At 42.1% G+C, this 265,347-nt stretch overlaps 4 protein-coding genes across 7 annotated transcripts; 2 read left to right on the plus strand and 2 right to left on the minus strand.

Annotated features, from left to right (window-relative positions):
• Nucleotides 1-7,402: 7,402 nt before the first annotated feature.
• On the minus strand, nucleotides 7,403-149,119 carry LOC134577097 (CD82 antigen-like). Of its 3 annotated transcripts, XM_063435751.1 has the most exons (10): nucleotides 131,145-131,305; nucleotides 129,963-130,004; nucleotides 43,250-43,328; nucleotides 38,841-38,913; nucleotides 36,047-36,171; nucleotides 33,707-33,781; nucleotides 31,339-31,443; nucleotides 22,226-22,441; nucleotides 21,471-21,554; nucleotides 7,403-9,442 (listed from the first exon to the last, which is right to left on the minus strand). In XM_063435751.1, exons 3-10 carry the CDS (start codon nucleotides 43,313-43,315, stop codon nucleotides 9,365-9,367), a joined length of 822 nt encoding a protein of 273 aa, XP_063291821.1. In that variant the 5' UTR covers nucleotides 43,316-43,328; nucleotides 129,963-130,004; nucleotides 131,145-131,305; the 3' UTR covers nucleotides 7,403-9,364. The 3 variants fall into 3 exon arrangements, with proteins under 3 accessions (XP_063291821.1, XP_063291822.1, XP_063291820.1); XM_063435752.1 differs by lacking the exons at nucleotides 129,963-130,004; nucleotides 131,145-131,305 and adding an exon at nucleotides 149,032-149,119; XM_063435750.1 differs by lacking the exon at nucleotides 129,963-130,004.
• Nucleotides 149,120-184,795: 35,676 nt separating this feature from the next.
• On the plus strand, nucleotides 184,796-189,083 carry NDUFA3 (NADH:ubiquinone oxidoreductase subunit A3). The gene is made up of 4 exons (XM_063435991.1): nucleotides 184,796-184,862; nucleotides 187,479-187,553; nucleotides 188,377-188,454; nucleotides 188,817-189,083. Exons 1-4 carry the CDS (start codon nucleotides 184,847-184,849, stop codon nucleotides 188,906-188,908), a joined length of 261 nt encoding a protein of 86 aa, XP_063292061.1. The 5' UTR covers nucleotides 184,796-184,846; the 3' UTR covers nucleotides 188,909-189,083.
• Nucleotides 189,084-189,121: 38 nt separating this feature from the next.
• On the minus strand, nucleotides 189,122-199,824 carry TFPT (TCF3 fusion partner). 2 transcript variants are annotated; one of them, XM_063435989.1, is made up of 6 exons: nucleotides 199,742-199,824; nucleotides 198,321-198,575; nucleotides 197,706-197,776; nucleotides 197,467-197,536; nucleotides 193,371-193,625; nucleotides 189,122-190,297 (listed from the first exon to the last, which is right to left on the minus strand). In XM_063435989.1, the coding sequence occupies exons 2-6, from the start codon at nucleotides 198,558-198,560 to the stop codon at nucleotides 190,163-190,165; spliced, it is 771 nt and encodes a 256-aa protein (XP_063292059.1). In that variant the 5' UTR covers nucleotides 198,561-198,575; nucleotides 199,742-199,824; the 3' UTR covers nucleotides 189,122-190,162. The 2 variants fall into 2 exon arrangements, with proteins under 2 accessions (XP_063292059.1, XP_063292060.1); XM_063435990.1 differs by having other exon boundaries at nucleotides 199,738-199,824.
• Nucleotides 199,825-200,059: 235 nt separating this feature from the next.
• On the plus strand, nucleotides 200,060-214,429 carry PRPF31 (pre-mRNA processing factor 31). Its single transcript, XM_063436768.1, has 14 exons — nucleotides 200,060-200,212; nucleotides 202,216-202,408; nucleotides 203,017-203,077; nucleotides 203,466-203,549; nucleotides 203,680-203,777; nucleotides 205,026-205,132; nucleotides 205,262-205,431; nucleotides 206,837-206,994; nucleotides 207,097-207,186; nucleotides 210,854-210,981; nucleotides 211,565-211,637; nucleotides 212,129-212,257; nucleotides 213,489-213,587; nucleotides 213,924-214,429. The coding sequence occupies exons 2-14, from the start codon at nucleotides 202,235-202,237 to the stop codon at nucleotides 214,047-214,049; spliced, it is 1,497 nt and encodes a 498-aa protein (XP_063292838.1). The 5' UTR covers nucleotides 200,060-200,212; nucleotides 202,216-202,234; the 3' UTR covers nucleotides 214,050-214,429.
• The last annotated feature ends 50,918 nt before the right edge of the window (nucleotides 214,430-265,347 follow it).

Here is a 265,347-nt window from a genome sequence, read left to right on the forward strand (position 1 = left end):
TTTGTAAATTAATAAAATTACACAGCTTTGTCATGTGAATTGCTATAAAGTTTACTGATGATACCCCAACAAATATACAGTGTCCCGGGGACATGCCCCCTGAACGTGGATAACTCTGTATTGTTATGTATTATCTACAACTGTTATGGTAAGAAGTCAGTCATATAATCACCAATCGAGAAAACATAAAATGAAAGAAAATGTAAACTAGTCAAAAGAAAATATAACAAATGTAGCAAAAAAGAGTAGTAGAATAAAAATTCATGAAACAGTAACTTATTCACAATATTTGCAAAAAAGACTAAAAAAAGTGATGATACCCAAATGCATGTTGACTAGTGACACCTTATATAAAGTATGTGTAATTGAATTTCTTATGGAGACCAAGTGAAGTCAAGGTCTTAAAGGATCACTATAGGGTCACAAACACAAACATGTATTCCAGACCCTATAGTGTTAAACCCATCATTTAGGTGGCTTACCCCCCTTCAGCTCCCTTAAAAGGAATTAAAACTCACTTTATTTCCAGCTCCCCGTGGGTCTGCTAGCACTGGCTCCGCCCCCTTGGTGACATAATCAGAATTGCCAATTTTTAGCCAATCCAATGCTTTCCCATGGGTAAAGCATTGAATTGGATAAAATCGGCAAGGGGGGTGGCGGCATTTTGGCCAATCAGCACCTCCTCATAGAGATGCATTGAATCAACGCATCTCTATGAGAAAAATTCAGCATCCCCATGCAGAGCGTGGAGATGCTGAACGGCAGTGCTGCCTACTGTGCAGCACTGAGCCAGGAAGCACCTCCAGTGCCCATCTGAGGAGTGGCCACTTGAAGGTGTCCCTGGGGGCAATGTAAACACTGCCTTTTCTCTGAAAAGGCAGTGTTTGCATAACAATGCTTGCATATAATGATTATACTCACCAGAACAACTACATTAAGCTGTAGTTGTTCTGGTGACTATAGTGTCACTTTAAATTAAAAAATGTATCTCTCCTCTCTTTGGAGAAGCATTTTTCTGTGCTAACCTTTCCATGGCGAAAGTCTGATTTGTTCAAGAGCTTGAAATATCAAATAAGAGGATGCCCAATGTGTAATGGACGGGGCTGGGAGAGGGTGTATGTGTGTGGAGGCTGCTTGAAGTGTTGTATGTTGGTGGGAATGTTATTCTGGGGGCTGCTTCTTAGGTTGCATTGGTGGCTGTGGAGGAATAGGAGCTTTAGTGGGGGGATAGTTGCTATAGTGAAGGGGAAAAGGTCTGCAGTCGAGTGATAGTGACTATAGTGGAGGGTTAGGAGCTATAGTGGGTTGATAGGGGCTAATAGTGTGGTTTTAGGGGGCAATAGTAGAGTGAGAGTGGAAGGATAGCTGTGGCTGTAGTAGGGTATAAGGGCTATAAGCAAAAAGAAAACATCTTTTATTAAAACATTTTATTTTTTTTTTAATTCAAAACTTCTTTGTGTCTAACCTTGGGCCGGGGGGACATGATCCCTGGTATTCTGATGGAAGATGCAGCATGTCTGCACCCATATTCTCCTGCAGACTTAACAGCAGGAGAGCTGACTGGTGAAGGAGATTTTTGATACCTTCACTGACCACTGACCTTGGTGGTCTTGTTGGATATTCAGCCCCGCATATGTGGCGTGAAATCAGAGTGTCCAGGGTTGTCCTTAATGAGTTGACATGTTGCAAAATACACCTATGAAACTGTTGGCAGGTCTTACTAATGTACTGCAGCCTACAAGAACAGGTGACAATATTCTCTATGAAAGTAGCTGAGCAATTTATACACTTATGTAATATATTGTATTAACCATGCTAGCCACCTATTTAGTTGGGACAATGAATGCACATGCCTTACATTTACTACTTCTTTAAACACCCATGGGTGGCTTTCCCATTTCAAGATAGGTGGCAAATGGCTATAAACCAGAATATATATGAGATTAGGGGCCTGCCTAGCTGTATCAATGAGTCGGAAGATAAAATAGGATAATTTGTTTTACAAATCTTGTGGCAGCATGCCAACCAGTGTCAAAAGATGCAATACAGAGCACCCTCCTTTCTCCAGTAATGTGGTACCCAGGCTCAGCAAGTGTGGAATTATACTTTTGTTATTTTGTTATACTTTTGTTGGACTTTATTGAAAGTGCTTTTCAGTAAGGAGAAAGTTCTCAATATATCAGTTTCATGTAAGTAGTCTTCATCATGTATACATTTTCTCCTTCCTCACAGAAATTGGCTGTACAGTATACTCCTCTTCAAAGAGTAAGGATGAAAATCCTCCCAATTTAAAAAGCCGTAAGTCGCTGTTTTTATGAAACAATTTGGTGGAAAGCTTAAAATTTTCGTGAATAACAATTACCAGGTCCAAAAACACAATCTCCCTGGAGTCTATGACGCTGGTCAGTTGTAAACCCACATCATTGTGATTCAATTCCTTAGCCCAAGAAGATGTTATGATCGTCATTCGTCTGCAAGATCACATCATCTATGTATCTGTACCAAAAATGTTGAAAAATGATCAAATGGACATGCCAAGTGCCCATTACTGTGCCACTAGTTTGCAGGTAGGTATTGCCATCAAAGAAAAAGTAATTATGGTCCAAAATAAACTCCATTAATAAGACAACTCCCTCATACTCCCCTCATTGGTTTGGACATTGTTGCGCATATCCACCCACTGTACATTGCCACCTTGTCCTATACTAACTAAGGAGCTCAGATACAGCAATGCAGAGCTTTTGCCTATCATGGACTTCGCAGCAGGGTTAGAAAAACCCTGAACTGACACACCCTCCACCATGGTATTAGCTTTTTTCATTGACAACCTGCCCACTGGACTTTCTTCCTAGCGTTTTGTAAACAATGCTGAGTAGTGGCCTGATGAGATAGGAATGGTTTAGTCCATATGAATGCCTGTATTACTTTTTTTCTGATTGAAATACCCTGTACCCTCCTAAAGATCATTGGATTTCTTAGATTTAGCACTCCCTGACTATTAGACTATATTAGCACTTGTCCATGTCAGTCATTAGTTGATGAGATGGTCACATGACCACAGGGCAACCACAGAATAGGCGGCGAGCTATTTAAATGTCAGATCAAGAAAGTTTGTTTCAACACTCCTGTTGATCCCAGCGTTGTGGATGAAACGTAGGTTGAGTGCGTGTGGGATTTTACCTTCCATATGCTTAATTATTTTATTTTCTGCAAGGTGCATTATGGCTGGCCAATAAATACTTACTTGTTCAGCCTGTAGGCTAGGGCGAGCACAGAGAACAGCCAGCAGTGCATTTTGCTTGTTTTGAGTTATATGATCATATGACGGTTTATACCCACAGTTCTGGGACTGATAGTGATACTTTATAGCCCCTATGGAACAGATTGGAATACTACATTCTAATATATAGATAAATAAGAACTGTGATAGCACCCCCTATGATATTAGAACAAAAATACTTATATTTAATTTAATTAAATTTGTACATTTAGTAGTGATTGCTAGTGATCGGGTAGCATATTAATGGATTATCTTTGCAACTATTCTTAATTGTTGCAATTTTTTTTAATTCAATTGTGGTTTTTTTACCTATCTTTTGAGTTACTATATGTCTATTGTTTAAGGTGATGAAATAAAAGTGATATTTTAAACTAGTAATACACAAAAAAAATGTGGAAGAAGTATATATATATATATATTTATATATATATCTCTAAGTGAAGGGCTCAACTCTTCAACCCTAGGAAACTCTAAGGACTCTGCCATAGATGATTTTGTTACCTGTGCATGGCTAAGTTCTCCCCAATGATTTCCTCTCTTTGTTAGTCATCAACTACCGTGTTGATATCCAATCAAATGATTCTCATAGAGAATCAGAGCGCGCACAGCACCTGAGAGCTTATATCATTATGTTATGTACTTTATGTCTGTCTACAGGGGCATTCCCTACCCCTCTCGGGTCGGTCCAGTGGGGAATGCCCCTGGAATTTGTTATTTTAGACCCCTTGCATGGGGATTCACATAAAAGGCAGTGTGTGGCCCCATTAAAATCAGTTCACTTCACCATCAACACAGAGCCTCATCTCGTGATTGTAGAGAACAGCAATACCAGCTATACCTGCTTTATTTTTACCGCTTGGATAACTACTTGGGAATGCTACAGCACTACTCACACTAGGGGGAAAGGACATCTCTGGCGGCGGAAACCACTCTTCTCTCGGGGTGGCCGCCACAGGCAGAATTAGGGATGGAGGGAGGTAGACTCGGCGTGAGAAAGGGCAGGCATTATGGAAGGATGTAAATTGAGGGACATCATTAGATAAAGTAATTTATACCGGGCACCAGCAAGCAGGGCATGCTGATGACAGATGTAACAGGCTGCCTAAATCACATGTGCTGGGGTGCAATTAGGCCCTGCCACAAAAGTGCAAATATCTCTGTATGTGCAGAGTTTGAAGCAGAAGTGCTGCACATAGAGATTCTAAAAGCAGAAGACGTCATGGTAGTTGGAGGACCCCTTTAAATCTAGTTAGGAAAGTAGTGTGTTGTTTTTTTGTATATTGTATCAATGGGGTCACAAGTATCCTAATTATGTATGCATGTCTAGGTGATCATTCAGACAATAGCAATCCTCCCTGGAGAGGTTCAAATGTCCTTATTAAAAACTTGAATTTAAGACAGTGTCTGTAAAGATTATATACACTGATCAGCCACAACATTAAAACCTCCTGCCTAATATCCTTTATGTCCTCCCTGTGCTGCCAAAACAACTTTGATGCGCTGAGGTATGGGCTCCACGAGACCCCTGAACATGTCCTGTGGTATCTGGCACCATGACACGAGCAACAGATCTTTTAAGTTCTGCAAGTTACAAGGTGGGGCCTCCATGGATCAGATTTGTTGGGGAGCACCATTGCCACGAAGGGGTGTACATGGTCTGCAACAATCTCTTGGTAGGTAGTACATGTAAAATTAACACCTGAATGCCAGGACCCAAGATTTCCCAGCAGAACATTGCTCAGAGCATAACAATGCCAACACTATACACAAACACCCCCCCACCCCCTACAAACATTCACACAAATATACTGCATACAAAAACACACCTACATACACAGACACTGCACACAAATAGCATAGCTGAAGTTGTCCAGCAGCTGAGAATCTACTTTTTGACCACCTCTGCTTTATGCAGGGGCCAAATAAATGTGTAGCCCTTGGGGCCATTCTTCATTATTTCATTAGTTCCACTGCTCCAAGGAACCAAGGAATCTATATTAGCCAATAACCAGCTCTGGACTACCAGAGTTGGTAACACACTCTTTAACCCCTATGCATGCACTATACACCCCATACACCTACGGTACACACACACTATACCCACAAGCATGCACACTGTACCCCCTATACACCTAATACACACATTCACACTACAGTCCCTACAAATATATACATATATACTCCTGAAATACACACAATATGCAACCCCTTTACACGTATATACACACTGCAGCCTCCAGATACAAACACAATCTCTACAGCCCTTAGATATGCATGGCACACACACGCAACATGCTTCTAGGTGCACTTGCTTGGAAAAAAGGGTCTGTATTACATGACATTCTGAGACTTTATTTCATTAGGACTGAATATCTGCACCTTAATGAGTTTATATATTAGTTTGGCAATTACTATTTACCACTTTAGTTTGTTTACAGCTGTTTTATATAACGATTCTACTTGTATTGCAATTACAAATTTAAACGGACACTATAGGCACCTCAATGAAGTAGACTGGATGTCATGTCTGTTTAACCCTGCAATGTAAAACATTGTTGTTCTGCATAAACAGTGTTTTGCCGCGCATGTGCACTAGCCTCTCAGTGGGAAAGCATTGGATTGGTTGAGCTGATCAGTGTTCATGATCTCAACCATAGAGACGGGACAGATGGCATAGACCGCACTGTGATAAAGAAAAGGTAAATAAACCTGATCCAGATTATATCTTTAGGTCCAGGTTCTACAGTGAGTGAGCCTAAAATTTAAGATTTGGTGAACATCATGTTGTGACTTGACATTTGTATAAAAACACACAGTATGGTTTTAATTTCAGCACATGCTTTATTTTTCTGATATATGCTGTATTTTTCTGATATTTACAGAGGTGAATACCCATATTTGGAGACATACATGACCACTAAAACTTTCTACACTGAGAAAAATGGACATTGCAACCCAGATACACACACACACACATATATATATCTTGCAAAAAAGCTTGGTAAAAAAACCATTGTCACACACTTAAAATATTTATATGTGATATCTAATATTGAGTCAGCATGACTGATATTCCAATTAAAGAACACACGCTAGCCCTTGTGGATTCAATGATACAGTTTAGGCATCATATTCTACTACAGTAAGAGTGGGGTACAGGGGGGACTGTAAGACAACCCATGTCCTCCAATACATCCATCTCAGTCCAATTAGATTATTTTCAATAGCTTATTCCTACCACTTTGCCATCGTATAGATTTCACTTAATCAGCTCACAATCCATGTATCCAGTATCTCTGACTTTATAGAAACATAGAATGTGACGGCAGATAAGAACCTTTCGGCCCATCTAGTCTGCCCAACTTTGGACCCGGGACAGTGCTGAGAAATTAGATAGATCCATGAAATATATGGTTCTACATTTCAATAGGATATTAAAGGAAAACGGTAACCCTTTTATCAAGTACTGAAAGGAAATTATTTTTTAAAATTAAGTATATTAAAAAAGAGAGAGAAATATTCGCCCATACCGTTAGAATATGAAAGGATTCTATCGGCCATATACATGCACCTTGGGTCAGACCGTCTCACTGGTTTTCCCCACTTCTGTGCATGGAGTGAAGCACTGAAAACCAGAGAGACTAACAGTCGGTTTTCAAACACTATCCAACCAAAGAAGCATGTATATGGCTAAATGACCCAGTTATACACTACAGGTAGGGATGAGTTGTTTTCCTTTTTTTTTTTTTTTTACATATTATTAATTTCTAAAAATATATATTTCCTTGCAAAACCCGATGAAAGTTTGATTATATGAAAAATAGATTTGCGGTGACAATTGTCCTTTAAGATATCACTTCTCAAAAACCATTACACAAGGCTTTTTGTTTTGCACGCTGATGTACTGTAACCAGTCTGCAATTCTCCAAACAACCAATAAACTGAATCACAGATTCCTCTTAAAGGACTAGCACTGAGAATTCTTTGCATTTAGTTAATTACAGATCGCATCGGTTTTAGGCTCATAACATAATGCAGTCCTAAAACCAAATATGAAATACCGGTAGGTCCATATTATCCAAATATCTTGACTAGATATAAACAATGTAGAACACAACATGACAGGGTTTTCAAACAATCTTTATAAGCAAATTGATTAGTTAACATTAGACAGTGTTCAAATCAATGGTATTCCCTTTTATTATTTGATTTTTGCTTTCACTCAACGAACTCTAAGCACTGTGACTAAATCAACGTATGGATCCAGAGATCTCAAAAAAGTACTGCTTACCAAACTGGTATTTAACAGTGTTAAATGTGTCATGGATGTCAAAACATATTATTGCCCTATCCCTTTTTATTATATTTATACACAAGTTGTACTACAATATAAATAGATTTTTCCATTTTATCACTGAACGCAGATAGCAAGAGTAGAACCTAATCTACATAGGTCCCTCAGCAACCTAAGAAATTAACTGTGACCTATGACCTACAGGTCATTCATTTGTTGTTAAAAAATAAAGTAACGTTGGCTCAGTGAGGCATGAGCACATAGACTATAGGTCAGTTATTATTTTCAAAGTGGCAAACTAAACTAGGAGGCGTACAGACATTAATAAGCCAACACGCAATACTCATGCAGCTGAACCAACATTTGTTGGTTTACTGTTTATTATTTGTTTACTTTTATTAAAAGGAGAGGAGGACACCTGTTATTCTACAGAAACTATTTATTTTACATAAAATAATTTCATTTTTTTTTTTTAAATAAGCTCTATAGAACAACAGGAATTATAAATCTTTATTGATTCAGTCCTTTCTAACTCTCAGCAGTTCACGCATGCAGATTAATGAAGGATATTTACACAGCATTAGAATGCTAAACAGTCAAAATACCAATGGTAATCTTAAGAGCCTAATTGTGGTTCGTTAAGTGAGGCTCAGTAGAATGGTATTAAAAGTTTTCAAATCTACAACTTATAACAAAAAAGTGTAGTACTCACTAATGACCACTAGATGTCACAATTGGTCTATAAAAATTATAAAATGTTTTCTTGGCTAACAATACAATTTCCCTAGTCTTTTGAGAATGAAACAAGTAAGTAATCTCAGGGTAATGTAGAGGGGGCAGGGTGGGGGGAATATGAAAATAAAAAGCAAAAACTTCAAGAATCTAAAGGTTAAATACTGTGCATGGTAATTCACTTAGAATAAAATAAAATAAAAAACAAGACAACACATTTAGTATATAAAAGTTTTCCCATCTAGGGATTTGTGATAACTCACCAAGTGAATTTCAATCAATAGATATAAGTAAAAATAATTAAGAAAGAAAAAGAAAAAAAAGACAATAATATTATCTTCTAGGTAAAAGAGAAGATACTGATCACCAGGAGAGTTTCCTTTAAGATTAATGTAAATATATGTGTAACAGTCCCAGGAATTAAGGGAAGCTTGAGTGTCAGCAGCCACATCAGATATTTGACATTTAAATATTGTTTTTTTCAATGAGTTATTCCCATTTTGTGGATTTGATTAGCTTTACGCTGAACCGGTAGTTCTGCATTCTATTGAACCAAAAGAATATTACATTGAGGGATTCTGTTCATGTCCTTCACAGATATATGCATTTTGGATCCATTACAAATACGAGGAATTCGGGGTGGGGTGTTCTTGGATGACCTGCTGTAACAAGAGAATCGTAAACCGTAGGCCTAGCTCTGATGATCGTAGAGCAAAGTTTAGATGTGAACATGAAATCCCATTTGTTTCAGCTCCATCATTTCCTAACATTTACGGTATGTAAAATAAATTAGGCCAATATCATAATTTAGAACATTCGATTTCTAGATAACTGCTGGCCAGCCTGTGGCATCACAGCTCTAACAAACTATATGAACTAAAGCCCTGGTGGAGATAAGTGTCCAACGACAGCTGCAAAGGTTTAGTTTGGTCACCCTGCTGTAAAAGATAAAACTGTAAACTTTGGTGTGGCATCAATAAGTAGCAGAATCTGAATGTTGCAAGTGTTTGACAGTGGTCTGATGTCCGGGCTAGGGTGCTCAATATTCCAGATATCTTCTAGGAGTAGCGTGCAAGTTTGTTGTAATTTTGATCCAGGTTTCTACACAGACACATCGATAACGTCATGACAAAGAGCTGCAAAGAGAGGGGGCGAGTACAACACAGATTAGAAACAGTGATCACATTTTTTTAATGTTATTTAGACACAGTCTGTGTACTGCCTGCAGGCACAATTAAACATGGTCAATGTAATAAGTAAAATAACGTTTTATTAATGTGGTCCATTATATTGAAGTTGCATGCTTACTGTACTGTAAAAATCAGAACACAAATAACAATGAGTTTATCTGATCAAAGTGAGATTTTTATAAATTTTAAATATTTTTCATGCATTACTAAATACTACAAGTAAAGCTGTTAAAGAACCAAACCAGGAGGAACGTGATCCCAGTTTTTTTTATATGAAAAATCTGCAAAAAAAGTAATACAAATACTTACCTATAAAATACTGTTAGCTGATTGCACAGGCAAGCCAAAGCAGCAGACAGCCCACTATTAGACCAGGAAGAGGCTCAGCCTATTCTAATTTATCTAAAAAAAAATCCTTCTGGTTGGGTATTAAGGGATAAAGGGATATATATTTCAGTTCTCATCCATGGTACCATTTCTTGAATACGAAGCAAGGAACTGCAGAATAAGCGGATAGCAGCCGTACAGCAGTATACTGAAAAATCTATAAGTAAGGCTATAGACAGAATTCTTCAGTACGTATTATTTTTGTAAATCTGAGATATTATAAGTAACAGTGTGCAAGGGACACATGACCTGAGATCTATTTGCACAATGAGTTATCTTGTGAATGTAGGTTGTCATTATTCTTACAATGTCCCCTTAAAAACACCATAAAATCAAAGCAACAGTGTGTTAACCTTAGGAGTATTGTCTGACTTCAGCCATCAATCAAGTTACAATGCAAGGGAAGTTAACATTCTCCCCTTGTTCTATAAAACCTGAGACAATAACTTTAGGCGAAGTCAACCTATATTTACACAACACGATAACAGGATGCACCACAGAAGAACATAATCAATAGGTGGCAATAGCACAAGAATTTTATCATAAAAGGATCTACTTCAAGACAAACTGATTGCGACTGTTCCGAGCATTAGTCTGTACATTTTACGCATGCCTCTAACCTAGAACCATCAACACCTCAACTAGAACGTGTTCCTGCAAAGGACAATGACAACACATCTCCAGCTGGTATTGAACAAGTCCTGTGCTCCTCAGAATTCTGAACGATGGGAATTGGAAGATATAGACTAAACCCTCTTCTTATAGGCCACCTGCTGCTTTGAATATTTACTTAAATGGTAAAATAAGGTTGTAGTATGTGCGTTTTGTCACGTTATGCATTCATTTTAAGTCTGAACAGGGATTAGATTTGTTTAATATTTTGTTAGTGTCGATGATCTGCCAGAGATCTGACAAAACGTGGTTTGGCATTGTATCCAAAGAATAATACCTTGTATCAAAGCCGCCATGGTGTCTACTACAGCAATAAACAAAGTACTGTACACAAACAGTTTTATTTGGCTCCTAAGTGAATTTTTACTTTAGATTGAGTTGTGGTAAGCCCCCCAGACCCCCCCTCCTTTGCAGGATATCAGTAGCCTATATCGGTTTAATTGTTCTGCTTCCTGTCTCATAGGGTTGCTAGACACTGACTCTCTTCACACAAGGCTGGTTTGTGTCCTCAATAGTATTAGTAAGCTTAACCCTGACGGTTGGGACACTGATACGTAGATAGACAATCTTACTGCAGATGCAACAAACTGACTGATCTGCAAACTGCCAGAAGCGAATAGAAAACCTGGGGCAAAAGGAAACACAGAAATTGCAAAAGTGCACAAGGGTAAAACACGAATTGCTCTTATCTTTGTAGGACACATTTAGGAGGCTGTTTGAATAGCATTTCTGGGCCAAAGGTATAGCAGCAAAACAATCAAATGAATCAACATCAGCGTGGTATTTTCTCCAGTAAATAATAAAACTGCCCCAAATCTATTGGGATTTAACCCCAATACACAGTCAGAATTCAGTTTTCCTTTTTTACAAACAGAGAACGATAAAGGAATATTATATAAAATCCAGTTAAAATGTGATCCAGAGATACACCCCCCAAGGATATCTTATGGGAAACAGCTGGGTTCTAATCCTGATTGCGCATTCTCTTGAATTAATTTAAGGCCCCTAAGATCGAGCATGTACTGGGGTCTTGAGCCAAAAGGCAAAGCTGTGATTAATGATGTCAGCGCGTGTGTCCTGATGCATGTCAAGGCAAGTTATTCTAACATCGCACATTTTAATACCAGAATGAATTCAGTTAAAAAAAAACAACTAATACTTATCATAACATAAGTTATATTACCCCCATAAATTGAACTATTATGAAAAGAACAAAATCTTGGTTAGACACAGTAATATCAAATTTAATAGAAGATAGTATTTATTACTTTATTAGAAGGTGGCACTAACTTCTCATCAGCAATTTTTTGAAAAAAAAGTTAAGTACCTAATGGCTTTATTGAAATGATCTGTGATACATAGCGTGTTTAGCAGTGATCTATCAGGAAGAAATGGTTAGATCTGAGACACATTAGGTGATTAGCAGTGATCTGTCAGGTAGAGATGGTTGGTAAAGAGGATTTATGATACACAGACTGATTAGCAATGATCGGTCAGGTAGAGATGGTTGGTAAAGAGGATTTATGATACACAGACTGTTTAGCAATGATCGGTCAGGTAGAGATGGTTGGTAAAGAGGATTTATGATAAACACTGATCTGGTGTTTGAAGGCAGGGGTGTACTTGTGTGTAGTATTGCTGTTTGAATGCATAACTGTTTGTTTGTAGTAATTGTGTTTGCTTGCAGAGGTGTGTTTGTGTGAGGTGTTGTCTAAATTCAGGGTTGTGTTTTTTGTACTGTTACTATTTAAATGCAGTGGTGTGTAGTGTTGGCGTCTCAATTTGGGGTATGTTTGTGTTTAGTGTTTGAGTGCTGGTGTGTGTGTGTCTGTGTTTAATATTGTTTTTTGCATGCAGGGACATATTCACATTTATACATATATTGCCACACACATACAGATGCACATTATCGCACACACACACTGCCACACACAGATGCACAGAGACATATACACACATACACTCGAAGAGATACACACATAGATTGACACACATGCACATCCACAAATACAAACTCACACACATGCACAGATCCACAAACACTGACACACAGCGATACATATACTGACATACACACATAAATACACCCCAAATTCAGCTCTCCCTCCTACAATGACTCCTTGCAGCTCTGTCACCTTCTAATTTGCAGCGGAAACTCCTGGCAGTGTTACTGCGGCTACGAAGGGCCCCATTGCACCTGCAAGGGTGATTGACATCCGAGGGCCCTCTGACCTGCTGTGGCCCAGGTGCATTTGCATTGGCTGCAACGTCAGTAGTTTTTCTGGAAGGAATGTGCCACATTTGCAATGTTTTCTTTGAGAAGCCTGCCATTATGTAACATGGGATGAAAAGTAACGAGTGTCTGGAGGTAGGAGCTTCCCAGAAACATAGTTATGAACCAGGAAAGAAAAAATTGACAGTAAATGAAGCGACGAACAGTTTAGTCCTTCGTCCTAAATCGTCATAATAGGAGAGGTAGTAATGTTCAAAAACAAAGTTATAAAATATAGAGCAAGGTTCTTCTAGTTAATTTACACCAATTGGAGATGGATTCATTTGGAAGATTAATATCTACCCACATGAGGTTTATTTACTTAACACTGAATTGCTGTTAACTGAAAATCAATATACAAAATATAGGCTAAAATAGCTCATTTGAATAAGTTCTCTAACTGTAAACCCAACACAGCTATCTGGCCTACTTTTTGCAAATTAGTTTTCAATTCACTAATTTAGTGTTTAAACTAACTATATGACGGTTTAGAACAGTGATTTCACAATGGGAAATCTAAACACTATTTTCGAACAGAGCTCCCAGGTGGGGATAAAGTGGGGGTAATAGATCTTCAATCTGCCGGCCAAGTTAGAGATTTATGAGAGAGAACATAACTGGTGACGGGGATGATAAGAAGCATCAATCTGGTAATGAGAAAGCGGTGAGTAGAAGCGATCTGTAAGACAGCTAGTATTTGGGAATCATCGAAGACATAAAGAGGTTCAGCAGCAGAGATCAGGGAGATAGGCGAATACTTTGTCATAAGAGGTAATACCCCATGAAGACTGTAATAATAGCATGGGGTTCTTCGAGTTAGCTTTCATTAACACATCATTGATGCCTAGTAATAATCTATCAATTCAATAAACAGACTTTGATGGTATTTTGATGGTATTTTATTTTGTAATATATGTATGTATATATATATTTAACTATCTGCCTTGGGGTGAGAGAGATCATGCATCCCCCCCCCCCCCGTGTTAAAGTACAGAAATCTACAATACAGAGAATGGACATCAGTTAGCCATTAAATGGATTTAGCAGAATTCCTGGTACATAGCTCCCAGATGGAATAAGAATTCTGTGTAAATGCTGTAACAGATACCTCTCAGCGGGGGTTAGAAACTGAGCCCCCCATAGGACCATGGTCTTTGTATAAAGAGATTTAACACTTAACAGAGGATTGTGATATTAAATATAGTTCGATAAAAACACACCTAGCCTTAAATTAATTTGGCAAATTTACTACTTGTGTAATTTCCACTCGTTACCGCCAGAAGACAGATGTGCCAATAATGAGGGGCATGAATTAAATCTTGAGATCCCAGATACCTTATCACTTCTAATTGAAAATAGCTGCACGAATGTGACTACTTAAAGGAAATATATTTAAAGGAACACTACAAGTACCATAACAACTACTGTTTGTGGTAGTGGTTGTGGTTCCAATGGTAACTTGGCGCCCTCCCAGAGTAATTTGTCAAACAGTTTTAGAATAGTTTGACAACATCACATCTTGTTTCTCCAGTGAGCTAAGTATGACCTGTTACAGGGCTACTCTCATTGGCTGAGGCTACTCAACTGATGCTCTCAGCCAGTGAGAGTGGCCATGCACAGTGCCCCTTACCTCAGAGGAGATAACTGGATACTTCTGCAGGAAGAATCTGGAAAACAGGTCTACTGTCATAGGAGCAAGGCATGACCCACAAGAGTGGTAAAACCGTTGCTAAACAAGTACACAGATTACCACGGGAGAACACCAGGGCACTCCTGAGAACCATAACCACTGTAGGGCTCCTTTAACAGTACTTATCCAGAGCACTTTACAGTTTATAGAAAAAGAACTTTGGTTATTACACAGAAAGGGGGATATAAAAGGACAAGAGGAAAACAGAATCCTGCTTGTGGGCTTTAACCTGCTGCAAGGTACTGTGCAAGAAAGCCTGTGAGCTTCCAATCGAGAAATCAAAGATCCAGTAATTTTCAGAATTCCAATAATTTGTACTATTTCCAAGCATTAAAAAAACTCACAACTACAACCAATAAAGGCCCAAAGCCAACATGTCTTACTCCACACCTCTAAAGCTTGATGATGTACATTATGTGTCCAGTTTTTTTTAATTTATTTTTATTTTACAAAACGTACAGATTTTAGTAGAAATTGGCACTTCTCATTGAGCTCTATTGGGGAGTCTCTGATTGGACAGCCGCAGAAAGCCTGTGCGGTGTTAGAAGGGGAGGGCTTGCAAAGGATTCAGACAAGATATCTGCAGCTTTTGCAAGCTGTTTTTAGATATAACTCCAATGAAAAAATGCATAATTAAATGCATTCAAGTGTTCCTTGGGAATAGATCTACTAAACAGTGGAGTGTCCATTTAAACAAAGACTAGCAATTAGAGTATTTCAGTATCTATATGTTTTGTACTTTGGAATGTACAGACATTTGCATAAACATTAATGCTGTTACCTTGCCAGTACTCCACATAAAAGTCTCTGCAGGCGATGGGCAAAAGGGACAAAACATGGTTAAAATATTATATTAAACAGAAACCTTTAGCAACTTGCTCCATGCCACAATTCAGGGTTTCTGGACACATTATTTCTTACAATTTAGCATCAATGTTCTCTCTATTTTTGGTGGTAGAATAGTAAGGTTACAAGTGATATAAATTGCAAAGCAGGTAGGTATTTACAGCTTTGCCATAAAGCATCTTTGCTGTTTGTTGCATTCACCAATTAAACTAGATGCAACAGAAAACCATTAAATGGGCAGTTTCTTGAAACAAAATGTGTAAAAAAAAAAATGTAAGGACAGCAGACAAAAGTATGTCTCTTTTAAACGCTTTTAAATGCTTAAAAAATAAAAATAAAAACAAATCACAATAATTACCCCCTAATACATCCCTGCACAAAACGTACACATTTTTCTGAGGTAAACTATTTGGATCATTATTTCATAAATATGGTCTCTGAATTTAACTGTATTTTTATTATTTTATATATGAAATTAGAACATATATATTGAAGGTATTTTCCCTTCACCAGTCATTTAGCCAAGTCTGTATAGTAAGGGTAATTCACACGTAGCAGGTCTAGTAAGTTCATTAGAACGGAGACATGGAGCAGACACACAAATACCACAAACACTGCAAACACAGGAAAAATGTAAAGAGTGATATATCATTTGAACACAGCACCACAAACACAGGCAGTTGACCGAGTACAGAGGTTTAGTGTAGATTTATTAAAAATAGTACAGATGAGGCCTTTCCCTGGGCCATTCACTAGAGCCGTTAACGTTAATGGACCCATAAAGTCACCTGGACCACTTCATCTCAATGACGTGGCCTTGTTGCAGTATCTCACATTGTAATCACTCCAGGTAAAATGCTGCCGTTTTTAAGAAATGGCAATGCTTACCTTGAACACACCTCCAATGGCTGTTACACTGACAGCCCCTCGAAGCTCTTCCATTGCAACAAACTAGTATAACTCGGTCATGTGACATTACAGCTCCCTTAAGAAAGCATTTATTAAATGCGCTCAGGTTCCCAATGCTCCTCTATTAAGGTCACCATATATTCTATTCTGGCGTTGATTTATTGCCGTTTTCTTCAATTCCTTGGTGGGTTTATCGCTCCTTATCTGGATTAATGACCTCTGCCTGAATTTACATACATTAGATCAGCGTTTCCCAATTGGTGTTCCGCAGAACCCTGGGGTTCTGTGAGAATACAAATAGGGTTCCGCCAAAATTTCGGGAAACAAAATGGCTGCCGCGATAAAGGAGGCAGGCGGCGAAGGAGCACTCTCCCCTGCTCAGCTCCCTTGCGTGCACAGTAGTGATGCCGGAGCCAGAATATGAAGTCACTTCGGCATCACTAAGAGGCGCGCGAGTGAGATGAGCAGGAAGATCACTGTTCCCTCGCCGCCCGCACTGTATACACGCACGCCAGCTGTTCAGCCAAGCAGCCCCACTGGACCCCAGGGACTGCATGCCAGCCGCTCAGCCCAGCAACCCCACTGAAACCCAGGGAAACAGAGACTCCATGCCAGCCCTCCCAAAGGTAGGGAGACTGGGTGGAGTGAAATTTAAAAAAAAAAAAAAAAAATTGTGTGTGTCTGTCAGTGAGTGTGTGTTTGTCAGTGAAAATGTATGTGTGCTTGTCAGTGAGAGTGTATATGTATTTGTATGTGTGTCTGTCAAAGAGTATGTGTGTACGAGTGTCATGGTTTGTGTATGTGTCACTGTGTGTATTTGAGTGTGTGTGTTTATATGTGTGCATGTGTCTATTTGTGTGTGTGTGTGGATCTGAGTGTGTGTCAGTGTGTGTATATGACACTGTGTATATCTGAGTGTGTGTATTTGTGAGTCAAGATGTGTGTCACTGTGTGTTTCAGGGACTGCACGCCAGCTGCACAGTCCCACTGGACCCCAGGGACTGCACGCCAGCCGCTCAGCCCAGCAGCCCCACTGGACCCCAGGGAAATAGAGACTCCATGGCAGCACTCCCAAAGGCTGGGTGAAGAGAAATTTAAAAAAAATAAATAAATTGTGTGAGTGTCTGTTAAGGCGTATGTGTGTTTGTCAGTGAGTGTGTGTGCATGTGTGCTCGTCACCGAGAGTGCATGTGTGCTCGTCACCGAGAGTGCATGTGTGCTCATCACCGAGAGTGCATGTGTGCTTGTCACTGAGAGTGTATGTGTGCTTGTCAGTGAGAATGTATGTGTGCTTGTCATTGAGAGTGTATATGTGTTTATATGCGTGTCTGTCAAATAGTATGTGTGTTTGTCAGTGAGAGTGTATGTGTGTCTGTCAAAGAGTATGTGTCATGTGTGTATCTGTGTGTCAAGGTTTGTGTATGTGTCACAGTGTTTATCTGAGTGTGTGTGTGTGTATGTGTGTGTGTATGTGCCAGTGTATATCAGTGTGTTTGTATGTGCCTATGTGTGTGTGTATGTGTGTGTGTATTTGTGAGTCAAGGTGTGCATGTATAAGTCACTGTGTGCATCTGAGTGTGTGTATGTGTATCTGAGTGTGTATCTGTATGTCAAGGTGTGTGTGCCACTATGTGCCAGTGTGTATCTGTGTCTCAGATTCATACACACTGATACACAGATACACACACACTGGCACATACAAACACCTTGATACACAGACACACACCAGCACATACAAACACAGATACACACACCTTGACACACAGATCATACATACACACACACACACACAGTGTGTCAAGGTGTGTATCTGTGTGCCACTATGTGCCAGTTTGTGAATGTGTATCTGTGTGTCAGATACATACACACATAGATACACATTGACACACAGACACACAAAAAAAAATTGTGCCATTTTTTGTATGTCAAGGGTTCCACAAGAAAAAATAATTGTGAACCCCTGTATGAGATAGAAAAGCCATTCTGATATTGTGACATACTCTACGAGTGTTTTACCTACATCTTAGGAAAAAACATAACTTGTCCTGCACTTGTATGGTTCATTTTGTATTTTTCCATTGTTAAAAGCTTGATATATACATCAATAAAAACAAAAAGAATAATAAGAATCTAATTATTCTAAATTGTCACCACGCCATATTTGCAGTTATTCCAGCTAGCCATTTGACCAACAAACTGTAAATTTCTTCACTTGTCAAACTATATTGGTGACCTAAGTAGGCCTCCTTGTTCAACTGAATTAATATGTGTCTTTTTGGAACACAAAGTCTATGATGTTTTCCAGAGGGCATTGCCATTGTATTTAAGGTTAAACCACAGACTGCTGAATTTACAAAAGGTAAAAAGAACAGACAAGAGGAAGAAGCGAAATCTGCTTGTATAATACACTTGCAGTCATGTGATATTGAGGTACATAGCATGCTTTGAGGAGTGAAACAGCCCGGAAATAAGAAAGGGGAACTGAAATCAGACTATATGGCCATTTTAAACACAATCGCAATGCAGGTGTATTTACAGAAGTGGAACAGGGAAATTCTACATACCAATTGGAACAACAAACCCCAAGAAATGTAAATATTGGAGAAAATAAACTAAAATAGAATTTGATCCATCTTATATTGCTTTAATGTTCAACTTGACCTTTCTAAAAAAGACAATACAACCTCAAAGTGAAACTCATTTTTTTAAATGTGTTTTATATATAGGTGGAGTGGTGACTGGTCGATATTCCTTACTCTGCCCTTTTGCTTCTGCAACTTGACCCAATACTCACAGACAACTCACGCGTCAGGAATAAAATACCCCACCACGCAGAACAGTCAGAATACTGAAAAGTAGGACAGAGCGCATTGCCGGTTATTAGAATTGGCCAGGCTGAACGCTAATAGAGAGATAAATCGTAAACGTGAAAGGAAGCCAAGGTCAGGGAATATAGAAGTACAGGAATACGAGTGCACTAACCAAGGTCAGGATTGCAGAGATACAAAAAAAAAGTCAAGGTCAAATTCCAGAGAATCAAAGATGAGAAATAATGACCTAATCTGGAACCAAACAGAAACCATGACAGGGCAAAGGTCAGTTTGCCATAAGATAATTGGGCATCGCCGTGGAAGTGTAAAGTGAAAGGTTATGCTTTCTTAAAGCACTGGACACAAAAAAATAGAAAATTTCAGCCAAAATAAGTAAAGGTCAGATCAAGAGATGGGAGCTTAGAGAGGTCAGCATAATTTCTGCAATGCCAAAACATGCAAATTTTCGGATGACACAGGCAAGCTTGCGTGATTATTGACACAATGCAAACTTTGTCAGTGTCATAAATCGGATTTGGGATGGCAAGCATGGGATAACGCAGGAGGGTGCCAAGGAAGTAACCAGAGCTGACGTCAAAGTAACTGGTATCGTGACATCACCACAACACTTCCATATGACCATTCCTGATCAGTAATGTGGACCGATGACAAGAGGCTGCTGTTATTTTGTGTTTTTGTTTAGTCTTACTGGTTTGTCATGTTTTCATTACCAAACCACAATAGCTAGTCGTCTTTCTGGAAATCACAAGTTGCTTTCCACCAGAAACTTGAAATGAGAACAGTTTGTAATTTCTTGCAAGTTTCAGTATCGCTATTTACCTAATGATGCTTATTATTCTGTTTTTTCATACTTACATTTTCCATTTCTGTTATCTGACGTTACTATCCTTGATAAGAAATATTTACAAAACAAAATCACCAAGGGGCCCAGAGCATGATTTGTAAATATATATCAAGTCATACAAATGTATTCTGCAGATTTCTATACAATATATATATTTATTTATTTGTATTTATTTTTTTGCCAGTCGTGGAGCGACCACTTCGTTGCAGCGTTCCCCATTTATGAAGACTAATATAAATACATTGTTGAGTCATGTCCACCACAAACAAGATTACACACGCACAGCAAGCACATAACACAGTATAAAACCTGACGGGGAAGAAAAGTATATCATCAGAAGAACTTCTATTTAGTTTCTTCTCAAAAACCAGAGCCAGCACTTGCCCCAGGATCTGGAGGAACTGGGAGGCAAATATAAAAGAGGTAAAATCTGTGACACATGCTCATCATAAAGCCATGGAAAATGTCAATAGACCAAAATATAGTACAAAACAATATTGGACCTCAATGGATCCCCAAACCCTTTGGGGTAGCTGCACCAGTTGCACCATCGGCAGTTACGTCTCTGTTTATGTGTTTCAGTGTGTGCATGTGGTGGTCATGGCGTGTGAGTGAGCCTGTGTGTTACATTCAATGGTAGATGAAATGGCATCGAACGATCTATGTCATGTTCCAGCTTCGTAAAGCAAAATAAAATAATCAGACTAAAAAAGACAAGTAATTTAAAAATATATAGCAAAAGGCCTTAGAGGAAAATAGTGCCTTTGCAGGTTCTGGAGACATTCAGGACCTTCGGCCCTATGTTTTTTTATGATTGCTCCAGAAACCGTCATTTTTAAGTGTATTTCAAATTGGCAGATTCAGTTTTAGAATCCCGTAGGACATGTTTGGTGATGTCAGCTGTACAATTTTCCTTATAACCAAGAGGACTTCTAATCTAATTCTATTCTAATCCACAAAGTCCCAGTTTGCCTGAGAATAGTTTGAATCAATAGCAGCAGCTGAAATAGCCCAGGAATGGAACCCCCAATGATCTCGGGTAGAACCAATACATGTACATTTCAGTGTTTTCCTAATAATAATAATAATAATAAGTATTAATTAATATTAGTTAATAATATTACATTACTCCTAACCCTGCTCTACACACAACATTTATGTAAATACTTCAATAGAAATAGAATTTTTGTTTTGTTTTTTACCCAACCATCTTGTCTCAGTAGCAGAATGTAAAACCTAAGACTTGAGTGGCACTTTATACAATGAATAAAATGGTTATATGATAACACGACTTCTATGTCTCTTTCTAGAAAATACTGTCTTAACTATAGCACAATACTGTAAATAAGCACATTAAAAAAAACAAAAAAAAAAACCTTAGTACATATCTTAAATGCAACTGATCCCCAGAAACAACCATTAAATAACGAGGTGCCTGTGATTTCATAACAGAGTCATGAAATGATTGGCCATGGGATGATGATTTGTGATTGGTTAGTCAGCAACATACTGTCAACACTCACCTCCAACAAAGCAATCCCTATGCACACGCCAATAATAGTGATAAAATTATTGACAACAAAGTTTTGAATGCTGTTCATGCAGCCCTGAAAAGAAAAATAGAAAAAGAAAAGAGAAAATGAGCTTAAAAATAAACATAACCCGAGGTAACACTGTAAAATGGAGTGTGGGCTGCTGCTGTCAGAAACATTGTGTTCTAGAACAAATGTTTATCGGAGCCATTTGAACTCTTTCAGTGTTACCCTTTCTGTTTACAGGAAGCAATGACTGGTACGCAAAAGCAACATTTAGAGGGTTTATTTACTAAACAGCGAAAATCTCAGAGCAGCATAATTGGACCATATGTTACTATTCAAGTATAGTGATCACAGCTTATTGTAGTAGTTATGGTGCATGAAAGTTATTGCTGCAGTCTCTTGCTTTTTTTTGTCAAACTTCTATTCCACTGGTTTGATACACACAAAGAAAAATAAAAACACAAAAAAACTAAAACTCCAGCTTCTTTATATTGCAACATCTGCTAATTTAGTTTAAGAAACAAATGCCAATGAGGGACTCTGGAGTTCATAAACCACAAGACCTAAGGTCGAGTGGTTTATAAATCTCTCCAGAACCCCAAGATAGCAGTATTTTCTCATACTACACGTTTCACCTTTAAATAATCTACTTGTTATATCGAAACAGGCAAAACACATAGAATGTATCTATCTTTACTGGTCTGGTTCCACTGTGAAGCAAACCGCAGTTTATTACTCACTGTCTGGTAGACGGGCCATTTATCCCTGCTTTCGGTTGAGCAGAACCCATTCTGCGTCCAAGTATCCACTTGCGAGAAATTAGCGCTGCTATTTGTGTAACTGAAGAAACCAGAGCTGTTTCTGCAGGAGCATGGATACAGGCTAACAGAAGAGTTCTCAGCGATTTTCTGGTTTTTCATCCAGTCGAAGGGGGTATACCACCCACAGCATTCCATCTACATGGGACAAGGTTTGAATTAGTTTTAGAGCAGAGACGATGACTAACAAGAATCAGGACAGAGTTAAAATATTATAACAAGATGCATCAGAAAGAAAGCCTTACATAGTATTAATGTCTCCAATGCAAACTTGGCACATTTGTCACAACTAATCCCAATTGTGCCAGCCATTGCAATGCATCTACTCACTCATATCACAATCGTGTATACTTTTGTCTATAATATCAAAATATAAAAGCACTTGTATGTCAGAAGAGTTTATTTACAATGCTGTGAACGTTTGACAATTAATAAGTGAGTTACAAGTATTAGGCTAATATAACAATATTGAAAAATTCTGCCGTTCAGCTATTTTGCCATATCTGCATTTTTTTAGCACAAAAAAAAGCTAATCTGAGAATTCTCCAAGTCAGCCAGTCCCAGCTTGGCTAAACTTTGCAATTTGATTTTCAATCGACTTCATTATGATGTTAATTGACCCACTCAGTTTTGTGAATAACCACCGGTATTGTGGCAAAGTGATATATTTATTGGACTTGTGCAAAATTTATTTTGGAGCACCACTTCCAAATCAAATTCCTTTTATTACACGCCCAAACTAATCAATCCACCCGGGAAGAGTTTCAAACAAATTTTTGCTCAAGTCTAAAATGTATGACTGTTTCAGCAATACCTATCTTATTTCTGAAAATTTTTTAACCTTATGTAGCTTTTTCATAGGCATTTAATACTATATTTTATTATATATATATATTGTATCTATAGTGGTGGGCTGTATCCCAGGAATGTGGACTTCATGGACAAGTGATGGCATGCATTCAAAGGAGGTGACATCTTAGATAACTGGTGGGATGCATTTGAAGATGGTAGACACAATGGACATGTGGTGTATTTAATCCACAGAATGAGGACATGATGGACAAGTAGATGACCATTGTCACAACAAACAAGTGACCAAATGTGGTGGGATGTATTGCTAAAAGAGGTCTCTGTGAGCAAGTAATCAAGACCTGTATTCCAAGAAAACACGGTGGCGTTGTGCTTAAAGGGAGCCTACAGACATCAAAACAACTTTAGCTTAATGAAGCAGTTTTGGTGTATATATCATGCCCCTGCAGTCCAACTGCTCAATTCTTTGCCATTTAGGAGCTAAATCACTTTTATTTATGTTTATGCAGCCTTAGCCACACCTCCCATGGCTGGAAAAAATTTTTAATTTTCATTCAGATGTTAATTTGCTGTAGATGTTTTTATCTCCTGCTCTGTAAATTAAAACTTTAATCATACACAGGAGGCTCCTACAGGCTCTCTATCAGGCTGACAGAGCAGGGCATAAGACATTCTAAATAAAACAGACTGTGCAATAAAGAAATTGTAAAGTGCCTCTTTACAGGAAGTGTTCAGGGAAGCTGTGCAAACAAACTGATTTCACTTCGAAATGGCAGAGAATTGAGCAGTGAGACTGCAGGGCCATGATTTATACACCAAAACTGCTTCATTAAGCTAGAGATGTTTTGGTGGAATGACGAGACAGAGGGGATATGATAGAAACATTTAAATACATAAAGGGAATCAACATATTCTATATTTAAAAGAAGAAAAACTACCACAACAAGAGGACATCGTCTTAAATTAGAGGGGCAAAGGTTTAAAAATAATACCAGGAAGTATTACTTTACTGAGAGGGTACTGGATGCATGGAATAGCCTTCCAGCTGAAGTGGTAGAGGTTAACACAGTGAGGGAGTTTAAGCATGCGTGGGATAGGCATAAGGCTATCCTAGCTATAAGATAAGGCCAGGGACTAATGAAAGTATTTAGAAAATTGGGCAGCCTAGATGGGCCGAATGGTTCTTATCTGCCGTCACATTCTATGTTTCTATGGTTACAGAAAAATATATTAAGTGGAGCGCTGATTAAGGGAATATGAGCGGGGTTAGACGAAATAGGATACCTAACAACCTATCAAATAACAATATAAATACATAACGAGACTACCCCTTCTCTAATAGTAGATCAAGAACTGACCTTACTAGCAGACTCAAGTTTAAATGTAAAACAATTTATTGCAAACAATGCAGACAAAATATAAAAAAAGTAATTACTTAAACATAAAACTTTCCTGATACATAAAATTTAAAAGAAAGCCTTAACAAAGTCCAGACCTTATTCAGATGCTCGGCGTCCCGAGTTTGAATATATCATGTTGAAAAAATATAGAACGAATAAAAGTCTTTCTTTAATCCAAGTAGTGGCTTGTGGTGTTTGGAGTCAGACCTCTCCAGACGCGTTTCTCCGCTCCTGCGGCTTTTTCAATGGATGAGGTCTGTCTGACTGAACCCGCTTAAATAGCTGATTCCCGGTACCAATTACGTCTCGGTGGCTTTTTCGCAAATTATGAATATAAGACAAAATGACTTTCATATGTCCCAATAGTCCCAGTGTATCTACATACACCGGTTTATAACATTTGTTACTTCTATTGACCCACAACTAACATTGTTACACTTTTGTTGTTTAGCGTTACTATGGCAATGCCCGCCCAAGAAGATTCAAATGTAACTGCCGTTTTGTTATCGGGCAGAAAAAGAAATCCGAAAAAATTTAAATTTTAAATACAGAAAAAGTTGGATAGGGATATGTGTTATATGGGCAGGATTACATTATACAAGGGTATTTGCTGTTATTTTATAAGCAAAGTATTGCCTTTCTGGTATCCTGTTAGATCCCGATACTATACTAAATGAGATGTATTGAAACTTGTAAATGCAATTCCTTACATTCCAGAACTAGAAATGAATAACAATGCCTCATGTCTAAGTAAAATGTGACCTATATCTGAAAGCAGATTTTTCTAAATTTGAAGCATATAAGTGTTTTTTATTAAACGACAGGGTATGAATTACTGCCTTTTTTCCATTGTTATAATAGCATCTGCCTCAGTATATTTTAGAATACCTGATCTTAAATTCTAATAATCCAGCCAAATCAATTCACTTTCATTTTCGTTAGTTTATAGGTATTAAACGATAAAGTATATATTACTGTCTTTTTTTCTCGTTGTTATGATAACATCTGCCTCAGTAAATTTCAAAATACCTGATCTTAAATTCTATTGGTCCAGCCAAATCAGTTCACTTTCATTTACATTAGTTTTATTTATGATAACATATTTTCATTGCTGTGGTAATATCTGCCTCATCAGAACTCACACTGCCTGTTGTTCAGAAATTTATGGTAGAGAAAAAGAAATAAATGGTCAATATTACTTATACTACTGTATTGTTTTAAATGAAGCATTATTATACTGTAACTTGAGTATATACAGGTAATCCACAGGATTCGGTTCATTTAACCTATTAATGGTTTTCGAAAGGGGATTCATCCCAAGAAATGGCATAGTTCAAACTCAGCATTTAAGCCCTTGGGCTGCAGCGTGTCTAATTGGTACATCCATTTCATCTCGGCTATGCCCAGTTGTTTGGTGTGGTCTCCCCCTCTCCAGTTTTTATTAACTTTGCATATTCCCATGAAATTCAAAAGGCTCATATCCGAGTTGTGTTTCTGTTTAAAATGGGCAGAAACTGAATGTTGCAAATATCCTCTCTTTATGTTCAGCATATGCTCTCTAATTCTGACGTACAATTGCCTTTTAGTTCTTCCTACATATTGGAGCCCACATGGGCACTCCAATACATATATAACGTTTGTACTTTGACAGGTGATATGTTCCTTTATTCTGAAGGATTCAGATTTCCTCTTACAGTTCCTTTTAGTCACTTCAGATACTCCTTTTGCCTGTTTGCATTTGCTTTCTTTGCATGCAATGCAATCCAAGCAATAGAAGAAACCATTCTTCTTAGATGTACTTGGAGTGTTTGTTCTTTTCAGATGTTTGTTTGTTATTTTCCTTCTCAAATTCGGCGCACCCCTAAAAATAATCTTGGGTTTATCTGGTAAGCTGCTTGCCAGTATCTTATCTTTTTTCAGTAAGTGCCAGTGTCTTGTCAGTATCCTTTTTAGTTTTAGATTATCTTTATTATAGTTCAATATGATTGCCGGGAAGTCTCCGCCTGGTTTTCTTACTTGTGATTTGTCCTTATTTATTAAAAGTTTGGTACGGTCTAAGTTGTCGACTCTGCGTATTGCTTCCTCTATTTCATACAATTTATAATTTTTCGACAGGAATTTTTCTTTTACCATATCTGCTTGTTCTCTGTAAACATCAGAGTCTGTGCAATTCCGCCTTAGACGTCTGAATTCATTATAAGGCACGTTCTTGAGCCACATTGGTAGATGGCAACTCTCTTTAAGAATAAAACTGTTCACATCTACTGCTTTGAAGTGTGTTTTTGTCTTCACTCTACCTGAATCTACATAGATGGTAAGGTCAAGGAATTCTACCTGTGTCTTGCTACAGATGGTATTCAGTTTGACTCCCCAGGTATTCTTGTTCACATACATCAGGAATTTTTGTAGATCTTCCATTTCTCCTTCCCATATGAAGAAAACATCATCGATGTATCGTTTATAACTCAGAATGTTCTTATTCCAGGGATGTTCGTTCCAGATGTAATTATCCTCCCAGTCTCCCATAAACAAGTTAGCGAAACTCGGGGCAAATTTCGTCCCCATCGCCGTTCCCTTCTTCTGGAGGTAGAACTGGTCTTCAAACAGGAAATAATTATTTTTCAAAATGAAAGCAATTCCTTCTATTATGAATGAGATTTGCATGTCTTCTAGTTCTCCATATCTCTTTAATATTTTGCTCACAGAGTCGCATCCTTGTTGATGGTCAATTATCGTGTATAACGAAGTCACATCTGTAGATACCAAGATATAGTCTTCTTGCCAGGAGATGGAATCGATTTCTTTAATCATCTGAGTCGTATCTTTGAGATGTGACTTTACTTTAGACACATACGACCTAAAGAAACCGAATTTGAAAACCGAAATCCTCATTCTTATGGGAAAAGAAATCAAAATTGGAGGGGCAGACCGAATCAACAACCAATGAGACATTTTGAAAGAGAAAATCCTAATTACATCCCATTAAATGAAAAAAGATACACTAATGAGGGATGGAGGAGACCTAAGGACATTATAGAAGAGGGCAATATGAGAAGAAGTCGTAACCCACAGAAAGACAAAAGATCAGCGGAGACACAAAGGACACATAATACAGAACGTAAAAACCCTAGAACATTAGGTGGACAGGGTGAACTCAAAGAATAACTTAACGAGTAAAGAGAGGGAAGCAATCAAAGACCTTATGAACAATATAGAGATCTGCATAAAACCAGCAGACAAAGGGGGGGGGGTAGTGATCATGTCAAGTGAATACTACCTACAAGAAGCAATCAGACTTTTAGAAGAACCTGAAACATATGGGAAACTATCATGTGATCCATTGAATGAGATCAAGATCAGAATTAATACTATGTTGGTCAAAGCGAGAGACAATGGGATTCTGAGAGAGTCCGAATATAGATTTCTCTCTATTCCCTTCCCAAGAACCCCTACCTTTTATTTTTTACCAAAGATCCACAAGGATCTGAAAACACCACCGGGCCGACCAATAATATCAGGGATCAAATCAATCACATCGAATTTGTCACAATATATAGACACATTCTTGCAACCGTATGTGTCTAAAGTAAAGTCACATCTCAAAGATACGACTCAGATGATTAAAGAAATCGATTCCATCTCCTGGCAAGAAGACTATATCTTGGTATCTACAGATGTGACTTCGTTATACACGATAATTGACCATCAACAAGGATGCGACTCTGTGAGCAAAATATTAAAGAGATATGGAGAACTAGAAGACATGCAAATCTCATTCATAATAGAAGGAATTGCTTTCATTTTGAAAAATAATTATTTCCTGTTTGAAGACCAGTTCTACCTCCAGAAGAAGGGAACGGCGATGGGGACGAAATTTGCCCCGAGTTTCGCTAACTTGTTTATGGGAGACTGGGAGGATAATTACATCTGGAACGAACATCCCTGGAATAAGAACATTCTGAGTTATAAACGATACATCGATGATGTTTTCTTCATATGGGAAGGAGAAATGGAAGATCTACAAAAATTCCTGATGTATGTGAACAAGAATACCTGGGGAGTCAAACTGAATACCATCTGTAGCAAGACACAGGTAGAATTCCTTGACCTTACCATCTATGTAGATTCAGGTAGAGTGAAGACAAAAACACACTTCAAAGCAGTAGATGTGAACAGTTTTATTCTTAAAGAGAGTTGCCATCTACCAATGTGGCTCAAGAACGTGCCTTATAATGAATTCAGACGTCTAAGGCGGAATTGCACAGACTCTGATGTTTACAGAGAACAAGCAGATATGGTAAAAGAAAAATTCCTGTCGAAAAATTATAAATTGTATGAAATAGAGGAAGCAATACGCAGAGTCGACAACTTAGACCGTACCAAACTTTTAATAAATAAGGACAAATCACAAGTAAGAAAACCAGGCGGAGACTTCCCGGCAATCATATTGAACTATAATAAAGATAATCTAAAACTAAAAAGGATACTGACAAGACACTGGCACTTACTGAAAAAAGATAAGATACTGGCAAGCAGCTTACCAGATAAACCCAAGATTATTTTTAGGGGTGCGCCGAATTTGAGAAGGAAAATAACAAACAAACATCTGAAAAGAACAAACACTCCAAGTACATCTAAGAAGAATGGTTTCTTCTATTGCTTGGATTGCATTGCATGCAAAGAAAGCAAATGCAAACAGGCAAAAGGAGTATCTGAAGTGACTAAAAGGAACTGTAAGAGGAAATCTGAATCCTTCAGAATAAAGGAACATATCACCTGTCAAAGTACAAACGTTATATATGTATTGGAGTGCCCATGTGGGCTCCAATATGTAGGAAGAACTAAAAGGCAATTGTACGTCAGAATTAGAGAGCATATGCTGAACATAAAGAGAGGATATTTGCAACATTCAGTTTCTGCCCATTTTAAACAGAAACACAACTCGGATATGAGCCTTTTGAATTTCATGGGAATATGCAAAGTTAATAAAAACTGGAGAGGGGGAGACCACACCAAACAACTGGGCATAGCCGAGATGAAATGGATGTACCAATTAGACACGCTGCAGCCCAAGGGCTTAAATGCTGAGTTTGAACTATGCCATTTCTTGGGATGAATCCCCTTTCGAAAACCATTAATAGGTTAAATGAACCGAATCCTGTGGATTACCTGTATATACTCAAGTTACAGTATAATAATGCTTCATTTAAAACAATACAGTAGTATAAGTAATATTGACCATTTATTTCTTTTTCTCTACCATAAATTTCTGAACAACAGGCAGTGTGAGTTCTGATGAGGCAGATATTACCACAGCAATGAAAATATGTTATCATAAATAAAACTAATGTAAATGAAAGTGAACTGATTTGGCTGGACCAATAGAATTTAAGATCAGGTATTTTGAAATTTACTGAGGCAGATGTTATCATAACAACGAGAAAAAAAGACAGTAATATATACTTTATCGTTTAATACCTATAAACTAACGAAAATGAAAGTGAATTGATTTGGCTGGATTATTAGAATTTAAGATCAGGTATTCTAAAATATACTGAGGCAGATGCTATTATAACAATGGAAAAAAGGCAGTAATTCATACCCTGTCGTTTAATAAAAAACACTTATATGCTTCAAATTTAGAAAAATCTGCTTTCAGATATAGGTCACATTTTACTTAGACATGAGGCATTGTTATTCATTTCTAGTTCTGGAATGTAAGGAATTGCATTTACAAGTTTCAATACATCTCATTTAGTATAGTATCGGGATCTAACAGGATACCAGAAAGGCAATACTTTGCTTATAAAATAACAGCAAATACCCTTGTATAATGTAATCCTGCCCATATAACACATATCCCTATCCAACTTTTTCTGTATTTAAAATTTAAATTTTTTCGGATTTCTTTTTCTGCCCGATAACAAAACGGCAGTTACATTTGAATCTTCTTGGGCGGGCATTGCCATAGTAACGCTAAACAACAAAAGTGTAACAATGTTAGTTGTGGGTCAATAGAAGTAACAAATGTTATAAACCGGTGTATGTAGATACACTGGGACTATTGGGACATATGAAAGTCATTTTGTCTTATATTCATAATTTGCGAAAAAGCCACCGAGACGTAATTGGTACCGGGAATCAGCTATTTAAGCGGGTTCAGTCAGACAGACCTCATCCATTGAAAAAGCCGCAGGAGCGGAGAAACGCGTCTGGAGAGGTCTGACTCCAAACACCACAAGCCACTACTTGGATTAAAGAAAGACTTTTATTCGTTCTATATTTTTTCAACATGATATATTCAAACTCGGGACGCCGAGCATCTGAATAAGGTCTGGACTTTGTTAAGGCTTTCTTTTAAATTTTATGTATCAGGAAAGTTTTATGTTTAAGTAATTACTTTTTTTATATTTTGTCTGCATTGTTTGCAATAAATTGTTTTACATTTAAACTTGAGTCTGCTAGTAAGGTCAGTTCTTGATCTACTATTAGAGAAGGGGTAGTCTCGTTATGTATTTATATGTTTCTATGGTGCCTATAGTGTCCCTTTAAAAAAATAAAAATAAAAAAGGCACACCTGACAAGTGTTGGTTTACATCCATAGCAAACTATCACCATGGAAAAAAATATGTGGGCTGTATCCCAAGAATTAGAACATCACTGATAGTCGGTGGGCTGTATCCACACGTCGGCAATGGCACTCCAAGCAGAGTCTTTAGTTTGCTTACATGTTGGCTCATCTCCCTGTGGGTCATATGATAATGTTCTTTATTTAACAAAGACATTTAGATTACACCTTAACAAAATACCCTTCTGTGTCCATACCTGCTGCTGCGCATAGTCCAAACTTTCCTCCATATCCGTTTGGTTTGTACTGATTCCATAGTTCCGAATAATATTTTCAACATATGTTCCAGCAACGGTTCTCAACTACAAAGAGATTACATTCCATGTTAGGCATTGCACAAGCAATCTACAGGGACTGCTAGCTAAATGCAGTAAACAAATAATAATATATATGCACATGGGTCAAATACCAGTTTTCTAACAATACATGAAATTGTGAATTTTACCGAGTATATATTGCACTGCTACTTTATTAAATAATCTTACCAGGGATATTGACTGGAAGAATTTATTCCCTAAACAGTGAATGGAGGTGAATTGAAAACTATATTGCAATATTCTGGCCAACATATTTCGTTTGGCAAAAAGCACCAGTTCAGCAATAGCCATTGCTTGGTTATTTTAACCTCGATGTGTTTTTTAATAAACTAAAATTTGCTGTCTACGAAATGGACCATCGAACGGTCAGAGATTTAAGGGAAATCAAAGTGAAGTTTACATTTAGGCCAAAGTAGCTAAATTCGAAAAGTCAATTAGGTTTTCCATTCAGCAGGTCTGACCAAAAACTTTTGGACATTTTTTTAAATATTTCCTCTGCATTCCAGCAATTGCAAAAGTTAGCTGTGACTATAAAATGTTTTTAAAAAAAACAACAACACTACAGCGAATAACCGACTTGGCTTGTAAATTGTAGGTTTAAAACCAATTTAACTATAGTCACAGCTTTAACATATATTTCGCCATTTGTTTTATAATTCACTACAAATCAATGTTGTGTTACTAACCCGTCTATCAGATTTATCACTGAATGAAACATTTTATTGCTAAGTCTAAACGCTCATCTTTCACTGTTACAGTCAATTACACTTAATTGTTACCATTTGACAAACAATGAATTGAAATGAGCAGAACACTGTCTGGAAGCAAAGAGGCATTCTAGGCACCAATAACCACTATTTACAGTGCAAAAAGACTGTAGGGGCTAATAAACCACCAGCACTTTCATCCAGATTTAGCAACGTTGATAGTGATGATACAGAAATATAACTTCCACAATATCGATCTGGTTTGAGAGAGGCCCGGCTACAGGCACAACTTTTTTTTCGAAAACATTTGACAAAAACGTGGGATGTAGTGGTTGTGATTCGTGCCCCTTTAAGGCCAGAATTGCTGAGTTGGAAAAGACGAGTTATATTCCCAAGTGAAGACACCTGTTCCACAGTTTTATGACTGAACTACTACTAAATCTAGACATATGAAGACAGTAACTTACATTACAAAAGTATAATGACACAGCAAATAGAGGCAACAATCTTTTCATATTAATGCGGACAATGTTTCATCCTCTTTGGATAAGTGGATCAGATTTTACATAATGATATAATTAGCTATTATTACACATAAATGTGGCTATTTAATGAGATTAAAAACACAGAAAAAAAAGTTTTCATGTTTTCTCAGCTCACCCTCTTGCACATCAAATGGTTTAATTATGCTATCACTATTGAAGGGAAGGGCTATTACACGGATTGTTTTTAAAATAATGTAGAGATTTCGGGTTGTAAAACAACAGCAAGCCAATTAGCATATTAGACAATTGAATCCGAATCCACTGTACCCAATTACGGAAAACTGTCATTAGCAAAAATATGTCCTATTGTATATTAAATACCATGAGTCGTACATAGCAAGTTTGAAAATGCCATGTCTCAAAACTCATGTGATCATTTATTAATCAAATTCATAATTGCAGCAGGTTTTATTCCGAATAGAAAAGTCTAGGCTAAAATAGCTGCTTCCTGATCTTTAAAAAAATCAATCAACACTATAGTTACAAGTTGGCTAAATTAGCCTGAAATGTGTCGGTCCAATAATATGGTATTTGGGGATTATTGAATAAACCTAATACTTAAATGCGTCTCATCGATATTTGTCACAAAATAATTTATCGAGTCGCACTAGAATACGAATTGCGAGGGAGGGACAAAATGTAAGCTAAAATCAACTATCCAAAGTATTTTTTTTTTTCCTGGTCATCATTTGCTTTGTGTGATTTTTTTCCAATCTTTTTTCTCCCACTATGCACAGCTCATTACCCACAATGCACTGCACATACCATGTTGACCAGTATATGCACATTAACCTACCTTATATACCGGTTTCGCATTTTGCTTTAGTCTTGATTAAGTTTGTCACTACAAATATCTTTGTCCAATATGAAAGGTATTGCAAGATAATTTTTCCAAAGCAGCACTTTTTTGTCTTCATTTTTTTTTTTTTTATTAGTTTTTCAATCTACAACAATTCACTGTTTAGAGAATAAAACCTATTCTGGCTTGGAACTTACATTATTTCTCTGTGTGTATCCGAGCACTCCAATAGTGATCTGAGCAGCAAAGAGCAGCAGGAGGAAAGCAAAATACTGCAAAACAACAAAAACAAAACACAGCACAATTAAAAGTCAGAAAGGCCATCAAACCGATTATTTGAGAATCTAATCACAGAACCATGCCCTCTCAGCATTTCAATTGCTTGTTTCATTATTATGAAATAGAACAAGCAGTACAGTGGGACATATGTTTAAAAACATCGTTTTGACAGGAGTCAATGTTCTAAACTGGAACAGCCCACATAAGCATTCCATTAGTTACCATGGTGATTGCTCTACATTTAGAAATTTGACCTATACCTGCTATGCATTCATAGGTTTGCCAGATCCACCATGTTTTCCTGAAAATAAATGATTGATGGGCTGCACAAGAAAAGTGCTTCCCAGCTGTATGTAGAAATCAATGGACTAGTTCAGGGGTAGAAAACCACTGGCACTCCAGATGACTATATCTCCCATAATGCTCACAATGCTGGCAAAGCATCAAGGGTGATGTAGTCCACAACATCTGGAGTGCCTATCGCAGGACTCGATCCTTCGGGAATCATCCATAATTATTTGCCTGATAGAGCATATGAAGTCTACATACTACAAGGCAGGAAAGCTGCTCAAAAGCAAGGAGAAATCACAACGAGCAGGGTCTGACAATCTCTATATATACTAAGTCACCCATGCCCCATTGTGACCAGCTATGAAACATCCACCCTGTTCTTTATACTGTCATTGTGTGGATGGTTAATTTTACTGCTTACCAGAAGAATGATTCATTTATTCACTGGCCTGAGATGTAAATATTCACTGGCCTGAGATGTAAATGTCTCCTGGTTTTCACTCATGTATTATCAACTCCAGTAAGCCTAAAATGTTTTGTGGGACCAAAAGGACTAGAAACCAAACCGGGTCAATGCACAGGGTGCTCCTCAAGTAGCTTAAAGGGCCACTCTGGGTACCATAACCAGTTAATTCCAACGAAGTGGTTATGGTTCAAATACCTTGCGCACCAAAAAACAGGGGGTGTGCAAGGATGCAGAATTTGCATCGAACAACACCCGGGACATGCAGTTCCAGGAGCCAGTCAAGCACACACCACAAACATGCAGCCAACACACTTCACATAAACAACATACAGCCAGCACACACCACAGATATATAGCCAACCCACATCACACAAATAACATACAGCCAGCATACACCACACTACATACAGACAGCACACACACACAAACACACTCCACTAAAAACAGACAGTACACATAACATAAAGCAAACATATACCACACTAGACACAGACAGCACGCACACAACAAAGAGCAAGCACACACCACAGTACATATAGTCAGATCACACACACAATATAGACAGAACACATGCTACATACAGCCAGCACATACCACACTACATACAGCCAGCACACACCACATTGCATTATGTCATATTTATCTTAAAAATATTCTTTACTCCATTTAATCAGGCTTGTTCTCAAGTATGGGATTAGCTTAAATATCAGTGGCAACACGTTTCATTTTGAATTTAATTTTCTTTTTCTCTTGACCTGTAGGGTTATTTCTCCGTAAAAGGTCAGGAAGCATTGCATTAACACACAGGCAACTCAATATCAGCTTAGTTTTGTCAAGTAAACCTCATCCTGGACTCCTGTTTTGAGTCCTGATTGAATTATATGGGAACTTTACTGGTAGAAGTTAGTGGACGTTACGGAACTGGCAAAGAATAACTCCAAGGAGCACTTTACAGTAGGAGCTGCAAACAAGGGATGCTAATTTTAGTTCATTATTAGCATGTGCACTAGCCACTCAAGTGACATTTCCTCTTCGAGGCTAAAATATACATTTTGGTTCCACATATTACTTTATAACAAAACAGAAATTAAAAGACATGTTCCCTGCACGCCTGACAAATTAACTAGCAAGATGCATGTCCTAAGACTACATCAGTGGTTATGGTGCTTACTGTGTTCCTTTAAACATATGCTCCATTTAAAGACAACAAAAAAAGAGTTTGATCCTTAAACAGAAGTTGCCAGTAGAACTTGGGTTATAAATTATAACTTGTAAGATTTCACAGTGAATTTCAAATTTAAGGTGAAAATAGTCGAACTGGAAAAATTCTCTAAGTCATCCAAGCTTTTAGTTCGGCTACTCTGGCCTTAAATTTGGAATTCTCACTTTACTAAATAACACTATCAGTATAAATTTTAAGAAAGAAATGTTACATTTTCTTGGCCAATATCAAATAACTGATGAGAATGAAAATGTCTGAAAACAAGTACATATTTCTTACAAATCCCAGTAGGCATTTGATTTCTTTAAGGGATCCGAGGCAGCCAAGAAACCCGAGTAACATAGTGAGGATGCCCACTCCGCAGAACACATAGGAAAAGACCTTCAGGGTTGGTGAAGAAGCCCCTAGAAAGAGATCAGGCAGAGAAGCTAGAATAAGTTACATTGGTGTGTCCAACCATGGCCCTCTAACTTAATATTTGACATTTCCCAGAATTCTTTTCCAGCCAACATAGACTGGAAAACCATTGATTACATAAATATCAAACGATGAATCATTTTCCCCCCCATATTCTTTGGAAAAACTTCAGCTCTTGCCTCGAGCTTTCGAAAGCTTGCAAGCTGGAGCGAAGCCTAGAATTTCCCTTGGTTCCCCTCTCTGTCTTTCTAAAGCCTGTTTTTTTTAGCTCTCTATTTCATTACTGTATAGCAACCAATCTCCTATTTGTTATATAGTTACGACTCCGAGTTCGAGAGTCACAGCAAGTGCAGAACACATTGTACTCGAGAATACTATAACAAAGCAAATTGATATCTCATGTCTGTCTGCTGTGTGAACCTGGCTTGTATTAAAAAAAAAAAAAAAAAAAAACACCCTAAGGAACAGATAGCAGGAATGGCTGAAAGGAAAAGGTAATAATCTAGTGACAGGGGTCTGGTTAAGTATTATCAATAAAAAATATTTTACATACGAAATTTGGACTGCAGTGGAATTAGACAACCAAGCCTGCTGTAGTGGTTATGGTGTCAGCATGTCTGTGTCACTGTCCTCCGGTTCTAGGTCAATGCATATTGTTATTCTGGAAGTGACACTTCTCCATTAGTTATTTCAGTTTTGGTTATATCTGGAAGTCTAAAAATGACACACCACAGAGGTCCAAGGCTTCAGTTTGCGTAAACTGCTTGAAAACAGTGTGACACAGAACCAGGGGTGATGTCAGGGGCGTCCTGGCACCATAACCATTAGAACAGGCTGTAGTCATTATTTTGCTTAGATTTCCCTTTTCATTTACATGTTTACAAGCAATGCTTTTAGCACATATGACATACAATACATGTGATTATTCCCAAACAGCCATGTCATTTTATATAGAGAGTGAGTGTTAAAGGGATACCTTCATATTAGGGCTTTGCTAATAAGGGAGGTTGAGAGTTGTTTACGCAAATACTTAAGGGGTTATTCACTAAACACCGTTTTCTGTCGGGGTGGATAAAATCCATAGAAAATAACAGATTTCCAAACGCAATGGCAATTCTCATATTTACTAAAACCAAACACAGTCAGGATTTAGTCAATCTGAGTGAATCTGCAGCAATAGCCCTAATGCTTTCAGTGTCTCGATTAGAATCGGTGCTTTTGCATCCAAATCAAAGTATACATGAATTCGAAAGATCCACAATGCTCTGATTTCAAGCAGGATGCAGACTCACAAATTGCCATTCACTTGCTTTTACACAAGTAAATTGACCATATTAAGTACTGTTTCCCCGCTGGCAGCCCAAGCAGCTAGCTATCCAACAATTAAAAACCTTTGGTGACACAAGGTGACGTATCATGTTGCAGATGGGAGCATATCCAGTAAGTTGTTAAAACTAGCGAGTAGGCAGCCATTGAAATAACAGCCTATGAAATAAGGAAGGCATCGGGAGGGGGACCTTAAAACAAGTAATAGGGGATGTCCACCCCCTGCCCCCACCCTTTGTCAGCAGGTGGGGGCAATTTAAAATACAAAGGAGGGGCATTTTTATGCCCACCCCGCTTTGCACCACCCTTGGTAGGTAAGTGGTAGTTATAATAATATTTATAGGCTTTCATATTTTGCAAAGACTCTCGACAATGACTGCTCCGCATGGTGCCCAGTGGCCGCAGGGCCACTGGCATGGTCCTCTTCAGCTGCCAGGAGCCCACGTCAGTGTTGTATTTGAGAGACTGGGTGATCTTCCATAGACAATGCCTTTTTCCATACATCCGTCACTAGTGATAACCGGGGAAATGACAAAAGTTGACAGTTTTGCGTTTTGTCAATTTTGTCAGGCGTAGGGAATATACTAAGACAAGGTAGCCCCTACTTTGTCTTGGTAAATCTTTTGACTGCCTTTGAATTTCAGTAAAAAATTGCAGCACAGTCAATGTATTTCATAAATGTGTTATCTTTATAATCTTATGAAATGCTCTGGAGTGGTGATGGGTGGTGGGCAATACATCTTGTAGTGTGTCAATGACAATAAATCTGCTTGGCCGTTTTATTACTTTTTTATCTTTTTTTATAAAACGAGATGAAAGAAAAACACACACACAAAAAAAAAAATTCTAGCTAACCGTGGGCATGCTGATCACAAAGTATAATCAAAGAGTTCAAATAATCTTTCCTGTCCCATGCACAGTGGAAAGCTGGGGACCTTCTCAGAAAAATCACAGATTCATCGGGAAAAAAAAAAATGTTAATTACATGAAAATTCAATATATAAAATGAACTAAACAATATTTAATACTATGCTATGATACAATTTGAATAAGATAGTTATATAAATGTTTTGAAAGTATCATTTGAAAAGGCATTGGAACAAGCCCAGTCCATTTCTGGAAATATGTCTTGGCAAATAAGTAGTTACATAATGAAATATTGTTTTAGAACAATTCATCATAAACATTTGAAACTGGAATAAATCCACGCCAGCTTGTGCCATCTTTGTGGATTGATTGTGACAATATAAAATGTGTTCTACGGCCAGGATGTAAACAAGTCGGAACAGAATGTAAACTGCAGTACCTCTCCAAGGCTGATCTCACTCACCTATCATAGCTGCAAAACTGCTCCTGTCAAATAGGATCCACAGCCCGAAACATAGCAATACGCCTCCTAGAAGCTGCAAACAGAACATGATTATCAGAGAGTGTTTTAGGCTTTCACTCTAGCGCAGCGCAGCACTTAAAGGGACAGTTTAGGGACCATAATAACTTAATCTAAAATAAGTTGATATGGTGCCCAGATTGCCCCTTTAACACTTTCAGCACTGGGGGACAAATAAAGTATTACTTTGTAATATAAACTAAAATAAAATGTATGACTACAACAATTAGTGATAACAAAGGCCGGAATATCAGTTTATTACAATAATCAAGTCCCTTTTAGTAGATTTGCTTAGATTTATTTATATGCAGAATACACGCAAAATAAATCAAAACTGGCTCAGACAATCCGCCACTTTCACAACATTTGACAAAGCAAATATCAGTGGGTGGAATAAGCTGCGTATAAATGTTCACAGGGTTCACATAAGAATCGATACTAAGAGGAACTGAAATATATATATAAAATAGATAAAAGTAAGCTTGTTCATAGATTGTAAGCTCATTTAAGAAAAACCTTCTTCACCTTTTGTTAATATTCTGAATGTCAGATATCCCCATTCTATAATTTTAAAGCACTAGGGAATATATTGGTGCTGTATAAATGCTGATAAAAAATAATAAGGTTATATAAAAGTACTGTTGCAAAAAGTCCTGTATTTTAGAGAGGCTGCAATGAGAGAAAACATTTTTTAAATTATATTTTGATTCATCCTTTCGGCTGTAAATCAAATCTTAAATGAATAGAAATCCCATATGTTAAGGTTAACTAATAACAGCCCCCATTCTGCTGTAAAATACAACCATCCTGAGACAACAACATTACAAATTAACATGTTCCTTTTTTATACACATTGTAAACTTCTGTTAATGTCATATATCTAAGAGTGGGTTATAGCATGACTAGGGCCAGCTCAACATAGGGGCTGATGGAGCTAAAGCTCTAGGCCCATGCCCATGGAATAGACTCATTGCTAAAAAATAAATAAATAAAACGTTTAAAACAAAGGAAATATATATTTTTCTAAAAGAACCTCCCCATGCTCTTGCTTTGTGCAGAGGAAATGAGGTATTGAAACGTAAAGGGACACTTTAGGCATAAAAAACAATTTAGCTTAATAAAGCATTTTTTTCGTGTATAGATCATGCCCCTGCAGTCTATCGTATTCCAAGCTGGATATTAACCTATGTGGCTTCAAATCTTGTAACTGTGATATCCATGCTGTATCAATGCACAACAAAAGTAAAGAATTATATTAAAACATATATATTTTTAATCATTATAATTTATTATGCTGCAAAATAAATGGAGAGTATATACATCATGGACAGACCCTTAAAACTGGATTAATTATTAACAAGTTATATGTAGTGTGAATTAGTCTACATAAATAAAATTTACTTTTCTAACAAAAATACTTTTGATCTAAATGAGTTAAAGTTAAATACAAAATGAGGTCAGTAGGTCAAGAAGTAAACTAACAAACCTTAATAGTGCCTAGACAATAAATTAAATCCCCAAGTAAAACCACTTAAAACACGTGATCTTATGCAGTCATTATAGAACTCATTGCAGGCACATGGAAGAGGAACAAAGTGAATTTCATATTTAAGCTAAAAAAGACCCCCCCCCCCCCCTCCAAAATATAGGGGGATTTAATATTTATTTTTTATTTTTTGTGGGGGTGGGGGAGGGGTTGGGGTAATATTTAGGAAATCTCTATTTAAAAAAAATAGACTAACACTAATTATTAATTATCTTTGTCATAGTTAAAGGTCTGCAGATCACCTCCCCTTGATTGATAGTTTGTCTGGAAAAGCTTTGCTGAGACCAACACTAAGCATGTAAAAATTCCAAGGCGTTTGTGAAATACGTCCTGTTTCATCAGGTTTTACACATGCCCAGTCCACTCTAAGAAGGACCTTGTGGTCGCACCCATTGCTTTTCTGATAATGACACTCAAAAATCATGCGCGTTGGAGTTTATTCAGGTGCTGTCATTGGCTCATGCCATTGGTAGGAATATATATGGTGCCTGGGAGAAAGAGGACAGACGCTATATTAAGCAGCAACAGAGAGAAAGACTAAAACAGCATCATTTCCGGACCTCCTCCTGCTCAAGGTAAGAATTTACCGTAGTTTGCTTTCATTTTCTATATTGTCTTAACAAATTAATCAATAAAATTATATTTTTTATATCTGACTTTCTCTATACTGCCTTTCTTTCTCTTGTCCCATGTCAGTGATTCGTCATTGTGACTGCCATTTCCACCACCCAGTCTCCACCGCTCTTACATTAAAATATGAAAGACCTGTGAGCTTAATATTTGTGGGCAGAAAAATTATTTAAAGGATTATTATGGGATAATATACAGGAATTCATTGTGCACAGCTATTTCATTAGTAGTAATCAACATTTCTGAAAGACTGATCAAACAAACTTAATTGCATTCTTTGCAGAAGTCAGTAGAAGCAATTAAAATCAATTGGTTTAAATAAAAATCCCCATACTTGGATTGCATTGAGTTAAAGATAAGGATCAGAGAAGGATTGTTTATGGAAAAGTTGGACAAAGGTGGTAAGCTGAGTCCATCATGGGTCTGTTCCAGGTCCACTTCTTGTCACCCTGCTCATTAAGGAACTTACAATAGGCAAGCAATATGGTTTGCTCAAATAGCTCAATGTATAGGGTGAGCTAGACAAATTATATATTTAAAACATAAATATTTTATTAAATACAAAGGTATTGTGGTTATATGCACTGAGAATCTAAGTGTTAAGTGCAATAAAAAATACACAGTACCAGATACTCCATAATCGTTATTATATAAAAGAATATAATGGTTTACTATGGAGCAAAACCCTCTCCCCAAACAGTGTCCCTGGATCAACAACCCAAAGTTCTATTGTACGTGTATCGATCATGCCGGTACCTGGTATCGAGTTCCACTTAACTGCTGGTGTAAGTCCGTATGGACCAGTGGGGGCATAAAGAGGAATAAATGCCCACAAGGTAAACAATGTAGGTATACAAACTGCAATACAATTCGTAGGACAGCAAAGTACAGATAAGATTCCCTCTTCAAAGGGCAATACAAGCTCTTAAACCAACAGAGCACGGCGTGACCACGTGATACAAACAGCTACCATGTCAACGTGTTTCATACTATAAGGACTTTATAAAGACATAATAGAACTAATACAGTGTGAGAAGGATATTTATTTATTACATAGGGATTAGTAAAAATATGAAGATTGGAAAGCGAAGACGGCAAATGACATTTAATTCAGATACATTTAAAGTTATGCATATTTGGAAGAGGATTGCACAAGCAACTTATAACCTAGTGATTTTATTTTAAGTAACTGACAAAGGTCTGAGTTATAGAAGGCAATAAATGAGGAGGACTCGGGAATACATTTGGACAGTAGAGTAGGCAATGTTGTGCAATGTCAGGTAGAAGTTGCTAAGACCGGTAAGGTATTTTCTTGCATATAAAGAGCAGAGTCACTCCAGGCACAAGCTGACACCATAGAGATAGAGTAGAGGCAGATAGACACTCTCTGTCCACTTGATGATGCCTCTCTATGCCTATCTTTTGGCTGACGGTGAGTGCAATGTCTATGACTCTAGCACTCTGCTATATATAGGCATGCAGGATGTAGCATGCTCACGGTCTGTCAGTAGACTAAACAACACAGCACACTCAACCTGATGAGTTTTGCAGAGTTTATGAACAGTTGTTTTGGTTTTTTTTTAGTAGCTGACTCAAAATGGCTACTGGTGGTGGTGATGACTTGGGGGGTTGTAGAATTATAGATGTTGCACACTCACTGTCAGTCTGTACACTAGATTTGCCTGCAAACAGCAACTTTGGTGAGTTATTGCAGGGTATTGAGGCTTTTTTGAGTGAATGACAAAGGACGGAGACTGGCGATAAAGACGGTTATCATCACCCTTTGTTGCAAACAAAAACAAACAGTGTAAAACTGTTCAATGGCCCTGTAACAGCTGTGTTAAGGCATAGGTTACTGTGTACAGAAAGGTTTATGTTTTATTTTACTAACATTTCTTTTGTTTGAACAAGTGGACTACATTGAGCTAAGTGGGCAGAAGAAAGTAAAGAATGGGTGGAGTTTATGAGAAGTAAAAGGGGTCACATTTCCAGGGACTGATTGTGGTGTACCACCATCTTTAAATTTGAGCAGTCACAACAGCATTTAAATGCATCTTGTTGAACTTTTTCTGGGGAAAAATATATTTTTAGTTTAATAGTTGAGAAGACAAATAATTGACCACAAAGAGAAGACCTCTGGTGAATGATGAGAACGAAAAAATAACTTGCCACTTACAAAGAAGAAGAGGTTGAAGACAAACAGGAAATATTTTGTAACACTCAGGCAACCTTTCATGGCCATCTTGTTTCTTTTCCTGCTTAAAGAGAGACAGAAAAAGAGAGAAACATTTCAGTTAGTACATTTTGTTCAAGATGTTTCCTTTTTATTAGAAATATAGAAAAAAAAAACATGCAGGTTTTATTCAATAAACATGAAACTGTGGAGAATTAGCAAAGGAATTGGACAATTTAGGCCAAAATCGTCAAGCTAAAAGAATAGCAGAGTTGCACTTGCTTGACCATTTAAATGATTACTGGAGATACTGATAAGTCTGTACTTTCCAATAATCTTTAATTACAAGATTCAATTCTCTGGCACAGTGTTTAGGGACCAGTAGTTCAAAACCAACTGGGGGACATCCAAGTGTAAAAGGATCACTCCAAGCACCATAACCACTACAGTGTAAAAGGATCACTCCACGCACCATAACCACTACAGTGTAAAAGGATCACTCCACGCACCATAACCACTACAGTGTAAAAGGATCACTCCAAGCACCATAACCACTACAGTGTAAAACGATCACTCCAAGCACCATAACCACTACAGTGTAAAACAATCACTCCAAGCACCATAACCACTACAGTGTAAAAGGATCACTCCACGCACCATAACCACTACAGTGTAAAAGGATCACTCCAAGCACCATAACCACTACAGTGGGGATCTAGGAACAAGGAGAGAGCAGGAGTGTAACTGTCTGTTCAGAGTGACTTTTAGGTCAGTTACCTTTTCAAGTGCCATAAAGGGACACTATAGTCAGCAGAGCAACTTTAGCTTAATTAAGCAGTTTTTGTGTATAGATCATGCCCTAGCAATCTCACTGCTCAATTATCTACCATTTAGGAGTTAAATTATTTTGTTTATACATCCCTAGTCACACCACCCTGCATGTGACTTGCACAGCCTTCTTAAATACTTGCTGTAAAGAGACATCTAATGTTTACGCTTCCTTTATTGCAGAGTCTGTTTAATTTAGAGTGTCTTATCTCCTGTTCTGTTAATAGCTTGCTAAACCTTGCAGAAGCCTTCTGTATGTTATTAAAGTTCAATTGACAGAGCAGGGGATAAACACTTCTAAAGTAAGTTAACATCTGATTAAAAGTAAAACCTTTTTTTTTTCCATGTAGGCTATATGAATCACAGCCAAGGGCGGTGTGGTAAGGGCTGCATAATCAAAAACAAAAGTGACTTAACCCTTAAATGGTAAATCATTGAATAGTAAGACTACAAGGGCATGATGTATACACCAAAACTGATTCACATATTCCCAGGATTCACATATTCCCCAAATATATCCCAGCTTTATATCTCTTTGAGGATACTTGAGATGTTTGCAAAGTTCAGTTAGCGGAACAGCCAAGTGACAGGCCAACTGACACTGAAGAAGGGGACCCCTACTCTGCACCCCTTCACCTAACAATAACCCAGACAGTGTCAGCAAGTACGATGAATGACAAGGCTGTGAATCAGTGTGTAGGGCAGAACTGAAATCCACTCCCCTTTGCGATGATTCAAGACAGTGTAAGATAGATCAACTACAATGCCACCTTTCTTTAGTTAGTATTTGGATATGCACACAATGATATCTGCATTCTGGTTGCCTTATCTATTATTGTTTCTGAGTCGGCACACATATGAGAGATGAGTAAAAATGCACTAAATAGCTAATGTATTGCATAAAGTAATCCATAAACACATTGCAGTGTACACATTGGCAATCACAGTGTTGTATTGAAGCACCCTGCTTTGTAATTAATTACATATACTGTTCACAACTGTGCCTAAGTATTATAGGAGTTGCAGTCTACAAGTTATTCATTCCCATGAAGAGACTGTAGCGTGATTAAAGAGTTAAAGGTTTTCAAACTGCAGGGAGTACAGCATGAGAGTTGTACGGTCAAAATCACTGGGTACAATGAAAGTATTGTATAGGCCTGATCAGAGCAGATGTAGGGGGATGTGACCAGAGAATTAAGAATGTGAGAATATTTCAGTACGCACAACATTCGGTGAAGTTTGTGACACAGTTAATATGACTATAGCAGTGTGAGAATATTTAAAAAGTATTTGAAACTAGCATACTGTAAAACTAATTAGAATTCTACATTGTCTGACTTAATTTTATCTATACCAGTGATCTTTTTTAAATGCAGCAGTTCTAAAAGGACTGAATAGGGACACGTTTTACTTGGGGGCATAAAGGAACACAAACATATATTCATGACATTATAGTGTTAAAATCACAATTTAGCCACCCTGGCCCCCTTTGCCCCCTTAAATATAGTAATAACTCACCTTATCTACCACAGCTGGCTCTGCCCATGCTCTGCCCCCTTAGCCACCATCATCAGAATTGATGATCTCAGCCAAGGAGATGGGCCAGGGGAGGAGCCAAACGCCATACTGGCCAATCAGACTCTCCTCATATAGACACATTGAATCAATGCATCTCTATGGGGAACGTCCAGTGTCTCCATGAAGAGGGTGGATACACTGAATGTCAGTGTTGGACACTGTGCAGCACTGACCCAGGATGCACCTCAAATAGCCATCTGAGGAGTGGCCAGTGGAGGGATCCCTAGGCTGCAATGTAAACATTGCATTTAAAAAAAAAAAAAAAGACAGTGTTTACAGCACAAAGCCAGAAGGGAATGATTATACTAACTAGAACAAATACAATAAGCTGTAGTTGTTCTGGTGACTATAGTGTCCCTTTAAAGGGTTACTCAAAACACCATGACCACTTCTGAGAAATTAATTAGATTTTTTTTTTTGGACAATTTTGATGACAATTGTCCTTTAATGATTTATAATAATGTGTCATGAGAGCTAAGGTATTGTTGGACAAGAGTATGCCCCTTTTTCTACCCTATATTAACCCCTTAACACCGCAGCCAAATGTACAAGTTGTGAACGAAACAAAACGTAAACAAAACCTGGCATTTGCGCTATATGTCTGTCCAACCGTAATTCACCTCTTTCATATTAAATGCACCCCCCCCTTATTATATATCATTTATTCAGGGGAAACAGGGATTTCATTTAATATCAAATATTTAGCTATGAAACATAATTTAATATGAATTTTTTTTTTTGATATTTTTAGTTCTACAAGACATTTTAACTGTCAATGTCATAATACTGTTTGCTTTTACTGCAATAAAATACACATATTTGTATTCGGCAAAGTCTTACGTGTAAAACAGTACCCCCTATGTACAGGTTTTATGGTGTTTTGGGAAGTTACAGGGTCAAATATAGCGTGTTACATTTGAAATTGAAATTCGCCAGATTGGTTACGTTGCCTTTGAGACTGTATAGTAGCCCAGGAAATAAATTTACACCCATAATGGCATACCATTTGCAATAGTAGACGACCCAAGGTATTGCAAATAAGGGATGTCCAGTCTTTTTTAGTAGCCATTTGGTCACAAACACTGGCCAAAGTTAGCGTTAGTATTTGTTTGTGTGTGAAAAATGCAAAAAACGCCAATTTTGGCCAGTGTTTGTGACTAAGTGGCTACTAAAAAAGACAGGACACACCCCATTTACAATACCTTTGGTTGTCTACTATTGCAAATAGTATGCCATCATAGGGGTAATTTTCATTCTTGGGCTACCATAGGGTCATAAAGGCAACGTAAGCAATCTGGCGAATTTTAATGTGAAAAAAATTAAACACAAGCCTTATATTTGACGCTGTAATTTTTGAAAACACCATAAAACCTGTACATGAGGGGTACTGTTGTACTCGGGAGACTTCGCTGAACACAAATATTTGTGTTTCAAAACAGTAAAAAGTATTGCAGCAATAATATTGTCCGTGTAAGTGCTGTTTGTGCGTGAAAAATGCAAAAAACGTCACTTTTACTGGCGATATCATGGTTGTAATACATTTTACTGTTTTGAAACACTAATATTTGTGTTCAGCGAAGTCTCCCGAGTAAAACAGTACCCCCCATGTACAGGTTTTATGGTGTCTTGGAAAGTTATAGGGTTAAATATAGTGCTAGCAAATTAAATTCCCTATACTTTCGGCATGGGTGGTCAGGCAGGTCCCGCTAATTGTAATTAATTAGGATACCTAATTATGTAAAATTATTACATAAATATATGTGTAGAATTAATATATGTATATATACATATGTGTATATATACACGTATATATATATATATATATATAATGGAAAATTTATTCATACTTACCGTAATTTTCTTTTCCTGGTTATATGCCATGGCAGCACAACATTGGGTAGCTCCTCCCTATCCCCATTGGACAGGAATAATAATTAAGCCGTATAAGTACCACCTCCTGCCCCTCCTTCCCCAGTCACGTGTTCCAGCAATATCCCCGGGCGGGACCCTTGTGCTGCCATGGCATATAACCAGGAAAAGAAAATTACGGTAAGTATGAATAAATTTTCCATTTTCCTGGCCATATCCATGGCAGCACAACATTGGGTAATACCCAAGCAATAAAACCAGGGAGGGAAAGAGACACAGACTCAAAAAATTTCATAAATGCAAAGTGTATTAACACCACAACAAGTGACAGACACAGAGATCAGGAATTAGATACAGACAGGACTGATTTAGCAAATTGATCAGACAACCCTGCTCTAACATCAATCTGGTAGCTCCTAATGAAAGTGTTAGAGGAAGACCATGTAGCCGCCTTACAGATGAGTTCAGGGGAGACATTAGCAGCGGCTGCCCAGGAAGATGAGAGAGCCCTAGTGGAATGGGCTTTAAGACCCACAGGGACCGGATATCCGGCGGACTGATAAGCCAGAATGATAGCCGCTACTATCCATCGGCTAATGGCAGATTTGGGAGCTTGAGAGCCCTTTCTACAGCCGCTATGAAGAACGAAGAGACTGTCAGAAGAACGCCAATCAGAAGTCCTATCGATATACATCCGGAGGCATCTCACTAGATCCAGAGAGGACAGGTCAGCAGAATTCCCCATTCCATGGGCGTCCGACCTCAGAGACGGAAGAACAATATCCTCGTTGATGTGGAAGGAGGAAGTGACTTTGGGACGAAACACTGGAACAGTACGGAGGACCACTCTGTCCTTGTGGAAGATAGTAAAAGGCTCTTTGATGGACAGAGCACTGAGCTCAGAAACTCTCCTGCCAGAGGCTAAGGCCACCAGCAAGGCAGTCTTAATAGAAAGAACCTGTAGGGAAACTGAATCAAACGGTTCAAAAGGTTTCAACTTCATGGCATCCAGAACCAGAGGGAGACTCCAGGAAGGGACAAACGGTTTAATAGGAGGTTTCATGTGAAGGACACCCTTGATGAATCTGATGATATCCGAGTCCAGAGCCCATCTATGACTGGTCAGGGCGGACAAGGCTGAAATGTGTACCTTGAGAGTGTTATAGCTCAGTCCTTTCTCAAGGCCTGATTGCAAGAAATCCAAAATATGGGAGGAGGAGGGATTCTGGACATCCACATTCCTGTGAAGAGCCCAGTTGGAGAAAACTTCCCATACCCTATAATAAGTGGCCGAAGTGGAATGCTTACGAGCCCTCAGCATAGTATCAATCACGGTCTGGGAGAACCCTCTATTCAACAGCCGGTTCCTTTCAGTTTCCAAGCCATAAGGTTGAGAGAGACAGGGTCTGGATGAATGACAGGACCCTGGAACAGAAGATCCGCAACTTTGGGGAGTGGGAGAGGAGGTTCCACCGAAAGACTCAGAAGCAGAGGAAACCAAGGTCTCCGAGGCCAATAAGGCGCAATCAGGATGAGAGACACCCGCTCTGATCTCAGCTTCCTCAGGAGTGGTAGGATTAGTGGAAACGGGGGGAACGCATAGCCCATTGAGAACCTCCAGGGGCTTGATAAGGCATCTCTTCCCAATGCCAGGTGGTCCTCTTCCTTTGTGAAGAAAAGGGCTACCTTGCTGTTGGCCCGAGAGGCTAGAAGGTCCACTTGAGGCAGACCCCACTTGTCCACAATCATGCGGAACACCCTGTGAGCCAGGCACCATTCCCCCGGATCTATTCTGGATCTGCTGAGGAAATCTGCTAGTTGGTTCCGTTTCCCTGGGAGATGAATGGCTACAATGCCCGCCAGGTTTCTCTGAACCCACCACATCAGGTGATTCATCAGTACCATCATCTTGCAGCTCCAGGTACCCCCTTGGTGATTGACATAGGACACTACGGTGGAGTTGTCCGTCCTTATCTTCACCCATTGACCCTTGAGCTGGGACGAGAAGTGCTTCAAAGCTTTGAGGACAGCCAGAAGTTCCAGCAGATTGGAATGAACCTTGCTTGTCTCGAAATTCCATTCTTCCTGCGCAAAGTGGTGGAGATAATGAGCGCCCCAACCCCACTGGCTGGCGTCCGTTGTCACGGTCCTCCATGCGATATCCCCTAATGGAAAGCCGTTGGCTAGGTGCTTTCTGTTCAGCCACCAGATCAGAGAATGGCGTACCTTCAGGGGAAGCTTGATGGGCTGGAACAGGTTCCCGGATAGGAAACGATTCAGGAAGTTGGCCTGGAATGGTCTCATCCTCCACTGAGCCCATCTCGTCAGACCTATTGTGGAGGACATAGAACCAAGGAGGCTCATCACCGCCTTTGCAGGGGCAACCGGGGAATTCAGCATTCTTCTCAATAACTTTCTGAGTTTCAGGATTCTCACTGATGAGAGCTGGACAGTACCCTTTAGGGTGTCGAAATGGGCACCTAAGTAAACCATAGATTGAGTCGGGTGGAGGTGGCTTTTCTTGACGTTGATCTTCCAGCCGTGGGCTTGCAGAAACTGAATGCTGGTGATAGCTTGGGATGTCACAGAATCCACGTCGTTTCCCAAGATTAAAACGTCGTCCAGATAATGGTAAATGGCAATGTTTTGCTTTCTGAGCTCCGCGATGAGAACAACCAGGACCTTTGTAAACGTCCTCGGGGCAGTGCTCAGTCCAAAGGGGAGGGCCCTGAACTGGAAATGACCTTCCTCTACAGCAAACCTCAGGAACTTCTGATGGATTCGGGCAATGGGTATGTGAAAGTATGCGTCTAGTAGATCTATAGACAGCATCCATTGGTTGGGTGACACAACCTTTATTATAGACTGCAGAGATTCCATCTTGAATCTGCGAACGTGCAGATGCTTGTTCAGCCTGTGCAGATCCAGAATGGGTCTCCAACCCCCTGAGGATTTCCTTGTCAAGAAGATGTGAGAGTAGAATCCCTGAGTTCTTTCGCCTGCCGGTACTTGGACGATGACCTCCTCCTTCTGCAAGGAATGGACGAAATTTCGTAGAGCCATACATTTCTCCCTGTCCCCTGGCCATTTCGTGAGGTGAAAGGATCGGTTGGGAGGATGCTTGAAGAATTCTAGCAGGTAACCTCTCCGAATAATATCCAGCACCCAAACGTCGCTTGTAGAGATGGTCCATCTCGAAAGATATTGGAGAAGACAAGCCCCGACACCTTCGGTTTTGGGCCGTACATAGTCATAGATTCTTCTGGTCCTTAGAGGAAGACGACCCACGAGACCTGCCTCCTCTGTACCCAGAAGGGGCACCTCTCCTCGGTTGGAATCGGGAGTATTCCCTACCCGGCTTGTAGGACCTACTGTCACGAAAGGAATGGTACTCTTTCCGGGCGCGAAAGGATCCTTTATACTTCCTCTCTTGGGGTAAAAAGGCTTTATTCCCTTCAGCCGCCCTCTTGATGCACTCATCCAAATTCTTGCCGAATAACATGTTTCCGTGAAATGGGAGAGAACACAAACTATTCTTGGAGGAAGCGTCGGCCGCCCAAGACCTGAGCCAGAGCGCCCGCCTGGAGGAAACCGAGAAGGACATATTTCTAGCAAGGTTTCTCACCAGATCCACTGCGGCCTCCGAAGAGAAATCAATCGCTAGACGCATATCCTTCAGGGCATCAACAATAGAGGAACGGCTCCTGCCCCTCTTGATGTCCCCTTCCAGCTCCTGCAGCCAAACCTTCATAGCTCTTGAAACAGACGTGAGAGCAACGGCAGGGTGGAGACTCGTGCCTGAGGCTACATAGGACTTAGACAGGCAGTATTCCATCTTACGATCCATTGGATCCCTGAAGGAGCCTGCATCATCCACTGGCAGGGTAGTGCGCTTGGCTAGCCTAACCACCGCAGCATCCACCTTGGGTGGAAAATCCCATGTTTCAGCATCTTTGGGATCAAACGGATATAATCTGGAGAATTTCCCTTTAGCAGAGGATCTCCTATCGGACCTGGACCATTCTTCTTTAATAAGGTCACTAATAGTGGTATGCACAGGGAAAGCCGCTCTTTTCTTTCTAAGATCTGAGAAATAGCGGTTAGATGTAGAGGGTTCCTCCTCCGAGGGCTCTTTCAAAGTAAGGGTTTCTCTGACCCGAGCAATCAAATGATCCACCTCCGCAGGTATCAGGAAGTCAGGATCAGGCAAAGCATCCTCCTCCGAGGAAAAAGCCAAGTCTCTCAGCGAAGCCGTGTCCATGAACTCATCCTCCGAGTTATCAGGAGACCAATCTGACGGCTCAGAATATCTAGGTCGCTTGTGGGTCTTACCAACCTCTTTAATGCCCCGGGCAACTGCATGCTTGATAAGCTGCTTAAAGTCAGGTGTTAACTGAGAAGGTCCTGCGGCTGCTGAGAGACAATTCGAACAGAGACGTTTCCCTTCTATGGCTCTGTTATCACAGGATACACACAGCGTCCTTTTGGGCGACTTCCCTTTGGACGATCCTGAAGTCTTTGTACTTTTATCACTGAAATACACCAAACGTGAATATTAGTACCTTACCACTCTTTTAGATATCAGAGTATCAATAAATTCCAAAATTGGATGGCTTACCTATATCGCTTAGATTGTGACCTACTATGATGAGAAGATTCTGATTCTCTAGATCCTGAGCGCGAATCCATCTATAAATAATAGATGAAACAGCGAAACAATAACCCAGAAGAAACACTACAGGAAACCAACAAAGAGAAAGGAAAAGAACTTACTTCGGAAGAAAAAGACGAAGAATCAACAATCCACAGAACTTAATGGTGCCAGAAACTCTCCAGGAAGCAGAAAATACAAATTTGACAAAAAAGGAGGCCTGGCGCTTTAAGAAGGCGTCTGACGTCATCGCGCATGCGCAGATGACCGAAAAGACGCGCGAAAAACGGCCATTCGCGCGCGAATTCCGCGCATGCGTCCCAGAGTCCCCAGAACCGCGCAGGCGCCCAGGAGACCCATACACGCCGCGCAAGCGACGCCTACACGCCGCGCGGGCGCTACACGCCGCGCGGGCGCACAGGAGACGCCTACACACCGCGCGGGCGCACAGGAGGTTCCCGAGAGCCATGCAGGGAGACCCCAGAACGCTCAACGAAAAAAAACCTTCCAAAAGAAAGGAAAACCAACAGGTAAACTAAAATAATATTACCTTAAGCCTGGTGGGAGGATACCAATCCGGAAACCAGTCGCAATCCATGTACCTTTCCATGTCATCACTGGAAAAAATGGAAAGAAAAAACCCCCGGTCACTAAAGGGGTTTTCTCCAGGGGGACACCTTTGCGCAGGGCCGTATACTGGAGACTTCCCAGGGGAGAGAGGGTGAACTCCCCAAGGGCCAGAGGAACTAATCCTCAGGTAAGCCATAAAAGAAAAAAAAAATTTTAGCAGTCTGAAAAGACCGACATGTCCTAGGGATAGGACAGGAAAAAAAGACTGGGGAAGGAGGGGCAGGAGGTGGTACTTATACGGCTTAATTATTATTCCTGTCCAATGGGGATAGGGAGGAGCTACCCAATGTTGTGCTGCCATGGATATGGCCAGGAAATATTTTTTTTAAATATTTTTATTTATATATAGGTATATATATAGTGATATATACGTATATATTCATGTATATAGATATATATATTATTTCGTTCTACGTGTATTTTGATATAAATATATATATATATTAATATCACAATACAGTTAGAACGAAATAAAACACATCTATATATTTTTTAATATTTTATTTTTAATTATTTTTTTTATTTAATTTTTTTATGTATTTACATATTTATTTTTTTATATTATTTATAAATATATATATAACAATAATTATATATATATTTAATCAGTATCAGTCTACGTGTAATTTGATATTAACCCCTTATGACCGGAGGGCGTACTATTACGTCCTTTTAAAAGCGGTAATAGTACGCCCTCCGGTTTTTAGTAACTTACCCGGTCGCCGGCGGTCCCACGCCGGCGATCGCGGTTGGGGGGACTCCCAGGGAGCCCCCCCGCGGCAGATCTTCCTCCTCCGGTCCCTCCCGGTCATGTGAAAGTGAGGTCCTTGCGAGGACCTCACAGTCAAATGGCCGGGATAGCTGTCTTCTGTATTGCCAGCAGGGGGACTAACTGTAATGACAGTTGGTCCCCCTGCTGGCTGAAAATAAAATAAAATAAAGTTAAAAGTGTAAAAAAATATATATATACTTAGATCATATATATATATTATATATATATGATCTAAGTATATATATACACACATACACACATACACATACACCGTCTAGGTGTATTTTAATATTAATATGTATATAATTATATATATATATATATATATATATATATTAACCCCTTAAGGACCAACCCTCTGGAATAAAAGGGAATCACTACATGTCACACATGTCATGTGTCCTTAAGGGGTTAAAAAAAAAAAATGTGGAAAATCACTTGCGTCCTTTATGATTCTCATAAAAAAAAAACATCTGTTTTTCATACACAGCGTACATTTGCAAACTCATGTTATTTTCTGTACTTTTTATTTTCTGCCTTGCTTTGTGCTTCTTATTGCCAACATGTCTAAGGATGTATTTTGCCATATACATTACATGGACAGAAATATGTGAACATCAACTATATCCAAAACTCATATACTTCAGTATGGAACCGCTTTCCCATTGGTGCTATGAAAAAATCCACTCTTCCAAAATTCTTTGTACAAGAAATTCTCCTTGAATAAATGTTTTTAGCTCCGTGCAGCCACATAAGCGTTACTATGGCTCAGCAGTGATTTGGGGAGATTAGGTTTGACTCACAATCATTTTTCAGATTCATCACAAGGTTGTTCCACAGGTTTGAGGTTATGGTTCTTGCACATCGATCTTGCACAATCATTTCTTTATGGGCCCTGCATTGTGCACAGGACCATTGTCATGCCGAAAGGGGCCACCCCCAAAACTGTAATCACAAATTACAGAATCCATCCCTCTAAACCATGGGTCGTCAACCTGGTCCCTAACGCTCACTAGTGGACGTTTCAGGATTCCAGGTGGGCGGTAGGGATTTCGGCGGCTAAATTCTCCTTTTGAGAGAGCGGGCGGACGGGCGCAAGTGCACACATGAAAGTACGAACGTACGCGAGAATGCGTGCATGCGAGAAAGCGAACATGTGCATGCATGCGCAAATGTGTAACATGTGGGAAGAGGAAGGGGAGGAGTGGGAGCTGATAGCAGGGACAGGCAGAAGTGGAGCAGTTGTAAAATATGAGAAAGAAAAGTTATAGGCAGGACAAGGAGATAGTTGTTGTTGGCTAATAATAATAAGTGGGCTAACTAGCTCAGCCTTACTTTTGTACATTGCCACAAGGAAGGTAAAAGAAAAGCATAAAAAAGGAGATAAAAAGGAAAAGATCCGGGGGGTGGGGCCGGGCCGCCGGGCCGACTGGCAGCCATGAGCGTTAGCTCCAGACCTGAGCACAAGAAAAAGGCACTAAAAGTGGGTGCTGAACACCCCAAAGTCGACAACTCCGCACTACCGGCAATGAGCAAAACCCCAGCATCAGACAGACACCCGATAACCACCATTGGCAAACTGGAAGGTGGGTGCTGATAACCCCGGCCTACTCCTAGCTGGGAGCCTCGAGGCAATTGAGCAGGGCCGACGGCGTGAGAGAGCCCTATGCGCCAACGATGAGTGACTGACTTTACGCAGCTGGTGCCTGCCGGCGGCGCGGCCCCGCTCCCCCCCATGGTCGGCGGGGGTTACCCCGACCTCATGGCGGCGGCCCTCATGGCGGCGGGAATCCCCGGGCTGGTGTTGCGCCGATCGCCTACACTGGCAAAGGCTGCATGCAGAACAGCCTGTCAGGAGATTGCACTGTACTGATATGGGTACAGCCACAGCGGAAGTTACCTTACAAAAGGCTGTTTGGAACCCCATTAACTGCGCTCCGGACCGCTCTGAGACGGGACACAGCAAAACATACTCACCTACCGTGGGGGCCCGGCTTGGACAGTACGTGTGGCCTTCGGAGTTACCGGCCTCCGGATGGATTCTCCGGCAACCAGCCCGCAGGAGGAGTAGATGCCCTGGCCTCTGGGTCTGAGGGGTCCCCAGAGGAACTTGTCCCTGTTGCCGTGAGCCCTGTGGACCAGGTGGTGGCGGGCTGTCCGGCGGACCGGTGGCCGTGACCGACGTGCACCATCCCCAAGAGTGTGGCCGGCGCCAGGAGAGACATGGGGGCACATGCTCCACAGGGGCTTGAGAGGTTCTGGGGAGGTGCAGGAGGCAGACTGTTCGTAGACTCTAGGTGTGGGGGTCATGTGGACGGCACCTGCCTCTGAGTGCCCACAGAGCCATGGAGAGTCCTGCTGGCGGGCTGAGACCTGCCTGGGGGAGACGGATGGGGGCTCGGCGGGCTGGGGGTCATATTGCTGCTGTGCCATAGACCGGCCTTACCCGACTATTATATAACGTCCTGTACAGCTATAATACCTATTTGATTATTCTTTCATGAATGTAATGTTCCGTAGGTCTAAAGACCTTTACTGTATAATAAGCCGGGCTACTACAATGCGTTCTACATTGGGCCAAACTTGCCACTTCTCTTAAATGTGGGTGCCCTTATGCAATATATATATAGTTTGTTTACCTATGCTTAACCCTCTAAAAATCCTGCATACGAAGCATTCTTTTTTATAATGCTAGTTACCACCTGCATTTCCAGGCACTATTTGAAGTTAAATAACGGTTGAGTCTTTTTTCTGAAATGTCCATACTGGTAATAATACACTGCATACAATGTACAATGTCCTATCCGGTCATATATCAGCACGGTAGATGTACTGAATGAATACAGCACAATAACTGCACTGCACGTTCCAACGTCCCAGAATTCTCGCATCGTACCTAACCCAAAGCACTGACACAAGCCAGCGGTCACGTCACTCTTGCATACAGCCCGCTGACACAGACCACAGGCATACACCTACTGACATGGGATAATGGCTCGAACGGCTAACACAAAGCACCCACGTAACCAACAAACACGCAACACTTGCACGCGCCAGCTAATACACAACGCTTATTTAGGGTTAGACACGAGTACGGCTCGGATGCCTAAACAGCCTGCATAATGCGTTAACATACATGTTAAATGTGCCCTTGATCTAATTCATTTAAATTTAGAATACGCAAAGTACATGTACACTTCATCTACTTTAGGTATGGCTCGGACGACTAAACAGCCTGCAAAATGCACTAATATGCCGATTGAATGCCCTTGATGTACCAAATCTCGCTAATCTATGTATGTTCAGTTTTCTATATTACTTGTCTGCTCTGACTTATATGCCTCTGCGCAGGCACCCTTATGTTACATTTACTGATTCAAAACATGCCTGCCCACGCTCTATGGCGACTCTAATAAACATATTTAAAAAAAAAAAAGGAAAAGATCCAAAAAAATTAAAAAGGGAAGAAAAATAGAAAAAAGGGGATAAAATAAAGGAGGAGAATACATGTAAAAAAAAGGAGAAAGAAGGAGCAGAGTACTTGTAAAAAGGATAAAGAAGGAGCAGAGTACATGTAGAATAGGAGAAAGAAGGAGCAGAGTACTTGTAGAATAAGAGAAAGAAGGAGCGGAGTACTTGTAAAAAAGGAGAAAGTAGGAAAATAAAAAATATAAAAAGGAGAGAATTGTTGTTGGTTAATAATAGTAAGTGGGCTACCTAGCTCAGCCTTCCTGCTGGGCATTGCTATAAGGAAGGTAAAAGAAAAGAATAAAGGAGGAAAAAAGGTGGGGGGTAATTGAGGAAGGAGAGGAGGGAAGGTGATACACAGATGAGAAATCATATTATGAGCAAACAGAGAAGTCGTCTGAATATAACCTAAAGAGGAGACCTTTGTTTGTTCCTTACGAAAATCGAACCAGATATCAAACATTTAGTCTCGCAGCATCAACCTCAAGGATCTCATTAATCACTAGTAAAGGTAATTTCAATTTACTTTATTGTTTTCTCATTAAACTTTATAAAGTTAAAAACATTATAAACATGCATAAAGTAGAAATAAAAAGATAAATGTACGTACATTTTTTTTTTTAAACACCTTCCTTTCTAAAAAATATTCTGCACTTGCACGAAAACTGGTGGGCGGTAAGGAAATTTTTTCCATCAAGAAAGATGCATTAGTGGGCGGTAGGTAGCAAAAGGTTGACTACCCCTGCTCTAAACATTTGAAATGGAGAAAGAAAGATGCTTTAATTTTACAGATGTGACTGGGGTGTGGCTAGGGGTTGGGCTATTCGGCAAAATTGTAGGTGACTTACTAATCACAATTTATGCAACTAAAATGTAATTTAGAAGAAGAACACTGTATCTTATTTCCACATACTGATTTATAAGCAATTTTATTATAGGTTATAGACACAGTGTGAGTATTATTGCTGTGGATCTCTCAGATACACTCAGACACATCAACACATCATCCCTATATTGGAAATAAAGATACTAGCCCCAATTTACAGTTGTCACCATGCAGTAAGCATTCTCTTCAAACCGCCACTCCAACCCCTGACCTAGCAACTACAGCCCCTAACCCTCAATTACAGCAACTACATCTATACTACAGCCCCCAATCCCACTACAGTCCATGACCCCACACTACAGTCCATAACCCCACACTTCAGTCCCTAACTCTCCCTACTACAGACCCTAACCCCCCAATTGCAGCCCCTATACCCCACTACATTCCATAACACCACACATCAGCCCCTAACTCCCCCTATTACAGACCCTAACCCCCACTTCAGTCCCTTGCCCCAAATTCCCCTACTACAGACCCTAACCCACCAATTGCAGACCCTATACCCCACTACAGTCTATAACCCCACACTTCAGTCCCTAACTCCCCCTATTACAGACCCTAACCACCAATTGCAGACCCTATACCCCCTATATTCCATAACCCCACACATCAGCCCCTAACTCCCCCTATTACAGACCCTAACCCCCACTTCAGTCCCTTGCCCCACATTCCCCTACTACAGACCCTAACCCACCAATTGCAGACCCTATACCCCACTACAGTCCATAACCCCACACTTCAGTCCCTAACTCCCCTTATTACAGACCCTAACCCCCAATTGCAGACCCTATACCCCACTACATTCCATAACCCCACACATCAGCCCATAACTCCCCCTATTACAGACCCTAACCCCCAATTGCAGACCCTATACCCCACTACATTCCATAACCCCACACATCAGCCCCTAACTCCCCCTATTACAGACCCTACCCCCCACTTCAGTCCCTTGCCCCAAATTCCCCTACTACAGACCCTAACCCACCAATTGCAGACCCTATACCCCACTACAGTCCATAACCCCACACTTCAGTCCCTAACTCCCCCTATTACAGACCTTAACCCCCAATTGCAGGCCCTATACCCCACTACATTCCATAACCCCACACATCAGCCCCTAACTCCCCCTATTACAGACCCTAACTCCAAATTGCAGACCCTATACCCCACTACATTCCATAACCCCACACATCAGCCCCTAACGCCCCCTATTACAGACCCTAACCCCCATTTCAGTCCCTTGCCCCAAATTCCCCTACTACAGACCCTAACCCACCAATTGCAGACCCTATACCCCACTACAGTCCATAACCCCACACTTCAGTCCCTAACTCCCCCTATTACAGACCCTAACCCCCAATTGCAGACCCTATACCCCCACTGCATTCCATAACCCCACACATCAGCCCCTAGCTCCCCCATTACAGACCCTAACCCCCAATTGCAGACCCTATACCCCACTGCATTCCATAACCCCACACATCAGCCCCTTGCTCCCCCTATTACAGACCCTAACCCCCAATTGCAGCCCCTATACCCCACTGCATTCCATAACCCCACACATCAGCCCCTAACTCCCCCTACTAAAACCCATAACCCCCCACTTCAGTCCCTTGCCCCAAATTCCCCTACTACAGCCCATAACCCCCAAATTGCAGCCCCTACACCCCACTACAGCCCTAATCCATCTACTGCAGTCCATAAAACCTCTGATGCAGTCTGGATTAGCGAAATTCATAATGAAGCAATGCTAGAGAGTGTCAGACACACTGTGAAGCTTGTGGTGAACTCTTACTCACACGCAGTCATGCTGGTGGTATTACTAACTTCCTGTCTACACTGCAAGATGACATATGTATTTGTGCTTCTAGCAATAAATCACTAAATACCCTCTGCCCCAACTAATCAGTAAACAAAGGAAAAGGTCAATATTAGCAGCAAATTCCCCATTAGGCTAACTTGGCCTTGGACTTATGTGGCAAAGTGGACCGGGAGGCAGTTTATTTAAAATTTTTTTTTTTTTTACTTGTATTGTAACATTGGGCAGTTACTACTCAAAGCAGCCACCTGGTGTAATGCATACCATAATGGGGAAGCAGTGTCTATGTTGCCCAGCCCCCTAGTCGCCTAGTGCATTGAATTCTTGATGCTCTGCCCTAGTTTTTTACACCAATATAAATCAGTCGGCACTTAAAGGACCATCAATGAAGTGGTCTGGGTGCAGTGGCACTGTTGCTTTCAACCCCTAATTTACAGAATCAATTGGCACCCAGTATGTTTCGATCCAAACATAATGCAAATCCTGGTAGGACAGGAGGAGGTTTCAAGACACTTGGAGGGATGTAAGGATTGCAAATTCCTTGCAACTCATGTAACCCATTTTAAGAGTTCTCCACACTGGGGAAAATGTTGAAATTTTTTTCCACATTGGTGGTTTATCTTTTTACCTGCTGATATGATCAACTCTATGTTGGCAGAACAAGCAGGAAGTTGAAAGTGAGATGGTTAGAACACAAATAATATTTGGAAAATATGCATAACACACTGCCCCCTACACTGCCCTGTTCTTTTCAGTAAAAGGGTTTTCGGTTTTGGGTACAGAACAGCTTACGTTGGATGAAAGGTGAGGTGATCTATTCATCAAGTTAAGGAAGAGGGGTGGTTACTGGGTACACTGCCTTTTTGACCCTAGAAAAGTAGTTTCTGACCACTATGTAATACATTTATCAGATCATTATGTAATCAGCAGTGTCACTAATTCTCTTGACCAGGAAAGAAAATAATCATTCTATGTGCTACATTATGTCTACTCAGGATCCGGCATCCTTTTAATCTGCTACTGGGAAGAATTCGAGACCCCATGGGAAGATGTCTACTCATTAAGTAAGTCAATGAGATTTATAAAAGCGTGTAATGTACATAAAGTAGTTTGTGCGTGCAGCTTCATTAAATAATAATGTAATGAGCTTTGAAGTGATAGTAACAAATTGTTAAGGAAATCTCTGCGTTATGAATCAGTCTAATTCTGGGCCCAAAGGGTTTGCCAAACACCTGTTAAATCAAAATGTAACAGATTAAATATTACATACAATAAAACCTGCCTGTCAATGCACAAACAATACTATCATGGAAAAATTTGAAGTGGCCTAAGTTTAGCCTATAGAGGAAAAAAATATAAAACAAAAATTATCTGTGAATATTATATAAAGCAGCAGAAATGACACCAGGCTATGGTGCAGGATTAGGCAATCTGTGTTACTCTAGATGTTGTGGATTACATTTTACCTGATGCTTTGCCAGCATTATAGCTGTAAGAGCATTAGGGGAGATGTAGTCCACAACGTTTGGAGTACCGCAGGCTGCCTACCCCTACTATAGGATTTCACCAATTAGTATATAAACGTTATCAATGCTCTCTTCCATTTCTTGCCATAGTTTCTACTGTTCCAGGTATTTGACTTAATTTGACTATTATGCTGGCTATACTTCCTCGACCTCGACCTCAGATCGCTTACTCATTTTGTCTTACCTCTGGTATCTCTGACATCTACTTGTTCTTGGCTTTGCTTCACCTGCCAGCTGGTTGTGCTTTTAGTTTTTACACAGTGATATAGGAAAGAGCTGCACTGGAGAGCACTTGTCCCCTGGCACCCGTCTGATGGAACACCACAGGGCTGGCAAGCCAATCGGAAGATAAAAATAGGGTCAACCTTCCGCAAGCTCAAGTGGGGCCTCGGGTTGCCATCGTTAACCCGGGTCTGGTCAAACACAGTTGCTCTCGAATAGCGCAACCGGGTCCCTGGTCTCTGTGACGCTGTGAGGAAGTGAGTACAATGAACTTCCTCCCAGCTTACTAACGAGCTGCGCAGAAGAGTAGAGGACCAGAGAACCAGAGAGGAGGGAAACTGAGAGTCAGAACCAGAGAGGAGGGAGAGCTCCAACCCAACTACTTCCAGATGCCACTAGACCCCAGTACAGCCACCCCCAAAGTATGCAAGCAGGGGGTGGCTAAAAATATGTAAATTGTGATCCTTGCATGTATATGTCTGTGTGTGTGAGTATATGTATGTATGTGTTATCTGTGTTTGTATATATTTTTGTGTGTATATGCGTTAGTGTGTGTATGTGGAAAAAGAAACTCTGGTTACACCATTGCTTGAGGCAGTATATCAAACAACATGTCCAAATCTGCAAAAATATCATACACACAGATGCACATCTATTAAATGTACAGTAATCCTTTATCAATGCCACTATATTTCATTTAATTGTTCAAAACAAAGTCTTGTTTGTATGACACATTTAGCAATAGGGCATACGGTTTCCCAATGTGAACTTTAATCTAAAAAAAACTGATAATAAGTAACAGAGGAAATGTTTGTTTTTGTGTGAGTGCGTTTTTTACTAAGTACACTCATTTGAATTACACGCAGAACAGGAAAATTGAATTTGTTTGTGAGAGACAAACCTCTCAGCAGGTGGAAAACAGGACATATTTTGTTTAATCAAAGTTCTTGCACCAGGATAACTCTCTGGGGGTATGCAAGTAACCCAACATTTCTAGTTGGACCTCATTCCCAGTTGGACCTCATTCCCCGCTACTGTCAGTCATCACCCAACTAGATAAACACATTCTGTGTGTTAATTAGGACCATGTAAAAGTGAATTTGGTTGTTATTTTACCTGTTGGCGCCCTTCACATAAGTTTTTCTAAGCTACAATTGTTTTCAACCTTCCCAAGTGACTTTTTTTACTTCAGCACTTTAACCCCTTAAGGACCAAACTTCTGGAATAAAATGGAATTATGACGTGTCAGACATGTCATGTGTCCTTAAGGGGTTAACCTCCAGCCTTTCCTCATGTACCTCCAACCTTCTACATTGTGTTCGGTTCCACTCCAGGCCTTTTAACCCTTTCCTCCTCTCTTTTTTTTTTTACCACTTGAGTCGTTTTTTTTAACATGCCTCTCCTATGCCACATTTTCTTAAAGTACAATTTACCCACAGGCATCTTACCTCACTGTATCTCCTTCAATCAATTACCTCCACCATACCAGTAATTTCCAGATTTTTATTTTAATGTCTCTGTGCCCTCTTAACCTTTTTCACTGCCTTGGAGTAGTATTCATTTTCCTACCTTTCTTAAAAGTGCAGGAGATGTGAGAATAATGGAACATATTTTTACAATACTGCTCCCCGTTGTGTTTGAGTCCTATAAATTGGAAGAGATAGATTGAGACAGCACAAAACAGTGGCCTATCACGCTGTAATTCAACCCAATGGGAGAGGACAGTGCAGTGAGATCTGTGCTTATGCAAGTGTGTCCTTGCAAATCCAAACCAATTACATACAAAAAAGACAACAAAAGAGCTGAGGTTTACTTTGTTTCTTCGTATCACATGCGTAATGTGCTTGATAGAAACTGTTTATATTAGAAATTTTTAAGTGGGAGACTGATATTGGGGTCTGCTTGGTTAGGAAAGGGTAATACACAATCATAATAGACAGATAATTTTGGTGTGCCAGCTAATGACGACTAAAAAATGTCTACGGGCGGCCATTTTACTTCCAGCTGCTAAGGACTATAGCTCCCATGATCCTGTGGGAGTCAAAGTCCAAACAATAACCAAAATATCTTTGGTAGGCTATCCTAAAAATGGGTCACCACTAATTGGTACAGGGACAGCATATTCATGATCCCAGTGGCAACTACCCACCATTAAAGTAAACTCTAGACACTAACCACTTCTTATTGATATATTTATTGGGTCCGCAGTCCCAATGCACCTTCCCTCCACCCAGTATTAAATTGTTTTTGAAGGTCACAGAATACCCAAGACACTTGACTCACTTGAGTTAGATGAAATGACTATAGTGCTTACTGTGTCCTTTTATTGACTTACTGTAAGAAGTGCAATAGAAATCTCTCTGACACTGGCATACGTCTAACGCAGGTTTCTCAGGTTAATTTTATTGAGCTAATTTTACAACTGATAAGTGGGTCTCCACTCCTGATTGATCAAAATGCTTGTTTTGTGGAAGTGTTCCCCGGTATTCTGAAGCTGTATGCTGCAAATTGGCCGCCCTGGTTTTCTGTCATCCTGGCATGCAGGTCCCGAACATCACCATTGATTATTTTTTGACAACTATGAGTTATTTTTTATGATTAATGGGTTAAATATAGTTCATTTAAAAAAATCCACATTAGATGAATTTGAAAGCAGACTAATATCAACGTAGCCTAATACCCAGAGCAGTGTTAAGACATACATGTCCTGTCTTGCCTGAAATTATTAGAATTATTATCTCTGGCAGGAGATGCTGTTTGTAGCTGCTGCAATTAATTCAGGCTCTTACTTGTCACTGATATAATGGGAGAGGACCTGGGAAAACAGAGACTGTGTGATTCTGTCTCCCCAGCTAGTCTCCTGGCATATCATTAAACTGCCCAGTGTCCAGGGCCGGTGCAAGGATTTTTGCTGCCCTAGGCAAAAGAAAAATTTCCCCCCCTACCTCCCATATGCGCTGCCCACCTGCCCATCACAATGCCCCACCCATATGATCTGCCATATGAACTAACGCCAGTGCTGCACACAGTGTGTGTTTACATTAAAAAGCCTGCAGGGACAGGCTATAGACACCAGAACCACTACATTAAGTTGCAGTGGTTCTGGGGACAATAGTGTCCCTTTAATGTGAGGTAAATTAGAGATTAGTGTCACTAATAATATACTATATTGCCTACTTACAGCCAGATGAGGATGCTGATGGGCTCTGGCTGCAGTTTGGCTCCACTGGTCTGGTGTAGAACAGGCTCTCTCGAGACTGTTTGTAACCGTGGTCACAAAAATCAATGTTCTGGGGGAACGGGAAACAGCTCCATTTTTGGGGGCCCTTTACACAGCTCAAGGTCTTGCACCCCCACGGCCTGTATGCCCATAAGGCCCACCCATAGATTATCTAATGTGTATGGAATGTACAGTATAGGAATACCAGTTTGCGTAGGCGATGCAGTGTGTGTGTGTAGTGGATGCGGTGTGTTTTTGTGTAAAGGATAGAAAGCAGTGTGTGTTTGTGGGTAAGGGATGTATTGTGTGAATCTGTGTCTGTATGTGTAAGGGATGCAAGGTGTGTTTATGTGTATGTAGGGGGTGCAGTGTGTGTCTGTAAGGGGTGCATTGATTGTTTCTAAGGGGTGAATATGTGTAAGAGAAGCAGTGTGTGTTTATGTGTGTGTGTGTGTAAGGAATGCATTGTGTGTGTAATGGATGCATTGTGTGTTTCTCTATGTGTAAGGGAAGCATGGTGTGTTTCTGTGTGTGTGTGTAGGGATGCATTGTCTGTTTCTGTATATGTATAGGGATGCATTGTGAGTGTGTGTGTATTGTGAAGGATAGTGTTTGTGTGGTAGGATAGGGGCTGAGAGGGGAGCTGAAATTATTATTATTATTTTTTTATGTTTTGCATCTTAAATCCCCCTTTAGTGTATCTCTTGCAACCCCCTTGTTTGTCTCTTATCCCCCCTCTTTGTATGTCTCCTACATCCTCCCAACTTCTGTGTGTTTCCCTCCTGAGCCCCTCTGTGTGTCTCTTTCTCCCCAACCAGACATTTTGTGATTTTCTTTACCTCTTCCTGAGCCTCACTGTGTGTCTTCTGCTCCCCTGTCCCTTAATAATCTCTTTCACTCCCACCCGTCCCTTGGTGGTCTCCTCTCCTCCCCCTGTCCCTTAGAGCTCTCCCTTCCTGTCCCTTAGAGCTCTCCCCTCCTGTCCCTTAGAGCTCTCCCCTCCTGTCCTTTAGTGCTCTCTCCTCCTGTCCCTTAGTGCTCCCCCCTGTCTCTTATAGCTCTCTCCTACCTCCTGTCCTTTAGAGCTCTCCCTCCTGTCCCTTAGAGCTCTCACCTGCCCTTTAGTGGTCTTTCCTCTTCTCCCCTGTCCCTTAGTGGTCTCTACTTTCCCCCAGCCCATTAGTGGTCCCTCCTCTTCCGTCTCCACCCCTCCCGTGGTGGTTTCTCCTCTTACCCCCCCCCCCCAGGTGGTCTCTCCTTCCCTCTCTTCTCAGGTGATCTCTCTTTCTCCTTCCTCCCCTCCCCAGGTGGTCTCTCCTTTCCTCTCTCTCTTCCCAGGTAATCTCTCCTTCCCTCTCTCCCCCTGCGTGGTTTCTCCTTCCCCTCCTCCCCAGGTGGTCTCTCCTTCCCTCTCTCCCCCCTCACCCGCCCCAGGTGGTCTCTTCTTCCCTCTCTCTCCCCCCAGGAGGTCTCCCTCCCCCCTCGGGTGCTTCCTACCTCTAGTCACTAGTGTAGCGTGGCTGAGCTCAGGTCCGGGGTACAGGAGCTTCTGTTTCCTGTACCCGGTCGGACTGAAAGGAAGTGCTCACTAAGTGCGCTTCCCTCCTGCCGATCCCTCATATCTTGCACCCCCAGGCCGGTGCGCCCTCATAGACACGCCAGCCCAGGCAGTGCTGCAGCTGCCAGAGGCTCTATATAGAGCGCTCAGGCGGCCGCAGCATGAGGGGGGCCTAAGTCGCCTATAGGAAGTGCCGGCCCTGCCAATGTCATTCAAGTGGTGCCATATTGCATTATAGAAAATAAGGGGAGTGGAGGGCTGCGAATGCATGACGTGTTGCACATGTCATATTTATTGAGGTTGCTGGAATAGAAGATCTGACATATCACACATCACACATCCCAATACCTCCATGTGTTAACTGATTGGCTATGCATCTCATCTAACCGCTCTTGGCCAATCAGCGGCGACTCTGCCCGATTCTGCAAAAGCATGTGTTTTAGAGATTTTTAGAAAAAGAAAAGCTCAGAGAGGCGGGGAGATTCAGTGCTGGAACTTTGGGGTTTAACCATTCAAAAATGGTTTAACCCCTTAAGGTAAGCCAGCTCTAGGGACCTCCTTGCACTATAACAACTTAATCTCGATGAAGTTGTTATGATGCCTGATGTGTTCCTTTAAATTTGCATTTACTTTTATACCTTTTTTTTTTACTGTTTGGTACTATAACATTCTCTTTGTGAAATTGGTAAATTATTATTCATGAACCATATGTTTCACTGTTGTTATTCTTGTCATACGACTAGAGAAACCAATTGCTATCACCGCAGCAGATTATCAAATTCTCTTATCGTACTTGTTAGACTGCTTCTTATCACAAATTCTCTGTTAATAATGCTATTCTATCGCAGAGATTGGCATGTTTACTGATCTCCATACGCCTCAGAAGTTAATATATATACCGAAATATAAACTGAATACTTTTACAAACTTCCACCAAATCCTGAGTGAATATCATACAAACTGGTGAAACAGTATAAAAAATATGATTACTATATATAAAAAGCTGTCAGGTAATCCTTCTTTTGGTTTAAAGCATTTCTAAACAAATAAAAATATCTTGTGTGTGTGTATAAGTCGTGTAAAAGAAATAGTAGGTATGTCGTGTAAAATAGGTGGAGAAAACAACAACTATGAAAGTAATTTTAAATAGGTATTCTAAGCACCAAAACCAGTGTAGCAGCAACTATGGTACAAAGAGTCATTTGGTGACATCTTTCTGGTTGGTGTGGCATGTGTGTAGGTAGCGGTTATCGTGTGGTGCGACACATTACATCCCCCCCATTCAAACCCTTAACCCAATCAAAACTAGGAAACATATATGTGTGGTATAAAAAGGCCACAGCTTTTATTTATAATTTAACAAACATATTTATAAAACCAACCATAAATAAAACCAGGTATAAGCATTATTTAACTTGAACTAGTCCTTGCCAACCGTACCACCAACCCTCTAGGGTACACGCCCTACCGAGGCATCAGCCCTCCCCCCTCGTCCAGGATACCTGGCCTTCACCTTGGCCTTCCAATACCACATGCCAACCCCTGGCCACCATTCCTGGCACAGAGGGCACGCGCAAATACCCAAACCTTTCCCGAGGTTAGGGGAGGGGGCCCGACCCAGCATCCTTCTTTTCCTGTACTCCTCTTCCCAATTGGTTCGGCAAGGACCATACCCGCCACTAGCCCCGCTGCATTTACGCCTAAATCAGCGGGCGCGACCCCCAAGCAACGCCATGGCCTGCTCCAACGCATCCTGCAGCTCTAGGTTAAACAAGTCCAAACCGACATCAGTGAGATGGACCCCATCCGGGCGAAAAAAGATTGCTGCCTCCCGCTCGAAAATACGGTGTCGCACTGCCAAGCCCCCGACACCTAGCACAAATTTGGAAACCCGCTTATTAATCTTTACTCGACAGCGCTCCATAGCTCCCTGATCGCGTGCGCACTTCCAATAGTTCCTGGAAACTATTCCTGACCATATTAGGCAAATTTTCGGAAAAAGTACTCGCAAGCGCGCCAAGTCTCGCCTGATCAGCTCCCCTAAGCCCCACGCAGGCAGCGAACCTAAATCGTTCCCTCCCAGATGCACCACCAAAACATCCGGGATTCCTAATAAAGTGGATAACTGCACGACCTCAGGCAACAGCTGACTCCATTTCATGCCCCGGAACCCGAACCACCGGACCTCCGCCAGTTCCCGAGGTATTCCAAGCCTTGTCCCACCCGGGCGAACCCCAGCCCGCAGGTGGGCCCAGTAGATGTAGGAATGACCAATTATCCAGATCCGTCGGCCGGGCCCTGTGGAGAAAACACAAGGGGGATACCGATCAGACGTGTGGGCCGAACATAGGACCGAAACCTCCCCGATTCCCATCTACCAATCCTTTGAATGGCCTGGTCCGAGAAACCTAAACGAGAGGCTTCCGTAGCGGCCCCAATCCGAAAAGAGTGACCCCCAAAGTCTGTGCTCGAAATACCCAGTTGTTCGAGTGCCAAACGGAAAACCCGGAGAAATTGGAAGCGAGAAAGAAAAGACCCATCCCCATGAATTAACAATGGGCCTACAACACCCGGGCGACACAGAAGGTAAGATTGAAAAGCTGCGACGGGACAGACAGCCGAGCCGGGAATGGCGCGAAGGGAAACCCAAGCCCCCCTACCAAAAATGTCAGTTTTCGACTTTCGCACCAAAAAACGCACCGTATCATCCACGACAGACACATCATGGAACAACAAGCCGCCTGGAATCCGTTTGCTAGGGCTCACAAGCTCCCCAATCCGCAGAGCACCAAAGAAGGCGAAAGAGAAAGCCACCCGAAACAAACGCGCTTCGAAATCGGACAAACAGACCCTGGATAAGACCGACGCGATACCAAGTAGCAGTGCGCCAGAAACCGGTCTCCTGGAATCCCGAGGCTGCGGACCTCTACGCCAGCCACGCATTGCAAGCCGGACCATGAAGTCTTTGGTCACATCCGGCACGCGAGTCAGGTTGAACCAGAAGCTCAGACCTGACAGCTTCCCCGCTACCGTGGCTGGGGAACAACCACTAGCCTCCCAAAACCAGAGCAACCGTAAAACCCCTTGAACCCTCTCCGCAGATGAAGAAAACCCACCTTGGTCCTGCTCCAGAGCAACCCAGTCCCCCCATGCCTTACCGTACCGGGCCCAAGTAGCATCCGACACTGAAGACCGAATCCATTCCCTTATTCGCTCAGGCCAAGGGACCATAGCTCTCTGGGACAGGGAAGGCCCTTCGTATCTGCTTCGGGCGCGATCAGACGAAACACCTGCCATTGGAAACGAGAAAGGGCGTCAGCCGTGGTATTCTCTACACCGGGAATATGCACAGCGCGACATGTAACGTTCAAAGACAGGCAACGCAGTACCAAGCTCCGCAGGAGCCTGACCACCGGAGGAGAGGAGGCTGTCAACCGATTAATGGCCTGGACAACGCCCAAATTGTCACAGTGGAACACGACACGCCTGTCCTTGATCTCCGGCCCCCAAAGATGGAGAGCCACCACAATGGGAAAAAGCTCCAAGAACGCCATGTTCTTGGTCAGGCCCGAGTCGAACCACGATCTTGGCCAAGGTTCTGCGCACCATTGTTTTCCCATGATAGCCCCAAAACCCGACGAACCCGCGGCATCCGTAAACAGGTGCAGCACTGAGTTCGCTACCTCGGGCTGCTGCCAGTAAGACCTACCATTGTACTCTTCCAGAAAAACCGCCCAAACCGCTAAATCCTCCCTGAGCGGTTTGGTCAAGCGGACGAAGTGGAACGGCTTCAGTATCCCAGACGTGGCAGCCGCCAGGCGTCGGTTAAATACTCTACCCATGGGCATAATCCGACAGGCAAAGTTTAATTTGCCCAACAAGGATTGAAGTCGTTGCAGCGTGATCTTCCGCAAGGAGCTCGCCTCCTGGACCACCCCACGTAGATCAGCCAACTTGTCCAACGGAAGCCGACATTCCCTGACGACCGAATCAATCTCGATCCCGAGAAAGCACAAGCACGTGGAAGGGCCAATCGTTTTGTCAGGTGCCAGCGGCACGCCGAACTTACAGGCCACATCCGACACTGCTTGTAAGATCCGGGAGCATATCGGGGAATGCGCGGGGCCCACACACAGAAAGTCATCTAAGTAGTGAAGCAGGGAATCGTAACCGGACTCCATTCTCACTACCCATTCCAGAAAAGAGCTGAAACATTCAAAATAAAAACAGGATATTGCACAACCCATCGGGAGACACATATCCACGTAATAATGACCTTCAAATGCACAACCCAAGAGATGATGGCACTCTGGGTGAACTGGTAGGAGGCGAAAAGCAGACTCAATATCAGTTTTTGCCATGAGTGCTCCGGGGCCAGCGGCCCTTACTATGCCCACAGCAGCGTCAAAGGACGCATAGGAAACGCGGCATAATTCAGCTGCAATGTCATCGTTTACCGAGCACCCATGAGGGTGCGACAGGTGATGAATCAGCCGGAACTTTCCCGGTTCCCGTTTGGGCACCACGCCCAACGGTGAAACCCTTAGATCGGGGAGTGGCGATTCCCGAAATGGGCCCGCCATGCGGCCCAGCGCTACTTCCTTCGCCAGTTTTTCCCTGACCACCCCTGGATATTCAGAAACAGATCTCAGGTTTCTGCAAAAACCGGAGACCTGCCGAGGCCGGTGAGGAATCCAAAACCCCTGCCCAAATCCCTCCAGTAATAAGGCAGCCGCCTTCTTATTCTTATAACGATTTAGCCATGGGCGCATCGCGTCGACGTCCACCGGCGTCGTCGCCCTTAGCGCCCACGGAGTCCCCTTTGTCGCCAGTTTTGGCTCGTTTGAAGCATTTTGAAGAGGGGTGGGACCCACCGCACCCCGAACATTCATGCTTGAAGCGACAACTAGACCCGAATTTGCATTGGCCATCGTTATATTGCCAACAGCAGCCTGTTTTACGTTGACCGGCCGATGCTGCGGTTGAAGAACCCGCGCCGCCCCCCCCAAGAAAGGACGACAGGCCCCCTTGATGTGAGGCTGGGCGGGTCATGATAGCTAACCACAAGCCAATGTCCATTTGATCCCAGCCCATGGAAGGCCGAACCGCTAAACGTTGGCGGAACTGCTCATCATACCGCCACCACCCTAACCCGCCGTACACCCGACAAGCGTTCCATATCACGTCCTGGTAGCAGAATAGGGAAGAACATTTGGCGGGAGTCTTCTCACCTATCACGCTGGCTAAGATCGAAAAAGCTCGGATCCAGTTTCCGAAAGTTTTCGGAATCTTCCGGTACCGAAACTTTTCTTTGTCCTTTTCGGACTCTTTAGCGTCAGCGTCCACCCGGGGAAGATCTTCCATAGGGAGGAGAGAAAAGATTTCAACAAATTCCCCCTTGTCTATTTTTGCGCGCAATTCCGGCGTTAGATGGAGGCCCAGAGGACCCGACCAGCACATGTACGCCGCACCGTGCGCGGCCGGAGCAACCCCCAAACCCGAGAGAGCGGCGGCGTCCCCGGCCGTGCCCCCTGCAGTTTCCGGCGTCACCGTCAGTAACGCCGAGGTTGAGGGGCTGGGGGCCTGTATCATATTGGCGGGCATTGACGCCGCGACTGCTGAAGGATCAGACCCTGCGGAACCTGCCCAACCCGCCCGAAGTTGGTTATCTAAAGCCACCGGGGGGGAAGCCCCGGGGCGATATCCCCGCTCAAGGGTTAGCAAAACCTGCTTCATAGCCTGGAGTACAGAACCCCATTCTTGCACTTCCCCTGCGCCAGCGCCCCCCAAACCCGACCCCGTTATACCGGAGTACTCACCTGCAGGAGCTGAATTGGCAGGTAGCAGCGGGACTTCAACATGCCCACCAGGCTGCAACGGCCCCAAGGGAACTGCGACCGCAGGAAGCACTGCACCAGTCACAGCATCAGGGAACCGACTTGTCAGCCGACCAGGGGTGACCTGCGAAGACAGGACAGGTGAAAAAGAACCCTGCCCACCCAACCCAGGTAATTGGGGACCCGCAGAAGTGGTAAAAACTGTGTGCGAATCTGGCATGGCAGAAAGAGCCCCAGAGGGGGCAGCATGGGCCGTAGTTAACGGTGGGGCAGATGCAGAGGGCATCAGACCCATAGGGAGGGGTCCAAAGGGGGTAGGATGGGCAGGAGATAGTGTTGGGAGAGCTTGATGGGCGGCTGAGGTTGATGAGAATGCAGGATGGACAGATGAGTTTGATGGAAGTGCATGCTGTCCGGATGAGGTTGATGGGAGTGCATGCTGGCCGGATGAGGCTGATGGGAGTGCCTGCTGAACGGATGAGCATGATGGGAGTGTGGTAGTGGCCGGGCCAGGGGAGACAGAGCGGGGAGGATGAGAAGGGGGGGGGCTGTGCCCACGAGTAGCCGGACCTGGCTCTATACCCCGACCCCCCGAACCCCCCAACCCCCTACTGGTTGCCCTGCCGCCTCGCGGCCTACTCACCACTCCTGAAGAAGAGCCGGCCGCCGACCTCACTTGCTCGCGCTCCGCCTGAGATCCGCCATGAGCCGAGCGCCTGTCAGGTGCCCGGGTCGTCGCCAACGTTGTGCTGGAAAGTGATCTCGCGGACGACCTCCTGGAGGCCCGCGAGATCACAGGAGCAGGAACCGGTGCGGGACGGCCATCACCTCCCCGAGAAGCGGCAGCCGCACGGGTAGCTCTAGACCGCCTCGGGGAGGAGGCGACAGGCTGCACTGACTCGCTGCCGCCCGCGGCCGCGGGGGACCTGGCGCGCGGGCCGGCAACGGGGCTCCTGCTCCTACCCCTCACCCGACCCTCCCGCGAGGGGCTGTAACGGGTAGGGAGACGCGCCCGGCGGCGCGGAGTACCCTGGCTGCCGACAGAGGGAGCAGCTACCAAGGAGGCACCCTGCAGCCTTACCAGCTGGGCCTGCAGGTGCCGGCCACCGTCCTGGAGGGCCTCAGCCCGAAGAGCAGCAAGGATTCCATCGATATCCATGCTCCTGGCCGTGGGGTAAGCAAAAGCAACAAAATGATAGGAAACAGGGGGAGAGATTGTCACCTTGCCGTTATTTTTAAGATGGCTGAGGTGAAGGGGACAAAATGTCCGTTATTTATACAACCCCACCCAAACCCTTAACCTAAATGCCACACCCATTTTACACCCACACCCACCACACCCACACATGCCTCCTATCCGGCTAGCTTTCAGCCCGCCTCCTCTGGGCCTGAGTTATCATTTCAGCAATGTCAGTCAGCCTATCACTGCTCTCTAAAGTTGGATGTGCTAATACACAAGTCCACTACCATGTTAGCATAGCCATGGAAGATGCACCTAGTTTGAGATCCCATTTTTTATCTTGCGTCTAAATACTTCTTTCCCTATAACCATTAAAAAACTCTTAGACCGGGGGGGCGGAGCCAAGCCACGAACCTGAATTGCCGCATGTCACTGGAGCTCCGAACCAAACCACAGCATTAGACCCGCTAACACGGCACCAAACCATCAGAAAAGACACCAACCGGCACCTCTAACTAGGTGTGAAGAGATGGGCCGGAAAACTAAGAAGCCCAAACCTGACAAGCCCCGGTTAAGCGGAACTATTGGCGACTTATGGCGGCAGGCCTGCAACGCCACAAGCTCAAACATGGCCGACTATGCCGATGACTACTCCGAAATGTCCGACGATTTCACAAGCGGGTCTGACCTACACTGCCCACCCACCCTAACTGCTCCCGCCCAAGCAAGCCCGCAAGCGGACAACTCACCCGTGACCACCGCGGTGATGAAAGAATTGCTGGCGGGACTGCAACTCACCATACAGGCGGACATGGCCCAGATAAGGGGAGACCTGCAGGGCCTGACAGGTCGCCTGACCACGTTGGAAGCAGACACCCACCGTAACACACGGGAAACATCGCGGCTAAATAAAGCTGTGCAGGATCTGCAACTACTGTCCCGCACAACAGACCAACGATTTGCTGACCTTGAGGATCAGAGGAGAAGCCTGAACATTAAAATCAGGGGCCTCGGAGAGGATATCCTGGAAGCAGAGGTACCGCACCTCATACGACGCCTGCTAGCTGCTCTACTACCCGCCAAACAGGCCAAACAGGCAACTCTGGGGGGGGCGGTTCCGTCTCCCACGTCCACCTAAAGCCCCAGCTACGGCACCGAGAGACCTCCTAGTGCGCTTCCTGAACCACGGGGACAGAGCAGCGGTCCTCCAAGCGACCAGAACACAGTCACCAAACGTGTTCGAAAGCAAACAGCTCGCATTTTACGCGGACCTCTCAGGACCGACACTGGCCTGGCGCCGCACCCTGAGACCCTTCACGGCCCTCCTCCGCCTACACAAAATCGCTTACCAGTGGAGGCGACCCTGGGTGCTGCTGATTCAACACGGCGACACTTCATACAAGGTCCACGACTTACAAGGGGCCAGTGATCTCCTGCCAACCCTGGGACTGCCACAGAACACACTAACCGCCGCAGGACCGGCAACAAGGTCGACAATAAGAGACCCTCCGACGGCAACACCTCTCACCCTCCGGCGGGCGAGAGCAGGCGTACCAGCATCACCAACAATGCACAGCCCCTGAGAAGCACCAGGACTCAAAACCACCTAATACTCACCTACTAAAATCCCCAGGGCTACATGGACACACTGTTCACAGTGACCGGGACTCTTCCTTCCCTCACCCACTAAGCCTAAATATAAGTTCACATCCCTCCCCCCTCTCCCCGGGGTAATGGGGCATACCTTTCTAGCGGGAGCAAGTAGCTCACGAACCCACGCACCAGAAATAGCTCCCTAGCGGCCCTAGCAAGAAAACGGTATCATACCTAAAATATGAAGCCATATAGCCAACAGCCTAACAGCCCCTAGCAACGCCGGCTATACCGGCCTTACGACAAAGGCCACTAGACCCCCAGGCTTATATGTTATTACAGACATCCACTACCCAAAATAAAATTCCCTCAGCTCATGGCCCTTGGTTATTTAACCCTATATGAATGTTACACATTGTTCAAGTTTAATGATATGTATATGCTGTATCGTCCACACTGTTACCTTTCTTCTATAAGACTCAACGGTTACACAGAAACCATGACCTGAGTCAAAAATAAAGAATTAAAAAAACAAAAAAAACAAACGCTTAGACCGCCTCTCACAGGTTGCAAAACTATAATATGGGGAAACATCCAAAATTAGTGAATAGTTATGCAATTCTGACAGATCATTATTTGCAACTCACACTTCCTTATCCGTCACCTGCTCTGATCAATCCAACACTAACAGTAAAACACACCATGGAAAATGGAATAACAAAAGTGGTGAACCGCGCCAGAAAAAGTGCTAAAAGTGTAAAATTGTTATAATATACATACATATAAATCTTGTTCGATGAAAAAGTCCTCAAAAGAAACAGAAAACAATAGAATAATAGTGCAGAATGTTCTCATAAATAAATACAAGTGTTATAAAGGTTCTGGGTGAAAGACAAACTCACACTTTATAGAGCTGAAAGAGCTCTGCTGTATTGCGCCTGGACGGTATAATCCCCGTCTTAGGATATATAGCTGTTGATGTAGTAGAATATCCAGACTCAGCAACCATATATAGGGGGAAGAACAAAGAACAAAATCCAATGGCACAATAAAAAAACACAATTGGGATATATCAGTAAAATGAAGATGATCTTACTTACAGTATCCAGAGCAATAACTTGCTCTGGTGTTAGCAGCTTGTGGTGGTATAATCCCCACCAAGGGATATAAAGGTATAACAGGAATCCAGCAGCACCAGCAAGGATATGGAAACCAAAATATATAGTTAAAAATGTATACTTTATTGTAATTAAACAATATAAAAAAATATGGTAGGGGTTCCAATCCTTCACTTAACGCGTTTCGCCCGGGTTTGGGCTTTATCAAAAATGGAAAATAACTGTACCCTCGTTACTGAATATCATTATAGCTAATATACGCTATCTACATGTGCAACACTCTTCCTTTGTCGAGAATTGTTCCAAACCATTTTATTCCAACGCTGTAATTTCCAGGAAATCGTTGCATGGGGATGTCAGTCTTAAATCTTTTGGATCCCATTTCCACAATTGTGGGAATAAAATAAACAGCAATAGCTCTATGTGCGGTTTCAACTGTACACACACACACCAAACAGTGATTGGTATTACACTAAAAAATCATATTGGGAATTTTGAGCCAAAATAGTTGTATTGGAAAAGTTCTCAAATTATGCTGTTTTCCCAATTTGTTTATTTGAGCTTGAATTTCGCAATTCTATTTTCAATCCATCTGACTTCACAATTTAAAGGGACACTCCAGACTACTTCATCTCAATGAAATGGTCTGGGTGGTATGTCCCCTCCATTCTTACCCTGTAAGTAAAAACACTGAAATTCTGCCAAACAGCAATCTTTTCATTGCAGGTTTTAAATCCCTTTAGTGTCACTCAGACAAAACTCTGTTAGTTCAAGCAGAGGGTTCTCATTTGTATTCCTAATGCTATAGTGTTCCTTTAATGAAATAAACATCCATATGTAAATGCATTGAACCCAATGTCAGGGCAAACAAGCTCTGCTATTACAGAAGCTGGGGATCCAGAAACTATTACAGAAGAAAGGGATTTTCAAAGAATGAGCAGCAAGGAACTCTCATTTCACATGTACTAAAGCAGATGCTATGTGTCCTCTATAAATGCACTGCAGGAGTATGCATAGACTTTGAGCCACCACACATGCTAAAGCTGTCAAGGCGTATATCCAGCCTAATCACCAATACTATAACTTTGAAAATACTAAAGGAACACTCCAAGCACCATTGTCAGTAGTTATGGTGCAAGAATTGCCCTGGTGCGCCCCCATTGGTGGCTCCCCACCTTCACTACCTCTGACAGGTGATACCCTGCACTGAAGAGTTAAGCTCAAGGGAGATAATGGAAGCTCAAAGTCAGTAGTAGTAGAGGCAGGGTACAGTGCTCAGCCCCGGTTAAGAAGTCAAAATGTTATAAAACAGTCTGACTAGTTACAATGAAGGGCACCAGGGCACTCTTGGCACCATAAACCTTACAGTGAGTGGTTTTGTTTATTGGGCTTGGAGTATTCCTTTAATGTGAGCTTTGTTGCTAGGGAGCTCAGGGATACTATCATAATACACCAGATTCACAGAGCACAATCGGTGGCCCAGTGGGATCATGGGTTCAAACAGGGCCTATCCATGGAAAAAGGACTCACAAGACAAATAGTGTAACATGTAATGTGATCATTGGTTGGGCTACTAGAGTGTTATGACATCCCTATTACTACCACATTACCAGTGGCAGAACTACCGCGGTCGCAGCTGCGACCGAGACTGCCACTTCAGGGGGCCCAGCTGCCCTGCGGACCCTTGCGACCGCGGTGCCCGCCTGCCATGTGTTGCGGTGCCCGCCTGCCATGTGTTGCGGCCCCCTTGTGGCAACAAATTTCCAGGGGGCCAGGTCAGCGCTGCTGCGCTTTAACAGTTGACCGGGCCCCCCTGGGTTGACATCAAAGCTGGCAGGAAGTGACTGCCCCAGTCACTCCTCCCAGCAACCACCATGCCGCGCGGGAGTAAGGAGGAGGGAACTCTGACTCCCATCATGCTGAGCCACCACTCGACCCCAGGGAAAGTCACCCTCCTGCATTTAACAGGTACAAAACAGAAGGGTGACTTAAACATTTTGTATATGTGTTTGTTTGTATGTATGTATGTATGTGTTTGTGTGTCTGTATGAATGTTTCTCTGTATGTGTGTACGTATGTGTATGTGTGTTTGTATGTATGTGTATCTATGTGTTTGTGTATTTATTTGTCTGTATGTATGTGTGCGTCTGTATGTATGTGTGCCTGTATGTGTGTGTATGTGCATGTGTATCTGTTTGTCTGCATGTGTGAGTGGGCAACATATGGGAGGGTAGACATATGGTGGGGGCCCTAGAGCAATTTTCGCACAGGGCCCCGTGGTTTCTACTTACGCCTCTGCACACTACTATAGTCAGTCTTAGACTTAACTTAGAGTTCATTAACCTCTCACCCTTGTGCAATTCTCTTCAACTACGTCGGTATTATCAATTCACAATTAAACAGCTCTAGATAGCATATTTTTACAGCCTCAAAAGAGGCTTTACTGTAAGTCATTAGTTACAATAATGTGAGTTATTTTAATTGACCTATGAAAATCCATTAAACATTAAAATTACTTTGGATTCTTTAGAAACAATACATATTAAATAAGCTCATGGAATTTGCGTCATAAACTCTAAGTGACTCTCATGCTACCTGTCTGCTTATAGCTGACGTCGTTTGTGCAGTAAGAAAATAAATAAATAAATCTGTTCCTTTACTCTCTGATTTGGTCAGTGACGATGTTAAGGATCTTACATTTCACTCCCAATCAACAAAGAAATTGTCAAATGGACAAGTCCAAGCTCAGCTTTTAAAGTTAAAGTGAAAACAGCCTAACTGAAAAAAAACAAAAAAATCAATCTAGCTAATTACTTAAAGTGACAAGCACCAAAACAACTTTGAATACAATGCTTTCCTCTGGGGAAGCTTGGATGCATGCACAGCACTGACCGTGCATGCACATGAGGTACCCAAATGCTCCTCTATGAGTAGCCTTGGATTTGATCATCACGGAGGAAGCTATGGCTCATTGATGACGTTGCACTGAGATGAGTAACACTGAGGGAGTCTTGTCGCTTGTAAAAGATGAGTAAAACCCTTTATTTTCATAATTTTATATGGAACGGGGGCTGTGTATACCTAGGGACAGGGGAACTGTAGTGTTAGGAATAAAGATTTGCATTGCTAACAGTACAGTGTTCTTTTAACAAAGCCGTTTTGGTGTATAGATCATACTCCTTGCAGTCTAGCTGCTCAATTCTCTGCCATTTAGTTTACCTACTTTGTTTCTGAAGCCCGAGCCACACATCCCCTGGCTGAGTCTCACACAGCCTCCCTGTATACTTCCTTAAAAGTAGTCTTATCTTTTCTCTCACACTCACAGGAGGATTGCTGTCCCTTTAACTGCACCTAATATTGGTAGAAGAAACTGTATACTCCTTTTCTAACAAAGCACAATGTTAACCACAAATGTTCATTATGATTCCTCTCAAAGTCCTTTTAAAGGATTGGTACCTAAGTGGCTTATTAACAATGCATTCTGTTTAGCCAATTTCCGTATTGAGTCTTTTAATTATTTGTGGAAGTAAAGAATATTGGTCATAACTGTGCTCCGTCCTTTGCCAAAAGTACCCCAGTGCAGCTATTTTTCAGTCTGTTTGGAATAAAATGTGTTAATCCCTTGTCAACTCCCAAATCCCCCCAAATCCCTGAGTAATGAATAAATTAGTATCTGGGTTTGCCAATAGTGGATGTGCTAAAAGTGCGCTGAATGGTTAAAAGCAGGAGAAATAGACATTACTGGCAGATTACCATTTAGGGTGTTCACATCACACTAAAGGTGCTGTCTTGAACATGTTGTCTCCAGGCTAGGTAACGCCTTGCCCGAATTGTGTGGGTGATGCTCTGTGATAATTATTACAGGCGAACCATCATTTCTCTGGAAAGATCAGTGAATAAAATGAAAATCACCTAAAATTTGTGTTCATTTCGTTTTTCCATGTTATACACTGCTTTCTTTTAGTGATATATTAAAAGATTCATCAATGGATACCGCAAGCCAGACTGATCCAGGCACAGTCAGGCATGCCCTGCATTGGAGGAGGACAAACAAACATTGTTTCAATTTCAACTCTGCTCACTATTTTGACTGGTGGGTTTTTATAACAATTATTGACGTAAAGCCAAAATGGAGACAAATTGGGCTATATACTAAATTGAGAATTCAAAGCGAACGTCAAACCTCAAAGTAGCAGAACTGAAAGCATAGCTGACTTAAAAGACCACTCCACACCCCAAAAGCACTTCCCCTTGCTGAGGAGTACTCTCATTTAACCCCAGTTTATAAAAGTGATGATTTCTATGAGCACTTTTATAAATTACCTAGGGAATTCTCCTCTGGCGGTCAAACAGCCCGGGAGGATTCCTTCCTACTTCCGTTAGCTCCCCTTAGCTAACGGAAGTGGAAGGCACGCCTGCCTCCCCCTCCTTCCCTCACAGACCTCAGAGCAGCTCCTATGCTGCAGAAGTGCACACCTGACGGGGTGCGCGCGCATGCATGAGCCGGCATAAGTGCACACACAAGTGCGCTTGTCCATGTCCATTGAATCAATGCATCTCTATGGCGAAGGTTTAGTGTCTCCATGCAAAACGTGGAGACACAGAACATGTGCAGAACAGCCCCAGGAAGCACCTCTAGTGGCTGTCTGAGGAGTGGCCCTAGAGGTTGTACTAGGCCAGGGGTAGGCAACCTTTGGCACCCCAGATGTTGTGGACTACATCACCCATAATGCTCTTACACCCATAATGCTGGTAAAGCATCATGGGAGGTGTAGTCCAAAACATCTGGAGTGCCGAAGGTTGCCTATGCCTGTGCTAGGCTGTAATGTAAACACTGCCTTTTCTCTGAAAAGACAGTGTTTTTATTAAAAAGCCTGCAGGGACTGGCTATACTCACCAGAACAACTACAGTGAGCTGTAGTTGTTCTGGTGACTATAGTGTCCCTTAAAGAATTTTTCAGTTTTGGCTATATTGACCTTAAATTTGAAATTCACTTTTAATTCACCTTGCATTCTCATTTTAGGGATTAACACTGATATCGTTGAAGATATAGGTTAATATAGTGGTGAAGAATTCTAAATTGTATTTCATTTTTCAGACCTCACAAATAAATATTTTTAAAGGGACACTCTCAACCATTTAACCATTGCAGCTCACTGTAATGGTTATGTTGTCTAAAGGGTCTGCCATCATACCCTGGTCTTAATATGAAACCATTAATACTTCTAGGTACCCAGAGACAGACACCCACATCAGTTGTGTTTATAATGCAGAATTAACACGTCCACACATTATCAATGGCAATTATGTCCAACTTGGATGGTGGTCATTGGCTGGGTGAGTTGGCCAAGACAGTACCCCAACCAATAGCACACCATGAGATATAGGGTTTGCCAGCACCTTGTCACGAAGGGTTAATATTAATATAGGAATCAGCCCATCTGGATCTCATGTGTCTGTCAGCATACGTAGAGCACACTCAATGAGGAACATACTGAAAGAGGCTTTCATCTCTACACAGGAAGTTTGTTGGGAAACACAACTTCAATAATGTCTAATGGAGCGATATTCTCAAAAGAAAGTAATTTTATAACTACATTTTTTCAGCCTGGGTAATATGACCAGGCTGCAATAAAATGATTGCTGCTTGCATGATGCCTTTTTATTTATTTTTTTACATATTTGCATTTAAAAATAAAATGTTGTCACTCTATCCCCAGGGCTTCACTGAGACAGTTTATACAACTCATAGTAATAAATGGTCTGGTGCTTCTTAAATAGCAACTCTACTCCAAACCTCAACCACATGTCTTCCTGACTATCTGTAATAAACATATCCAGACTACAAGATGTGGACCACATGGGCTTACGTTTGTCAAATATATTTCCCATCAGGCTTAGCCAGTCACTTCGAACTTTAGAATGTGCTCTAAAAAGGATAATCAAGGAACTGAAAATGTAGTGAGGTAAAATCCACGTGTCTCTCCATCTATAGTATTTTACATTCTTTGTTATTTTTAGAAACAGGAGGATAAAGTCCAGATAATGATTTCAGATTAGCTTTTATGAGTGTGCCTTTCAGCCATGTGCATGAAGTCACATATGTCAGATTTATTTGTTCCAGTTGCTGGCATATGTAAATGACACTGTGTACATGATAGAATGCACATATATGTCAAAAGTAACATCACACATAATGGTTCAGAGTGTAGATTTGTCTAGTAAGTTTAGCTGCAATGACCAATTATAGATGTGTTGGTTTTTCCATATGGAGGCGGCCATCTTGAAATTGCATCACAATTTTCATACTGTCAATAACAGTTTCTAATAAAAATATGGCTGCCGAGTACAAGTAAAGTCAGCAGCCAATCAGAGTTTGTCATTTACATAGTAGGTACCAGGTGTCCATTGTTTTCTTTTTAAAACTGTTTAAGAGATTTAAAAATCATCAGCACTATGTATTAGGTATATATTTTTATAAAGTCATTTCATTATGGATAAAAAAAAATATGAATTTGTGTGGGCACTTATAATTGACAGGTTCACTTTAAAGAGAAAAATAATGTATAGGTTCAATTTTTTAACTTAACGTAGAACTGTCACTTCTCCAGACAGTTCTATAAGTTCCTCATTCTCTCAAGATGATTTAAGCACTTATATGGGTGAATCATGCAGCAGAGGACAGTGATAAAACACTTACCTCTGCTACACGTCTGTGATTTTGCTGCCCCTTAATACCTCTATGCATTTATACTTGTTCAAGTGTTTCATTCCAAAATACTAAACATACGCATAGACCAGCACGTATGCCACCGCAGGGTTTAATTTGATTTGTATGCTTTGCCCTCACTGTGCCCAGACACTCAAACAGAAACTATTGAGGTTTTTAGGATATAAACTGCACAACCGTAGACTCTTACTTAGCTACCAGTTTGCACATACATTTGATAAGTGACAGTCCAGTTTTAAGTTACTGTGTTTTTCTTATTTATTAACTCAAACCATCATAACCACCACGGCTCACTGTTGCTGTTAAGGGTAGGAGTACTCTGGTGCCCTATCCCGGTAAAGGGTCCCGGTGAATACTGGTTCTCCGTATACAGTTGGTGATTCAATAGCTGAGAGCATCAGCTGACTAATAACAGGTAATGAGTGTGCTTTAAAATTCGCACATAACTGACATTAGCCAATCCGTAAATCTTGGTACCACCGTCAGATGGAATTAAACCACCGTCAGCCAAATGATGAAAACTCGGTATGTGCACTGTTTCACAACGTAATGTTGCAGATACAGACTCAAGGCACCATGACCACTTAAATTCACTGAAGTGGTCATGGTGGACGGAGTCACCTCTTCTAGGATTTATTATTATTTATTTTTTTTTATCATTTTCGGGTCAGTCACTCTGTAGCATGATTTACTATGCTGGGTTATCTGTAACAAATGCAACACTGAGTGACTGGTTTGTTTTATGTTGCACAATGTTTCTTTTTTTTTGGACATTTTTTTCCCCTCCACCTCAAATCTATAAATGATGCATCTTCTAACAACCTACAGAGCTATTTGTCAGTATGATAATGTCAGTAGGTGTGAAAGCAGCTTCACAGATGCACAGGAAGTGTGTTTAACACAGATTACAAGACAATCTATGGTTTAGCAATGACATATAATGCCACAAACCGGGGGATGAGTTCTATATACGCAAAATAAATTAAAAACCAGGGCTCAAAATTTCAAGTCCTAGTCTACAAGACAGACGTAAAAGTTACTCGCCAAAGTTACTCGCCATTGTGAGCCTGTAGGGTTCCTAGAAAAAGGGGGGTAGTACTAGCGCTAATTTTATAAATGTGATAACAGTGAATCAGCTGCTATAACACCAAAATCTTATCTTTAAACAATAGTGAAATAAAAAGGTGAAGCGCTGTATATTTTAAACAATGTGAAATAAAATATAAAAAGTTGGATAATACCTTGATATTATACACAAAAGTCCATAAGTGGCCTATAATACCTTAAAAACAAAAATAAATGGGGGCGTGGCCTGGCAGCCGACGAAGATGGCAGCCTAACAAGGGAGCTCCCGCGAATCCACACTAAATCCAGCACCGGCAAACAGCATCGCAACCGCTAAAAGGTACTCACATGCCCCACAAAGGTCCCAGAGCCACCCCACGCAAGAAAAAACAGGGGGGACCGCAAGAATCCTCTCCCACAGTGGCCGACATGTTCGCGGCCTCCAGATCCACACAGGCCGCACAAGATGGCCGCCGGGCGGGCACACGAGGCTCCCACTCCCCATCCTCCAACACAGATAGGGGACAGCCCGAACAGAGTGAGGATACCGCCGCACAAATCTCGAAACAGCTTGCAGAGGTGAGAACCTATCTGGCGGGAGAGATCACCCGTAGCGCCCGAGATATCAAGGCCGAGATTCAGGCCCTAGGCGCCCGCACCGCTGTACTGGAGCAGCGCGTGGAAACCATAGTGCAAGGCCATAACACAGTGATACAGCACTCCACGTCCCTAAACCTTTACATCAGCGACCTGGAAATGCAAGTGGAGGATTTATCAAACCGCACGAGGCGGAATAACCTCCGAGTCAGAGGATGGCCAGAAGCAACACAAGAGGGCCCCCTGGCACCAATCATGGAGGCATATTTCAGCAATCTCCTACCAGAAATCCCTAAAACCCAATGGACTATGGACCGGGCGCACAGAGCCCTGCGGGCCCGACGCTCGAACACAGATGTGCCACGAGATATCATTATATGCTTCCATCACTTCTCAACCAAAGAGGCCCTACTGCGGTATAATCGGCAACATGAACTCACATACAAAGGCAAATCCATCGCATTATACCAAGATCTGGCCCCGAGCACTTTGCAAAGAAGGAGAGAATGGAGGCCGCTGACAGATATATTGCGGCAACATGAAATCCGCTTCACCTGGGGACACCCATTCAAAATAGTGGCCTTCACAGCTGGAAGAACACTTGCCTACACACCGGGAGGAGACCCACACAAGTTCCTCAGGGACCTAGGAATCACGCCACCGCAAGACTTCGCCCTACCTGGGCCTACCCGACCAGCCCTTACACCCCTCCCGAGAGAGTGGTACACGATCACGGCACAAGCGGACCGAGAGGACTGAGACCCGCAAACAGCCAGGCGCAACTCCAAAAGAGCGCTCACAAGACCTATTGCAGCAATTTTGGCGCTCTGGACGATTAAGTTCTTCTGAGAGCAGACACCAGGACTCACACACCCCTTAAACCCCCGACAACCCTCTCCTCAATTTGTTTAAAACCTATGGATGGTACTGTCTTCAGTAAAACAAGGGGGAGAGAGAGGAAGGAGAGAGCAGATGACCTCACTGCATGCTGCACAGCGGCACTGACACCAACAGCACTGCAGACCACGAACACAGCCTGAATGGACTTAACGCAAGGGTGCTGCTTGCACTGGGAGTGATGCACTGAGACAGTTCAAATTCCATGTCATCACGACTTAATATATTACACCTTTAATACATTTTACTACTAAGGAGCCGGGATGGTCACCCGAGCACTAGAGGGAGGGGGGAGGAGGGGGGGGGGTGACTCTCAGGTACAGATTGCACACAGGTAGGGGGACGCTCCTAGGCATGCTGAAACGCTCCCAACTACACCTTACTCAGCCATCCCGTTAATGTGCCTAACACACAGGGCAGGAATGTTTTCCTAATGCACTGACGAGAAACAATGATGGAGGGAGAACGGGAGGGCATACAGCAAGACACACAACACTCCTGTAAACCTTAACCACACCCTATATAGACTAACTCAGGAGGGTATGAAAGTTAGAGCGAACACTCGCAGGGGAGGTCCCACAGGCCCCAGGGGCGACAACACGAAGATGGTTGTGGCTCACGCCACAGTGGATTAACGCGGGGCAATCACCGACTCCGAGAGGTGATTTTTTTTACGCCACTCGGAGGGGGTGAACACCCCCATTCTCATCTGGCACAGGTTAAGACCAGATGGTTCACGAATGTTTATGTTAATTGTTTATGTGAATATATGATGCAAATGTTCTTTCTTACTCAAGTTATTTTTCTTTTTCCTACTCTATTCTTTAAGACAAGTACAGATTCTTCACCCGCTCTCTCTGCCTGGATGCTGCCTGCGCCCCCGAGGAGGAGCCCCGTAAGCAACTCAGCGCCCACCTCAGCCCACGGTTCCTGGAGGAAGGGGGACCCCGCCACATTCAATGCCCTGAATACATCTCCAAATGGCCCTTAAGGTACTATCGTTAAATGTCAAAGGCCTTAACTCCCCCAACAAGCGCAGATTGCTGGTGAGGGACTTAAAAGCCCAAAAAAATTGACATAGCACTAATACAGGAGACACACCTCCCCAGGTCGGCGACCACTAGGTTGACGGACAGAAACTACACGACAGTTCACGAAGCACGAGCACTACGGAAACGGGCAGGAGTAGCGATTCTCCAACATAAAAACTGTCCCCTAAACATTACCACCATCCAAGCCGACCCAGAGGGGAGATTTATATACATAGGGGGCACACTCTACACCACTAAAATACACATCATTAATGTTTATGCTCCCAACGAGCCAGACCAACAGTTCTGGGCGAGCCTGGAAATGCTGGTGGCGGGAACAGGGGGAGGGGTCCTCCTGGTAGGGGGCGACTTCAATGCTGTACCCAGCCCAGCAGCTGACAGAAGCACGAAACCAGGCACCGTCAGATCACAGGGCAGAGGGAGCCAGGACAAGCAATTACACACATTCCTGACACACACAGGCCTCCTTGACGCCTGGCGGCTGCAACACCCAACCACAACAGACTACACGTTCTACTCAGCACCACACAACACATACTCCAGAATAGACAACATATTTCTCAACGGAGCAGGGATGGCCAAAACAATCCACACGGAAATTAACAACATCACATGGTCAGATCACGCAGACATCACACTCACACTCAGCAATCTATGCTACAAATCCAACTGGTCGTGGAGGCTCAACAATAGCCTCTTAAGGGATGACATGACACGAACAACCATCCAACACGCCATCACAGAATACTTTGACATAAACACGACCCCCGAGGTTAGCCCCACCACGGTATGGGCAGCACATAAAACAGTAATACGTGGACACTTCATAAAACTGGCCACACAGAAAAAGAGGGCCAAAACGAAACAGCTACTTGACTTACAATCTGCTCTACGCAAAAAGGAGCAACAACACAAGACAAACCCAACAGACCCACTCCTCAGGGAACTCAATGACATCAGACACTCAATCAGGGACATCACTCTAGAGACGGTCTCACGGTCCATTCTATGGTCAAAACGACTTTTCTATGAAAAGGCCAATAAGACTGATACACTCCTAGCAAGAGTCCTCCGCCCGAGACCGCAAGGCAAAATCATAACAAAAATACGCACAACAACAAACACACTAGTCAAAACTCCTGAAACTATAAACGAAGTGTTTACATCCTACTTCTCCGACCTTTACAACCACTCCCCCCAACTCAAGACCACCAACACGACATATATGGCAAACGTGCGTCGCTTCCTCTCCGAACTCACTATTCCAAGGGTGAGCGGAGCCGAAGCCGATGACCTGCAGGCACCAATCACACAGATGGAGGTAGAGGCAGCAATAGCATCCCTAAAAGGCAACAAAGCACCAGGACCAGACGGATATGACATTAGTTACTACAAACAATTCAAAGACGTATTAGCCCCACCCCTCACAACCCTTAGCAACCACTTTCTACAGGGAGGGACACCCGATGGCGACATGGCAATGGCAAATGTTGTCCTTCTGCCAAAACCAGGGAAGGACGAGACACTGGCCCCGAGCTACAGGCCCATCTCATTAATCAACACCGACCTTAAAATATTCGCTAAAATCCTGGCATCCAGACTGACCCCCATGCTCCCGCGCCTGATCCACCCGGACCAGGTGGGCTTCATGCCAGGCCGCCAACTATATGAAAACACACGCAGGGGAGTTAGCACGATCTGGCACATGGGGGCTTCCAAGGCGCCTTCTCTGGCACTCTCTTTAGATGCGGAGAAGGCGTTTGACAGAGTGCTATGGCCTTATTTATTTGAACTACTCCAATTTCAAGGGTTCCCAGAGGCCTTTGTCACAGCAATACAAGCACTATACACAGACTTAAAAGCGCAAATACTCATCTCAGGGGCCCGCAAGAGACCCTTCACGCTAGGGAATGGCACTAGACAGGGTTGCCCACTGTCCCCATTACTCTTTGCTCTAACCTTAGAACCACTATTACAAGCCATTAGACAGCACCCAAACATACAGGGCATCGTAATAAGAGACACACCATTCACAGTATCAGCCTATGCTGACGATGTCATGATAACGCTTCAGGAACCCATGCAGTCTCTCCGACACCTCACACAAGTACTGGAGCGCTTTGGGACGATTGCGGGGTACAAAGTAAACTACTCCAAATCCGTGGCCATGCCCTTCCACTTAGAACCCACGGACGTAGCCCACATACACGACAGGTATCACTTCAAGATAGCCACTGACGAATTCATGTATCTGGGGATACGACTGACAGCAAACACCTCCTCATTATTTACCCGCAACTATACACCCCTATTCCGAACTCTCCTTAAGGAACTAGAACAGTGGACAGACAGGCCCATCTCATGGTTGGGAAGAGTAAACTCTATAAAAATGAACGTATTACCGAGGATCTTATTCCTCTTTCAGGCTCTCCCGATACAGGTAACCAAAGGGGACCTAATAGGCATCCAAAGAGCGATAGATGCCTTCATCTGGCATAATAAACGACCAAGGATAGCGCGCGCCCTCATGTATAGACCAAAACCTAGGGGGGGACTGGGACTGCCCAACATATACGCCTACTACCTAGCTGCACAGCTGACACAGATAATACAGTGGCACGCACCACCAGGAAAACGAAGATGGGTGGACCTGGAGTCGCTGATGACAGGTCAGGACCTCCCACAATTTTTCATATGGGCGCCCAAATCCCAAAGAGCCATACTAAGAACCGCGAACCCAGCCATACTCAACTCCATTCAGATCTGGGACCAAACTAAAACGAAGTACACCCTCAGTACCCAATTATCCCCCATGACACCGATCCTTAGAAATAGGGCCTTCCCCCCGGGAATGAGGGCAGGTGACTACAAGGGGATAGAAGCCACAGGGCTCCAAAGATATACCCACCTATATATAAACCAACAAGTAGTAACTTATGATCACCTAGCCACCAAAGCCAACTTACATACCAGAGACTACTTTAGATACATGCAAATCAGGGACTTTGCACACAAACCCGACGTAAGGAAAGCAGCCCTAACACCATTGACTTTCTACGAAAAACTATGCTACAACGAGACAACACAAACCAAACTCATCACACTAATGTACAACCATCTCATAGGGGCCCCGGACGGAGAGGACGCACTGCGTTATACCAAACAGTGGGAAACCGACCTGGGGGAGACACTAGAGGGCACGGAGTGGCAGGAGATATGGGAAGCATGCACCAAAACCACAATCTGTATAACACTTCAAGAGCAATCCTATAAAACACTATTTAGGTGGTACATGACACCGGTAAAACAGAAGCACATGAGACTGAACCCCACAGATGACTGCTGGCATGGATGTGGAGGGAAAGGAACATATATTCATATGTGGTGGGAATGCCCAGAGGTAGCAAACTACTGGCGCAATATAGTAGACCTTAGCTCCCAAATCCTACAACGACGACTGGAAATGGACCCTTGGGCGTGCCTACTCTCGAGACCCACTGAAGGCCTCCCCAGGCATGAACAAAGGCTACTCAATATGCTCTACCTGGCGGCCCGCAGGGCCTTGGCACAAAAATGGTCTTGTCCAGACCTCCCGAGTATTTCCCTGGTCAAAACTAAAATGCGAGATAACTATATAATGGATAAATTAACCGCCCAGGTACGAAACTCAATGCCTAAGTTCCAAAGAGTATGGGACCTATGGGAACAATACGACACCTAGGGGAGCAACCCGGGGAGCAGGGCAGCATCCACGCAGCTCAAAAAGCGGAAATCTAAAAACACGATTACTTCCAATTATCACCCCATCACCCGGACGGGTGGCAGCGGCACCACCACCGGACGTGTGAGGGATCAAACCCGAAAAACACAAAAGAAAAAAAAAAAAAAAAAAAAAAAAAAAAACGCAACCTCAGCAACAACGGATATCTATGTACTTGTCTCTTACTACTTACCTTTTACTTTCCTTTAACTTTCTTTTATTTAATGCAAGCTCTAGTAATTCATTAACTGACAAATGAGGGAATAAATCACAACACCTATTAGCAGTAGCAACTAATGGGAAGCAGGTAAACGGTCACACACCCTCCGGGGCCAGGGACCGAAACACTATTTCCCAACCCTACCCTCTAGCTACATGCTATTGTACATAGTTGATTTTGCTTGCCAACAAAATAGAAAATAACAGACGAAATGTATAATAGAAAAGCAACGTATAAAAAATGTATAATGTAACTTATACCGCTGACTCTCTGTAAAACTATACCAGCAAATGTGATATCAAATGCATAAATGTAAAAGCTTATACGGTAAATCTCAATATCGTCTGCTCAAAAATAAAGAATTTAAAAAAATAAATAAATAAATAAATAAAACCAAACATAGTGTATCCTGTGATATAGATATATTGATATAGAATGAAATAAATTTCCCACTCACACTTTTAAGAGCTAAAAAATATAGCTCAATAAAATCGCTTGTTGGATCCGTAGAGGCGATCCTTATCCCTTCTTTTGGTGGGGGTTCTTCCTCTTCCTTGATCTCTAAAGTCAGGAAAGGTATATATGGTGTAGTACCGTTGATATTGAATATATAAAAGGGAATAGCGAAAGGGGGTACTTACAAACCCAGAGCCATCCACATCGGCTCTGATCAGGAGTGTATGTGGTTAAGGACCACAATCCTTCTTTATAAAAGTAGCAGGAACAATGCCAGTAGTGTTAAAAAATATATACCGTAAATACTTTATTTTACATAAAAATATATAACATTATAAAAACACTCAACTAGGCATTTAAAAAGTCCAATTCCGTGAAGACAAATGATCTCCAAGTTCCCAGGACGCGTTTCACTCTGTCAGCTTTCTCAACTGGATATGTAAAACTTTTCCATTTTTACATATCCAGTTGAGAAAGCTGACAGAGCGAAAACCTTTTTATTTCACTATTTCACTGTAGGGTTCCTAGTCCATTCACAAGGGCTGAATCTACTTGACAGGGCTGAAGTTTTATTAGCCAAAGGCTAGTGAAGAGTGGGAATTTTGAGCTCAGATTTAAACTGTATCTGTTAAATTAGGCACAATATATACCCAGATTAAATAGTATCCATTTTATATACCGTATTTTTCGGACCATAAGGCGCAATGGATTATAAGGCGCAATATCATTGATCGACTGCTAACGGGTTTATTTTCATACATAAGGCGCACCGGGTTATAAGGCGCACGCATTAAATGAAACAAAACTCTAAGTCAAACTTTATTCAGCTTAATGCGGCCCACCAGGAAATTTCCCGGTATCCTGGTGGGCCAGTCCGGCCCTGCAAGCAGTGCAGCTTCATAGCTTACCAAGGCCGTGCTAAAACATGTTGACAGATGTCGATTTTTGAGAAAATGAAAGGATTTTAAGTGCGCCTCATGGTCCGAAAAATACGGTACATTAACCTAATGTTTATACACGGTTTCTACATATGGTGCTAGCGGAATTGCTAATGCAAATACATTTTTTTTTAAATGTATCAACTAAAAAAAAACACTTCTGCACCTGTCAATCAATTCTCACATACCTCCCAACATTCAAAATGGGCAGAGAGGGACACTTTCTATTTTAGAGATGTGAGGAGAACTGTGGCTGTTCTGATAAATATAAGGAGACTTACTAATAGTAATATATGCAACTAAAATGTAATTTAGAACAAGAACAATGTATCCTAGTTACACAAACTGATTTCTAAATACACCATATACGCTCAGACACACCTTCCTAGAAAGGAGGGACATTGGGATAGAAAAGAGGGACAGAGGGATTTGGGCCCAAAATACAGACTGTCCCTCCTAAATAGGGAAACCTGGTACATATTTTCTCCGTATACAGCTTTAAACTGCTGGTGTGAGAGGGGAGATCCACCATAGATCGCATAGTGTTTTCCAAGCAGGCCAATCTGGTAGGTGTGTGCGACATAGGTGGGATTGGGAGATGGGTGTTTGGTTAGTGCGACACCCATCAACCGAAAGGGAGTTAATTATTCTAAAACAAAATAGTGAGCAATGCAATATATTGTTTATTTTAATAACAGGTTCACTTTAAAGGGAACGTCATGTTTTCAAAGCACAAAGCATTACATTGTAGCAAACTTAACGGGTAATATAGCACGTTAAGATGGATTAATGTATAGCTATACAGGTGCTCAAGTAATTAATAATTAACTAGCTCTTTGTATTTCAGTTAATTTTTCTTTCTTTAAAAACAATTGGAAACCCCAGGGCTACATACAATGGCATAGGGTTATATGTGTGGACATAAGAATGTCACTCTCCTCTTTGCATTTGTGTAAAAAGAACATGTCTGTGCATGAAGATATGCTTAAACAGGAGGAAAGAAGGGTTTGTGGGTAGCTTTCCTATATCTAAAAAAATTTAAGTGAACGCCCTTGGGTGACTGAATGAATCTGTCATCCACAAATCGTGTTGATCTTTATTCAAGTAGGTTTACATTTAATGTAAGCATGCTGCTGCCAAAATGACATAAAACTGCATAGAAATTAATCTGAAAATGAGATTAAGAATAAATAGGTTAAAAGACATATCTGGGGGCGGCGTGGCTAACCGCAGAGAGGAATGGACGTGTGATCCCTTCGCTCCGGCACCACGGGTCGCAATCCGACTCCATCCAGGGTAATACGGCAGTATAATCACTGGCAAACACGAGATGGCACAACAGAGGGGCAAGAAGACTGCACCCAAATCGGATAAAATTAATTTTTTGGGCAATAAGTCGCACCATGAGCCGGAGGATACTCAGGCCTTGTCGCAAGATGGCGGCTCCAGCGCGGATAGCCCGGAGCACACGGCGGCACTAAATGAAGGAGACTCGGACAAACTCACTAGGAGCTACTTACAACAAGCTCTGGACACCCTGTCAAGCAAATTAACCCCTTAAGGACCAAACTTCTGGAATAAAAGGGAATCATGACATGTCACGCATGTCATGTGTCCTTAAGGGGTTAATCACATCATGGCAACACACGGCAGATTCGCTGAGGAAAGATATGCAAGAACTCGACAAGCGCAACTCCCACATGGAGAACAAGATCGCAGAATTTGCCACAGCACATAATGACATAGCCTCTCATGTGGAACAACTGGAGCAAAAATTACTAGCGACAGAAAATAAAATAACAGACCTAGAAGATCGCGCACGCAGGAACAACCTGCGCATCAGAGGGATCCCGGAAGAAATAGTGCCAGAGAACTTGCAGACATATGTCAGAGGTGTGTTCCAAGCATATGCCCCGGACATACCTACTGACATGTTACTTCTGGACCGAGTGCACCGTCTGCCCAGACCACGGTTCCTACCATAGACTGCCCCACGAGATGTGCTACTGTGAATGCACTATTTTCATATTAAAGAGCACATACTCAAATCAAGCAGGAATAGAGCGATGCCATTGGAAAATTACCCAAACCTGCAACTTTTTGCCGACCTTTCCGCGTCCACCCTTCGCAGAAGGAAAGAATTTGCTCATGTTGCCAATTCCTTGAGAGCGCATGGCCTCAGATTTCGGTGGGGTTTCCCTACCAAGATGCTGGTGACGAAAGACAACGCCACCCAAGTCATCACATCACCTGAAGATGGACTTCGCAAACTACAAGCTTGGGGATTCATAGACCGAGGTCCGGAACACAACGCCTCACCTTCCAGACGGTTTGAGCTGGACTGGCACAAAGCATGAGCTGCTGGATATCTGCAAGTATAAAAGTCTGTTCCGATGTGTACACTTGCAATATGGCCAAAGGACTGAGAATAGGTATCATATTGTCAAAAATGGACTTATTGTTTCTATGTTCAAACGTGATTGGTTATTTCACATTAGGTTATACCGTTCCTTAATACTAATTAAGTAGGCGAGTAAGGAATACCCATGTATTCAACAGATGACTATGGCAACAGCTAGACTAACCTATACTAGCCTATAATAGCCTATAGAGAATGCAATGATCCGCAGAAGCCACAACTAAGCTCTCAGTGTGCCTCTTAACATGCATATTATGAGGATAAAAATGGCAAAACCACTCAGAGACCACTCAGTAATGCAGATCCCCGACCTTTACAATACACAGACAGAATAAGAGGCACATAGTTAAAAAAAATCTCAAAAAAAAAAAAACCTGTTTAGTTGGTATCCAATAGATAACTGTTAGATAACGAGCCCTTCAGGCAACTAAGGTACACGGCGCTACGTTATGGGCTCTGATCTCATACCACAGCTTAAGGTGATAATGTGTCTGTACACTCATAAGCACTTAAGGCTGCGCATAACCAACCTTATTAACTCTAATACCCTTTAACCTCACCTTAGAACAGCAGGTCACAAACTAAAGATCCTGCAGAACTATCTTAATTAGATGTTTGGTTTGAACTATTAAGACCAACTGCCCTATATGTTTAAGAGACAGCGGCAGACCCATAGTCACGACATGGAAACATGAAAGTTTCCACCCCCACGGTACTGTCCACCAGTACCAAGACTTATCCTTGTATATACTTTGTTTTAGTTTTCACCCGATTCACACTATCCTATGTTCCCACCCCTAGTCCCGGCTGGATACGAAAGACCACGCTGCTGACCACACCAGCTATGATCACTGTCACTCCTATAGAGGCAACCTTAACTAACCTGAGCTCCACTGACATGTATACACGAAATAAAGATAGAATAAGGAGTATGCTTAGAAATACGTAACGATTCAACACGTTATTGAATTATGAAGATATACTCACATAATGTACGGGGGCTGAATACCCCACATAAACGTAGAGTCCTTTTAGAGGAAACTAAGACAGCTAAAGTAGACATTATGTGCCTTCAGGAGACACATTTTGTACTTGGGAGAGTGCCAGAGTTTGGGAAACAAGACTATCCAACACAGTATCACACGACTTACTCATCAAAAACTAGAGGAGTGTCCTTCTAATTCCACAAATCGCTAACCTTTGAGCTGCTAAACGTCAAAACAGATGCACAAGGCCGATATTTAATAATCCACTGCCAAATCAATAGCCTCATATATACCTTGGTAGGCATATACAGCCCTAACTCCAATCAGCGCAACTTCTTGCACAAAGTACTGAGTAAAATACCCCAACAGAATATGTCCGCCATCATAATATGCGGAGACATGAACCACATTCTCCAGCCGAATATGGACACGACAGTGTCCCCCTCTACTCCTAGGCACAGATCCCTAATACCACAATGTAAAGCCATCACTAAACTACTACTCGACCATAATCTATACGACATATGGCGAACAAAACACCCAAATGAAAAAAATTATACTTTCCATTCCAGAGTGCATGGAACTCATTCTAGAATAGATGTCATACTAGTCAGCGATGTATTTAACACAAGGTAAACAAGGCATTTGCCTAGGGCGGCACTTTCAGGGGGGGGGGGCGCCAAAAAATGCCACCCAAGCTTCCAGACAAATGCCTTGTTTGCCTCGTGTTCTGGGGCTGTCCACCTTACTGTGAGTGAGTGAGTGTAGCTGTCAGTGTGTGTCTGTGAGTAAGAATGGGTGTGCCTGTGAGTGTGTGTTAGTGTGTGTATGTCATTTTATGTGTATCTGAGAGTGTGTGCCTGTCAGTGAAAGTGTGTGTTGGTTAAACAGTGTGTGCCAACGACTGTATGTATGTGCCAATGACTGCGTATCTGTCAATGAGTGTATATCAGTGCATGTATCAATGAGGGCATGTGTCTGTCAGTCGAAAAAATGGCCTTAACACAAATTGAGGGGGCAAATTAAAATTTTGGGGGTGCCCGAATTTAGTCGTGCCTAGGGCAGCACAAATCCAAAATACACCACTGATACTAGTATCCAGAGATTTGCTACCCTCCACAAGTAGCATAGGGGACATAGTGTGGTCAGACCACGCCCCAGTGACCCTCACGACCCAGGATACTTACAAACACAGAGGGAAAGCCCCATGGAGACTAAACAATAATCTCCGATATGATAACGCCTTTAAAAATGAATTAGAAACTGAGATAGGTAATTATTTCCAACTTAACAACCAACCTGAAATATCACCTGCCACATCTTGGCAGGCCCATAAGGCAGTCATTAGAGGTCAGCTTATTAGCAGAGCGTCTTTTCTCAAGAAACTACGCCTTACACTGCTGACCAAACTACGCGACCTCAACACAGCCCAATTTTTACACCCCAACCCGGGACTTAACATTGAAATTGAACAAATTACGAATCAATTAAACGATCTCCTACTTCAAAAAACAGCACGCACTTTACAAGCACTTAAATTGAGGCATTACACACAAGAGAACAGAGCGGGGAAAAAATTAGCATCACTACTAAGGCATCAACTCATCCATTCCAAAATCCCATACTTACTCACCAGCAAAAGGAGGAAAGATATACAACCCCCTAGATATTAACGCAGAAACAGCAACCTATTACCAAAACCTCTATAATTTAAAAGAGGATGCACAAACGCATCAACCAACACAAGATGAAATTAACAACTTCCTCTCGCAAATACATTTGACAAAATTAACACAACACCAGAAGGATTCCCTGATGGAACCGATCACACTGCAGGAGCTACAACAAACTATTTGTACACTCCCTTCAGGGAAATCACCTGGGCCAGATGACTTCACAAATAATTACTATAAAGTTTTTTCGCACATCCTGAGCCCCCACCTAGTACACATTCATTACACACCCGGACCAAGTGGGGTTTGTGAGGGGGCGACAAGCTGCTGACGGCACTAGAAAACTTCACAGCCTTCTCTATAGTCGGACGCCTCCCGGGGAGCCCAGGGTCTTTATGTCCCTGGACGCCGAGAAGGCGTTCGACAGATTTCAATGGAACTTCTTAAGAAATGTTCTAAAAAAATTTGAGTTTCCACAACACTTCCTATCCCTAATCTCAGCACTGTACTCCAAACCATCGGCACAGGTTGCGAATGGTGGGTTTGTATCCAAGCCGTTTAATATTACAAATGGAACGAGGCAAGGATGTCCGCTCTCCCCAGCCCTATATATTCTTGCGCTAGAACCATTAGCCCAGGCTATAAGGGATAACAACCAAATCCGGGGAGTGAAAATCAAACATAAAACACACAAAATAACGATGTTTGCGGACGACGTTATGCTCTCTTTATCTAATCCACTTACTTCCATCCCAGAACTCCAGACTCTCTTACAACAGTACAGCAATTGCTCTTACTACAAATTAAATAGCTCCAAAACACAGGCAATGTGTCTACATGCGCCCACAACGTTGCATACGACCTTACAACAGACATATACTTATGAATGGAGACAGGATCACTTAACCTTTTTAGCCATAAAATTTACGAAATTAGAGAGGAATTTACACCAGGAGAATTACGGCAAAATTCTTACATCCATAAAACAGCAATTGATGAATTGGAAAGGGAAATACATATCATGGATGGGTAGGATAGCTGCAGTCAAAATGAAAATTCTCCTGAGGCTGCAATACCTATTCCGCACATTACAAATTGGGTTATCTAAAAAATTCCTTCAAGATGCACAGCAATTGATTAATACCTTTGTTTGGTCCAATAGGAAACCCAGAATAGCAGCAAAAACCATGTACCTCACATACAAAGGAGGTCGAATGGGATTACCAAACATAATTACATACTACAGGTCAGCCATTCTCGCACCACTGGTCACTGAGTTACATCAACATGACAAACCATCCCATTGGGTTACCATCGAAGCAGAATACACTGGGGGACAACAAATAACGCACCTAGCCTGGACCCCTCCACAACTTAGGAAAAATTACAAAGACATGTCACCACTCACAGCCACAACACTACGTGAATGGGACAGATTTCACAAGGAGAAGGGACTAGGTGGGAGGCTCTCCCCAACCTTACTCCTAGACTTCTTCTATGGACTAATACCTTCATTGAACATGGTGTCCTGGAACAGTAAGGGGCTAACATACTTACACCAGTTGTTTAATCGGGGAGAAATAATCCCATTCAAACTACTGCAAAACACTTACCAATTACCTAACGCAGCGGAATTTGCACATAGACAGATATGCTCTTGGTTACAGAAAAATAAAAGCATACTCCCTACGGTTGACAGATGGGAAAATTTAACTACACTGGAAAGCCTTTGCACACAGGGGAAAAGACCACAAACGAATATCCACACTGTACAATCACCATCACCAATCGCTAGATCCACATACACTACAATTTGTAAAAGCATGGGAATCGGAATTAGGGAGACAGTTAACAAACGCGCAGTGGTCATATATATTGTATGCAAATAAGAAACTTACACTCAATACAGCCCATCTGGAACTAGCAAGGAAAATGTTATACCGCTGATACTTAGTACCAACACGCCTAAAACACATGAAACCCACGCACACAGGGCTTTGCTGGAGACACAATAAAGCTCAGGGCACCATGCTACACATATGGTGGGAGTGCCCGGTCCTGACGCCACTATGGACGGACACACAGACCCTAATTAAAGGCATTACAGGAGTTGATCTCGCAAATACTCCAGAGCATTACCTCCTACAGTATATGCCACCTAATCTTGCAAAATCATCAAGATACCTAATCTATCACATTATCCTGGCAGTGCTGCTACATATCTTTAGACACTGGCAAAAACAGACGACCCCTCATATCCAGAGTTGCATAGCACATATTGAAAACACGAAAGGATATGAGATAATGGCCAGATCTAACAACCCACCACCAAATTTTGGACAGAGGCGTGGGACAAATGGGACATCTACCAACATAAACAGAGACAATCCCAATCACCCCCTACGATACAGCCCACAGAACAAACGCTTTAGGAAAAGGGAAGTGCTCACTTTTCCCATATCCACACATCTGACCGCACAACATCCCTACTTCCTTAGAGCTGGACGTGATCCAATTGTGCAAGTTATTGAGGCCATAGTGCAGGCTTACATACTGGACTAAACCAAGGGATCAACCCCTCACCCCCCCTCACCTCTCCCCACCTTTCCCGTATTACAACCAGGTTGTTATATCCCCAAGTTCGTAACTCTTTATAGAAAAGTAGCTATATATTAGGGAGCTGCGGGTTAATTACAGCTAAGTACTTATCAATACCAGCATGGAGAAAGGAGAATTTCACTTAGCACGTCAACTGGACATGTAAAGAATAGAGCACACACAAGTATACTTATAGCATATCGTAGGGCTGTTTTATGTTAATCTATGTTAATCTATGTATTATTAATCTATGTATTATTACGACATGTTCTTGCCATTGGAAAGATATGAATGTAAAATGACAATGTACACTACATTGAGTTCTGTAAATATGTCTGTAACCCGCATATCCTGTAATAAGAATGTGAATTTCTATAAATTGCCAATAAAAATTTTTTAAAAAAAAAAGACATATCTGAACATTTCTTCCTCTTCACACAAAATGGCGCCTAAACGAGGCTTAGATTTGTGGGGAGCCATCCGGTCCCTTGGACCAATTTTTCCCAAATTTGTAATTTTTGGTTTTGTACCTTTGATACAATAGTAAAAATACACCAAGAAAGGGAGAAAAAATAATATAAAAATACATTGTTTTTTTATCTGTGAATGGTTTAGCAGTTAACACAATGTAAACATGAAGAAGCCATGTGTATACTAAGTGTATACATCCTAGCAAGTCCCAAGACCGATGGGTGTCAGGAGAAAGAGTTCCAGGTTCTGGGTACCGCATCCTAAGACAATGCTGCAACATGCTATCAATACTACTGAAGTACATTTAGACTGGTGGAAAGTTAGAATATTTGACGTTTGGTGAATTTCATTTTTTTTTTTTTTTAGCCAACTGAATAGAGTAACTGAAAACATAGCTGACATTTGAAATATTTTTTTACAAAAGACGAGAAAGTCACTGTCAGGGTCATTCACTTAAGTGAGAATTCAAAGTGAATTTGAAATTTAAGGTCAAAGAAACCGCTCTGAAAACACAGCTGATTGAGAATGTTTGCAGTTTGGCAATTTTATTACCAAATTAAAGTTTCAAATTCATTTTTAATTCTCACTTCAGTGAATAATCCTATTTCAATTTACTATTAATTCTGATCATCGCTTTGTCAGTAATATTGCCTGAGAACTCACTGTGCCCTGCAAGTTATTTTTATACAACTGTTAGGACTCAGCACTGATTGCGCTCAGCCAAAGAACTAAGCCCTGCACTGCCAATCTTAGCTTGGAGCTTAGAGCTTCCGGCTGCAGGAAGAGTCAGGGAACGGCGCCCGTAGACCCCAGGTAAGAATTTAAACATTACCAAATGGCTTGACCACTTACATTTCAGGAGTGCCAATGTACTCCTGGCACCAAAACCACTACAGAATGCTATATAATGGTTATGGCCATTGGAGCAGTCATGGCATCATGAGGGTTCGTTAAGGTTATCCAATGTTAAGCCATTGCCCTATCCATCTTGATAAAGTTGTCGTCTTAATTGATGGGGTACCTGGAAAAAGTAGGAGGTGGGTTTTTTGGAGGGGAGTGTCAATACGAGATCAACAGTCACTACTGAAATTTAGAAGAAAATGGCAAAGAGTTCCTTTTTGTGATAAAGTCACACTTTTATGATTGGAGATCTAGTGATAGGTTGAGAGCGTCAGCTGACACTTGCAACCTATCAGTGGCGACCAGTCAAAAACCTGAACCCTCAGACCATCGTCAGAAACCAGTAGGCAGAGCAACGGGCGCCATCTTCGGAACTTTGGAGTTAAACTGTTTGTCAATGGTTTGACCCTTTAATGTAAAACAGTGCCCTGGACCTCTTGGCACCATAACAACTTCATGGGGATGAAGTTGGCATGGTGCCCAGAGTGCTCCTTTAAGAATATTAAAATACATTTAGCATTCCTAATAATAATGAATCAGCAGCGGGATCTTCCAAAGGTTTTACAAACAACAATAATTAACATGTTTAAACACACAATCATTTTAACAGAACTATTACTTTGCTTGCCAACTCTATTAGAACAAAACTGTCTGGGCCTTAACCCAGGATTTCTGTAAAATATCAGCTACTACAGGTACCTACCAACTCCCCGACTTGTCATTCATAGCTTTTCAAAGCAATAATTCATCCCCATCATTAAACAATTATGAATAATTAATAAATAAAACTAATTTAATTTTTTTGGTATGGTTTTTAATTTAATGTTGAATTTTGAACTGTAAAATCTACAGTTTGTCTAATTTGGTCTCAAATATGAATTCCACTTTTTTATTTTTTATTTTTATTAAATTGATGAATTAATAAGTATGTGCATATTTCAGGACAAGAGATTGATCCATTCCACTGATTTTATAGCAACAATACAAAACAAGGAACACAAAAAGAAGAACAGAAGAACCAAGCAAATATCGGGTTGTAGACCTGGGGTGTTACACATTGAAGATATTATCTATAAGAGCCAGATCTGCATCCGTGTGAGCAAAGATACCTACTCATATTACATCTTGTGAGCCTATCGGTTCTCATACCACCTGCTGGGAATACAAAAAGAGCAATCCAATACTAAAACAATAAACAAGGAAAAAAGGGATTGGAATAGGAGGAGTGATAGATGACTAGCTTGAATCTCTTATATTAATTCTAGTTAACATATCCATCCCACATAGACCATATTTTGTGCTAGACATTGCAGTGAGTTGGTCCATAATTCTATTGTCCTCCATCAATGCTTTCTCTAATGCTAGGTAGATCCTGTTTGAGCTAATTGGTTGCTATTGATTGTCTAGCGGCCAGTGTTATTTTGTTAAAGGTTTGTGGCTGCTTAGGTAACCCCTCTTTTTCGTGATAGCAAGTATGACCACAAGGTCTAGGTCGAAAGATCTTTGGAGCACTGAGGGTTACAAGTGTTTAATTTGCTGCCCCAAGGGGATTATTTTTGGAAATCCTTTGTTGGAAATCTGGAATCCTTTGTTGTCCACACCCTCACAAGCATGTATTGGTAGAGCATCGCCCATTTTAAATAATTTGACTCTGGTCATATACCATTGGAGTTGTTCTTGTATGGTAACCGAAATGTGACACAACTAGAGAAGTATTTGCCATAACTCAAACCAGTTTTTTGGTAAAGCCAGTTTTCTCATCTTCTAATCACCCATATGCCGCACACTGGAGAAGAAGATGGCTTATGTTTGTTTACACGTAGATTACCAGAATTAGGTACTGGAATAATGTTCTGGGCAGGTGGTGATATACTTCCTGTAAGTGAGGAGAGTTCGGGGAGCCTTCCACAGGGTGTTTGCAAGATGGCTAAAATTTCATAGATGGCACTTTCCATATTGACTTACTTAGTAAATGTCTAGTTCATGTTCAGAGGTCTGACACCTTGTTTATGGTTTGTTTTTTGAAAAAAAACATTAATATACCCTCTCCAACAACAGCCTGCCCATGAGTTGGATGAGTGGCATTCTGCAGTCAGTGCTGTCTACAAGACAGCTACAAGACAGCTTCAATCTTAGAAGGACATGTGTCCCAGACAAATGGTGCATTACTCTAAAGGGCTAAAGGCAAAGGTAAAAGGTTGCCGACATTTTAAAAATAATTTTGATTATCCTCTTCCCAGTGCCAGATACCCCAATCAAGTTACAGTTACATCTGAAATAACAAGTCCTATGTTTGTTCTCAAATGCTGAAGTATGTCTTCCAGTTGACCAATTCAAAGTCAGCACACTTTGGAAGGTCTCTTAAAAAAAGCCAAGAATTATGGTTTTCTAAACCCAACATGACAAGGTTCTCACTATGTGCTGCTCATTTATCCAGATGATGCAGCTAGTACCTTCTTCATTTTTTTGGAGCAATAGTGGGACCGCTGAGTTAGGGAAGCCACACCTGGAAGAAGAAAGCAGATAAGGCCGATACAGAGAGCTAGTAAGTCAGATCTGCATCGATTTCAAAGTCTAGTAGTCGGAGTTTGAGTATAAAATTTCTGATAAGCCTCGATGCCATGCTTCGAACCTCTAAGATACACCTTGGGGTTTACATGTGTATTAATTATTAATATTGGAGAAAATAACTCATAAAACAGTTGGCAAAGATAATTTCTTGCGAAAATACTTTTCATCCAAATAAACAGATATTTAATATAAAATACAATTAGTACATTTAAAAAAAAAAAAAAATCCCTCTCACCAATAAATGATAGTGAATAATTTATGGGTAAGCAAGACATGTTTCATCTTCCTGAAGAAGTTCGGGTTAACAAATTGTGCAGGGCTTGTACTTGGCCAATGGAGTTGGCCCTGACAAATCTTGAAAATCCTCATATAGAGAAATTACATTTTAGACCTGTGCCTGTTAGTGTCATTAATAAACATCTTAATAATTTAAAAATGAAAAACCAGTGTGGACCAGATCAAATCCCAGCAATGTTGCTGAAGCTCAGTGTGCCAGCAATTGCTAAACCTGTCACTACCCTGGTGTCAGGATACATACCCAAACTTTGGAAGACTGCAAAAGTTGTACCTGTCCATAAAAGTGGTGACAATACTTTGGTATCTAACTATCGCCAGATATCATTGCTCCATGTATTGTCAAAAATCTTGAAAAAATGTGTCCACGCGCAACTATGTGAATATTATCAACGCTCAAATTATCTGACCCCTGATCAATCAGGCTTTCGTCCAAATCACACAACTTCGACTGCCCTCTTAAAAGTTTGCAATGACATCCAAATTGGCATGGAACAAGGAGAATTAACTGGAGCTATTTTACTTGATTTTGCCAAGGCCTTTCACACCGTAAACCATGGCATTCTTTTGCAAAAACTTAAAAACTCAGGCATTGGTGATCGGCCGCTAACCTGGTTTCGATCATATGTTTCAGACCGATTGCTATATGTGGCCATTTCTGATAGCGCTTACCTCCCTCTTCCAGTCATGTGTGGTGTTCCCTAAGTCTCCATACTCGGCCCCCTGCTATTCACACTATTTATAAATGATCTTCCCAATGTCTGCAATTCCTCAACTGTACACAGGTATGCAGACAACACTGTAATCTACGCTAGTAAACCCAAGCTACCGCAGCTTGAGGCTGTGCTCCAAAACCAATTCATAGAGGTAGAAAAGTGGATAGCGGATAACAAACTCTTCCTAAACACTGAAAACTGTTCCAATGATCTTTGGAACTGTACCTCAATTACGTAAAATACAAAATCTACAATTGTGTATCAGAACAAATTCTAATAGCACACTGACAGCAGTCTACCCTTTTCAATATCTAGTTATGTTGCTAGACCCCAATCTATCCTTTGGCCTTCACATTGAAAAAAATCTCTTCAAAACTTTACCCAAAACTAGGTGCCTGTACAGAAACAAACCCTGCCTAGGCCCTACATTAAGGAAACAGATAGTGCATTGATTATGGGAATGTAGTGTATGCACCCACACTGCAAACCCACCTTAACAAACTGAATACGTTATATAATTCATTCTGCCGCTTTGTACTAGAATGTAATTACTTTACCCACCACTGTGACATGTTAAAAGAGCGAAACTGGCTGTCGCTGGAATCCCAACGCTCTCTTCATCTTTCCAGCCTTGTGCATAAGAGCATTTCTGGGAAGCTCCTGCCCTACCTGAGTAGAATGCTCTCCCCAGCTGTTCCCACCTCCTATAACCTCCGATCCAGTACTAGCACGATATTTAGCATACCGCAATACAAACATAAAGTGGCTCGATCCTCATTTTCCTACAGAGCACCGCAATTATGGAATAACCTCAGGGACACAGTCAAATCTTCATTCAATCTAAAATCTTTTAAGACATCTAGTTGTATATTATATTTTTGTAATATTGTATCCTATTGTAACAATGCAAAGTTTTGTGGACCCAGGACATACTTGAAAACTAGAGAAATCTCAATGTATCATTCCTGGTAAAATATTTTATAAATAAATAAATAAATATGGTTACCGTCTCTAATAGTCCAGAGAAAGAAAACAAAAAGAAAGTGTGGGGATAGAATCTGTTCACGAGGCTCTGAATTTTGATTAAAATAAGCATCTCTGGAATGTGCCCAACTAGATTAAATACATCTAATGCAACGAGTGTTGATGGCCATTGCACCTTTCTCTAGGCTACCGATCACAAAGTCACAATTTCACCAAAATACAAACCCTGGCTTATATGCACATCATACTGGTATCAAAATAATACCATCATCCCCAAATGCATTTTTTTTAGATGTACATAGGGTTGATCATTGCACTGACATTTAAAAAGCCCAAATATTCCCTCTGTCTAAATAGTGACTTTATGTTTATGTGAGCTCAAAATATTTTAACATTAACATATTTTAACAAATATGAACACCCAAATGCAAAATTTAGCGTTGTCTTTTGTTATATTTACTTGGGCTTTGCATTTTTATTCATATGTTCGTAAATTCATAAATTCAGCATGCAATCCAATTTTGGAGGGACAAGACTCTGTAGACACACAGATGATTAAAATGTTAGCTTTTTCCTTTAAAGCGGCACTGTCATGCCGAACTTACCTTTCCTTAATCTCTTCCTCTTCTCCCCCTCTCTCAGGATCTGTTCTTCTTTTCTTCCTGTCTTCTTTAGTTTTCTTTAAAACCATAAGACAAAGTAGGGACTCTTTGTCTTATGGGATTCCTCCGCTTGACCAGCTCTGACCAGCGGAGGAGCAAAGTGTGCTTCATTTCCGCTGGTCAGAGCAATTTTCCCATGATCCCTAGCTTTCCTCCCTGTTCCCACAATGCTTCCTGTCAGTATTGCCGAACGTCCTGTCACTTAGACAGAACGCCGGCAAAACTGCCGAATTGCATCCTAACAGAATGAGCACTGTTTCTCCATTGGTGTTAGGATGCAATTCGGTACTTTGTTTGTATCGGAATTTCATTCTAATGAATGAAACTCCGATCCTATTCATTGCCGCGGCTGCATCTTGCAGCCGCTTAGTAGATAACTCCCTAATTCCCACGGTATCAGGGAGCTATCTACTAAAAGGCTGAAATACCTGAATTGGTCTTGAAGCCAAATGTACTAATACTAAGTAAAGATTACTTAGTATTAGTAAATAATATGCCCCTACTCGCCACCGCGCAGGGGTGGGGGCCGGGGGGGGGGGACATTAGGTCCCCCCCTTATTACCATTTTTTTTTTTTACAGTGAGCAGCCACAGGCTGCTCACTGTTTAGTGGACATGCCCCTACTCGCGGTATAGCGAGTAGGGGTATTGGGGAGATTTTAATCTCCCTTGTGCTATTATGGGGGTCATATTGACCCCCATAGAGTGAGGGGGGGACATGGGGGGCTTAGGAAGTGGCGAGGAGCACTGCTCCCTGCCGCTTCTATAGTTACATATTTCAAGGAGGGAGCTGCACGCCGGTAGCTCCCTCCTTGTAATAAACTGAACAAACAAACTAACACTGATACACAGTGTTAGTTTGTTCATCTGATTTTTTCTATTCATTCATTCGTCTGTCTGATGAATGAATGAATAGGTGAAATTCCCGTTCGCATGTCCAGATGTTTCACTGGGCATGTGCGGGAATCTCACAGTCTGTCTAGTGTGGGTAGATGACGTGTCCCACAGGGACTTCACCTACCTACACAAAGATGGCGGCGCCCTGAATAAAGATCGGGACAGAAGATAAAGAATTAAAAAGAGGTAATGTGGGGGGCTTAGGGGCATTTGGGGGTGACTAGGGGGTCGATTGGATGTAGTGGAGGCGGGAGGGGGGTTAAAAAAAAAACGGGATTCGGCATGACAGTGCCGCTTTAAATAATTTGCCAACATCATTGATAGCTAAGTTTGGCACTGAAGATGTTTGTGAATTACATTTCTAATCACTCTTAGCTAATCTCTAGGTAGGAAATCATGGGAAATTTTGTTCACAAACATGTTCAGAGCCAAGGTTAACCTGTCCCTGGCCAACATATTTCTGCTGGTGTCTTCTTCATCCAGCATACCCTATCTGTCCTAGGCTTAGAGATAACCTTGTGGCTAACCCTTCTTGGTATGTTGTTTTCCAAATGTATTTCCCAGCAGGACATAACCTAATGTTTCAAAAAATATTAGTTCTGCTGATTCCACCTTGTTCTTTCATTGTAACGGAGAATGGAAAATAAAAGAAGTTAAAGATGTGCAGGGTAAGGGGAGGTGTAGAAGCTTGAAGGGGGACACGTGTTTTCAGAACCCTCTGTTTTTTATTTCTGTTTGGCAAGTCAAACGATTCTCCCAGAAGGAAGAATTTCCACAGTGAGCTTGATTTCCTGCACATACTGTTTTTCGGGAAAACGCATTTTTCATTCTACATATCTGTTCAAAAAATGGATGTTAGACAGAGCAAAACAGATATACAGGATCTCCTTTAATTTTCTCTTTAGCCGGTTTAACTGCTCAACTCAACGCTTTTGTGTTGGTTTATTTTTTCCAACACTGAAAAAGTTGAAAAGACATTAAACTTTTGCAATTGCTTTTTTTTAAATAGAATCCAAAGTAGTTTTTAATTCTTATATAAACATATTCATTTCTAGTTTATATAAACACATGATTTTTAGTTTATGCTCAGCAGATCACCAGAGATGTGCTACAACAGCATAAACGTGCAATTTTTTTTCTTCGATTGCCATTTGAGAAAGACTATTTTTTTATTTATTTACTCAAAATAACAGAAAAATCTTTTAATGTTATAAACTAAACTAGGAATTCTAGATAATTGACAATCGAATTGCACGTTTCGGACCAAGAGAGTTGAATTCTAAAAAAATCTCTTTGCTTCTTGTATTGTTCTATTCTCTGCTTTTGCTTCTATAAAGAACGCCCACGTTTCTATACAGTTTATTGGCACTTTAAAGAGGGGAACCTCATATTGGTGGAACATGCAAAGTCAGCAGTAAAATGCTGTGTAATATTTCCCATATTCCTGGCACAGTGAACGTTACATTTGTTCACCCCTTCCCTTTTCTTTAATGCCACGGACATATTCTCCTCTTCGTGCCTTATTTTAACATTCTATTATTCCTATACATTTGCCTTAACAATGATATATTCTTATTGCTGCTTTCTGTGCCGTGTGATTTCATTCCGTTGACCTAATATGACCTCGAATTGAGTTATTTCTTGCACAAATCCAGCATCATCAGCTTCAACGATGTGCAGAATAAAAGGACGCGAAGGATTAGGCACAGTCTAAAAGCTGAATCACAGTTATAGTGTGCTTTGTTTCAAACAGGGTCAGAATGTGACAAGCACTGCATGTCAGAGAACAGAGTTAACTCTATATTAGAGTACAGCGCTACTGAACGTGGAGTTTCTTTACGAATAAACTGAAATACTAAAATCAGAGCCTGAAATAGGTATAAAGTCAAATTAATAAAGATTTCACCCCCTCTCAGAATATAATTTACTTGGGGTTTACTTTATGATTTGCCTACCAAACGTCCCAGTGCTAAAGATGGTGTGATGTGAAGATGGTCTCCTTTGATAGCTCTTCCAAAATGAAAGGTGTTCTCAACGCGCAAAGAATAGTAGTTATGGTGTTAGTAGTTTCAGTGCTTTGAGTCTATGGATGCATTCACTGTTTTTCTGTAAGATAATCTTGAAACGGTTTGACAGAAATTGAAGCATTCCCAGGAAACCTTAACTGGTCTCATTTGCTTACTGAGATTGCGGTAATTATACAAGTGGGAATCCCTCAAAACTATGAAAAAACGGCAGTGAAATGCTGTGAGTGCTGGGCACATTGTATGATCTTATCCTACAAACTTCTGCACTGCAGTGCTTTACGGGATATGTAGTGAAACCCAGGGTTGGTGCAAGGATGATTACCACCCTAAGCGAAAACTGAGCTACGGATACAGCGATGCCATTCACAAAAGGCATTATGGCAGGAATGCTAAACTTATGTATGGCATTATGGTATGGATTGCCCATGCTACTGTACATGACTCATCTCAAGAATTACTATATGATACAGAATGCACACTATAACACTCACTGACATTCAGTATACATTTTTAATAAGTATGCAAATAAAAAAAAAAAAATTCCATTATACAAATAGCAACAGAGTAACAGTACAAGGCAAATTGCACACAAAATAATATATCCAAATCGTACAAGCCTTAAGGCAGAGACACAAGTCACCAACTACCCCAACATTTCGGCACCAACTGGCTGCCTTTATCAAGGGTACCTGTATCTGTGTCCTAATGTGTCTGCTTATAAAGCCCCATACAGCTGATAGTCATCAGCATGTAATTGCCACCAACCCTGGAAGTGACATCATCACCTCCGGTGCTGGTATAATTCAATAGATACATACAGTACACTATACATAATATATACACATAAACAAATAATAACACGATATGATATACCTTGAAATGGTTAAGTATGCAATACATGTCATCTCCCTCGTCCAAACTCATTATCCCCCGTGCATGCGCACTGTACGGCGTGTAGTCCCACACTGCCATTCTAATTGTTGGCATCGCACCTACACCTTCAGCTCAAGAATTCAAGTCACCAAATGTACCAAGAAGTACGGCAGTGGTAAATATGCCTTGAACTTACCTTCACTGTACTCCTCGCTCGCTGCATCAACTGCTTAAATAGTGTTAATTACGGCACCGGAAAGCAGAACTTTTAGCTACCACCAACTCAGAAGCTATTATCTCCTAATTGAAGGGATCCTATAGTGCCAGGAAAACAATGCCGTTTTCCTGGATCTATATGTTTATTAGGTTCCCCCCTCCCGCGGGGCTGAATGCGTTAAAACCCCTTCAGCCACTTAACTGAATCCAGCGCCATTGTCCCTTGATGCTGGGTCAGGCTCCGCCCACGCTCCTCCCCCACCGTCAGCTGGTGGGGGAGACCTAATGCGGATGGCAATGGCTGCGCACGCATTAGACCTTATTCAATGCTTTCCTATGGGAAAAATTTGACGCTGGAGGTCCTCATGCAGAGCGTGAGGACGTCCACCACCAGATAATGGACCAGACACTGAGGGCAGACTTACAGCTGCAATGTAAACATGGGTCCAAGTGCAATAGGGACACAGCACACAGAAAACTTCAATTAGCTGAAGTGGTCTGGGTGCCTATAGTGTCCTTTCAAAAACAATTCTCGCCAAGTTTCTAAGGTGAAACAATCAGGATATTTTTCTCATGATTTTTGTTTTATCAGAATTGCTCCTTATGGATACATTTATCTATATCATGGAGTAATGTTGGTAACATAAACCTAAAGTTCCAGGCTGAAGCATATACTTGCCAACCGTCTGGAATTTGGTGGGACAGTCCTGTTTCGGGCCACTTTACCATCATTTCAAGATTTTTTACTAGTGCAGGGCTTCCAATCTCATGTTCTAGGCTACTAGCCAGGCCTTAAAAGTTACTGGAAACTGAAAGCCTGGAGGATTCCATGGAATTTCTTCCCCCAAGGCTAAATTTTCACTTGCCAATGGCTAGTGGAAATTTGTATCCATTACACAGTTTTTTCACTTATTTTGATTATTTTGCAATATAATACATTAAATTTATAAGAAAGCAAAACAACTTTAAAATGTAAAAGAACACTGGCCTTTTACCGGGGTGAACATTTTACAGCACTTTATATTATGGGATTTGCATGAGCAGCTACCTAGCTAATTCCATTGTGTTTGGCTGATGAAATATTTAAATGCATTCCACCACCATCTATAATTCATAGCCCCAGATGAAAAATAACATCATAGGTTTTACTTCTCACGTACAAAATAAATTCTCTGTAAGGTCTGTCCAGTAAAAAACAACAACCCATGTCTACAAGGCGAGTTATAGATCAAGTAAATCACATGGTTTCTCCTAAAAGCTATTGGTAATTCTCATAAAATAACAGATAATTAGACTGTTAGCAAATACACTGACTGCTGTGTGAAAGTTAAAGGGAAACACATGGAAAAAACAAACAAACAAACAAGCGACTTTGGTTTTTTATCGTCATTTTCATTACATCACGGGCAAGTCTGGCAAAACACAAAATGGCATTCTATGAATGCAAAACAATAGTGTCCCATCAAGGGAATGATGTATGTTGCATGCAGGGCATCATGGAATATATTGCCAGTTTTACACGCACTTAATGCAGTGTTATTTTTATATTCATCTCATTGGGCATTATGGGCAACGTGGTGTGCAAACCGATGCAGTGCAAACATTAGCTTCTCCTATTATGTAACGCTGATATATGATCTCCAGCCAATTTACTAAACAATGAACTTTGATAAATTGAAAACAGAACTGGGAACATTTCTCCTAATCAGCTATTTCCCTCGAGCGATGATTTTGGCTTAACTCTTATAATTAAATTTTACATTCACCACAATTTACCATGTAGCAAATAAACCTTTTTTGGTCTTATTTAAATTAAATAATTTTTTTGCAAGAATAACTACGTGGCCTGGAACTCTTTCCTAGCAGACTTGAGTTCAGATCTCAAATTGCTTACTCTTTTTGATTCAACACCAGCAATAATAATAATAAAAAAAAAAAGTAAGAATTTTTAAAACTACCCAAAAAGAGGTTTACTGTAAGGAAGAGGATTTTGTAGAGTGCATGGTGGGAGTATTTCGCTCTCTAGAACAGTCACGTTTAACAGTTGTGTTATATTAAAAGAAAAACCTCATGAAACTGTTCAACTGTTAAATATTACATCAAGATACAGACCAGATTTACGTTTAATTAATGAAAGGTGATTTTATTTCTTCTAAATTATAGGTCATCTGTAAACTCCCAACAAAATCTTTGGCGTAGTGTCCCTGGACTCGTAACAGACTCGTGAGGTCCGAATAATTAGCAGGAATTCAAAAATGTTCAGCTGTAACAGAACTGGAAACAATTATGGAAACTTCAACGACAAAGCCAAATTCAACAATGTGCAGCAGTTGCAACAATTTGATTTGTTCCATTTCATTAGAAAATAACACCTGCAGATGGAGAAATCCAGCATCGCCCTGTCAAATAAACTACACTTATTTCTGATTCATCCCTCGCTATACATTTAATGGGAGAAAAGAAGAGAAAGAAATTAATCAAGTGGCATTTTCGTCATTGCAATCTTATGGCTTCTGCGACGGAATTGCCAGAATAAAGGTGTCTAAACATAGACAGAGCTAGAGTAGGTCTGAGTAATATATTCCATTTAACAGGAGCATTAATGTTGCCAGATCTACCATGTTTTTGGACATATATTTTAACTCTACAAGATGATGGGCATACCAGGAAAAGAGCTGCCTAGCAACGATTTGAACACAGTAAAATCTTGTCCTTTGGTTTTCCAACATCTGTGACTGGTGTGGAACCCAAGGGCTTTTTAGTCTGTTTCAGATTGTGACTTCAAAAAAACTAACCTTCCTGACCTTTACTGCATGATTGATATATTCTACTAAAATTTCTCCTGTAGGCCCACTTTATTATTCATATCACCTGATCCAAGTCTAGACAAGCTATACTGACTTATTTTGTTATTTATTATGACTCTAGCTCCAATTGATATACTATACTGACTGCCCATACTTGCTACATTACTTCTAATGCTATCTGCCTCATGAACCGTATGTAGAATCCTACTAGTGTACCATTGTGGCATGTGGGGAGTGCAGTTTAAACCGAATACCAAGTCTCAAAGGTTACCTTGACCTATACATCCAAAAACTTCATCTAATCCTGGTTCTTGCAGAGAAACTGGAGCACACAGAACCCTGGTCAATGGCAATTGCCATAAACGCTGAACCCAAAACACACGCCTACCCGTCGCCTCAATAACACACGGAGAAATTATTATGTGAATAAGGGAAACTTTTCTGTAAACTTTATAACAATGCCAGCATTAATTTAACAAACAAATCGGAAGCTGTTGGGGTGTTTAACCAACAAGCAGTTCTTTCACGATGGTTCCATGAGTCCAAATGTGTACTGCCTACTGACATCAGACTGTGATTACCCACGCCGCTTGGCATATCAGATGTCTACACCTTTCAAGAAAAATGGGGGTGGGGGGGTGCCAAGTAACCTAGGTACACCTCTGATCTCTAGCGACATGGGTATTCGGGTTTAGAATTAGTGTTTTTATTTGAATGTAAACACTTGTAATGTGACTTCACTCCATAATTCTTTCCCAGCCTCTGGAAAGAGGTTGAAATTAATATTTGGGTGCATTGCTTTGAAGAATAGTTCAGGAATAACCCATTGCCAGACACTTTCAATGCTAGCCTTTTGGATAAGCCAGGTTAACCTCATCATAAAAAAGAAACAGTTCTTTTTTTTTTCTCACTCAAGATCTCAACATATTTAGTCTATTGTAAACTAATGGGTACTTTAGTCATTTTTATTTGGAAGATTTTATGGATTGATTTCTTCTAGTAAGGAAGGTTTAGGGTGATTATTTTTCCAGATTTATTAAGTTGTTGTTTTTTTTCTATCTGTTCAGCTGGACAGTTATTAAACTGTTTTATCTATTGCTTATACAGAGTTACTGGGAACCATGGCCAATCCGCAAAATTCCGATACTGCACAAGTGAGACTGCGTTCCCACGCAAAGCACAGTGTGACTGTATACATCACGCCTACAGATCTAGGAGGTTCACTCCTGGCAACAAAGCTGACTCTTAGAACTGTTGCTTTATCACATAAACTAAACATATAATGTGACAAACTTCTTTATCAGCAGTAAATATCAGGAAAGTCATAACCAAATATAAGAAAGATCTCAGTGAATATACATTTTATGTTTATAATGCCTAGGATCCCACACTGCATTTATTCCATTCACTGTCCAAGCTAAGTCACTAAGAGGAATATTACAAAGGCAAACATTTGCTATTTTTCGACATTCTACTGGTTGCCATGGTGATGGCTCATTATTTAACACACTGCCCCAGAATTTCACCCGTTTTTGTCTAAATCTGTCAGGACACGTACAAGTGGTCCCGGTAAATTGACAACAATTCCACGACAAATACTATTTACAATTTATATAAAAAAGCGTCATGCAGTATATTTTCATTTGCTACACTATAATAAAGGAATTATTTGTCATACCTAGCTTGATTTAAGTCCCTTTCTGCAATTTTGACTAACACCAGTAAGACTCACACCAGTAAGACTCACACCAGTAACTGTCAACGCACCACCATAATATTCCACTATTTTTACTTGTTGTTTGTTATTGAAATTACCCATGATGAATCTCCCAAGACTCAGTTTCAATATGTACCTGCATCAAAAAAATGTACCTACTAACAAATAAGTTATTTACCTGTCAAATCCTACTCTGCATTGCGGTCCACCCTGTATAAACCTGACAAGCACTAGGGCACTGGTATTTTAGGAGGTATCTAAAGGAGCACTCTAAGCACCAAAACCACTTCAGAGGAGACAGATTACTGCAAATATTTGTCTCTAATTCTTAAATATTTATGTATTTTTAGGTATTCCAAAAACACAGTATACATACGTACTGTGGTCAAAACAACTCTGTAGTGATATAAGTTACAATTTGACTAGATAATGTTAAATATGCTTGTCATGTCATGTTTGGTGGGACATGTCCTGCACACCCTTCTAGCAGTCTAAGTGTTAATAAAAACGTACCCTATGCTAAGTGAGCTAGATCTCTCATGATTCACAACAGGCAATTGTTTGTAAGGGAGGCGTAACACTGATGGAGGCAAGTGTGTAGATAAATGGTAGCTTACTCTATTCACATACATTCCAGTCCTGCCTATGAGCCTTGCTCAGATCAAGCAAAATTCACAATAACCCCCCTCCCATCGCCCCCCCCCCCCCCCCCCCCCCAGGCTACATTGAGTCATTCTGACTGTCTGTGTGATATAAACAATAAGGATCTTGTCACATGATAATGTACAGTCTTCACCCTGTCTGTATTACTGGGGAAAGGTTTAACTTCATAGTGTGCGACTCAGGAGATCAGGTTATGTCTTACAAAAGAAAGGACCGATACAAGATGTAGGCACACTATACAGGTTAGTATTGATGTAAGCACACTATACAGGTTAGTATTGATGTAAGCACACTATACAGGTTAGTATTGATGTAAGCCCACTATACAGGTTAGTATTGATGTAGGCACACTATACAGGGATCCCCTGGACTGTAAGGAAGGGGAGGCATGACTGCTGCCACACAGTAAGGGGGTGTGGACTGATGGGATACAATTGTGGCAATATGGGGGACAGTATAAGTATGTATGCTAGGGGAGGGTACTCACCATTCCTGAAAGAAGGCTGGAACAGGTTTTTCCCTATTGTTTCCCTTCTTTCCATATACTACACAAAAAAAAAAAAAAAAAAATTTCAGGAGATTTTATTATTGCCTTACCTGATTGTTGATTTTAAGATGGCTGCAGTGTCTAAGGATGCCCTGATTGGGATGCTGCAGGCTTACCGTTCGTCTCATGGAGCTGGCTCTCTGGCTGAAGTAATGGCCGGTTTACCCCAGGAGGTGAGAGGAGAGGACCTGCTGGATGCTGAGAGCCCATCGCTGGCGAGTGGTAGGAGGCCTAGGCGGTCTAGGCCTCCTACTCGTCTTTCTCCAAGCCCAGTGAGACGAGGTGGCGGTGAGGTGGCTGTTCCGGTCGGGAGAAGCACCAGGATCGTTGATGGCGTGGTGAGCGGTGGATCCCGGGCTGCCAGGAGGCGGCCGCGGGCTGAAATGATGTCGGTGAGTCGGGCCCAACATGGCGGAGCGCGGGAAGAGCGCTCGAGGAGTCCTCCTTCTCTTCCGGCCGCACCGGAAATGACGCGCTCACTCAGGATGGCGGGAAAGAGCGTGGTCGCGCCGGCAGTGACGGGCGGCGCGCGCGTGATGACGTCACGCGCGCAAGTGCCGCGAAACCCGGAAGTGGGGCAGAGGAACCCGGAAGTGGGGCAAAGTCGGCGCAGAGAGGCTCGGGCGAGCCAGGAAAGAGCCTCAATAGGTGAAGGAAGGCACCGGAGAGGCAATATGGCGGGGGGTCGGCCGCTGGCTGCTGAAGGACGTGGAGGAAGCAGCAGAATGGTCACTACCAGCAACCCATCTGGTAGTGGACCCAGCAACTGGCGGACCGGCCGGAGTACTGCTGACCCACAGGATTCGGAGTCTGGATCCCACGAATCAGATGACCAGGACCAGCAAGGAGATGGTGGCGACTGCCCTGGAGAGCGGGCTCACGTGGCAGCTCCTGTCAGCGGTGAGTTGGCCTGCGCTAGCGCTTGGGGTAGCCTAGCTGGGGGGTCACATCAGGAGCAAGGGGACTTGTTGCGCCTGCTTAGAGAGGTAGTAGATAGGTTGCCTCCCGCTGCGCACAGTGAGACCCATAGGGAGGTGGTACCTAGGTTGCCACCCGCTGCGCACAGTGAGACACATAGGGGCCTGGGGGTGCAGGCCCCAGCAACGCCGGCATGGGGAGGGGTGTTCCGCCCTCCGCTACCTGGCTGTGAATTGTCTCCGTTGGGCATGCATGTCCCAGTAGAGACATGTGATGAAATTTTAAAAGGAGTGTTTGTAGATTTTCTCTCACTGGTCCCTCCGGAGAAGGATTCTGTAGATAGGCCACGTCGTGGCGATCCCCAGGACACGGAGAAGAGCAAACAACTCCCACGGACATTTGGGAATTGGCTGCAAGGTTTTGCCGTGTTCGCTACTATCCTGACCAAGAGTTTTCCGGACCGGGCACCTGCCTTGTTCGGCTACCTAGACCTTATTTGGGGTGCATATAAGGTTTATGGTGGTCAGAGCTGGTACCGGTATGACCAGCAGTTCCGCCAAAAGATGGCGGCGTGTCCAGGGTTAGATTTTAGTACCCAGGATGGTAGCCTATGGCTGCTGATCATGACTCCCAGTCGTCCTTCCCCCTTTTCAGGAGCAGCCGGGGCTCCTTCAGGGGCACCGGCTGGTCCAAAGAAAGGAGTGTGCTGGCTCTTTAACAAGAGCCACTGAAGGTGGTACTCCTCCTGCCGTTTTAGGCATGAGTGCTCGCATTGTGGAGGGGCTCACCCCGCTATGTGGTGCTTTAAGAAGGCGAGGCAGCCTGTGCCTAAGGCAGGGGGGCGAGACGACGGGTCAAAGGGGGAAGACCCCAGTGAGCGTGGCAAGGATGTTGCCGTGGCTCGAGCTTTACCCTAGACGCCACGACGCAGTGGTGCTGGGGGAAGGGTTTTCCGTGGGTTTTTGGATCCCTTTTGTTTTTTCCCCAGAGCCACGTTGGGCTGACAATCTCCGGTCAGTCAAGGGCAGGGAGCCCCTGTTGGGCGCAAAGTTGGCTAAGGAGACAGCGATGGGTCGCATGGCTGGGCCATTCGATTTTTCCCCTTTTTCTAACTTACGGGTCTCCCCTTTGGGACTTGTCCCAAAAAAGGAGGCTGGCTCTTTTCGGATGATTCATCACTTGTCCTACCCGGCTGGGAGTTCAGTGAATGATGACATTGACAGAGAGTTCAGCAGGGTCCGGTATGCCTCCTTTGATCGGGCGCTGTCGCTGGTTAGAAAAGCGGGAGTAGGGGCACTCATGGCAAAAATCTGATATTGAATCGGCATTCCGGTTATTGCCGGTTCACCCGGAATGTTTTCACCTTCTGGGTTGTCAGTTTCAAGGGTCATATTTTTATGACATGTGCCTTCCCATGGGTTGTGCCATTTCCTGTTCCTATTTCGAAATGTTTGCTTCATTTTTGGAATGGGTAGTTGTTCAGTTCTCAGGTATTGCGTCAGTTACGCATTATCTCGATGATTTTTTGTTTGTGGGTCCTCGGGAGGGGGTGGAGTGTGCCCAGTTATTGTCGGCGTTCCGGGCAGTGGCGCACAGGTTTGGTGTGCCGGTGGCGGAGCAGAAGACAGAGGGGCCGCTTACCAAATTGTCGTTTCTGGGTATCGAAATCGATTCAATTCGTATGATTTTTCGCCTTCCCGACGAAAAATTAGTGGTTCTGTTGAGGATGGTAGATCTGGTAAAAGGGGCTAGGAAGGTCCAGCTCAGAACGTTACAGGTGTTGCTGGGTCATCTAGCGTTCGCTTGTCGCGTTCTACCTATGGGTCGTGCTTTCTGTCGACGCCTGTCGTTGGCGACGGTTGGTATCAGGGAGCCACATCATTACATCAGAGTCACGGCCAAGCTGCGGGCTGACTTACAGGTATGGAGTTCCTTCCTAAGCAAATATAATGGGCGGTCGTGCTGGTTGCATGAAGCGGTGTCGAATTCAGAGCTGAATCTCTTCACTGATGCGTCTGGGTCAGTCGGTTTTGGGGCCTTTTTTAGGGGCAAGTGGTGTGCTGCGGCGTGGCCTCCAGAATGGCGTGAGTAACCTGTTATGCGTAACCTTACCTTCCTGGAGCTTTTTCCCATAGTAGTGGCCCTGGCATTGTGGGGTGAGAATCTGCGGGATCAGGTGGTGGTTTTTCACACGGACAATATGAGTGTTGTCCATGTGATTAACCGATCGTCTTCTGCGTCTCCTCCTGTTCTGGCTCTCTTGCGGCATCTGGTGTTGCTTAGTTTGCAATTTAATGTGTGGATGCAGGCCCGGCATGTACCGGGGGAGCTGAACGTGGTAGCTGACTCTCTTTCTCGGTTTCAGTGGGACCGGTTTCGGGAGTCGGCTCCAGAGGCGGATCGCGAGGGTCTTCGCTGCCCTTCCTACTTATGGGACCTAATTTCGGAGGTTTGATGTCCTTGGTGTCGGACTCCTTGTCAGCTCCTACTTGGAAGGCATACAGGTCGGTATGGGTGGGTTGGTTGGCTTTGGTGGATGGGTCAGTGAGGCTGTCCTCTGAGGCGGCCCGGGTGGAGATCACTTTGAGGTACCTGGACGCGTTGCTCGCTGCTGGTAGGTCTTGTTCGGCGGCAGACAAGGCGTTGTCTGCCCTGTCTTTCCTGTTCCGGTTTCTGGGATGGAGGGACATCACCAGAGATTTTTGCTTACAGAGGGTTATGCGAGGTTGGAGGAGTCGGAGAGGTCCGGACCGACGTCGGCCGATCTCCTTCGATTTGCTGGGCCAATTGTTGACGGCTCTTCAGGCCGTCTGTGTATCACCAGGTGAGTGTCTGCTGTTTCAGGTGGCATTCTCCTTTTGCTTCTTTGGCGCGCTTAGAGTGGGGGAGCTGGTGGCCCCTTCCCGGCAGGCGACCCCCCCTTTACTGCTGTCGGATGTCCGCTGGTCTGACATGTTTGTGGACTTGCATATCCTTAGGTCTAAGACGGATCAGTCGGCAAGAGGCATGTGGTTGCGTGTGGGGAGTACTGGCGGGATGTTGTGCCCGGTGCGGCTGTTTGGCCAGTATCTGGCTATTCGTCCGTCGTCTGTGGCCTTGCTAGTTCATGCGGATGGGTCTCCATTGACGCGTTTTCAGTTTGCGTCAATGCTGGTTAAGGCGTTGCAGCATTGTGGTCTGGATCCAACCGGTTTCTCTCCTCATTCTTTTCGGATTGGTGCAGCCACTCAGGCTAGTGTGTTAGGATATTCGGGGTCTCAGGTGCAGCGATTGGGTAGATGGTCGTCGCGTAGGTATCAGCTGTACGTGCGGCCTCATTTACTGTAACTTGTCTTTGTTTTAGGGTGTTCTTCCCGGTATGTTTGGATTGTAGGACACTCTTTCATCTATTGGGCTGCTCGCCGGGCAGAGTCTCGTTCATATGGCCGAAATTTGGGGATTCCAGACGAGTTAGCAAGGGTTCGTTGGAGGGGTATCCGGGGTCTGTCATGGTGCCAAATCTACCCGGAGTGCGTTTCTCTCAGCAGGTTTGTGTCTGGGTCTGTGGTAATTGTAATCCATGCAGGGGGGAATGACCTAGGGAGGGTAAGGACGGTGGATTTAATACACGATGTACGGCGGGACTTGGCTCGGTGCATGCAATTATTTGAAGAATGTTGTTTGGTGTGGTCAGAGATTGTCCCCCGTCCGTGCTGGCAAGCCTTGCCGCATGCAAAAGGGTTGGAAAAGGCCAGGCGTAAATTTAATGTTGCAATTTCCAGGTTTGTTCGCTGCCTTGGCGGTGTGTCGGTTCGACACACGGAGTTGGAAGGGGACAATCGGAGTTTAATGAGGGCTGATGGGGTTCACCTGAATCCGATTGGGCTGGATATACTTAATGTGGGTATCCAAGGTGGGATTGAAACGGCGCTGTCTGCGGGGGGCGCGATGCCGACAAATGGAGATCAGGGTCGGCACCGCGGTGGCGGAGGTCCTGGCCAGCGCAAGTAATGCAAGACAAGGCTTTGGGGAGTCGCAGCTGCCAGGGCTGATGGCAGAAGGCAGACTGTACGGACTCTTGGAATTATCTGGTATATCTGTCTGTTGGGTAGTCACCCCAACAGCCGACAGGTGGTGATAAAGCTGGCTGAGTTGATATGTTGGTATAATAAAGCTGTGGCCGTTGCCCTTATCCAATACTCAGGTGTCTTGTCGTTATTGGGGGGGGCAACGGGTATGTAAGTGGTCTGCAGTCAAGGGATCCCCTGGACTGTAAGGAAGGGGAGGCATGACTGCTGCCACACAGTAAGGGGGTGTGGACTGATGGGATACAATTGTGGCAATATGGGGGACAGTATAAGTATGTATGCTAGGGGAGGGTACTCACCATTCCTGAAAGAAGGCTGGAACAGGTTTTTCCCTTCCCTCCCTCCCTCCCTGTAGGATGATTATGTATGTGGTTCTGGGTTTTGCGGTGTTTGTTGTTTCTCTTTTCTTTTTGTCACAGCTATGGCGGAGGTCCTGGCCAGCGCAAGTAATGCAAGACAAGGCTTTGGGGAGTCGCAGCTGCCAGGGCTGATGGCAGAAGGCAGACTGTACGGACTCTTGGAATTATCCGGTATATCTGTCTGTTGGGTAGTCACCCCAACAGCCGACAGGTGGTGATAAAGCTGGCTGAGTTGATATGTTGGTATAATAAAGCTGTGGCCGTTGCCCTTATCCAATACTCAGGTGTCTTGTCGTTATTGGGGGGGGCAACGGGTATGTAAGTGGTCTGCAGTCAAGGTTAGTATTGATGTAAGCACACTATACAGGTTAGTATTGATGTAAGCACACTATACAGGTTAGTATTGATGTAAGCACACTATACAGGTTAGTATTGATGTAAGCACACTATACAGGTTAGTATTGATGTAAGCACACTATACAGGTTAGTATTGATGTAAGCACACTATACAGGTTAGTATTGATGTAAGCACACTATACAGGTTAGTATTGATGTAAGCACACTATACAGGTTAGTATTGATGTAAGCACGCTATACAGGTTAGTATTGATGTAAGCACACTATACGGGTTAGTATTGATGTAAGCACACTATACAGGTTAGTATTGATGTAAGCACACTATACAGGTTAGTATTGATGTAAGCACACTATACAGGTTAGTATTGATGTAAGCACACTATACAGGTTAGTATTGATGTAAGCACACTATACAGGTTAGTATTGATGTAAGCACACTATACAGGTTAGTATTGATGTAAGCACACTATACGGGTTAGTATTGATGTAAGCACACTATACGGGTTAGTATTGATGTAAGCACACTATACAGGTTAGTATTGATGTAAGCACACTATACGGGTTAGTATTGATGTAAGCACACTATACAGGTTAGTATTGATGTAAGCACACTATACAGGTTAGTATTGATGTAAGCACACTATACAGGTTAGTATTGATGTAAGCACACTATACAGGTTAGTATTGATGTAAGCACACTATACAGGTTAGTATTGATGTAAGCACACTATACAGGTTAGTATTGATGTAAGCACACTATACAGGTTAGTATTGATGTAAGCACACTATACAGGTTAGTATTGATGTAAGCACACTATACAGGTTAGTATTGATGTAAGCACACTATACAGGTTAGTATTGATGTAAGTACACTATACAGGTTAGTATTGATGTAGGCACACTACAGGTTAGTATTGATGTAAGCACACTTTACAGGTTAGTATTGATGTAAGCACACTATACAGGTTAGTATTGATGTAAGTACACTATACAGGTTAGTATTGATGTAAGCACACTATACAGGTTAGTATTGATGTAAATACACTATACAGGTTAGTATTGATGTAAGCACACTATACAGGTTAGTATTGATGTAAGCACACTATACAGGTTAGTATTGATGTAAGCACACTATACAGGTTAGTATTGATGTAAGCACACTATACAGGTTAGTATTGATGTAAGCACACTATACAGGTTAGTATTGATGTAAGCACACTATACAGGTTAGTATTGATGTAAGCACACTATACAGGTTAGTATTGATGTAAGCACACTATACAGGTTAGTATTGATGTAAGCACACTATACAGGTTAGTATTGATGTAAGCACACTATACAGGTTAGTATTGATGTAAGCACACTATACAGGTTAGTATTGATGTAAGCACACTATACGGGTTAGTATTGATGTAGGCACACTATACAGGTTAGTATTGATGTAAGCACACTATACAGGTTAGTATTGATGTATATACACTATAGAGGAAAATGATCTGACTACTAGCACCAAAACTAATAATTGGCTATAGTGGTTATGGTGCCTTGACTGGCCCTTTAATGGACCAGCAGTATTTTGGAATCAAAATCTTTTAGAGATGTGCGCAATAAAACTGCTGGAACGCCTGAAAATCTCTTTTTCACAAAGCCGTCCTTTAATAAACTAACAAGTATAACTAAATTATTTATTACGGTAGATTTGTAACATTTACAGCAATTCTAAAGCTGTAATAATTCCCATTTTGCATTAATACACATTTATGTACACACAAAATATTCCTGTATTATTATATCACACACACATATATACATACACAAACATATAGTAGTTTTAGCTTTCTCAGCAATGTGGTTTTGGCTTTCATTTATCATATCCTCTTCCAAGTCGATCTATGAGCCTTGCTTGCCTAGTATTGGAGCTCTGCTCAGTCTCATCTTGTAACCATTGTTGGAGACACAGAACTGTTCCCAGGAAACCTCCAAGTTTCAGACAAATGTTCCAGACAACTGTTTAAATTCAGGGCTCACTTGAGGCCTGTAAATCTCAAAACGGAGAACAAAGGCTAAGGTAACACCCATATCTTAACTCAAGTGCTGCTATTTCCCAGGAATAAACTCTTATGACCAACTGTTATCAAATTTATCAAATATAAAACTGTTAGTTCAGCACCACATGTTTTAATATACTTCATTTTTTTATTAACTCTTTTAGAGCCAGAGATGTGTCCAGTACACGTTTTTAAACACGTTGGAATTAAAGGGATACTGTAAGTACCAGGAATACAAAGCTATATTCCTGGCACTATAGCTCCCTCAGTTCCCCCCCCCCCCCCCCCCTTCCACAAAAACATGAATAAATTAAATGTACCTTATATAATCGTCGATGTTACTCGGCGCTGGGTCACGGCTCCGCCTACTTCGATGTCCGGTGTCCCTGAATCAATGCTTTCATACACACAATCCATGGGGCCCCGGTGCAAAACTGATCCATGGGTAGTGATTGCAGTTTTTCTGCAATAAGGACACTGCACCCAGACCACTTCAATGGTTTGAAGTGGTCTGGCTGACTATAGTGTCCCTTTAAAGAAGAAATGTATAAAGCTAATTTGCATATGTCAGTATTTTTATTATTTCTCTTTCAGTTGCAAAGTGTAATATTACTCCTGCGAGTTATGTCACTCATTTTGGATTACTATTTCCTATCCACATGTGTGACACATTAGCTGATGCATGCTGCACTTTGATTGTCTAGGTCACTTGAGCCAAATAAATAGTTTTAACTGCACTACACATCCAACATCAGGGACGCAGGTTTTACCACTAACAGGGACAAGTCATAATTTTTAGGTTAATACAATAAGTGGATATGAGTTGTAGTACCATATTTTGAGGGCAAAGATTAGCACCCCTAAGCTATACATTTAAAAAAATAATATAATTTAAGGACCACTATAAGCACTCAGACCACTTCAGCTCAATCAAGTGGTCTGGGTGCCAGGTCCCTCTAGTTTCAACCCTGCAGCTGAGGGTTAATCCAGCCTATAGTGGCTGTCTCACTGACAGTCACTAGGAGGCTTCTGCGATTCTCACTGTGAAAATCACAGTGAGAAGACGCTGGACGTCCATATGAAAGATTTGAGTAATGCTTTCCTATGGGCGGTTTGAATGTACGCGCGGCTCTAGCCGCGCATGCGCATTCCGAGATGTCATCGGCAGAGGGAGGAGTGTTCCCCAGCACCGAGGGAGCCCAGCACTGGAGAATGGTAAGTGGCTGAAGGGGTTTTAACCCCTCCAGCCCAGCGGGAGAGGGGGGACCTAATGACCCTATAGTGCCAGGAAAATTATTTTGTTTTCCTGGCACTATAGTGGTCCTTTAAGAATTCCCAAGTGAATCTTCTATTCCGTCAGGGTGTACACAAAGGGGAAAATACCTATGCCAACTCTGATAAAGGTTTTTTGACCATCACTGTCCTCTGAACTACTTGATAAAATCGAAGCTTCACTTATTCAGTGGAAGTAGGTTCTTTTATTTCTTACTGTAGAACCTTGTACAATTACTTTAGCTGAGGCACCTCAAGTAGGCAAATTGATGTGTGCAAGACACTATCGAGGTTATTCAGTAAATGTGTAGGGTATTAAAATGTTTAGGCCGAAATACCTTAAGTAAAAAACATAACTGCCTTAGGGACGTCTTCCAAGTCAGCTAGTCTGGCCACTTTCACTTTTAATTCACGACAATATGCCAATTTGGTATATTTTTGTTAACGTAAAAAAACTACCGTAACCTCTACAGTGCGCTGTAGTGGTTATGGTTCCAGGAGTGCCCTGGTATCCCCTTTTCCCAATGTAAGTGATGTGGATAACTCTTTGGCTGAGAGCCATCAGCTAATACTCTCAGCCAATTGGCTGGTGTTACACTACAGAGCTTAGATTCGGAGAGCCAAAGGAAGCTCCTCAGCAGGAGATTCTGGCTCTCAGGGGGATGATGTGGAGGCGGGCACCCAATGGAGCCCGTGTAAGACGTGAAACCATTCTTGATTATTTACAATGGGCGGGATACAGCCATTTAGTGGTTATGGTGCTTGACGTGTTTAATAATTAATGTAATAATTTCCTTTAAAGAAAGAGTACAATTCAACACAGAAATGAAAAATGTATATCTTGGTAAGATTATCACACAGTGGACATTTATATTCAATATTAATGAGATGTATTTGCTAGATTAAAATGAAACAATGTTAGGGTAGCCCGCAACATCCTATACCGCCCCAAAGCAAGAGGCGGCCTGGGCCTTCCACATTTACATTTCTATTACCTAGCGGCCCAACTGACGCAAATGCAATGTGGCACGACCCCCCTGAGACCAGGAGATGGGTAGACCTGGAATCTCTGATTATGCAATCGGATCTTCCACAGTTCTACATTTGGACCCCGAAAGAGCATAGAGCGCTCCTGCGGACCGACTGCCCAGCCATCACAAACTCAATCCACATTTGGGACAAGTACGCAATAAAATATGACCTAACAGCAACATCATCCCCCCTCACCCCCATATATCGAAATAGGGCATTCACCCCAGGCATGAGGCCTAAAGATTTTAAAGGCCTAAAAAGGGCGGACCTACAACGAATCTATCAACTATACATAGGGAACAAGGTTGTCCGGTTCTCGGAACTGCAAATGAGAACGACTTTAACCAAGGCAGATTTTTTTAGATACCTACAAATTCGAAATTACGCTAACCAAGAGTCGGTCAAATCAGCGGCTAAAACCAAACCAACTTTCTTTGAAAATATATGTTTAGCCGAGCGCTACCGCAGGGGCATGATATCCCTCCTCTACTCCCACCTCTGCTCCACCACACGGGAATGGGGTACCCTTCATTACACTGACAGGTGGGAAGCCGATCTAGGGGAAACCCTAGAGAGCATAGACTGGCAGGACATCTGGGAGACAAATACCAAAACCTCCATCTGCGTCACGATGCAGGAGCAGTCATTCAAAACAATGTTCAGGTGGTATACCACCCCGGTTCAGTTATACCACATGAAAAAAACACCCACAGACCTCTGCTGGCGTAACTGCGGAGAGAAGGGGACGTATGCCCACATGTGGTGGCACTGCCCCAAAATCCAGACTTACTGGAAAACCATCCAAACCCTATCCACCCGAGTCCTGGCCAGACCTATCGCCCTCAACCCATGGGCCTTCCTATTGGCCAGACCCCAAGAAGATTGGCCTAAACCAAGCCAGGAGAGCAGTGGCCCAAACATGGCTACAACCGGACACCCCATCGGTCACGACAGTGATAAATAAGATCAAAGAACACTACCTCATGGACAAGCTAACAGCCCAAGTGCGGGGTACCGCCAAAGCCTTCACTAAGACCTGGGAGCCATGGGAAACATATAGCGACTGTTAAGAACAGGGAAATTGGAGTGAAGAGTAGTTACTCACAACAGACTGAGTTACACCTCCCCCCTTCCTTCCCCCCCCCCCCCTCACCACGACCACCATAGTTGGGTCGAGACGACCGGTGTCCCGGCCCGTGTATTTACTGTATTTACTCTATTGTTATTGTGTTAATTATGTTCTTCTGTTCTTCTCTTTAATTTCTCTTCTTTCATATAAAAGACAGTGGTTAACCGTAGCAATGCCATGCCTAACTTGAATAACCAACCATGTACTGTAACATGAATGTAAATGGATACTATCTATTGAAACTCAATAGGCTCTTGCACGAGCCACAACACTACGCATTGTCTACCATATACCATTGAAAAAATAAAGAATTAAAAAAAAAAAAAAAAAAAATGAAACAATGTTTTTTCCTGTAATACTTCGTATCAGCGGCTCACGCCACCTGTGCAACTAATCTTTATCCCACTTTACCACTGAGCCAATTAGATGGCACCATTGACCTTTGGAATGGAAAACACTGGCCTATTTTACAGATGCCCCAATATCTTGACAGCTAATTATCTCAACAGCTTCTCCAGACAGCCATAAATCAGGAAGAATGGAAACTGGAGAACTGTTATCATTAAAGAGTTTTTTAGCATGAGCTTAATCTCAGAGGTATAGAATGAATTTTTGTATGCAGTTAACAAAACCTACCACTGCTAAATATTCTTTAATTTTCCAATTATTATTTCAACAGAAACTGAGTTCCCCTAACAGTCAAGCCTCAACTGCTTTTAATTAAAAATTCTCAAACTCAGCTATGTTAACGGCTAGGGTGCTTTGCTCTAGAGCTTGCAATTCTTTTATTGATTCTCCATATTCTTCAATTTGTTAAAAAAAAAACTAAAGAAAAAAAAAAAACACCACCATCAAGGTTAGTCACTAAAGTGAGAATTCAAACAGAATTTCAAATTGAAGGTCAAATTAGCCAAAGTGAAAACATTTCAAAGACAGCAATGCTTTTGATACGACTACCATAGCATTAAATTTGAAATTCACTTTGAATTCTCATTTGAATAACCCACTGTGTTTACATTTGTGTACATTCAGCTCTCCGCATTAATTATTTTTTTTTTTTTCATTGTTAATTTTTTATTTCTTACACACACAGAAAAAACCACACAAGCCATAAACACAATAACATAAAACTAAATAAAATAAAAATAAAAATACATAAACAAAATAAATTCAATTTTACTTTTCTTTGCTATTACCTTGATTTAATTTATAATCCTTATATTCAACTTATACCAGTATGCAAAGTAAAAATAATTGACATTGACAATTAGTTCTTACTCACAAGCGGAATGCTCAGCATATTCGTCCTGTTTTAACAGTTTTAACACTATTTTACCTAAATCTTTCAGCTTCCGCATTAATTATATTGCAACTACAGGCAAAAATAGGAAAAAAAACAAAAAACTTAAAGAACAAAAATGTACAATTTTATACAGGTGGCTTGGTAAACACTTCTTAAAATGCAGCCCTGTTGTTTTGGGGTTACAAGATGTTTTCAACATTAACATCACTGAACCGCTCATCCTAAACGACAGCTGGTTTTCGGTCATACTTAATCTGTTACACTAAATATTTTTTTCTTTTAAAAAGTCAGCATTTTCTAATATGTAAAACAAATCATAATTTATTTAACCGTTTATGAAACATGACATATAGAATGATTCCTGGTTTAGAACAAACTCTTAGTTGGGCCAGATATTATAAAAATCAATACTCTTAAAGGAACACTCCAAGTATCATACCAACTTCAGCTGTCATTGTGGAGGCAAGAGTGTTTTAGGCATCATTTTACCTTTGGGTGTTAAACAGTTTTTTCAACAGTTTAACCCCAAAGTTAATCTCTAACGCCTGATACCAGTGCCATCTTCCTTCTTCCAGCTACCGCAGTATGAGGAAGGTTTATGAGCGTGCCGATGATAGGCTGAGAGTTTCAGCTAATTTGCAGGTTAGTGAATAACGTAGCAGGTTATCTAAATGAAATTAAAAAATGTTTAAAGATACTTATTTTGTATATTTCTTTCTACTTGCCATATTATTTGCAGTTGGAGCCAACCAGGCCTTAGGCAAAGTTGCAGAGGACGAGAGTCCATAACCAGCATTGCCAAATTTAAGGGCACTCATGATAGAGGATTGAATCACATAAGATCTCTTTAATCATGAGCCTAAACCTCCTTCAATGTATGTGTGTCGTAAAGGAACAATTCTTGGCAAAAGGGCAGCAATAATCAGAATCAGAAAGTCAGAAGAAATTTCTAGAAAATGTATCAGATGTGATATGGTGGATGTACATGCAAGTCACCCATCTAGGATTACTGGGGTTCAACCTAAAAGTTCAGTGATTGTCGTAGCTGTAGATACATTGTGGTTCCAACTGGGATGCAATCAGTGGGACATTCAGTTCTCCAGTAAGGGGCACAGCCAAGCACTGGGGCCTGGCCCTGTAACACTATGCGGTGTGGTTGGGGAAACAGATAGTAATTGCTCTCCTAAATGCTTGTTCTGCTCTGCTGTTTGTATCTCTCCTACGAGCTTGTTTCTGACAGTGCGCCCCCGTGTATGTTTTTCTGGATGCAAGTGTGCTTGTGTCTGACAGTAAGCACCACCAATGTGTGTGTTTCTGGTAGTGAGAATCCTTTTGTGTTTGTGTATGTGTGTCTGGGAATGTATGTATGTATGTCTGACAGAGAATGGTTGGAGTGCAGCCAGCAAATTTGTAAGGGGTCCCAAAAGTTGTAATGGCAGTCCTTGGTTTTCCAATAATTCATTCCTCAGCGATACTGATGGGTGATCTTACTTTCTTGCTTATATGTTAATAAGCAGAATTCCTGGATCCTTTGTAGAATATTAACTCTATGATTGCAGGGTGTATCATCTGTCAAATAATGATTAAACAAGCTGTGCAGGCGCGTCTACAAGAAATGTTTAATGGATAAATATTGGGGATTGGTTTATTAGTAAGAACATCTACATCATAATAACATACATTTTATGACCAATACAGATAATGGATTTTGTAATATCGGATCTAACTAATGCTGTTTACCTTAGAAACTGTTTGTGTTTAGATTGCTTTTTTTCTTGAAGCCTAAGAAAGAGAATGAGTCAAATATTATTTGTTTGGGATGAAACTCAGACTGGCAATTTTCTTTTTTCCAATATATTGATTATCAGCTGAGTTTTGATTGATTTATCTTGGTATAAAACCATTTCAGAAGTAGCACCATGAAATCAAATCAAACTGTACACGATTACAAATCATAAGATTATTTGGCAAAAGATAAAACGCACAATGGAAGCAAACCTTTTTTAAAACACTAAATGATTCTATTATTTTGCTAAGTTTTCAAATGAACCCCAAATCTTAAAAAAAGATAAATAATGTCTCTCTTGGTCTCAATCAGCAAGTGGTTTAATTAGCTATGCGCATCACTTCCTGTCTGAGAATCATTGAGAGCTGATAATTGTCCTGTGTTTTGTGGTATGTTAAAGGATCACTATAGGGTCAGGAACACAAACATGTATTCCTGACTCTATAGTGTTAAAACCACCATCTAGCCCCCCTGGGCCCCTCATGCATCCATAAATATAGCAAAATCTTAATGTATTCAAGCCAGAAGCTGTAGCTCTGCATGATGTTTGACTAAAAAAAAACAAAAAAAACAACACGCAGTCTGCTGACATCATCAGAAGTGTTGGCCTGATCCAATCACAGAGCTTCCCCATAGGATTGGCTGAGACAGACAAAGAGGCAGATCAGGGGCAGAGCCAGCATGATTCAAACACAGCCCTGGCCAATCAGCATCTCCTCATAGAGATGAATGAAATCAATGAATCAATGAATCTCTATGAGGAAAGTTCAGTGTCTGCATGCAGAGGGAGGAGACACTGAATGTTTGGATGCATTTTAGGCAGCCACGACCCAGGAAGGATCTCTAACAGCCATCTGAGGAGTGGCCAGTGAAGTTATAACTAAGGCTGTAATGTAAACACTGCATTTTCTCTGAATAGATAGTGTTTACAGCAAAAAGCCTGAAGGGAATGATTCTACTCACGAGAACAAATTCAATAAGCTGTAGTTGTTCTGGTGACTATAGCGTCCCTTTAATGTTTGTTGTGTTGTTTTCTTGGAGTTCAGACAATACAGGGTACATTTTCCTGACCGCACTTAGAAATTGAATTCTACTGAACTCTCAATACCATATTAGAAGGACAGAACCTGCCTCACCTTTTATGATATCTGACAGGAAGAGAGGTTTGTGTTCTGCTGACTTTGTGGATGTTTAGTGTTGTTTTGTATTGTTGCAAGCTTTCAGTCTGTGGTTTGGCTTTTTTTTTTTTGGTTATTTCTTTTTTCAGCAGGAAACTGATGAATCTCTTTTGTACGTATCTACAATATGTATATGAAAATGAATAGAAACAAGAGGAAGTGAGATATATCATGACTACATTTGATCTCATATTATTTTATATGTGATTAGGTTTTTTTTTGGGGGGGGGGGGGAGTTAATTGTAATGCATGAGAAGATTAAAGGAACACTCCAATCACCATATACACTACAAAAGCGCTTTAGTGATTATTGTGACAAATACACACCCCATCCACTCACCATAAGTCATCAAACTTCTTTAGAACAATTTGACTTCTAACCTGGGGTATAACATGCGCCACTTCTCCTCTTAGCAGCCAGGAGATCCAGCAGTGCCTGCTTCTGAGTTAACAAGTAAAACCATAAAACAATTTGGCTACTTAAATGTGGGAGGGGGGATTCCAAGGCATTCCATTCACCATAACCACTACATCACTCTGTATTGACAATGGTAGCATTTAAAGATTTATGAAATTGGGTGGCGGCATAGGTGAACACAAAGAGTTGTGTTTAGCTGCACTCATCATCAGAACCCTTTGCACCCGGCATGTTATACGTACAGTATATGTGCAGTGGAATGTCTACTTCTTTTTACAGTCCAAATTACATAATTTTTTACAGCTACACCCTTTCCCACTTATTTTCTTCCACATCCACGTATGTTTGGAATTCTTGCATTTTGTAGGCGTTTAGAATGTGAACAGTGTGTGTGACAACTGAGGAACATGTGACCGTGAATGGCGGAATGAATGAGGGGGTGAGACTGGAGCTATATTTAGCGAGGCTAAACTAGATTAATGATTGCGTAAATTGCTTTATTTTAAGTAGTCTGTAAAAAATATACACAAATGAACGCACACAGATATTTACTAAAATGTGAATAAAAGTGAATTTAAATTTCAGGCCATTGTAGTTAAACTAAAGACAGACATAGTGTACTCAGAATTCTTTTTTAATTATTATTTTGGCCAAACATTTAAAATTGACTTTAGGTTCCTGACAATATGCACTTAATAATAATTTGAATATTTCTGTTGACTGTATCAAACATGGTGTTTGAAAGGAACACTTACAGGTACCATACACACTACAACCTGTTTTTCTGTTTCATAATAGCTTAAAAACTTATTGAGATCCACTGGACACCTGCTATCTGCTCTGGAGCTGGAAGGGCTTCTAGGCACTTCTGGCACCATAACCATGCTGTTGTGGTTATGGTGCTTGGAGTGTTCCTTCAAGCCAAATTGCTTGCAAAGCAAAGCTTGTCTTGCTAAAGATAGCCATCTGTCATTTTAGAAACATTTCCAGCAAAACAGCAAAACAACAAAACAGTATACAAGAAAGGGTACAATAAGTCATTATCTGTTCGTAACAGGAAAAGGTTGAAATATGAATTCTAGAGCAAAGACGAACTGCAGGCATAATAAGAGCAAGAGTCCAGTTTGTCGGTTATATCAAAGAAGGCTTATTTACATCTGAAAGGAGTAACTGTAAAAAGCACAAAGGAAGCTCATTCCAAAAAGGGCTACATTAATATAATTTATTGCAGTTTGACATGTGCAGCGGATCTGGCAGTGAGGATAATGAAAGCTTTAGTGAACAGCCTACCTCATGTTTGATCACTTAAAGGGACTCTGCAGGCACTACCACAACATTTATATGCCTGCTATAGATTTTGTTGAAGTAATTACCGGTATTTTTCGCATTCCCAAATTTGCACGTTTTTTTAAACCAAAAATGATTGTTTGCAGCATTCTGCATCTTAACCCTGTCCTCTCTATCCCACATATTCTATTACAAAATTCTTCTTTCTTGCTGGTTCCTGTATTTGTATAACCCCCTTTAAGTTCCTCACTCCTAACCTGCAATGTTCAGTAACCCCATTTTATATGTTACCGAGAAGCACAGCAAAGGTTTCTGGGAATTGGAATTCTCCTAACAGCTTTCATAAGTAAAAAGCTCAGATTACGCTTTCAGTCAAAGAATTCATTCCATAAGTGATACTGTTAATATGAAAGTTGCATCTTCTGCTTTACAGATACCTATATCAGAATTATTCAACTCCTTCACGGCAGGCATCTTTAGTATTTAGTAGAGCACCATTTTGCTGTTATGACCTGCTGCAAACGAGATGCATAGACAGACACTAGCTTCTGTCAACGTTCTTGAGGATTCTTAGCCCATTGCTCATGCGCAATGGCCTCCAGTTCAGTAATACTCTTGGTTTGCATTCTGTAACCGCCTTCCTTAAATCGCACCAGGTTCAAGTCAGGTGACTGTGATGGCCACTGTAGAATTTTCCAGGACTTCTTCTGCAAGCAAGCCTTGGTAGAATTTGAGGTATGCTTGGGATCATTGTCTTGTTGGAAGGTCCAATGATGCTAAAGCTTCATCTTTTCACAGACAGCATGATGCTACATACCAGGATTACCTGATACTTCAATTAATCCATCTTGCCTTCCACACACTGCAGGTTCCCAGTGCCAGAGGATGCCAAGCAGATCATCAGAGACACCACCATGCTTAACTGTAGGCAGAGTGTTCTTCTCATATGCTTCATTCTTCTTCCTCCAGACATACCACTGATCCATTGGGCCAAACAAATTCAGTTTTATTTCATCGCTCCACAGAACCGAATCCCAAAACTTCTGTGGCTTATTTATATGATTTGAGAATATCTGTTGCCAACGTTTCTTGTGCTTTTGGTTCAGTAGTGGTGCACCTTTCGGAGTTCTGGCATGGACAATTTTTGTGTTGCTTTTCTTTACTTTGTTCATTGCAAACAGCTGAAAGTTTGCAAGCCTTGACAATAAACCTAATTTTTAATGGGGGTTCAATAATTTTGATTAGAACTGCAAAGATTGGGGGGGGGGGGGGGGGAATCATATTTAAAAACAGGTCTTTCACCCTTCCCGGACCTGGGATGAACGAGTGGGCAATGAGTTAATTGTTCAAAATAATGAATGTATTTGTTTTTTCTTTGACTTTAAAGGTTTTTGGTTTTGTTTTGTAACCAACTATAAAATGAATTTAGAGTGTTTATTGCAACATTTTACCACACACTGACTTTGTTTATTCTCGCCCAACATATTCCACAATGAATGCCAACTGTATTTGTAATAATGTCTGACATTCCTAATAAAAATGTATCCTAAAAAAACGTCTTTCCCCACTTCTCAGTCAAATCTTTGGCATAGGCTCTATAAAGAACGATTGAAGTGACAAGGGAGAGGAGAAAATACCTCATAGGAGATCCTGAATACCCACTTCTAGTTGCTGTCTGAGTGACTGCACCTAGAGGTGTTACTAGACAGTAATGAAGATACTGCCGTTTCTCAGAAAGGTAGCATTTACATTGCTAAGCCTGCATGTACATTCTATAGACACCAGAACAACTACATTAAGCTGTAGTGGTTCTGGAGACTATAATGTTCCTTTAAGCAAAGTAAAAAAAAAACAGCTCTACAGGTTTACTTTAAAGATATATATTTCCATATTACAAAACACAGAAGTTTTACATGATAAAAAAAAAGGTTGTGAATGTTTTGCAGTAGATTAGCAGTTTTTCATATAGGAAATTTTTATATATGTCTTTTTCACTTGCATGGAAAATACATACCTCAACATTTCAAATGAACAAAGAGGACATTTAACCCCTTAAGGACCAAACTTCTGGAAAAAAAGGGAATCTTGACATGTCACACATGCATGTGTCCTTAAGGGGTTAAATTTAAGGGGAGTTAGTGGGGGGTCCAGTGTCAGTGCCATGCCTAATAACAATTTATGCAACTTAAATGTAAGATAGAACAAGAACAATGTATCTTATTTTCATAGACTGATTTCTAATCACATTTATTGTAGTTTAAACTAAGACACATTACTATGAGCACAGGCGTCACTACAGGGGGAAATTGACCCTCTGGATTGTGCCTTGCCCCCCTTATGTGAAAAGAGGGACACAGGGATTTGAGCCCTAATTACGGTAGGTGTTGTCCCTCCTAAACAGGGACGGTTGGGATGTATGCAAATAATAACGTGTAGCCTCTTCCTATTAGAAACTACAGTTTGATATCTTCAATGCATTACTTCTCTAAAAGGTTTACACAGAGGTTAATTCCCCAGGAGCTGTGCTGAGCAAATTATAACAAGGTGGAACTGAGCAACGTTATTGCTATTGAAAAACTGATTTCATGTTGAAAGTAATTGTGATTTTCACTTTAATTTTTTAAGGCTCCCTCACACATCTTGTATAATGTAAAAACTTTTAAATACAATTTTATTCAAAAAAAATCACCCAGAAACTCATAATGACATATAAAGGTGTAACCTAAACATCGACGCAGATGCAAATTTGGTTGCTATTGTCCATAATACAGCCCCTATTACATCTATAAAAAGCTACATAAATTTGTTAAATTTCCCCCTACAGGCAGGGACGTTTTAGCCGCGAGGCAAACAAGGCATTTGCCTTGGGCGGCATTTTCCAGGGGGCGGCAAAAAACGCCGCCCCCAAATGCCCAGGGCAAATACCTTGTTAGCCTTGCAGCTAACTGACATGCTGGGCTGCCGGTCGGGCTGCTGGGCTGGTTGCTGGGCGGGCGGCTGGCGAGGGAGCACTTCCTCTGAGCGGTCTGCTCAGCTCCCTCGCGCGCTGCAGAGTGAGGCTGGGAGCCGGAAGATGACGTCATCTTCCGGCTCCCAGCCTCACTCTGCAGCGCGCGAGGGAGCTGAGCAGAGTGCTCAGAGGAAGTGCTCCCTTGCCAGCCGCCCAGCAGCCCGCACGCCAGCGCCGCCCGCCCAGCAGCCAGGGAGAAAGATACCCCCCCAGCATTCCCAAAGGTAAGGAGGCTGGGGGGGGTTAAATAAAAAGAGTTATTTACATTAAATTATCTAGCCTGAAAAGCAAACATTTCTAAATCATGTCTGTTTTATTGTGAACACATGCTAGACTTTCATATTCAATTTGAACAGGCCTAGTGAGTGTACTGGACCCAGATGACACTGGGGTGGGGTGCCAACTGCATAGCAGCCATCTTGTTGCATTTCCAAGCTTTAGTAGTGTCTGCTAGTGAGTGAGTGTGTGTCAGTGTGTGTGTGTGTGTGTGTCTGTTAGTGTGAGCGTGTTTGCCTGTGAGTGTGTGTGTCTGCTAGTGAGTGAGTGTGTCTGTTAGTAAGTGTGTGTGTCTGTTAGTGTGAGTGTGTGTGTGTCTGTTAGTGTGCGTGTGTTTGCCTGTGAGTGAGTGTGTGTGTCTGCTAGTGTGTGCTAGTGAGTGAGTGTGTCTGACTGTGTGTTTCTGTTAGTGTGTGTGTGAGTGTGTTTGCCTGTGAGTGTGTGTCTGCTAGTGAGTGTGTGTTTGTCTGTTAGTGAGTGTGTGTTTGTCTGTTAGCGTGAGTGTTTCTGTTAGCGAGTGTGTGTTTCTGTTAGCTAGTGTATGAGTAACTGTCAGTGAATGTGTGTGTGTATTTAGAAGGCGGGGTGGGGGGGTGGGTGTGCCTGAGTTTTGTCCTGCCTACGGCAGCACAAAACCAGGATACACCACTGCCTACAGGTTCTATAACAGCTGCCCTCAAATCCGTCAGTGCCAGGCCCCTTGCTTCAATTCAGTATGGCAATAGCTCCCAATACTTTCTCCTCAGGGAAGTGCATTTCATATACGAAGGCTGTATCTGAATTCAGCTTTTTTAGTTTACAATTTCACGTCTGGGAAAAAGGTGGATCCCAAGAATTGGTAGAACTCATACTGACATGATGCTTTATAAAATAATAGTGTTTGTTAGAGATTTAAATGGTAATTAACAATAGTGCCTGCCAGTTCCACAAGTAAAGTTCTTGTTACAATGGACACACTAGAAAATTGAAGAAATTAAAACCTCAGCACTCATCAAGGCAATTTTAACAGTGGTTTATGCAGTCATCACAGAAAGCCACCATTTCGACACGCTAAGTTCTTGAGAAACACTCTTGCCTATCTGTGATGAACCACCATCATACCTGCTTTGCCTGGTGCTGAGGTTTTCATTTCTTCAATTATCGCATGATGCGTTGCCATATTTAGAATGGTAAAGTATCATAGAGTTTGCAGTTCCACAACATTTGGGGATCTAACTCTTGCCTATCCCTGATTTAAATAATAATCTACATTTATTCAAGGAGTTGGGTCCTTTGGTGTTAAAGGGTTACTCCAGGCATCATAACTACTTCAATGTTTTGAAGTGGTCATGGTGCAAAGATCCTGTATTTTTAGTATTTCAGTATAAAATGTTGCACATATTGATATATTTAATGTTGTTGCCAAAGGTTAACGCCACCTCCAGCTGCTTTCATTAATTAAGGGTTCTAGTCTGGCTCGTTTTAATTATGTTACTGTTCCCATCACAGAGGTTCATTCATTGGCTTAGAGCACTCCTGACATTCTCACGAAATGATTGAACTACAGTATCAGCATCCAGCTTTTTCATATCCTACTGGGGCATGGCACCAGAATACCCCTGACATCATAACCACTATAGAAACTACTACTTTGTTTTAGTATTTTTCCTACACTTGACAAAAGGCAGAGGAGCTACTTGTGTCAAGTTTTGTCATTTCCCCCAACCGTCACCAGTGGCTCTATCAAGCTTTTATCTATGGAGGATCCTGCGGTCTCAAAGGATCCTCCATTGGCGCCAGTGTTGTACTCTCATGCATGCGCAAGAACACATCACTGACGTGGTTTACTGGTAGCTGAGGTAAAGAGAACCTTGAAAAAGACAATGGTGGCAGCCACGAGGGACAGGTTCAGTGGACACCCAGTGGAGCAATCAACATCAGGGGTCTTAGCAAATTATGCTAACACCCCATACACTGAAAAGAGGTGCTTTAAGTAAAGTAATTTGCAGAGACATGGTAAAGGAAGGAAATATTAATTTGGCACTGATGATGGACTCTAGTCAGAGCTAATACCTTCAAAAGTTTTGTGTTAATAGGGTAAAGGGGTACGAGGATAATGGGGTGGGAAGGAAGAAAGTACAAAAGAAAATAAAAAGCATATAACTTCTTGGGGAGGTGTAACCCAATTTATTTGAGAGGAAAAATAATCCACAGGGAAGTAAAAGTATAGGTCACACCATGACCACTATTGAACATATACAATTGGGCTAAAAAATTGATATGGCTACATATCAAGCAGATTTACATAACATCAAAGCAAGGAATACAAAAGAATTAAAACAAATCATAAGAAACAATTGAACCATTTTCCATCCAGGCAAGCCTGGGTAGGCACCTTCAGCAAGGATATGGCCAAGTAACATTCAAGCAAGGAGCATGAGAGCTGGAATCTTTCCCACTCTCTCTTGGAGTACAAGTTACTGCTTTTAGGTGCCAGACAGCCACCTTGGAAGGTCAGGGCCCCATGGAATGAAGGGAGGCATATCAATAGCCCATACCTAGCGGGGACCTCTCCCTATTTGGACATCTAAAGGGGACAGGAAGGGAGGGAAGGCTCCATTTGTGCAGTAGCCATAATTTATTAATGTATTTGAAAGTGGGAAACAAAAAGCGAGATGCAAGGCATTGGGATGTGTACCTCCATTGTTGTCTGCAGCCAGCATGTCATGCGTGCTCGCAACAGGATCCCAATATGCACAGAATTAACATTTGCCATCCTGGAACTCTCGTTCTAGACTGGCTAATGACACCGCCGGAGGTGGAGGTAAATACTGTATGTGCAGCGTTTTAAACTAAAAACACTACACATACAGACCTCAGTCTGTACAGTACCAGTGAAGTGATTGTGGTGGTTGGAGTAATTTTTTTTTATTATTAATTATAATAAACATATAATTATCTCCCCAGGACGCAGCTAACAGCAATAATAAAGAAAACATGAAAAACAACTTATAACATATATATATATATAAATCTGTTTAACATGTCTGTTCTTTCTTATAAACTTACAAAGTCATTTTTTGATCAGTGTATTCAGCGGGATAGATTGTAAATCAGAAGCATATGCCCTGAACACACAATGACATCAAACTCCTCATATTAGGGCACTTGCCAATGAATCACTAACTATTACTTCTAAAAGTAAACTTTTCCATTCCATCTGGTTTCAATCAGTTTTCCTAGCAACCTTGACCCCAGAGAAATGTCACAATAACAGATGAAGTCAATACAATATACAAGGTAAAAAGAAGCACAACTGGTTCTATCAATCCTTTTGTGCTCTGCAATCAGGATCATTGAGATTCACCAATACACTAAACAATTGTTTGTTAAAAAAATAAACAAAGAATCTAAATGGTTTCTGTGATCTTTATGTGATTACTTAATATTTTGTTTAGCTTGTAAAACAGGCGTTCCATGACTGTATCAGAATTCCACATGTATTGTAAAACGAATGCAAATATGCTTTGTAACTTGAGGCCTAATATATACTGTGTATATATATATATATATATATATATATATATATATTTCTGGTCGGAAACAATGTATCAATTAGTGATGGTAATAAGTCGGTTGTGGTATGCCGAAACCGACATACAGGTAGGCCTCTAAATAAAAGATAGTCGACTAAGGAGAAGAATGAAATAATTAAATTAAATTAAATTAAATAAGTGGTGAGGTGGGTGGAATGACCTGAAATGGAAGGGCCAAGGTAAGAGGGGGCAAGGTTTGTTTTTTTAGGACAAACTCCTCCCACAAATACAGGCCTTTGGCCTTAAACATATGAACAATTTCAAAAAGGAATATACCATGAAGAAATTCAGGTTAACATAGCCACAACAAAAAATTATATCAATGATGAGACAAGAACCAAGAGACGCCTATTCTATGCTGGGTTCAGGGCCAATGTCATGTTAATCCTAATTTGGAAAACACTGCCATTTTGTAAAAGAAATTTCATTGGGAGTTTAAAACGCACCGCTAGCGACAGCCACTAGAGGCACTTCTGCTACAATAACCGAGTTAGACTTGGTTATTCAATCAATGCTTCTCATACAGAGCATTTGATTTGCGCAGTGTTGCAATTTGCTGTGTATGCACAGTAGTCTCCCAATACTTCCCTATAGAGAAGCATTGGATTAGAGGAGACCATCAAGGGGCAGGATATAAGGTAAGTAAATCTTACCTTTTAAACCGTTTTAAATGCTCACAGGGTGGCAAGGCACCTATATAGCAAGGAGAACACTATAGAGTTATAGTGTTCCTTTAAGATCTACAAAACTACATTTGTAGTGTTCCTATAAGACCTTGAAAACTGGCAGGTATTCCATGTGTAGAATATGGAAAATAGAAACCCTTATGTTAACAATTTTTCCATTCTTACGGTTATTTTATTACCAAAATGCGATGTTATCAGCATATTTACCTGTATATTTCTATATATAAAGAATGTCCAAAGCAAGGTAGCATTGTTTTGTTAATTTAAGATGTACTTTGTTTCAGATTTGGGAGACGTCATGAAATATAGTATTATATTATTATTATTATTAGGGTAAATGACAAAGCCATTCTAACATTTCCAGGAAGGTAATAAATAGTTTTAAACAGCTGGTCTCTGTAAACTTCACAAATTCTCCTTTGTTTCAAGTGAGGTGTTTCCTCTTCAATATCTGTACATTTTTCCACTTCAAACTATAAAGAATAACTTCCTGAATGTGCTATATGACATAATGTCTCTCTTTTGTGATATAGGTTTTTATTTTAGTTTTGATTGGTTTTACAATATTTTTTGAAATCTCAGTTGACACTAAAATAGAGCGGGAATCATAAAAAAGACCATGTCAGTCTCTTCACGATGTTTATTCCTTTCTCACTCTAATCTCCATCAATCTCCATCATTCTCCCCCTCTTCGTGTCACTTACATTCCCTTACAATCACACGTACGCTCCTTGCCATCTTACAGACTCCCCAAGTCTTTCCAGTATCCACCATTTTTTATTCTTCCGCTCCCTCTTGTGCTTTTTAGTCCTTGTTTTTCTTTTGCTATTCGTGTCTTTCTTATAATCTCCAGATATCTTTATGGGCCCCCTTTTCTTCTATTTTATGTCCCACTATTTCCCTTGGGCACTACAAGAGTGGTTGTTAACTTCCTTTTATGAACCTCACTGTCCTTCTCGTACTTTGTGTTCATTCAGTCCTCAAGGTCCATGTTGAGTCAGGCTATGCTTTCTGTGGTTCCTTTTTGTCCTTGTTTTATCCACATCATGTTTTTCTTGGTCCCTCTGTACTAGTAGGTCACCTGTGTCTTTCTTATTCCCTCAACTATTCTGTGTTTCTTATTGAGCCATAACTCTTGTTGTCAGCCTGCTCACAGTGGGACAATCATTTTGAAACCTGGACCCATTCTGCTAAAGAATCAGTGATTTTACAGGTCTCCCAAAAATGTATCTTCTTTCAGCTCTGTACCATCAGTAGTTGACCAGTTCTGGTTACTTTTCACATTAGTTCTCACTATTAATGCAACATATAACACAAAACCTGATAGGATTTGGGGCTTATGAGCATCCCATTTGTTTCTAAAGATCATTGTGAGCTAAAGTACATCAATTCAAGAACAATGCCCTATACCGAGATAATTTCTTACAAGGCCTTTATAATCCTCTTAAAAGCCAAATACAATGTGCTCTCTAATCATATTTGCAAAGGCTGGACTTGAACATCACTGATATCAATGAGTTAAACCTTACCATGTCTTTAATCTTGTTTTGGATACGTTATTTAAAGGGTTACTCCAGCCTTTTTGGGGTGGGTGGAGGGGAAAGGGTGAGATATTTCCTATTGGGCACTACTCAGGTCCTCCCTCCAACATGCAAAAAAAAGTATTTTACGCTACCATGCATACCCCATACCGTTTTGCAGGCAATTAAGGGAATAGGGCTCAACACCACACTGAGTCTTCATTGAATATTTTTCTACCAATCTACTTCCTTAATACTTCCCTTACCTTTTGTATCATTTTACCCTACTCCCTCTAGCATGAAGCTCATTGAGCAGGGCCTTCGACCCCTATGTTCCTGTGCATCAAACTTGTCTGGTTACAATTAAATTTTTGTTAGTCCAACCATTGTAAAGCGCTATGGAATTTGTTTGCGCTATATAAATATAATAATAATAATAATAATAATAATAATAAGTGAGGGAGGGAGGCGGAAGAAAAAAAAGCAGGCTCTTCCTGCAAGAGAGAAGCAGATTACGTCTGTCGCCAGCATGCCGTGGATGTATTTTATGCACAGAAGTGACATTAGCCAGTCTGGAGTTCCCAGCTTCCAAAATCACATGTGCTGTGGGTGCAATTAGCCCCCAGCACACAAGTGCAGATTACACTATATGTGCAGTGTTTCAAGAATAAACGCTCCACATACAGACTCCTAGCACTTGAGTGGTCATGGTGGTTGGAGTAGCCCTTTAACAAACAAGGAAAGGACCCCAAAACTTCTCAATTCAATTTAGAACAAATAAAAAACGAACATCTGTTCTCTTAATATATTTATTAGACATTTCCAACACAGTTTTTTATCCTTTTGTATGTAGACTCGCTGGTAGTTTCTACTAAACATTTACACATCTGGACAAGAAGAGAGCATTTTAGATGGAAACTGGGTACTATCAAATGCCTAAACAGCTGACTATACATTAAACATACATTTACAGAAACTGGTGGTGTATATATGTTTTGAGAATTGTGATACAAACACAAAATAAAGACAAATAAAGATAGATAAAAGAGCATTGTGTTCATTCACAAACACACGTGTAAATGTTTCCAAACAGTGTGTAATTTCAGTTATTTAACATTCAACTGGGGAGATTTATCAAAGGGTTCTGTTCTATAAAGTGGTGCAAAAATATAAAAGGGGAGGAGTCACCAATTAAATGTGCCTGCTGATTCCACTGGTTTCCATGGTGATTGCTCCACTTTTTAGAGCAGAAAACATTGAAAAAAACACATTGGATGAAATAGTTTTCTTTTGCTTTATTTGTTTCCTGATTACATTTTCATCAAAAAATTTTCAACCAGCCAGATGAAAACCTAAATTGTGTATTTATTAAAGCGACACTATAGTTACCAGAACAGCTTAATCCCTTCAGGCATTTTCATGTAAACACTGCCTTTTCAGAGAAAAGGCAGTGTTTACATTGCCCCTAGGGACACCTCGAAGTGGCCACTCCTCAGATGGCCACTGGAGGGGCTTCCTGGGTCAGGGCTGCACAGTAAGCAGCCCTGCCGTTCAGCGTCTCCACGCTCTGCATGGAGACGGTGAATTTAACTCATAGAGATGCATTATTTCAATGCATCTCTATGAGGAGGTCCTGATTGGCCAAAACAGCATTTGGCCCCGCCCTGTGATGATTTTAGCCAATCCTTTTGATGATGTCACAAGAGATGCGGAGCCAGCACTGGCTGGAAATAAGGTGAGTTTTAAACTTTTATAGGGGGGCTGAGGAGGGGCAAGCCACCTAAATGGTGGATTAAACACTATAGGGTCAGGAATACATGTTTGTGTTCCTGACCCTATAGTGATCCTTTAAACAGGGAATTGTGTAAAATGTATCAGCTAACTATACTTGCTAGCTCAAAATGGTCAGGTTCGAAAAATAGCATAGCTTGAGAATTTTAGGTTTTTTTTTTTCATTTGAACTATTTTTACCAAAATTTGACATTTTCCATGATTTCTTGTTTAGTGAATTACAGTACTCCAATATCCAGTTAGCGCATGATAGCCATAATATAGGATTTGCAAAAGGTACAATATGCTTTTATTAAAAAATGAATGAAACATACATTTTTGCCATGGTTTTCATATATTGGGACAGAATGTCATAGTTTATTATCAATTATAATTTTAAGATAAAGAGAAAAGTATGTGGTCCAAAAAATATTTTGTCTTTGAGTAAAATCCTTTGTATTTGTATCAGAGGCCTAGTGGATAAATTGCATTTGCACAAGACTATATATTTAAATAGGATGTATTTCAGCACAAGAAGAAGCGTATGAGTAGCAGGCACCGCACAATCAGTGGGTGGAATGTTAGCGTGCACAATTCGCCAATCGCGCCTGTTTTCAATCACGTCCACTTTGAACAATATAGTTCAAAGCAAATGATACAGGAAACCATGCTAGTTGTCTCATTGACAATCAGGAAGGTATGAAAAATATATTATAACTAAAAGTGTATAAAATTTATTTTCAAGTCAAACTTTTCATAAAGAAATACTGCAGAGACCAGCGAGATGAAGTGCTTTTGGTGCATGAGCTGTTCCTTGAAAATTACATCTCAACACATAATAGCTTAATACACGTCAGTTTTCCAAATTTTCTTTTTGACGGTAAAATTGCACATCTGCTCAGAGGGTGACAGTGGTGCGGAATAACTCAACTGATATTAATATATAGCACCTTTTTGTTGACACCAGATCCCCCTGTGAAGGTGCTCTGGGCACTTTGTTGTAATTTAGAATTTTTAGTGTAAAGTTCACTAAATGTTTTATGGACTGTGGTCCTGAGAACATAAGATGTAATTTAACTTGTCATTGATAAAGTGCTCAGCTCAGCAGCTGAGAAATTTTAAAGGGGCTCCACCACAAACAGACAAAACCGTCTTGTTTTTACTGTGAAGACAAAAATTTACAAAAGAGGAAATAGTGGTAGTGGGGGAGATTTGAAGGGTAACATCACTTAAGGCCCTAGACAGGGCCGGATTAACATAGAGGCTAATGAATCTGCAGTTCCAGGCCCATGCAAGGCCCATTAATTTAATATATATATATATATATATATATATATATATATATATAAAAGGGACACTATAGTCACCAAAACAATTTTAGCTTAATTAAGCAGTTTGGTGTATAGAACATGCCCCCGGCAGTCTCACTGCTCAATCCTCTGCCATTTAGGAGTTAAATCACTTGGTTTATGAACCCTAGTCACACCTCCCTGCATGTGACTTGCACAGGCTCACTAAACACTTCCTATAAAGAGTCGTCTACAGTTTATTCTTCCTTTATTGCAAGTTCTGTTTAATTTAGATTTTCTTATCCACTGCTATGTTAATAGATTGCATACAGTCTCCTGTATGTGATTAAAGTTCAATTTACAGCGAAAGAGATACAATTGTTTAAGGTAAATTACATCTGATTGAAAGACAATTTTTTTTTTCATGCAGGCTCTGTCAATCATAGCCAGGAGGTGTGACAAGGGCTGCATAAACAGAAAAAAAGTGATTTAACTCCTAAATGGCAGAGAATTGAGCAGTGAAACCTGAGAGGCATGATCTATACACTGCAACTGCTTCATTAAGCTAAAGTTGTTTAGGTGACTAGTGTTCCTTTAATTTTGTTCAGTTATTTTTTTTTTTTTTTTACTACTCTTCACCTGCTCTTGCTTAAGTATGGAGACCTAAGAGGGATGTAGGGGAATAAAACTGGTGTGGACTGGCTGACAATTAAATTAGTTCAGGTAAAGCTGACTTTGTGCACTTTGCGAATGCTTTTGCTGCTTCAGTCTCTCCAACACTGTGGCATGTTCACTACATACACTATTTCTCTGTCCCAGACTGTATACCAGGAGCTTCTGCCTGCTAGTAAGAAGGTAAGGAGACAAGTGGACCAGCGAGTGCTAGGGGAGAGTCCTTAGAGCTGGCGCATCATTAGAAGCATTTGTGCCAAGCTCAGGGTTCTGTCTGCACAGTATGCCCTTGGCTGGTCATCCTGCATGATTGGCAGGCAGCCTGACGTGCATTTATAACAGGCTAATTATCTAATTCTTTGCGCAGACATGCACCCTTTTTGGGCATGTTTGTCCCTTTGGGCGGTTCTGGTTAAGTGATTCACATCAGTGGCCCACCCTCTTACCCCGCCCACTGAAATCCAGCTTCACCGGACACTGCTGTTAGGTGGTATGGAATTACTTGAAAGATGAAAGCGAGAGATTAGCACATAGGGTATATGTTTTCTTAAAGCTATATCCTATGTTTCCCTCCAGCACCACCTCCACCAGATACAGACGCTTAGGAGGTATAACTGTTTTAGTGCGCTACGTAATTTGTTGGCGCTATACAAATGCCAATAATAAATCATTTTTAAAAAGTGTTTTCTGTCGATAAGATTCTGTAATTATGCCCATCATAATTGTCAGTACCAGGACCAATGGACTCTTAATCCGTCCCTGGCACTACACCAGGGGTAGAAAACCTTTGGCACTCTAGAGGTTGTGGACTACATCTCTTATAATGCTCTTAAAGCCATATTGCTGGTATAGCATCATGGGACATGCAGTCTACAACATCCAGAGTGCTGAGGATTGCCTAACTATTGTGGACTATGTCTCATAGTGCTGAGCAAGCCAAAAAAACACTTGGGTTCTGCTGTCATCACAGACCGCAGTCGGCGGAGTGCCAGTAATTATCCATTAAAGATCTCCAGACCTGCAGACTATGGTTGGACCTGCAAACTCTGAAGGCACATCTAGGTTTGCTTATTCTTCAAGCATGTGGGATTCTAAGAACTAATACAAGTTAGCAAGTTTTAGACCAGCAGTTTACTGTAATTTAAGAGAAATCATGATTCCATAACTTAAAAAACATTATTTTGTTTACAAATCAAAAATCATTTTCTATTGATAGGGGGTGCTTGAAGGAGCTGCTTTGTGGGTGTACTTGTGGAAGGAAAAATTAGAATTGAAGAACAGTCCCAGTGTAATAAATGACTCTATTACTTTCACTTGGGAATAGATTATTCTGAAAATATGATGTGACCCACTTTCCAGTATAAATTAATGGTGAGTTAATAGACTGAGCCAGTCTGTTAGCAGTTTATTCAAAAAAACAGGGAATTTGTAAATGATTTTTTAACTTCAGACTAAGATGGATGATTTACTGAAAAACTCAGTTAGCAGTAAGTTTTTTTTCCAGGTTTCGTACAGCAATTACCAGCTCTCAAACCTACACTATCTCTACCCTTTAGTAATGAAACATTTTTCCAGAAGTTATTTGTTGGTTAATAAGAGTGCCTAAATAAATTATGTGTGTCCTTTTGTCAAATACACAAAGTGCATTAAATTACACAATCAAATGATTAGCCAAACCCTATCCTCATCTGTTGTACACACAGTACAAATTCTTACATACATCACAATCTGAACAAAGCAGAAAAAAAGGGGAAAAACTGAATTAATTACCACCATAGCCACCATTAACCTCCCAAGGGACATGCCCATACCACTAAAACCTTTGGCATTTATAGGGTTAAATTCAGTCACAAAGGATGTCACAGTGCCTATTGAGAATGTCATGGCAAGAGTTCACTAGTTATCATGTCATCTTCACAATGAGGTTAATCATCAAGTTCTTAGAAATATAATTTCCTCTGAGTGTAACAACAAACTGAGCAGTGAGAAAATCCCCATTAGCGATTACTTAGAGAGAGATATCCCTGCTCACAAAGTAATCCTCAATGGATAGTGGTTGTGCCAGCAAATCATTGTGTCCTATGGCTCTCTTGTCTTATTCCACATTCTGTACAGAAATGCATTGTTAGGAGAAACTAAAATGCTTTAAATACATTATAAAACACAAGCTGTGAAGCACTTAACCAGCAAAACCACAAATCAGTCAAATACACATCAATCAAAAAGGGTCAAGAGGTTATTGTGAATTATAAGAATATGAAATAGCCTGTTTCACGTTTAAGAGCATAATTTAGTATTATGTTAATGCAAAAAATGTATATTTTTACTATGCAAGGACACTATAATACATATTCAGAATGTAAGGTCTATGGAGCAAACACATTGAAGTATAGCACACAATATGATATAACATGCACTATGTACTTCTATACCTTTCCTTTACTGTAATGTAACATGTGCAGTGCTAAGTATACCTGTGGTGGAATTACTTACTATACACCTATTCATATGTATATGCTCACATGTATATTCACTATTTGCAATTCAAAAGTCTATATCTTCTTAAACACACAGGGGTTTAATTACTAAACAAAAAAATTGTGCAAACTTGACAGGAAATTGCCAAATAAAAAAAAAAAAAAAAAAGAAAGAAAAGAGAACTTTTAAAAAAAAAAAGCTTTGTTGAATATTTCCCCAGCTTTGGCTACCCTGGCTTAAAATGTGTCTTTAAATATTCTCCAGGACCTCCGGTACCCCCTACTGACATTTCATAATTTACATTAATTAATTTGAATGCTGCCAAAATACAGTAACCCATGATTAATGCAATATTCTCAAACAACAAATGTTTAACTCTTTCTGTGGCAGATCCATTTTCTAATCAATGGGTTAACTAGCAGTCAATGAATGGGTTAAGCCCATAGCAGGATTAAACATTGACAGGTCACATACATGCTTTGAAGAGTTAGCATTTACCTCCAAGGGAACTAATGCATCCTACAGCAATAGAGAAATGTAAAACCATTTACTCACCAGCCCCAAAGAAAACTGCTTGTTCCTTGTAACAAAAGGTAACTGAGAAGGGCTAGCTTGGGCAAAGCTACAGCTGCTACAGTGTTCAGAGCAAAGTTTCAAACTTCACCCTGTGCTGGCTCACTCTGCTAAACTACTTTCAGTTCGCTATGGCTGGGGTGGGGAAATGCAAGTCTGGGCGGAACTAGAGAAATGAACATTTTTTTCCCATTAATTTCCTTTAAGGTGGTCTGTTTCACAAGGGGTTATGTGTGACAGACAGTCACATTTTCTGTTAGTGTATCTGATGATGCAAGGAACGAGACTCACACAATGGAAGAAATGTAACCTTGATGCTCATTTTGTTAACGTCAGATAACAAGGCTGTGTGAACCCTATTTCGTTTCAGTTGTTCTAGAGTACAACTCTCATCATGCTCAGGGTGCGTCTTCCTAAGTATAGTAGAGCTCCTCTGCCTCGTTCATTGGTTTGTGCAAGGGCCAGGGGTGTGGGAATGGTCACCTATTGCTCTCCCTGCCCCCCATGTAGGTACCTACCTGTGGCATTTTGAGATAAATAAAGTAATCATGACACCGTTTTTGCAAACAGCTGGTTATCACTACAGCAAATATTTGGCTTGTCCTGAAGCTTGTTTTTCATTTAGTGGTTTAGAAGTCATTTAAAACAAATGCAGTTTAAACATAAAGGGTTACTCCAGCCACTATGGTCATTTCAGTGATATGAAGTGGTCATGGTGTTAGGAGTGTGTAGGTGTGCAGTGTTTCTGCTTGATACAGAGATATTTGGACTAGTGTGCTGGGGTTGGTTACACCCTTGGCACAAATGAATTTGTCAATTACAAAATATGATCACTCTGGCCCCGGCATCACTAAATGGCGCGCGAGGGAGCAGAGCAAGAAGATCCGAGCAACCCAACACTGGACCCCATAGACAGAAACCACACTAGACTCCAGGGACAGGATCCACAGTGGACCCCAAGGACAGGATCCACACTGGACCGCAGGTAAATAATCCACTCCAGCTTTTCCAAAGGTAGGGAGGCTGGATTACCTTAAATAAAAAAAGAAACAACAATTTGTGTGTATGGTAAAACATTTGTGACTGTGAGAGTGCCAGTATCAGTGTCTTTCAGTGAGTGTGCCCGTCAATTAGTGTGTGTGTCTGTCAGTGAATATGTGTGTCAGTGTGTTTGTGCTGTCACAGTGTGTGTGTCTGTCAGTGAGTGTGTATGTGTCTGTCAGTGAGTGTTTGTGTCTACGAGCTAGTGTGTCAAATCAGTGAGAATATGTTTATCTGTGAGTATGTGTGTCAAATCAGTGAGCATGTGTGTGTGACTGTCAGTGAATGTGTGTGTCTGTCAGTGTGTCATATCAGTGAGGGTGTGTGTATGTCAGTGAAAGTGTCTGTTTAAACAGTGTATGTGCCAATGACTGTGTGTCTGCCATTGAGTGTATGTCAGTGTATGAATCAGTGAGGGTGTGTGTCTGTCAGCCAAAATGTGTGTTGGTCTTATACAGGAAGAGGTGCAGCTTTGACAGGACGAGGTGAGGCAAATTTAGATTAGGCAAGTTTAGTCATTCCTTTTAGAGTTTAGTGCAGCACAAAACAAAATACACAACTGGCTGTAGTAGTTATGGTTGCAGCCCATATTATTGACACATGTAATTATGAAGCAATGGAGGGAGGGGAACAGGTGTGAGAGGGTCACCATGTGGGTGTTTCAATTACATAATTTAGGACACTATTAATACTCGTGACAATTCCATGTCATAATGGTGTCCCTGCGCACCTTTGCATAACATTTAAAAATTAGGACTGTCCTTTAAGATTCGAGACTGTTGGCAAGTATTTCATCAGTCTTATAAGGTCAATATAGTTTTTGGTGAAATACTTGAAGCTGACTAAGCTGACTGCTGCAAAAGTCATTTAGTCTAAAATATAAATTATGTTTTTAACTCATGTTTGTTTCACTGAATAAGTTCAACTGGTAGTACAGTGTGAACACGGATATTGTTACGGATACTGCTGCGTGGTAGTCATCACTCATGTATATTTTACTAATGTGTAGATTTATTCCCATCCACTAATCGGATCATGTAAAACAAAATAATGCTGGTAGTCCAACAGTCCAAAAATAATAATTAATAAAATAATAATATTTATTATTGTACAATAATTACAAAGACTGGTAGGAAACTACTATAGCTCTGTAGCCAAACTAATCTCTCTAAATGGAGGTAACCCAATGAGAAATATCAGAAGAACAGAGTTCTTGGCCAAACAGCTGAGAGGCACCAAAGAACTAAAGAGAGATAAGTCACAAATAAAAATAAAACAACTTTTATTAATCATCTAGGAGCGCTAAAAAGCAGTCATAACGTACGTGCCAATGCCCAAACTGTATATGTTTAGACAGAAAAACAGCCCACCTTACTAGGTAAAAGGAACCTCGCACGATATATATACCACTGTTAAGGCAATATGTCACACAAGCAAAATTGAAGAATAATCAGATCATTGCACAAGGTAAACACACCTGGGGGATTAAACTATTCCAAACCAATATCCACCTATGTGGAGACGAGTATGGAGTATGGTGACCCCTACTTACCTTTTACCTATTTACATCGGCACCGCAGATAAATCCACAAGTACCTACCAAATCCTATTGACCCTAATTCAAGGGGGGGGGGGGGATCATATATTCAAAGAAAGGAAAAACTGTGCCCCCCCCCCCCATAGGGAATAAACAAAACAATAGTGCAGGCTAAAGTTGCCTGATGCACATTTCGGTATTAACACGCTGTCATCAGGGGCATAAACCCCAAAATAGCACTAATAACACAAGTTCCGCCCATAAATTGTCGTTCAGATTAAGGCTTCATAGCTCCAATCCAATGAAGTGTTGCAAAGAGGCTCCTCCCCTTGTGTGACGCGCTTTGTCCAATAAGCTTCTACCGACCAGGTCGGCAGTACAGGGCCAGCTTATTGGCTAAAAGTTTTAGCTACTTGCGCTCTGCCAATGAGCTAAGCCCTGCGCTACCAAGCTTATGTCAGGAAGAGAGCTTCAGGTCCCAGAAGAGGAAGGGAGCAGTGTCTAGCAGATCCCGTTCTAAAACAGTTTGACTACAAACACTGATGGGGCACCTGGGCCATCCTACCTACAGCAATCTGTAGTGGTTATGGTGCATGAAGTTTTCCTTTAAAGTCATTCATTTTAAAAAAACAAACCATGCTCGGTACAATCCACCATTTTACTGAAGTTATAGCAGACATTTTCCAGGATTATTCTCCCATTTATAACACTCCCAGATCAAAAATACTGTCCTCAGTGATACATCTGCTTATCTCATTAAAACCTTCTAGAATAGATGAAGGTAAAGACAGGGACGGTGCGTCCATAAGGCAACCGTCTTAGGGCGCCAGAGCAGGTGGCGCATAATTCGGAATCTCCTGCTTCTCGGGACTCACATTTGTCAAATCCCTGCCACCTACCTAAGTCTCCCTGCAGCCTGTATACAGCAGCTTGGCAGTGAAGTCGGCTAGTCTCTACTGATGATGTCAGGAGGAGGGCATAACTTCCACTGCTCTTCCCCCAGACTCCCTAGCGGACAAGACTCTACCTCCAGATCCTGTCCTGTTCTACCCGACCACCAGGGATAAGGTTTCACCCACCATTGCCCAAGGTAAGCCTCAGGGAGGGGGGAATATACACTTTAGTTTGGTTTTTTTAATCAGTTTTTTTTTTTTTTTTTTAAAGCAGCCCCTATCACCCAACCAAAACCACTACCAGTACACCTCCTGAGATTTGGTTCTGCATCCACCCTTCTGTATGCCTGTGTCTGTATGTCTCTGTATGCCTTGTTCTATGTCTGCATATCTCTGTATAACTGTGTCTGTATGTCTCTGTCTGACAATGTCTGCATGTCTCTGTATGACTGTATGTCTATGTTTGTATGACAGTGAACCTGTATGTACAGACTGTATCACTGTGGGCCTATATTACTGTGTTTGATTGTGTGCCTGTATATCTTTGTGACTGTGTGCCTGAATAACAGTGTAAATTTGCTATCTCCTCAAAATAACGCAACACACAGCCATTAATGTTTAAACCATTGGCAACAAAAGTGAGTACACCCCTAAGTGGAAGGGGCCCAAAGTGTCAATATTTTGTGTGGCCACCATTATTTTCCAGCACTGTCTTAACCCTCATGGGGATGGAGTTCACCAGAGCTTCACAGGTTGCCACTGGAGTTCTCTCCTACTCCTATATGACGACATCACGGAGCTGGTGGATGTTAGAGACCTTGCGCTCCCCCACCTTCCATTTGAGGATGCCCCACAGATGCTCAATAGGGTTTAGGTCTAGAAACATGCTTGGCCAGTCCATCACCTTTACCTTCAGCTTCTTTAGCAAGGCAGTGGTCGTCTTGGAGGTGTGTTTGGGGTTGTTATCATGTTGGAATACTGCCCTGCGGCCCAGTCTCCGATGGGAGGGGATCATGCTCTGCTTCACTATGTCACAGTACATGTTGGCATTCAATTCATGGTTCCCTCAGTGAACTGTAGCTCCCCAGTGCGGGCAGCACTCATGCAGGCCTAGACCATGACACCCCCACCACCATGCTTGAGTGTAGGCAAGACACACTTGTCTTTGTACTCCTCACCTGGTTGCCGCCACACACATGCTTGACACAATCTGAACCAAATAGGTTTATCTTGGTCTCATCGGACCACAGGACATGGTTCCATTAATCCATGTCCTTAGTCTGCTTGTCTTCAGCAAACTGTTTGCTGGCTTTCTTGTGCATCATCTGTAAAAGAGGCTTCCTCACGGGATGACAGCCATGCAGACCACTTTAACCCCTTAAGGACACATGACATGTGTGACATGTCATGATTCCCTTTTCTTCCAGAAGTTTGGTCCTTAAGGGGTTAATGCAGTGTGTGGCGTATGGTCTGAGCACTGACAGGCTGACCCCCCCACCCCTTCAACCTCTGCAGCAATGCTGGCAGCACTCATACATCAATTTCCCAAAGACAACCTCTGGATATGGCGCTGAGCACATGCACTCAACTTCTTTAATCGGCCATGGCGAGGCCTGTTCTGAGTGGGACCTGTTTTGTGAAACCACTGTATGGTCTTGCCCACCGTGCTGCAGCTCAGTTTCAGGGTCTTGGCAATCTTCTTATAGCCTAGGCCATCTTTATGTAGAGCAACAATTCTTATTTTTAGATCCTCAGAGAGTTCTTTGAGATGCCATGTTGAACTTCCAGTTACCAGTATGAGAGAGTGTGAGAGTGATAACACTAAATTTCACACACCTGCCCCCAAGGGCCAGATTAAGAGCCCAGTGGGCCTGGTGCTGATAATTATGAAGGGGCTTAATTTCAAAATCTTATCGATCAGAAACACTAAAACAGTCCTACCTTCCAAGTGTCGTGTATCTGATGGAGATGGTGCTGGAGGGAAACTCATAGGATGCAGCTATGAGAAAACACATACCCTATGCTAATCTCACGCTTTCATATTTTAAGTAAATCCATAGTGTCTGTGTCCCCATGTCTCCCAGTGTCCCCATGTCACTAGGACACTAGGGGACATTGGGACACTGGGAGACATGGGGACACTGAGATACTAGGGAACACTGGGAGAACTGGGGACACTGAGACACTTGAGGACACTGGGAAACATGGAGACATGGGGACACTGGGTAACATTGAGACATGAGGGGACACTGGGAGACATGGGGCACTGAGACACTGTGATACATAGGGAAAACTGGAGACTTTATAAAGACCTGGGTACGGGTCGAAACGTTGCGGTGTCTAATAAACCTGCTTAAATCTATCACAGTGAATGCCTGAGATTTTTTATTTTATACTAGGGGACACTGAGACACTGGGAGACATGGGGAGACTGGGAGACATTGGGACACTGAGACACTGGGAGACTAGGAAACACTGAGACACTGGGAGACATGGGGACACTGAGATACTAGGGACACTGGCTGTGAGACATGGGGACACTGAGATACTAGGGACACTGGCTGGGAGACATGGGAACACTGGGAGTGCCCATTGTCTCCCAGGTTTCTAAGTCACCCAGTGTCCCCATGTCTACCTGTGTCCCCATGTCTCTCAGTGTCCCCTAGTGTTTGTATCCCCATGTCTCCCAGTGTCCCCATGTCACTAGGACACATGGGGACACTTAGAGATATCGGGACACTGTGAGACATGGGGACACTGAGACACTAGGGGACACTGGGAGAGACATGGGGAGACCGAGATACATGGGGACACTGAGAGACTAGGGGACTCTGGGAGACTAGGGACACAGACACTAGGGACACTGACAGACACCAGGGACACTGGGAGACATGGGGACACTGTGTCCCTAGTGTCTCAGGATCCTCATTTCCCCCAATGTCTCAGTGTCCCCAAGTCTCTCACTGTCCCCATGTCTCAAAGTTTCCCCTAGTGTCTCAGTGTCCCCAGGTCTCCAAGTGCCCCCTAGTGTCTCAGTGTCACCAACTGTCCCTGTCTCCCAGTGTCCCCAAGACTCTCACCGTCCCCATCTCTCACAGTTTCCCCTAGTGTCTGTGTCCTTAGGTCTCCCAGTATCTAGTATCTAGTATCTCAGTGTTCCCAAGTGTCCCTATGTCTCCCAGTGTCCCCTAGTGTCTGAGAGCCCCCATGTATCACAGTTTCCCTTAGTGTCTGTGTCCCCATGTTTCCCTGCAGCCTTTCCCCCACCCCTCACTTACCTGAGCTATTGGCTGCAGGCTCTGAGCTGCTGTCTGGACTATCTGTGCAGAGAAACGCGTAGATGACCTATTCTGGCAGGATTGTCTTTTTTGAATAGAGAGAACCAATACGACAGGACTTGTCAGCCGGTGTCTCTGCATTGAGATCGGTTCGAGTGCACAGGACCGATCAGCACATTTCCATCAGCGGAGCAGTTAACAACCACAAACCGGCGAGTACACCGTATTGTACCAATGCTTTGTTAGTGACACTTAGAAATAACTCTCATCACATTGTCCTGTAAGAGTTTTTATGTAGGGGGATTTTATGCATGGGAAATAAATTGTTAAATTTTTACACTATGTCAGTATCCTTTTTGATTTAAGGTTGGATACAATATCACAGCAGACAATACTGAACACAGCCACAGAGGATACAGGCTATGTCCCAACCGTCAAAATTCCCCTTACAACATGGAGATATCCTTAACTAATATTGATTTTGGACATATTTCTACTGGATATTGACTCTGGGACATTTCATCTATAGTATTTATCATTATATTGAGAGATTAAGAATTTTTCTAAATAAGGGATTATCTGCTAAGCGCCGATACCAATGTTATTTTTTTTTCATTAAAATATTTCTTACACCACTGTGTCCGTCATTTTATGTTTCATTTCCACTTTGGTTCTTTTATTTATTTATTTTTTTCTAATTTCTTGCTCCCAATATATAAAAGTAGAATTGCAAAAGTGTTCCTATATCAGACATTGTTCTGCCATTGTAAGAGTGGCAGATTTTCTTTTTTTTTTTTTTTTTATTCTTTATTTTTGCACACGATAGGGAATGCAAGAGTAATACAACTTGTAGGCTTGCGCAGAAGCCCAAATATACAAGAACATACATTGAAATACAAATATAACTCTTTTAGCACATACGACAAGCCACTTTATGCATTCTGTATCACTTGCCCCCCATCGAGGGTTTTCGTTTTTATAGCAACCTCAGTTAAGTTCCTTACTGTTGCATAGAAGAGACATAGCGAAAAACAGGGCTATGATGAAACTTGTGCAGTAGTATACAGTGTTAAATAACCTCTTCCAGAGCTCAAATTAAAGATCAATCCTACAGGTAATCTCCCTCTGGAATTCTAGACTACCCGCCTCTCTCCACATATGTTGTATTACTAGACAGGTCCTGTACCCCGAGCAATAGCTTTAAGACTACCCAAAGTAGGATGAGCCCCAGGGATCCCCTTCTCTCCGTCAGGACACATGTCTGTGCTAGGAAGGAACCATATCCTTGTGAACTGAGACAATACAAGTAAGAGAAAGACAGAATATAATAAAATACCCTCATATACCAAGGGTTATGTAACAATAAGAAAGATATGAAGATAAGAGAGGAAGAGATAAGAAAGAATAGAGAAAAGGACTAAGGAATAAGGAAGGGGGGGGGGGAAGGCGAGCGAACTAGGGATCCCTCGATCACCGTCAACCCGGACGTATCGGAGCCAGGCAGAGATCCTGATTCCATCCCACTAAGTATCCCCATCGCCCAAGACACTATTGTCCCATGGTTTCCAAACCTTTCGGAAAACCGCAACGGTTCCTCTCATCCTGGCAGTAAGATCCTCCATGATCCTGCTTTCCCTTATCCTAGAGATCACCCCCCCGAACTCCGGTCCTCCAGGTGTTAACCATGCTGCTGCTACAGTTCTACGTGCACTCAAGGTAATTGTCCGCACTAATTTCTGTTCCCTCCTCGTCCATCCTTCGATAGTTCTATTTAAAAGATAGATCCATGGGTCTAGGGGGAGGGGTCTGCCGAATGTCTGCCTCAGTAGATTTTCAACAGCCCTCCAAAAACCTTGGAGTGTCGGGCATTCCCACCACATGTGAAGATACGTACCTCGGAAACCACAGCTCCTCCAACAATCATCAGAATCTAGTTTGTGCATTTTGTGCAAAATGGTCGGGGTAGTATACCATCTGAGCATGGTTTTCCATGCCTGTTCTTGTTGTGTGACACATATAGAGGCACTCTTGGTTGCCTCCCAGATCTCCTGCCATTCGATACCTTCTAGTTCTTCCCCAAGGTCCTGTTCCCATCTATCAATGTACGCCAGTCTACCCCATTCTTTAGTTTCCGTACTAAGATGAGCGTATAGGAGGGTGATCATCCCCTTGGGGGCAGACGCATCTCTACAAAGTCTCTCGTAGAAAGTGAACTGTCCCTTGGCCGCCGCTATAATATCTGGTCTCCTAGCAAAGTCCCTTATCTGGACGTATCTAAAATAATCTGCTGGAGACAAGTGGGTGTTTTGTTGGAGGTCTTGAAAAGGGATCACAGCCCCCTCTCGGTAGAGTTGGTAATACCGTTGTACCCTGTTTTTTTCTATATTGCGAAAGTTCCTTGGGGCCATACCAGGTGGAAACGCTCGATTCCTAAGTATCGGAGTCATAGGGGAAGGAGATGAGGTGAGTCTGAACTTGGTGCAATTCACATCCCATAATCTAAGAGAATTAAGGATGGCCGGGCAGGTCGCTCTGATCAAGGGCCTATGTTCTCTCGGGACCCACATCGTAAATTGGGGGATGTCGAGACCAACCATCAAAGATTCTATTTCCACCCATCTCCTTTCTCCCCCAGGGGAATGCCACATAATCACCTGGGACAATTGGGCCGCCAAATAGTAATAATACAAATTTGGAAGCCCCAATCCCCCTGTGTCTTTGCGCCTATACAAGATTTGTCTGGCTATTCTATGCCACTTATTGTGCCAGACAAAGTTGCAGATCGCCCTTTGTAGCGGCTGTAGTTGAGATTTCGTGATGCGGATGGGGAGGGCTTGAAACAGGAAAAGTATGCGCGGGAGGATGTTCATCTTGGCGGAATGAATACGACCCAGCCAAGAAATAGATTTGTCGGTCCATTTGTCCATGTCACTCATCAAAGTCCGTAGCATGGGTTCGTAATTGCTAGAGCACAGTCGGTTCGGATCTGCCGTCAAGTAAACTCCCAGGTATTTAAGGGAGTGCGGTTCCATTCTCAGGTGGTGAGTGTTCTGTATCAGAGCCACATCCTCTGCCGCCATACCGACCGGCATCGCGCTGGATTTCCGGATGTTTGCTTTGTACCCGGATAGGTCCCCGTATTCTTCTATAACTCTCTGTAATGCTGTCATCGACTCGAGCGGGCTCGTGACTCTGAGGAGGACGTCGTCCGCGTAGGCGGATACGGTGAATTCTTCCCCCCCGACTTCTACTCCATGAATGTTCGGGTGCCTGCGAATCGCCTGTAGAAGAGGCTCTAGGGCCAGCACGAAGAGGAGGGGAGAGAGAGGACACCCCTGCCTGGTTCCGTTGTGTAGGTGAAACGTAGTAAGCGGAGCCCCCGAGATCTGTATCTGAGCCCTTACGTTATGGTACATTGCCCTTGTGACCTGCAGGAACTCGTCCGGAAATCCCAGGTGCGACAGCACCGCAAATAAGAAATTCCATTTGACCCTGTCGAAAGCCTTCTCGGCATCAATAGATATTACCAGGGAAGGTGTACTCGTCGCTACTTGTTTCCAGATCAAATCAACCGTTCGCCTGGTATTTTCGAACAATTGTCGACCTTGTATGAACCCCACCTGATCGGCGTGAATAAGAGAAGTCAGAAGCGGGTTCAGTCTGTCCGCCTGTATTTTGGCCAAGATCTTTACATCGTGGTTGATCAACGATATAGGCCTGTAGTTTTCAGGTAGGTGTGCATCCTTATCTGGTTTGGGTAGTAATACGATCGAAGCTAACGACATGTCTGGACCCAATCGTCCTCCCTGTCTTAAGGAGTTAAACAGCGTTGGAGTGGCAGATTTTCTGTGTCAGGTTAGCAGCTTTCACTGTCTTCTTTTTTGTTTAAAGAATAAAACATTCTTCAAATTGTGAATGTGTCTTTTTTTCCCTAGTAGAATTACTCATTTCTTCTTATTCTGTAAATGTAATCAATTGTAAGACCATAAGGAAAAACAGAGCAAAAAAATCTAGAAAGATTGATTTTTGGAGAATTACAGAAAAAGCTGAAAATAAAAGGCACCAACATAAACAGGGTGGAATAACAGTTTTATACCTAAGAAAATCATGCATGTACGCAAAACAGACGCAAATGTAAAAACGAATGTAACCGTTTGTATACATGACCTCTATTTTTCTTAAAATGCATATTTCCTGGTAATCTTTCAGGGGTTACTATATATATTGTATACTCTTAATTTTTGTCTAAATGTTTTCTTTTTTTAAGAAACTCACTCTTTATTTATTGCGAACAATTGCGCTAATTTGAAACCTTGCCTCTCTATCTTATACTTAGTGAGGCCACTAGACACCTAACCCACCACATATGCTTTTGGTGGCAATTGGAAACTGTTTCTCACCTATACTCCTATACTTACCTTTTTCAGGCCAATTTTATGAACGGGGAGTCACTGACGGTTCTCAGCCAAACAGCGGCGGCACTGATTTCTGAGATTTCAGAAGCCGAATGCCACCTGGGGGAATTTGAAATCGGTACTGGAGGCTTACTTTGAAGTTAAAGCATTCGAGAATGGTTTAATTCCTCAAGGTAAGAGTGTGTCTGAAAGGCCTCCTGGCGCCATAACAACTTTTTTTAGATGAAGTTGTTATGATTCCTAAACTGTCCCTTTAGCTCTCCTGACTTAAAGGACCACTCTAGGCACCCAGACCACTTCAGCTAGGTTTAACCCTTTTTTTTATATAAACATAGCAGTTTCAGAGAAACTGCTATGTTTATAATAGGGTTAATCCAGCCTCCAAATCCTGTAGTGGCTGTCTCACTGACAGCCGCTAGAGGCGCTTGCGTGATTCTCACTGTGAAAATCACAGTGAGAGCACGCAAGCGTCCATAGGAAAGCATTGTAAATGCTTTCCTATGCGACCGGCTGAATGTGCGCGCAGCTCTTGCCGCGCATGCGCATTCAGCCGAAAGGGAGGAGAGGAGGCAGAGAGGAGGAAGAGAGCTCCCCGCCCGGCGCTGGAATAAAGGTACGTTTTAACCCTTTCCTCTCCCCAGAGCCGGGCGGGAGGGGGTCCCTAAGGGTGGGGGCAACCTCAGGGCACTATAGTGCCAGGAAAACGAGTATGTTTTCCTGGCACTATAGTGGTCCTTTAACACAGATAACTAATTTACCCCACAATCCTAGCTACATATGGTGGTTGGTCTAACTGTCAGTTTTACCCTGTGGGCAAGGGGAAGGGGAATACAACTCTGTATTCCTAACACTATAGTGTCCCTTTAAATTTGAAATTCACTTTGAACTCACTTGGAATTCTTACTTTAGTGAATAAAGCTATTTGTAATATTACATCCTGTTAGATTAGGCGGAACAAGTATCTGTAAATAAGTTAAGACATTTTAGAAAATAGACATTTGACAAGCTAAGCATGCATTACCAGCAATCAAATAAAACGTTTTGTTTTTTAAGATGTGTGGACCAAGAACAATTTCATAAACATCACTTTACACATTTCATTTTAGTCAATTGAATCGAACCTACACAATGCAGAATGCTTTTTATCTAACAAAGAATTATTTCATTCTACTTTCTTCCAACATACTGTCCTAAGTTATCACATGCATTAATGTGAACCAGAAAACTTTGATGTTGGGCTACAAGGATTGTGGGGATTTTTTGTCTTCATGTTGGCTTTTTTACTATTCACACATAGTTATAATAGTATTTCCTTCTGAACAAAAGCTTTAAAGTAAAGATAAATGTGGCCCCAGCATGTGTCCAGTAGGAGCCCAGCATGATTCAGTGGTTTGCACTCAACTCCCCACAGATAGGACAGGTTCATGCAGCCAGCACACTCTATGTGTTTCCAGTTATTTTTGCAGAGAGGAAATAGAATCTGGAAAACACATGAATTATCCATCGCTTTGTATAACACGCTTCCTAAAAGTCCCAGGGGATATTTACTAAAAAGTGAATTATTGAAAATCGAAAACTAGCTTATAAAATGTAGGTTAGGATATCTAAGCTGAAGAGGTTTTCCATCTTGGAAATATTAAGAGTTTTGTAGTTTTTAGATACAAAAATAAATTGAAAAGTAATTAATTAATAAATCAAGCATGGTATATCAGATCTAGTCATAAAGTATAAAGTTAATGTTCCCCATAATTTAAGTTAGAATTGATTTACAACATTCTTATATAGGGAACTTTTGTAAGAGAGCATTCCTCTACAGCCTCCAGAGGGTCACAATCGCTGTCTGAGCTAAGCCCAACTGTGCAGGCCTTAGCTTAAGAGCAAACAGCTGTTCAAAATAGTTTTTTTTTTTGCCATTGCAGGGCTTAAAAAGTGTTGCCCTGTTTAATAAAGTTGGATTCAAAGCAACCAAGGGCAGTACTTTAAAAAAAAAAACAAAAAAAAACAACTATTTAATAAAGCACCAGGCAGAGTATGAAAAGTGGTTCATGGTCAATTCAGGGGTTTTTCAAAATAAAGAAGGGCAGAACTCTTCACGCTCTACGGGGCAATCTTTTTTATTATCTGCAAGCTGACACTCTCAGCCAATGAGCTAGTTCTGCACTACAAGGCTTAGCTCAGGAGAGCTAATGAAAGTTCCTGATTAGTAGTGGTAGCCGGGAGAGGCACCTATCAGACCCAAGGTAAGATGTCAAACTATTGTAAAATAGTATAACCACTTGCAGGGGGACATCAGGGCACTCCAGGCACCTTAACAACTACAGGACGCTGAAGTAGTTATGGTTATTGTAGTGTTCCTTAAAAATGCACATGGGCCCATGTCTGTCCATTGCTTTATATCTGGGTTAGCATAGATAAAAAATGTTGGCAGACTGTGTATTTAGGATAAAACTTCATGCCACCCAAATTATATGTAATTTAGTTTTGGCTCATGGTTTGCAGTGAATTTCATTTAATCACATCAAATATGCACACAGCTTTTCTGGATGTACTAGATCATGCCCATCTTAAACAATAGGACACCAGAGGAAAGGTGGGCATCCTAGGACACCTCTACTTCCTACTAAGGCCCAGATCTACAGTAATGCGTAAAATAATAAAATGTTCCAATTCAAGGCAATAAGACAAAAAGGTTTCTGGTGTCCCCGTAACCAGACACCAACAGCCAACTAAACAACAACATAATATAAAACTGATACTGCTTATCAGAAGAAGATTTATACTGTCTATTGTTTCTTTGTGTAGCTATGTGTCATATCACTCCGTCATTTGTATCTACATCTCTCATTTATCATTCTCTATGGCAGTATATTTACTGAGCAGTGATAAAACAATGCAGCGGTGACAAAGAACAGATGTTATGTACAGGAACAAGGGGTGATGAAGGCTCTGATCACATGAGCTAACAGTTTGAGATCCTCTGTGCCACCTTCAGGTTCTCCACAGAAACCATGAATACCTAACAACGAAATAACATGAGAATGTTTAGCTGAAAAGCATCTTTGAAATTGTTTTGTACCAATTATTAAAATCGTGCTGTTTTTAATTACCTCACTGTGCAGATGTGTTCCGTGCTGGAAAATTGCTTTCTCAAAGTTAAGCGCGCACACATATACAATGTATAAAACTATGATTTTAAAATATAGTGTAACAGTGCTGCCTAAAGACCGAACCACCCTTTATGTTTTCAAACACAATACATAACAATATCTGTTTATCGATATACAATGTCTTTGGCGCAAAATGAACAAAAATGTGGGATGTAAACACTCAACTCATGCAAATACGTGTGACCTTTAATAGGCTTTCTGGCTTTAAATTGGGTCATCCCACAGGTTTTTAAACACACAATAAACAGACATAAAAATGGAAAAAAAAAATGGAAAAACTTATAGTGTAGTATTTTATATAATATATCAAAAGTACATAAGGAAAAGCTGACACTCGCATGGCAAGTTGCACAAATAAGATTGCCATTGCCCAGTATGGGGCCACTTATCTCTGAGGCACTGCACATTCTGGAGTCCAGTACTTCATCTGTCTATAGTCCCAGAAATAAGGTACACAAGATAGAAATTGATGGACTTGAGAGATGAAAAGTTCACTCAGTGCTTGCCTCGAATTTCCTTGGAGTTCAGTAGCCAATGTATCCTGCTTGAATCGTTTTGTCCTTGTATTGTACTTTTTCAAGAGCTCTTCTTTATTTCTCCCCCAGTCCATTTGTGTGTCTCCTTTTCCAACCTTTATGTGTTTCTTACTTCCCTTCAGCCCCTTTGTGTGTCTCTTTCTCCCCCAGCCCCTCCATGTGTCTTTTACTTCCCCCAAGCCTTTTTATGTGTTTCTTAAGCCCCCCTTCCTCCCCGTCATTACTCTTTTTCTCTACTATTATGCATCTATGCATCCCATGTTTCAGATATAGAATATTTAATTAAAAAAAGAACTTAAGGGATTGGGACATTTTATTTCTCATAATATCATCTAGAAAAAGAGTTCAGAATCCATATTTTTGTCTTATTCTGGTGGCAATGTACTTGTTTTGCTTCTTGGCCCTGGAGGATCATCCACCCAGTTGCTAAGAAAGGCAGAATTTACTTTTTTATTGAAAAAGAGCATGTCATCTTTAAAAAATGTTGGTTTGCATACAGGAGCAACAGCTGTTTAATGATGTCACAACTTATCCGAGCCACCTCCTGTAAAGGCAGCATACAAACTCCACGCAGACCTCTCATGGCTTTCAATCAATTCACCAAGGGGCTTATTTAGTAAGCAGTAGATTGGGGTGAATTTAAAAACAAATTGCAACGTTTCCAAAACCTGAAAGATTATCCAACTCAGATATTTTGCCATCTTAACTCTTCTAATCAATTCACTGCATTTAAACCCTGGCAAGTTAACCGTATCTCCTGCTAAGGCAGTTGGAAACAGATGGTGAAGGAAAGTTCTAAAAATGAAAGAAAGTCTAAAAATGATGCCAATGTAAGAGAAATTAATCAGATGATCTACTGCCATCTTGTGGCAATAAAATTTAATGCTGGAAAAATAATAGAGTTCGCACAGTGACCTGGCCAATTCTTTAAAGGAACATTGCAAGAACCATAACACAATGTAGTGATTATGGCGCCAATAGTAACATTTAGCCCCCCACTCAATTTAGGTGATTAAACTGTTTGGTAACGGTTTGCTGCTCCCTGCCTCTCTGCCTATGGTCGTGGGAGATGGAAGCTTCTAAGTGTGCTAAGTGTGTATAGTGCTAAGTGTGTATAGTGGATGTAGTGTGTGTGTAGTGGATGCAGTGTGTGTATAGTGGATGTAGTGTGTGTGTGTGTGTAGTGGATGCAGTGTGTGTTTGTAGTGGATGCAGTGTGTGTTTGTAGTGGATGCAGTGTATGTGTGAATAGTGAATGTAGTGTGTGTGTAGTGGATGAAGTGTGTGTGTATTGGATGCAGTGTGTGTGTGTATAGTGAATGCAGTGTGTGTATATAGTGGATGCAGTGACTGTGTTAGTGAAGTGCATGTAGTATGTGTTTGTGGTGATAAGTACATTTGTGAGGGTGAGCAGTTTTTGATTTTTTTATTTTAACTTATTCTTCCTTCCCTGTACTTATCCCCCTCCCTGCACTTTCTTATTGCCACCTCCCTGCACTTTTCCCCCCACACCCTGCACTTACTTATTCCCCATTCCCTGCACTTACTTATTCCCCCCTACCTGCACTTATTCCCTGTCAGTGAATGTGTGTCTGTCTGTCTGTCATTGAGTGAGTGTATGTCTGTCAGTGCGTGTGTGTGTGTGTCAGTGAGTGAGTGTATGTGTGTGTGTGTTTCTGTCAGTGAGTTTCTGTGTGTGTGTGTCAGTAAGTGAGTGTGTGTCAGTGAGTGTATGTGTGTCAGCGTCTGTGTGTCTGTCAGTGAGTGCCTGTCAGTGAGTGAGTGACAGGGCGGCAAAATGGATATCTGCCTAGGGCGATAGAAATCCTTGCTCCGGCCCTGAAGCAGCCCTGCCTTTCCTCGGCCCCACGCTCTGCAGGGAGACACTGAATTTTCCTCATAGAGATGCATTGATTCAATGTATCTCTATGAGGAGGTGATGATTGGCCAAAACAGTGTTTGGCCCCGCCACCCTGCCAATTTTAGCCAAACCAATGCTTTCCCATTGGGAAAGAACCACTGGTCTATATATAGCAGGCATCCATTTGGGGTTATTCCTTAAAAGATCTACCCTGTCAAACTTGAAAAATTGTGAGTATTCTGGTGCACTCAAGTGGAGATATGAACATACTTCTTACCTTTCTTATTTTTCGTGTTTTTTTTTTTTTTTTTGTCGTGCTTGATAATACAGATGCAATCTGCAAAGCAACAACAGCAATATTGACACAGAATTACACAACAATTGAAGGAATATACATGCATTATCGCTAGGTTATGGGGCATTTGTTATCTTCGCACATTTTTTTTTTCATAGTGGTATTCAAGCTAAAGCAACCTGTCCAAGCCCTAGGGCTACTCTTGGGGAACTGTACATTTTTAAAAGGAAATCATAAGACAATATGCTAGAGTAGTGTCTCTAGATGTGGATGCTAGGTGATGTTTGCCAATTTTCAGACATGCATAGTGGTTAGCTCGCGTTATGCAATTAAGTTATTCACAGAGTCTTTGCTAAAGTCATTACTATAGTGCCGTTCCCTTATTGAGGGAAGTGGTAGACATGGCTAGGTAAGAAAAGTAACAAGGAAAAAAGAAAAGAAAGAAAAAAAAAACATTATAAACAACTGATTGGGATTGCTAAATTGAACTAGCTGTGGTCCGAAGAAATTAATAAAACTAAAAAATGATAAGTGTCGCTTTATATTCTGTTGGCGTATATTGCGCTGTAATGTGTGTGAACGTAGGGGGGTTCCAAAGATTACCCCTCGCCGAGGGGGGGGGAGGGGAGTATGTTAACAAGTGAACAGCCTAATTCGGATTTGGCAGGGGGCGTAGGGTCGGATGTGCACTGAGGGCTTGTGGCCCTTTTCAAGCCTGAGTGTCTGATCCCTACGCTGGGAGGACTATGGGTCTTGTCGCCCTGCCCTGCAGTGAGTCATGACCTGCTTTGCGATAGTGATTTAGGATATGTGACTTATGGGAGGCTGAGATGGCCCATACAAAATACAAGATATGAAACAGTGCTAATAAAAAAGAACTAAACAATCAGGCAATCGTGTAACCAAAGAGTGAGAGAAAAAAAGAAGAAAAAAGAAAATAGTCAATGGTGGTGCTACAAGACTGGTATTATTGGGGGACAACGGCCGGTCTCGGCAGGCTGTCCGAGGTGCTTTGGGTGGTGACTGCTGTATGGGGTTCCTTCCTAGGTCCCTGTGGAACAAATGGAGTTGCAGTAGATGGATTCCAGATGGGTGGTATTAGTCGACCCATTGTCAGCCATAGAGTCCCCAGGGAGCCCTAGTGTAGGTAACAATCCCTTTTCGCCCTGCAGATTTTGGATAGGGTACGAGGTGTCTCCATGTTGTACCTGCAGGGTGCTTGGTGTTTTCCATTGATATTTGATGTTGTTCGCTCATAAGAGGGATGTGAAGGGCTGGAGAGAACGGCGCCAGTGTGTTTCCTGATAGGTCCGCGTGGAAGGAGAGTGCCATGCTTTAGAAGGAGTATGGTGAGTGACTGCGTACTGCGTTTAGGACCGCCATTTTGTCCTTGCCCCTCTGGAACCAGATGAGGCGGTCTCGTGGTGTAGCGGATGGCGCCTTAACCGGTTTAGGTAAGCGGAACATCCCTTGTATCTCCACCGCTTTTGCTTGCTTGGGCGGTAGAAGTGCCAGGAGCAGTCTGCGCACCAGTTGAGGTAGCTCTGTGTCCAGTGTTTCGCTTGTTGCTGTTTCAGCTCTCGTACTGTTTTTTGCAGAAGCAATGTATGCTGAGCATTTTGGCACGTTTCTTGTTCCAATGTGCCCATGCGGCCTGTCAGGCCTCTCAGGTCTTGGCGGATTTGGGCCACGTCGGCTGGGAGCGTGTGTTGAAGGCCCACTAGCAGTTCTTTCAGGACCGCTGTTGTGACTGGGGCCGAGTCTGGTGGTAAGGCTGACGGCTTGGGGGCCGATAGTGTAGGTACGTGCTCCTTCACTGCCGCGTCCTGAGAAATCATCAGAAAAATCAGAGGCATAATCTGCAAAGCAGCCATCTTGGGTTCCCCGGTGCTTTGAGCCTGACGTCAGAGGTCCCCAATGTTCATGCTCATTCTTGGCTTGTCTGGCTTAGATTTCTTGGTCTTGCGACCCATTGTGCCGTTGCCTGCCCGGTGATCTGTTTTGGGATTCTGTTGGAAGGGTTTATATCCTTGTATTCTGAGTTAAATTAGCTTGTTGGTGCCGACATGCGGACAATCAGTTTAGCTGCTTGGCTCTGCCCCATACGTCTTACTTTTTGATTATAAAGCATTGTAAAAAACATAGTAAAGTGTAAAAAACCTTATGAAGCAATAACCGACCAGCAATAACAGATATACTTTTTTTATTACTGTACATAATTTTATAATATTAAACCACCAGCTTTACAAGAGAATCATAAAGGCAGAATTCACAGAATTCGTTTCACTGAGGGTGAAAGAATCAGATTACCCATGAACTCCCAGATGACCTGATGTTATGGTCTTACACTAATATCCTGCAAAGTCTGCTGATTACATGCAGCTGGGATTTCTCCATATAAATCATATTTGTGAGACAACCATTGTATTATTCAATCCATATAACATATTTAACAATATTATTTTATCTATGTGCTCATTCGTCCATCCATCCATTCATATGTTTGTATGTCTGACTGTCCGTCTTTATGATACATGATGATAAAGTATACTTTTTTGGGACATAGTACTATTACATAGTTCTGGGAATGTACTAAATAATGAATTTTATTACATGACAGGAGGCTTCATATTTTGCATTAACTTCCTTTACTACTCTATAGCCGCAAAGAACACATAGAAAAAAAAAAGGAACCAATCAGAAACAGGCAGATAGTATAACATACACCTCCCACTGAGGCACTTCCTCTTTCTTTGCTGCTCCATCACAAGTCAGGTCAGAATATCTGACACTTTGGGCTTGTCTTATTTTATTTACTGTTTAACCCCTTAAGGACACATGACATGTCTGACACGTCATGATTCCCTTTTATTCCAGAAGTTTGGTCCTTAAGGGGTTAAATATAGTTTCATATCTGTTATTTTAGTTGTTGTATTATTATATACTTTTTTGTGGGGAACATCAGGTCTGTGGGCTCTCTTTTATCTGGGACACCCCTTTCTGGGTAGCCTGGGTTGTAGCCCCTTCTCCCTACCCCCTATTCCCTGCTTCCTCTCACCTTCCTCAGGGTTTCCCTGCTGCCTGTCAGTTCCCCTCTGCTCTGTGGCTATGCTCGCCACTCCGGGAGGGATCTCACACTGCTACACGCTTGAATGCATTTGTGCGTTAGCATTCGCCTTGTTCATGGGGCACTGATATAAGCGCAGGGTCTAAGCGCAGCCTGCCGAACCGGCGAAATCTACAGAATGTGTGTAATTCTTTGTTAGCAGTAGCTTTCGCAGGTTTGACAGGCTGTTCCCAGCACGAACACGATTCAATCTTTGCGTTCGTCTCTCTTTTCCCTCTAATTAAATAAAATCCATTAACGCGTTTCACCTCAAGGGTTTTATCAATTTTGATAAAACCCTTGAGGTGAAACGCGTTAATGGATTTTATTGTATACTTTTAATAATAAATTACGTTTGGCTTTATCTCTGTGCCATTCATATTTTTATTATATATATTTTTATCACTCCAATTTTATATTATCCTTTCCTGGCATTTTATATATCCTAAGGTGGGGATTATACCACCCACGCCATATCTCAAGTGCAGTGTCATCTGCACTGTATACTGTGAGTATATTTATTTTGTTTTGTATATACCACATCTTATCTTCAGAGAGCACTATCTGTTATATATTTTTCTCCCTTCTCCTGAGAATTGGACAGCACCAGTGGATCAGAATTTCCTGATATCCTACTAGCAGGGATTATACTGCAGAACGCCCATTCCACCTGAGCTGGTTATAGCTCATACAAATGTGAGTTTATTACATCTTTATTCTTCATTTTCCACGTACCCCACAATCTGCACCATTGGTCCTTTTCCCTTTTATATTTTACATATCACGGGAGGATCCAAAGCATCATAAGAAGAGAGAACACCAGCGCAACATAGACATTTATCCTCCTTTTTATATTGACTTTTATATATATTTATATATATCCTTTTTATATTTTTATTGGGACTTATTTTATTGTATCTCTTGGCGCAGCCTTTTCTCCCCTTTTTTCCTGTACATCCTTATCCCAGAGGGTTAGAGGGTGACCCTCTGTAAGGTTGCTGCCTCCTTTGTATATTATTAGCACTAACCTACTCTACACTTTTTCTCTGCACTATCTAGCCATGCAAAGCCTAAAAGCTTCTTTTCTCAGGAGAAATCCCACGTACGACAAACCGGTCCCCATAACAGAGGAAGTACAGCTAGAACTTTGATGGTGGCTTGAATGTATGCAGGCATGGAACGGCAGAGCCATGTTTGGCAAACAGCCAGACTTTGTCCTGGAATCGGACCTCAGTTGATGGGATTGGGGTGCCACCGATGGGCAGACAGCCACAGGCGGTGTCTGGACAACAGAAGAACTCGCCCTGCACTTTAATTACCTGGAACTATTGGCAGGCGCCTTCGCTATTCAAAGCCTAGCTAAAGGGAGATCCGATTGCTGTATTCTACTTCGCATGGACAACATCTCCGCAGTTCAATACATCAACCACCTAGGTGGCACTCGCTCTCAGACGCTGGCAGAACTCAAAAAGGAAATCTTCAAGTATTGCCTCCCACCCAATATCACGTTGACTAACCTGACAGCGGACTGGTTCTTCAGACACTGGAGAGACAGCAGTGATTGGCAACTGGATCTGCACATATTTGCAACGCTAAACAGGTTGAAGGGCCCACTCAGAATCGATCTCTTCGCTTCTCGCACCAACCGACAACTAACAATTTTCTACAGTTGGTTGCCAGACCCGGAGGGTTCGACGGTAGATACATTCCTGCAAAAATGGCCACCCAAAGGGGCTTATGTACTCCCACCATTCGCAATGATTGCGAGAGTGATTCATCACATCAGATTGCAGGAAGTGGTGATCCTCCTGGTGACACCCCGGTGGCCCAGTCAACCCTGGTTCCCGGATCTCCTAGCACTATTGCGCCAAGATCCTCTGCTACTGCCAGACAATTGGATATTGCTCATGAATCCCTTGGGGAATCATCACTCCATGCTACAAGAAGGACACCTCTCTTTAGTAGCTTGGATTCTTTCAAGGGTGCTTGGTGTACCAACAACCTATTGTCAACAGCTAGAGATATCCTCTGGGATTCATGGCCCCCCAGGAACAAGGAAATATTACCTCTCACCATGGAACAATTGGTGTGTGGGATGGAATACTGATCCCTTTATGACTACACTTCTGTAGCGGAATGCAGTAAGCCTGTCCTGTAACATGCCTGTGTGACTGTATTCGGTATATTTTGCCTGTGTTCATTTTCCTATTCGTATATTTTCTGTGTGAATTGTATGCTATTCGGTAGTTTCCATCCGTACCATAAGCATATGGAAACTACCGAACTGAGGGACCACCCCAGAGAGAAGTGTGTTAGCAATTAAGGTTCGCATACTTTCTAAAACCGCAAGTTAACAAGCTCGTTAGGATTGTATCTGGGTGGCCGCCATTCGGCATGCGTACACATGGCGGCGGCCATCTTACGCATGAAAATCTCAGCGGTGTTTGGTCGTCGAGTGTCTGGAACTCAAATCGGACACTCAAACAACCGAACACCGCTGAGACCTCCAGAGCTCCGTAACTGCCGAACGGAGAGTCCTAACGAATCCCCATTCGGTAGAAACAAAGTACCGAATGAGGGAACCAATATCTAGGCGGATGGAAGTATGGATGGCAATTATAAGTGTATGTTTTAACTGCCGAACGGAGACCGACCGCAGGGCCCAAACTAATGGAACCCTTTTCGGATACCAACTCGTGTGCGGTCGGTCAAACTTCACCTCCACGTAACTACCGAACCACTGGTCCGATCTGGGTGAATTTTGGATATAATAGTCACCCAGATCAGGGCTACCTAGCGGTACCCTAATATTAATGTTATGTGATGGTTTAGGGGTACATCCAGGTTTGGGGTAAATTACTGTGTAAGTTAAGGGGATTATGAGTCACTCTGAGGGGAGGAGAGGTGTGGGAGGTAACAAGCACTGTATTGGTTACTGTCCTAATTAATGTGAATCCCTCCCTTGCATGGGAGCAGGCTTTATAAGAAACCCTGGAATAAACGATTGTCAGTTCTACTCCTGAAACTGTGTGTCGTCCAGTTATTGGGAGTGCTGTGGGGATATTGCTGTACCTTTTTACCTGCTGGAAACTCTGCTGTGGATTTACTAATGACTTGTTCCTGAGCCTCCCTAGGATCTTAAGTGGAGAATAGCTGCGAGAGATCAGCTCTCCGCTACATTGGTTGGCAGCGCTGGGATCCAGACTCACAGAGGAACAAGGATTAATGGAGATTGACCTTTCTACTCTAAAGAGATCCACATTGAAAGAACTTCTGGAAGCGAAAGGTGTTTCAGCCAGCAGCAAATCTAAAGCAACACTCATCACTGAAGTGATGGCAGAATACAGAGCAGAGGAGGTCCAGGCCACGGAACAAAGAACTGAAACGGAACATGAGGAGTTCCAAAGACAAGTACAATGCAGGCTGGCCTTTTATGGAGAAAACCCACCAACAGAGATCATCTCTAAAACTATGACAGAGGTGCAGGAGTTTGTGATGAGCAAAAGGAGACCACAAACACCGGAAAGAAGTGCAGCAGGAGCTGTGACACAAGAGGGTAAGCCCAAAATTCCCTATCAAGCCTTTAAATCGTATGTAGAAGCAGAGGAGGATATAGATGCCTTCCTCCAAGACTTTGAAAGACTGTGTACGCTGCATAACATACCAAGGGAAGAGTGGGTACCCATATTAGCAGGACGGCTGTCAGGGAGGGCAGCTGAGGCCTACCGTACTATACCAGACATTGAAATTAGAAACTATAGCCGTGTAAAAGAGGTTATCCTGGCCCGGTATGCAATGACACCGGAGGCATACCAGGGCGCTTCAGGGAACTGAAAAAGGCTGACAAGGACTCGCACGCAGAGTGGGCTTGCCGACTAGAAAGGGCAGCTCTTGGGTGGATGCAGTCAAGTAAAGCGCGGTCCATGGAGGACTTGTTACAAATGTTGCTATTGGAACAGTTTTATGAGGGGATATCCGCAGAACTGCAGGAATGGGTGAGGGATCGTAACCCCACCTCCCTCACCGAGGCTGCAAAAAAGGCAGATGATTTTATGGATGCCCGCAGACAAACCAAGGCAGTGAGTACTAAACCTGCCATGCGACCGCTGGGAGGAAATTCTTTCTCCCCTAACCCTCAGCCCCCACCAAGACAACTCCCTCCACCGGCACCGGCAGCAGCGCAACCGAGATATCGCACACCTGCTTCTGTGCAATGCCACCGGTGCCAGAAGTGGGGACATTTCCAGCGAGATTGTCCGCAGTCTAGAGACCGCACCACCTGGATCCGACCAGGGCCTCCACCACCACCACCGAGAGCAGCAGCGCATCACTACCAGGACGAGGTACCACTTCCCTACAGCTCTGCAGTTCCAGTCACGACTGTGGAACAGTGGGAAGTGCTGCATGAGGCCAACCCATTACAGGCACAGGCGGACAATCGACAGCACCATAGGCAGACCGTATATCTAGAAGGGAAGCCTATGCAGGGGCTCAGAAACTCGGGAGCCACCATCACCTTGGTTCAAAGTAATTTGGTTTCTGACAAGGCCAAACTTAATAAGACTGTGGCTGTCAGGGTTGCAGGGGGAGCCGTGTATCGGCTAGACACAGCCAGGGTACACTTGCATTGGGGTGCGGGGTTCGGGAATGTGGAAGTGGGATTAATGCCGCAATTACCTGCTGAGGTGGTCCTGGGGAATGATCTGGGCAAACTCACCTCCGCATTTGAGCCCCAAACTACTGAGGAAGCGCACCCAGTAGTCACCAGGCAACAGGCCCGCACCCAGAACAACAACGCACTGCCGGAGGTCCAGGTAAGAGATTCCTCCCCTTCCCTAGACTGTATCCCTTGGGCCCCCCCTGACGAGTTTGTAGCCGAGGTGATCACTGACCCTACCCTACAAGTATACCGAGACAAGGTCACCTCTAACCAACCGGGGGCGGAGGGGGAAAGATTTGTGTGGGACAGACAGTTATTGTACCGAGAGACGAATAAACAGATAGCTGGGTCAGACCCCATTGCTGCAAGGCAGCTGGTAGTACCCCAGAGGTACCGAACCGAATTACTCCGAATAGCGCACGATATTCCGCTATCCGGACATTTGGGGGTCAGTCGTACCAGATATCGGCTGACCCAAAGTTTCTTCTGGCCAGGGATTAGCCAGGAGGTGCGCAGATATTGTAATACCTGCGATACGTGCCAGAGGGTAGGAAAGAGGGGGGATAGGCGTAAGGCTAAGCTGCACCCACTACCCATAATCGAAGAACCCTTTCATAGGGTCGCAGTAGATATTGTAGGCCCCCTCCGGAAGCCTAGCCCATCGGGCAAACGGTACATCTGGACAGTAGTGGACTACGCCACTCGCTACCCCGAGGCGGTAGCCCTAACCAACATACATGCAGAGACGGTGGCTGAGGCGCTGATGCAGATTTTCTCCCGGATGGGGTTACCCAGGGAGATCATCTCGGATCAGGGCACTCAGTTCACGGCAGAAGTCACCCAACAGCTCTGGAAGTTTTGTAAAGTTAAGCCCATAATTAGTGCTCCCTACCACCCCCAGACTAATGGGCTCTGCGAACGGTTCAATGGCACCTTAAAACAGATGCTCCGAACCTTCGCAGACACCCACGAGACTGGGAAAAATTCCTGCCGCACCTACTGTTTGCTTACAGGGAGGTGCCACAAGAATCTACGGGATTTTCCCCCTTTGAACTGCTATTCGGGAGGAGGGTAAGGGGGCCCCTAGACTTAATTAGAGAACATTGGGAGGGAGACCGTAGCGCCGACGGCACCCCTATTGTACCATATGTGTTGGCCCTCCGAGATCGCCTGGAAGCACTCACGAAGACGGTGAAGGAAAACCTACAGGCGGCTCAGACGCGTCAGCGCACCTGGTACGATAGGGGCGCCAGGGACCGTAGCTTCCAGGTCGGGCAGAAAGTTTTCATTTTAAAACCTGTCCGACACGATAAGCTACAGGCCGCCTGGCAAGGCCCTTATAAAGTGGTAGAACAACGATGTGACACCACTTATATAATTGGCCACTGCGCAGGAACTGGAGGGCGACGCATGATCGATGTGAACATGATGAAGCCCTACCAGGAACGTTCAGAGGAGGTGACAGCTATCTGCGCACCCACCTCTGAAGAAGGCGACAGCCTACCCCTCCCCGATCTGTTGGAAGACAGACAGCTGGCTGGGGATTTAGGAGCAGTTGTATTGGGGGATCGGTTGAGCCCACAGGAGCGTATCGAGGTACAACAACTACTGCACGAAAAGCAGGAGACCTTTTCTAATGTACCTGGATACACTCCTCTGGCTACCCACCGAGTAGAAACCCCAGGACAACTCCCCATGCGCCAGCCCTCGTACCGCATCCCTGAAGCGGTACGGGAGAATATGCGCAAAGAGATTGAGGAGATGATTCAGTTAGGAGTAATTGAACCCTCGGATAGCCCCTGGGCTTCTCCAGTGGTCCTCGTACCAAAACGGGACGGCACGACCCGCTTTTGCGTGGACTACAGGAGATTGAATGAGAAGACAGTATCCGACGCATACCCGTTGCCTAGGATAGATGAGTTACTGGACCGGATGGCCAGGGGTCAATACCTTACCACTATTGATCTGTGTAAAGGGTATTGGCAGATTCCCTTGGCCCCGGACGCCATCCCTAAATCCGCCTTTGTCACCCCATTCGGCCTGTACCAATTCAAGGTCATGCCGTCTGGGATGAAAAACGCGCCGGCTACCTTCCAGCGGATGGTGGACCGCCTCCTAGATGGGTTCCAAGACTATACCTGCGCATATCTCGATGATATTGCCATATTTCGCGATACCTGGCAGGAGCACTTGGCCCATATAGGAGCGGTTCTAGACAGGATCAGGGAGGCTGGTTTAACCTTAAAACCAGCTAAATGTAGCATTGGGATGGCCGAGGTACAGTACCTGGGCCACAGAGTGGGCTGTGGTAAACAAAAGCCGGAACCAGCCAAAGTAGAGGCGGTAGCACAGTGGCCTACCCCGAAGACTAAAACCCAGGTGTTAGCCTTCCTAGGGACAGCAGGGTACTACCGGAAGTTTGTCCCCAATTATAGTGCCCTGACCAAACCCCTCACTGACCTGACCCGTAAAAACCTTCCCCGCCAAGTAACCTGGACCCCGGAGTGTGAGCAGGCATTCCAACACCTGAAAGATGCACTTGTTAATGCCCCTGTCTTGGCCGCTCCCAATCCAACTAAACGTTTTCTTGTTCACACAGACGCTTCTATGTTTGGATTGGGGGCAGTACTGAGCCAAGTCGGGGCCGATGGCGGAGAACACCCCGTGGCTTACATCAGTCGCAAACTTTTACCCCGGGAAGTAAGCTACGCCGCCATCGAGAAGGAATGCCTGGCTGTGGTGTGGGCCTTGAAGAAATTGCAACCCTATTTATATGGACAGGCTTTTTCCCTGCTCACGGATCACAACACGTTAGTCTGGCTGAACCGGGTGGCTGGGGACAATGCCAGGCTGCTGCGCTGGAGTTTGGCGCTGCAGCCTTTTGACTTTAACATTCAGTACCGCCCGGGTAAGCAAAATGGAAACGCCGACGGGTTGTCACGACAAACTGATCTGGAGAAATGATCCGTGAGCACCCTGGTCATCCCCAAGCCGATCCGTATGGGATCAGACTGTGTATGCCGGCTTGTGGGCAAGGGGGAGCAGTGTAGCGGAATGCAGTAAGCCTGTCCTGTAACATGCCTGTGTGACTGTATTCGGTATATTTTGCCTGTGTTAATTTTCCTATTCGTATATTTTCTGTGTGAATTGTATGCTATTCGGTAGTTTCCATCCGTACCATAGGCATATGGAAACTACCGAACTGAGGGACCACCCCAGAGAGAAGTGTGTTAGCAATTAAGGTTCGCATACTTTCTAAAACCGCAAGTTAACAAGCTTGTTAGGATTGTATCTGGGTGGCCGCCATTCGGCATGCGTACACGTGGCGGCGGCCATCTTACGCATGAAAATCTCAGCGGTGTTTGGTCGTTGAGTGTCTGGAACTCAAATCGGACACTCAAACAACCGAACACCGCTGAGACCTCCAGAGCTCCGTAACTGCCGAACGGAGAGTCCTAACGAATCCCCATTCGGTAGAAACAAAGTACCGAATGAGGGAACCAATATCTAGGCGGATGGAAGTATGGATGGCAATTATAAGTGTATGTTTTAACTGCCGAACGGAGACCGACCGCAGGGCCCAAACTTATGGAACCCTTTTCGGATACCAACTCGTGTGCGGTCGGTCAAACTTCACCTCCACGTAACTACCGAACCACTGGTCCGATCTGGGTGAATTTTGGATATAATAGTCACCCAGATCAGGGCTACCTAGCGGTACCCTAATATTAATGTTATGTGATGGTTTAGGGGTACATCCAGGTTTGGGGTAAATTACTGTGTAAGTTAAGGGGATTATGAGTCACTCTGAGGGGAGGAGAGGTGTGGGAGGTAACAAGCACTGTATTGGTTACTGTCCTAATTAATGTGAATCCCTCCCTTGCATGGGAGCAGGCTTTATAAGAAACCCTGGAATAAACGATTGTCAGTTCTACTCCTGAAACTGTGTGTCGTCCAGTTATTGGGAGTGCTGTGGGGATATTGCTGTACCTTTTTACCTGCTGGAAACTCTGCTGTTGATTTACTAATGACTTGTTCCTGAGCCTCCCTAGGATCTTAAGTGGAGAATAGCTGCGAGAGATCAGCTCTCCACTACAACTTCCGACTGTGTACCTCTATCTCCAGCCCTCCCCAACATGTCCGACATTACATTCAGCCATATCAGTTCGAGAGGACCGAAGAGATGATCAATTGGAACTACACGAACTGATATGGCTGAATGTAATGTCGGACATGTTGGGGAGGGCTGGAGATAGAGGTACACAGTCGGAAGTGTAGTGTTGCGGTCACCGGCCCGCCGAGCCTCACGGTCGTGCCCGACCGGCACTACCGCTCCGACTACACGAGCTTACCTGCTCGTCGGCAAGCCGGGAACCGCGCACGTAGTTCTTCCGGGCATCGCGCCCAGATCCAAGATGGCGCCGACCGCGTGGTCGCGTCTATTGCTAGCCCCGCCCCCGAGAATTATACCAACGTGTGCGTGACGTCACGACGTCAACGCACACGCACGTTTTGGGGTCAGAGGTCGCCCTCTGACCAATTATAGCCTAGAGAGGGGTATTTAAACCCCTAGCTTTCCCCATTACTTTGCCATGTCGTGGTTTCAGTTTCCTGGTTTCCTGAAAGTGCTGATTCTGTGTTTCTGATTTCCTGGTATCCTGATCCTTGGCGTTTCCCTGGTTATTCTGATCTCTGGTTTCCCTGACTTGGCTTGTTTTATCGGTATTGAGTATTTTCTGGCTTCCTTGACCTCGGCTTTCCCTTTGTCCATTCTCTGTCTCTAGCGTATTAGTCCGGCCATTCTAAGGTCCGGTTTACGCTCTATCCTATTATTTTCCTTTTCTTACTTATGTATATGTTTACATAGTTTCTGCGTGCTGGACCACATTACTAGTCGTGACATTACGACATGGCCATGGATCCTGCAGAACTATGCAAGCATATGATCGCATGTGAGAGTAGGGTGGAGGATATGGACCACAGGTTAGACCAATTTGCCCAGGCATTTCAGACCTTGCTCCAGAGGACTGCCTATTTAGAGGTCCCTCCGGTACCACCTGTGGTTCCGCCACCTGTAGTGGTTCCCGTACCACATAAACCACCGTCCATAACCTTGTCACCGCCCCCTCGCTATGGAGGTGATTCCAAGGAATTCAGAGGTTTTTTAAACCAAATTGAATACCACTTTGAGGCCTCCCCAGGTTCATTCCCAACAGATAGATCGAAAATTGGCTATCTGATGAACCAATTAACAGGAAAGGCCTTAACCTGGGCTAACCCCTTATGGGAAAGTGGTGACGCAGTAGCCCGTGATTACAATACTTTTCTTACGGCCTTTAAGGCTACGTTTGAACCTAAAGGCAGGGAGAAGAACGCTGCCAAAGCCCTTATGAGAATCAAGCAAGGCAGTCGTTCTGTAGCCGATTATGCAATAGAGTTCAGGACATTAGCATCTGAGGTTGATTGGACCAAAAGTGGTCTGGTGGCTGCTTTCTCTGAGGGTCTAGCTGAGAGTATACAAGATGAGACTGCAGCTAGAGACCTTCCGGTTAATCTTAACGAGTTTATTGCATACATGATAGACATTGATAACCGGCTCAGAGAGAGAGAGAAAAACAAACAACGTAACAGACGTTCTAATTTGTCCATAGCCCCTCGTTTCTCTAACCCAGTGGTGAGTAGCCAAACTCCTCTTCCGGAACCTGAACCCATGCAATTGGGTAGCGCTAAACTCACTGAGGCAGAGAGACAACACAGACGTAACGAGGGGTTATGTATGTATTGTGGCAAGAAGGGACATCTAAGATCGTCATGCCCGGTTCGGCCGGAAAACTTGCACACCTAAGGCACGTACGGGGACCGACCTTAGGTGTGATGTATATGTCCCCTAAATTGACTAAGAACCGTTTCCTTGTCAAAGTAACCTTATCTTTCAAGAACACTACTGTTCAGTGTGAGGCTATGATTGACTCTGGGGCAGCGGAGAATTTCCTAGACAAAGAATTCTCTGCAAAACATCTCATGCCCTTAAGACATAAAGAGAAACCTATAGCAGTCGAGGCCATTGATGGAAGGCCTCTTACCCAGCCTTTCATCACACACGAAACTCTGCCAATCACTATTTCAGTGGGTATTCTCCATTATGAAGAAATGACCTTTCAAATTATATCTTCACCTACAGTACCGATAATACTCGGTTTTCCTTGGCTCCTGAAACACAATCCACGTTTGGATTGGATTGAAGGAGAGATTGTGAGTTGGGGTGAGAGATGCAAAGGTGTTTGCTTTAAGCAAATCCCACAACCTATTTGCACCATCAATGTTCCTGTTACACCTCCCTTGACCACACAAATTCCACAGCAGTATATGGATTTGAAAGAGGTATTTAACAAGGTCCAGTCAGAAGGGTTACCTCCTCATAGACCTTATGACTGTACTATAAATTTATTACCAGGGACTATGCCTCCCAAGGGAGGAATCTATGCCTTGTCCCCCCAGGAAAATCTTTGTTTGGAGGAATATATTAAGGATGCTCTCAGAAAGGGTCATATCCGTAGGTCCTCCTCACCAGCCGGGGCTGGATTCTTCTTTGTCTCTAAAAAAGAAGGAGACCTACGCCCTTGTATTGATTATAGGGGTTTGAATAGGATTACCATTAAAAACGCCTACCCTATTCCCCTTATATCAGAGCTATTTGACAGATTGAAGGGAGCTCGAGTCTTTACCAAGCTCGATCTCCGAAGTGCATACAATCTAGTCAGGATTAAGAACGGTCACGAATGGAAGACCGCATTTAACACCAGAATGGGACATTACGAATACCTGGTTATGCCGTTTGGATTATGTAACGCTCCAGCGGTATTCCAGGATTTTATTAACGATGTCCTAAGAGAGTACCTTCACATGTTCGTTCTAGTGTATTTGGACGACATTCTCATCTATTCCCCAGATCTAGAGACACATCACGATCATGTGAGAATTGTACTAAAAACCCTGTTACAAAACGGCCTTTACTGTAAACTGGAAAAATGCCAGTTTGACCAAACGGAGATACAATTCCTTGGATACGTTATATCTCCGTCTGGTTTCCAGATGGATCCTCGCAAACTGGAGGCAGTCTTACAGTGGCCATTACCCAAGGGCCTTAAAGCTACTCAACGCTTTATAGGTTTTGCAAATTACTACCGCAAATTCATAAGGGGATTTTCCTCCGTGATTTCCCCTATAACCAATTTAACAAAAAAAGGAGCAAATTGTATATCTTGGCCCAAAGAAGCAAGAGAGGCATTTGAACAATTAAAATTTTTATTTTCCTCAGCACCTGTCCTGACCCATCCTGATCCATCCAAACCATTTATCCTCGAGGTGGATGCATCAGAAACAGGAGTTGGAGCCATTCTGTCTCAAAGAGAAAGTCCTGATACGCCTTTACATCCCTGTGGATTTTACTCTCGCAAACTCACACCTGCAGAGAGGAATTACGACATAGGGAATAGGGAACTTTTGGCCATTGTACTTGCCCTTAAGGAATGGAGGCATCTCTTGGAAGGTTCCAAAGAGCCACTTTTGATCTTTACTGATCATAAGAATTTGGCTTATATTGGGGACGCTAAGAGACTGTCCTCTCGTCAGGCTAGGTGGTCATTGTTCCTCTCCCGATTCAATTTCGTAATTACGTACAGGCCTGGTACTAAAAACACCAAGGCAGATGCACTTTCTCGGCAGTTTGAGACAGATGAAGTACCAGAACAGGTGATATATCCTATTGTACCTCCTGAATGCCTCATTGCCACTACTGTGTCCGAAGTGTCTTCTCCACTCTTCTGTGCCATAATAGCAGATCAAACTCAGGCACCTGTGGGAAAACCTCCGGACAAACTGTATGTGTCACCTCAGTTTCGAAAGAAGGTACTAGATTTGTTCCATGACAACCTCACAGCGGGCCATCCTGGAGTCCATAAAACTCTCTCAGCCGTCTCCAGGAGATTTTGGTGGCCTGCTCTTAGAAACGATATCAAAGATTATGTTGGGGCATGTCAAATATGTGCCGTTTCTAAAGTTCCTCCTAGGTCACCTCCTGGACTGTTACAACCACTGCCCATACCTAGTGCTCCATGGACCCACTTGGCCATGGATTTCATTGTGGATCTACCCAGTTCTAACGGGTTTAATACAGTTCTTATGGTTATTGATAGATTCACGAAGATGGCACATTTCGTCCCACTTAAAAAATTACCATCTGCCCAAGATCTAGTTCAAATATTCTTGAGAGAGATCTTTCGGTTGCACGGTGTACCCCAAAACATAGTATCTGACAGAGGTACCCAGTTTGTTTCTAGGTTTTGGCGTTCCTTTTGCAAACAATTGGGCGTCGAACTCTCCTTTTCATCAGCATATCACCCTCAAACTAATGGAGCAGCAGAGAGGGCGAATCAGTCTTTAGAAGCTTATTTACGTTGCTTTATAAATGCCAATCAATCTAACTGGTATGAGCTCTTACCCATGGCTGAGTTCGCCAGAAACAATGCCACTCATGAATCTTCTAATCACAGTCCATTCTTTGTTAATCAGGGTTATCACCCCACTGTTTTACCTTCTGCATTCTCAGACACAGATATCCCCGCTTTGAACACCCGTTTAGAATCGATTCATGATACCTGGGATTCCGTCCATTCAGCTCTGCAAAAAGCCTCATTCCGAGCAAAGGTCCAAGCTGACAAGAAACGGGGCGCTAATCCTGTCTATCTTCCAGGTGACAGGGTGTGGCTCTCCACAAGACATATCAAGCTTAAGGTCCCATCCATGAAATTTGCCCCTCGGTACATTGGTCCCTTTCGAGTTACCCAACGTGTTAATCCAGTGACCTATTCTTTGGCACTACCGGCTCATATGAGAATAGCGAATACTTTCCATGTGTCTCTGCTCAAGCCCCTTACTTGCAATCGCTACACCAGGGTATCCACTCCTCCTCCGCCCTTGGTAGTGGGTGATCAAGAAGAATACGAAGTCCATTCTATCATGGACTCCAACTTATCCAGAGGTGTCTTGTCCTATCTCGTTGACTGGAAGGGTTATGGTCCCGAGGAACGTTGTTGGGTTCCTGCTGACCGGGTCCATGCGCCCCGTCTTATCCGGTCATTTCACAACCGCTTTCCTCTTAAGCCGGGTCCTTCCCGCCCGGTGCGCGGTCTTCGAGTGGGGGGTACTGTTGCGGTCACCGGCCCGCCGAGCCTCACGGTCGTGCCCGACCGGCACGACCGCTCCGACTACACGAGCTTACCTGCTCGTCGGCAAGCCGGGAACCGCGCACGTAGTTCTTCCGGGCATCGCGCCCAGATCCAAGATGGCGCCGACCGTGTGGTCGCGTCTATTGCTAGCCCCGCCCCCGAGAATTATACCAACGTGTGCGTGACGTCACGACGTCAACGCACACGCACGTTTTGGGGTCAGAGGTCGCCCTCTGACCAATCATAGCCTAGAGAGGGGTATTTAAACCCCTAGCTTTCCCCATTACTTTGCCATGTCGTGGTTTCAGTTTCCTGGTTTCCTGAAAGTGCTGATTCTGTGTTTCTGATTTCCTGGTATCCTGATCCTTGGCGTTTCCCTGGTTATTCTGATCTCTGGTTTCCCTGACTTGGCTTGTTTTATCGGTATTGAGTATTTTCTGGCTTCCTTGACCTCGGCTTTCCCTTTGTCCATTCTCTGTCTCTAGCGTATTAGTCCGGCCATTCTAAGGTCCGGTTTACGCTCTATCCTATTATTTTCCTTTTCTTACTTATGTATATGTTTACATAGTTTCTGCGTGCTGGACCACATTACTAGTCGTGACATGTAGCCATATTGAGTGTGGCATAACACTTCCGGCTGTGACCATATTTGGACATGGGTGGGAGCATATTCACAGATGTTTATTATTATTAATTAAATGATTTAATTGTTTGGTATATATTAGGGCTTTTGAGCCCATTGTAAAACCATATGCACTTGAGAAAGACCTATTGAAAGGTTGAAACGCGTTGTGCTGCTTATATATATATTTTATTGTGTATATATATATATACTTTGTATTTTAAATACTTTTGGAATAAAATACTTTTAACTACATACCTGCCTTGGACTTTTGGAGCACCACTGCAAGCTACTAGTTCCAAGTTCCTGTGGATGTACACATTTTTCCAACACTGGATATCTCAAGAGTGAGATGAAAAGCGCTATAAGTCTAGAGCCAACTTTAAATGGGCTCTGAAAATTGTGAGTTTGATGATATACACTGCTTTTAAAACATTATTTGTTTTTTACAGTTTACACTATGTGTATTTTATTTACCTGTATATAGGTGATACATACTATTTGTAGTGTGAACATACAAGAATACCCTGTGTATAAGGTAAAACTCACACTTGTTTTTTCTGTGTGCGCAAATCAATTTATTTCTCAGATTTTAATGCAAAATACTTGCCTCCTGTCATTATTAAAATTAAGATAATTAGTACACTAAACCTGGCAAAATCTTCCATTTGATTGGTATATGGTTCATAGATATCTCTAGGTCCAGGACCTGGATGACTCCTAGCTCTGGTTAGGTAGTTTAGGAACAGAGTTATTGACATCACTATGTTCGGATGGAGGTGGCTCCCTCATGGGTGCCATCTTAGGCACATGGTTGCTCTGAGTCTTGCGGAGCAAGTCCCTCATTTTGGGGGATTTGGTGCAGGAGCTACTTTTAGCCATTTTCGAGCAACTCCTCATGGTTGTCATGAGAATAGCACAGAAAATGTGTTGCTTTTAGTTCTGCTAAGTGCCAAGTATAGGTTAGTTCTTTAAGGAGCACTGAGACACTCTAAATTACATTTTAGTTGCATAAATTATTAGTAAGTCACCTAAACTTTTTCAGAACAATCCCATCCCTGGCCACACCCACACACCAACTCACACCCATAAAATTAAAGTGCCCCCCTTTGTCCATTTCAAAAACCTGGGAGATATGCTGTTCTCCATCTCAGCTAAAGTCTTGATTAATTTAGCCTACATTTTACAAATCGGTTAATTCCAACGCACTGTTTAGCGAGTGAGCCCTGAGTGTAATTGCTGCAATGCTGTGCTATTGTACATTAAATAAAGCACACAATGACATGTCTGCTTTCATACCAGTAATTACATGTATTTCCAAGTGTAACAAATCAGTGTTTGTATCACTAATTGCATTGAAGACTCCCCCTGCTGGTTGCTAGTATAAAAAAAAAAAAAAAAAGTACTACAAGTTCCAGAATCCTCAGCGACTTAAACTTCCGCTTCCGGTAGGCTTATAAGGAGCAAGATGGCTGCCTTCACTAGTAAGTGCTTGTCAAGGAGACTGTAATAATGTTACTGTGTGCTTGTCTTTATTAATATCCTTTATAGATAATTAATTGGGAAGGTGTATAGATCCCCAAAGCCATGCTTATGTCGTGCTATTTATCCAGGATCAGTCCAGTGTCTTGGGATATCAGATACATTGTGTGTGTGCAGTTTTTGTTTAATGGGTCAGTGCTGGGAAGGGGTGAGAGGCAAATACTGAGGTCAGGAATCCTTTGTCACAACCACAAGACATGATTGTTCAGCTGCAACATTCCACCTATTACAGGATTCATTTGGATAGGCAATCACAATTCTTTTATTATAGTTTGATGTAGCACTGTTTCATAGAATGTACAGGGTTAGCTGTAGCCATTACACAGAGGGGTGTACATAGAGACTAGTCACACACCAAATGACTGGTAAACACTGTACTCGAAGACTCAGGCTCCATAACTACTACAGCAGGCTGCTATGATTACAGTGCTTAGAATGCCCCTTTAAGTAAATGTATTTTATATTTGCTTAAAAGTACCATTAAATACCTATTTTTTTTATGTGGTGGTAGGAAAGGGGGTTTATACATACAGACATATTTTAATTGTGCAATATTCCCACTAGTGATAGTGCCCCTTTAAAGATTTAACAGAGTATATTTACGGAGACATCCCTGCAGGTCCAAAAAAACCCAAATACAAATCCAATGGACTCTTGTAATTCTTATTGATTTTAAATGACAAATAAAACGTGTAGACACTGATATTTCAGGTAATCCCATTTTGGAGAACAAGCTTGATTAAAGTTAGTAAAGAATATTCCTAAAATAAATATGACCTATTTTGAATGTAAGGAGGAGTGTATGAACTATTAATCTGAAGTACAAATGTCACAAAATGAAAATATAATACACACATAATAGCTACACGCAGAGGACACTGACACACAAACGTACTTACACACATTCTCTCAAACGCAGTCACAAATTATTATTGATGTCTTATTTTTATTTAAGTCCACCCTGCCTCACTACCTTTTAAGAGAGGTGGAATGAATATTTTCACTGGTGTCCAGTGTGGGGCTTGTATATTCATTGTGCTCTTCCAGCACTACTCTCTTGCGCGCTGTTTATCATAACCCCGCTCCCGGCATCGCCGCAGGACGCGCAAGTGAGCAGTGCTGGAAGATCACAGATATCAGCGCTCTCTTGCTACCAGCTTTTGGCGTATTCCCATGGGTTATGTGTAGCACAGGTTGAAAAACACCGCTCTATGCAGAGCCCCAGTAAAGAGACCGTTTTTAGACTTAGTGTGCAAAATGCGCTAAACTATGTGGTCCCCCCTCCCCCCAATGGGGACTAATTAGCAAGTTTTCCTTTTGAATATATATTCTATTTGGTCCAACAGTTTATATTCTTAGGTTCCTGATGTAATATAAATTGTAATATTGATGTTTCTTTGAATAGTATTTTATATTGAGTACAATTTATTTTTAATAGGGGGAGGGGTACACTATTCTGAACACTCTGCTGTTTTAAAGGAAACCTGCTGTTTTAAAGGAATACACTTGACACCATAACCACTTCGACAGATCCTATTGTTTAAGTGGTGTCCACTGCAGTGATCGCTAGTATTAAACAGTCTAATCACCATTTAGCAGTGATGCTTGGTGTTCGACAGGCTGCAACCCAGCCTTCAATTATCGTTATGCTCCACTTCATGCTATACCAGGGGTTGCAGTCAGTAATTTAAGAGATTTGCTGGCATGGCGGAAAACATACCTCTCAGTTGTATTTTCACTGGAGGCGGATTACAGGCTGCCAGGAAGAGAGCTTCACTGCTAAAAGTTGAGTAAACAGTTTAGTGTGCCCCAGAGCTTGTGAGCACCATAACCATTTTAATACATTGAAGTGGTTATGGTGCCTACAGTGTCAATATGACAATATATTTTTAAGTAAAGATAATAACTTGAAGATAATGTAAGTAATAGTTTCAGTAATTTCAATGGATCAGGTTTGCTGTCAAACCTTTATGTTAAAGGAACACTCCAAGCACCATAACTACTTCAGCATCTTGGTAAACCAGTTTGACTGCTTAGAATTGGGCAGGCTGTAGTTGATGTGGTAACAGAAAAAAAAAAATAGGAGAGGAACAGCGCTACAGTACTGATCACAGGGGAGAATACACAGGGGAGCTGCACACCTGAGGGGAAGGGTAACAAGATACAACAAATACAGGGTGTGCTAAGTAGGACAATGAGAGATAATAAACAAAAATAAGATAAAGAGTCTCTTAAAGTACAGTGAAGACCTGGGGTGTATATTCTTCAGTTCTTGCTTTGAATCCTTGCACTATTGGTCTCTATTTTTGCTTTTGTATTTCATATTTACCACTGAGGATTCAAAGCAAGAACTGAAGAATATACACTCCAGGTCTTCGCTGTACTTTAAGAGACTTTATTATTTTTGTTTATTATCTCTCATTGTCCTACTTAGCGCACCCTGTATTTGTTGTATGTAGTTGATGTGGTGCTTGAGCTGTTCCTTCAATCAACGTCTTACAGGATGAAAACATTCTACAAAACAATTTATAATGCTATAATGTTTTCTCTTCCAATAGAATTTGGTGCATTTCTAAAAAATGCCTGGGCAAAAGAACCTGTCATAACCGCTTCTGCAGCAATTGGTCTTATGGGTAAGCCCTTCCTTCCGTTACATCAATAATAACAAAACAGAAGTCTGTGTTCACTGTGGTGAAGGGAACAAAACATATTGCAACATTGTGGCTAAAATATCCAAGCTGTAACTATATCTGAGCTGGAGAATTTTTCAGAATCCGCTATTTTGGTTTACATTTCTTAATTTGCTTTTCATTTCCCTACAAATAACTTAACTGTTTAGGTTTCACACTCAAGACTTTATTATTGGTGCATAGAATAGGAAGATCTGTTACTATTAACCAACTCAAGTCCTGTAAACCTCTTTTATTTGGCATGCCAAATCTACAGTAGTTGTGCTTACTAGCTCAGTTATTTGAACGAAACAGCGTTCTTAAATACATAGGAGTGCAAAAAAAGTAAATATATACTGTACTAAACTTGGGCTTTGTTGGAAAGTGAAGCATATCAAAAAAGTTGTTTCATCAACCATTTTTATGCAAGGTTTGCACAACCAGGTTATAAAAAATACAAGTTAGAAAGTACCTGTTATCAATAGCGGTATTTAGTTCATGAACGTAGTAACAATCAATAGCTTCTGTAGAAATCATTTGCTTGCACCTCATCTATTGCACATTTTTATTATTGTGCATGCTTATTCGTGCAGTGAAATTATCAAATTGCAGTGACAACTAATCACAGTAGAACAGATACTTGCAAATTACATTTCTAGTGCTTCTCATACATCTACAGTCTTGTCAAGCACTCTATGGAATTATGGATTGCCTATCTAAACCTGTACATTATATTGAATTGTGTGATTTAGATTTTTTTTTTTTGTTTTTTTTTTTTGTTTTACAGCGGTTATCATTCCAGTAGTCAGCCCATATACAAGATTAACTGGAGAGCTGAATAAAGCGACGCCATATAATTATCCAGGTGAGAACAATTATATAGTGTCAGATGTGCTAACTTGGCACTAGCCGAGTGGCAGGAGATGGGCCTAGTATAGTAAAATATTCATATTTTTATACTTTATTGCAAAGTTAGCATAACCAACATAACTGTTTATTTCAAGTCTGCTCTGATGTAGCGTAGGCTGTACACGCAGTTTAGATCTGATGTCTGTAACACAGAATCTGTGCCTTTACCATGAGAAATCCATTGATATTTGTCCATGTAACACGGATATGAATTGTATAAAGTGGTTACTATATGACTGGGCACAGTGGTATAAACATGGTTTCTCTGGCATATGAGGCAGTGAGCATGACGATGTAAAGATTTTTTTTTTTTCCCAGTTCCTGTTCGAGACGATGGAAACATGCCTGATGTCCCCAGCCATCCTATTGAGAAGCTTGGACCCAACATAGATTGGTTTAAGAACATGTGAATACAAAGATAACGCAACATCTGCAGCACCGGTCCAAGAGAATATACAGACCAAATATCGTGTTACCTTGTTTAAAAGTATTGTCTAAGAACCATTCCTTTGGTCCTCATATGGAATGTGCAATGTCCATGTGGACATCTCTTGTAAAGACTTATTAAATTATATTCTTTAAAATTATGTATCCCAACCAAAAGTCATTATGTACAGCAACTCTAAATATTCAAAGATTTTATTAGCTTGTGACAATATACACCTGTACAGTAGGGCATTAGTTGATGCTATTGTTGCTCAATAGTATCAATGCCAGCTAAGTTTTTATAATTAAAGTAGGTGTAGCTTCAATAATACTCTTAATATATGTTCACAATAGTGAATAAACAACAAGAAAATCCATGAAACTCAAAACAATGTAGAACAAAAAACACATTGTACACAAAACTTTTCATTGAATGACAGAGTACACAATTGTCCTATGCTAGCAAAAGTGGATCTTTGCATGCAGATTGATTAAACATCGACATTCCTCTATTACTACCATCCTGATTATTGGAGGTATTGTAATTTACCACAGGGCATAATCTCTTAATCTGCTCCAGAAAAGATGGGCGCTGCTTGTGCGTAAATTTAATCTAGGCATTTTGTGACACATTGAGACATCCTCTCATTATAAATCCAAGTAGATATATATTTTTTTCATTTCACCAGAGAGTTAAAGGGACAATAGTCACCAAAACAGCTTTAGCTTAATGAAGTAGTTCAGGTGTATAGATCGTGCTCCTGCAGTCTCACTGGTCATGTCTCTGCCATTTAGGAGTTAAATCACTTTGTTTATGCAGCCCTAGTAACACCTCCCTGCATGTTACTTACAATACCTTCATAAACACCTCCTGTAAGAAGTCATGTAATGTTTACACTTCCTTTACTGCAATATATGGAGCTTTGCAGTAGACTTGCATTTGAACCTAGTAAGGGTGCATTTGTGTGACACATATACATCAAGTCTCATGAAAATGAAATGGAGGCCAGGATATTGCTGTAAATTCCAGTATTATGCCAAGTGATCTGAATGTTGAGCTTTGTCCCTGCTAAAATCTGCAAAATGAGGAAATTCACAGTAATACATTTTTTCAGACTCCAAACACCATAACTACTGCACACTGTGTGCCCCCTTAATATCCTGTTCACTGAACAATACTCAAGTTCATATTCAATCTTTCCAACATACAAAATATGAATCGCCTAATATCTGGAGCGTCAGTCAAAGTCCGGGCAAGTTCCAGGACTGGAAAACTTTGTGTATTGGAGAATCTTGTCACGTGGGCTGAGAGGTTGCCAGCTGAGTGGAAGCTCCTCATCCCCCTCACACAGATAGTCCTCTTCAATCTTCACCTAGAAAAATTAAAATAAATAACTGTAAAACTAAAAACTGCTTGGGATGACTGTACTGCTTGTTTGTCAGATTTCTAAACCGGATAACAGTGAAAAGGCATGATTTTGATAGTCACTTTTAACTGGACTGCTCAATTTGTAAAAAAAAACAAAAAAAAAACAATTTGTTATACTGAATACAGAAAAAAATTACATATACAAGGAAAAAATTAAATTTTAATATACAATTTAATTTCAAATAATTAAAGCATTTCCATAACAAAAACCTTCAGTCTGTGTCAGTGAAATGACCAGTCAGAGGCTTCTCACACATCAAAGATAAAAGGCAGATCTCTAGCCTGCAAGTCTGCAGCATAGGTTAGTTCTGTGGGTCCAACAGAATTGGATGAAGACCTGCCTGGCTGTCTGAGTGCTTTGACTGTCTGGAGTGTTCCTTAAAGAAGCACTATTGGGTCAGGGACAAAAACATATTTCTGACCCTATAGTGTTAAAGCCACCATCTAGCCCCCCTGGCGCTCCCTTGCCTCACTAAATATAGTAAAATCTTACTTGTATTCAAGCCTGAAGCTGCTGGCTCTGCCCTTTCTGCCTCAGACCTGCAAGCTGTCTGCTGACATCTTAAGAAGTGTTGTACTGAGCCAATCACAGTGCTTCCCCATAGGACTGGCTGAGCCTGTCAAGGAGGCAGAACAGGGGAGAGCCAGCAGAAGTCAAACACAGCCCTGGCCAATCAGCATCTCCTCATAGAGATTAATGAAATCAATGAATTTCTATGAGGAAAGTTCCGTGTCTGCATGCAGAGGGTGCAGATACTGAATGTTGTGATGCACATTAGGCAAGACTGAGATAGGAAGCAGCTCTAGCAGCCATCCAAGGAGTGGCCAGTGGAGTCATCAGTAGGCTGTAATGTAAACACTGCATTTTCTCTGAAAAGACCATGTTTACAGCAAAAAGCCTGAAGGGAATGATTCTACTCACCAGAACAAATACAATAAGCTGTAGTTTTTCTGGTGACTATAGTGTCCCTTTAACCCCTTAAGGACACATGACATGTGTGACACGTCATGATTCCCTTTTATTCCAGAAGTTTGGTCCTTAAGGGGTTAAAGAGGGTTTTCTATAACCATAATCCAGTGTGATGGCTGTACACATCCTTTAGTGTTACATCAGGGGGTAGCTGCCCTAATGTCATTTCACTGTAGCTAGTGTTGATTAGCAAAGCACTATGGGAGTTTTAGTTGTGGTTTCTACACACGGACTTATTAAAAAAAAAATAAAAAGAAGACATTGCCAACACTTGACCTTTACCCAATACCACTTCATAGTATGATATAGTCAAAATATATATATATATATATATATATATATATATATATATATATATATATATATATAACAGCACCCTGGTATTTTGCCCACTCCCAACACATTCCGTGCTGCACAATACAAATCACATCACATACGAGGTTTAGATCGAATGATGCCCTAGTCAGTAAATGGAAAATCCATTTAGCCTCTAAATGGATAAAAGTTTATATAAAAAAATAAATAATAATATCGCCCCAACTACCTTTTACAATTTCTCTATGTACAACTTAAATTTTAAGATGATTCAAGTTAGAAAATGTACACATTCCTTGCTACAGTTGTGGGACTATCCTGATTATCATCCAAAACTGATCTAATGTGTTCTAGCATCCTATCTTTAAAGGAACACTATAGCGTTAGGAATAAAAAACTGTATCCAGAACATGGTTTTTTTTTTAGCCCCGTCCCCCATGTAAAGGGTAAAAAAAAAAAGATAAAAAAACAACAACTTTCTTTCCCTTAGCTCTTTCCAGCGCTGAGGTCCCTTGGCACTGACTCGGTCCCCTCCAGCGGCATCTCGCAGATGGGTGAAACTAGTGCACATCTGCAGTGAGAGCCATGCAACAAGCATTAGAGCCTCCCATAGGAAAGCATTGAATCACTGCTATCCTATAGGGAGTTTGAAGACGCAGGACATCCTCATGCAAAGCAAGTGGATGCCCAATGTTGATTCACAGACTTAAACGTCATGAAGCACCCAAAAGACAGTCACTAAAGCTTGTCTTACCCCTGCAATGTAAACAAGAAGCTTCAGTGTTCTAAATTACAGGGTTAAGAGGACAGGGACATTGCACCCAGGCCATTTCAATAAAATTAAGTTCTCTGGGTGCCTATAGTGTCCATTTAAGCTTCCGTGTGGTTAGACCCACATATTGTTTACTATACAAGGTGCATGTAAGTAATTAACATGAGTAGTATTACAGTTAATAATATAGTGATTTTCAAAATACAAAACAAAAACTAAAAACTTTTCCCATAAAAGTAGATTAAAACTCCATTCTTACAGACATAGATATTTTTAAAAGTAACATATGGATGTGTGTCATACGTGTAAATATGTGGCTTGTGTAGACAATTCAAATTATTATATACATTACTTAATCGAAAAAAGATCAAGACAATAGAGAGAACAAAGAAGGTGGCCGCCTGGGTACAACCTGCACCCTTCCTTGACCAGATGATGTAATTCAGCATCGCTCTCCAATACTGGTAGGTACTTGTTAAAGGGTTTTTCCAAGCCTTATACCCACTACAGCCCTCTGCAATGGTTATGATACCAGGAGTTCCCCGGCCGGGTTCTCCAGTAATGGGGCAAACCATTCAGTAAAGGTTTGCCCCTTTATCCAAGTACCCACTGGGCTCACAATCTCTTCTATGGTGAGCAACAGCCCGAAGCCGAAAATGTTGGCCAAGAATGTTAGCTGAGCCATAAATGACAAAATAAACAAACAAAGATTGCACAGAATTGATATTAGCCAGCACTGACTTTACTTCCAGGTTAGCTGATGACACCTTAAGATGCTGCCAGAGAGAAACAATGTATATATAGTCTTCAGGCACCTTGACCACTTCAAATCACTGAAACGGTCATGGTGCTTGGAATATCCCTTTAAGGACAAATCTTTAATCAAATTAAAGTTCATGACAGTCAATACCAATTGGACTCTGTGGAACATGTATCATATAAAAAATGATCTTGGTATACCTGGGCCAGCAGTGGTTCTGAAGGAAGGAGAGAAGGGGAGAGCTTTTTGACAATGTGCACTTTGTCTTCCTTCTGCTTCTTTCTCTTTTTGGCTGGGGGTCCTTCTGTAAGAGATGGGCTTTCTGGGCTAGCAGTCTCCAGACCAAGTGATTGGCCTGATAAACATCTCTGACCAATGGTGAGCTCATCGTTTTCTTGGTGTTCATTCTCAGAATCCTCAGGATTTGGTGTGTTGGACTGATGGGCCCCTTCCTCCTGCAAGAATTGGAATTTTTAGAAGGTATAATTGAATTCTCAACGTTAATTCAGTACTCAATAAGTAAATAGATGGAATAAGGAAGTATTTTAATTAAATTATGGCCCTAAAATATGCAATTAGTGAATAATCCTAGCAATTTGCTGTCATTTGCAATAAATAAAAAATGAATTGCTATAATAGGACAAATAAACCATTGCCATTCTTTTATCTTTCTCAACGACTAATGCATAACATTGTGGAGTCACGTTTCATGCAAAATTCCATTGCCTTGTTTTCATCCTTCTTAACAGGTAGAAAATCATGTCAGTGCACGGCTTAATAAAAATCAGGCCAATTTTCATTCATGTGACGGGGACAAAACAATTGGCATGATGTTATCCTTCACAATAAGGAAACACTTTCCATGTACAATTCCGCCATTAAAGGATTACGCCAATCACCATAACCACAACAGTCTGCTGTAGTCATTATATCATTATGTAAAGTGCCAAGGAATTTGTTGGCGCTATATAAAAATATATAATATAATAATTATTATTATTATGATGATGATGCCAGGAGTATCCTGGCCTAAATCCTGGTGAGATCAGAGTGATATTTAGGACCCTCTGCAAGAATGGTGTCTATTTTCTATCAAACCTGTGTCTTATCTGCACTCATGTCACTTTAACTCCTGTATCACAACTCAACTTTGAATCCTATGTGTCGTCTTGCTCAGAAATGCTTCAGACTTGAGAAAGGATGTTCTCTCGAAAGCTTGTCATTAAAAAATTATCTTAGTCCAATAAAAAAGGTATTACAAGATACGAATTTTATCTGTTTTTTTACATCTTCATCACTGGACTAATACGGCTACAATCTCTATTTAAACACTATGGAAGATACCGAATACAGCCGCCTAAAACAGCAAATCTACAAGATGACCAAAAAAGAAGTACAGCTCAACAACGACATACACTTTCTATCCATCTGCAAGAAAGGACAGCTAATCCCCGAAGGCCTAAAAATCCACTTGCTACTACGCACAAATCGCAGTATGCTTAAAGGACCACTCTAGTGCCAGGAAAGCATACTCGTTTTCCTGGCACTAGAGTGCCCTGAGGGTGCCCCCACCCTCAGGGACCCCCTCCCGCCCGGCTCTGGAAAGGGGAAAAGGGTTAAAACTTACCTTTTTCCAGCGCTGGGCGGAGAGCTCTCCTCCTCCTCTCCGCCTCCGTTCCTCCCCGTCGGCTGAATGCGTACGCGCGGCAAGAGCTGCGCGCGCATTCAGCCGGTCGAATAGGAAAGCATTCATAATGCTTTCCTATGGACGCTTGCGTGCTCTCACTGTGATTTTCACAGTGAGAATCACGCAAGCGCCTCTAGCGGCTGTCAGTGAGACAGCCACTAGAGAATTAGGGGGAAGGCTTAACTAATTGATAAACATAGCAGTTTCTCTGAAACTGCTATGTTTATAAAAAAATTAGTTAACCCTAGCTGGACCTGGCACCCATACCACTTCATTAAGCTGAAGTGGTCTGGGTGCCTAGAGTGGTCCTTTAAAACCTGTGTAAACACACTAGTGAGTAACAAAGGAACCATCTCATCCACCAGCTCTAAAACATAAACAGTACCTACTCCAAAATCTACGTGAGGATAATACATATATTGCTGAAAAACTAGAACACGATCTACACTATTTTTACAAAAAGCAACAACAGGACCTTTTTAAGAAGAAAAATAATAAACTTAGACTCCAGCGGGATTATCACAAACATCTGGCAGAGAAAAAGAAATGGCAAGAGAAATCTGGTATTGTTAACATTTCGGACTATAAACTACCTGACTCAGAAGCATCCGTTCTCTCCATTTTGCCCTAGCACAAAGCTTGAGGACATTGGGCTCTATTCTGAGGTGGAAGAATTTTTCAGAAGGATGCGACTTAAGGAATACTTAAAGACAAAGAGAGCACTGAAACCACAATGGATTACAACAGGAAAATGAACACTAATTTCACTCCAGCACAGGACGAAATGCCAAACTGGACAGTTAGATTGAAAGTTTCCTTCTAAGAACAGTATCCTTGACAACCAACCAAAACCAAAAGAAAATGTTTCATAATCTCTCAGTACAGTAACAAACAGATATAAATGACTTGAAAAATAATCATGCTACCACCATCAAACCAGCAGACAAGGTAGGAGCAGTAGTGTAGATAATGAACACCCAGGACTACATAAAAGAGGGCGACAGATAACAAATACTATAGAAAACTAAATGAAGACCCCACCAAGGAATGTAGATTACAACTTGGGGAGCTCAGTAAATCCTTCCCTGAGAATTCTCATGTAGAACTGCAATCACTCATACCAACTACTCATACCAACTAGTCCCTGCATGGGTACTTTCTATATGCTTCCCAAAATCCACAAAGCAGGTAATCCTGGAATACCCATAATTACAGGAATGGGAACTCTCACAGAAAAGCTCTCAGGACTGGTAGAAAATTCCTTAAAACCTCTAGTCACCAACAAAAACAGCTTCATAAAAGACACAACTGACTTCCTTAACAAACTCAGCCAAATCACCAATTTCCCTGCTAACACCATCCTTGTAACCATGGATGTGGAATCTCTGTACTGCAACATTCCACATACAGACAGCATCAATGCTTGCTTCCATTTCCTCTCTTATGCCGACAACCAAAAATACAGCCCCAAAATTGTCACAGAACTGGCACTATTCATCCTCACACATAACTACTTCAGTTTTAACAATGAGGTTTACCTACAAACCATGGGCACTGCTATGGGCACTAAGATGGCACCCCAATATGCTAATCTGTTTTTTGGTAGATCTTGAACAGCGATTCATAGAAATACAGCACACCAAACCATACAAATATTATCGCTATATCAATGATATCTTCATAATTTAGAATGCAAGCCAAGAAAATCTGATACATTCCATCCATCAATCAAACTAAAAATGGAATATTCAACAAGATCTGTGAATTTTCTGGACACCACTGTGACATGTAACAATGGCACAACCCACACCTCGGTTTACAGAAAACCCAAAGACAGGTGTAGTTACCTTCACAGCTCCAGCTTCTACTCCTCCTGACTCTATGTTTATTTACTTTTTTTGGCTATTCTCAGCCAACCTTTCACTTTCAGGCACATCCTCTGCTATTTATGACACCCCACTCACCCCCCCTTCCCTCCCTCCCTTCCCTTCCCTTCTCTAACATCAGTTGTTTTACGTGTTAAACTCTATCAGATTGATTTGTACTGCTTCAGACCTGAGAAAGACAGGGAACTCTCGAAAGCGTGTATTTGAAATATTATGTTAGTCCAATTAAAAAAAAAGCTATAATTTTGGCAATATATATATATATATATATACAGTTCAAATAGATGCAAGCACTCAGGGTCTCTCAATGTAAACAAAAAGTAGAAAAAACCTTTTATTCCAGAAGTCAACGTTTCAGTCCACCACTGTCCACAGTGGTGGACTGAAATGTTGACTTCTGGAATAAAAGGTTTTTTCTACTTTTTGTTTACATTGAAAGACCCTGAGTGCTAGCATCTATTTGAACTGTATATTTTGTGCTGCTGAGCACCGGGCAATATCCACAGGAGAGCTGGAGTGCAACTCCCATCATTTTTTGTATATATATATACACACACACACACACACACACGATAGGTACAGGTTGATACACAGCAAATATTACCAATTACTAAATAAACTATTTGCATGAGTACACAAAAACACAGAGCATTCACTGCATGGTGGCAATACAATCCTGACTGTACTGAGAAAAAGGGCTGATTGTATAATAATGTGGCTTACCTCAAGCAAAAAAGTAAGATGGCTATTTCTATAATCATCTCCGTAGGAGTCCAAGACTTTCATCAGACATCTAAGACAAAAACACGTGTTAATATACATGACAAGATATACGAATTTATTTCCATATGTTTTTCTTGAAGTAGAAATTACATGATTATCTCTTTTATCGTTGCTAAAACATTTAGCATTTCTTTGCGAGGACTGCACAAAGGATTTTAGTACAGTTCAGAATTCATTACCTCCTTTCTCGTTTAAGCCTTCGCGTTATTTTTTGAACTTCGTGGAGCCTATTGAGAATTCTTTCGTTTACCTGGAATGAAACACGATATATTAAATTAGACTTTTACATGTGAGTTTATTACAGAACATTTTTTTTCTTTAGGAAACAATAGTGGCTCTGTCATTAATACAAATCTTTTCACTACCATACATATCAGAAGACCTACCTATATTTGCGACTGATAACTAAACAGGACATCCTCATGGCACAAGTTGCATTCACATCACAAGGCAGATGAAAAAAAAATGTTCTCTTCCCCGCACAGAGAAATACTAGGAGCGAATTGGCTTCTCTTCTTGAGTCTTAGGTTCTGCTTAGCCACTCATATCACACGTTCTCAGCAGCTATTGCTTAAATCAATAATTAACACTTTCTCGTTTAAAGATTAAAAATTGCCATCCCTAAACATATACATCCACACAAAAGAACTGTCAGACCTTTCATTTGGGTATTATTTATCTGCAAGTAATTTTGCTTTAAACTTGTTTTTTTTTTTTATAACACAAAAAAAAAAGGAAAACGAGGGGACATGTTCATGTTAAACTATAGATAGATATATATCTGCTGTGCAAACCTGTTCAATTTCTTTGCACCGTCGACTTAGGGCAAGGAACTTCCGCTTGTTGAGCTCTTTCAATCTCAATTGAGCTTCTTCTTCCTCCTCTTCCTGATGGTTATCTCCGCTGAGACCTCCATCTACAAATTCTACCTCGGTTTCTAGCTCGCTTTCCAAGATATTTCCCCCAAATAGTGGTGGAAGAGCCAGCTCAGAGCCAGGAGGGACAGAAAACTCTTCAAAGCTGACTGCTGCCATGTTAAGTCTATGGAACTAAAACAAAACATAATAAAGTTTAAAAATTGAAATCATGGAACCACGATGAATAGCATTGGCACTTCAGAGATCTGTGAACTACATTTCTAACGATGGTCAGCAAACACTTCTGATAACACCTTTAGAAATGCAGTACTTAAATATCTGCACTGAAAACCCATCCCTGATCAGTCACCACTGTTTTTTACGTTCTTAGCCTTTCAGTAAAAGGGGTGTGAGAAGTAATAAAGGCTAGGAATATCATTCTAAGCGGGTTATGAATGCATTTGACGTTTATGATTTTATATATATATATATATATATATATATATATATATATATATATATATATATATATATAGTGACTAAACCTGACTATGAACTATATCATAAATGGCAATGACTTGAGCAGTGAAATTGCAGACGCATGCATGCTCTAGGCTCTACATACCAAAACCACCTTTTTCAGCTACGTTGTGTTGGTGCTTAGAGTGTCCATTTAAATTTTTGTGTGTGCCTCCTTTTAGCTCGTACCTATCGTCTACCTTATTGACAATGGTCTCACTTACTATGTAAACCTGTCATAGTGCACAGTGCTCAAACAAAGCAAATAAATGTGGTCCATGTCTTGCAAACTTTCAGTTCTCTAAAGGACTCTACTAGAAAACATGCACATGCATTCCCTGTCCTACATACATGTTATGGCATAATCTGAACACATGAATTATACATTGGAAACACTCAAAAATGAAAGAGGAGATTTGTTTTTTTTTTTTAGCCTACACCCCTTCATCCTTTAAGTCTTTATTTATTATATATTATTTGTGTACGTACACCAGGGTAATGCAACACTGGAGTGAATTGTTATATGCTTCTCCTTGTTTCATTTTAATTTAACCTTGTTTGCCAATTATTTACCGGTTTATATCCCTTCTGAAAAATTGTAAATCGCTGACGTATATATGTGTGGATTATAAAAATGACATTTATACTTGAGGGACTCAAAGTTGTCACTCAACATAAATGGATCTACAGATTATCCAATGCTTTACATTGAAATGTCACACAATGGAGAACATTGACTCATATTTAAATAGGTCAACCTGTCTACCCCATGCCTGCTCATTTCCAATGATAACATTTCCAATACAATATCAATATATAATAAATAATTCTATACTTGCCTGTAACTACCATTGGGCTGTGTGTGGCTCTCATCTCCAGGTGAGCTCTCTGCCTTCCCATTAGCCTATTGTTAGGAACACATTTCCTGTGTGATTAATAAAGTTTCGTTATTGAAATATTTAAAAAAGAAAAACAACAACAACAAAAACTTCCTACTAGCTAAATCAACCAATGAAAATCTACGTTGTCTCCGCTCACGCCGGAAAGAGCTCGGGTCTTCTATGTCTTAACCAATGGGCTGGCATCTTCACTTCGTCGCACTTGATTGACGTTCCTACACACGTGACGTAATAAGTGTGCGCCGGAAGTGTTGAAAACGTTTTTTCTGTTCACTGTCTGTGCCAGCAGGATAGAGTGTGATTTTATTTCCTTTTATTATTATTATTATTATTGTTGTTTTTTTTTTCTGTAATTGTAAAGCCAGAGACAGACGGGAATCCACTCAATTCTTATTGAGACAAGCTGAGCAGGTGAGTATCCAACATAGACATGCAGCCACCAGCTGGTACAATAAGAAGGAAGGATGAATTTCTGAGTTATCAATATATTTATATACACATGGTGTTTGTTTTATCTTTATTAGTATCAACATTTGTCACTTATTACCAGTGGATTTTACAGATCTTGTAAATGTCAGGGTTTGTTTTTGTAATTTTAATAATCTATACTGCTTGGAAAATCTAATCTGGCTCTAAGAACCATCCCTCACCTTAAGGGATCCAGGCTTCCCATGCACACTGCAGCCAAACCAGATCCTTGTGACTTAAAAATCCTTGATTTAGCTCCTGTTTTTTTTTTTTTTTTTTGCCTTGTGCTAATATATAAAATTAATCTCATTTATCCCAAATGAAAATGTCACTTTGAAGATTTTTTTTTTTAAGCTTTCGTACTTTAAAGGAACACTATAGTCACCTAAATTACTTTAGCTAAATAAAGCAGTTTTAGTGTATAGATCATTCCCCTGCAATTTCACTGCTCAATTCACTGTCATTTAGGAGTTAAATCACTTTGTTTCTGTTTATGCAGCCCTAGCCACACCTCCCCTGGCTATGATTGACAGAGCCTGCATGAAAAAAAAAACTGGTTTCACTTTCAAAGATGTAATTTACCTTAAATAATTGTATCTCAATCTCTAAATTGAACTTTAATCACACACAGGAGGCTCTTGCAGGGTCTAGCAAGCTATTAACATAGCAGGGGATAAGAACATCTTAAAGGACCACTCTAGGCACCCAGACCACTTCAGCTTAATGAAGTGGTCTGGGTGCCAGGTCCAGCTAGGGTTAACTAATTGTTTTATAAACATAGCAGTTTCAGAGAAACTGCTATGTTTATCAATTAGTTAAGCCTTCCCCCTAATTCTCTAGTGGCTGTCTCATTGACAGCCGCTAGAGGCGCTTGCGTGATTCTCACTGTGAAAATCACAGTGAGAGCACGCAAGCGTCCATAGGAAAGCATTATGAATGCTTTCCTATGTGACCGGCTAAATGCGCGCGCAGCTCTTGCCGCGCGTGCGCATTCAGCCGACGGGGAGGAACGGAGGCGGAGAGGAGGAGGAGAGCTCCCCGCCCAGCGCTGGAAAAAGGTAAGTTTTTACCCCTTTCCCCTTTCCAGAGCCGGGCGGGAGTGGGTCCCTGAGGGTGGGGGCACCCTCAGGGCACTCTAGTGCCAGGAAAACGAGTATGCTTTCCTGGCACTAGAGTGGTCCTTTAATTAAACAGAACTTGCAATAAAGAAAGCCTAAATAGGGCTCTCTTTACAGGAAGTGTTTATGGAAGGCTGTGCAAGTCACATGCAGGGAGGTGTGACTAGGGTTCATAAACAAAGGGATTTAACTCCTAAATGGCAGAGGATTGATGCAGGGGCATGTTCTATACACCAACACTGCTTCATTAAGCTAAAGTTGTTCAGGTGACTATAGTGTCCCTTTAAAGCAATGAGTTGCTCTGCTGTGGGAAAATCTAAAAGTGAGCACCATTCTTAAATACCCTCACAATCAATACACAACTGGCATTCGTCAAATTATTTACAAAATGTTCTCAACATACATCTGGTCAGCCTGACCCTCTCATGCTGACATCACCCCACCTCATTGGAGTTAGAAAAATTTAGGGGTAGGATGGGCTGAGGGTTGGACATAAGAAGCCCGGGGGTGGGGAGTGCACCCTTGATGCAATTGCTAGCATGCTTTGCTGACATTTTGGAACTCTTGTAACCAGAGGTATACTTCTATTATTGTAATAAAAGGGTTAAACTCTATGTGCAGCATTTCATTGCAAAACACTGCAGGTTCCAGGCACCATGGCCACTTCAAATAAATCACAGATGTTGTCATGGTCCTTGGAATAACACTTTAAGTGTTTTGCCTGTTGTGTGTGTGTGTGTGTGTGTTTATGTTGTTGATGACATGACTTGACTTGACTTTTGTTGGTTGCCCCCTCTATTGGCTTTAATAATTCTTTCATTCATTTAGGCTTTATAAGCTTTAAAACATGTCGTTGGCGGATGAGTTGCTCGCTGACCTGGAGGAGGCAGCTGAGGAAGAAGAGGAGACTCTAATAGGTGAAGATGATTTGGAAATGATTGAAGAGGTGGAGGAGGAGATGCAGCTTGACACGAATGCAGAATCTGTGAAGAGTATAGCCAAGCTATGGGATAGCAAGCAGGTGAGTTTAAGGTTGTTTTAATACTATCCCATCGTCTTGCGCAGCTTAACAAGATGTTCTGTAAAGTCAGGCTATTGTTTGAATAAATATGGATTTGAGGAAGCTGTAAGCTATTAGGACTAAAAACAAAGTTTTATTTAAATTGAATCATGCTCTGTTTAGTGAAAAGGCTACCTTGCTCAAAATGTGAGGGAGTAATCACACACCCTAATTATTAGAGCACTTTAAATTAATCCATATATACAGAGGTACTTGCATTCAATGTGTATATGTGTGTGTGTGTATGTATGTATGTATGTATGTATGTATGTATATATATAATTTTTTTTTATGTGAAAGTTGCCTTGCAAATACAAAAATTTAAACCGTAGAGAAGGCAGCTAATACTGGACTGTATTATAAATGGCTTTGTCTCCAAACCTCCCTCCCTTCATTAGGTCTGCAACAATTGCACTACTTGTAATGTTAAGTATGCTAACCCTTCAAATATACTAACCATTCACTTACAAGATAATTCCATTTATTCATTGCATATTTTAGAAAGCCCCCCCCCCAATCTTTTTTATTTTAGGGGGGAAATTGCCTTTAATTTATTTTTATTTTTTTAGTTTGCAGAAATATTGGAGAAAATTGACGTATATGTGAAAAAGCAACCAGACACATCTGAAGGTATTTCATTTTTCATTGTTTACAAAATCTGCCTCCCTCTGAATTAACAGTTAACATTTCATGGTTCTGTCTATACTGGAGAAAATAAACGTTTTTTTTGTTTTGTTTGTTTTTTAGAAGGCATCATACTTTCTGTCAACACTGTCATTTGTCATTGAAGCGAGCGATGTGCTCTGCATCTGTCTCTCTCTCTGTGTATGTGTGTGTAATATATATATATATATATATCTGTTAAAATGTCAATGAAATTCCAATGCAGGCCATATGTTTTTATTCCTAAAGTTTTATTCCCAGTGGAAAACTTTCAAAGTAATATTGACGTTTTAATAAAATAATACATTTTCTATTTGAAACTCTCTGAATTGTTGTTTGTTTCAAACATTTTCAGTAATGGGTCCTGTGGAAGCTGCTCCAGAATATAAAGTTATTGTCGATGCAAACAATCTGACTGTCGAGATTGAGAACGAACTTAGTGAGTATATTATTTATATATACTTAAATTTTTTTATTTTTTTTTTCTGTGAACATCTATTTTGAAAATAACTTAATACGCCTCTGGCTGATGCTTTTTTGGTTTTTTTTATATTTTTATTTATTTTTAGATATTATTCATAAATTTATCAGAGACAAATATTCAAAAAGGTTTCCAGAACTGGAGTCATTGGTTCCAAATGCTTTGGATTACATAAGAACAGTAAAGGTAAGTGCTTTGCATATAATACTGTAACTAGGCTTAGTCTTTATAATTATAAGAAAAGCTCAACTGAAAGTGGTATAAACAGTACTGGGTGCTCTTTAAGGAAAAAAAAAATCACTTCACACACCGGATAGATAGATATATATGTTATAGTAATGAACTCAAGGCAAACCAAGTTTTGCACATAAATGTTTATTCATGCATTGAAGAAATATATCAGGTAACTTTGACAGAAAAAAGTGCATAGAATAGTGCATACCAAATCCATAGTACCAGTACCACAATAGTAATGAAGTGCTAATTACATACACCCATAAAAAATTTATACTCACCAAGAGCAGGAGAAATGAAAACCCAGACGTTTTGGCTCTTAAGCCTTCCTCGGGGGGATCCGTTGGCAAGTTAAAATGAAGCCCTTTCGAATTTGAAATATTGAAAGTTTGCTCTCTCCACACCGTGGCATCGCTTGCAAAGAACAAATAATTTGGCCTTGAGTATATTGTCCAATGTATGTTATGCCGTGTAAGGAACTGTTAACCATTTATTTTTGTTCCTTTTGATATCTGCTACTTTAATAGTTTAATAGTCTTTTTAAAACTCTGAGAGTGACAGCAATTTACCTAAGCACTAGAGCTTCTGGCAGGGGACCCAAGGATTAAAGAACTTCCATTCCCAATATCTGATTCAAATGTTGTTGATTTTTCCGTATGCTGACAAATCAATATTTTCTTTGCACATTGCAAAACCAGCAGTTTACTAGTTGCCTAAATCTCACACAAAACTGCATTAACAAAGTGAGTAGCCCATCAGTTCAAATCTCTAGAATTGTCATTTTATCCAAGTAATCCAAGCTTTTGAATAAATACATGTCCTAATGATGGTACAGAATGCGTAGCGTTTTGTGTGTGAGGTGCTCTCTAGCATATTGGCATTATCAATGAGTCTAGTGTTCAACAGAATTTGTGTAAAATCTGTTTACTCGAATCTGATATCCCTGGAAAGGTTGGCACAGCATAGTGTGATGTTGATATATGTTGAATTGCTACTTATTCAATAAGATGACTATTTCTGAACATGGCATTTTTCCTAGATATTATTTTGTAGATATTACGAATTGACTGCTTTTATTTATTATTTCCTGTGTAGTCTAATATTTAGTGACAATCTCAACAGGAAAATTTCAAAACACTAACAACTACAGAGTAGTCTAAGATGGTTTTCAAGGTGTGTTTTCTCATTAATATTTTGTAGGAACTTGGAAATAGTCTGGACAAATGCAAAAACAACGAGAATCTGCAGCAAATCCTGACCAATGCCACTATAATGGTTGTGAGTGTGACTGCTTCCACCACCCAAGGGTAGGCTCAAATAATATATTATGTTTTACTGTCCCACCTTCTATGTTATCCACTAACTCCATCATGGCCCACATACAAGCAGCCTACAAGGGGGGACAGCTTTTATAAAACTGCATTGTGTCTCTGTAGGCAACAACTGACAGACGACGAACTAGATCGCATTGAGGAAGCGTGTGATATGGCTCTGGAGTTAAATCAGTCCAAGCACAGAATCTACGAGTATGTGGAGTCACGGATGTCCTTCATTGCCCCCAATCTCTCCATCATTGTAGGGGCCTCCACTGCAGCCAAAATAATGGGTAACGCTTCATTGAATTTGTGGTTTCTGCACTGTTGGCTTGTTCCAGCACAAAATATATACTAAATAGAAGTCCATCCACCGTTTTACTTGGAACATTTTATAACATCTGTAAAATGTGCCGTAATACTGTGTGGGATCTCCCTTTCTAATTTGGGGTGTGCCAACAAGTTAATTTTGGCTTTTGTTGTTTCCCCAAGGAGTGGCTGTCCATGAATACGTTTAAGTTGGTGGATGCATGTATTTGGTGGAATAAAATAAATTAAAATGGAGTGTCGCAATTGGCTAAGTCAAATCTTCTCAGTGCCAGAGAGGTGGGCATCATGTTTCTTGCATTGCAACAGTGACCCTTCCATATTGTTCTGAAAAACTTAAGTTACTCCTAAGTAACACTCATCTTTTTTTATGTAATGCGTTATTTAATATTTATATATCAGGGCTCTGTTTTTCATATCCTGCTGTATTAGCGAGGGTTTTAAGGTTCTTGCCACTGAAAACCTCCTCCTGTAATGTGACTGTATGGAATTGGCAGGACAGCAGCATAAACAGCCACCCTTCACCGTTCAGGGTGGGACCTAGTTGTCTAATGGGCGATTGGAACATTTTAGCCTTACTTTAAGTAATATGCTCTGAGTAAATAAACAGATTAGTTAAAGGGACACTGTAGGCACACAGACCACTTCAGCTCATTGAAAGGGTCTGGGTGCAATGTCCCATGTCTCTTAACCCTACAGTGGTAATTATTGCCGTTTCCTGAGAAACTGCAATAATTGCCTCTGAGGGTTAACTCACCCTCTAGTGGCTGTCTACCAGAAAGCCACTAGAGGGACTTCTGGAATCGAAACATACCTTTGGTCCGTTATCTGACGCTGGACGTCCTCACGCTCTGTCAGATTTTTTTTATCAACATAGGAAAGCATTGAATAATGCTTTCCTATGGGGAAATCCTAAAGTGAGCAAGGTCATTGCTGCACGTGCACATTAGGTCTCCCCCGCCAGCTGACATCAGCGGGGGAGGTGCGTGGGCGGAGCCTGACCCAGAGCTGAGGGACATCAGCACCGGATTCAGATAAGTGAAGTTAGCACCCTGTAAGGGGGTCGTGAGGGAAGGGGGCAGTGCAGGAGCCTATAGTGCCAGGAAAACGGGTTTGTTTTCCTGGCACCATAGAATCTCTTTAAATGATTTAACCAGAGGTTATTGATTGCAAAAGAATAGGATGGGTGTACAATCCAAGATAAAGAAACCGTAATACATTTATACAGGTGTATGTCAGGTCTGTAGGAATAGAATATAATGCACTTGTGAGTGAATAAGGGTAACACTACTAAAACTGGCGGTAAGGGGGATGTTTGCCCTTTTAATGCACATTCAAAAGTGACTTTCAGGTATGTTTTATTTTATACAGGGATTGCTGGTGGTTTAACAAATCTCTCAAAAATGCCCGCGTGTAACGTCATGCTTTTGGGAGCTCAAAGAAAGACCTTATCTGGCTTCTCCAGCACCTCTGTGCTTCCACATACAGGCTATATCTATCACAGTGACATTGTGCAATCCTTGCCCTCCGTAAGTAAAAGCTACCTGTGGGGGGAGAGTGTGTGTATACGTAATATATATTATTACAACCAGATATTTTTATATTGTAATTTATTTACTTTACCTCTATAGGACTTGCATCGAAAGGCAGCAAGATTGGTTTCAGCCAAATGCACATTAGCATCACGTGTAGACAGCTTTCATGAGAATCCTGAAGGAAAGGTCAGTTCTAGACTTTTAGTAATGTGTTTTATATGTAATGTGTTTTATATTATGGGGACCGTTGCTGGTCTAAATTTTACTGAACCACAACACAGGTGATTTGGTTACACAGCTTTAGTAATGGGCTGTAGCCAGTGGTGTATTGTGGTTTTGTGCAGCCCTAGGCATGAGAAAACTGGGGCCCCTCCCCCTTTCCAAATTTCTTTTCCTGACATACAGTATGTCACACACACTTTCACTGAAATATACACATTCACAGACATACACACACTCCCATTCACCGACAGACATACATGCACACCGATACACACATGCACGCACACACACGCACTGAGACACACATATACTAACTGACAAAAACACATACACAACACTCCCTTACAAACACACACACTCACTGACAGACATATTTATATATATATATATATATATATATATGTATATACACATACACACACATTAATTAACACACACACTCTGTCACAGACGCACATACACACTGACACGCATACATACACTCTCAGTGACAGACACACAAACTCTAACAAACACACTCACAATTTATTTTTTAAGTTCAACACACCCAGCCTCCCTACCTTTTGGGAGTGCTGGAGTGGATTCTTCTCCGATCCCTCGCGCGCCTGCACATGATGGAGGTGGATGTCGAGGGAGCACTCTCCCCTGAGCTCTTCCTGCTCAGCTCCCTCGTGCACCCACAGTGATGCCTGAGTCGGAATATGACGTCACTCCGGCATCACTGTGGGTGCACGAGGGAGCTGAGCAGGAAGAGCTCAGGGGAGAGTGCTCCCTCGACGTCCACCTCCATCATGTGCAGATGCTAACTGGCCAGCTCCTGGGTCCCACAGGACAAGAGGCTGGCAAGGCATCTGCCAGGGTGATTGGGGGACAGCTTTTTTTGCTGCCCCTTGAAAGTGCTGCCCAAGTCAAATGTCTTGTCAGCCTTGCGCTAAATACAGTGCTGGTTGCAGCAATCAATATGGGGGCATGAATGAGCGCTTTTGGAGCCTAAGGCAAATGCAAGTTACAGATTTTCAACTTCTAATATATGAGAAAACAAATAATAGCAGTGTCACAATATTTATATCACACAAGACATTAAAAAGGGCATCAACTGGATCCAGCACTGTAGCTGGAGGCAACATGCCAACATAGAAGAAAAAATGGGGAAAAAGGAAAGAAAGAAAGAAAGAAAGAAAGAAAGAAAGAAAACGAGAATATCATAAAAACAAAAACTGGGAAGATGATGAATGCAAGCTATAGTTTTAACATGTACGTGGATTTGGAAGTTAGACATGTGATGAGTGATGCCAAAACAGTACACTTGTGTGGTATATTCCATTGACTGAAAGAGTTGGGATACATGGTTATGGAGAAGGTACTTGCAAAAATATATTCCGTATGTCAGCAGCTGATGGGTTACTGGAATTAAAAAGGATGAAATTAGAATTGTTTCCATGGAAACAGAGGGGGATCCAGAACTTGGCCTAATATAATTCTAAGCTGTAGCCCACAGGATGAAACTTTCATAGTAAAAAGGCTTCTACCCATCCTTATTGCTGCTGTTTAGCTAAAAGAAGCAGAAGAAGAAAAACCAATACGAAGTAATTCCAATATAAAGCAATTTAAATATACTTGACTCAAAAATAAAATTGGGATTCCTCCTTGGATCTACAAGCTCTGACCCCAGATGAACCATTCTATCCTTTTGGATTTAGCAGAAATGAACACTGTGGCCATCTTAGAGTGGTTTCCTCAGAGTGGTGAGAGAGAAAATGTGGTTGAAGAGTGTGAGAGAGAGCCTCGTATACATGAGCCACTCAAAAAGCAAGAAATAGAGGAAATTAGACACACAAGTAGGGTAAGTAGAGGGCAACAGGCAGTGAGGCAAAACACACCTGGGTTACAAACGGCGTTCATTTTGGCAGCAAATTTTTAGTCCTAGTCTTTTGACTAAAAAGCCATTTTAGTCACCTGAATTGTTTTTAGTTGACTAAATCTCTAGACAACATTAACAATGGTTTGCAAGATGCATAGATGAGGGTAGAGTTAGTGGGTGAAGGAGAGATTGCTGAATTGTTTAATTTCTCATCAAATAAATATTGTATATAAAAAGGAGACTGCAAGTGTCAGTCTCTACCCTGATAGGCTAATAAGCAAGTGGAAGAAGGTACTAAAGTACCTCATGGTAATATGAGACTAGGTAGAGTTGTAGGGGGTGCGTACCTCCCAAAATTCCTAGACCTTAGGATACTCCTTGGAGTAATGATGGCTACTAATAGTGTAATTTAAATTATTCCAGAGCTTACATTATGGTTTTATCAAGATTTGGACCATTTGCAGCAAAGACCAATTGCAAAATTTACACAGCTGCTTGCATTGTTTTACATACAAATAAAATGGAAAAAGAAAGACTATGGTCATAGCTAGACAGGCATGTTATACAATTAATATGATGGCTTAGCTGACTGACCACAACATGTAATACACTTTGTTGTTTCTAGAATTGTTGCATATAAAAAAAAAAATGCACATGCCCGGAAACTATTTGGAGGTTAAAAAAAATCTGGCATGCTGACCTTTGTTTCCAATAATATCAGTAATTTTATGTTTCTACACATCGTGAGTCTCTCAATCTAAAATGGCAGTTCTATGGAGAACTCTAGATTCAGGTGATTTCTTTGGAAGATTAGTTTTTTTTTGTTTTTTTTAATCCTGGTCATTAGATGTCATGAAAGGCAAGCTACTTGGAGGAAATCTATAAAGCAGCCAAAGAGAATTTGAAGAACTTATTGCTGACTTGGTGGGGGGGAAATTGTAGTATGTGCAAGTAAGGAAAGACCACAGAGAACATCTATTCCACACAGTTTACTAGATCTACTAGTGGACTAGTTGACCCAAGAAAAATCAATACTAGAAACGGTGGAAGTTTTTGCCTAGTAGAGACCTAGAAACTTTGGCTTTGAGGATGTTGAGAAAATGGACTTGGGATTGTGGGCTGCTGTGAGGCCCTGGCGGGAGAAGTGGCCGATCTCCTGTACTTGGTCCGGCGGGACCTCCCACCGCCTGCTAAGGGCCCCGTTACCCCCGTATGCATCTTGTTGCTTTTTAAACATCTTTACGGATTCTGATAAAACCACTTCTAAAGGCAGAGAATTCCACATCCTTATTGCTCTTACTGTAAAAAAAGCCTTTCATTTGCCTTCGACTAAATCTTCTTTCTTCCAGTCTAAATGCATGACCTTGTGTCCTATGTATAGTCCAGTTTGTGCATATATTTCCACACAATGGTTTGTATTGGCCCCAGATATATGTGTGGTTCTTCTGTCTACCTATCATTTTAAATTGCCAATCATATTCCGCCTCTATTTACAGTAGTTTTTTGTGAATAATGATACCATACCAAACCGGATTTAGTATTCGCTTCTACCATGACAAACAAAAAAAACACAACATGTATTGCATAATCCCTTCCACAATTTAAATGGGGTGAATGGAGCAACACTTGATAACAGAATGAAGTATAATAGAGTAATATCTATTATTCCCTTGGAAAACAATTGTTAACTTGCTTCCAACGTTGTTTGCGGGATATTTTTATTCCACTTTGCCAATGATGCTTTGTGTCTTGTTTTATTTCCCTTTACAGGTTGGTTATGACCTAAAGGAAGAGATTGAAAGGAAGTTTGACAAATGGCAAGAACCTCCTCCAGTCAAACAAGTGAAGCCTCTTCCTGCGCCCCTTGATGGGCAAAGGAAAAAACGTGGAGGACGCAGGTTAGCATATACTGGCCAAATTCACTGAAATTGAATAAAGATAATGTACCGCTCTGTATTTTACTCTGGTTCTTTCTTTTTTGTTCTTATAGATAAAGCATTACCTTTTTGTTGTAACACTATTAAATTATTTTTATTTTGTAAATTTACAGAACACTTTTTTAAAAATTCTCAATAATATTCCTGGCTTAAAAGGATTTTGGGGATAAAAATGATCAGCCAACAATTGATATTTACAGCCTTGAAACCAAGTTTCTGATTTAACCCCTTAAGGACCAAACTTCTGGAATAAAAGGGAATCATGACATGTCACACGTCATGTGTCCTTAAGGGGTTAAAGGGGTTCACTGATTGGGGGTTGAGCAACACTCCAACAAGAAAATGTATAATCCCTCTGGATTTGTACCGTTTCAAGATGAAAAGCTGCACAGACCGGATCCATGCACCGTAGCTGCTTCACAGGTTTGAAGTGGTTATGATGCCTGGAGTAACCCTTTTAAAGCTGGCTCATGATATTCTCTTGTAGGACACCTTATTGGAAATGTGCTTAGTAATCTCCACTGTTTCTGTTTGTCGTTATTAGGTACAGAAAAATGAAAGAACGTCTTGGGCTGACAGAAATTCGTAAACAAGCCAACCGAATGAGTTTCGGCGAGGTCTGTTCTCTCTCTCTATTTTATGCATGCGCACACACTCTAAGATAGTATCGTATCAATTGAACATACTTCATCTTGATTTTGGTTCACACTGACCTTCACTGAATCCATGATTTCGGTTGTTGGGATAACAACATTTACCCTAAATGTAATGAACTGATATCTATTCAAATACTGTGAACTGGAAAAAAATCAACAAGTGTATAATTGTGCATTAATCTTAAGGAAAAAAAAGAATAAGATCTCTTAGAATAGCATAATATGACCACCCAGATATTGTACAATTGCAACTCTGTGATGGATTGTGGGAGTATTCGTTCTACTACTTCAGGAGTTCACCATTTTGCCCATCTTGAATTAGGACCAAAGGTTTGAAAATATTATTTAGGGCTAGTTTAAGAGATTTCAAAATATGTGTATTGTGTTTGCATCTTGATTCTGTAATTATGATGTTTGGTGACTAATGGGATATTTTGCACATTCGGTTCTAGATTGAGGAAGATGCATATCAGGAAGATCTGGGCTTCAGTTTAGGACATCTTGGGAAATCTGGCAGTGGAAGAATTCGACAGGCCCAAGTCAATGAAGCTACTAAGGCCAGGATCTCCAAAACATTACAGGTAAAATAAGTTGAATATGCCTCTTACACTTGTAATTAAAAAAAACAAATTACACAAACAAAGATCATACATTTTGGCAGGGACAATTTTCGTTTGATGGGGAAACTGACATACTAGTCTTAAAATAAATCTGGAAAACATTCGAGCGTCACTTCTAGTTGTCTGTCTTAATTCAAATTGCTGATAAAAGTTAAAAAAATAAATGTTAGAAGCAAGGCTTGCTGTGTTTAACTCACGGAGGGAAGGGGGATTATTGAAGCATTCTATACAAACAGAGTGATGTAGGGACTATTAAGATGCAGCTCCCCTGGTGCACTGGTCAGCTGCCTCTCCTCCTCAGCTGAGAATATTATTTTTAATGACCTCCGCCAGTTCAATGCTTTCCCAAATGGAAGCATCAGAGAAGCTAGTGTGTATTCATGGCAATCTCCATCTTCTCACAGAAATGCCTTGACCTAATTGCATCTCTATGGGAAGTGTCCAGTGGCTCCAAGCTGTGATATCGAACATTAGTCCTGCAAAATACTGCATCCAGAGAACCATTCTAGTGGCTGTCTGAGTGACAGCCATTAGAAGTGGTGGTAGGAAGCAATGTAAACACTGCCTTTTCTCTGAAAAGGCAAAGTTTACACTACAGAGATTGTCTCTTTGCCCCTGAACTATTACATCAAGCTGTGTCCCTTTTTAAAGCCTGGTTTACCCAGAGGTTTTCTACACTTGAGGTTTTTCCTTTCCTGATTGCTGAAGGCCCTAGCCCCCTATCAGAGATTGGAAACGAAGATAGAGAAGCACCAGATTGTCACACATGTGCCACAACCTTGTGGCAGGCTTATGCAATATAGGATCTTTTACCATAACTAAACCCCCATTGATTTTACCTAGGTTATGTTTTTTTGTTTTTCTTTTAAACAAACTATTCCATTGAAATTTCTATCTTGTTAATAAGTGAATACGATGGAGATTATATATAATACATATATGTATGTATATGTATGTTATAAACTTTACAGTATACGTTGTATATTTGTCTGAAGTCCTCTTTGTGTTTATACCAAGCTATTTGGCTAATAAAAGCTACAGATGCCTCTTTATTTTCTATGGCAAGCTTACATGAAATGTCTTTCAAAGCATTTTGGTTTCAACAATTGTAAATAAATCTTATTATGCATTGGCTGGTTATGGTCTCCCTGTTGCTATTTTAATGTACCTCTCACATTGTCTGTGTTTACAGCGCACATTGCAAAAACAAAGTGTGGTTTATGGAGGAAAATCTACGATAAGGGACAGATCGTCTGGTACTGCGTCCAGTGTAGCCTTCACACCACTTCAGGTGAGCTTTGTACTGATATATCTCTGATCACACTCTGATAAGCCTGTTGTTAAAGGGTCAGTGTTACTGCGAGTCAGGAGTTGGGTTTTTTAATTTACTCAGAACTATTCTTACTCTGTATGTGTGTGATGTGGGATACTGCCATGTCATGTATAGCCAGTAATAGAATGCTCTGCCCAGTCTTGCCAAGTACAGTGCCACCTTTCCCTCTGATTATGCATTGGGTAAATGATTCCATTCACTGAATAACCAAGTTAGTATATGTAGATGAAACCGCTATTGTTGTTCTAATCGGCTGCCCCACACACCTTACGGGTTTTCCGATCTTTCTTGTAGGGTCTGGAGATTGTCAATCCTCAGGCTGCAGAGAAGAAAGTGGCAGAGGCAAACCAAAAATATTTTTCCAGCATGGCAGAATTTCTCAAAGTGAAGAATGAGAAAAGTGGAACTATGACAAATTGAACCAAATTCATCTTTCGGATTGGGTGGACTGTAGTTGTGAAACTATCGAAATGTCGGTATTGTACATGGGTATTGATGTCGCTCTAAAACAAAAGGATTTACAGTTATCACTTCAACCAAAAATATATGCTGGTTCCGTTACACCCAAGGGATTTGTGAGATGTCTGAGAGAGAAGGGCATCTAAATCCATCCATTGGATCTTTGTAAAGTGTTTAGTATAGCACAAAGGAACAATTTTTTTTTTTTTTTAATTATCTGAAGAGTCTAGAGGCATATCTAGTGTCACGTTTGCAGTAGCATACTTTTAATGCAAGATACATACTATGAAAGTATATCTTATTAATACAAGTCCAGTTTTGTTGAATGATGTGTGCAATGTAGTCACAGTGTAAAAACAATAAATACTTTTTTTTTTTTATTTCATTTGTAGTTCTTGGCTGCAACCCATTAATTTGTTCTTTGTAGTGTTCGTTTTCAATATTTAAATGTATGTGGACCGGGTCAAGCATTCAGGTTTGAGCCCAGCAGTTATGTGATGGGGACTGCATTTTTATATCATGTATGGACACTAGGCCACTCTTAATTAACGTTTGCCCTTGGGACTTGGCAACAGCCAATGACAAAACACAATCACACAAAAATAAATTCAGCGCGGAAGCAAAGTGATAATAGTCCAAAAGCAGCTGGAACACCAATACGGAGTCTCTCTTTTCCGATCAGAAAATTGGATAAAAACAGGGGGGTAGGTGCAGCGCTTCAGTAATCCTTGACAACATATATGTGAAGAGAACCAGAGAAGAAATAATAGTGTAGTATTTAAAACTGTAGTGGTGATAAATAAAATAAAATATGTGCACTCACACTTTCCTGGAGCTTCAATACAGCTCCAGTGTATGCGCCGGGCGGAATAATCCCCGCCTATGGATCAAGTGCAGAGGCAATTCTTCAAGTTATAGGTGTGGTAGGGGGTATCCTCATAAAATACAAACAAATAAAAATCGTATATGGTGAAGTATGTAGAGCTATGTAGCAAGGGTAGGTAAAAACTATAAAATGTGCACTCACGTGTAATGGAGCCGTAAAACCTGGCTTCTCTGATAGCGCTTGAAGTGGTATGATCCCCACTCAAGGATACAGGTGTAAAAGCAAGTTCTTCCCTCGGTGTATATGTGGAGATAAACAAACAGAACCACAATAGTGTACACCGTAAAAAAGGAGTGTAAGCAGAAATAAATAATTTAAGCCTACTCACATGCTAATGAGCAAGTTCCGGTTTGCTCAATCCAAAGCGCTTAGGTGGTATGAAGTATATTTTAAAATTTGTATTGGTATTTACAAAGATGCTCTTAGATTCAGTTATAACCATGTACTCCATTGTTTGTATTATTCTGGTCCTTTTTACACTGTTATTTTATTTATTATTTTTATCCAATATTGTCTATGCATAGACCATATTATTATTATTTATTGAAGTTGTTTTAGTGTTTTATCTTTAATTTTATGTCTATAGAGGGAGCTATTGCTCCTCTTATTTTAGTATGTGTTATTCCAGTTTTTGCCTGTAGAGGCAGCTACTGCCCCTTTTTATCTCTGTGATACAATTTACTTGTCCACCATTTTTTTGGATCTCCAGCTTATCCAGGAAGTTGCCATTTTGTTGGAGCCAAAAATATTGTTGGAGACAATATTAAAAAAAAAAAAAAAAAATTAATTGGTCATGTGACTATGATGTCACAAAACCATTTTTTTTTTCCCAAGATCCTAACCCTATTTAAGCAGCTCAGATCCCATTTACTCTGTAAAACACTTTTGATAAAGCCTATCCAAGGAGAAACGCGTTAAGTGTATTGTTTATAACTTTTTTTTTTTATCAAACATACACATAAAATAAAAATAGAACACACAATAAAACTCTTTTGAGAGAATAGAATGGTGTCCCAAATGTAGGATTTCCCAATTCACCTGGGTTGTCAATCAATTTCATTTGTCTCTAGTCGGTGGGGGGGGGGATTCTTAGTGTTGCCGTCTCCCTTGATGTTTTACGTGCTTCAAATTTTTATTTTTAAGCCAGATCTTTCACTGTAAAGAGCTAATTCTCCTGCATCTGGTAAGTAGTTACTCTCTGTAATTGTAATCTCCTGGAGGCGGGCTCATACGCAGTGCTCCTTGGTGTCCAGAGTGGGATCTGGCCATGCACAAGAACTAAATCTTTACAGGAATAGTGCACTCTTTTCACATTCTTAGTGTGCTCTGGGTGTTCTGTATCCTTGGTTTTTGTGGATTTATTAAAATTTTCTCCAGGTAAAAAAAAATAATTCTTCATTTAAATCTCTTTCAAGTTAAATCCGTTTTAGGTTTTACAGTCTAATCGGTTCAGTGGGGGCCTACTCGCAGGGAGATCAGAGTGTTGCCACCAAGGATTTCCTTTCCCTCAGTGATTATAGTTCCCAATTTATTTACAGTGCTTATTGCAGTGTAGCAGATTCACCCCAGCACTAGCAGAGACTTGGTGTAGGGTGAAGTAGAACTGCTCTTATTGTCACACTTTCATACCTGGGGCCTCAACAGGAATTCCCCAGGAGAACAATAGTATTGCCTTGGTGGCTGTGCCTGAGCCAATAATTTATTAGTTGCCAGACACCTTGACATTAGGTTAACAAAAACACGTAAAACTTTAGGGTTATATAGTTACATAGCTGAAAAGAGACTTGTGTCCATCAAGTTCAGCCTTCCTCACATATGTTTTTGCTGTTGATCCAAAAGAAGGCAAAAAACAGTCTGAAGCGCTTCCAATTTTGCAACAAACTAGGAAAAAATTCCTTCTTGACCCCAAAATAGCAGTCAGATGTCTCCTTGGATCAAGCAGCTATTACCCCACTAATTACAAAAGATATCCCTGTATGTTATGTTTTTGCAAGTATTTATCCAATTGCAGTTTAAACATCTGTATGGACTCTGACAAAACCACCTCTTCAGGCAGAGAATTCCATATCCTTATTGCTCTTACTGTAAAAAAACCTTTTCTTTGCCTTAGATGAAATCTCCTTTCTTGCAGCCTTAATGTGTGACCTCGTGTCCTATGTATAGCCCTGTTTATGAATAGATTTCCAGATAATGGTTTATACTGGCCCCGAAAGGGGCCCACGTCCGCTCTCAGGCCTAGCTTTCTTGCTTTATCCCAGGGTTAGAGGGATCATGCAGCCAGCAAACATGTACGACAACTCTGTGACTGGGATCCCTAAAAATCCATACAGGACACTGTTCCAAATGGAACTAACATCCAATACTTTGTGAACTTGGGACTAGCTCATACGTTCATTACATATACATTGCTGTGACAAACCTAATAAAATTCAAATAAACAAAACATGTCACAAAATATACAGGAAATTAGAATAGCATAACAACATATTTATAAAGGCATGGGGAAGACCTTAAGGACAATGGACGTACTAGGTACGTCTGACAAAAATGGTCCTTAAGGACACGTCCACGGCAAATATATTACTTACCCGATTGGTGTTGCTCCCGGTCTAGGGGGGACTGCCTGACCACACAGACAGTGCACTCTCTGCGAATTAGACCCCGCGGGCCATGTGATAATTCTGAAAGAGCAATCACTTGGCTGCAATAGGCCTAAACTAACAGGCAGTCTTCCTGCTGCTGTAAAAAAACAAAAAGGAAACAATTTAATGTAAAAATAAATAAAAAAAATAAAATATATATATATGTATAGAGAGAGAGAGAGAGAGACATACTAAGTATTTTTATATTAATATATACATGTATATTAATATAAAAATACACTTATAATGAAATTACACACATATGTGTGTATATATATATATATTATAAAATATAAATAAGTAAATAAAAAAATGTAAACATAATTTAAAAAAATTATATATACATGTGTAATTTTATTCTAACTGTATTTTGATATGTATATTTATATAAAAATAGACTTAGAATGAAATTATATATCTATGTATATATAAATAAAAATAATATGATCTATATCTATATATATATATATATATATGTATATATACATGTATATATACATATATATATGTATGTATGTATGTATGTCCAGGATCTGGCACTCAACCCAAAAAAATATATAAAAGTGAAACTATACTCGGGTGCCTCCCCGCAGAGCATACAAACAAAGTAAAGACAGGAGCACTTTCTCGTTTTTCCAAGTGTATTAAAAAATTATCACAATCTATACATCAACGTTTCGACCCTTCAGGGTCTTTATCAAGATAATGACAGTGTAATACAGTGTACATATATAATAAAACTTAAGTGCATAACTTACCCCATCTGTGTGATTAGATTCCCGTGCAGTGCTAGCTGGCGTGACCCTGTGACCTAACTAGAGTAATAAGGTAATTACTGCGTGACCATTCGTGATGATGTGGATAACAACGGGTATTCATGGAGATGATGTAACGATACCAAAAACCCCAAGTGACATGCATATTAAAAACTGCATGGAGGAAATAATGTAGAGGTTATATGAGAACATGCGGAAGAAAATGTAAATACCCAAAATGAGTAGAATAGTGGAGATATCCAGAGAAAGTGTGTGTGGTGTATAGAGATGATGCAAAAGAAGCCTAAAAAGAATAAAAAATAATAATGATCACAAAAATAATTACAAATAAAAAGATAAAGTAAAGATATATCAAAAAAATGTGTAAATGTTCAAAGACCTAAATAGATATCTCAAATGAGACGAGTGAAGAAAAAAAAATAATAAAGTAAAAGTAATAAAAAGGTGAAACAGGAGAGAGACCACAAATAAAGCAGTGCTATTATGTGCAAAACTAATCAAAGTCAAGTAAAAAAAAAATTATAAAAATCAAAAAAGTGAAAGAGGTGAAGCAAAGAAAATGTGAAACCCTAATGTAAAATTAATCACTTGATCTTGGATGGTTCTGACCATTGCTTCCCAGACTCTACTTGATGACCAGATACTGCACTTCAGCCATACCAATGTGACCAGTGGTGGATCCGGGGAGGGGGGGCAACGTGGAAATTGCCCCCCCCCCCCCCCCCCCCCAAAAAAAACAATGGTCTCCCTCTCCCCTGCCAGCACATGCAGGTGCCAGCCCTGCAATGTGCCTGTGGACCGGAGGGGAGATCAAAACTCTCCCTCCCCGATCCGCAGGCACTATGCTGACAGCGGGCAGGGGAGGGAGAGGGAGGAGAGAGGACCCGGGAGCTCTGCCTGCAGCTCCTCCGGCTCCTACTCTCGCGAGCACGGAGCGTTGCCGCGGTTACCACGGCAATGCTCCAAATCTCGCGAGAGTGAACTCTAGCCCTGGAGCTGCAGGCTAGAGTTCACTCCTACCACTGGGACCACCAATGAATCCACACTGGACCACCAGGGATCAAAATATGTGTCCCCCCCCCTCCTCCCAGTAAAGGTAAGAAGGGAGGGGGGACAACAATATTTATTTTAATTAAATAAAAATATATGTATATATATTATAAAAAAAACTGGCCCCCATACACACATACACTGCCCCATAAACATACTGCACACACACACACACACACACATACAGCCCCCCCATACACACACACACTGCCCCCCATACTGCCCCCATACACACACATTGCCCCCCATACTGCCCCCATACACACATACTGCCCCATACACATACTACCCCCATACACACACACTGTCCCATACACATACTGCCCCCCATACACACACACTGCCCCCCATACACACATACTGCCCCCCATACACACACTGCCCCCATACTGCCCCCCATACACACATACTGCTCCCCATAAACACATACTGCTCCCCATACACACACATACTGCTCCCATACACACATACTGCTCCTCCATACACACACACTCTACACACATACACTACCCCCATACACACACACTGCCCACACTCACACATACACTGCAATACTCACACACACACTGCAACTGATACACACACATACTGTCCCACACATACACTGCATCCCTGACATACACTGCCCCCCTCGCTCACACACTACAACCTTCACACACACACACTGCTCACACACTGTCCCCCTCACACACACACACACACTGCACCCCTTACACATTGCACCACTCACACACACCACTGCTCCTATGCCCTACTACAGCCCCATTTCCCAGCAGACCTCAGATAAGTTGTCAAACTGTTCTTTAGTATGCTTCATATGGATTAACCATTAAATGTCTAATATCACTATATAGTGGGACACAGTATTGTGGAACCCAAGTTAGTAAGAAAAAAATATAAAGAAAATAGGGTAGATTATAACCTTACTGCTCAATTGCAAAAATGAGTAAAAATAGGAATAAGTATCAATTAGAGGATACAGTAACCAAATGGTTTAAAGCATGTTCACAAAGTATCCACCATCATCTATTCAAACAAATTATATGTGTAGAGAAAATCAACAAACTCAGTAGATCAAAATTGGTTTGTATTGGGCAATATATATATATATCGCTAGAAACAACTGTAGGTATCAAAGTATTATTTATTATAAATTGTTAAAATCGAAATTTAAAAAATGAAGTAAGGGTCATATCCACGATATTAATGCCAGTCAATTGCAGGTAAAAAATGCAAGACAACCTTGTATTTCAGCTTAGATGGATATGGATGCTGCTTGTGATCCTCTGGCCCAGATCCTAATCGCCGGTGAGGACGGCGTGCGTTCCACAGTGCGTTCCACCTCGAGCCTCACTTCGGGGGAACAGGCATTGCTTGTGTGGCGGTGTTAGTGATGCGTCTGGGATCCGAGATAGGTGAGTCTTTTGCAGAGGTACCATGGCTGGATGAAGATCGTGTGGATATTCCTTCTAGCTGTCTGACGCGACAACCAGATGAGGATGATGATGGACTCTAGCTGCAGTCTGGCACCACTGGTCTGGTGTAGAACAGGATCTCTGGAGGCTGTTTGTAACTGTGGTCACAAAAATCAATCTGATGTAATTCTGCTAAACCTTGGGCAACTGGGATTCTCTTATTGTGTTTATAACGGACTTCTAACGGCCATCCCTGTAAGGATAGAGTCCATGCAGTAATCCGACTGTTAGAGAGATTACCGTCTCTAATTCTTTCACTCTGCAAATACTGTAGAGGTTGGTAAGCTGTTTCTACAATTATTTTCTCACCTTGGATATAGCTACGAAAATTTTGCAGTGCCCAGACAGTCGACAATAACGCCTTCTCACACGTGTTGAATTTAACTTCAACAGGTGACAAAGTCTTGCTAGCATATGCAATAACTTTGTTTAAACTATCCTGCTTCTGATACAGAACAGCACTTATGCTTAAATCGGTATAACCTGTCTCCAGATAGAAGGGGTTACCCCCCTCTGGGTATGCTAAACAGGGTGCCTGAGTGAGCTTCCTCCTCAGTTCACTTACCGCTAGGTCCTGAGGCTCCCCCCAGTTCCAGGTAGTTTCCTTTTTAAGCAGGTGTAAGAGTGGTTTCGTTATTTCTGCATAGTTATCTATAAACTTACGGGAGTAGTTAGTCATACCAAGGAACGATCTTAATTCCCTGATGTTTGAAGGTGTTTTAGCCTTTAGTACGGCTTCAACCTTCTTCCTCTGGGGATTTAATCCTTCAGAGGTTACCTCATGTCCGAGGAAATTGACATGGGTGCGACACCATTGCGCCTTTTGTAAAGACAGTTTAATCCCTGCCTCTCTTAACTGAGTGAGAATATGTCTAATCTCTATGATATGCTTATCAAAGGAAGTGCTTTTCAGCAAGACATCATCGACATATGTTAACGTTCCTCTCTCGAGTGCGTCAGGCATAGCTTTATGCATGAACACAGCGAATTCAGGACCAGAGTTTATGTAACCGAAGGGCATACGGGTCCAGGTATACTGCTGCTTTCCAAATGTGAAGGCCAATTTGTATTGGTCTTCATTATGGACTGGTACAGTCTAATATCCCTGCGCACAGTCAAAGGCAGTGAATATTTTGGATCCCTGCATATGTACCAAACATTGGTCTATGTATGGCACTGGCCAGCCAGACATATAGATGCGTTTATTTAGCTGTCGTAAGTCAGCGCATAAACGCCATTGTCCATTAGGTTTCAGAATCCCCAAGATCGGATTATTATACGAACTGTGCACCGGACGTATAATGCCCCTTTCCTTTAAATTCTGAATGATGTCTTGTAGACCATCATATGACGCTAATGGGAGTCTATATTGTTTGATAAATACAGGTGGTAAATTTGGATCAGCTTGTATTCTGGCTATGTGGAGGTTAGTTAACCCACAGTCGTAGGAATCTTTGGCAAAAATATCTTGGAATTCCAAAAGGATTTTCTTTAGCTACTGTCGCTCAGCATCATTGGAGCAACCATTAGCTAAAGATATTTGCTCTTCTAGCCTTTCCTGAAATCCTGGAAAGATTTCAGGCTGGCCTATCTCATAAGCTTCTTCAAGCCTAGAAGTTAGGTTAGTTCGGTGTTGACTTACCTTTTCTCTTTGGTCGTGATACTCTTGTGATTCCTGCTCATTGAGCGGATGATCGAAGGTGATTGATGCTTCTTCGATTTTACACGAGCCTTCTTCAACGTTGAAGGGATATACAGATAGGATAGTGAATAATCCTTCTCGGGAGGAATGGAATATTTGATCGACAATTTCGTCCTCAGTTAAGTATTCTTCAGGTATGAGGCCTATAATTTGGTTTTGGAAAGCAAATGTATAGTACTCAGCATCCAATGCTAGACCTAATAACGTTCCTTTTGGTAAAGTAACACTATTGGGTGTAACATTGTTGACCATTATATAGGTGGGATTCTTACCAATACTTACCATTGGTGTATGCGTTTCCACCATCCCTAATTGTTGTATCCTGTTGGATAAACAGATTAGGGCATCAGAGTTTTCTAATCTCTGACCCTTCTTGACCTGTAGGGGTAAAAGAAAGTTACTTGTCCCTTGTGGAATGGTTATGTCATCAGGTACTTGGATACTTACCGCATATGGTAGTATTTGTCCTGATTTCAGGGCATTTTCCTTGTGTAGGTATCCACAAGGATTACCTTTTAACCTTGTCCACAAGTTGGAATTAATCAGGTCAAGGTGTATGGCAAAGCGATGTATGACATCATTGCCAATGTAAACCTGATAGCGAGGTTCGTCTATCACTAGGAATAAATGTTTAACTGTCTTATTTCCAATGGAAATAGATAGTAAACATTTTGCTATCACATTGTGACTCTCTGATTCGCCATCCAGGTTCTGGATCCACATTTCATGTGGGGAAGCGTACCTGATCATTTTAGGATTAGAGATTTGCTTTAACAGACTTCTGCTAATATAGCTGTTCTCACTCTTTAAGTCCAGCTTTGCATTCCTATTTCTTCCTAAGTCATTTATCTGAATAGGAAAGAATAAGTTGTCATTAACCCTTTCAATTCTGGCAAGGAATTGAGCATGACCTGCCAAATCTACAGATTCAACATAGTCCCTGTGGAGAGAAATGGTTAAAACATCACCTTCCAGAGAGACATTCTGGATCCTCTCTGGAGCAATTCTTACGGAATGCTCATCTTCGATTGCATCATTCACCTGCAGGATAGTCACGTCAGGTGACTGACTATTCCTAAAATGTACCTCTATCGAGTCAGGTCTTTCTTCTATCACATGGCAGTTACGATCAGATTGAACATGTGATTTCTGAGGTTATAGGAACCTTAGCTTGCGACCATACAATTCCATTCACACAGTCAATAATTGTGTTAAGTCTTCTGAGTATGTCTATACCCAGAATCAGTCGGTTATAGGGGAGATCTACCACTATCACCAGGTGTCTAAAGGTTTTGTTACCTATTTTAAACTTTAACCAGGTATTGCCAATAACATGAAGTGCATTTCCTCCTACACTCAACAGAGCATTGGGGAAATCTCTTAGCTTCGGCTTATCTGTTGCTAAGTCCATTACCTGCTGGAAGTAGGTATTGGATAAGATAGTGGCTTGTGAACCAGTATCTATTAACCCTTTGAAAGGCTGGGGTAGCGAATCCTGTATTTCTACAGACATGTAGTACCTTCCTTCATGTTCTTCTAATTCACCTAAGAATTTAGAATGTGTCAACATATTACTCGTTTTCCATACATTACCGGTCACAGCAGTAGTTTCTACCTGTACTGAGGAATGCTCAGTCTTACCCACAGGCCCATCCTTTTTAGGATTATCTTGAACTGTCAAGCGGGAACTAGTGGTCAGCATCTCATCAGTTAACCCTTTCAGGGCTGGATCCTGGAAACTAGTAGCTGCTGGGGCTATTTTAGCCTTTGACTGAAATGAAAAAACAGAGGAACACGTTGCGCCTCCTTCACCCGGAAGTGAAGTGACGGGATAGGCAATAGGTTTCCTAACACAACTATTGTTTATTTGACTGTTAGTACCTGGAAAGGAAACAGGGTTAGGTATTACATCTACTGATAACCTAGCCTGTTTAGTCACTGTAGCTATATTTGCTGCGGCACTTGTTGTTGCTGCTGCAGTTGCAGTTGCACAGGTGGCTCTGCAATTGGAGCTGTCCCTAAAAAGGGATTATTGGCAAAGACTTGGTTAATCTTTGTCATTTCCTCCATTAATTTTCCCATCTGGTCTGTCAGTTGACCAACCTGACGACGCAAATTATTTTCCCCACTGCCGTTTTGTCTTTGCCCATTAGAATTTGGCTGGGATGGCTGAGACTGTTGGGAGTTATTGGAAGCAGATTGGTTGTTTGTTTCCATATCTCCAATTTCCCTGAGGATTCCTTCTCCATTGGGAATTGCCTTGGTTCTTATTAACCCAGGGGCGTTTATTCCCATAGGCATTGGATTTTTCAGAGTTATCAGAGGAATTTGCAGAATTGCTTCTGGCGTTTTCCTCTTTTTCTGTTGGGTTTCTAAACCTAACTGAATTTTAGTCTCTGACACCATTTTATCACCAGGTTTCTTAACCTTTTGCTGATTTTCGTCATGTGCATGGTGTATAGTATACAATTTCATGCACTGACTGACTAGCCTATATCTAATGGTAACTTACAATCGTAATCTCGATGGCATGAAAATACAGATCTTTGAAGTCTGTACTTTCATACCTGGGTTTTCTTTGGGCCACGGAGTATGCATTTTTAAGAAATATTAAAAATTCTCTGGGGCTTTGATCTGGACGGCACTTTAAGTTATAAAGTGCTTTCTTTGCAGAAGCAATGGTTTTATACTTACCATATTCCATGATTATTTCATATTTCATCTTGGACCAGGACATTAACTGTATAGCTTGAAGACTTTCTAGATAAACACGGCACATTGAATCAAAGGTCCACGTGATGAACCATTTCTTATGGATGTCATCATACATGCCCAATGAATTCATTGCTCTATCATAATTTTCCAGATGTTCAGATATGTTTCCTGAACCTCTAGAAAATTGTGGGACAGTCTCTCTAAGGAATTTAATAACCTTTGGTGTTTCATAAACAGGCATCGTTAATTTACGATCTCTGTTTCTGTTTTCCCTGTGTAAACGTCTATGCGATCTGGCTGCTGGAGAGGAATTAGACCCGTACAACAGTGCAGATGGCATATCAGTCACATGGCCCTCAGAGTGGACAGTGCAATCACTTTTACTCCCATCACTCTGAGCTTCTCGTTCACTGTCACAATTCTGATCAGCATCAGAATTCTGCCAGTGTACAGAACCATGTCTGTTTTCATTCATATCACCTTGAATCTGATTCCCTCTGTCAAGTTTGGCCAGGACAGTCTTTTCAAACTGTTCTGCCCAGGATTGCCAAGAATCTACAGGTGTTTTCTCAGAATTACTCACATCTTTACTTTGAGACTGTTTTATGAAAACCTAGTCTGGTGTGGGAAAATCATAACAAGGAGGGGATTTACAGATAGTCTTTTCTTGCCTTTTTGTGCAACTTTTTGGCACAGAATGATGGCTGCTAACTTCACTGTCTGATTTCTGACTCTCCTCTTCATACTCATCTAATTGCATTTTAAGCTGATTTGTGCATATTTATCTGTCAGAGCTTTCATTTCTTTTTCATGATCAGCCTGACGAGTTTTATGCTCAGCAAGTAAATCTTGGTATTTCCCATCCTGAATGCCCAGATGGTCACTGTACGTGTCCAATTTGGCATTCAGTGACTTGTTTTCATGTAACGCCTTAAGAAGTGCTGTCATAAAGAAAGGCCAAGAGTGTATTATGAACGCCATTTTCCTTTCTATGTTCTTTTGTCCAGTAATTTCTTTAAGATATGTTATTATGTGTTCATCACTTAGAATGGTGTGTTTCTATGCTTTTCAACCAAACCTCATAGCTTGAATCATTTTTCATATGTTTATGAATATGGACTAAAACATTTTTTCTTAGGTCTTCAATTATTTCAGTATTATCTGTTACAGATGCATCGCTGCCGCTGGCCATTTTTTTTATATTTATTTAATCTCAATACAAAACTCTTTTCTATATCAAGATTAATATTGCATGAATTACACCAATATTATTGTATATGGAATATAATTTCAACTTAAACGATCTGAGCACCGTGCCTCCAATTTGTGGGGATATTTATGGGATAATAATAGTAAACAGTTGAGAATTGCCCACTATTTCAATTCTCAGATCCCAAAGATCGTTATCGTGTAAGTGAAATGTATTCCATATAAATAAAAATCACAATTTGTTATACAAATAGATACAATTTATTGTGACAATTTAAATAATAATAATAAGTAACATGCGTGACAATAATCAATTAATATTTAGTATAACATGAGTATGCAATTAATGGCAATACACATCAATGGCTAACCCAGCAATTGTCAAGACAATGATTTATGATGGGCTTCACAGAGACACGAAAGTGAAACTTACACACACAGAGCTTGCAGCTTAAGGCCATAAAACTTTAGCTGACAGTTAGAATAACCCTTTCAATGCTGGCTAGACCTCCTAGGTAATTAAAATCTATTCTCATGTAATTTTAAATAAAATAACATTTAAACCAGCTCATTAGTCATTTCCTGGAGCCATCCAATAAGAGTAATCTACCATGTTCTATAAGCAGAATCTTAACTTGCCTAAATAGATATTTTATCTTATTTTAGAGCAAATCAATACACCTGGATAAATATCACGATATGCTAACATGTGATATATCACATAAATACATAATTATTCTTTTCCATCTGCAGAATAGAATGCTTAATTATATATTCTTTAGTAACTAAGATTTCTAAATATCGAAATCTGATCGTGATTTATCCAGTCATATATCATGCTATTAGAAATTTTTAATTAATTTAGATTAATTAAATTAAACCAGTATAATTACCAGTTGAGTAGATATTTTCATCAGATTAGTAGGTAGTCTCAGGAACTGAATGGATGTGTGATTGGTGTGTAAGAAATTCTGAGTGCCCTGGAGTGGATATCTGTCATGGATTTCTCTGCATTGCCCCCGACTGCTCACCTCTTGCTTCTTTGCTTCCTTTTTTTTCCTCTCTTCCCTTTGTCTTAACTTTTTTAAAGGGAAAATTCACTAGGTGATAGACCAATAGAAAACTGGAGGTGTCGTTACCTTCCAGATAGCAATTTAAGTATTTGGTCTATAGAGGGCAGTCTCGTCCCACTAAACATTCCTATCCAGGAAAGAGTTAACTTTTCCTGGTGGCTATTTTGACGTCATTTACCTTATCTTTATGGTTGTCTATAACTTAAGTTTTCTGTCAGTTCAAAGAGTTTTTTTAGGCTTTCTTCAGACTATGTGTCTCCAATTCCTGCTGTAATTTCTAATATGACAGTTCGTAAACTAAGTTTCACCTTTCTCTTACAATGGGAATCTTATACAATATCGAAAGTAAAATGAAATTATTTAATCTTCTCTGTCATAAATGTCTGGTTTTAGAATTGATTATATTCCATTAGTATTTAGACAGTCTGTCCATCCCCCGTTTTCATTTCTTATCAATTTGGTTTGTATATACTAAGCATTCCTTCTGGCAAAGTGGTTAGTTTTACAGAAGGGATAGAAATCTTGTGTCTTTTGTTAGCTTGAAAATAACAAAATGGAGTCTGCTCTGTTCAGAGTGATTCCGACAATATACATTTTAATTTCTATCATAGCACAAAATGTCTGCCGATATAAATACCCTGACATAACTGTGGAGGTACCCAGTCCTCCTCCACATTCGGCGTAGCAGAGGAAGCACAGCTTCTTTCTTCAGCCGGCTCACACACAGATGACATGTCGTCTTGACTAGACGAGTCAGAAAACTGACGTGGGTCAAAATCTGACGCAGTGTCAGTGGCGTCAGAGTCTGACGCCAAGAAGGCATATGCCTCCTGCAAGTTATACATACGCTGCATGTTTTACACACGACTAAAACAAATTACAAACACACACAAAAAAATGTATACTTTTTTTTTTTACTAAAACAGACTAAACAGCCATCCCTAAACTAACTCCTGTCACAAAAATCTAATGGAGATTGGGGGTGAAGGAAACTGACTGACCAAGACAGACCAAGACAGACCAAGACACAGATTTTTAAAACAAATTTAACCCTTTAAGGGCAAAAAAAAAAAAAATACAGACAGTACAAATGCACTGCTGTAACAGATATGGCAGGGAAGGGGTTAAAACAGATTTTTTTAAATTCACTTTAGATACTGTATAAAGCTCTGGAACACTTCTGCTGCAACAAACTATCACGATCTCTGTCTCTCTCGCCTCACAAAACGCTACAGAGGAGAGAGGGGCAGAGATCACTGTCAAAGTGAGTGTTTGTAACACCCACTTTGACAGCAGCCAATTGTGAGCGATCACGGATCGCTCACACGCCGCAATTGGCTGTTACTATCTGCCTGGGATGTCTGGCAGATAGTTACAGCGTTATACTGGCGGGAGCGATCTTTGATCGCTTCCCGCAGCCCGCTTTTCGCTATGACGGTTCAGGACCGTCAGCGGTCCAAGCGCACGTTTTACCACTGACGGTCCTGAACCGTCAGCGGTCCTGAAGGGGTTAATATCTACATCTATAACACACACACATATATATATATATACATACATATACACACACACACACATATATACATATACACACATACAGGGGCGGACTGAGAACCCTCAGGGCCCACGGGCAAAATAAATCAAGGGCCCCCTTACAGGCCCCACCCATGCTCCGTAGCAAGCCCCACCCTTGTCCCGCCTCCAGCCACACCCTACACAATCTTTAGACACAAGGAACAAAAGTGCAATAATCCCCTCAAGGCCCCAGTAGAGACTACAATTGAGGGCTAATGGGCCATGGAGGGGGGGTCTTTCTAGCAGAGGCTATCTCAGTGTTATTTAGAGAGTGTTAGAAAGAATCTACTCGAGCCCCATTAGAGACTACAATGGAGTCTAATGGGGGCCTGGAGGGGGGTCTCTCCAACACTCTGGTTCCTATTTACAATATAGCAACACAACATAGCTTGCTGATACCTAGGCCAAGTTGGCTCCTCCTACCTTAATTACTGTTGCTGGAAGGCTGTGGGCTTGCTGGCTGCGGCTGGCAGGCTGTGGCTTCCCGGCAGGCTGTGGGCTTGCTGGCTACTGCCGGCAGGCTGTGGGCTTGCTGGCTACTGCCGGCAGGCTGTGGGCTTGCTGGCTACTGCCGGCAGGCTGTGGGCTTGCTGGCTGTAAGCCTGTGGCTTGTTGTAAGTCTGTGGGCTGGCTACTGGCCTGTGGCTGGCTGCTGGCCTGGCTGGCCTGTGGGCTGGCTAACTGGTGGCTTGGTTGGCTTGTGGGCTGGCTGGCTAGCAACGGGGGCACTTGTAGATTATTTAAAGAAATAATCCATGCACAATAACCACTGCTGCTCTGTGTAGTGGTTATGGTGCCAGGAGGGCCAGGACCCCCTCCCAGAGTAAGTAGTCAAACCGTTTAAGAACAGTTTGAAAACTTACCTGGGGTCTGCTGGGATATGGGGCTGTAGTAGGGTATAGGAGCAGTGGTGCAATGTGTGAGGGGTGCAGTGTGTGTGAAAGGTTCAGTGTGTGTGTGTGTGTGTGTGTGTGTGTGAACATATAGGGTGTGTGTGGCAATGTTAGTATGGGGGGCTGTGTATGGGGGTCTGTGTATGTGTGTGTGTGAGGCAATGTGTGTAAATGTGTAGGGTGTGTGTGGGGACAGTGTGTGTGTATGGGGGGCAGTGAGTGAATGTGTATGGTGTGTGTGTGGGGGGGCAGTGTTTGTATGGGGCTAGAGTTCACTCTCACTACTACGACCACCAGGAATCCCTGGTGGTCGCAGTGTTGAGAGTGAACTCTAGCCCGTAGCTCCAGGGCTAGAGTTCACTCTTGCGAGAGCCGGAGCGTTGCCGTGGTAACTGCGGCAACGCTCTGTGCTTGCGTGAGAAGGACCCAGAGAAGCTGCAGGCTAAGCTCCCGGGTCCTCTCTTCTTCCCTCCCTGCCAGCTGCCCGCACGGTGCCTGCAGACCGGGGAGAGAGATCGGCTGGGGCGATCCACCAATTATATATACAGCCCTACTGTGTGCCTTTTTGTCTCCCCCAGTCCCTCTGTATGTTTCTTTCTCCCCCTCACTGCTCCTCTGTGTCCATGTCTCCCCTCTCCTTCCCAGTCTCTCTTCCCCCTCTGCCTCTTTCTCCCCCTCCCCTTGTGGGTCTCTCTCCTTTCTCCCTGTGTCTCTCGTCCCCTCTGTCTCTTTCTCCCCCCTTTCCCTGTGTCTCTCTCTACCCCACATCTCTAGTCCCCTCTGTCTCTTTCTCCTCCCTTTCCCTGTGTCTCTCTCTACCCCACATCTCTCGTCCCCTCTGTCTCTTTCTCCCCCCCTTTCCCTGTGTCTCTCTCTACCCCACATCTCTCATCCCCTCTCTCTTTCTCCCCCTTTCCCTGTGTCTCTCTCTACCCCACATCTCTCGTCCCCTCTGTCTCTTTCTCCCCCTTTCCCTGTGTCTCTCTACCCCACATCTCTCGGCCCCTGTCTCTTTCTCCCCCCTTTCCCTGTGTCTCTCTCTACCCCACATCTCTCGTCCCCTGTCTCTTTCTCCCCCTTTCCCTGTGTCTCTCTCTACCCCACATATCTCTTCCCCTCTGTCTCTTTCTCCCCCCTTTCCCTGTGGCTCTCTCTACCCCACATCTCTCATCCCCTGTCTTTTTCTCCCCCCTTTCCCTGTGTCTCTCTCTACCCCACATCTCTCGTCCCCTGTCTCTTTCTCCCCCCTTTCCCTGTGTGTCTCTCTCTACCCCACATCTCTCGTCCCCTCTGTCTCTTTCTCCCCCCTTTCCCTGTGTCTCTCCCTACCCCACATCTCTCTTCCCCTCTGTCTCTTTCTCCCCCCTCCACCATCTCTCTATTCCCCTTCTTTCTCCCCCTGTGTCTCACTCTCCCCCCCTGTCTATTTCTCCTCCTTTCCCTGTGTCACTCTCTCCCCCCCTCTGTCTCTTTCCTTCCCCTCCCCCTGTCTCTCTATTTTCCCACTGTCTGTTTCTTCCCCTGCCTCTATCTTTTCCCCCTCTCTGTTTTATTTTTCCCCCTCCCATTTACCAAGAGAAGACTGAAGGGGCCGGGTACATGCTGGAGCCGCCGGGCCGGGTGGCAGCCTCGCCGGTCCGGCGGCACTCCTGTCAGGCTGTCAGTAACGCTGAGGACGGAAGGAGGGGAGGAGCATGTCTCTCTCACATGCTCCTTTGCGGTTCCCACATCCTGTGCTGGGAATTGTGGGAACCGCAAAGGAGCATGTGAGAGAGACATGCTCCTCCCCTCCTTCCGTCCTCAGCGTTACTGACAGCCTGACAGGAGTGCCGCCGGACCGGCGAGGCTGCCACCCGGCCCGGCGGCTCCAGCATGTACCCGGCCCCTTCAGTGTGCCACCGGACCGGCCACCCGGTGGCACTTACATGCACAGATGCCGAGGCCGCGGTGGGGCAATCCGGCCCTGCCGCCGGGCCCCCTGATGGCGGCTCTGGCGGCGGGCCCCCCTCCCAGCCGGGCCCTCGGACCATGTCCGAAGTGCCCGACTGGTCAGTCCGCCCCTGCACACATAAGCATAGTTGCAACATTTGAAACTATTTTCCAGGGACACTTTGCAGCACACTATCAATTCCTACTTTGAAAATTTACCCTACCCACTGCTGCAAAGCTCCACCCACTTTGTCCAATCCACATATTTAATAATTAATCTCCATCTACTTAGTACAGATTACAGGGTCTACTCAATAAAGAGAGAATTACAGGGAATTCAGATGGGAATTTTAAACTTAAGGCCAAAGTAGCAGAGTTGGACAAATTCTCCCCTCAGCTACACTAGTTTGGCCTAAAGCTTGAAATTCCCATCACAATTCCCTGCAATTCTTTCTTTATTGAGTAGACATTTATAACACCAACAGTACCATGCATGATGCATCCATGGTATGCGATTGACACATTCACAGCACAGCATCTATATAAGGCAGGTAAATGTTATCACTTTAAGGTGAGTGGTTACACTGTCAGTAGAAACATAGAAGGACCTTGTGCAGATTCACTTCAGTCAGAGAGCTGTGTCTAAACCATAGAACACACATTAGTTCACAAAAATAATTATATTGGTGTGAATATAGTAAATAAAAGCTGAATATAGTAAATTAAAGATATAGAAGGAGAATTTACAGAATGGAATTATTGAGAGAAATGGGAGCAAAGGAAAATGTATGCACATATTCCATTAGCTCCTTTTCATGCCACCAAAAAATAGGCTCACTGACACACAAGCTTACTACAGACAAACTCACTGACAGATACATGTTCACTGCAGACAAGCTCACTGACGCACACAAGCTTACTACAGACAAGCTTACTGACACACATGCTCACGACAAACAAGCTCGCTGGCACACACATGCTCACTAAATACAAATTTACTGACACACACAAGTTCACTATAAACTAGCTCACTGACACACACACACACACACACAAGCTCACTGACACACACATGTTAATTACAAACAAGCTCTGTGACACACATGCTCACTAAATACAAGCTCGCTGACACACAAAAGCTCACTACAGACAAGCTCAGTGGCGCACACAAGTTTTCTCACTAGCAGGGACATACACACAGAAGATGGGCTGCTGAGTACCTCAAGCTTACCTGGCACTGGGATGGTTGATAGGGGAGAACAGGTCAAGTAGCCATTTTCTGGCCTCTTCCTGCAGCAAGTTCTGCTGCTTAACGGCAGAGGCGGAGCTAGCAGGTGTGGGGGTGGGGCTTTGTGCATGAGGCAGAGCGAAGCTTGTGTGCTGGGAAAGCTGCTGGGAATTCAGAAAGAAGACTCCATGCTCTTTTCCGGCCCCCAGCAGCAGCCCCCAGGACTTCCCTCCTGAATTCCCTCAGATGGTAAGAGCCTGGAAAATAAGTTAAAGCACATTAGGGCCTACTATCAGTCTGGCCCTGCAAGTTGCCAGGACTCAGGGCCGGTGAAAGAATTTTTGGCTACACAGGCGACACATTTTGCCTCCCCCCCCCCCCCAAAAAAAATTAAAATATTGTGTCTTCACCGGTGTGTCTCGTAACCCTACTTTTGAATTTTTTACCCCGTTTAGTGTTTTATATCCCCTCTTTTGAATGTCCTAACCCCTTTTGCCCCTTTATGTGTCTTAGACATACGGACACGTCATACAGAGACATAGAGACACCGTCATGCAGAGATATACATACAGAGACATACAGACAAAGTCCTACTGAGACATATAGACAGGCATACAGATACATTCAGAAACAGACATACAGAGTGTTGGGGCGAGGGAGAGAGGGATACGACTTCTAGTTATGGGAGGGAGAGAGAGAGATAGGGGTGGCTGCTGGTGATGGGAGGGAGAGAGAGGGGATGGCTGCTAGTGAGGGAAGGGAGACAGAAAGGTGGCTGCTAGTGATGGGGAGAGAGGGGGACTGCTAGTAATGGGAGGGAGAAAGAAGGGGATGGCTGCTAGTGATTGGGAAGAGAGAATGATGGCTGCTAGTAAAACAGAGTGGGGGTGGCTGCTAGTGATGGGAAGAAGGTGTGGCTTCTAGTGATGGGAAGAGGGGGGATGGATGCTAGTGATGGGGAAAGGCCGCTAGTAACAGAGAGAGGGGATTGGCTGTGATAGGGTTAGGGGGTGATGGCTTCTAGTGATGGGGAAAAGGGTGTCGCTGCTATAAGCAGAGATAGGGGGGTGGCTGCTAGTGATGGGAAGAGGGTGAGGCCTGTTAGTGATGGGGAGAGGGGGGATGGCTGTTAGTGACGGGGAGAGGAGGGATGGCTGCTAGTGATAGGAAGAGGGGGATGACGGGTAGTGATGGGAATAGGGGGATGGCTGTTAGTGATGGGAGAGGGCTGCTAGTGATGGGGAGAAGGGGGATGGCTGCTAGTGATGGGAAGAAGGGGGGTGGCTGCTAGTGATGGGAAGAGGGGGATGGCTGTTAGTGATAGGAAGAAGGGGATGCATAAAAGGAAGAAAAATTAGATGGCACCGTGGCAGCAATAAAACATAAAGCTCCACATAAGCTATATGATTTAGCTCTGCAGAGCTCTTTGCTAGATACATAACTGAGAGTAAATTACCTGGGACAATCTCCAACTTGCCGGGACTGTCCTGGCAAAAACGGGGCAGTTGGCAACTATGTAATATTGTGCATTACTAATATGTTTTCTTTTATTTTTACAGCTTCAGGGGGACTGCTTGACATCCTAGCCAGTCCCCCTGCAGGCAGAGCTATGGTCAGCTATGCCACATTCTCTATGAGAGTGATCACATGGCCTGATGCGCTGGAGGGGGACAGGCAGCCCCCAAGAAGCCGAGCACTAGGGAGGTAAGTATCCTGGAGCTCAAAGCCGTTACAGTGCTCTATTCCACCGCAGTGGATTTACAGCCCATTAAATGCAGGGCGGCATAGAACACCATAACAGCGTTAAGGACCCTGACAAACATTCTAGATTATGGGATAAATAGATACATATTATAGAGGAATTTAAAAAAAAGTTTGTTTCAATTGAGTATGAAATTACTTTGATCATCTGGGTGTTTTGGGATTGGGTGATTTACCTGGATTCTCGATGACTAACTAATGTTTTATGTTTATGTCTTTTCTTCATTATGTTTTTATCTACTTATGTTTATTTATGCACCACAGTGTTGATAACAAAAGTTAAATTATTTAATGTATAAAGACTACGTGGAGCATATGTTGTCCATTACTGGTTGAATGATTAATATATACAGCTCTTTTTTTCTGGGAGTAGCTGTATAGTTATATTTGTTATATGTACATTGAAAATATAAAAAAAGTTTAGAGAAAAAAAAAAGATGCACTAATTTTACTGATGCTAGACCCTTTAAATATCATGATTTAATACCTGCATGAACTAGCCATACCCATTGTTATTGATGTCACACTCATTATGATGCCTGTGGTCCCAACCCCTATATAAACAGGGCTTAGCTGAGCTCCTCATCCTGTTTATATTGGGCTTTTGGGCTATACTGACCAACCCAGCAAACTATAATGTGAATTTTCAATTTGTTATTTTTAAGTTATTCATTTTTGTTATGATAAGTTTTCTTTTGACTAATAGTATCAAGAATTTGCTGCGGTAAGAGATGGCAAAAAGGGAGAGACGTGTTTTGATCAAACGACAGTGGGAAGACAGCAGCAATTCAGACTTTAAACCTATCAAAGAAGTCGGTAATTCTACATCACTTACAGGGGAACCACAGAGTCCTAAAGCACACAGTTGTTACCCTTTCAGCACAAGTCCAAAGGCTCCAATCAAATTCCACAAATACACTCCATGTAATAAGAAGCTGCATCGTGCACGTGAAAACAGACAACCAGCCATTAGATTTCCCAGAAAGCGAAAAGGCAGAGCCTCATCTGATCGTGCTAAACGCAATTTTAGAAAATCTCCTTTTAAAACTGCAACCATGTTTGGACATCTTTGGTCCTTTGTTCACCTCCTGCCCGACATATTTTTGTATTGCACAGCTGGATTCCAGACACCAACCTTGTCCACTTGCCTATACCTGCCATAAAGTGCAGACTACAGGCAAGAACAGACTATCAGAAGATGCAATGCAGTCTTAATTAATTAAATACGAATAAAGTGTTTTCGCTCCCTGAAATGCCTCTAGTAACCTGTTCTTTGTGAAACACATGCTCACATTCATACAAACATACACACACATTCATACGCACACGGCTCACATTCATACAAATGCACATTCATATCCATACCCACTAACATCACAATAATTACCTTGAGGGGTTAACTCCACCTCTAGTGGCTCTCTTCCAGACAGTCACTAGAGGGAATTCCAGGTGGTTAGGCGACCAAGAGTCAGCTGGGCAGGCAGGGGAACACTAAAGGGCACTATAGTGCCAGGAAAACAGCTTTATAGTATCTATATAGTACTATAGTATCCCTTTAAAATGAGTAGGAAAAGGTGGAGTCTAAAGAGGAAGGGTGGGTTCTTAATCAGAGGTGCAGCCTTGACAGGAAGGGGTGGTGCAAATTTAGATTAGGGGCGTGCCCAGGTTAAGTCATGCCTAGAGCAGCACAAAACCAAAATACACCACTGCCTCTACCAGGTTACTATGTCCTGGCTCAACCCCTTTACGGCTTCACCCCTGCAATGGCCATCAATACCGTGTCCTCTAACACCTACTTTGCCTATAACCTACAGGTGCTCTCTCAAACTGTTTAAAATACTTCACATAATTGCAAGATATGAAATCAGGATGGGTGGGTGGGCCTTCAGGGTAATGCCCATCAAGGGCATGCAAGCTCACTGAAAGGATATGTGAGTCTGGCGGTAAGCACATCAACCTGAAACACAGCTTTCTGGCCGACCTGAAACTCTCTCTGATTGACCCTAGTGTATGTCGCACAGCGCAAGTGCATTTAACTCATCATAAGGAAGTATTAATTACCAGTAGGAGAAGACACGTGACACTTTAGAGCACACCAGGTCCACAGTGTATGTCCTGAGCGATCTCAGCCAAAGATTTCGGACTTGCTTTGCTCTGAAGTAGGGGCTGACTGGCAAGCTTTTTTCCCATGGGGCAAGTACAACCCAGAGGCCCATGGTGCAGCAATTTGAACATCAATACATCCCTACAATTGTGGCCTACAAATCTGGGCTGTCCTGAGGGCGTCACCAGGGATGTTGCCCATAATGGGTGGGCCCATCAAGAAAGGGGGGCAGTCCCTTCCCCACCCACAGACAAGTTGCTTGGTCAGTTTCCAGCCTTCTGGACTACACAAAGAGCTGCTCAAGCGCTCCCTGCATGGTCCTAGTGCCTTCTATACAGTGCATGTTCATCTAATAATGCAATCTAGCTGTGTTGCCATGTGACAGTTGTCTGGTGTCCACAGATGAGGGGCACAAAGGAACTAAAGCGAGTCATTCTCATCATACTACTTACATTTGTATGCAGTTGCAAATGCTCGCCTTTGGAAAACTGCATGCACTGCAGTCTTTGTGTCCACTTCTGTTAATCCACTTTTTCCCTCCTGCATGGCTACCATAGATTGCAGGGAGGAAGTAGAATGTTAGATCACTTTCTCCCAGCCGCTATAACCAGTGGAACAAACAGGGACATGCCATTGTTAACTCCTCCCCATTTTAAATTTTTGCACCACTTTTTTTAGAACAGAACACTTTCATAAATCTTTCCCATTGTGTCATTGTATCCAAAAGCTGGACGATTATTCACTGATTAGCGACAACATTAAACCACCTGTGTAAAATTGTGTAGGCCTCCCTTGTGGTGCCAAGAAAGCTCTGATATATTAAGGCATGGATTCCACAAGACCTGAACGTATCCTGTGCTATCTGGCACCTTGACAATAGCAGCAGATCCTTTCAGTCCAAGTGCAAGGTGCGAGGTGGGGCCTCCATGGATCGGATTTGTTCACCTGAAACTTTTTGTCATATTCCTTAGACCATTCCTGAACAATTTTTTTCAGTGTGGCAGGGTGCACTCTGCTGAAAGAAGCCACTGATATCAAGGAACACCATTGCCATAAAGGGGTGTACATGGTCTGCAGCAATCTCTAGGGAGGTGGTAACGGTCCAAGTAACATCTTCATGAATGCCAGGACCCAAGGTTTTCCAGCAGAACATTTCCCAGAGCATAACACTGCCGGCTGGATGGTCTCTCTTCTTCCAATAGTGCCTTCTGTGTGATCAGACCAGACAGGATAACTTTCTACCCCATGTGTATCAATGAACCTTGGGCTCCCATGACCCTGACTCCAGTTCACCGGTTGTCCTTACTTGTACACTTTTGGAAGGTACTAGCTACTGCATACAAGGAACACCCACAAGACCTGTTTTGGAGATGCTCTGACCCAGTCGTCCATCACTGTCAAAGTAACTCAGATCTTTTCACTTGTCCATTTCTCTGGCATCCAACACATGAAATTCAAGAACTGACTGTTCACTTGCTTCCTAATATATCCCATCCCTTGATAGGTGCCATTGTCTAATTGTCTGATGTAATTAATGGTTTACTTACACCTCCCATGATGCTTTGCCAACAGCTGGCAGAGCATCATGGAAGAGGTAGTTCAACATCTCAAAATCTATCTTTGTCTGCTTCTGTTGTAAATCTTTTGTAAAGGACTATGGTTTAAGCAAATCCCTTTAAAAAGTTTTCCTTTATATGTGATGTCTACTTATACTACTTCATAGACAACAATGCTGTACTCTCAAGCATGTGCGAAAGTACAGCAGTGATGTTGGCTTCTGGTGCTTAAGAGGAGCAGGCCAAGAAAGATAGCGACGCCCCACCACCAGAATCCCCAGTGACAATGTCACCATCGGTGGTCTTCGTCAAAGTCCCCTTATCGCAGGGCTTGACAAATGTGCTTTTTAAACTTACAAAGCTTTATTTTCAATGATAAAAAAATACAATTCATAAAGAGACACTATTGTCACCAGGACCACTACAGCTTAATGTCTCTGTCCCTGCAGGCTTTTCAATGTAAACACGGACTTCAGACTTTTTTTTACACTGCTGCCTAGTGATACCTCTAGTGGCAGTCACTCAGACAGCCACTGAAGCTATATCAGTACTGCACAGTATGCCGTACCTACATTCAGCACTTCCACACTATGCATGGAGGTGCTGAATGTTCCTAAAAGAGATGCACTGATTCAATGCATCTCTATGAGGAGATGCAGCACATGCTCAATAGCTTCTCAGTGCTCTCCTATGGAAAAGCATTGGATTGGCCGATATTATCAAGCATTATTATCTCAGCCATAGAGGCGGTGCCAGCCGTGAGTAGACCGGTATGGAGTGGGGTAAAAAGGTGAGCATAAACACTATTCCCATGTGATCAAAAGAGGGGCTGGTCACCTAAATACACACACATACACTGACAGACACACACACATACCAAGAAAAACGCACACATAAACACCCCTGGAAAGGAAGGTGAGTAGTGGTAAATATTAGAAGGTAGTGAGGGTGGAAGTCGCAGTGTCCTCATCTGGGCTGTCCCTCCACCCCGTCTCGCTCCCCCCCCATCCGATCCCCAGCTCCCTTCTGTGGGTATGTTAAGGTCAGTTGCCGGATAAGGCTGTTGTTGTCTAGGTGTCATTGTTGCCCTCCAATCCGTTATTTGTGTCTTTGGATAGCCAGTTCATCCAGTGGTACCAGATTCTATGGTATGTTTGGGCTTTTCCCGTTGATGTGAGAATTAGCTCCTCAATCCCTCTTATCTCCTCCACTCTGTCTAACCATTATCTAATGGAAGGTATAGTCTTCTGTTTCCAGTGGCAGGATATGAGGCTGTGCACCGCATTTATCAAGTGGGGCATCATTGTCTTCTTGTATTTCGTGATTGGCATAGGAGTGATGTGCAGTAGGTAGGACTCCGGACTGAGGTCTATGCTTGCGTCCGTTATTGTGGAGATGATCTTGTGTATTGCCTTCCAGAAGGGCTGTATCTTTCGGCAGCTCCACCAAATGTGGAATAGCGTGCCTAGTTCTCGCTCAGACCTCCAGCATTCTCGCTAGCAGTTGAGGCCCATATTGGATAGCCACTCTGAGGTTTTATACCAGTGGGATACCATCTTGTAACCTGATTCCTGATATTTAGTGCTAATGGAGGACTTATGTGTGAATACAAACACATTAGTCCATTGTTCATCTGTCAGAGGGTGTCCTAAGTCCTTCTCCCAGTGTTTGGTGAAGTGAGGGAATTGATTCCCCCGTTGGGTGTGATGTAGCATCTGGTTAAGTAGTGAGATGGCACGTGTCGGTAGTGCCTCCTGATTGCCTATTCCCTGAGTCCAGGTGTGGAATGGACTTGATATGCCACACTAGTTGGTGATATCGGAATTGATTTAAGAAGCCTGAGGGGTTCGGTGCCAGCAGGTAAATTAGGGGTGTAACTCTCCCTCCCGAGTATACTTCCTTTAACCTGCACTGCCGATGTAAGCCCAATGAGGCCAGGTATCGCGGATACTCCGCTGGCATGAACAGCGGATTCCCCGCTATTGGGTACATAGGAGAGATTGATGGTGACAGTGCTTTCAGTGACGCTAGGTTTCGCCCTACATTCCAGGTGGCATTGATAGTGGGGTGGCCCTTCTGAGGTGAAGCCTTTGGTCCTCCTGGGATCCACAGCAGCGCCGTCAAGGGAATCTTGGAGAAGCTGCTTTCTATTGCAGTCCATAGTTTCTCAGGGGGCGGGGGTAGTGAGTCCACTAGATAATCCTCTGCATATGCACCGCTTGGCTGTATTTGAGTAGGTCAGGCAGGCTCTCGTGGCTCAATCTTGCCCTTCGTCTGTGCAAAACAAATTGAGTGAAGGATTTACGGATCGCAGAGAAGAACCTCTGGGTATATCGATTGGCACGGTCTGAAGGATGTACAAGAATCTGGGTAACGCGTTCATTTTAAGGATGCTTATCCAACCTAGCCACGTTATGTTAGATTGTGTCCACGCTTGTTTGTCTCTTTGTACTCGCTCCAGAAGTGGAGTGAAGTTGAGACGGAACAGATCCGACAGTTTTGCTGGCATCCATATTCCCAGGTACTTTAAGGCCTCTTCACACCACCTGAGGGGGAATGCGGTGCATAGTGCTCGTGTCAGTGTTTGGTTGCATCCTATGTTGAGGATCTTCGATTTTGTGTAGTTTATTTTTAGGTTGGCCAGTAGGTAGTACCTATCAAATTCTTGCATGATCTCATTCAGTGATGTTCATGGGTTTGTGACAGAGAAAAGGAGGTCGTCCGCATATGCTGTTATTTTGCTCTCTCCCCATGGTCCTTTTATGCCCTCCACCCGAGTGCTGCTTCTTATCGCGTTGATGAATGGTTCCAGTCTGATGACAAACAGTAGGGGTGACAGGGGGCATCCTTGGCGAGTACCATTTCGTATGTCAAATGGTTGGGATAGGATTCCATTGACCCTTACCCTCGCCACCGGCTTAGAGTAGAGGGTCTGTATCCAGGATAGCATGTGGGGTCCGAATCCCACCTCTCGGAGCGCTGTCATGAGGAAGGACCAATCCACCCTGTCAAACTCCCTCTCCGCATCCGTGGATAGTAGTGAGGGGGTTGAGTGTGTCTTGGCAGCATGTACCAGGTTGATCACTTTCACCGCGTTGTCTCGTGCCTCCCGTCCACGGACAAATCCTACCTGGTCCTGGTGTATGATCTGCGGTAGGAAGGATTGGATGCGGAGAGCCAGTATCTTCGTGAAGAGTTTGAGGTCGGCGTTTAACAGTAAGATCAGTCTATAGCTGGCACATGCCGCGGGGTCCTTTTCCTCCTTTGGCAGCACTACTATGTGGGCCATGAGCATGTTGGGTTCCAGAGATCCCCCATTGCTGATGGGGTTCTTGAACTCAAAGAGGTGTAGTGCAACATATGTCCTGTAGTATTGTATTGTGAAGCCATCTGGCCCCTGGCTCTTGCCCGTTTTTGCCAACTTTATGGCCAGTGCGAGCTCCTCCATGGTTATGGGTGCTTCCATAGCCTCTCTCGCCTCCGCACTGAGCTTCGAGGTTATGTGTCGGGTAAAATATGCTAGCCTTCTGTCTTGTAATTCAGAAGTCGTTATTCCAGCTCCCTCTTGTGTTGGTGTTAGATTGTATAAAGAGGTGTAGTACTTAAGCCCTCCGCTATATCCTTTGGTGTTTGGTGTAGTGTGCCCTCGTGATTCAATACTTGTATGAAGCTTTTTGACGTTTGGCTCTCAGTGCTCTGCCCAGCATTTTGCTGCATTTGTTTCTGTATTTGTAGAACGATTTCATGGCTAGCCAGAATTGGAATTGGATCTTTGACGTTAGGCAGGATTGGAGTTTTGTTCTGGCTTACATCAGTTGTTTGTATGTATCCTCATCTAGAGTGGCCTTGTGTTGAGTTTCGAGATTTGTGTGATCAGCTCAGAGATCTCCTCATAGATATACAGTGAATCAATGAATCTCTATGAGGAAAGTTCAGTGTCTGCATGCAGTGGGAGGAGATACTGAATGTTTGGATGCATTTTAGGCAGCCATGAACCAGGAAGGATCTCTAACAGCCATCTGAGGAGTGGCCAATGGAGGTATCACTAGGCTGTAATATAAACACTGCATTTTCTCTGAAAAGACCGTGTTTACAGCAAAAGGCCTGAAGGTAATGATTCTACTCACCAGAACAAATTCAATAAGCTGTAGTTGTTCTGGTGACTATAGTGTCCCTTTAAATGCACCAAATGAGCAGCGGAGCAAAAATTAAGTCTGAACAAAGTGTGGATCCCCCGACCCTACAGCAAACCGGTCCACCCCAGCCTTACCCTTAATAAACTCGGTATTGTATGGGTCGTACTGGAATTGGTTAATCCGCTCGCCTCAGGGAGCCAACGATAAGCCCACTATAATAAGATACCATACACGCAGGCTATCAGTACCTAAATCCGTATAATTGAAGCTAATTCTATCACTGATTATAAAGCATATGGGTAAAAACCATTGATAATAAATATGAATTATTACTAGCGACAAGGCTTAAAGTAATAAACCCTAAATGGTATAATTGGTATAACCCCAGTCATAGGATGTCAACGGACAGTCTATGATAGTCTCGACATCCTATGACTGGGGTTATGCCAGTTAAACCATTTAGGGTTTATTACGTTAATCAAGAACCATGCCAATATTACAAGAGACAAAGCTTATTGTTCTTGATTACTGTCCAACAGTAAAGGTAAGAGCATATATCATGACAAAGTCTGCAACAAAGTACAAGTTTGAAAAATTATTGAATTATTTGTATAGAATGTACATTTCTTAATAATATGTCTGTTGTGAAGAAAACACGTGAGAGCAAGTGTGTTGGGGATATAATCTTAAAGGGCCCTTAAAGAGTTATGTGTCCATGGGTTGCTTGCCTCTTCCCTTGTTTAGTGGGGAGCAGTAAAGAACTAAACACGTGCGTTGTTCATCTGTTTTTGTGTGTGCAACTTGCCTGTCTAATCCATTTTCAGCATGCAGACTGCAACTGCAGGAACGCACTGACAGCCTTTTGGACCCCTGGACAAAATTGGGTCCTGGGCCCTTTCAAGTTCCAAATAATTAACCTCTACCACTTCAGCTGGAAGGCTATTCCATGCATCCACTACCCTCTCAGTAATGTAATACTTCCTAATATTATTTTTAAACCTTTGCCCCTCTAATTTAAGACTTGATGTCCTTTTGTTGTGGTAGTTTTATATCTATTAAATATAGTCTCCTTATTAACTGTGTTGATTCCCTTTATGTATTTAAATGTTTCTATCATATCCCCCCTGTCTCGTCTTTCCTCCAAGCTATACATGTTAAGATCCTTTAACCTTTCCTTGTAAGTTTTATCCTGTAATCCATGAACCAGTTTAGTAGCCCTTCTCTGAACTCTCTCTAAAGTATCAATATCCTTCTGGAGATACGGTCTCCAGTACTGCGTACAATACTCCAAGTGAGGTCTCACCAGTGTTCTGTACAATGGCATGAGCACTTCCCTCTTTCTATTGCGAATACCTCTCCCTATACAACCAAGCATTCTGCTAGCATTTCCTGCTGCTCTATTACATTGTCTGCCTACCTTTAATTCTTCAGAAATAATTACACCTAAATCCCTTTCCTCAGATGTTGAGGTTAGGACTCTATCAAATATTCTGTACTCTGCCCTTGGGTTTTTACATCCAAGATGCATTATCTTGCACTCCATATTAAAGGGACACTCCAGTGCCAGGAAAACAATCAGTTTTCCTGGCACTGCAGGTCCCCTCTCCCTCCCACCTCCCATCCCCGGTTGCTGAAGGAGTCAAAACCCCTTCAGTGACTTACCAGAGGCAGCGACGATGTCCCTCGCCGCTGCTTCTTGGTCCGTCCCCACGTCATCTGGCGGGGGAGACAGATCCCGTCCGCCGGCAGGGGAGACCTAATGCGCACAGCGTGAGGACGTCCCGCGACGATATAGCACAGAAAACCTGTGCTATGAATCAGGAAGTGCCCTCTAGTGGCTGTCTAGCAGACAGCCACTAGAGGAGGAGTTAACCCTGCAAGGTAATTATTTATAAAAACTGCAATAATTACACTTGCAGTGTTAAGGGTAGTGGGAGTTGGCACCCAGACCACTCCAATGGGCAGAAGTGGTCTGGGTGCCTGGAGTGTCAGTTGCCACAACTCTGACCATTTTTCTAGTTTACCTAAATCATTTGCCATTTGGCTTATCCCTCCTGGAACATCAACCCTATTATATATATATCTTTGTATCATCAGCAAAACGACATACCTTACCATCAAGACCTTCTGCAATATCACTAATAAAAATATTAAAGAGAATGGGTCAAAGTACAGATCCCTGAGGTACCCCACTGGTGACAAGCCCATGCTTCGAATATACTTCATTGACTACAACCCTCTGTTGCCTGTCACTCAGCCACTGCCTTACCCACTCAACAATATTGGAATCCAAACTTAAAGATTGCAGTTTATCGATAAGCCTTCTATGTGCAACAGTGTCAAAAGCCTTACTGAAATCTAGGTAAGCAATGTCTACTGCACCACCCTGATCTATTATTTTAGTTACCCAATCAAAAAAAAAAATCAATAGGTTAGTTTGGCATGATCTCCCTCAAGTAAACCCATGTTGTCTCTGATCTTGAAGTCCATGTGATTTTATATATTCAACAATCCTATCCTTTAACATGGTTTCCATTACTTTCCCCACTACTGAAGTAAAGCTTACTGGCCTCCCTACTATCTTTCTTGTGAATGGGCACAACATTCGCTAACTTCCAATCTTCTGGGACTACTCCTGTTAACAATGATTGGTTATATAAATCTGTTAATGGTTTTGCTAGTACACCACTAAGCTCTTTTAAAAACTCTGGGTGTATTCCATCAGGTCCCATTGACTTATTTGTCTTTACAGAGGAAGAGGTTCTATTTCAACTGTCAAAAGTAAACTCACATGTAACAAATGACTCATTTGTCCTTTTCCCTAACTGAGGCCCCTTTCCTTAATTTTCATCTGTAAATACTGAACAAAAATATTAATGGAGGCAGTCAGCTAGACCTTTATCTTCTTCTACATACCTTCCTTCTTTTGTTTTTAATCTAACTAATACTTGTTTTACTTTCCTTTTCTCATTTATGTATCTAAAAAATGTTATGTCCCCTTTTTTTACTGACTGTGCTATTTTCTCTTGTGTGTGATTTGGAAGCTCTTATAATTTGCTTAGCCTCTTTCTGCCTAATCTTATAGATCATTCTGTCTTCCTCAATCTGTTTTTTTTTATAATTACTAAATGCTAACTTTTTGTTTTTTACTATTTTGGCCACATCTGCGGACTACCACAGTGGTTTCTTGAATCTTTTGCTTTTACTGACAAGCCTAATGCAATTTTCTGTTGCCTTCAGCAGTGCAACTTTTAAATAATCCCATTTCTCTTGGACTCAATTTAAATTGCTCCAGTTTGATAATGACTCCTTTACACATATTCTAATTTTAGAAAAGTCTGTTTTTCTAAAGTCTAAAACTTTTGTTTTTGTGTGGTGTGACTCAGTCACTGTTCTTAACCACACTGACTGATGATCACTGGATCCTAAACGGTCATCTACAGTAATATCTGATACCAAATCTCCATTTGTTAACCCTAAATCTAGTATGGCCTCTTTACGAGTTGGCTCCTCAACGACTTGTTTTAGAGACAATCCCAGTAGGGAGCTTAGAATATGTGTGCTCCTGGCACAAGCAGCTATTTTGGGTTTCCAATTCACATCAGGAAGATTAAAGTCACCCATGATAATAACTTCCCCCTTCATTGTCATTTTAGCTATTTCCTCAACTAGTAGACCATCCAACTCTTCTATTTGTCCTGGGGGCCTATAAATCACACCTACACGAGTTACTGTATGATTACCAAATTCTAACGTAACCCAAATGGACTCTATGTTCACCTCACAAACTTTTATTAGGCTAGATTATGGGGTAGTGACCTAAACAGACACACTCACTGATTTGGCACACACACACACACTGTTACAGGCAAACTGACTCACACAGACAGACATACTGGCTGATACACACACACACACAGACATACTTGCACACACACATACATACATCCAAACTTTACACTTTTAAAGCCAGTAGACAGGGGCTGAGTAAGGGGACAGGGGCTGATGGCTACTATTTGGGAAAGGGGCTGTGGTGTGGGTGATATGGGTTGCAATTGGGGGAGAGGAGCTGTATGGGGGCTGTGGTGGTGGTGGTGTGTGTGGGGGGGTGCTTGGGGCTGAGGAAGGGGGACAAGAGCTGAGTAAAGGGGAACAGAGCTGAGCAAATGCACAGGGGCTGAGGAGGAAGATTAAAACAAACAAAAAAAACAAACAATAAAGTGTATTCCCATCCAACCAGAGTCTTACCTTAGGCCAGGGAGGAGTGGGCAGCAGTCAGGAGGAGCAGCAACCAGCATCAGCAGTCAGTTAAGTTGGCCTCTCCTGATGTCAGGAGGAGGGGGCGTGACTTCCTCTGCTCTTCTCCTAGACTCCCCAGCGGTCATGGGAGAAGAGCTGTGAAAATCACATCCCCTTCTGCTGACATCATCAGGAGTGGACGGCCGACTCCACTGGCTGTAGGCTACAGGGAGAGTGAGGTAAGTTGAAAAATGCAAGTCCCCAGCCAGAGGCAGGGGATTTGGATTTTTCTTTTTTTTGCTGGATGCGCTCGACCTTGGGTTTAGGGCGGCCTGGGGGGCAATTGCCTCCCTGTCCCCCGTCCCAGCCTGCCCGTGTCTCACTCTCAGTGTCTCTGTCCTGCCCCATCTCACCCTCAAGTTTTGGTCACAACCTACCTTTAGCTGTTCTGTGTCCCCCAGTATCAATGCCTCAAATAAAATCCCTCTGCTGCTGCACCACTTGTAATTTCAAACAATCTACACGTGAGGAATGAGAGCAGAGGATGTGATGTCATATTACATACTTTCCTGCTCTCATCCCACACGTCTCCATGTCCTGGTGTTCTGTCAGAGAGAGGAGCATGCTACCACATCTCACACACAGGGGGAAAGTATACCATGTGCCACCACTGAGCTGCCGAGACAGCAAAAAGACACAGCCTCATCTGACCCTGTTCCAGTCAATATCACAGAATCTCCTGATAAACCTTCCTTCACCTCCTGCCCCATCTATCCCGGTCACGGCAAGGGTGCATAATTTATTATTGCACTATGGAATATTGTCAATTAATGTAATTTCTGTAGTGCGTTAAGGACTTGCCGGCCTGGCAGAGATGGTATTGTTAATGCCAAAAGGGGTTAATTTGATTGTATGGAGGGTTACAAAATGGGTTACATCTTTTAAACTTTTAAAATTTCAGATGACATAAGGGGTAGTTTGAATGACATAGGGATGTGAAAAGGATTTTACCATATGGATTTGAATTAATCAAGGCTCTGCAAGGTTTGAGGTTCTACGCTTGCCAAATGGATGAAGAGACATTCAGACCTTTTCCATGTACCTCGTAATTCAGTCATGTCCAAAGTCCAGCCCGTGGGCCATTTTCGGCCTGCGTTCCGGTTTAATACGGTCCCACAGTTAGATTTACCAAATTATCTGTTGTGGCCCCCTGTGAATGCCAGAGCGCCGCTCAGGACCCCTGGGATCTCTGGATCTTTGAACGCTGCGGTCCTGAGCAGCGCTCAGGGATTCACTGGGGGCCAAAAGATCGCGAGAACGCAGATAGACGTGCAATGACCTCAGTCTGCATTCTCGCGATCTCTTGGACGTCACGGGATTCGCAGTATTTGGTGCGCACGATCGCAGGCTTTGGTTCTGTAACGGATCGACGGGCACCCCGACTGGGTACCTCCATTGAAGGATGCTCCTAGCGCTTCCTGAGGACTCCAAGCACTGCAGCAGACACCACAACCACCGAACCAGAGAAGCATACGAATGCTCTCAAGCATATGAATGCTGTAAACAGCTGAACAGGAAAAGCATACAATCAGCTTACACTCCTGGCAATCAGCATACAATCCAATTCCCCCAATAACAAGACGACACTTCATTTTGAGGTCAAGCAGAACTGACTGTACTGGCACATACAGCCTCTTTTATTCACAATCCACAAACATAGTTCGGCCCACAGGGTTTTGAAATACAACCAATCAATCCGTACAATACACACAGACACTCCCACACAAAATCCTCCCCTCTGCCTGTGATATGATTACTGAACACAATGGGTAATATAATTATCACAGGCAGAGAAATACAGTTTTATAAAACATATCACAGGGACCCCAAAACATGCAATTCACCCAGATCCGTTCAATAGTTTGGAAGATACAGTTTAATGCAGATTCCGCAGAACATATACAGGCTATATGAAAAATAATTACTGTATAATGTGTCCCCTGTTGTATAGTTTAAAACAACTGCACGATGTCTTTGTGCACCAAATACTGGCGAGATGGCACCGTGTAGAAAAGTCCAAACAGTGTCTGTGAGTTAAAATGGCCGCCATCCATTTCTCACCATGTGCTTCATCCATTGTTCTCACCATGTGCCTCTGAAACATGAAATGGTGGCCACCCAGTAACTCCACAGTATGTTCCCAGATGGTTCTTCTTAAAGGGCCAGCAGCAGCATAATAAAATACAATATGCCCAAATCAGTTCCTAGAAGGGCAATACATCCCAGGGCCATAGTCGCCGGGTAAGAGGCTGGCAAGCAGTCCTCTCCAGGCACAAGTGGCGGGGCTGTTTCCGCCACAGGTTCCTTCTCCCTGCTGGGACAGAATAAAGAGAGAAGGGACAGAGTAAAGAGATCTGAGACAGAATAAAGAGATGAAATGAAAAGTACACCGTTTGCAATAAACTGTGCATAAAATAGTTAATTTGCATTCAATTTTAATGGTTCAAAGAATGTCAGGCAAAATGGTTGGCCTTCACGCATGTTCACCTCATCAAATCTAGCCCTCTTTGAAAAACGTTTGGTCACCCCTGTTGTAATGGAGGAGTCAGTCTCTTTTGATATGTTAATGGTCATGAGCCTTGTTCCAGTATCATATCCAAAGGAAGGAAAAAAACATTAATATTTACCCCACAGAATAATAATTAACCCCTTAAGGACCAAGCTTCTGGAATAAAAGGGAATCATGACATGTCACAGATGGCATGTGTCCTTAAGGGGTTAAGCCTCATTTTTGTTATATTTTAGGCATTGCTTGACCATGTGGGAGGGAATTGTGATGTCCGCCATGTTGGGTCCCGGGTGGGGCATGCAACATATCTAGGGAATGGGAAAATAAAATCACAGATGCAATTATTATTTCTGTGGCAGGTACATAAGAGAAGATAGAGCAAAATGTTTCCATTTGGATTGATGTTGGTGTGAAACAAAAGAGGTGGTCACTTATGATTTCTATAGGTACGCCTTAACTCCATTATCACTTGATAATCCACAGGGTATATATCCAATGATTTGGAGGGGTGTTGGTGTACTTTCTTGGGGCCAGAATTCTTAGTGAGTCACCATCTTTCCTAGCAGAGACCCCCTGCAGCAGAAGTATTTACTTTGAAGAGCTGAGTAAGTGATCAGGACTCTTATTTTATCCCTTTTATTTTAATCAGTTGTTGGTGTAAATCATTTGTTTTTCATCTCTATTTTTGTATGCACTGGGACTATGATGTGCTCTTAATAAACATTCATTTATTAAGTTCTGCCTTTGTCTGGTTAAGAATCACGTTACCTGAATAGACTAATTTAGTATTTTGCAATTACATAGATATTGTTCCAAGTAATATTTGGTGGGTTTTTATTATTGATTTACCTGGGGGAGCAAGGCACCCCATTTATAAATTGTCTTGGTGGTGCTAGCGTTAAAATAACAATAGTTATATTATTATGTTTAAGTGTGGGTGATGCTAAGGAGGATTTTGTCATTATTTCTGGTCTAGTGCAGACAAATAGTGAACTTTAACCCTTTCACCACCACAACTACGTCACACATACACTCTTGGAGTAGGGTGCGTTCGTGACAATCCCCACATCCTCTGATCTCCTTAGCTAGGTAATGGCTGTGTATCCGGGCCTCTGGCTACCAAGGGACCAAATGGTCAGTCCGCCCCAGAGCAACAGAATAGCTTTATTAATAGTATAATGTGTGTTTAGAATCAGACAGCAGAACTTCTCAAAACTAAAAGGGGACTTCCTTACATCCTAAGCTTACACCATTTGTAATGGCTACAAAACAAGTTAATTAGGATGCAGTAATTTTAATATCCAGTGTATATTGGGCTTTTGCAGTACTTACATTGACTAACCAAGTGATCTATAGTGTGAATTTGTAGTATGTTATGTTTTAGTTATTGATTTAGCATTGGATTTTGGTTATAAGTTTCCTTTTGGGTGATAGAACCAAGAATTTGGAGCAGTAGGAGATGTGATTCGATCCAACCATGGAGGGAAGAACGCAGAAATGCAGAATTCAAACTTCTCAGCAATGAAAGCGAAAACCAGAGTCTTCAGGTCCACAGGTGTTAGTTACCCTTTCAGCACAACACCAATAGGTGCCAAATCCACCAATACACTCCATCAAATAATAGGAAGCTGCATCGTGCACGTGAAAACAGATGCCCATGTACCACCACTGAATTGCCGAGACAGCAGAAAGACACAGCCTCATCTGACCCTGCTCCAGTCAATATCAGAATCTACTCCTAAACCTGAAACTATATTTGGAAATTTTTTTTACCTTTGTTCAGGTCCTGTCCCACCTATTTGTATATTGCATAACTGGATTCCAGAACCCAACATTGTGGTTAATGGCAGGTATAGGCAAGTGGACAGACTACAGTAAAGAGCAGACTACCATAGTATCCAATGCAACTGTTCCTTAATGAATCACAAAGTGTTTTCTCTCTCTGAAATGCCTATAGTAACCTGTTGTTAGCGAAATTATGAAACACATGCTCACATTAATACAATCCCACATTGATATGCACACATGCTAATTCACACTATAACATTCATGTACAAACACACCCAAATATATATTTATAAAATATATAACCAGGAAGGATACATTGAGATTTCTCGCATTTTCAAGTATGCCCTGGGTCCACAAAACATTACATTGATATAATAGGGTAATAAAATACAAAAACAGTATTAATACACAATATATACAAAATTGAACATAGAACAGGTAAGAAATACACAATCAACCATGGCATGTGGATTATGTTTTGAGATATGTAGATAGATCTCTTAAAGTATTTTAGGCCTGGGGAAGATTTGAAAGTGTGCGGGAGATCGTTTCATAATTGCGGTGCTCTGTAGGAAAAGCAGGATCGAGCCGCTTTCTTTTTGTATTTAAGTAGACTAAATACTGGTGCTGGTAATGGAATGGAGGTTATAGGAGGTGGGAACACCTGGGGAGAGCATTCTGTTCAGGTAGGGTGGGAGCTTCCCAGAAATCGTTCCTTAAAATATCCACATGGTCACAGTCTGAAATTCTTATACAAAGACACACTCATAAATACACTTTATTTTTTTAAATCCTTGGTCTCTAGAGGTGTGCTTCCTGGATCAGTTTGTGCTCAGGATTGCGCAGCTCTGTACAGATGCTCAGACTGGGGTGATGATCCCAGCTCTTGGCAGAAGTACAAAGTACAGACTAATAACTGCAGCTGTTGCCTATGACATTTGCTCAATTGAATCTCCAGAGGAGGTACTTTCTGCGTGGCAAAATCTGTTGGTGGACAGGTGTCTGCTCTAGCAATAGTGGGTACTCTGTGTAGCACTAGTTGCTTTTCACCCAGGTCAAGCAGTCCTCACCACTCCCAGGTTAGTAAGCTAACCGCTTTACTGCTCTACCCCCACAATGGCCAACAATACCGGGAGGAGGGAGAGAAAGGGTTGTTTCTGGAATATTCAGAGGCCCAGGGTCATTTTGCCCTAAGCCCCCCTCCCGCCCCAGGTATTGCTGGCCATTGTGGGGGTAGAGCAGTAAAGTGGTTAGCTTACTAACCTGGGAGTGGTGAGGACTGCTTGACCTGGGCTTGACCAACCCTTCTCTGAAGGAACATCTATATTCTTTAAATAAAATGACCAGATGCTGCATTGGAAGACCAGGCAAGTCGTCATTGTCAGATGGCACTAGAGCAGTTTTTTCACAATCCTTACTACAGCAGGTGAACCGTAAGCCACGTGAGAGAGTTTGGATCAAAGTACCAGACTAGCACTTCCTTTTTCTATCTTCAACAATACGTTTTTGTTTTGTGTGGTTTATTTTTTATTTTTTTTTTTTAATACCTTACCAAGATCTTCCAACTCCACTTCCAATGGGTTTAATACTTTTTATTAGGATAACTTCCTTTTTTTTTTATTACAATACAATGACATAAAAAAAATCATTCAGAAATATACATATATCACTACATACATATACATACGCCTCCGTATATTAATGATACGATGTAGGTAGCTCACTGTTAAGTGACCTACCCAGATGGTATCATCACATATCCTAACGAACATTTAACAATCCTTGGATAGAGCAGGGAATAATAAGTATGGGTCAATCAACTAAGGTGAACTTTTATGTTAGATACCATATTATTTTTTTTTTTTTTTTTTGATGTTTTATGTTAATTCTTTTTTTTTTTAAAACTTTATTTTTGAATGAAAGATCATATCAAGAAAGTTACAATATAATATATGGCTAAATATCGGTATTTAACATACAAGGTGATTTCGTCTCTATCAGAGCAATATCATGACTTTTACATCAGGTTTTTCGTTACATGTTATTACGATGATCTTTCGGTTTTATTTTTATATGACTTGGAGAAAAACCAGCGGTGAGCGTTTCAGCATACTTTCTATAATGAACAGCCTGTGGTGGCTACGATAATGCTTAATGTGTGGGTTGGGACTATATTGTTTGGCTCTTTGGTGTGGTCCTCGTCTGGTGTCGGAGAACCGTTATGTGAGCCCTCGTGATAGGTGCTGTGTTTATGTCCCGTCCCCTAAATTGAAAGGAAAAAAGAGTAGAGAACAGTGGAGAGAAGAGGATAGTAGGAGGGGGGAGAGTGCCAGAATGGAAAGATGGTGGGAGATAGGGAGGGAGAGAGGGGAGGAGAAGGGGATGGGTGCGCCGGTGTGGTGCAGGATACGGCTACACCCCTGGTCTTTTGCCTGTTCCTCTACGGGGTGGCCTGGGGTATGTCAGGCGTACTCACTGTTTACCCAGGGTTCCCACATCTTTTCAAATTTAGTCGTGGTACCTCGAACTCTAGCTGTAAGGTCGTCCATCAGGTGAACGTCTTTTATATTGGATATGACCTGTTTAGTTGGTGGCATGTCTACTTTAAGCCACGATTGGGCTAAGGCTCTCCTTGCTGCTAACGTCAGTTTTTGGATTAACCTCTGTTCCCTAATTGTCCAACCGTCTATTTCTCTGTTTAGTAAATATGTCCAGGGGTTGAGATCCGGGGCCCTCTGAAATATATTCTTAATAATGTTGTGGATTGTTTTCCAGAAACATTGCACCTTTGGGCATTCCCACCACATGTGGAGGTAGGTGCCCCTGTGGCCACACCCCCTCCAACAGTCGTCTGATGGGGTTTGTTTCATGTGGAATAGTTTGACCGGGGTGGTGTACCACCGGAGCATCGTTTTGAGGGATTGCTCCTGAAGGGCCACACAGATGGATACCGAATTGTTGGCCTCCCATATGTCCCTCCATTCCACCCCCTCCAGTACTTCACCTAATTCCCTTTCCCATGTGCCTGTGTACGTCAATGTGCCCCACTCCTCTGTTTCGGTGCTAATGTGCTCGTATAACATGGATATAAGGCCCTGTGGAGTTGTTTCGCGTAGACACATTTTCTCAAAGGTGGTCAAAGGACCCTTGCCTGCTTCTTGCATGTGGGGGTGTTGTGAAAAGTCTCGTAATTGTAGGTAGCGGAAAAAGTCCGCTGGAGTAAGGTGTGCTTTCTGCTTGAGGAGTTCGAATGATATGACTTCGTTATTTTGAAACATGTGGCAAATTCTTTGTAATCCCACTTTTTCGAGATTTGCAAACTCTCTGGGTGTCATGCCAGGGGGGAAGGCCCTGTTTCTCAACAGGGGGGTTAATGGGGATGGCGATGTAGCCATTTTGTATTTGTGTGCTGACAGGTCCCAGATTCGTAGGGAGTTCAGTATTGCGGGGCAGTCGGTTCTTAAAATAGGTCTCACCTCCTTAGGTACCCACATGTGGTATTGGGGCAGGTCTGGACCTGTGAGGAGGGATTCCAGATCTACCCATCTCCTCACGTCTAGGGGCGCGTGCCACATGGCCACCTGTGCTAGCTGTGCCGCCACATAGTAAAAATATAGATGTGGTAAGCCTAACCCCCCTCTTCTTTTCTGTCTGTATAATATGTTTCGGGATATTCTATGGCGTCGGTTTTGCCACACGAAGTCCCCTATGGCCTTTTGCAGTGGGGCTAAATCTGATTTAAGGAGTTTGACAGGTAGTGCTTGGAAAAGGAACAATATTCGGGGTAGTATATTCATTTTGATAGCATGAATACGACCTATCCAGGAAATGGGTTTATCTAACCATTTTTCCATGTCCCGTAGTAGGGTGCGCATGAGTGGTGTGTAATTCTGTTGGAACAATTTGGTCGGGTCTCTGGTTAAGTGGATCCCTAGGTACTTTATTTGGTCCCTTTCTATGGGAATATTGAAATCTGTTCCCAGTGCCGCCGTGTCCTCCGCAGACAGGCCCATTGGCATGGCGCTAGATTTTTCTAGGTTGGCCTTGTATCCCGAGAAAGCTCCGAAATTAGTTAGGACCTCTTGTAGGGCTCGCATGGAGTCAAGTGGGTTCGTGAGTGTCAGCAGGACATCATCGGCGTAGGCGGACACGAGGAATTCCTGTCCCCCCACTGTGATTCCCTGTATATGCGGATGTTGCCGTAGGGCTTGTAGGAGTGGTTCTAGCGTGATAACGAATAGTAGCGGGGAGAGGGGGCAACCCTGCCGAGTGCCATTCCCCAATTTGAATGGTTTATATCCAGCGCCTGCAATTTTCACCTGTGCGTATACTTGGTTATACATTGCTCTAATGGTGGATATGAATCTGTCCGGAAATCCCAGGAACATCAGTAGCTTAAAAAGATAGGGCCATTCTACCCTATCAAAAGCTTTCTCCGCGTCTATCGAGACCACAACCGTGGGTGTGTCCGATGTCTGTTGGCGCCATATAAGGTCGATGTTTCTTCTGGTGTTCTCGAACAGTTGCCGGTCTGGAATGAAACCTACTTGGTCGGGGTGTATCATCGTTTTCAGGAAGGGGTTAAGGCGGTCTGCTAATATTTTCGCTAGGATCTTGATGTCGTGGTTGATAAGAGAGATTGGTCTGTAATTTTCGGGAAGGAGTGGATCTCTCCCGGGCTTTTGGAGCAAAATTATGTTGGCCGTTGACATCTCCTTCTCGGGTGTACCTCCTTTCATGAATTCGTTAAACAGCTTTTCTAATCGGGGTGATAGTTCTTCTCTGTAGGTTTTATAGTATGCCCCGTCGAAGCCGTCAGGGCCCGGGGCCTTGTTGCCTTTGAGACCTGTTATTGCCCGGTCTATGTCTTCTACAGTAATGTCGTCGTTAAGTTGCAGGGCTGCAGCTGTCGGAAGTTTTGGTAAGTCTAGGTTGTCCAGGAAGGTTCTCATTCGTGAGTCCGCCACCTCTTGTTCCGTGTGGTCCCTGGTCGTGTGGTTGTATAGCTGTTCATAGTAGTCTGTGAAGACCTGCGCAATACCCGTAGGGGTGTTTTTGATGGATCCGTCTTTGTGCTTGATAGATGTGATGTGTGTCCTATCCTGTCGCGGACGTAGTGTCCTGGCCAATAGGGTGTCCATCTTGTTCATTTTCTCATAATAGTTTCTCTTGGTCCAGGTGAGGGCTTTCGCAGTGTCGTCCAGCAGCAGCTTGGTGATGGATCGTCTTGTCTCGGTTAGGCGGTCCAAGATCTGTGGGGTCGGTGAGGATTTATGTTGTTGTATCTTTCGTAGTGAATCTAGTAGCAGAGTCAGTCTCTGTGTTTTCTGAGCCTTTTTTCGTGTAGCTATTTTAATGCACGTTCCCCTTATTACTGCCTTATGTGCAGCCCAAATTACTCCTGGGGCTACTTCTCCTGTTTCGTTCAGTGTGAAATATTCTTTGAGATCTTTTCTGATTGCTTCTCGGGATTCTTCGTCCTTCAGCAGGTGGGGGCTCATTCTCCAGTTCCAAGGTGAGGCCGTACTGAGATTACCCAGTTTTAATGAGATGTCAGCGTGGTCCGACCATGATATGGACCCTATTGTCGACTCCATTACTCTAGCCATGCCCACTTTGTTCACCAAGAACTGATCAATTCTAGAATACGACCCGTGCGGGGCTGAATAGAAGGTGTAGTCTAGCGAGCTCGGGTGTTGTGCTCGCCACACATCTATCAGTTCGGTCTGTTGAAGGAACTTGTAGTAAATTTTGTCCTGGGAACCTCTCCCTTGCGATTTTTGTTGGCCCCTACCAGAGCTCCTGTCTGCGGCTGGACACGGCACGGCATTCATGTCCCCTCCCACAATGGTCAGGCCATGGGATAGGGCTTTGATTTTTGTGGCTAAGTTTCCCCAGAAGGTGGGGTCGGGTGCGTTGGGCGCATAGATGTTGACTAGGTGTACTGGATGGGAGTGTAGAGTGCCTGATAGTATGATATACCTCCCGTCCGTGTCTATTTCAGATGTCATAACGTGTAACGGACACTTGTTATGTATGAGAATGGCGACTCCGTTGCCCTTACGGTGTGATCTCGCTTCGTATGTGGTGGAGTACGTGCGATCTCGGATGTGGAATGTGGTGCTTTTAGAGATGTGTGTCTCCTGAAGGAAGGCTATGTCGGGCCCTATTCGCTTTATCTCTCTGAACATCAGTCGTCTCTTGTTTGGTGCATTCAGGCCTTTAACATTGATTGAGGTTAGTTTTAGGGTCATCCCTGCCATTGGGAGAGGTGCCTATCGTTGATCCCGAACACCGGGACATGGATAGTCCCTGGGTTCCGACCTGTCATGTGCGGTGCCACATTTGTGTGCCGTTCTGCGTCCGCCACCGGCTTGACCAGGTTAGGGAGGTAGAATGAAAGGAGGGGGGAAAGAAGAGTGAAGAAAAATAGGAACTCTGAGAGAGTAACAGAAGATCTGGACTTACTAATCGCCAGATCAGTACGGGGTGGTGATCCCTGTCCCATGTACCCTCCTAAAAAGGGGTATGTGAGACTTGGGTTCCTACTCCTGGTAACAGTCACACCACCGGTATGCTATAATTTGTGTTATGTCTATGGTTTCGGCTGAGTATATCCGGCATTTTTCGAGTGTCCCTTTGTCGGGGATATCTCCCTGGGTATCCCCTCGTGCGTCCCGTGTAGAGAGGTGGGCTATTTCCCTGCCCCCTGTCCCCCCACTTATGTTGGTCTGATGTGACCTGGTTTTGGGCGTCCAGGGTATGCCGGGCTATGGTCTGGGGTGTGGGAGTGACTCCTCTGTGACGTGCAGTGCCCGCTCACCCTTGAGTATATGAGGGCTTTTGTGCCGTGTCTGTGGGTGTTGTGTACTAGAAAAGGGCAGTAGTTCACTAGGTGCGGCTCTGCCGGTATGAGTTGGCTGGGTTAGTGTCATGTGTGGGGTGTTGCGTACCCGCAACATGGGTCCCCCTACAGTACCGCTCCTGTGTTTCTATGCGCTTTGTATGAGGAAGGGGAGGTCCCTGTGCTCAGCGTTGAAGAAAGGAAAAACGACTTATGTGGTCAAACATATTCACACGTTTTCAAACATAGAAGAGAAAATTATAGCATAGGTTAACAGACCTGCTGGTATGCATGTACATTTTTAGACTGTGAACTATAGTGAAAAACATTTGAACAAGAACAGAATATGAAACCTTGCCGCTTAATCGGATTAGTGCTGGTCCGTGCGGCTATGTGTAGAAAAAAAAACAAAAACCTGGGCCCTATCGTCTTGGTCCCTGCTGGTCCCGTCAATGTGGGGGGGGAGGGGGGGTGCGGGGGTGAGGGAGTCATGCTCTGTTGGTGCTGTCTCTCGGTTCCTCGAGTTGGTCGTGGAGGGTGAGGGCGACCAGGGGGTGGTTATGTGGTCGGGTCTGCTGGTGTTATCATATGGGGGCCCCTGACTGTCAAACCTCTTGTGTGTGAGTGTCGGTCGTGCAACCCTTGGTGGGCAGTCTGTCTGTCTTATGGCTTCCCCTGCTGCGTTTGCCGTTGTGAACCGGTGCGGGGAGATTGGATCGTGTCAAAGGTATGGTGGTCAGGGAGTGTCATTATTTGGTTATCGGCAGTGTTGTCTTTGTCTGTGTGGTCTCATGCTAGTCGTTGTCCCTAGGAAAGGGTCTTGGGCCTCCCGAGTGGGTGCTTGGCATCGGACTTTGTTACCACTCTTGATGCAAAACATATAGCGAGTGCAAGGCACAACAATTGCTGCACGTGGCATGAGGTCACACGTGCAAGGGTGCTTGCCATTAGGGCCTGTGGCTGTTGCTGCATGTGCCCTCTCCCGAGTGTGCCGAGCGCTCCCTTGGCATAAAAATAAAAACTGCCTGTGTGTTCATAGCATAGTGGTGAGGTCCCCTTTAGTGTCCCCTCTGTCTCTGTCCCTTCCCCCAACCTTCCGTGCCCCCCACCCAATTACCTGGTGCCCCATAAGTGAGCCCTGCACCCCGGCTGATGCAAATAAGGGTTCAATAATCAATGCTGGTGGAGGTGTCTAAAACCCTTTTTGAGTTGCCAATTCTCTCCCCAACATACCCCCTCCCCACGGTGTCAGCGGGACCCAACCCGGTGTGGCAGTCCTATGGACTCCGTGTATTGTGCCCCCGGTACCTCACTCTCCGACGGTCTGCCATTCCCTTGGAAGAGGTGGAAGTTCTCCAGCTCCGGTCAACGTGGCAGGTGCTTGCGGTGGGGTCTGGAGGCCCAGAGCTGCAAAGAACGTCGAGGCGTCCTCTCCTGGTTGTAGAACGTGTGTTTTGCCGTTGTGGAAGGTTAGCAATTTAAAGGGGTAGCCCCAAGCGTAGCGTATATTCGCCCCTCTCAGGGCCTCCGTGATAGGCCTCCACTCCCGTCGGCGTTGTAAGGTTGCTGGCGCTAAGTCCTGATAAAGAGCCAGGTCAGCCCCTTGGTAGGAGATTGCTCCGTCTCTACCCCTTTTAATCAGCGCTTCTTTAGTTTGGAAGTGCAGAAAGCGGATAATAATATCCCGTGGGGTGTTCGCGTCCGTTCTCCTGGTGCGCAGGGCCCTGTGGGCACGTTCTATGTGCCAGAGGTGATCTGGTAGTCCTGGTAAGAGGGGTTTGAGAATTGCTGTGATGATATCGATAATTGGGCCTTCCCCTGACGCCTCCGGTAACCCTCTGAGCCGCAGGTTGTTCCGCCGCGATCTATTAGCCATATCCTCTATGGCAAGTTCAGCGGTAGCCAGCCGGCTGGTCAGATGATTAATTTGATGGATCGCTGTGTTGTGTGCGGCTGTAGTGGCTTCTAGGCGGTTTTCTAACCGCGTGGTGCGTTCGCCTATGGCCTGTATCTCCCCCCTCAGGACATGTGTGGAGCGCTCTATTTCCCCTGCTAGGTAATTTTTTACCTCTGTGAGGGTTGCCAGGATGGTCGCTGTCTCTGTGGTAGCCCTTGGGGAGCCCCCTGTGGGTGCTGCTGCAGGTTTCTGTGGCGGTCCCTGCGTTCCCGCGGTTTCATCCTCCTGGCCGCCGCCATTTTGTGGGCCCGCGGGTCCGGTGCGTGGCGTGGAAAAATATTCCGCTACGGAGGCACCAGTATCCTGACCTTTCTTGCTCTGTTTCTTGGCCGGTCTCTTCTCCATTCTGAGAAATTTTCGCCGGGTTTTTGCGAGTGGAAAACGCTGCTGTATGCTGTCTGGTGGTGTGAACGGAGCGGAGCTCTAGGCGAACACGTCCATCTCGCTCCGTGTCCTGGCCACGCCCCCCAGATACCATATTATTAAAGTAATAAATCTATTATCTATCGTTATTAAAGTATCCGGCACTTTTTTTTTCCCCATTTTGAGCCAGGCTACTAAATGAAACTTTGTATAAGTACATTGCTTTATAAGTACATTGTTTTTTCACAGCTGACATCAGTATAGTTAATATTAAACAATATTTAAATAGAAAGAGAGAGGGTCAATTCAACTAAAACAATCTCTAATTTTTAGTATCAATTTATCTAGATGATGGATATACTTTCTGTTGTTGTTAGAGTATGCAACTCCTCTTTCCATTTCTAGTTGGTGCAATAATTGTACTATAAACTGTCTGCTATCAGGTATGTGGGTTTGTTTCCAAGTTCTTGCAATTAATATCTTTGTTGCAATAAAAGAGTGAATAATTAATATTAACTGAACTCTTGGGAGTCTATCACATTTGAGGTGTAATAAGCCTACTTGTGGACATTTTTTGACTTTGATATTAAAAAACTCAAGAAAACTATATGTTTGGTCCCAAAGGTTAGAAATTAATGGGCAGCTCCACCATATGTGTAGCATATCACCTTCATGCTTGTGGCATCTCCAACATAGAGAAGAATTAGATATAGATATTTTAGCTAATCTTGTTGGTACTAAATACCACCTATGATAGACTTTAAAAAAAGTTTCTATTAGGTTTAAACAATGTATGTGTTTTCTCAATATTTTCATAGGAGTGCACCAATCGTAGTCAGTCAATACTATATTTAGATCTTTCTCCCACTGTTTTTTAGCAGTAGGAAGAATATCCGAATAAGTTTGTCTGATCAGATCTATAGCCATGGAGCAAATCGATTTTGTTGTTTGTTTCTCAAAAATCTTATGTACCAACTTTTTTAAGACACTATCTCTTCTTAATAGAGATTCATTTAAGAATCCTCTAACTCGGGGGGGCGGGGTCCGACCGCCGAGCCGGACGGACGTGGAGCACCTCGGCTCCCCGACGAATCCTGCATAAACACCCCAAAATTACCCTTTCTCACCTGACAAACATCCAGCTAAGACAAGAAGGTGAAGGGGACCCAAGCAATAACCCTCTGTGCAACCGTCGGCTCCCGTCCTACCGGCAATACCGACCGACTGGCAGAAGGGAATGCGGCCTGCTGTGAGGCTCTGGCGGGAGAAACGGCCGATCTCCCGTGCTTAGTCCGGCGGGACCTCCCACACGCCTACTGAGGGCCCCGTTTCCCCCCCCCTGTGGGCCGGGGGGGTTATCCCGGACCCCACCGGGGATACAGTGAGCAATCAAGCCATCTGAATGACAAGCCCGAGACCGCATGGCAAAAGACAAGATGGCCGCGGCGCCTACTATAAGCCGGAGAACAGTGGCGGTAGCAGCAGAGCAACAGCTGGGCACAGTCTTGAAATCAGTGCTGAACAGAGCATCAGCAAACAAATGGCGAACTCCCCTCGAACAACAGATAATTGCAAGGGGCGCACACTGAGTAAGCTCGGCTCACTACTACGAGCACACTCCTATCACCCGTGATACCTCATATCACTGTGACACATTTCCCACTGTTACCGGCAGGCCTGTGGGGACTCTAGCAGGACTCTGATACTGCCTACACATAGAAGAGCAGCGGATATGGAGCACAGACTCTACTCCCTACCTGAGGCTGGCGCCGGCAGACACACAAGAACGGACACACTCCTGACCGACAAGTACCCAAGCAAATGAGATTTCAGCGTGAACAACAAGGGACTTGCTCATAGCCAGAACGCCGGCTGATCCAGCACTGCTGCAGGAACGACCAGGCTACTCCTCAGTATCGGTACATCCTTTATTTAGCAGCTCACTCTCACCACTATGCTGGACTTAACACAGTCGGTCCCACCTCTGCAGCGCCCCATAGAAAGCACCTAAAATGCTTGAGCATACATGTATACCCACTCGGCAAGCACAGCGCCCCACTGTCCCCTGGTGGTTAACCTTCCATAAATGTATAGAAATCTGTACCGGTTGTTACCATGCATAGCCTGTAATTCAATACCCATATAACAATTGTACAACTAAGAATGCATAGACTAGCTATCCAAGTTTTACCTGCTCGTAACTAGCTTGCTATATCTTATAAAATTTAAATGTGTTGTTTACTCTGCCATGATATCGTATGACATTTGAATAGCTTGTACACGCCGTCGTGGCGCTTCAAGCATGATGTAATCTTATGCACAAGAAAAATAAAGAATTAAAAAAAAAAAAAAAAAAAAAAAAAAGAATCCTCTAACTCTTAAGTAAGTAAAAATCTCTGTATCAGAAAGATTTAGGATGGATTTAAGATCCTTAAACGGCAATAAGCTTCTATTTTGGATGACTTCCTATGATGCTCATCCAGTCCCGCGTGGAAAGTAATTTATAGACATCTGGGTTAGTTAAAGCAGCTTGAGAATTAAAAGGAACAATGTGCTCACCCTAACAACTTCTACATAAAGCTTTTATTGTGTCAACGATTGTTTCTCTCCCCCCCCTCCCCCCTTCTTCCCCCCACCCACGATAGTATTTTCTCTCATCAATAAGGCTTGGACACTTGGCTAAAACCCATGCCACAAGCCCTCGGAGCATGAGAGCTGGGACAGTTACTTCCCAGCTCTCACTTTATTATACCATGATGTCACACGGCATGCGCAGTGCCATCACCGCCTGCCATAGAGAATTATTACATGCAATAACTATGCACTTATGGCCCTCAATGCGCCGCTATGCAGAGTATTGGATTGGACAGTGATTCTGGAGGCTTTTAGTATAAGAACACACGAAGGAGGTGCTTCGGCAGCACAGAGGGAGACTTGGCACTGGAGAGAAAAGGAGTCAATTTAAGTTTATATGTAGGCAGGGAAGAGAGCCAGAGACTAGGTAGGGATATTAAGATAGTAGCATACAGCTATGCATACCTATTGTTATATTATACCAGTGCCCCCTTTAAGACAAAGCAGAGGTAGAATACAATAAATAGATTAAAATCAACACACACACACACGCCACACTCTTACAACACACAAGTAATTACACTCACACTAACCCAGTAACACTCATGTACCTCTGCACACAGTGTATTGTAACTGCAGCATTACAGTTATGGTGTAAAGAGGTCTCCTATTCCTATAATATTGCGTATTAAACAGGAGCTATTTACTCTAGAATCATTTTAAAGTTAAACACTATAGTGTTATACTAATCTGTCCCCCACCCCTCTACTTACAGGATTTCAGCACTGATGCCCCATGGCGCTGATTCAGAATCCTCCAACATAGGATAGCATTGATTCAATGCTTTTCTATGGCGATTTTCAAGATGCTGGACATACTCATGCAAAGCATGATGAGGTCGAGTAGTTTCATGAAGTCAAACTCCACAAAACAGCAGGATGCGCCTCTAGTGGATGTTTGGTAGACCGCCACTAGAGGCAGTCTTCACTGCAATGTAAATATTGCCTTTTCTCTAAAACTAGAATGTTTTACATTGCACGATTAAGGGGACACAGTTACTGAACCCAGACCACTTTAATTTGATTATGATCCTATTAAGGAAAATACTTTATTGTAAGGTCAGCACTGAAACGAAATTGCTGGTGCTGCCCAAGATTAGTGATGATTATAGTTCCAGTGAGTAGCTATTTCAGTTGCTACCATCAAAGTGGTAGCAAATTACCCAGGTTTGATAAAAATCACAATTTATAACGTTACAGACCATCCACCCCTGCAAAACAAATCACCATCAGGTTTATTTAATAAAAAGTGAATAATCTGGAATTCAAAGCCTAACAGAGCTGAACTGGAAAAGTTATCCAAGTTAGCTATGCTTCCAGCTCAGTTATTTTGGTTTGAAATTTGAATTACTTCGATAATTTTTATTTACTAAGAATTGAATAAAGAGAGAGTCAACACCAGGGGAATAAAGGTAGAACTTGTTTTTTATTCTCATTCCATAGCTACAAAAATGATGCAGTTAAAATTGTTGAGCAAACAAAGATTTTACACACAAAGTCATAATAAAATGGTGCTTTTTCACTGGAGTGTAAATTGAAAATTAAAATCTACATGGAGACAGTCAACATCCACAATGGAGCTGACAGTGCTCCCAGAGCCAGGAGGAGAAGGGCAAGTTAAAAAGCAGAGCAAAAGCTAAAACAATAAATAAATAAAAAATAATAATATGTGCAGATCAGACAAAAACAGAACCTCCAGAAGTTAGAGTGGACAGTAATGGAGCCCCTTTGGGAACCTGGAGCATTTGCCAGCAGAATAAAGGGTAAGAAAGGGTGAACTTGCACAGGTATCACAAGAGGTAGATCCTCAGATGTGTTTGAGAACTACAACTCCCATGATTCTTTGCATGTCTAGAAAGCTTTAGAACAGGCTTCCCCAAACTCTGGCCCTCCAGATGTTGCTGAACTACAACACCCATGATTCTATGAATGAAATAGGCTGAGAATCATGGGAGTTGTAGTTCAACAACATCTGGAGGGCCGGTGTTTGGGGAAGCCTGCTTTAGAATGAGAGCATCATGGAAGCTGTATTTTTAACACATCTGGGGATCTACCTTTTGGACTTTCCTGGTTCAAAGCTTAACATTTTTAATAACCTCATGAAGCAGAATAGGAACCCACTTTTGTCCCATTACATCACTGCTATTTATATTATA

Source organism: Pelobates fuscus, chromosome 11 (genome assembly GCF_036172605.1).
Source record: "Pelobates fuscus isolate aPelFus1 chromosome 11, aPelFus1.pri, whole genome shotgun sequence".
In the NCBI taxonomy this organism is placed as follows: domain Eukaryota; kingdom Metazoa; phylum Chordata; class Amphibia; order Anura; family Pelobatidae; genus Pelobates; species Pelobates fuscus.

What these genes read in the sequence shown, in the direction of transcription:
- LOC134577097 (XM_063435752.1), bottom strand. Translation starts at nt 43,315, where the DNA reads ATGGCCATGAAAGGTTGCCTGAGTGTTACAAAATATTTCCTGTTTGTC. An exon ending in AATGGCCCGTCTACCAGACA is followed by an intron (nt 21,555 to 22,225) that starts GTGAGTAATAAA and finishes TTTTCTTTTCAG; the next exon opens with GGCTGCATGAACAGCATTCA. An exon ending in TAGGGATTGCTTTGTTGGAG is followed by an intron (nt 9,443 to 21,470) that starts GTGAGTGTTGAC and finishes CTCTCTTTGCAG; the next exon opens with CTCTTTGTCATGACGTTATC.
- NDUFA3 (XM_063435991.1), top strand. An exon ending in TGCAGCAATTGGTCTTATGG is followed by an intron (nt 187,554 to 188,376) that starts GTAAGCCCTTCC and finishes TTTGTTTTACAG; the next exon opens with CGGTTATCATTCCAGTAGTC. An exon ending in GACGCCATATAATTATCCAG is followed by an intron (nt 188,455 to 188,816) that starts GTGAGAACAATT and finishes TTTTTTTCCCAG; the next exon opens with TTCCTGTTCGAGACGATGGA.
- TFPT (XM_063435989.1), bottom strand. Translation starts at nt 198,560, where the DNA reads ATGGCAGCAGTCAGCTTTGAAGAGTTTTCTGTCCCTCCTGGCTCTGAG. An exon ending in AGGCTTAAACGAGAAAGGAG is followed by an intron (nt 197,537 to 197,705) that starts GTAATGAATTCT and finishes TTTTTGTCTTAG; the next exon opens with ATGTCTGATGAAAGTCTTGG. An exon ending in CAGAACCACTGCTGGCCCAG is followed by an intron (nt 190,298 to 193,370) that starts GTATACCAAGAT and finishes TAATTTTTCTAG; the next exon opens with GTGAAGATTGAAGAGGACTA.
- PRPF31 (XM_063436768.1), top strand. Translation starts at nt 202,235, where the DNA reads ATGTCGTTGGCGGATGAGTTGCTCGCTGACCTGGAGGAGGCAGCTGAG. An exon ending in TTGTGCAATCCTTGCCCTCC is followed by an intron (nt 206,995 to 207,096) that starts GTAAGTAAAAGC and finishes TTACCTCTATAG; the next exon opens with GACTTGCATCGAAAGGCAGC. An exon ending in GGATCTCCAAAACATTACAG is followed by an intron (nt 212,258 to 213,488) that starts GTAAAATAAGTT and finishes CTGTGTTTACAG; the next exon opens with CGCACATTGCAAAAACAAAG.